Below are 285,763 nucleotides of genomic sequence, written 5' to 3' on the forward strand. Positions count from 1 at the left end.
AGTGTAGCACTTTAACACTACTATTTTAAGACAGCAAACGGTGTTGTAGTGAGGCTGCTACAGTCAAACTACAAACATTTTTTCGCCCTTAAAAGTATAACGATTTCTCTTAAGACGTACTTTGAATTTGAAAATCATTCGCTCTGAAATTCATGCCACTTAAAAGAAACAAATCGTTTTAAAAACCATAAAGGTTCACGTTTGAAAGCGCACGCAATTCTTTATAAGGACATTGTAAAAGGTTAAAAATCGTTCTAAAGCATTAGACGTGCACAACCAGGTGAAAAACCTTTGATGTTCACTTCAAAAGGTGATATTTCCCTTACATTACTTCCATTTCATTTCGCGTTTGTAAACTTAAGCGGCTTGAAAGTTTCGAGATGTTTGAACTTACTTTGTCTATTCAAGGGATTATTCATAAGATTATTCAAGTCGGGTTCTCTTTACAAGAATCTTGGATTTATATGGCACTGTGGCGTTTTGAATTCAATTTATGTTAGACACAGGTGGTAGAACCCTTTGTGGTTCGACTCCGGCGGCACCACCGCCACACCTATTTCTACCTAATAACAGCAGTGTTAGGCGCTGCGGTGTTCCGGTTTGAAGGGTGTGGTAAGGGAGACAGACTTTTCCGAGGCATTCCAGCTTAGTCCTCAGGGGTAGCGGCGCATCTGTGGCCCACCTCAGGTAGGAATATCTAATCCTATCTGGGATTGATTTCTGATGTCCATGGGCGGCAGTAGCCACTTACCATCAGATGGACTGCATGCTCGTCTGCTACTCCTAATTATAAAGAAAACCCAGAGCTAAGTATTTTTTATTTTTGAAACAGCAAACAAGAATGCAGTTGACCTGATGGTAAGTGGTCGCTTTCGCCCATCGACATCTGTAATCATATAGAGCAAGGCTTATGATGCCAGAATAAGTGACATCACTCCTTAGGATTAAGATGATTACTTAATATATACCGAAGTCAGACCGAATCCACGCGCTTACAATGAAACTCAGTAACTGCTTCAGGTTAGAAAAAGATGCGGCGGCGGAACCTCCTCGATCGTCTCATTATTACATTTATTCCAGAATTGAGTCCTGTTAAGCTCTTTGTGGACCTGAAGAAGGCACAGGGTAAGAATACGCATGTATGTAAACGGATCTTAAAAAACTAATTTTTCAAAAAGTTAAATGGTTTATCGTGCTGCTGCAATTATATCGTAATAATTCTAATTAAAAGATAAATTTACATTGTCATATTTTTTTATGACGTATTGTCCCATAATCTGTTTTCAGTTTTCCTCTGTACATTAATAATATGTTTCGATAATTTATTTGTCATATGACTTGGTTCTCACTTCAGTAGATTACGTTATCTTTATTATATACTATACCGTAAACCGATATTTTGATCCTACTAAATAAAAGGCACAAATATAGTACATATCCCTAAGGTAAAGAAGAAAGTATACGTTCTCTCATTTGATCCCTAAGGACAACTTGGTCTATTTCGTGGGCTTTATTCTTTAGATAATAAACACACTAGCAAAATAACATGAGCCGACCGCGCAATTGTTATTGTTATGGGATTAAATTACTAGATGTTCTCCAGCTGAATAAAATGTTCTTAAATAATTACTAGGTACAAATCCTTTTTATCTCGAGTACGACGAATACATATAAAAATGATGATTGCAAATTCGTCGATACGTATAAATGAAGGCCTGCTTTAATATTATGACCATAGATATTTGGTTGCGAAATCGTGACAAGTCTTTTTTGGAAGTCTACATATTTTAATTTTAATATAATTATTTTAATCCTTATTATTAATTAAAAAGAAATAACGCGGGTGAAACCGTGGGGTACAGCTAGTTCTAAAATATAAGTAGCCTAAGTCTAAGCTAAGCCTACTCCTTATTATATCAGGTACCTGCTAATAAAAGTCCCGTCAAAATCGGTTTAGCCATTTCAGAGATTAGCCAGAACAAACAGACAGATACAAAAATGAAAAAAAAATGATATTTTGTATGTATATTCATATGCATGTAGTAAAAAGCGGTTTTTTCAATATTAAAAAACAGACACTCCAATTTTATTTATATGTATACATATTGATATTGAATTAATTGTGCTCGCTTGATTTTATATTAACCAGTTTATTTTATTTGAGATCATCTGTCGATTTAAATCCTCACTATTATTCGACAAGATTCCTAGTAATGTTGACATCTAATAGAATCCAAGCTTATTTTATTTTCAAAGAAAACATATCGGAAATTCCACCAATTTTCTTGTAAGACGCGGCCCGGCTAATAGGAATAGTAATAGGACTATTTGATTCATAAAAAGTAGATATGTAGGTAGGTAGATATGTAGACTTTTAGTAATATTATAAATTCGTTAAAACTAATATTTGAAAATCTCTTCTTAATATTAAGTTATTTTCCGTTATATATGATTTGAGTATCTCTTAAGATTTAAATTATCTGTGGGGTCTTCTCAGGTTTACGGTTATGATCTGTTTCTGTTCTGTTTTAAGATTTTAAGTTTTCCTTATTACATTAGGTCTTTTATAAAGCTACCTTCAGTTTACTACGCATTTCGCGACATTTCTGTAACTTACTGAAAATATTTTTCTATTTTATTCTGTTCTAATATCCGGACACTATTTATTTCTGACAGCGTTTTTCCGAACTATTCGTGTAGATAAGCTTCTGTCCTGCGCGGCGCGAAGTTTTTTTTTTTATAGTATAGGAGTAGCAGACGAGCATGCAGTCCACCGGATGGTAAATAGCTACTGCCGCCCATGGACATCTGTAATTAACCCCAGATAGGATTAGATATTGATACCTGAGGTCGGCCACAGATGCACCGCTACCCCTGAGGATTAAGCTGGAACGCCTCGGAAGAGTCAGTCTGCCTTACCACACCCTTCAAAACGGAACACAGCAGCGCCTAACATTGCTGTTATTAGGTAGAAATAGATGTGGCGATGGTGCCGCCGGAGTCAAACCACAAAGGGTTCTAAGCATTTACATTTAGGGAAAAGTATTTATAAACAATCCTTAAAAAAATAGCGTAAAAGATACGTTCATGAGTAAATATTAAATGAATTTATTATTTAGCGTGTTTCCCCACCCTACATGTCATATGTCTCATTAATGTTAAATTAGCCCCGACGTGAGATATGAGTGATATGTCGACAAATAACGAGGTGGCGTGAAAATTCTTGAAATTCGGGGAACATAAATGTGGTTTTTGTTTTTGGAATCTGATAACTTAAGCAGTTATTGGTACTCATATTGTTTGTACGACTATGCTGTATGTAATTTATCCTTACTAGTCCTTACTAATATAATATTATAAATCCGAAAGTAACTCTATCTGTCTGTCTGTCTGGTTCTATTCTTCACGCCTAAACCACTGAACCGATCAAGTGATGATCTATAGCAAAGTTGTTGTCCATAAGCCCACGAAGGTTCCAGAGTTGGTACTACCAATTTTCGCCAGATGGTGCCACTGTCGTTTCAATGAAGGTACGATTTTTTAGTTTTATGTATGTTAGTATGTCACATTATTTTCTTTTAAACGGGGGCGAAGCCGCGGGCAATAACTAGTTCTCCATAAGTATTTCTTTATGACAAACTACGATTATATACAATAATTTAATTTGTCATTCATGTACTGCATGCAGTCCATCTCATAGTAAGTGATTAATATCACAAGTTCGTCTATGATAAATCTCAAATATAATGGGAGCGTTAAGGTCTGAAACAGATACGTTGTCACCCTTGAAGGCTACATAGGGATGCGCCGTGTTTACCTTATCTTAAACCCTTATCAAATATTGAAGTGCTTAATACTGTTTGTGGACAGAAGCTGTATAGCGATGGTGCCGTGGTCGATTCACGAACCTAATAAAACACTAATTATGATAACTAAAGAGCGAATAATATGTATATTCTATGTAGAAACTTTTTACTTCACGATTTATGATTTAAATGATTTGTTCGTAAAACAAAAGTAAGGGATGAAGCTCTATGAAAGCAGAACATTATATACGCTTAAAAACATATCATCTGCAGCCGGGAAAAACATGACTATAATATTACTAGCTGACCCAGCAAACGTTGTGTTGCCATATAAATAAAAAAATGTTAAGGGTGAACAACCCTTATCACTTAGGGGTATGAAAAATAGATAGTAGCCGATTCTCAAACCTACTGAATGTGCATATAAAACTTGGTGAAAATCGGTAAAGCCGCTTCGTAGGAGTACGGTAACTAACATTGTGACACGAGAATTTTATATACAAGATTTCGCATATCAATATGATAAAAAGATATACTGACCACATTAAACCTGTGAAAATGACCAGAAATATATGAGGGCACGAAGCTAAATCTCTAACCGAATCGTATCTTTGGGTAGCGACTCAAAAGAGGGTCGTTTAGACCTCCGCGGGTTGCGTTCATCCGTCAACGAGTGCGTGATTGATGAGATATCATGTCATTTCTCGGTCCAAAACATCAGCGGTAGTGCGACCATGTTTGCTTAACCAGAAAGGACCTCAGGATAATAAAATCAAAGAAAACCATATAATAATATATTGTTAGCAAATACGGTAGAAGAAAGAAAATTTAATAGTCAAATAACTAAAAATAGGCGTATAAAAGGACACTGTAGATCGCTTTCTAAGTAGTTGTTTTCCGATTATTGTAAAGAATGTTACTCTGCCACTTGTCTTGTCGAATCTGTAATTTGTATGCTTACTTGTTATTTTGTTAACTTAGTAAAGTAAAATGTTAAAGGTTTATAAACGTTGTTTTTAAATAATTTCCTGACAATATATTTTGTAGTGAATGACTTAATTTAATAATAATTAATTTAAAATAAATAATAATAAATAGTGGTGTCAATTTATTCCAGTAAAATTAATATAACTTTGTTAGTATATCGCAATTAGCATTTAAACAATTTTGGTTTATTTTTACATTTTCACTGAGGTATACATTATTTTTATATTTATCCGACCTCCCAAAGAAGAGATTATATGACATATTATGTGTAAATAAATATCTAAATCTATATTTATCGCTACAAATTAGGAGTCATCTCACGTAAATGCTATAGACACACACAAAATAACTATTAAGCACCCAGAATACATACACAAATATTATGTTTCATTAATTTAAATATTTGATTGCTCGGGGACTAAACCTGAAACCAGATCGATCGAACCACGCGAATCTATAGCTATAAGTTTTTATCTAACATATTCTTAATTTAGAACGTCCTACTTTTCTCAAAAGCATGGTAACCCTACCCGTCGACTTAAACCCGCAACCAACGCCCATTGGTCAAAGGTCGTTAACTTTCCCCTTTCAGAAGAAACTGAAAGAAATTCTCATTTACGCTCAACTCCGCTCGAGTCAACTTGGCACAAGCCTGTTTCACAGACTTTCATAAATAAAGCCTTTCATAGCTTTGAGTGTAGTGCGAATAAATTGTGGAGTACGTGTAATATTTATGTACTTGAAAATACATAAATATAGGAACTGCGCATAATTTACAGGGTTGTTGTAGCAGTAGCAGACGGGCATGTAGTTCACCTAATAAGTGGCTACTGCCGCCCATGGACAACTGTAATCAACCCCAGATAGGTGTAGATTCCTACCTAAGGTCGGCCACAGATGCTGCTACCCTGAGGACTAAGCTGAAACGCGGAAACGCGTCGAAAAAATATGTATCCCTTACCCACACCATTCAAACCAAAACAAACGGCACTTTACACTGTTATTAGGTAGAAATAGGTGTGGCGCCGGTGGTGCCGCCGATGTCCAACCACAAAGGGTTCACCTTCAAAATTTCCCTTCCTATGGACTATATAATTATTTCTGTGCCATACATATTCTGTGTACGCACAGACCTTGAGTATTTCTATTACTCTCGCTAAACGAGGCTAAATTTCATTACCATTTCAATGTAACGCCGCAAGAGAAAATTGAAAACATAATTATGGTAATTCTTACCTGAAAGTACGGCCGAAAGTTTTATGGCCAATTTCTATGCTTCATTTCATCGCAGTATTCTAAGCAATGGTAAGGTAGATGTTACATTTACGGCGAATAAAGATGAGTTTGTAAATAACGTAATTTTGACTTCATTTTGAATGGTTTGAGTCTTAATATTTTTGTATTCATCATTTAGCTTTTTATCTATCAAAGCGAATAAAATAGCAGCTTTACAAGTTTGGTGTTTTCGTTTGTTGTCTATAACGTGCCTTGTTACTGTAAAACAACTTGTTGGCTTAAATTTCAAGCCGTTGTATATTTGTGTTTATCGCGTATCGCTTTCCTATTCTAGTAAAGCAAGTGTTCCTAGAGAATACATTTCCAACTTATTTGTCAAAAGAAACCGACACGTAATAAGCTCGATGAGGGTCCTAATGAACGTGAGTTGTTTGTAGTAGTCTGAATTGGCAAATGACGTCACTGTCCTATATTTTTTTTATTTTAAAAGGTGATAAACCAGTATTAAGCTGCTAGACCGCTTTGAAGTTGTTGCGAGCAGGTGTAGTCGTACAATTTACTATGGCGACGCGACTCATTTCTATGTTCAGAGCGGACTAGCAGTTTTACGCGGACGTTACTACAATTACGCTTACATCCAACAGCAGTTTTTGTGTGGTGGAAGAATGTGGACGCCCATCTTAAGCCCGCTCCACATTCTCGCGAGAACGCGAGAAAAACACGACAAACGAGAATGTGGAGCCTAAACGAAACGGGTTTTTCTCGCGTTCTCGCGAGATTCTCACGAGATTCTCGCAAGAATGTGGAGCCTAAACGAAACGGGTTTTTCTCGCGTTCTCGCGAAATTCTCACGACATTCTCGCGAGAATGTGGAGCGGGCTTTAGATCTCAGGAGTGGTGACGGGTAACGCATCTGTGATCCTTCTGTTAGATCTCCTGTTCTATATAGAGTTGTTTAGCACATGGGTGGCAGTGACCACTAACCATCAAGTGGTTTGCTTATTCTATTTTTAATTTTACAAAAAGCTCTGTATTACTATACGTATCCTATATCTATGAAACTATGAAAACACGAATTAAAACACTACCTCATTTAAACTAAATTAATGGATTTACGTAATAAGAAGTATATAAACTGGCAAGAAGATACAACATTAAAATCCTTTAAAAGAGTGTTTGTATATACTTTTTTATTTTCGAGGAAAAACATACCCTATGTACTTTTAAGGCGAAATTCCTATGAAAATGTGAAAAAAACTTTTGTTTACCTACTTACCTAATTACCTAATACTGAATATCAGACTAAATATGGTAATAGGCCAATATCGTTTGCCGTAAAATAATGCACCTTAAACCAAACCGTACCCTTTAACCCTCAAGTGTGACCGCAAGGCCATTTTTTACTCGAACCCTGTCACATGAATCTTATTAAATGACTAATGTAAGGCTGAGGACCGCACGATGTAATCTTTTACAATTTTTTCCGAGTGACTTATATATAAGCCTTATATTACAATTTTGTCAAGGAGGTGTCTTTTTAAATTTACGAGGTTTATTATTTGTCGACTTTGTGATATTTTTACTGGAATTTATCTAACGTTAAGTCATTACTCACAGTGTTATCATTGGCTATCAGTCGATAGACCTAATGTGTGGATTAAAAATATCCTGGACTGTCCACTAGCCTATCTAGCCCTCTAACAGTCTCCAATGGAACAGCATGGTAGATGCAACAGGAGATGCTCAGAATTTCCTGCAGATGTGGAGATAAATCCGTAGCAGTGGTCCATAAAAAGTACAGACAATTTACATAAAGTAATATATGATCGAAGAAGATCGAAGGTCGGATAATCGTCAGAAGCTTTCAGTCGTAATTATATAATAACCTAATAGCCTAAGATACAGCAGTTGCGTTCCTTAGTTTCGTCCTAGCCTCCTTTTGAAGGTGGTAGAACCCTTTGTGGTTCGACTCCGGCGGCACCACACACCTATTTCTACCTAATAACAGCAGTGTTAGGCGTTGCTGTGTTCCGTTTTGAAGGGTGTGGTAAGGGAGACAGACTTTTCCGAGGCGTTCCAGCTTAGTCCTCAGGGTTAGCGGCGCATCTGTGCCCGACCTCAGGTAGGAATATCTATTCCTATGTGGGGTTGATTACAGATGTCCATGGGCGGCAATAGCCACTTACCATCAAGTGGACTGCATGCTCGTCTCCTACTCTTATATTATAAAAAAAGAGAATAAACAAAAAAGCTAAAGCTAAAAGCTAAAAAACTAAGTATGTATAGCGGGAGCGCTGTAGGAGCCAATTCGTAAACGTTGAACGTTTTCGAGCAAACGTAAAAACTCGTACTAAGGGTACAGGTTCGAAGTCGGTAATTAATCACGAATCGGAACGTGTGGATCGGTGACGAGGGTCGACCTGTTGGCGTTTCAGTTTTTAATGCGAAGCCTTATCACAGCTGTATTTGGTCCAAGTTGTATGAGGAACTAGGAGGGTAGCATATGCGAAGCGTTTTTAAGTTTCAAGTTAGTTTGGCGAAGTTCCTGATAAACTGTTGCTAAGTATGGCAAAGATAACATTCGTATACGTCACGAGTAACCTGACCATTTTATTTTCGGTTCTGAACGAGACATTGACTTTTTCGTGAATTAGCAGGTTTGGTGACGGTGATGGTGATGGTAAAAAACGCCGCACGAAACACTTGCACTGCAAATATTACTATGGTGATAAGGGCAAACTCAAGTTCAACATGATCACAACAAGATCGTCTAATGTGTGACTTATAAGTCTGATTCATAAATAGATGTCTAAAATTATGAATCAGAATTTAACGCGAACTTGTCGCCTTCCCCCTCACCGCCCTGTTGTTAGACAACCGACAGAACGCGGGAGCGTATCGCGACGAAGCTCGGTCCGGACGATCAAATTTTCACGCCATTTCGAAAAAACGGGACATTTTTGAGTCCCGCGGTTAAGGTTGGGTACACCGAGACGGACAACCGGAAAACGGGACGGTCCCGTTCAAAACGGGACGTCTGGTCACTTTAATCATGAGTGACGCCTCTGCTCTTTTGGCTCCTATACGAGCTATTTTCGTACTAGAGGGAGTGATTATTCGGGTCCCAAAGATACTCCCTTTGCCCAGTAAAAATTTCAAGAGGGTTGATTCCTACAGATTTTAATATTATAAAAAAATCTCTCATGTGTGAATTATCTTCCTACTTGTGAAGATTACTTTCGTAGATACTCTCCGAAGGCCCCATCTCCCCTTTTTCTGAAGCACACTGAACCGGAGAGTTCGACTCGTATTTGGCGAATTATTTTTTATCTTTAAAATCTTTAACGCTCATGAATTAGACGGCATCCGAAAGGCGTTCAGCGAAGCAGTAGGGCTTCCGAAGTATGTATTGGCAATTCAATTGACCTGATTGGATTGTCAATGAATCTATCGTTATGGACTCATTTCATTATATCGTGTTATCTAAGTCAATTTGTTCATGTTATAACTAGTTGATACCGCTACTTTGTCTGTGTAATAGTTTTCTCTGTTACTAAATGAAATATGTATATATATAAAACAACTGGAGCAGAGATACCCTGATTATTAAAACATGGCCTCTCAATCGAGAGGTACGAGGTTGCAATTCGAGGCATGTACCACTGAGATCTAATATGCACATGATTTTTCAATTATGTGCATATTAGAAATTACTGGCTGACCCGGCAAACTTTGTTGACATATAAATAAAAAAATGTTAAGGGTGAACAACCCTTATCACTTAGGGGTATGAAAAATAGATAGTAGGCGATTCTCAGACCTCCTGAATATGCAAATTAAATTTGGTAAAAATCGGTAAAGCCGTCTCGGAGGAGTACGGTAACTAATATTGTGACACGAGAATTTTATATATAAAATTGTACAAATAAAATTATACTCCTATGTATCAGGTAGGTGCTCTGTAGGTTAACTTTTCCTCAATTTACCAGTAACATCCCAATCCTACTCAAGTGCTCGGTTATGTGCGTTATAAGAACAGCTAATTTGCGGTCGTTTCGAGGTATAGCTCTCATGAACAGTTTTTACGATAAGGGCCTTTGTAAGGCATGTTTACCACAAACATGAATAATAGGTGAAAAGATATATATATATATATATATATTATAATATAAGAGTAGCAGACGAGCATGCAGTCCACCTGATGGTAAGTGGCTACTGCCGCCCATGGACATCTGTAATCAACCTGTTACCTGAGGTCGGCCACAGATGCGCCGCTACCCCTGAGTACTAAGCTGGAACGCCTCGGAAAAGTCTGTCTCCCTTACCACACCCTTCAAACCGGAACACAGCAGCGCCTAACACTGCTGTAATTAGGTAGAAATAGGTGTGGCGGTGGTGCCGCCGGAGTCGAACCACAAAGGGTTCTACCACCTTCCATAAGAAATATATTATAATTGTATTTACTTGCATATGCATTAATATATCATAAAAGTGGGAAACTATAATATATGTATACATCATAAATCCATGTAATCTTATATAGGTACATAAATATACTATCTATATAAACATAGATTATAAAATATATCACCATTAAAGCTTCAATAAAATATAAAGAAAGCATAATATAAAGCCTCGATTACATAACAAGTATACAAGTGTCATACTGGCATAATACATAAAAATAATAATCATCGAATACAATTAACTTCGTTGGGATAATCCGGTTACGATTTCCCAGAATACTGGCGACTTTATCTCCTCTAATATTTATTCTGAAAATAAAATATGCGGCAGAACATACTTAGAAAAAAACATGCTCGACTTGGCGGGGTATGACATAACTACTATATTTTAATTATATTAAATCTTTATTAATCTTGGATATTGCGACATTGAATAACAAGATAATATATTACTTAATACAATTTATATATTTTTACAATCAAAAATAATGAAGAGTGCGATACTGAAATCCGGAAATTATGTCCTCAAAATAAAATGTGATTACCTAATGTATTTTTTTTTAGTCATTTAAAACAGCCCGAAACATGTTACGATTATAAGTAATAACTAACTATAGTAACTATATTGACGACTATTAACATATTAAACAATGTATTTTTCTTCTAATGCACCTAAAGTTTAAAAATTATACATAGTTACAAATTCCTATGTATTTTGAAATTCTAAAAACAATTGAAGATTATATTAAACCTCTAAATACATGCTCATCGGGTGAGTGGCTCAAGAGCCTTACAGTTTTTATCGTGGCACCGGGAATCTTAAGGCACACGTTGTCTCTTAAGATATGTTTTATATACCTATTAAAATTTGGACGTGGTTTTCCGTGCGTTTCATGTTTTAATATACCATTATATTGAGGTATTACTATACTAGGTTCTATTTGAAGGTGGTAGAACCCTTTGTGGTGCGACTCCGGCGGCACCACCGCCACACCTATTTCTACCTTATAACAGCAGTGTTAGGCACTGCTGTGTTCCGTTTTGAAGGGTGTGGTAAGGGAGACAGACTTTTCCGAGGCGTCTTTTCTGTGGCCGACCTCTGGTAGGAATATCTAATCCTATCAGGGATTCATTACAGATGTCCATGGGCGATAGTAGCCGCCTACCATCAGGTGGACTGCATGCTCGTCTACTCTCAAATGTGTGGTTAAAAGATAACATGGTACGAACGTAATCCTGTGTAGATACTATTATGTACACATCCTCTGTTCCCAAAAAGAAATAATTTTTGAATTGCGTGAAGGTCTGATTCATACATTCACTCTTGCAATTGCAATGAAATCTGCTAGTGACGTCACGCTTCGATATTGCATAGAAAAGTTCAAGGGAATACGAGTACATTGATCTCTGACGTGCGATGACGTCATTCACTTTGAACAGTTGGTTTGTCAAAACGACACACGAGTCCTATAAAATTATAGGCCATACTTCTATCACTAATAAGAACGACGGAAAAATAACTAAAAGGTGATAAGAATTTATTAAAAGAAACATTCCATTCGTTAATTGAAAAATATAGCAAAACTATCAATGGTCTAATATCCCAATAGGGTTCGACCTTCACTGATATAGTTAATGGATGAAAAAAAATCATATTCCAAGTTCTGACACAATCCGCTACAGGCGCTGGAAATTATATGGGCAAATACGTAAACAAATACCAAAACAGTCATATTTGTCAAAACGTAAAACTCCTGGTAAGGATACTGGACTGAAATTTGTCAGTCAACCTATTTGCAACGGTGTTTGTAATTAAATCTTGTAAGCTAAATTTCACCCACTTTCTAATGTTGAGCTGAAATTTGGCATGTATCTTAAGTAGGCGTGACAAGGCAAGGATATAAATTTAGTTTTGTTGTCAATCCAATATGGCCGCCGTAACAAAATGGCGGCGTACATATTTTAAGATAACCCACCCAATATGGGCATCAAATGAAAGGGCTTAACTTGTAGAATACAACACATTATAAAAAAAACTCAAATCCAAGATAGCCGCCGGTACAAAAGTGCGGATTACGTACATATTTTTATTCAACCAACCCAATATAGGTATCAAATGGGAGGGAGACGGATTTTCTTTCAGCTAATACTTTGCTGCTAGAAATCAGGGTCTGTTGATACAGCTCGAAGATGGCCATAGGAACTCGGTAATTAAACGATGCATTGATCGTATTTATCGTCTTCACGAGTACAAAGCGCAATACTAAAATGTTAAAATTAAATTTAAAAAAAACCTTTTGAAAAACATATTTATTACTTATTAATAAAAGGAACTAAAAAGTTAAAAATAATTTAAACTCGATTTATTAAATATTTGCGTTTTTATATCAGACACATTTTTTTATAAATAAAAGCGTGTTACATTGTGTTTGACAAACATAAAAAAATTCAAGTGTTATAATGCTTTTTTAATTCGTTACCTCCATCAAAAAGATTTTTTCTTTTGATTTTACTTAATTTGATATAAAATATAAAATACTTTACTTGTTAATAAAAGTAACTAAAAAGTTAAAAATAATTTAAACCCGATTTATTAAATATTTGCGTTTTTATATCAGACACATTTTTTTTATAAATCAAAAGATTTTTTCTTTTGATTTTACTTAATTTGATATAAAATATAAAATACATTTCATCTTCAATAAGGTTGCGAGGCACAAGGAGCTGACCTTGAAAGGTAAGCGATACATCCATCCAATATAATCACATACGCATGATTAACATCATTTGCAATAAAAAATTGCACAATATTTACTTACTTAAGGTTTGCTCAAAATGCAGTGTATTCAATATGGATACAACATAGTGTTGACTTAATGAGTGAAATAAAAACAGTAGAAACTCGATTATCCGGCCCTCAGTTATACGGATTATCCGGACTACTGACCAATTACATAGGTATATTAAATACCTACTTTATGCAAGCATGGACGTGTCGGAACTTGCATTACCCCGCGTGTTGGTACATACATTTAAAGAAGTGTTGTTACATGCTTGTAGATGCGTGGGATTTGATTTAAAGGAAAACTTTAAACAACGCTCAAAACTGAGTAGTAATCTGGATAATGAAAGGGTTTCAATAACCAATATGTATGATCCTATTTTGGAAATATCTTCCAAGCTAATGTTAAAGATACAAATATGCCAGGATTGTGATGAGGATGATATGTAAGAGTCACTTGTGACAGTAATGATCAAGGTTTTCAGATTATGTCGGATGAGGAAATCGTAGAAAATATATTGTAGAGAAATGAACAGCAGGAAACGCAAGATGAAACAGAAGAAAATTTAGACGTGGAAAATGATGCACTCGTAAGTAAATGAATACGTCAAATGAAAATTAAAAGATTACGTCAAAAAAAACTCCCGAATAATAATAGCAAGAATATAATAAAGAAATCGAATATCGCCACAATACCAATCCAAAAAAATATCGAAAGCAAAAATATATAATTTAATATTATCAAATTATTAAATATCTTAAAGGAGAATGTACATGGTGGGCCAAAATGGAATTGGATATTGTTGAAAGTATGGATTGGGCTAGCTACCAAGATATTTTTCCCTGCATAATTTCTTCATGACAATTATTATGGAAGAAAAATAATAAAAAAATATTTATTTGGACGTCAAGTATCATCTGATAATAATTAAATATTGGAACATAACCTCACTCTTACATTCGGGCCCGGCATTGAAATATACGTTAAAATTTAATGGACTAAATATAAATAACATAAATATTGTATTTTAAACAAATGTCATTTACATATAGAATATGTTATCAATTATTATCTGCACTTACCTGTTATTTACGATTACAGTTGAGTCCGAAATTTGAATTAGAGAATAAAATTGAATTTACACAAAACAGAGATAAGTTAATACGTACTACTTAAAACGTATAACAGAATACTGATATCTATGGTAATATTAGTAGTAAATAAACTTATATTAATGATATAATATATAACTCGTTACAACACGATCAAAGCTCGTAAGGCCGTTACGGCTATTGACTGATTAACACAAATGACAGATTTGCGCACGCGCATGATATTTATATCGCGTTATTCTGCTCGTATTTTTTAAATAATACGATAAGTAATATTACATTATATTAATAATACAAATGTTTGTTTCATTTTTTCTTTTATTTTCATCATCTGTTATCGTTTTATTTTATTTTTATTCGAAAATAAATATTTTTAAATATGGCCAATTGCTCGGAGTCCGGCGCTCGGAGAATATATTAATCATTTCTTACTCTGTGGTTTATATATTGTAAGGTTATATTTTTATTACGACACCTTTTTTATTTTATGTTAATAAGAGTCTATTTAGTTGCTGGTGAGTTGCAATTTAGCGGGAAAATAAATAAGGGAGTTTTAAAATCTTGTATTACATATAATAGTCTTTCAGGAATAATGAGTTTACATTTCAGAAATGGTACGTACCTACTCCATTTATAGCAACACCACCACGACCTTGTTTTTGAGTTGTATACTTGGTACTTTTGATTCATGTATACAGTTTTACATAATTATTTAATTGTTGGAATTTGGCATTTGAGGTTGTCGCTCTTGTTTACTTGAAATATCATTTACTTAGTACACAATCCACCATATCTTTGCTCGCGCCTATACCAAAATAGATATTTTCGAATCCCTCGATTGTTTGCGCTTTAAAATCATGTAGGCGTTAACTAATGTCGGTATTTCTATATTTTTCTTGTAATTATATCTGGCCCTCATCTTTAGTAAAAAAATAGATTGCAACGAACGTCTATGATACGGACACATTCTCTCTCTTAACCTTCTCGTGGGCCACGTCTAAACTTCAATCAGATGATACTTGTGTTAGGAAAATGCAAAAATATAGATTTGGCGTAAACACAAGCATCTTTTATTGAGCACCCAATGCTCCAGTGTTGTCTTGAGCAACAATATTTATTTTATCTTTTTCCGGAGTCTGCTGATAATGGAAGATCCATGCATTCTAGTCTGGATCCTAGATGCCAAACGCTGTCCACATCTCGAAGTCGAAGCACAAGATATAGTCGACAACGAAGATGCAGTTGTTTGCAAACGGACATGCTCTTAAGCAAACTGATGCCGCCAATATTCTGAATTTGGCCACTAACGAGTGTATTTAACTGCTGAGCTCTATTTATAGATACTAATATGGGATTTATTGTTACAGTGAGTACTGAACCGGAGCAAAGGCACAGTAGGCATTCTTTCGCATCACGTCGAATCAGCTAACAACGAGTATCCAGAAATTAGCACTATAAGAATATATCTGTGTATTCCCAGCCGGCGACACATTAGCGACTGTGTGCGAAAGGAAGACCAAAGGTTGAAAATTGAAAGTCATGTAGCTCCTTGCTAAGTAATATTTGATATTCTTGATTATATATTTTTTTAAACGCATAACCAAGACACACGATAGCCATAGTGAGAACATATTAATACTCAGATCTACCTGAGGTCGGCCACAAATGCGCCGCTGCCCCTGAGGACTAAGCTGGAACGCCTCGGAAAAGTATGTCTTCCTTACCACACCCTTCAAAACGGAACACAGCAGCGCCTAACACTGCTGTTGCTAGGCAGAAATAGGTATGGGGGTGTTGTCGCCCGAGTCGAACTACAAAGGGTTCTACCACCTTCAAAACCTTCCACCTTTATGTGTTATGCACTCTTATAAATAGAACTGATTTTTATTCATTCGTAACACATGAAAAATGTATGATTGAAAGAAGGACATTTCAAGAATAGCATCTAGGTGGTTTATCTTTTAGGAGTTCGATAGAATACGGAACTAGTATAAATGACCCGCGTCAATGCGTTTTTTTAACGAAATGTTTATTACAATGTTTCAGATCAATTTTCTACCATAATGTCAATCAGCAACAAGGGTTGGTATCTCACTATTTAAATTGCAAATAGTGGATTATGTAGAATTTATGGAATTTCAGATCTATGATGTGCATAGAAAGACAGCATAAGTGTAAGTGTATTGGTAATTATGTTTCAGGAACAACGTTAAAAGTAGAAATATTTAATCGTCGTTTATACTTCTATACAGGGTGACTATCGTGTAGTGAAAAGATACATACAGATAAGCACCAGCACGAGGTCTAAGAAGCATTCTTAATAAACAGCAATACAACTATATCCGCAGATCGCACGTCTCGTCGTATTCATATTACTTAAAGATTATAGTCGGCGACAGCGGTGATACTTAATAAGTATGTAATTAGAAAAATAGAAAATATATAGCTTACTATGCAAAAACGTTATTTTGTTTTTTTTAGAAATCAAATGATTGCCTGCTGATGATGATATGCATTATTGTTTCATGGCTGCTATAAGTTGACGGATAATCATTTTTAGGATATGGTATTCTGAAGACCGTTCAGGTTTTTAGAAACTTTATTTCCCATTAAGTTCAGAGATTACGATTACAGTCAGTGAGCGGGGTTGAAAATGATTGTCTGGAGATCATTGTTGTCGTATTTAGTAACAAAGACCTCTATTCCAGAATTACAGTGGCAGGCAGAGATTTGGAACGTGTTCAGCAAATTAATTAACTCGGTGATTGGGTAAACCAAGAATGAGATACTGATCAAGAAAAATCACAATGTGTTTTTTTTACGTTGTTGTTTTGTTTAACATGACACGAGTAACGCCTGTTATTAATATTCAATCTATGCAAATTTGCCTTCAAAGATTGAAAATTGTCATTTTTTAGTATATCTTGACTTTTAGATGTCGATCTTTGATAGACGAAACATCGGATAGTTTATTAACAACGGGCATAAAACAACTATTTCCAACTAAAAATAACAGTAACAGTTGAACTATTAATTGAATGTTAATGTATGTTCAATTCTCTTTAATTACGTATCGGTTGAATCCCGTTATAAGTAAATGTCGCTGTCAGGCTAATAATGTTAGTTTTGATTACGCGGGAACCTTGTTTGTGCGGCGAGGTAATTAGTGTTCTATGTTCTATGTATTGAATGTATCCTGGGATCATGTTATTGGTAATGACGACGTTGTTCGGTTTAGTACAAGGACATATCACTATAAGTGTTGTAGCTGTAGTATTATTATTAAAAATGGTAGTGAGCCGTTTGTCTAAAATAAATTCATTAATTCCCAATGTTAGTGCTTAGACAAACAGAAAGACTTTCTGTTCAAGAATCGAATCGTAAAATACATATGCTTTGAATTTTTTTAGTTTTTCTCTTGATTTCAAAAAATCTAAAATTTTGTCCTGATGTACAAAATATATCCCACCGACTGAGCTCTCTTAAAATTTACAATTTTTATGTCGATTTCTGTAGAGTCGAAAAGTTGCACACCAGATAAAGTTTTGAAGGTTTTTGCAGTTCCAAAGATTCTAGATCTAAGTAGAAGTTTCCTCGTTATTTCTTCTAAAACATACCGCCTCCTAGAAACTTGTGAATGTTTGCTCCAAAAAAATAGAGTAGAATATATTATAAGAGAAATTCTATATCTGTGTTTGGATTTAGTTTTGTATTTTGAAGATGTATGTTTTTGACTAGATAAAATGAGTTATTCGTGACCCTTGACGTGACAAAAGCAGTGATAGCCTAGTGGTTAAGAAACGCGGCCTCTCGATCGAGGGTTCTGAGGTTCAAATCCCACCTCTGATTTTCGAATTTATATGCGTATTAGAAATTAATTATCACTTGCTTAAACGGTGAAGGAAAACATCGTGAGGAAACCTGCATACCTAAGAGATTTTAAAAAAAAATCTTAAAGGTATGTGAAGTCTACCAATACGCTATTGGCTAGCGCGGTGGACTATGGCCTCATCCTTCTCGTTATGGAAGGAGACCCGTGCCGAACAGTGGGACAGTAATGGATTGATGATGATGATTCGTGACCCTAACGTATTTTTATTACTACGTAGGAATATATATGTTTTTTAATAAAAAAAATGTTTATGTTACCCTTTTTATTTGACTGCTGATGGTAATGAAGTATATGGCGAGTAGGTTGACAAGAAAGTCTTGGTCATTAATTAAAAATCGAAAGTGGTTATAGTCTGACTGCTCAGAATGCATTCCTGACAGGTCATGTCCGAATCCACTGCAACTTTTAAGTGACGTCGAGTATACTATCTTTATCTATTGATAATTATTTGTCATACAAATAAAAAAATGGACAGTTTTTTAATGAACAATCATAAAATTAGCTTTTTACCTTTTGTTCTTTATTGAATTATTTTTTGTTCTTTTGTTTTGTTGTTTAATTTTAGAAAACTTTTATCTGTTCCTGGCCAGCGAGTCATGATTCCCGTACAAAGTTGAACGTTTTCGACAAAGGCCGATATTTCCCCTCGATCGTGCCAACAAACGTGCCAAATGTGCCAAACAACAGAATCGAATTTTTAAAATTGCAAAAATGTAACATTATATATAAGTTGCAAACTAGTACGAGTATGAACCAACCTGATGGTAAATAGTTTGCGTCTCTCATGGATGTGACTAACGCCATATATAACAGGAACCTGAAAAACAAGAACTTCACTCTCGAAATTGGTGTGGCAGCGTTACTTCCCCAATAGAACTATACTGGCTCTACCGTATTTTAAAAATACACCCAATAAGGGAACGATAATGAAATTTTAAAGCATTTTGCTCTCTATTTCCTGTATGCTTCGTTAGCACACGTTGCCCATTTTACCTCACTACAAAGCAAATACAATTAGGCACCACAACCAGTACAGAAGCGAGGCCAAATCGTGTGAAATCACCTTTGTGGGACAGACCATTGTATCGTGCCCTTCAATAAAGTTTACAAAGTACGGGTCCCAGCTTTTACTGTGCGACAAGCGCTTTACGTAACGCTAGCGATAACTTTTGTCGATAAAAATCGTCGAGTACACAATGTTATAGGCAAATCTGATATATTTTATGTGTTTGCAAAATTTGTATTACGACCTTACTTATTATATCTCCTTAAGGTACAATTTTTATGATAGTGAAGTAACATAAAAGGATATACTTCATGTAACACTTCTGTTATCAACCCTAAATAGAATTAGAGTCTTATCTGAAGCCATTGATGTGTTGCTAGACATTTTTTTATAATATAGGAGTAGCAGACGAGCATGCAGTAAGTTGATACTGCCGCCCATGGACATCTGTAATCAACCCCAGATAGGATTAGATATTCCTACCTGAGGTCGGCCACAGATGCGCCGCTACCCCTGAGGAATAAGTTAGAAAGCCTCAGAAAAGTATGTCTCCCTTACCACACCGTTCAAAACGGAACACACCAGCGCTTAACACTGCTGTTATTAGACAGAAATAGGTGCCGCCGGAGTCGAACCACAAAGGGGTCTACCACCTTCAAACCCATACATACATAACCCCTTTCATACCACAATAAAGCAACGCTTAAGGTTTAGAACACACAGCGTTTCTTTTGCCACCGGGGAAAAACGTAAATACGTAGAGTATGAAAAAGTAGGCAAAAGATAGTTGTCAATTTCAAAACAAAAGCTATTCTGAATATGCAAGCGGAAAAGAACGCACTGCGAGTTTTCACCTGAGTGGTTCTTACTCTAAGGTCGTTTGGCCACCGAGCCGATACCGAGAACGAGATAATTTCGGGCCAATTTTTCGGACTGCTGCTGGTATCCTCAGCGTGTTTTCCTTCCAACGCAAGTAACATATCGAACACAGAGCTCTTCCAAATATCTATGTAAGATGGACCTCTACAACATAACTCCCACTGCTTATAAATGAACGAATCAGATCATGTAAATTGCGATAATGCGATACGGTTTATTATTCATGCTTGCCCCATTATTCCACGGAGCTTTCACACTGATCTAATTGTGGAGCTTTGGTTTCTGACTCGGCAATTACCAAACTGGCTTGCTCATCGGCTTATTCAACTGGAAACTGTGTCTAACCCGAACTATTTCAGAGTTTAAGTGCTTTGGTGTTTTTTAGTTCGTAATCTGTATTTAAAAGGTATAGATTTTGTTACAGAACATTTTGTAATTCGTTGGAGAGATTTTTCAAAATAATATACATATGTATCATAGCAGTGATATTTGCGTTGCGATTTGGATTAAAGATAGTGAAGTAATTATTTATATTATATCTTCATGAATTAGATATTACCTTAATAATAATATAATAATAATAAGAAAATTTACGAATAAATAACTAACACTGCGTAATTTACGTAATAAATAAATAATTATTTCAAATATCTTAGGGACATTTTAGCACGGAGACGTGGCAAAACTTTTTTACGCAACTATTTCAATTCTCAAAACTGGGTACATTTTTTTGTTAGGAGTGAGTAATCTTTACTAATCTATGCCTTTATATAAGAATATTTTTTTGACATGAAGACGTAAAAAGGCATATATATTATATATATTTAAACGAGGCGATTATATTTAAGCAACAGGAATACATATAAAATTAACGCGATTATTTGTAACAAAGTAGAGTAGTTGTTTGTTACCTTTTAATCAAAAACTGCTTAATAGGAGTACATTTAAATTAAATTTTGTACACAGATAGATATTTTTGACAACATAGCACATGCACAGACAAGTATGCCAGACTATATTACTGTATAATTCTTGTCTCGTCTTGATGTATTCCAGCAAATCTATGCAATCTATGCAAATCTATGGAGATAGTGAACGAGGAGCACGAGATTGTGCAGGTGAGCTCCAGGTCCAGCATGTACCGCAGCATCGGCAAGAAGGAGAGGCGCAGGTTGTACTGCGGTTGTTTCTGGTGTGAATCTGTAGTACCTTGGTCAAGCTGAGTAAACAACGTCCAGGGAGCAAGATGAGTGTAATTTATGTAAGACACAATTGTGCTGGTTCATTGATTAAGATATTTTATCGCGGTAAACAAGACACACGCAGGTGGAGCCGCGGGAAATGCTAGTCGAAAATAATACTCAATGTTTGTCCAAAAAGCTCTTTCCGCCCAGTTTGTTACGATTCATACACTTCGTATTCAACTTGTCATTTGAATATCAAAACCGTTTTCGAACGTTGTGAATACCCAGCTCAGCCCGCATGAATAAAATTCAAATTCAAAACTTTGCAACACTGAAAAATATTCCGTAGCTAACTTTTCCGATGATAGAAAACATCCGAACGAGATTATCATTTCGTTGTTGGAGGACTTGTTCTACTAAAGGCTGTCGAGCGATAATAGTATCCCGGTTAAGTCGAGAGGCATTCGCTTACAAGCGTCAACGCTAATATTCTCGTGTTCCAAAAGTCTCACTTTATTTACAAAGCGCTTCGAATGACATGGTCCTTTTTACGTTTTTTTTTATAATATAGAAGTATCAGACGAGCATGCAGTTCACCTGATGGTAAGTGGCTACTGCGGCCCATGGTCATCTGTAATCAACCCCAGATAGATTTAGATATGCCTACCTGACGCGCCGCTATCTCTGAGGACTAAGCTGGAACGCCTCGGAAAAGTATGTCTCCCTTACCACACTCTTCTAACCGGAACACAGCTGTGCCCAACACTGCTGTTGTGAGGCAGAAATAGGTGTGGGGGTGGTGCTGCTGGAGTCGAACCACAATGGGTTCTACCACCGTCAATACGTGTCAAATATAATATTATAATTTTAGTTTATGAGCATTGGTCACCACTACAATTTTCGTTACGGTTATCCACTGATAATTGCGTTGGATTGTTGGCTATCAATCTATTGTTATATTGATATTCTTCTTTACGAGATATGAAATATTTTGTCCTTTCTTTCTTATATAATATCAAACTCTATTAACTCTGTAACTCGATTATAACTTCTTACATTTTATATAATAGCGGCGTTTCATCACCTCAGTTAATTATTTATAACGGTCGCATCGTTTTCGTGCAATTTACAGAACTAGATGATTTTTTTTCTTTGCAGCTCTCTCATCGTTACTCGCTTAATATATCACAAGTTCCGGATCAATCTGAACTTGTTTCACTCTATTCGCCGCTCGTGAATATTTCTTTTCCAATAATGAAATTTTTCTATTGGACATTCGAGTTTGTAATTTCCGAGTTCGCCTTTTTTCCGAGCCTCTTTAAAATTTATTTAACTGTCATTGAAAGTTCAATAAGCGCACTCAAGATAGACCCTAAATAATGCAATATTGCTCTTCTTTTATTAAATAACTAATCTGTCGTTTCGGTCGATTTTTGAAAAAGAATTTTAGGTATTTTCGAGATATGATTTTTTACACTTGTGTGTCAATGACAGTCAACCCATTATAGTCATCATCCATTACTGGTCCAGTACTGTACCCTTACCATGAGTTCTACGTTTTACGATTTGACAAATATGACTGTTTTGGTATTTGTTTACGTATTTGCCCATACAATTTCCAATCAGCGCCCCTAGCGGATTGTGATAGAATTTGGAAATTGTACGTGGTACTGAGCACGGATTGCCCTTCAAAGTAAAAGGGTACTAAACTATACTTCACCTGGTCGTTAATGACGGTACCTTCAATAGTTCAAGTTCAATATCACATTAGACGATATTTAATGTGATAATGAATACCGTGTGAATTAGATATAAGTTAGGTATAGTTCTTTTTCGTATCTTATGTGTTAATAAATTAAGCATTAGTATTACATATTATTATTATATTATACATGAGTTCTACAGTATCAATTACAAATTCAAGGGTACATCGTTCGAAAGATAATGAACATTTCGGTGTCACCAAAATTGCTTCAATAGCATATCACTGACCAAAGTTACCTCGAATCTCGATACTATTAAGACCCTTGCGGCATTAACGACGAGATAATGGTGGAAGCGTGTACCGGACAAAGGGCTATTAATCAAAAAGTTATCGACCCGCGACACCCCCTGCGGCAGGTAAAGCTAATGACAAACTGAACGGTTTCCACGCATGCTGGTTGAAAACCACGTGATGGGAAAGGGTCCTTTTATAGATGCGTGACAAAGATTGACCAGATTTAAAGGTGTAAATCTTAACAGTCGGTCATTAGGAGCCATATAGAATATCAACAAAAAAAAATACAACCGACTTCTATGTCACTAGAAAGTAAAAAATAATTGAATTAAATGTTAGTCTAGTACATATTTCTGAAGTCGGCGCTCATATTGGACGCGCTGTTTACGCCGTTATCTGAGGAAATACGAATATATTGAGCGCCGACGTCAGAAATATGTACTAAACCAACATTTTTTTCAAGGATTTTTTTACTTTGTGTGTGTACTGTTTACTTATTTATTCTTAAACGTATTTATTCATTTAGAAGCTGGTAGAACCCTCTGTGGTTCAACTTCGGAGATACTAGCACCACACATATTTCAGCCTAATAACAATAAGGTTAAGCGCTGCTGTATTTTGCCACAGATTAATAAATAGTTACTACGTAAATTTTGCAGGGTGTGGTAAGGGAGACATATGTACTTATCCGAGGTGTTTCAATCTAGTCTGGGGTAGTAACAGATCTGTGGCCAATTTCAAATAGGAGCCTAATCTTATTTCTGATTTATCACAGATGCGCATGGGCGGCCGTAGCCACTTATCATCAGATGGATTGTTTTTTTTTTGTTTTTAAAACTAACTTTATTTAATAAAACGGCGATCAAATATAATTATAATTACGAGTACGATAAAATATAACTATAATTGATTTCACATCGATATTCTAGTTGCTAAGCACTTTACTTTTAATAACATATGTATGCGCTCTGTTATCGAAGGAGTTTGCATAAGAATCTTTCGTAAGCGGATTAAGGAAATCCCAATGTTATTCTATACTCCCAACGTTTTAGCTTGGTAAAGTCGTCTACGCAGGCTACGGTACTACGTATAATGTGTACTAGTATAATCTTTACTTTTACCATGAGTTTTTAAAACACCCCACAATTTTACGTTACGTTTTCTCAATCCGTTCCGTTTGCTTCAGTAGACTGAGTAAACGTAACAATAAGTAAGTGCTCAAGTGACGATGAACTTTTTGTCTGCCTCATATGTTCGCAAAAAGAGAGACAAAACATAAAGCGTCATTTCGAAAATTTAAACATTTAATGTCTCGTTATTGACACTATAGTTCTGATACAATCCGCTAGTGGCGCTGATTGGAAATTGTATGGGCAAATAATTAAACAAAACAAAACAAACCAAAACAGTCATAGTCAAATAAATATCAAAACGTAAAAACTCATGGTAAAGGTACTTATTACATGTTAAGTCGGTATAGTTGTGTGCTACGGTATTTGCTACGTAACATACGAGTTTATACTCATCATTTGCTACGTGTTAAATCAATTTATAGTCGGGTTCTACGGTATCTGCTACGCACAACGTATTTTTACATTATTGTAATGACGTGTTACGTGTGTTAAGTTGTTACAGTCGTGAGCACAGTACTCTTACCATGAGTTTTTACGTTTTGGAAAATATGACTGTTTTGGTATTTGTTTACGTATTGGCCCATACAAATTCCAAGTTCTGACACCATCCGCTAGGGGCGCTGATTGAAAATTGTATCGGCAAAAACGTAAACAAATACCAAAACAGTCATATTTGTCAAAACGTAAAAACTCATGGTAAGGGTACAGAGTAGAATATTTGCTACGCTCAACTATTACGCTACGAAAAAAACTATTGTAATATCATTTTCGGAATATGATTATACATGGAAGGCTTCCTAATTTAGTCCTGAGGACTGTATGTGTAACATCAGAAAAGTCCACACATGTTACACGTGTATATGAGAAGTAAAGACAACAGGAATCCCCGCCTGATTGAGAAAAAAATCCTGCAAATATATACTATAATCCTTTATCTTATTGATTCATTGTTCCATTTCGTTCGAAAAATGAATTTCTCGTGTGAACCATTACATAAATGTTGTAAATTCTTTGATTATTTTTTAAGGGAATATTAAAAAAAAAAATAAAAGAACGTGATGAACAATAGCATCGTTCTCTCTCTTCCATGAATGAATATAACTACGACTAAGGTGGCCACCAATCCATACTCTTTCAGCAGTAAATCATTGGAGCAGTGTGGACTATACTTCAGACCGTCCCTGATGTGGGAAAAGACATCTGGAACATAAAAGGGTAACAGCCATTAAATACTAAAAATCATAACAGACATTTCCGTCTAAACAGGGTTGTCACGAAATATCCACACGCCCTGAATGTTTTATTTCAATCATCAAACCAATTGAGCTTGATCCATCGAACAATAAAAAAGTTATGGCACGAGAGTCTAATGTTACCTGGTCGCTGTCTACCAGGTTTAAAGATCCTTGTGTGTTAAGTTTTGAGTGGATTGAAGAGGTCGGTTTAAGGTGGTCGGTTAATTTGGCAAAACAAAGTTGTTTCAACAGTGGTCGCGATGACCCTTGTCTGCGGCATTGTCGGCGGCCAGATGACGAAATTTTCATTTCTCAAACACGGATGAAATATTGTTTCGTGGAAATTAGATTGTTTAATTGGCGCGGCGGTTTGTGGCACTGGTGTATCGAAAACGATAAGTTAAAGAATTGTTTTTTTTAATTGTACTTTTTTAACACGGTACGATAAAGTGTATCTTTATTAAATGATGGAAATGTCGCATATTGAACTTTGGTTTTAAAGAAGATACTTATAGTTATTAAGATACAAGCGACCGATATCGGTTTGAAGTGTTTTAGCTTCTTAAGAATAACTTAAAGGTATGGTTTTTAATTAATTACGTTTGCGCCAGATACTAACAATAAGTATACTAGTAATAATCTGTAACGTTCTCCATAATAATATACAACTTGTGACATACATCCCTACACTTTTATAGCCATAAACGAAAATCATGCATACAAGATTTTAAGTCGAATTAAAGCTCACATATCTATAATATATTCAAGTCTAAATTAACTTTACTTCTTAAAATAAACTTTATTATTCCTATTTTCCTAATGTTACCAAAAATATATTTTAGGAATTGATGAAACTTATGATCACTTATTATTATTCCGCCCCGACGTTTGAAAATATGAAGGCCAAGTTCTAATATTAACACACTACTTAATTAAGTTCCCACGTATACCCCAAGGCTTCGAAAGCACGCCTACGAAACAGATTAACCCGTCGCCTGCTGTTGGGGTATGAATAACCCGAACACGCAATTTCAAAACAATTTAAGCTCGATACGGATGAGTTACTTAATAATAATGTGATTAATAAAAATGCGTAACCGACTTTCGAACCCTTTTGAGATAGAGAAGTTATACTTTCGAACCCTCTTGAGGTAGAGAAGTTATACTTCAAAGCACTAAGCCTTTACTGCGTATTACATTCATACACCCACATTACAGTCATGACATAAGGTACACTGCTTTTCCTTATTTCATGACTGCGAAGGTCATACAAAGGCAAATAGATAAATATCTATTTGAATAATCCCAGAAAGGAACAATTCATATTTCCGGAAAGCCGGAAATTGAACCTTGATGTAAGTTAGGTATAGTGACTGCTTAGCCAGTCAGCAATTTATCGCTAATGATCAATATTTAGCTTATGCAAGCTGTATGTAAGACTAGCCGATGATCGAACCTGGATTTTGGATATAATTGACCAAGCAACGAGTATATAAAGTTACTTATATAAAATTCTCGGGTCACAATGTTAGTTACCGTACTCCTCCGAAACGGCTTTACCGATTTTCATCAAATTTTTTCATGCATATTCCGTAGGTTTGAGAATCGGCTACTATCTATTTTTCATACCCCTAAGTGATAAGAGTTGTTCACCCTTAACATTTTTTTTATTTATATGGCAACACAATGGTTGCCGGGTCAGCTTGTAAAGTTATAAAATAGCAAGTGAATACGAGTACGGATAGACTTAAGCGTTATACTGACAAACCTCAAAGACGATTCAAGGTGTATTGATTTACCATAACGCCGCATTTAGAACTGTTTGGTCGATACTCTCGTGAGTAGCGCGGTACTTACAAGTTACGATTATATGGAGTTCTACTGAGAACGATTTTGAAAGGAAAGCAAGATTGAAAATATAAATTTGTTTGAATTTTGTAGTGTTTCAATTTGAACGAGGCCTGTACTTACTTCACCATTTTGCGATTAGATTTACATTATTTATAATATAGAAGAAGCAAGCGAGTATACAGACCATCTGATAGTAAGTGACTACTGCATCCATAGACATCTGTAATAAACCCCAGATAACATTAAGATTTCTATTTGAGTTTGGCCAAATGCGTTGATACGCCTGAAAAAATAACTATTAAAATGCAGGCAAATTCGTCATAGGTAATTCCTCAAAAGAGGTGCGTATGAGAGGTTATTTAATAAAGTTATTGAATGTTGGAACCGTTCAAATCATACTCACAATTAGTTTTGAGTCACAAAGCAAACTAGTGAATGTAAAGTCGGTTAAACTAAACTAGTAAGTATATCGAACACTCTCGGAAGAAAGTGATTTATCGAGACCGCAATCCCGAGTTGAAGCTATCGGAACGATTTGACATAACCATGAATAAGTAACTTTGTTTCGAATAAACTTTGCTAGCAAATAACAATTGAATATAATAGCTAACTAGATAATAGATTCATAGCAGAAATAGTCTGATGGTTAAGAGACTCGGCCTGTTGATCGAGGGGTCCGAAGTTCAAATACCAGGCCTGAAATACCTCTGATTTTTCGAAGTTATGTGCGCATTAAAAATTAATGATCACTTGCTTAAACGGTGAAGGAAAACATTGTAAGAAAACCCTGCATACCTGAGAATTTCTAAAAAAACATTCAAAGGTATGTGAAGTCTACCTATTCGCAATTGCACAGCGCGGTAGACTATGGCCTAATCCTTCTTATTCTGAAAAGAGACCCGTGCCTAGCAGTGAGACAGTAATGGGTTGATGGTAATGATGATAATGAATTAGATTCAATTAAGATTGCATTTCAAAATGGCTTATGTATGTGCTATGCTATCCTATGTAATGCTCTTATGTAATTGGATAAACGTATGCATTCCACAGTGTTTCAACGTCGTGACTTGATAATTGAATGAATTGAAGAACCCGATTCATCTTCATCAAGATGATTGCGGTTCTTCCAGTTGATAGAGAACTACTTAGTTCTCAAGGTTGACAGTTCAATGTTGCAGGATAGGTTTAAAGGTCGGACATTTAATCCAATATTTGAACAAATTTATTCGTTATTGAAGCAGTGATAGCCTAGTGGTTAAGAAACTCAGCCTCTCGGTCGAGGGATCCGAGGTTCAAATCCCAGGCACGCATCTCTGATTTTTCGAAGTTATGTGCGTATTAGAAATTAATTATCACTTGCTAAACGGTGAAGGAAAACATCGTGAGGAAACCTGAATACCTGAGAGATTTATAAAAAAAATCTCAAATGTATGTGAAGTCTAATACGCACGTCCAATACGCACTTGGCCAGCGCGGTAGTCTATGGCCTATTCCTTCTCATTATGAGAGGAGATCCGTGCCCAGCAGTGGGACAGTAATGGGTTATTGATGATGATTCGTTATTGAAGACTCGTATCGAACTCGGAACACTAGATTATGAATGGTAGACTATTATTATGATCTATATGATTTTTATTTGAAGGTGGTAGAACCCTTTGTGGTTTGACTTCAGTGGCGCTACCGCCATACCTATTTCTGCTTTATAACAGCAGTGTTAAGTGCTGCTGTGTTCTGGTATGAAGGGTGTGGTAATGGAGACATAGTTTTCGGAGACATTCCAGCTTCGTCCTCAGGAGTAGCGGCGCATCTGTGGCCGACCTATCTGACCTATCTGAGATAGAAATATCTAATTCTATCTGGGTTTGATTACAGATGTCCATGGGCGGCAGTACCCACTTCACCATCCATCATCAGGTGGACTGCATGTTCGACTGCTACTCCTATATAATAAAAAAAAATGATGTCCATACTCTCATACATGTAATACAGAACGCACGTGATATAGGCTTTGTTCCTAAAACACTATAAATAAAAATAAAAAAAAATCTAACTAAACTCGATGTTGTAAAAAGTAAAATATTTTGTGTAATTGACGAATTACACAACTTATTTTGGTAAATTGAATCCACAAGAAAATCTAATCTGTACATATAAATAAAACTTTTAAGACAACTACCATTTTATAAACTACCTGAGATAGAATGGAAACGAATGTCTTTTTATTTTTTTTTCGTCCTATTTTCACAAGCTATTTGAAACTTTCGCATATACGTAGACCTCATTATATAAAATGACTGATTTTACTTTATTTCTCAAAATATTTAGAGTACCTACGTGAAATCTTATTTGATCACTCTTAAAAATAAAATGTAACCAGTTTTGAGAATTGAAATTCTTGCGTAAATATTTTTTTGTCGCGTGTCTTTTCTAAAATGTCCGTAAAATGTTTAAAATACATTTCAGGGACTCTAAAAATGTTTTATGTGTCATAAATTCAAAAAATATATATATAAAATTATCCTTTTGTGGGTTCATTCAATTTTAAGGCGGTGAAATATCTTTCTATTTCACTTTTGAAAGGTTATTACATAAAGTAATCGACAGAGATTTGAGTTTACAGGGAGAAAGCCAGGGAGAAACAGAGTATTATCTTAGAAAATCTTAGGATATTGAGTAAAAATCTTGTGCGTAAAGGAAGCTGAAGACGTCTACATAAAAAAATATTGCAAGATAGAACTACCCTGATAAGAGTATTGTTTCGTACTTCATCAAACTGAGTGCTTTCAATAGAACAGAAGGTCCTGATAATGTCGTTATACTGTGATAGATAGCGTCGTTGTAATATATTATTAGTAACCGACACCTTTTTTGTAGATACTTCTTTGAGAGTTAGAAGAAAAGATAAGAACGATATTATTAACGGTTAAAATATATTTCGTGAGACATACCAAAATGAACCAATTTTGTTTTGTGGTATTAAAGAAACGAAAAAAAATGACCGACTTTTTGAAAATAATGTACGATTTTTTTGACCTTTGAAAATAAACTAATATCTACTTAAAAGAAATACTTGCTTAAATATAGAATGTTACGAGAAATATTTGGAAAGTGATATAAAAAGATCGAAAAGTATTTAAATAATAGATTATTTTTGTGTAATTTATTGCATTCTGGGTCTATAATTAAAATGGCATATCAAATACTTGAACATGAAATTTTATCAAATATTTAATATTTCATCTCGTTTCAAAAATATCAGGTCAGATGAATAAAATTTGCATCAGAATGAATGATCAAATATTTCAATCTTATAGTTATTTTATATACCTTATCAAATTATTTGTACTACCTAAAAGACAAGCTTTTCAACAGACAGACAAAAAATATCTGTTTGTTTTTATCAATCTTGGAAACTAAATCAATATTCGTTGGACTTACATGTAACATTAGAAACGAGTAGATTCGTAAAGATTACTCACTCCTAACAAGAAAATATAACCAGTTTTGACAATTTAAATTGTTACTGTCATTTATATTCGTATTTAAAAAATATTAAAAAAATGTAGTTTTAGATCATTTACGAATGAAACGATATTTCTCCGCACTTTTTCTTTTGCGTTATTGTACCACTTAACTGCGCATGTCGGCATTGTTCCGCGTAAATTACATCATAACATTAAATGGCTGACAGAATTGACAGACGTTTGGGGTCCTAAGTTAAATTTAAAAACCGTGTAACATTGAGTACGGGCAATATCGCAGGCCACTCGTACTTGTTCAGAAAAATACAGCTTATAAATGTAACGTTGACAGAAATGAAATTAATTTCGTGCGTAAAGTCTCGTTTCGTTTTTATTAAATAATCGAGGAAGTTGGAGTAAAAATTAATTATCTTAATAAAAGAAACATCCGATTCACGCTATTTCGTTAATTTGCTAATGCAATTTTAGCTATTAACGTAATGTAATAACTTCATTTTCCTATATTAAAGTATGAGCTGAAAGTTTTACTTATTACGAAAATTATTTTATGTTTTTGGTATTTTGCTTCCTTTTCTACGATTTGAAAAAGGCAGTTATGGTTTATGTTGCTCTCAAATTAGATTTGTTACAAATAGTTATTTCTTAAGATTCCGAACCCAAAAGTTAAAAATGGAACCCTATTATTATTAAGCCTATTATTATTAACCCTATTATCACAGGGCGATTTATGGAACCGTAATAGATAAACTCTTGAATTTTTTATATGAATAAAGGTGGCTATAACAACAAATACTAAAAATAGTAAAACTTGAAAATTTGGTGGTAAGGAACGCTTGGTTTACATTGGTCAATTATATTAAGCGTAGATATCAGTATATAAAAACTTTTTTCGAAAATGTCTCAAAATCTCGCATTCATTGGAATTTCTAACATTCATTAATATTTCTATCTTTATTTATTATTTTCAACGCACATATTTTCAACCGCGCACAAGAATCTAAACTGTCGTTCAGTTGAAACCAGTGACCTGAAATTCATACAATTGTATAATATAATAGTGTCCAGAGGTCCTAATGAAATTTCCAGGCAAGTAATTGCAGAACTCACAAAGTTGCTCACTCAAAGTTCTTTGAAACTTATAGCAGACGCATTTCAAACAACTCCGCTAATTAATTTGTGACAAGTTTTAATGGAAATTATTTTTAGAATCGTAGAAACAGCGGGATTTTTTTTAATTATTTCTATTCGACTCGGTTTTATAAAATTTTAATTGTGTACGGAATATTGTGATGTTAAAATTGATCGTTATTTCAATCATTTTTCAAGTATGAGATTTAATTAAAACTTTTATGTGATATTCTTCCTGTATCTACATTATTTTGAAAGTTTCCTACTTTCTTATATTTTCATACGAAATAAACACATATCTTATAATATTTTTTTGTAATGCAATAGTTTTTACCTTAGCGCGGAGGGTAAATATTTCTTTTTATGTACGTACTTTTTTATGTTTCATTATTTGGCACATCCAAACGGCTTGATAGATTTTAATACATGATCTATTGTTGGATGTTGGGTTCATCTTAGTTACAGATATAAGATGGGTTAAATTTTTAATTTTGATTTTTTACTGTTATAATAATTCTACGATTTTAACTTTGCTTTTAAATTTCAATTCAACCAGGCTTAAAATGTTCTTTTACCATATGTACCATAATATTGTGTACATTGCTCCCTTTATACGATATTTTAGGTTGTTAACAGATGCGAAACAGTGCCTGTACAGATGCTAAAGGCACTTATACTACTTCAATTTCATAAAAAAATATGACATGACAAATGCAAAAACCAAACTAGATGTGTCCACTGTTCCATTTCTGTACTTTACATGCAGTCATAAGTCGTGTTCCACTTGCATGCAGTACAAAGCCAGGATAATTGGCGTCGCAAACTTTAGGCTCTATTCAACGCTTTAGGGTCCGTTCACACAGACCGGCTCGGAGAGGAGAGCAGTTTTTTATTACGTCGGAAACAGAGTTTTGAGCACCAATATGTATTAAGGTTTATTTTTGCATGTGCACTTCTTTTGTCACTAAGAATGGTAGAACGCGCTTCGTGCAAATAAGAGAAGCCGACCGGCTCTGCCTGCTCCGGCGGCTCCGCTCCGGTCAATTCCAAGCGTATACCATCCGGTATGTGTGAAAAAAAATGCGGGCCGATGCTCTCCGAGCCGGTCTGTGTGAACTGAGCCTTATTTCCCTAAATGACATGTTGGTACATACCAACATATGTGTATGGTATTTTTAACCGACTTCCCAAAGCAAGAGAGGTTATCTATTCGTCGCGTATATTTTCGCTCATATTGAATACGCTGTTTACATAGTTATCCAACGAAATATATTGAGCGCCGACTTCAGAAATATGTACTAAACCAACATTTATTTCAATTATTTTTTACTTTGTAGTGACATCAAAGTCGGTTTTATTTTTTTGTTATTTTTTTTTTACCTCAAAAACCAAAGTATTGATAGTCTTTTGTAGGTACAGGTATTAGTTGCTATTTTAAGAGACTTTCGCCTGTCGCTTTGCTCTGTCTCTCTCATAATGAGGATTTTTATCCGCTCATTCACATTCCTTAGTTCGTAACTCTTCTGAATTTTAAAATTGCGTGGTTGAACTTTGCGCAGTTCTACAGCTTTTAATGGAATAGCAAATTAGCTTGAAGTCCATCTGATGGTAAGTTGTCACTACCATGAACAAATATGACCAACACTCTATAGAACAGGTTTTAACTGAAGCCGATCACAGATACCACTCCTGGGGACTAAAATGAGCCCTTCATAAGTAAGTCAACCGGAATCTACATCCTTTCTCAGAAACGCGGAACAGCTTTATGCTACAAATGGGAGTGATAATGGTCATATTTTAAGCAGTCGAACCATACTACCATCTACTACGCTACCATCTTCATGCGTTGTTAGGCTCTAATCTGTTATCTACTAGTTAGTTAATAAATTAAGTAAGAAACTCACGTATAACTTATTTCACTACAGATTAGATTTCGGGATACCTACTTTTTGGTCATGAACACTCTCGTTTTGGATAACAATCGTTACTGAAACAGGTTATACCAAAGCACACAAGGAAACAGGTCGGTACATAAGTCAGACCTTTCAAAGACGGGATAGCTCGTTTTGTGAGAAAGAAAGGACGTTTTTTAATTACACAGGATGTGCTGAGAAATGAGACGACGTGTTTTGATGTCAGTCACATGTAATATCTTGGGAGTTCCGTGAACTCCGCTCTTTGTTAAGGATTGCTAATTTCCGTTCCATTTTTGCGGAGAAGGTACTCCTGTTGGAGAGTAATGACTTACTTGGATCAAAGACTGGTAATAAAAGAAGGAAGTATGAAAGAGAAATCTAATGTTGGACAGACGGTAAGGAATAAGCTGGAAAGTCGCATTTCCTAATGCATTTTGTATTCGATCAGAAACTTTTATGTAGATAATAAAAATATGACGTATAAAATAGTGGCATCTAACGTTCCTGATAACAACTAGGCTGGAATGCTTCATGCTCTAGTGTAATTTGTAATTTAAAAACTTAGTCTGCAAAATAGAAGTAGGTACAAGGATGATGTTATTAGACAAACTCTGTGAAGTGAATTTTATTTAAATTACAACAATACTGGAAAAAAATATTATTAGTCAAGCGGAAAGGTTACTAAAAGATTTTTAGTTCAATATTTTCTCTATTAATCCACAACGGTTATAGTACACCCTGAAACGAATAAATAAGACGTGATAAACAAAAAAATGCTTACATATCCAAACCAAATACCAACCACTTAGACAGCAAAACAAAAGCTTAGTCCGGTCCACATTCGATACGCTTAGAGTTTCGCTGAAATCGCGCACAAATAAATAAATAAATCTGTTGAATCCATTAGGATTACAGGAGATCAAGAGGTAGGCATTTTTCTACCAGAGCCGCACTCTATCGTACAAATATTTATATCACTGGAAGCGGAAACAGGCGTACACGCTATTCGTTATTCAGTTGCGGCTAGCTTCATCCGGTCACACCGATGTGTAAGCAGCTTTATTTCTGTTTTGTTTTCTTGTTATATAAATACTGGTAGGGACTGATAAATGACGGCTTAACTTAATATTAAAATTCCCTAATACCTACATCGTGCCATGGAAATGCACAAAAATTGAAACTACCACAAATAGTTCTATTGTGAAACATATAGTAGCAGGCTTTTCTATTTGATAGTACCTTTTACATATTGTAGCACTATTAGCGCGGACTTTTTTACCAACCGCGAAGTATAATGTTTTTCTTTTTTTTTATAATATTGGAATAGCAGACGAGCATGCAGTCCACCTGATGGTAAGTGGCTACTGCCGCCCATAGACATCTGTAATCAACCCCAGATAGGTTTAGATATATTAGGTCGGCCACAGATGCGCCGCTACCCCTCAGGACTAAGCTGGAACGCCTCGGAAAAGTCTGTCTCCCTTACCACACCCTTCAAACCGGAACACAGCAGCGCCTAACACTGCTGTTGCTAGGCAGAAATAGGTGTAGGAGTGGTGCCGCCGGAGTCGAACCACAAAGGATTCTGCCACCTTCAATTCTATGTATGCCTCATTCGCCTCAATTGTAGGAGTGGCATAGGCTATTTATATTTAAACTGTCGCGATTTTTGTTTCAATAATAATTGTCTAGTTTTAGCAATTTTTACACTTTTAACATCTTAGCTAGGTTACTTTTCAGTGCAAAGTTTTGAATGAATAATATAGTAGTACCGAATGCTCTTTTCGGTGTAAGAAAGTTCAAGGTGTACGCTCATTACTTATTCCACGTACATTAGTACAAACGTCGGGCCGAGGATTAGTAAGTGCAAACGGCTCTACCAACACCGAGAAATGTATGTGCCAAGTATACTTAAGTTCCTGAATTACATATATGTTATTTTTTTAACCGACTTCAGATCTATATTATATTCACCGTCATTTTATTTTAATTATTTTTACGTTAGAATTATATAAAAGTCCGTTATGTTTGTGTTAACGAGGTTTTTTATTCGAATAATAATTGCTGTAACAAAGTTGGTTCATATATGTATATCAGCCTTTCATTTTATTTTTTGAATATGTGAGAAAGTACGCCGCAAAAGTGGAGTTTCAAAGAGATCAAACACCTCTACACATATCTCTAGCAAGTTTTCTCGCTCTACTTTATGTATATAAGCAATTAAGGAACCATGTACAACCCGACATGAAAAAATGTTTGCTTAATAATATAAATTAAAACATTTTTCAATCCTAAAATCACTTTTTTATGTATTTTATTGACAATTTTTGTAAAAGCAAAAACATACAGGTGTGACTTTGTTCCAGATCCAGCGTAAAGTACTGTGACGTCAAACATATTTCCAGATCCAGTATAAAGTACTGTGACGTCAAACATATTTCCAGGTTCTGAATAAAGTACTGTGACATATTTCCAGGTCCTGAGTAAAGTCGGCGCCGCCCGTCATCCTGTCACGGTAACTTACGAGCGAGTATTTTGTTAGCGCTATCGAACATTTTGTATGTTTACTTACACTTCGAGTTATTTATTGTACTTTTTGTACGAAAGAGAAATTTATTGACATTTCAAGGTGCTTCTATATTAATTTAATATTGATGGTACTTTATATAATACTTTAGGTTATTTTATAAAATTGAAGCAACAATCGAGTGTTCGATCTTCCTAATAGTAAATGATCACAACTGCGCGTTTACATTGTCTTTAATCAACCTCAAATAGAATGAACCCCATGTTCATCATCATAATCATCAACAACCCATTATTGTTCCACTGCTGGTCACGGGTCTCCTCTCATAACAAGAAGGATTAGGCTATAGTCCACCGCGCTGGCCAAGTGCGAAGTGTTGATAGACTTCACATACCTTTGAGGTTTTTTTTTATAAATCTCTCAGGTATGCAGGTTTTCTCACGATGTTTTCCTTCACTGTGTTAGCAAGTGATAATTAATTTCTAATACGTACATAAAATCATAGGTGCGTGCCTGGGATTTGAACCTCGGACCCCTCGATCGAGAGGCCGAGTTTCTTAACCACTAGCCTATCACTGCTTATATACTTGTTACTTCTTTATATGTAAGTCAATCAAATCGTACCATTTAGTACAATAGGATATTCAAAACTGACCTTCCCTTTAAAATAATTTTGTTATGTCCTTGGCTTTTCTTATAGTCACGTAAAAATAAATGTACCAATAAAAATCTTTTGCATCGTACAAGCATACTAAAAGTAACTCTATCTTAGCTTTAACTTTACATTTCTATTAATTTGTCTTTACCTTAAAGTTATTTATATCAAAGATCCACATTTCACAATTTCTTTATAGAAATTCGAAAATTGTCAATGTCTGATCTCTGGCAGGTACAAGTTAGATAACTAAATTATTAATAATATAAAGCTAAATATGAAAGAACTAAAGAAATACTACTAAGATGGTGACATTATATCATTAAGATTAGTAGATTACGCACAGTGGACGTTCTTGTTCCATCTTGGACTCATTCGGACGAATCCTAAGCTTAGGTCAGATGTATATCTTAATTAATTACCCTGCCATGACACTCAGAAACCGTCGTAGAGACCCTAGTATGTATAGACTACATTGTCCTTAAATGTGAACAGTAATATAATAATAATAAGAATATACAGAGAATTTAACATTGCAATACTTGTCGTAAAGATACCTTTACCCTTACCGTTCCTTTACCTTTACCCTTCGTAATTCCATTCCGGGTGCACCATGGTCATATCTATTTCTGCCTAATAACAACAGTGTAAAGCGCTGCTGTGTTCTGGTTTAAAGAGTGTGGTGTAGGAGACACACTTAAGACTTCTACTGACGAATAAGTTGATATACCTCATTTCAGTGCCTACCTTCAAATAAGGACACAGAGGCAGAGTGATGATATACCTATTACCATAATCTTATATATATAATTCTCGTGTCACAATGTTAGTTACCGTACTCCTCCGAAACGGCTTTACCGATTTTCACCAAATTTTATATACATATTCAGTAAGTCTGAGAATCGACTACTATCTATTTTTCATACACCTAAGTAATAAGGGTTGTTCACCCTTAACATTTTTTTATTTATATGGCAACATAACGTTTGCCGGGTCAGCTAGTAATTATATATGATGGTAAATATTCTACATGATATATGATATATTACGACTGCTTTTTCTACAAAAAATGTGTTACTTATATTAAAATAAAAAGGTGTTATTATAAAAAGGTAAAAATATAATCTTGCTGGAGCTGAAATTTTAATTAAAATACTGAAATTCTGGCTACGTTGAAACTTTTAAGCTTTTGTTATATCACTTCTACGAAAATAAACTCTACATGAAGCCGGTTCAATCTCGCTTCTTTTAAAATATTTTTAATAAGCTTAACCGGCAACATGAGGTAGTTTCTAACGTATTATTATTAAAGGCTTTAGTTATTATAAAAAAAAAATACTTGTAGAGTTCACTATGGTCTGACTCCGGAAGCATCAGTGCCTCACCTAATTCTACATTATAATAGGCTCACGCGTTGCTATGTTCTGGATTCTAGCGAGACTTAATAAACACGATTTCTAGTTTAGTCCTCATGAGTAACAACGCATTTGTGGCATATATGTGTCAAGGTGGAACTTTGTATATGTTTGCAGTTACTTGGTATGTTTAAAGGTGGTAGAATTATTTGTGATTCGACTCCGGCGGCGGCACCACTATACCTATTCCGCCTAATAACAACAGTATCAATCGCTGCTGTGTCCTGGTTTGAAGGGTTTGATAGAATATAATAGAATAGAATACACTTTATTGTACACTTACAGTAGAATTTAACAGTAGTACCTATTTGTGATAAGGGGGACATACTTTTCCGAGGCTTTCCAGCTTAGATAGGAATATCTATCTGGAGTTAGTTACACATGTCCATCGGCGGCAGTAGTCACTTACCATGGTGAACTGCATGCTCGTCTGCTACTCCTATTTTGTAAATAATGTTACCTACAGCTGTGTACGACAGGCGCTGTAGGTACTATTACCACTTACTACGCGGCATGCTCGTTCGCTATTTCATTCATAAAGTTACAGTTAAACTTGATCTAATATCTTTAATATAGTATCTTTTGGGAGCCTTATTTCCAAATATTACCATCAATTATATTAAGGCACATAACCTTTATGTTAACCACATCCTTTAATGGAACCCATTATCGCAAGAAACATGTAATATACTGATAGTAATTAAGGGTTTTACCCTATGAAAGCAAAAACCCTTTGTAATAAGGGTCAGAGGTCTATGACCGCTAATGTAATGTAAAATCAACTTACCTGATGACACTTCATTTTGAGGTAAAATATATTTTATTTCTGTGTATTGTTGTGTACATTTAGTTGAATACGAGAAGATGTATAAGACGTAGATCAGAAATACATAAATTAATTTTCACTTTGTTTAATAATATACTCGTACAAGTAGTGAGGGAATACCAGGCCACTTTATGGAAGTTATTCCATAAAATGAGAGCAAAGCATCTATTTCCTACACGATTTTGGCGACAGATGCATTCCTATCAGAGAAATAAGTTGGTATGTGTACGATTATATCCCTTACCACACGTTTCAAAACAACAGCCCTCAACACTGCAATTATGAGGCGGAAAAAGGTATCGTGTTGGTGCCATTGGAGTCGAAACCAAAAAAAGGGTTCTAGAGTCGCCTAACTTCCTGGTGCAAACACATTTTTATATCCCAGTGCTGGGCACGGGTGTTTCCCCACAGTTAATGGAGGGCTAGACGAACTCCACACAGGTCCAATGTCTAACAGCTATCGTAACCTTTAAATAGCATATCTTAATTTTTAACTTTGATTTCCGCAAAGTACTTACTGTTCTTCAAAGTAACTACTGTTCTGCAAAGTACCTACTGTTCTGCAAAGTACCTATAAAGTACATTTTACCTATCTAAGGTACCAAGAGCTATACAAGACAGTTATGAAACAATGCTCGGTGTATCCATCTCAATTTGTGACAAGCCGTAGCCGAAATAACTCGTCACTTCGTCACCCACAATATTACATTTAACAAGGCTTTGTGAAGACATCTCTGTTGGCTAAGTATGACACGCGTATCGATAGCGATTTCGAAATTAATTTTGTTTCAACTCAATTCCTTCACAAAAACCTTAATTAAAACATATGTTCAAAGTTTCAATGTTCAAAGCATTAAAAAATTATATGAATAACATAACATATATGAATGACATGTACATTTAATATATGTTTTAAAAATTATATCTCTGTATCCCTGCAGGCTAATTTAAAAGTTTTACAGAAAGTGATATATGATATATTTAATGCAAAAACACGAATTTTTTTAAATTAATAAAAAAATATATCGAAATATCCAAATTCATCTTCTTAAAAGAGAGAGAAAAAGCATTTTAGTATACGATAAAGTGATTTTGAATATTTTAATGTCGAAAGTCGAATCGTTTTCGAAAGTCAACATACTTGTCCTACAGACGTTACTTTACGAACCTCATAACGCCGTGACACGGTCAATTATTTTGAAAGTGACATATTTTGTTACCTTTAGGACATAATAAACCAACTCTGTAGAGAACATTGCCGCAATGTTATTCTATTATCTAATAGTCTGAACCTAGTTTAAGTCTAATCATGTACAAAAACATACCAGTCTAATACGTAAGTGGTCAGCTTCAGTCCTCGGTCAGGCAGATATTTAAATCCAACCGTGAACATAAATATGTTCACAAATGAGTTATTGCACTCTGCAATTTTTGACGGAGTGAGAATAAAGAAAAAATATTATTTATTTTAGAAATTTTATTGTAAGTTAAAACTAATTTGTATGACATGCAAATATCAAAAGTGTGTTGCATACTAATCCCATACTGTAAGGGAATACTGACCTGGGATTTCTTCTCCTATGGCCGTCTACAGAACTACGTAGAAGACTTTGGGATGTCCATCGGAATGAAACCGGAGTTCTCTCAGCGTGATGCCCCCTTAGGGCGCTTTCTGGTAGAGCTTTACTCATCCCACACCTACCGCGGTCCTTCCCAGGATCACTGGCTGGACGCCTCTTACGGAGGTAGCTTTATTCTTGTCCCGAGACTAGATAGGGACAATCACTTGGTTATCGTAGGCTATCAATACTAAGATTTCAAAACAATGACGGTTTATGTAAAAGCCCTCTAGGCTCGACCGAGCGAAAATTGAAAGGCCGTAACTTTGAAAGACACAATTTAAAATTCAACGAGTTTCCTGGTCAATCTATAAAAAGTTTTTGGAAAAAATTCTGTTACTCTTGATTTGATTTTTGCTCATGAATATCATAAAATTATTCTGGAGATGCATATATACAGTTGCTTACTTAATAATTAGAACAGTCATAATGGGAAACATACTTTTCCAATGTTTCAGCTTAGCCCTGAGGGGTAGCGGCGCGTCTATAACCGACCTCAGGTAGGAATCTAGTCTTTTCTGAGGTTGACTACAGATGTTTGTGGGCAGTAGACATTTACCATCAGATGGACTGCATGGTCGTTCGGAACTTTAATATTATAAAAAATATATCTACAGGTGTATATACAAAAACTTCCCCGACCCCAATTCCCAACTTCATCGTCAGCATTGTTGCAGTCATTAGTCCTACAGGAACAATTGCGCGGAACAATGTGTGAGGATTGTGTGACGTCATATGATAAATTGTGTCCGCTTTGCAAAATGAGAACCTGCAGCTGATCTTAGGCGATGGTGAGTTATAGCTATATTTTGTATTCGTAATTTACTAGAAATGAATTGTGTAAAGAGAAGAAAGACCTAAAATGATAGCTACAGATTTTTTTTAAATATATTTTATAGATTATGATTTTAGTGATACGAGTAGGTAGGAGTATGATGATGGAAGTTTCGCGTCTCAAATAAATGTTGATCAAAAGATTTTTAACATTAACTAAGGTCTTATAGGATATTTGCCCATGTATGGGTACGTTACAAATATGTTTGGCCTATACAAGTGAAAATTTTTCATAAGGACTTAGCATAGAAGATTATAATGCAAAAAAGAACCTCAGAATATTTATAAAAACAAAAACTTCCATAGAAGGTACATTTTAAAGGGATAAAGAAAGCACTCGTGCAGAAAAAGGCAAAATTGGAGTAAAACTCAATTTGATGAACAGAATAACTTTTGGCAGGTCACCCCTGCGGCGTTTCGCTTTATTTATATCCATCTCACGATTTTTGTATTATCAAAATAGCGATTGGACATGCAGTCCATCTGATGTCAGTGACATCTTTTATATATTCATCTGTAGATGTTTTTTTAATATAGCAGTAGCAGACGAGCACACAGCCCACCTAAAGGTAAGTGGCTACTGCTGCCCGTAGACATCTGTAATCAATTACAGATAAGATCTATAATCAATTACCCGTGTGGACTAAGCTGGAATGCTTCGGAAATGTATGTCTATATTATCACTCCATTTAACATAGCACCACTTAACGGAAATAGGTGTGACAGCGGTGCCGTCGGAGTCGAACCACAAAGGGTTCTACCTTCCTGGGATTAATAACAGATGACGTAACCGAGTTGATGAACACTTCTACAATGGCAAGTCCATTAGTACAGAGCTAAAGTTAAACTAACGAAAAAAAGTTTACCGTGCTACAGTTAATCTAACGTAGTTTTTAAACTGAAAAAAGGGACTTTTGAAGCGAAACTCAATTTGCTGCTCAAAATAACTTTAAACTCGATTTTGTCTCAGAGTCAAGATTTTTATTTTAATCTCCAAAATCGATCAAACTCACCGTTACTTTTGGTGATTCGTTTTTGTATTAAAATGTCGACATTTATACCTACAAATGATTATCTGATATTAAAATTAAATGCAATGACATGGTTAGCCTACTTATTTCAGTTGCAATATAAATAAAGTTTTAGTAATTCGAACACAATAAAATAACATGTTAAAAAAATTAAACCAATTTTCGACTTATAGTATTCGAATAAAATGTTGTTAGTTTTACAAATTAAACTAAATTCTCAACTTATACAGCAGTTACTAGAAACAATAAGGAAAAGCGTGAAATTATCAAAACAGACGAACTCGTTTTTTTATTGTCAATAAACTGGGAAATCGATAACAAACCCTTCCGGAAGAGGGAGGCGAAATAGTTGAAAGTCGAGGAAAAACTCGAGCAATTTGTCCTGCAAAACAATGATCGACACTTGACGAATTTGAGATTACAAGAAGAAACAAATAGTGGAACCCTAACAAATTAAGTAGTATAGCCTTCGCAATAATTGTGCCGTAAGATGTTTAAGACTTTTAGACAAAAAGACGACAAATTAAAATGAAGGACTATAGTAATGATCTTACGAAAAACATAAGAACAAAGGAAAATAAAAGCAAATCATCATTATGAACGTGGAGTTTAAATCAGGTAAACATGTATGTGATAAAAAGTAGAAAATTATTATAAAAATAAAGCATTTCAACATAATTTGAACGAATCTATTGACACCTCATATTTTAATATCCACCACATTGTTTAGGCTGCAACGCATATCAAAGAATGAGACAAACATACACACGCCGGAAAAACCTTATCCTCAGCAGTCCGGTAAAAAGGAAAATAATAAATCTAGTTAAGTAAAAATAAAAAAACAAAGCTCAATTGCATCAAAACAATCTTTTAGTCCAACAATCAGTTCAAGCAATACAACTTTCTTCGGATTACTAAGCCTGAAGAAGGTCTCGACTGGCATCCTTAAGATCTATTGCAAAATATTAGTTTCACAAAGAAACTGGTGCAATAAATAGACCTTAGATCGCAACTCTATTTGCCGCAAAAAATATTTGACCCACAATTCGTATGTGATCTTGATCTTGTTCGGGCTTACCCGCCAAAGCTTCCGATTAATAGATTTATTGGCAGCATCCCTGAGCTTCGTTGTAAAAAAAACTGAAAATAAGAGACTACGTGTGTCTTAGAAAAGTGTATCTTATTAAATAATAAAACAACTTAGCAGTCAAAACATGCTGTAAGGAATCAAAAATGAAAATCAATTCTGTGAACATAATTTAATATTCATAACTAATGTTAGAAAATGTATCAACTGAAGTTGGTATTAATATTGGAATTATCCCTTATATCGGAATTTACCAATTTTCCGCTTCAAATCTACATATCTACTAGCTGACCCGGCAAACGTTGTCTTGCCATATAAATAAAAAAAGTTAAGGGTGAACAACCCTTATCACTTAGGGGTTTAAAAAATAGATAGTAGCCGATTCTCAGACTTACTGAATATGCATATAAAATTTGGTGAAAATCGGTAAAGCCGTTTCGGAGGAGTACGGTAACTAACATTGTGACACGAGAATTTAAATATAAGATTAACTTTTATACATATTTGATTCCTTTCACATCAAATGCCCGCATTTTTACTCCAGAAACTTAGATGTTCACATCTAGTGGATCGTAGTGAAATTATGTATAAAAAGAAGCGTTTCCACTTCAACTTTAAACTTAAAAGTTTAAAAACTTCATCTGAGATACTCCGAGAGACTCACTTTTTTAATGTGACTCCAATTCTAGTTTTAACTTTTTAAAAAGACATCGACGCTTTGAAGTTGTTTCACTGAGAAGAAATTTTATAAATTTTTCTATGCTTAATTCTGCAATGTATTAATGTATAAGTACTTTGTTATAAATGAAATAGAGATCATTGAATGATTCAATATTATCGCAATAAACCGTATTAAATAAAGAACTTCGCATATTCTGGATTCAATAAATTACTTAGTCACTCCTTACAAGATCTACAGGAAGAAAGGGAATGGTACTATTCTAAATCAGCACAACGAAACATAATTCTTGCCGATTCCTGCCTTTCTTATGCACTTTTATCCTCGAGCAAGACTACAAGACTGTAAAAACGCTAATGGCTGTAAACTACTTCTTTAATACTAAAGAAGTGGAAAGACTGTAACTAATAGTCACAATCAATTATCATAATTATTTGTCATTAGTTAAGATACCATTGTTCTTAAGTACTACTAGGTCACAAGTAGTCAAAACATTTAATTCCAACAAAATATAAATCCAACAAATACTTACAAACAAAATCCGTAACACGTACATCTTGGAATTCTGCACAAGAATCGTGAGCCGGTTGACGTAATTTATGTGTCACAATAAACGCGGGCTCATCAAGAGCTCTTACCGCCCGGCTCATTGTAGCAGAACCGTAACATTGGGATAATGCGTACGAGAGCAATTCCGGATCCCATATGTCGAGGTGAGGGCAGTAAATAAGCAAGGGATGGTTATCTAAATGACTCTGTTTGCATTGAATTTGATGCGATCTCACTTGGTTTAATGGGCAACATTAATATCTTAGATCCTGCGAAATATTGCTCCAGCTTCCTCGAGTATACTGCGTACGCTTCCGTGGAGATACCCACTGATAGTGGGAGGAAGTGATTCTAAAGGGCAAGTGTTTATTTTGGAGCTTCCAGGAATAGTTGACTTTGAGAATTTAGGCCTCTTGGGCCATGGAGGATGTTGATTTACGTATAGTGTATGTTGATTTATGATATAGATTCTACTACCAGGCGCAAGTCTACGTTGAAACGAATTCTAAATACAACGAAAAATTGGTACGAAAAAATCAACTAGGCTTGTATGCTTTAAGCTTTTCTTTATACAAGTATTAGGAAAAAATGTAAATAGTAAAAATAGTAGTAATAACGCCAACAAGCAATAACACAGCAGAGATAGCCTAGTGGTTAGAACGGAGGTTCACATCTTAGGCATTCAGATTTTTCAGATTTATGTACAGATAACTTAATTGTAACGTGTGATAAAGAAAAATATCGTGAAGAAATCTGTACACCTGAAAGTGCTTAAAAAGTCGATGTGTGAAGTCTACCAATTTGCACTTGGCCGGCATGGTGAACTACGAACCTAAGCAACCCTCACTCTAAGAGGCGACCCGTGCCCCTCAGTGAACAGTAATGTGTAGGCGACGATAGCCATATACCTCATAAGTCTCCATTATTCTGTAAGAAATATAATATATAAATATATATGAAAAAAAATCTAATTCTAGACTGAAACTTTAAAAAAACCATTTGCAATATAATTATTGACATATTTAATTCGACTTAAAATACTTTTCATTCATTAACCAGCTCGGTGAAGGTCGTCTTATATCGAGATCTAAGACCAAATAGCAATAAAAAAAGTTGAATCCAAAATGTAGTAAGGCATAGTACGGCATGGTGGCCATAATCCCGTCGTTATTGTTTGGCTTTAGCTTCCCCTTTATCAAAGACAATTTGCCACCCAGGCAAGATAAGAGCAAATTAATTCTTGTTCTTGACGAGGCTTATAATATTATAATTTGTAATAGGCGGAATATCTTAGCGAAGACTGTAATATTAACCTCCCCTAAGTTCTTGAAATGGAGTGTCAAGTGTCACTTGATTTGTAATGGACGCAATTTAGATGTCAGCTGGCATTTCCATTAAACTGGGTTTCAAGGACAATTTGGTTTCTTAACTACTTTGACATTGGATCCTAAAGTTAATAACTAAGACTTGTTTGTTAGCATCTATTTATTTAGCGACAGAGCCTATCTCTTTTCTCTGTAAAGATCTACAAAAAACTTTCTACACTAGAATAACCTATGTAAGGGTTTTGATTTTAATAATATTGAAGCAGCGAAAGTGTACTAGCAATTCTGCCGCCCGTGGTCATCTGCACCCAACCCACGATAAGATTAGATTAGATTTCTGAATTTGGCACCAGATGCGTTACCCCTGAAGACTAAATTCGATAGCCTAACTTTGTCTTGCTAACCATACCCATAGCACCAGAATACGGCAGTGTTTACTGCCGTATTCTGTTGCTGCTGTTATTAGGCAGAAGTAGGTGTGTCAGTGATGCTGCCGAAACATGCCGGCTCGAAACATGGGGTTCTACCACCTGTAGAAACTAATACACACATCCATCACCCTCAGAACAGGAATCTAAATGATCGTGTCTACCAAGCTGAGGTTCGAATCCGGAACTGTATATCAAAAAAATTATGTGTCCGATTGGTATTGTGGTCGCTAACCTAGGGCTATCCACAGAAATCAGTTAGAGAACCAAGTTAAAGTAGAACAAAATTATTGAGTCTATGACAGATGTGGTACGAAAACAAGTTAAGCTTAGGGAAAGGTTATCCAATTGTAGGTGGCACCGCTACAGAACTTGAGTATGATATATTTCTAAAAATAATCATTCATCCATCAGCCCTCTAACGCCCACAGGACATATGGTCCTTCCAAGAACGACTCATGGTAATAATTTACCCAATAACTTTGCAATCACCAAAGGGTTTAACCCTTTGGTGATTGCAAAATAATATGTTTGAAGACGCTTCTGCCTATCTCAAAAAATGAATAAGAAGGTAAGAAGAAAAAAATACAGTTTAACAACCTAAAAAAAAGTTACTGCTATAACAGTTACTGAAAGTAATAATTGTTGCAATCTAGTAACTTTGCGATGAACTTACTCTAAGGCGCTCGAACAATCTCGCCTTGTACAAAAATCTTGTCTGGTACAAAATTATTAAAATCGTATATTGGTCATCGGTTTTTGATAATTCTTCAAAATTTTGAACGTTTGAACTTAACGTTCTAAGTGGATAGAAATCGTGTTCAAAGATTCCGTTACATAGTTACATACATACATGCATACAACCCAAGCTAATAAAAGCGTGTTAAAAAAATGTTATCACTGCTTGTAATAATCATTCACATGTCGGGTAATTATTGTGTCGAAACCAAATATTGGTAACAAGAAAATGGAATACGGGAATGATGACATGTACAAAATAACGTACATATCCTTATAACAATTTCATCGACTTCACGCAACATTTTGTCCTTATGGAAAATAAAGACTTATTATATCCTGCCTTTCTTAGGCGCACTTCAAACTTGGTTTCGATTCGTTCGAAGTATCTATTCCGCCTTATTTAGATCAAGAACAGAAAACATAATATATATATGACCAATTAAATAGAATTTCCGTTTTTATTGTAGTGTAAAAAAATATTTTTATCTATTTCAGATTGTGAACATTATTCATGAAGTGAGAGGACTGCATGGTAATGATAATGTACTTGTATAGTCAGCTGCAAAAGTAAATGAACAAATGAAAGTTTTAAAGATACCTATTCAGCTACTAATGAGTAATTGTGTGTATAGATATGTTTGAAGTCTTGATTTGCTCATCTACTTTTATAGCTGACTGTACCTAATCAGTTACTCCGTGTGTTATAGGCCTAATTTAAACAAATATTTAATAATTGTACGGGTTAATTGAATTATGAATAACAATATTATCTCTGTGCCTCCCATTTGTTGAAGACTGATCCTAAAAATACAATAGAACCTTGACGTGTTTCGAATTAAGATTAAAATTACATAATCCAGTTAGTTGTCATCCACTACAATACAAAAAATACAATACGTTTAGTAAAATGCATTGCATTACAATAAAACACACTACGTTACACTACAATGCAATGCAATGCAACGCAACGCGATGCAATATAATACAATACAATATAATGCATACAAGTTTATTTTTTATAAAGTTGTTACTCTTTTCACAAGACGGAAATGTTTTCCCCAGATAGAAGCTGAAGTGTTCCCACTTGAGACAAGTGGAAATGAAATTCCAACTGTCATTAAAAAGAAAGCTAAAATGTCCTGCAGTGTCACTCATCATCACATGAAAAGGTTTTTAATGGCTTACGTTATGAATTTTATTTTTTTGTTCTTTTCGCCGCGTGTATATAATCATATGATATTAGCTTGTTAATTTTACGGCAGGCAGTATAAGCATATTTTTTTTATTTTTTATAATATAAGAGTAGCAGACGAGCATGCAGTCCACCTGATGGTAAGTGGCTACTGCCGCCCATGGACATCTGTAACCAACCCCAGATAGGATTAGATATTCCTAGCTGAGGTCGGCCTCAGATGCGACGCTACCCCTGAGGACTAAGCTGGAACACCTCGGAAAAGTCTGTCTCCCTTCAAACCGGAACACAGCAGCGCCTAACACTGCTGTTATTGGATAGAAGTAGGTGTGGCGGTGGTGCCGCCGGAGTCGAACCACAAAGGATTCTACCATCTTCAAAATAATCTGCTTGAAGACGCTTCTGCCTGTCTAATAAAATCAGTAGGAAGGTAAGAAGAAAAAAGAAGGTTATCACTGCTTGTAATAATCATAAATTATATGCTAAGTGGTACACTTTCGACAGTAAAGTGGGCGATGCATTGAAAATTTCTCTGGTTTAACAAATACCCATACCCACCCTTGTGAACAACGGACAGACAGAGAAGTGTACTTATAGTCCCGTTATTACCCTTTGGGACGCTTAAATGAGTTTCGTTGCTGCTTAGGAACGGAACCCAAAAAATAACATTGGCAATTTGACATTACGACGACCCAAAATACTATTACAACACATACACTGCTACCACAATACACAACCAAATGATATGATTTCATGGCACCTGTATAGTTACTGGTCACAGACTCATGACCAAGTACCGTCCTATTGTTATACTTACTATTCCTGTCCTTTTATTCCTAACATTTTATTAATTTCTTAACTATTATTTTTTCACTTCTAAAGACATAGTCACATAATAATTTATAGACCACTCACAAACAACTTTGCCTTGTGTAATTAAACTTATATTTATCATCACAAGTGTGTTCAGCAGTTTTATTCGGATATTGATTTACGCACGTCGAAGTTATGTCGTTAATCTGCCGGTCGATAAGCAGCGAAACTACCGACTGGAACATGTGTGTGATAAACGTTTGTGTGATTAGGCTGTTTACCAAGTGAAAATATATTGACGTGCCGGTGGAGCGGGGATAATATTATAATATTACAAGGACCTCTTTCCTGTCACTTGTGTGTGTGTTAATCTGCCGCTCGATAAGCAGCGAAACTACCGACTGGAACATGTGTGTGATAAACGTTTGTGTGTTAGGCTGTTTACCAACTACAAATATATTGACGCGCCGGTGGAGCAGGGATAATATTACAAGGACCTCTTTCCTGTCACTTGTGTGTGTGTTAATTTGCCGGTCGATAAGCAGCAAAACTATCGACTGGAACATGTGTGTGGTAAACGCTTGTGTGTTAGGCTGTTTACCAAGTGAAAATATATAGACGTGCCGGTGGATTCGATAATATTACAAGGACCTCTTTCCTGTCACTTGTGTGTGTGTTAATCTGCCGGTCGATAAGCACCGAAACTACCGACTGAAATATGAGTGTGATAAACGTTTGTATGATTAGGCTGTTTACCAAGTGAAAATATATTAAAGTGCCGATGGAGCGGGGATAATATTTCTAAGGGCGTTTTTCCTGTCACGCATTTTTGCGCGTGCTTTACCTATACGCGTGAAGTAATCCACTACAATATCTAGTTACATGCGTGTGGCATGCTTGACAGGAAAAGTATGTATGAATCGATGGTATGAAAGTGACACGTTTGGGCAGGAACATCGTGGCGTAATAGAAAAAGGCCCCAACGCGAAGAGGGTTTCAGGTTCAAGACTAGGCCAAACAAACAATTTTAAAAGATGAACTTAATATTTATAACAGCTTGATTGGGCTTTTTTTTTATTGCTAAATATGGTTGCTGTTTTTTATTGCTAAAAATATGCTGGAAAAATCACGAGTACCAAACCCATTTTATACTTTGATCCAAAACGCATGTCTTTAAATGTACCTAACACTAAACCCTTTAAAGATTTATTTCGTTCAATAGATCAAAGAATTAAAACACGACGTATACATAATCTACTTGTACCTTTGTGCTTTATTAAAGCAATTGACATAGTATTGCCTATTACAACGTTACACAGTGCGCGCCCCGCCTTATGAGATTGTTAAGATTTATTTCTCACGAGGAAAGACTGCGTAATATGAAGGGTAATGAGAACTTCCAAAGAAGCTTAAGAGTTGTCGGCACATTTTCCTCTCCATACAAGCTAACAATAACATATAGTAAACTTTTGTGTTATTTACTTACGTGCACATTTAACTTGGTAGAAATTAACACAATATATATAATATATTGTTTTTCTAATACGTAGAAGGTGGTAGAACCCTTTGTGGCTCGACTCCGGCGGCACCACCGCCACATCTATTTCTGCCTTATAACAGCAGTGTTAAGCGCTGCTGTGTTCTGGTTTGAAGGGTAAGGGAGACATACTTTTCCGAGGCGTTCCAGCTTACTCCTAAGGGGTAGCGGCGCCTCTGTGTCGAGCTCAGGTAGCAATATTTAATCCCATCTGGGAGCGGCAGTAGCGACTTACCATCAGGTGGACTGCATGCTCGTCTGCTACTCCATATTATTAAAAAAAGACTCGTTGTATGAGTTGTATACTTGATGGCTACTACTATTAGTTTAAATTTAAATAAACATATTCAGATAATGCATGATTATTGCTACTTAAGTTTAGGTATACAGTACACTTTCAAACCGGAACAGCAGAAATACACTACTGTTGAAAGGCGGAAATAGGTTTTTTATAATATAGAAGTTGCAGACGAGCTCGCAGTCCACCTGATGGTAAATGGCTACTGCCGCAATGACATCTGTAATCAAGAACACAGCAGCACTTAACCCTAGTGCTATTAAGCAGAAATAGGTGTGACGGTGGTGCCGATAGTCAAACCACTTACGTTCCACCTACGAAATGATATAAAATAATTAGTATAGTGCCACCGGAACCCGTCCATGCCAGGTACCACCACCCTCTAAACTATCGAAGCTTTTCTTCCAAGCCGTATCCACATCAATAAGGGCTGTTCACACCAGCGTTTCCTCAGCGCAGCGCAGCCTAGTGTGAAAAGACCCTTACTTCCTTGAGTGGTGTTGAGCCGTTTAAGCTGCAATTGTGTGCATTTGCATCACAAGGCCTCACCGGAAGGAGTGGTTCGCACGACACGACTTGCCACTTTCCAGACCAAGTACTCTGGAGTTCATTTGCATATTGGAGCTCAACAAGAACCTATTTTAACTGGGATAGACCTTCTGTGAAGTACACAAGAGAGGCTTAGAATTATTTATGACAAAATAAATGTTAGCGTTGTATGATTCGTTGGTTTCAATTCTCATCTCCTACCTCATCTAGACCTCATACCATGAAATGCGTCTTAGAAATTACTTAAGACGTGTGATGCAGGAAAACATCGAGATGAAGCTTACATTCTTTGGAGTTGTGTAAAAAGTTCTCAAAGGTGTGTAAAGTCAAAGTATCTGCACTTTGAAGTTGGTAGAACGCTTTGTGACTCGACTCCGTTGGCGCCATCGCCACACTTATTGCTGCCTAATAACAACAATATCAAACGCTGTTGTTTCAATTGGAGAGTATGGATACTTATCTGAAGCGTTTTAACTTAGTTCTCAGGAGTAGCAATCCTGGAGGGGAATAGAAAACCTTAGAATAGATGTGGGCGCGCCGGTCGATAGATCTACAATGGTACTTCGATTTAACTAATTTGATAAATATTTGTAAAAATGTAGCTTAAAGAATTAAATGAATAAGCGTTAATGCCACCATAGTAACAATAACACCTTAGCAGAATACCAAGCAGTTCAGAGCACCACCGTGCCGTGCCCACTATTGAACAACTTCTGATCTGTTGACAGTTGCGCGCCCCTTTTTTATACTATGATTCAGGTAAGCCAATTATTAATTACGGGGCGGTAGTTCGAAATTAATATCATGTGATTTTAAAAACGGAATATTTATATATAAAATGAAGCATTCTCCCACATAGGCTCTTATCTTAAGTAATCAGAGATGCCGGTTTGTTATTTCTGTATTTAAAAAAATGGCTAGTGTGGCAGTTTTCTAATAAATTCCTGCCGAAATGAAATTCATAATATTAGTAGTTATGGCTGCACAGAAACTGTACTGAAATAATTGACTAATATAACGAAACGTATCTCCGTTATATTAAAATTTAAAACCATTCTATTTTATTTCACTTTCCCTTGAGTGCAACATAATCTCGATTATATTTATTCCTACGTCTTTGCGTATCCGTATAAGCATGCAAATATAATATACAGATAAGATCCCTTTAACCTGTGCATCACTACAAAGTTCTGAATAAATTTACCTTTCATTCCTTATAGCTAAAGGCGTTAGGGTTGTCACTATGCTGTTACGCAGTAGGTACTATTGTAAAATTTTGATATGTTACATCTTTTACAAAAATACATAAATATTCCTTTGTAAACTAATAAAGCAATAAGGTAATTATTATGATATTCTCATTGGGATAACTATTATAAAATCAAAATTAATAAAACAGAATGTTTTTAGAGTACGGATTACGATCAGTACTTCTTAACTGATGTGAATCGAGCCTTACACAGTTGTGCGAACCGATGTAAAGGCTTTTATTAAGTTTAGAATATTTAAAAGTACCTACATGCATATATTGTATCCGTAGGTAATAAAAAACAGTTTTTTTAAATTATTCTGAAAATAAGGGGAAAACCCATTTTAGTCAATAAGGGTAAGGAAGCGCGGCGGAAAATTACATCCCAAAATGTTTATAATACTTAATCTATATTTATTACATTATTGTAATATTTGTATATTGAGTTTGAAAAAAATTTTGAGAGCTGTTGAATTTTTGTTTCAATACTAATTTATTTTATTACATTTACAAGTTGGTGACAACCCTACCACCATGAATGGGGGTAGGATGCGCGGTGTATTTGCATCACAAGGAGCGGCGCTCATTTCCCGGCTCTGTTGACCCGACTGGTTCCGCTCTCAAAGTCAACACTGCGTCTGAGCACAAAACTTCATCTATGAACGCTAGAGCTATTTATAAGTTTTGATCACGAGATTTATCTTCTTCTCGAATCTTTTCGTAATAACGAACGTTCTAACTTCGTTCTGAAATCCCCTGTGAGATACAGGTTCACAAAGGATCGAGCTGGATTATATGTCAGGTGAAATACAAGATCACAAGCAAAATTACATAGACTTATCGAGAACAATTTAAGCCAAGGTCTTAAATTCTTCAGGGTTGGCAAAGCACCCTTAACTGATGTTAGGTAGGACTAAAATGTAGGGTGTTTATAAACATGCATGGGTGGCAGTTGCCACTTGCCATCATTGCATAGCATGCTTGTTTGCTCCCTGGATACGACAACGACGAACGCCAGCACTAACCGTGACCAACTCTATACAAAATTAGTTCAAAAGATGCGTTGTCACCCCTAAGGCTTAAGATAAACTTTTCAAATGGAAGAAAGTCAGCATCCACACCCTCCCACTGAAACGCACAGACCTGCTTCACGCTAGACCCATGTCTACTGTATACTGTACTGTACAGCAGTGGTACCTCTTCAGTCGATTCATACTGGCTCTACCATCCATCAAATACACCGTACCATTAAACTCTAACTGCTTTTTGGGAAGAGTCAAGTTATATTCGGTTTGTCCCTGTAGTTTCGGGACTAGATTAGGGCTACGGTATCCCTTGCCTGTCGTAAGAGGCGACTAAAAGGGGGCGTTCGGGGTTGCCGGCGGCAAGATTGGGAGCTCGAACCGTCCTGGCAAGCAACCCCGGGAAGGACAGCGGCATGTGTAGTCGCAGATGAGCGGGAGGAGCGTAAATTGCTCCCCCCAAGGCAGAGCCCGTCCGGGGCATCACTTTCGGAGGACTCCTGTTGTATTCCATCGAAGATCCCGGAGTTCTCCACCAAGCACTGATGATGGCCACTGAGGGGTTTTTAGTGTGTGACCGCAAACAAACCCGCAAACAAAAAGATAACGTTATTTTCGATTGTATGCTTACGTAACGCTGTGACATTTACAGCTCATAATTTAGTGATAAAGCGGCGCCGTTCGTGTGATACGGTTAATGTGATAATGCATTATTGTGGTCAAAATATGAAGCATAAAACATTTTACTGCAATGTTATAAAATATCTTTTAAGCAACAATGTTTAGGATTCTTGGTGAATTCTATTCGTGGAGAGCTTTAAGTTAAGACCTAAATACTTGAGCTTTAGAGGCAAGCTTTTATCGCCTTTCACGCCCTTAGGGAATGAAATGCAAAATCCTTTTTTAGCTCAAGGTATTAGAAGGTAGTTTTGTGCAAAATTTGAAGTATATAGAACTGCCGCTGTAACCTGTGAGTTGTTCCTCACCTTGTTCGTCAGCACTCATCAACAGTTATTTGCGTAGATGACATCGACCTACCTGCCTGAGATTGGCCACAAATGCGCTAATCCTGTGGACTAAGTTGAAACGTCTCGGATAAATATGTCTCCCTCTTCAAACCAGAACACAGTAACGCCTAACACTGCTATCAGTAGGCAGAAATAGGTGTGACGCTTTCGGAGTCAATATTTATATCCATTAGCCTTTTGGAGGTCCCCTCTCATTATTGGCAACTGGTCTTCTACCCTCTTAATCTAATGATCACCTTGTATTCACGAAAAAATTGTTCAATATTACGTATACAAAAATATAATACGAATATAATTTATGTTTTCGTCAATATATTATTCGGGTACTTAACGCAAAATGGAATAAAAATCCAGTTAGCAGCGAAAAAGTGTGTTTTCCCAATCACAAGGAAAATAGGCTCCAATTCTATTTACTAGCAATTTAATTTTTCGTAAAATGAAAATCGTCAGTCGCGCGATCGGGTTTTAATTGAAATCGATACTGGATGGCAATTTACGATCTACGTGCGAAGTGGGAGGCCAATTCAATTTTGCTCACTCGCTGTACCACGGACGAGTAACGAGGACGGGCCTCATGAAGGTTCCGGGTTCGATAGATCTGTGTTGGACAGTACCCTTAGTATGATTTTTTACGTTCTGACAATAATGACTGTTTTTGTTTTCCCATATATTTCCAATAAGTTCTGGTACAATTCGCTAGGGGCGCTGATTGGAAGTGTACGGGCAAACACGTAAACAAATGTCAAAACAGTCAATATTATAAAAACGTAAAAGCGCATACTAAGGGTACAGATATCTAAATAAATAATCTGTGCTGTAAGGTCAGCGTGTTAGTGTTGCAGTCTTTGTGTCCAGCTTTCCACCCCGTGTCTGGGTGTAGTGTATTCGTTTTTGTCTGTCATGGCAGCTACGATGCAGAAATAATCCTAGTAATAATAATCTTTGAGGCTACATATCGTAATTATTATAATTAGAATCGAATAAATGCTTGCCGTGTTTAAGAGTTCTATAAGAAAGGAAAATAACTCGAAGGTGTGTAAAGTCTAATATAGAGATCGAAGGTATCGATGTAAAGTCTAACATCCTATGGCCTTCATGTCCTAAGAGGAAACCTTTGCCTAACATTGGGTCAGAAATAGATTCATGAAAATAGTCGAGACGACTCTGATAATTCAAATAATACATCAAGCTAAAGATCCCAATTGTTATAATAGGAAACAATAATTATACCTTGTTTGACGCCTTCTTACAAATTGACGCCTTATTAAGAATATCTGACTCAGGTACATCAGTAATCCTTTCTGCGTATTGAAAGTGTTGAGTAGGCCCTCCTTTCTCTAGTTGTAAATAGGAATCCAGCGTAGTAAACCAATTGTAAATCAGGTATTATGTACACAAGCAATACACGCACAACCATCCTAATCCTTCGCAATGTAGAGGAGACACGTGCCCTACAATAAAACAATGGAATAGATCATGTTCACGGATTACACGTGTTTGTACATACGAATATTGTTCATGTCAGAAAGTAGAGAAAAATATTATGTTGTCTGCCACCGCCTTACTAATCGTATAAATGTATCTACGTTGGACCTGATACCAATCGTGGTATAACCTTTAACAGACATAAAACAGACGCGGGCCGTAGCAGACAAGAAAGTGTTTTGAAAGTAATAGGGCACTCTGTGGTTCGACTCCGGCGGCACCACCGCAACAACTATTTCTGCCTAATAACAGCAGTGTTAAGCGCTCCTGTGTTTGGATTGGAAGGGTGCGGTAAGGTAGTCATACTTTTCCGACGCATTCCAGCTTAGTTCTCAGAGGTAGCGGCGCATCTGTGGCCTCAGATAGATCAGACTGCATGCTTGTCTGCTACTCTTATTTAAAACATTTTCTATAATTTGAACAGCCCGTAAAGGATCACTGCCCGTGTCTGAGACGCGGAATGTCTGTATATATAAACGGGACCTTATAGTTTACGTATCGTAATAATCAAAGAATATCAGATGACACTACCATATTCCTAAGCGAGGGAACATCTTTCATCGCCTGTCGTATCGTAAGCGGCAATAGAATTTTAGACAAGCGTGAAACTCGTGAAAATATTTATACCATTGTCTTTGTTTGAATTCAATTTCGCGTACATAAAAGATGTTTATTTCGGAATTTATTCATCACGCAACTTTGACGGGAATTCTGTTGAGTTTCGTCGAAAAAGATGAATTTCTTAGCAATATGATATTGGTAGCGCGAGCGGTGATAGCCTCATGGTTTGAAATTCGGCACCTCAGCCTGGCGGCCTGATGTTCGAATCCCAGGCCTGTGAATTTTCAGAATTGTTTTTAATGGTTTGTGTACTCTACCAATCCACATTTAGTTAACGTAAACTACGGCCTAAACACATCTAACTCTGAAAACAGACTCGTGCCCGGAAGTCAGACAAGACTGGGTTTATGATCAAATAATAATAAATAATAATACGAGTAACTAGTACACTCTAATATATATTATCAAACATACGCACACAAAGCATAATTATATTTACAATTAAAGTAGCGTTAAAATATTAAGCCCGCTCCACATTCTCGCGAGAATATAGCGAGAACGGGAAAAAAGCACGAGAAACGAGAATGTGGAGCCTATACGAATCGGGACCTTAAACTTTAAACCTTATAAACCGCGGGGCGAAGCAGTCACGATCATGGATTAGCGGTCATAACGGTCTGACCCGCACAAGGTTCCAGACTTAATCCCCTAACAGGTAGTCCTATTTTCTTCTGGGTTCTTATCGGGTATTTTATGTTCTCTCCTCCTCATCCTAAGGTTGTCTGGAAGAGATCGCTGTTTTAGCGATAAGACCGCCTTTTATATCGTCCAAAATTGTATGTTTTGTTTTGTTTTCTTCTTTTGGTACAATAAAGAATATTATTATTATTTATTTTATGGGTATTTTATCAGTGTGGGTGTCAATGTCACGCATGACATGGTAAATCAGTATAAATCTCAGCTTCGTAACTTCAGCTTTCTCCATAATAAATTAAATTTGAAATAAATAAATTAGCTAAAGATACTTCAAAATTAATATAATAAAGTGTTTAAGCAAACAAAAGAGCTTTCAATTTTCATAAAACATTACTCCATCATTGTTCAACTTTCAAAAGTTTCATTAACATGCAAAAAGCTTTACATTGCAAGCTTTTCTTTCTTTTATGTTAAATTTCGCTTAAACATTTCATTAAAACATTAGACCCGTCTTTGTTTTTTGCAAATATAAAGACTCGTATTTCTTTTCATAACGGGAATATAAAATGTTTAGATGTTTTAGATTGCTTCAGTCATCAAGGCAAAAACTGGAATAAGTAAAACATGAAACGGCGCTGCCTAAGTTAAGGTTTGTTTATACTGGTGACCCTTTAACAACGATTTCTTGGCCAACTTCGCACTTGGTTTCCTTGTTTCATAAAGCGTGTAAAAGACATATAATAGCGCATCATAGGTTAGTGGCCACTACAGCCCATAAGCAATAAGCAATCCCGTATAGGATTATAGTATAATATCTGGTACCTGAAGTCGGCAACAGATACGTTTGTAGTTACTATTCCTGAGAACTAAGTTGGCCTAAAACCCCTCGGTGGCCGTCCTCGGCGCTGCGTAGAGGGCTCCGGGATCTCCAAAGGAACGCAACCGGAGTCCTCTTAGCCCGTTGCCCAGCGGGCTCCGGCCAGGTGAGCTTGACGCTCGCCACACCGTCTGGTGCGTACGACAATATACGACCACACATACTGTCATCCTTCCCGGGGTCGCTGGCCGGGCGGTTCGAGCTCCCATTCTTGCCGGCCGCAACCCCAGAAGCCCCCTTTTAGTCGCCTCTTACGACAGGCAGGGAACACCGCGCCGGATGTCCTTACCTACAGCGGCGACGACTCCTCCGAGCGGGTTCAGCGCGCTCCAAGTTGGAACCCTAATGTTAAGTTCATGTTTTCTCTTACCATACTCTTTAAACCAGAAGAGGGCAACGCTTGGCAATAATTTAAAAACGTGATACTAATGAAATCGTATAATTTACTACTTTTTAAACGATCTTTGTCTTAATCAAGCCCGACGTGTCAATACCTTAATTTTTATTTATTTTAACCACTCACTCAATAAATTCGTACTTACTTCAATGATGAACTGTACCTATTTCCTTCTAACAGCAATACTAAACGCCACTGTGTTCTATAATGTGAAAAGAAAAGAAATTTTCACAAGGCTTTTTAGCTTCTCGTGGGTAGTAATACATCTTTAGTCCTCCTAATCTAGGATTCCCATCCGATTTGGGATTAATTACAGATGTCTATGGATTACTACTTACCATCTGGTGAACTGCATGCGTGGTCTACTTTTAATTTATAAGAAAAGTATAGAGAAATAATGGATTTCTCACGTTATTTCACAAGCAAGTAATTATCTTTTAATGAGCGCAAGACAGGGCGATTTAAATCGAACGCCTGATTCCATTAACATTTTGGTTTGCTCCACTTAAAATTACCACACAAAATTGTGAACTCAGTCGTAAGAACTCAGACACATCATCCAAATAGACACCTCTTCTCAAAAAACCAGTACTTTATAAAAAAAGTGCTTTTATTTCTGTTTCATTGTTTTTTTTCTTTAATATTTTTTATTTAACTGATTTATATTCCAGCAGCATATAACATAAACGGTTTAGATTTTTTTATTTTATAGTATTTATTTGGATAATATTTATGGATGTTTCCCTAAGCCTCCCCCAAAACGTTTCGAATTTATTTAACGTGTAGTTAACCCTGTGTAAAAACCTTGATTATATTAATTTTAAAATTTATTGTACTTTCTACTAATATTAATTACAAAAAATAATATTCAAATTTTATTACCTTCTTTAAAATGACAATCTCACCCATAAATAATAATTTAAAAAATAAACTGGTGTTTTAACGATCCGCCAGATTCCATTAAATTCCAGCTACGTTCCACTTAAATCACTTTCATACAAAATTGAGAACTCAGTCGTAAGTACTCAGACACACGAGGGTCCAATTAGACTCCGCCACGCTGTAATTGAGCGCAAATGTGTACCGGTGTCGGAAAAACTGAAAATCTACTAGCCTTATGAAGAACGCTTAGTGTTATTTTTTTAATACAGATTTTTTTTAATTCAATGAGTGTTAAATGGTGCCTTAGATTGGCCTTATATATAATATGGAGAGTAGTAGTAATAGGTAGAGTGGAAGACGCGTATGCAGTCCATATTCGTGGTAAGTGGATACTACCGCCCATACATATCACTAAGATAACCCCAGATTAGATTAGATTCCTACCTGAGGTCGGTCACAGTAACCTCAGAGAACCTAGCTAGAACTCCTCAAAAAAAACATTAACATAACTAATAACTATAGATATTGTCTACAATTCCATAATATTAAAACCTAAATTTACCAACATCATAAATACATCAATTCGAACCCGCAGAACACCATTTACACCACGAAGCCAACATTGAAACAATCATTTTCACATTAAATTAAAATTCAGATCTTCAACACGACACGAGAGCAATTAGTGACTGCAGTCGCGCTGAAATTAAGCTGAAATGGGTGCCTGAAGGTGGAACCTGAAAAATTACTAACTTATAAACAAAGCTTGCAAAAATTTTAAAACTAACTTATTATTCTTGTTATTTAATGTTTATTAATTTTACTAAATTTATTTACCTAAACTTATATTATAAAGAGAAAAGGTTTGTTTGTTTGTTTGTATTGAATAGGCTCCTAAGCTACTGGACCGATTTGAAAAAATCTTTTACCATTAGAATCCTTGAATATCCGCGATGAGTATAGGCTATAGAATATTTCGAAAAGTGTTAGGGATCCGTATGAAAACTTCGACATTGTATTCAAATGTCGCGACGGGTCTCTAGTTGATGATATATCTACATTACATTTTTTATTTACAAATCAATATTAATTTTTTTATTTCAAATAAGATTTTATGAAACAAACAATATTTTTTGATTAAATAAACCCTTGTCATTTTAATAGTCATTTAGTCCTAATGGAGTACAAAACGAGACAAAAAGTAGGACAAAAACCTCAGTCACCTAATTTTAATTTTAAACTAAACTTTGAATGAAAAACTTTGGGAAAACTAAATTAAAAAGTTACAGACGTAAAGACATTGGAGCCCTAAATATTAGTTTCATTTTTTTCTCTTTAAGTACCCTACCCCTAAGTCGATACCCTAAACATAATTGTAAGAGACTATTTATAAGAACTTCGCAACACAATTCTCTCACCAATGGTTTTACCGAATGAAAAAATATAAAATCTAGGTAGTTTTTTTCACCGTTTCACTGAAACAAGTTAGCATTGTGAAAAGCTGGCTTACTCGCATATTCGCTATAGCGCTTCGGAAGAGGGATTTGGAAATATTTTGGGCGAACAGTTCGTTATAGAAACACTTGACATTTTTAGATGAAAGTAATAATAATTGGCCAAGTACGATTCGAAATCATACAGGGAAGGTTCTGTACCAGTGTAATATTATTTAAATTTTTATTTTTAGTATTTATCACTATAGCAGCCACAGAAATAAAAACATTGTAAAAATTTTAACTGTCTACCTATTACGGTAGAAAAGATAACGCTAAAAGCACCGATGAATAGTGGTTTCTTATATGCCGAGTGGCAGCCCCTTTTTATTTTCAAGCTTCTTTATTATTAATATTTGTTGTTATAGCGGCCACTTTTTTACGATTTTTCTAAAAACATTCAAGCATCTATCTATAACTTAGCGGTTCAAGAGTTGTGATAGACGGACAGACAGCAGAGGTTTAGTAATAGATTTTGGATTTTACCTTTTGGATACGGAACACAAAAAAATAAATGATATTTCTAGCGAACAACCAGTAAACACCGTTGTAAAATATATTTACAAAGTTTGAATATTTGGATTAATTTCCGCACTTCATCATCAACCCATTACTGTCCCACTGCTGAGCACGGATCTCCTCTCATAATGAGAGGGATTAGGCCATAGTCCACCGCGCTGGTCAAGTGCGTATTGGTAGACTTCACATACATTTGAGATTTTTTTTTTACAAATCTCTCAGGTATGCAGGTTTCCTCAAGATGTTTCCTTCACCGTTTAGCAAGTAATAATTAATTTCTAATACGCACATAGCTTTGAAAAATCAAAGGTGCGTGCCTGGGATTTGAACTTCGGCCCCCTCGATCGACAGGTCGAGTTTCTTAAACACTAGGCTACCACTGCTTCAATTTCCGCTCTTGCGAAATCAAATATTTTTGTAACCAAGTTCCTTATCACAATCGTATATTTTCAATATATATTAACAATTATTAGCACATTTTTATGAATATTCCTTAATTAATATTATTGTTTTAGGCCGTCAATTAAAAAAGCGTAAGAAACTCTGTTACCGTTGCTCACAACACCTCACACTTTTTTGTATATCTCAATTCGCTTTTATAGAATAATTTTCTAAATATGTGTACACTATGTACACATAAGAAATACATAGGCATACAAATGGGAAGCATAACTTTGTCAGCTTTGTAAAAAATAACGCATACTTCAGCTAGTGCTGAAAAACACCCAAAAAAGTGACAGCTTATGAAATATGTAGGTTTATGAGTGAAATTTTCTTAAACCGTACGACCATTTACATCACAAAATACGGTAACTTTCATTCCACGTCACAATTTGCTTAATGTAAACATAAATTATTCATTCAGTCCTAAATAAATTCAGCTTAAAGAATTTTTTCTTCAAGTTTATCCATAGTTCTTAAATAAAATCTAGGCTCAAGTTATAGAGGGTTCTTACCCTAGAAACGCGTCGATCCTCAAAGCCAAACATAATCTGTAATTTATATGTTATTTTTTTTCGTGTTTTCACGATTACAGATTATCTAAGTATAAAGAGAATATCTAAAAAGTGTCTGAGTATGAAAAATCGTGTAACAAATGTTAGGGCGTTTTTTTATAATATCGTAGTAAAAAACGACTAAATAATCTTCCTATAAGATTAGATTACTAACTGAAGTTGGCAACAGAGGTGTTGCTACCCCTGGGGGCCTAAGTTGGAAAGCCTCAGATAAGTATATCTCCCCTATAATCACCCTTCAAACAGTGGCGGTGGTGCCGCCGGAGTCGAACCACAGAGGATTCTACGACCTAAACATTCATGCTTTTAATATTACTAGTTCAATAATGATAATTTCGCGTAAAAAGAACTTATATTTATAGCCGTGGGATATTTTTTAACACTGTTACACGCTTTTAATTTTAAATATTTGATGTTTATAAATTTGAATAATACGCCCACTACACACTATGTTATAAATTCACAAGCAAAATTTTAGTGTTTTTCACAGAGCACAGGTCTCTCCTCACTTCTGGAGCATATATGGAGCATGTTCCATCACACAGCCCCAATGTCAATCTGTCGTGGAGCTACATGTATTTCGTAAAAATAAATATTTTTTAAACTTGTCATTTCCATCATCAGTTTCCATAACACATTTAGATCCAAATAAATCATCTAAACGCTGAAGCTGAAAATACTCTCTTTAATATTCGAATGTCTCCCCGAGGAATTACAGTTACAGATTGCCTAGTTATCCCTAAATCCGTTAGATATCCCGAATCGTCGCTTTCAGACTAACAAACAACTGAATTTATTTTTATTGGATGTATCTGTTCGGTGTTCGCTTACAAAAACTAATATGTATTTTTTTATAATATAGGAGTAGCAGACGAACATGTAGTCCACCTGATGGTAAGTGGCTACTGCCGCCCATGGTCATCTGTAATCCTATCTGGATTAGATATTCCTACCTGAGGTTGGCCCTGAGGACTAAGCAGGAACGCCTCGGAAAAGTCTGTCTCCCTTACCACACCCTTCAAACCGGAACACAGCAGCGCCTAACACTGCTGTTATTAGGTAGAAATAGGTGTGGCGGTGGTGCCGCCGGAGTCGAACCACAAAGGGTTCTACTAAATATTTTTTTTATTGTAGAAATAGCACACGAGCATGTGGTGCATCTGATTGTAAATGGCTACTGCCGCCCATGGACATCTATAACCAACCAGAAATAAGATAAAGATCCTACCTGATATCGGTCGCAGATGCCTCTCCTGTACCCTTACCATGAGTTTTCAAAACATCCCACAATATTACGTTACGTTTACTCAATCCATTATTCTGTTCCGTTTGCTTCAGTAGACTGAGTAAACGTAACAATAAATTAGTGCTCAAGTCTTTTTGTCTACCTCACATGTTCGCAAAAAAGAGAGACAAAAAATAAGGCGCCATTTTGTCAATTTAGACATTTAATGTTACGTTACTAACACTATAGTTCTGATACAATCCGCTAGGGGCGCCGATTGGAAATTGTATGGGCAATACGTAAACGAATACCAAAACAGTCATATTTTTCAAAACGTAAAAACACATGGTAAGGGTCCTGATGACTGGAAAACCTTGGATAAATATGTCTCCGTTACTACATGCAAAAAGTAGCGATGGTGCCCCCGGAGTCATACCAAAAAGGGTTCTACCACGATATCAAATAGTACGTAAATCAAGAAAAATATATTTTACGATAATTTATATTTAAAATAAACACAATTATTTGCCTAACTTAAATAACACTTTTCTATGAAAAATCCACATCTCGAAGCTGCAATATTAGAGTGTTTCCTTCAGGAACCCTTACAAATTGCCTAGTTATCCCTGAATCTGTTAGATTCCCGAGTTTCGCGCCCCTTGAGACTACTAAACGATCCAATTGAATAAACGGTTTATTATAAAATTGGAATAAAGTCCCTTTTTTATTCAAAAGAAATATCTTGTTCGAGTGGCTTATGCGAATTCCAAAATTAGATAGGGGATACGTATGCTCGGTTATGTTTAAAAAATGCTGTGTAATTTCCGATTAATGACATTTTTAACCGACTTCAAAAATGGGAGGTTACTCCATTCGACCGTATATATGCTTTTTTTTGCTCATATTGGACACGCTGTATACCCCATCATCCAACGAAATATATTGAGCGCCGACTTCTGAAGTATGTACTAAACCAACATTTATTTGAATTATTTTTTACTTTGTAGTGACACCTCAGAAAAGTCTGTCTGCTTTACCACACCCTTCAAACCAGAACAGAGAAGCGCCTAATACTTCTGTTATTAGGTAGAAATAGGTGTGGCGGGAGTGCCGCCGGAGTCGAATCACAAAGGATTCTACCACCTTAAATTATTTGAAATTTCTGTTAACAACATAAATAATAAGGTTTCTACGTCGAGTTTGTTTGAAGATTTGAGTACCTACACAAAAGGGATGGTCCCTTAATTTTATTGCACTCTAAATATAATTTTCATATCACGTCTAGACCTACTCTGAATTCAACGGCAGGATCTTTTATAGTGTTTATAAATTGCCTATTTTAATAATTTCTGCTTCCTTTGATATCTTAAGGCGTCCTGAGACTTTTTAACGATCTTATTGAATTAATGCGACCGTTTCCTACAAAATTATACAATATTGTTCCCAGAAGGTAATTCTTTCGTATTTTTGGGAATCTTAACATCACGAAATATTTTCTTTTTAACAATATATAATTAGTTAAATAATAAATGGGATAAGAAACGTTACTTAGCCTTATTAGTAGTTCCTTTTTTAATATTATACAGCTCTCGACTAAATACGTAAGAGAATTATATTTGGTACTGGGCCTCTCAATCGTCCAAGGTTCGAATGCCAGCCACTCATCTATATTAGATTTTAGAAGGTATGTGCGTATTAGAAGTGAATCATCACTTTCTTTAACAGAGAAGGAAAATATACTCGTAAGGAAACTTACACTACTGTGAGTGTTACAAAAATCTGAAAGATGTCAATCTGCACTTGGTCAGCGCAACAGTATATGGCCTAAAGATCTAGCACACTGAGTGAAGACCCGTGCCCAATAGTCGGATAGCAATGGATTGATGAAGACAGAAGAATTGCTCGTTAAAATGTAAGAAGAATGTACAAGGTGGTAGAACCCTTTGTGGTTCGACTCCGGCGGCACCACCGCCACACCTATTTCTACCTAATAACTGCAGTGTTAGGTGCTGCTGTGTTCCGGTTTGAAGGGTGTGGTAAGGGAGTAAGACTTTTCCGAGGAATTCCAGCTTAGTCCTCAGGGGTAGCGGCGTATCTGTGGCCGAGCTCAGGTAGGAATATCTAATCCTATCTGGGGTTTATTACAGATATCCATGGGCGGCAGTAGCCACTTACCATCAGGTGGACTGCATGCTCGTCTGCTACTCTTATATTATATATAAAAAAAAAGTTTCCTACAATCCTTCATCGCAATAACACCATAGTTTAGTGTCACCCTTTTCCACACTAAAAATAAACTTATATTTTTCGTTCCAACCGAATAAAGCCTATGGTTCATTATAAAGTTGAGATGGGATCCCTTATCCTCTATAAAACAAAGTTTGTTCGAAAGGTTATTTTATCTTGGGATGTCCCACAGGAGTCTACACAAATTGCCTGGTTATTCCAATCTGCTACTTCCTCGGATCGCGTCTTTAGATTGAGCGATCGAATTGGAAAGTAATCGTTTAATATCACATTTACCCGATATCACAAGTTATCCAATATTTTCCTTAATAATTATTGTTCTTAAGTCTTAAAAATGAAAATGAAATGTATTTATATTTACATAGTCCAAACATTGAATTATTGAAATAGTTATTACATCGGCTTTTTAACTGTGAAATAGAAAGGTGTCTGATTAAATTTAAGTAACATATTTTGAAGTGCGTGCCTTTACAATATTTGTGAAGAAGTCGTGTCGTAGAGTTGAACGTACGTTAATAATAATAGACAATTACACTAATCTCAGAAAAAATATTAATATCAATATGAATAAAAGTTTTTTTTTTCGAAAGGTTATTTTTATTTTATCTTGGCATGTCCCACAGGAGTCTACAAATTGCCTGGTTATTCCAATCTGTTACTTCCTCGGATCGCGTCTTTAGAGACAGCGACCGGATTGGAACAACGGAAGCGTTTAATATCATATTATAGTGATCTGATATAATCTATACATCTGATATAATCAACGTCTTCTTGAAGGTAGTCATGTATTAGTATAGTCACATATACGGTACGGAGTAACGATGTTACAATTATACGTAAGTAAGTACACACTAGTGATTAGAGGTATTATAACTATATTCCCGTTATTAAACTGTTCTTGCTGAAGACGATAACACTGATATTTTTCATTATTATTTTATTATTTATGCACCACTATGATATCAATATCAAATGAGATCCTTTCATGAGAGAAACGTACAAAATTCTGTTTTCGATACCGTACTCAAAAGGTTGTTAATAAAAACGTATCTTAATATGAAACTATTTACTTTAAATCAACTAAAAACGTGTCGGTTTTAGTGTGTTTAAATCTGTAATAAAATATTTGTTATAATTTAAATATTTTGTTGTTCGCTTGCCTTCATAGGATTTAAACACTAATTTCAATAAATATTTTTCTTTTATAATCATTAATTTACGTTCTTTTAAATACTTCAGTCGTCCGTAATTTTTTTTTTTATAATATAGAGTAGCAGACGAGCATGCAGTCCATCTGATGGTAAGTGGCTACTGCCGCCCATGGACATGCCCTGTAATCAACCCCAGATAGGATTAGATATTCCTACCTGCTAAGCTGGAACGCCTCGGAAAAGCCTGACTCCCTTACCACACCCTTCAAACCGGAACACAGCAGCGCCTAACACTGCTGTTATTAGGTAGAAATAGGTGTGGCGGTGGTGCCGCTGGAGTCGAACCACAAAGGGTTCTACCACTTTCAAAACATTAATTAACATAAAGGTAAAGGTATAAAATAAAACACACACATAAAGATAGTGCCTTTATTCATACAGATTCTATACAGACTCCGCCAATACATACAAAACATCAACAATTTCGGAACGAAACCATAATGACACATACCTAGGAGTTACAACTATCAAGCCATAACAATAAGTGACGAGTCTTTGAATAACTGCTTCGAGAAATCCTAAATTGTATACAATTACTGATCAAATTGAAGGATCATTGGAATTAATGTGTTTTTAAGATGGTAGAACTTATTGTAGCGACGGTTCATATGACAATTTGTCTTCAAACGTATGTGTGATCGATTTTAAATAGGACTCTATTTGCAATGGATATTATGGAATGTATCTAAAAGCCCCAGCAGACATGTTACTTTTAATAACGACGATTGCCTATTTAGCTACTTCTTCAAAACTAGATGCATCAATCTCGTTGCATCTGAACTCAAAAATCTCAATGTAGCATTAAGGCAATCGTTAAAATAGGCGTTTTGGATAGCGCGACGGAACGCACGAAAGTCCCCAACACGTTATGCAGCACCGTTGCAATTGCCAAATACCGATAACGATGATAATAAAAGTAGTATGTTTGCTAAGGTCATAGGAGGTCCACAAAACACTACGCCTGATATCTAAGCTAGAACGCATCAATTGCATCTGCGTTATAACACTTTTCAAGCCAGAACACAGCTGCTTAACACTGCTGTTATTAAGCAGAAAAGTGCCACAAAAGGTTCTACCACCAAATAAAAACACCGCGTTTTCGACATATCAAAAGATCTCGCTTTGGCTTTCAAAGAAATCTCATTTCCCGTGCAACCACCATAAAACGAAGCAGTTATTCAAAGTATTATTCACAATAGGTACATAATTGACGTACAATCGTGATAAAGAAAGGCAGTGACAGATGTGCGGAAGAAATTAATAAATAGCCACCATTTTGTGGTAGATACACACTGGGCTTACGTACCTCGTTTTCTGTTGTTAAATATATCAGGACTGCCGAAAATAAATCAAAAATTTGTTTGCTGCAGAATAACAGTTATTTATTAAAGAAATTTTAAATACTAACAAACAAAATAATTTCGATCATTTTCTCACAGAGAAAGACGAAACACATTTTTTTGATTAGCATTTAAGATTAAGCTTTAATAAATTACTGTTTTTCGCCAGCAAAAAGTATTTTGATTACTTTTCAATCCTCCTTTATACACCCGTTATTAATCATAATTAATAACGGGATTCATTAATCTATCCATTTTTTCTACCAAAGTTCGATATATGAAGAAAATGTCAGTAGTTGATATTTAGAGGTCAAAATAATAGATAGATAGATTATTAATAACAGGCTATAGCTACAATTATCAAATCGATGCGCGTTAGCAAAACTGGTTGTAAAATTCAATTTTTTTTATGTGCTACATCGAAGTCATCATTTAAAAACATGGCGAAATTTTAATTGATAAACAAAGGCTTTTGTTTAACAGTACACGTTTTAAGCAATAGTATAAAATTATAATAATAAACATCAAGCTAACAGTTTCTCTACACACAAACATGAATACAAAATCTTCCAAAACTAGAAAGAAAATTACAAGTTTGGCATTGGCATTATTATACGCGCATTAATATTATTTTAAAACTTTCAATAAAGAATAGCGGCATTTCTATTTACCTCTCGCTCATACTTTATAGTGTGTGAGCGAGAAAGGTATATAAGATTATATAGAAGATAAGATAGCGTAGCGCAACATAGCATAGCATACGTAAGCCCAGTCTGCCTCCAGCGTTACCGAGTATTGAATATCAGTCCTTACTTAACACCTAATAGGGTCGCCTACTTTAAACGATTAGAGGTCACTCAACTATGATACGATGAATCTAGATGAGGTATCTAATTAACAAATAAATAGGGTAACATAAGGCCTAAGGCCGCTGAGACACTAAACACATGTTAGGTACTAAGCAGTACGGTGCTTAGTGTATCGTCAGCCGAATTCGAACTCGATTCGAGATTACACACTGAATTTATTTATAGCTCTTATAATATATTAAAGTTGACATTACGTTCCTAGTACATAAATAAATTATAAATTAATCTTCATAAATAAAATATACATCTTTATAAATAAAAAATACAAAAGAGAAGCATTTAATTTTATAATTTTAAAACGAGTTTCTCGAACGATGCGAGCGAGAAAATCGTGCAATTACAAAAGCGCATTTAATGCATTGTTTGTGACTTGCGAATAAAAATGGCTCGTGTTCGAGAAACTCGTTAATTACCACCGAAATTGGCATGCGAATGTTTCTAATGTTATCCATGTTAACTAAACAATAATTAAAACCGACATCTAATCAGACAGACAAAATTGTCTTAAATAATTTATTATGCAGTCGTTAATAATATTCAATTTATTGTTTTTACTCATGAAAGATTGATATTGCAAAATTTCTTCGTAGTCGACGTTATTAAATTTCGATCTTCGAATGTTGGAAAATGGATAGATTGGTTATTAATAACGGACATTAGCGGACCTTTTAACACATTTATCCACACTGTTTCAATACTTAACAAAAAGTATTCTATTTCTAGGCCTTTCAACTATAATCACCTTTAAGTTATCTGTTTTTGCTAAAGAGGAATCTATAGAGTAGCCATAAATCCATTTATCCAATATTTGCTTCACAATACTTTCAAAAATATGATATCAAAATACATCAAAAATACCTGAAACAAAGCTAAGCCGATAAGCGGTCAAAATGTCCGGTGAAATTTTTAACCCTTTCGCGTTCCACATGATTTGTCGGGACAAAAGGACCGAACGGTACAGAACGGGCCGATACACCTCTTTTATTCGAATTGCCGTCTGCTATGTATGAGATTACATACATATATTATAACGCATGCTTCCGTATTGTGTAATAGGGCAGGTTCTTTGAATGTATTTAAGCTTATTACGCATATCAAGTGATACAAATGATAAGAAAATCTATAATAGGTGCGAATCGATTCCCAGACCTTTGACTTTACGAAGCCCGTCAGAACTTGTTACTTATTTTGACAAAAGACAGACATGATTATCCATGAAAGTCTCAAGTCTGTGAACTCTACAAATTCGGATTCGAAAGAGATCGAAGGACCGAAATCTAGCAGTGGGATAGTATAGATGAAGAAATGGTTATTAAGGTTTCTTAATATCTCTAATACATGATCGCAGTCATTTTACTCGTATTACTTAAGCAAAAGAATCACCGTACCATTAATAGGAAAATGCGTGCATTTAAAAAAAAACATGTTTCGAAAATTGTAGAGTATATTCTAACAAATATCACATGCATCAATACCGAACATGGAGAATGTACCATAGTTTTATTTTCCTTCCCTCGTATGATTTAAAAATGCACTGGATTAGTCACTGGTTGTCGTACGTCATTACAAACTGACGCTTCGCTTTCCTTTTTGACTATTGGAAAACCAACTTGAATCCCGCATCAAAGCTGGCCAAACAAGTGGAACGTTCCCTCTGGATGTGTAATCGGATGGACGGAGACTATTTCGCTATTTCTCTCCAAATTCTGTTTTAGATGTTACAAAACCATTGGCATCCCGTAGACGTTCCAATTTACTAGTTCTCATCTGTAAATCCCGTTGTATTTGGTCTAGGAAATGAAAAGGATCATTTGGAGGATATTTATCAGAAAACAAATGTTTATGTGTAGTTGACCGAAATCAAAATTGGGACGTTTTTGCAGGTCAGACTGACACGATAATTTGAGAGTCGTCATCAATAAAATGACGTTGAAAATACCAAAAGTTATATTGTATGAATTTACGAAAAATCTATACAGAAAATCTACTGAAGAATTTGCCGCTGTTAATCAATTACAACCGAACATTAATCAAACAGAAAAACCGCTCACAAATGACGCGCTTCCAAATCATCAAAGGCTTTGCCATTCAAACATTGTTTACAATTTAACCCCGTTTTCATATACATGCATACAAATTAGATTACCATACGAGGTATCGACCAAACTTTCTGCGGTTTCATTCCAAAATTTAAGCGAAAAGATAAAAAATGTTCGCCACAGCTCAGGGTCTAACGGGCTTCCTGTTTATTTATTAATTGCACTCTTTGTTGACTTAGAATAAACACGACTCATTGGCTTCCGAATTGTTAATTCCATTTTATTTTTATAAAGCCCCCTTTAGATTTCAAATCTAAATCTAGCAAAGAGACAGGAGTAGATAGCAAATCGTCACCGTTTCTTGCATAAAGACAGAACAGGATCAGAATTAAAGAAGATCCGTTGCTACCAAGTTGATGATACAGCATACGCCTCGATAAATTGAATTTGTCTAAATATATCAACTTTTATCTATCATATGTATTCTACAATATATACATTAGGGTGGAGCGAAATTCCTTTTTTTTATTTTTGGAAATGTAATAGTGACGAAAAGATGTCTTGATGGTTAAAACCAAAGTGTGTAAAATATTATTCCGATCACATAAGGGTAAGAGCCTCCGCCAGGTCAATGAACTTTTAAAAATATACATTTTTGGTGTATACTTTGCAGATTACAGCTGAAGGTGTCTATAACTTTTTTAAACATTTATTATATTTTATTCACTTTATTTTATAGAGCATTAACAAATAAAACAATAATAATTTTGAATAGTGTCATTATAAAAATGCAGAGGGAGAGCATTTCTCAATCAAAACTTGCAAAGTAAGTCATATTAATCGTTTACTTACGCCGGTGACTCATGTTTTCATGTCTTCTTTTTTCATTAAAATATGTTTACATTATTATTATAATATCTTCTTCTCTTATTATAAATACGTAACTGATGTATTTATATATTCATTTTTTGTTGAAATAGTTAAAATAAAGATGGAATATTATGCCTGTGTATAAAGATGTTATGAAATTTTATCAATGGAAGAGACGCCGATTAAAGTTGCGACAAGAAATTCTTGCGAATCATCATTTAAGGATATTGGAGGCGTAGTTGTTTCCAGCATATAATAAAGCTGACACGTAGACTCAATTTCTACTGAAAGTCAAACAAAAGTGAAGCAAAAGTTAAAAGCTTGCATGCAAAATACCTGAAACGAAATATCTTGTTAAAATATATTACAATACTTTCCAAAGAACTATTATAGAATTTTCGGACTGCAAGAGAAGTTCCCTTTAATATACCTCCTTACATATGCTAATATTTCGATCCATCTGGTTGTCCAAAAGAGAGAGAGGTACCCGGAAAGGAATAAAAGCTTTTTGTTGGATCAAAGAACGTCGCTGCCAATGATCATTGGAAAAGTAGATATCTCTACAACAAAAGTTTACAAAACACCTTAGAAACCAACTTGCCAACTTGGCACAGATATACTGTGTTCTTTAAAATATTGTTTTGTATAATATAATAGCAGATATTTCTGTTATAGACCGTCATATGTTGCGTGGTGACAGGATAAATACACGAAAGAGTATTGAGAAGAAAGCTTTTGCTTCAAATATCGGCATAGCATTTTGACAGAAGGAAAGATTACTTTTTAAAATATTGGATAAAATATGGAAAAAATATAGGCAAACAGTCCTTAAAGAACGGATCTTGCTAGTAAGAGAACCCAGATCTGTTTACACCACTTACGCAGCTCTGATTCTGGTTTAACCAAAGGAATAGAGTGCGCCATCGTCGGCTATTTTGCCCATGCAATAATTCCTCAAGAGAATATTGTAACTATTGACTTTGGGGTAACTATCTATAATACCGATAAATATGGTGGGAGTTACCCAACTATTTCAAGAGCGACTATACATCATTTGCTTTTCCACCATAACGGTTGCACTTCTGGACCGGGGTCCTACGCTGCCATATCACATCCATACAACATGTGAAGTTGTCGAGAGAGCTGTAAATGATAACAACAGATTCATCTACATTATTGTGCCCGAAATTAATCCATTGACTTAATAAAAATAAAACTAGAGTCTCGATCAAAAATGACCAAATTTGAGGCAAAAACAGATTTTAGGGTATAATTATCAATTTTTTTGTACCTACTTCAAAGCTCTTTGTTTATATGTTAATGATCAGTAAAGTAGAATCATATTCTCTTACTTTTGCACCTTTTTTGCAATTATTAAAAAAATATTTCGAATATTTTTGCAGCCTTTGTAAGTAAATAGCATTTTTTTACTTTTTATCAATTATTGACAGCGAGGCGGAGGCATAAGATGACATCCAAAAAATTAAAAAAAAATCACAGTTTAATCTCTTAGTATGATACATATTTCCCGCACTATTAGAACTCCAACGTAAAAAGAAAAAAAAATCCCATACAACGTCGCTCCACCCTAATATACATACAGACAGAATACAAGAGCGTTAAATGGCTGTTAAAAGACATGTGAATGAGTTCTACGACCTTTAATCTCTTACCTGAGGGCTTGACAATATTGCGGGTGGGAGTTATTTATGCTTCATATTATTGGAACGTGGCTTCAGAAAGGATATGACAAATAATTTAAATAAGACACGTTACTAAAATTACCATTTGGTATTCACGTAAAAGGAAAATAACCAGGCCATAATCTTATCAATTAAACCCCAATCTAAATATACTTAACGTAACGATTGATGATATGATGCATTTTGATATCATATTTCGACATTTATTATTTAATCGTTACCCATTTCAACATACAATTCTTGAATACTTTTAAACAAAATATTTTTCATAGAAATGCTTAAAATAAGACCAAGTAAAGTCTTTGCACCGCTTGAAAGAGCTCTTCGGGGTCCTTAACACTTTTCTATGAACGAAGAATTCTGAATATGTTCTCTTCAAAGCATTCAAAATTCGTCAAACTACTTCTTCAACTTAGAAAATTACAAAAATGAGCGTAAACTTACTCGTAGACTTTGAGCATTAAGGTCCATATTTGAAAGATTTAAAAAATGTATAAGTTAAGTAGATTTTGGAAGTTGTAGGAGAAGTAGAAGATTTGGAAGTTGACTAGCATCTTGTATGCGACGATGTAAGTCCAGATGCTTTAAAATCCAATAGATGATGAAAGTCCAGGGCTTGAAATTTCTGAGCATCCAAGAATTTTTTCATACAAAAAGCTTGTAAACGTTGAAGTTGAGGCCAGTAGTCTAGTTGAGCATGATGTTTCCAAATATATCCAGTGTGCAATCTCCCCCAGGCGACTAGACAGCGTTGCCAGCGCTGTGGACGCCGTTCACACTCAGCGGGATGGTGTTGAATTCATCCTCCAGGTCCTCGGTTTTCCTGTGGAAAAAAGATGCGGTTTAAATCCAAATTATTAAGACATCGCTAAATATAATAGACGAAACATAACTATGTTCCTCAATAAATTCTGGGATAGTTCATTCATAATACAATTATGTTAACTACTATGTATAGACACGATAAACAAGTAAATCCCAATTATCATTATTTTATTTATCAATCTAAATATGAAAAACATAAACTACAATCAAAGTACTTAAATCAGTTTAGTATAAGGGTATTATTTATTACTTTTATGAATACTCTTCATTTGAATAGGTAAAATTACACAGAAATAAAAATTAACAAACAAAACAATTTGCAAAAAATTCGTCCATTAACTTCCATTCGTCCATCATTCGGAGAAATAAAAATAAAGTCCCAAATAGAAAAATCTGATAAGTTATAACGACATCAAAGGCAAATCACATTAATGGGATCCGGAATAATCTTGCCAAAACAGGCCGTGACGTCACAGCGCGGGCGTCTTTCATCAACAAATTTATGAAATAACGAGATCCCTCAAATTATAATTTGCGGTAATGAAATGAAGACGCTTTGAATTTAATCTGCTTAGAGAATCCTTTCGAACCCGAGACGTAATTAACTAAACCAGGGCTGGCGACGCCACCTGTGGTTTTCATAATGGTACGGCGCAAGTGGGGAGATTGATTAAAAACTTAAATAGTTGGTCTTAACGTACTCGCTTCATTAAGCGGTTAGAGCTTAATTAAGGACAGTGTTCAAGCTGTTGCAGGTGAACAATACTGTTCAAATAGATGACTACGATATGCAGCAGATGCACAAGATTAATAAATAGCATATAATTTGTGATTCTTGATATTATAGAACCTTGAATGCGTCAGGTGGACCTACCGAGTAGTGGTCGCTGCCGCACAATTGCCATAATCGATTTCAGATTTAATAAAAAATTAGAGTTAAGCCCTGCATGCGACACTTGCAGTCGTTAGAACACAGCAGCAGAGTTCGGTGGTGGGGTTTCACAGTGAAATAATAAAGTTGTTAACTTTTGAAAGGACTCAAACGTTACAGGACAATGTCCCGAGGACTCGAGGACACTCTTTCATCATGTGATTCTCACTTAAAATCAGATGAACTGCGTTTTCTACTTTTGTTAAGGATATATACAATTCCAGATCTTTGAATTGGCTCATCGGCAAACAAGTTCAAACAGCGCAGTCATCGTGCATCCACTTAATGTCTGAACGCTCGCTACGTCTATATAAAAAGCGATAGAAATCTCGGATATTTGAAAGCCCCGCAGAATATTCCAAAACAGCGATATAAGTAGGTCAAAGGTGTGCCAATATTAGCTGCAAACAAGACGTGAACGCTCAATCTAACGCGATATGCACAGAACACACAAGTTTGATTGCCGATGGAACGAGTGTTTCATATTGTTCTATATTTAGTAGTGATTCTTATAAGCATGAAGAAGCAAAGGAGCATGCAGTCCGTAAGGTAGGGTAAGGTAAGGTCATTGATCCACTGCTTTTGAAACTGGGGATCTAACTGAAGCTAATCAGTCAAGCATTGCCATTCCTGAGGACTAAGAAGGCCGCCTGTTGTATGATTCAGCCGGCATTAACATTTTTTTACGTTGCAGTGTAGTAAAGCAGCCGCTTCACTCAAAAAAGAAGGTTTAGGAGTGGTACTTCTTCCATCAAACATATTGGCCCTACCACCCAAAGAACTAAAGCCAAGTATCTAAATACAACTAAGTTCTCCTGCCTGATCAGGAATCGAATCTGGAACTCGAACATACTATAATGGTGCTTATAATTTAAAATTCACGTCATAATTATTTAAGTCACTATTTTACAAATAATAATTTCACGTAAACTGAAATTACATTCGGACCACTATTCACCAAATAATTCGTTTAATGTTCACAATTATATTAAATTATTACTTTAATTTCACTGCAATTATTCGGTCGCTTTTTCAATTCCATTGTTTTAAATTCGGTCATTATATTCAGTTCCACAATGTTGAATGAAACTTTTCTCCGAGTTATGGAAAGGCCCATGTACAGTAGTTGGACATGATTCCCAACGATGGGCTCTTAAAAGGGTTACAGCAAGGGACTATTTCTATATAAGGACGAATTGGTCAGCCCTACGAGTTTCAAAACTAAGACTAATCTTAAATCTTTGCAAGACGGACCGGACTAAGCAACAACTTGGATATTCTGAATTAAGTTAAAGGCCACCGTTGCTTATCAACATCCGACTTACAGAAACTTTAACTTTACAACTACAAAGATATCCTTCAACCTTATCTCTTCTGTACCTTATTCAATAATCTTTATAAAAAAAATTAATACGGATTTAGATTTCAAGATAACTGTAATTTTAAAGTTTAAATTATTATAATATTTGATTGCTTTTTCAATTACCTATTTCTTTTTTGAATTTATTTTAATAACTAGTGTCCGAGGGAAAGCTTCGGTTATAACCATTGGAAAAAAATAACTTCGGCTAAACCTAGAAGATTTCTAGAAAACCCCAAAATTTAAATAACTGTTACTAACAATGAAACGAACTTAGCGGAAATCGACCTTCGATCGGTCAATACCTTTCGGACGGTTTCCTCACGATGTTTCCTTCAACGTTTAAGCAAGTGTGTGGGAGAATGCTTCATTTCATATATATAAATATTCCGTTTTTAAAATCACATGATATTAATTTCGAACTACCGCTCCGTATTAACAATTGGCTACCTGTATCATGGTATAAAAAAGGGGCGCGCAACTGTCAACAGATCAGAAGTTGTCCAATAGTGGGCACGGCACGGTGGTGCTCTGAACTGTTTGGTGTTTTGCTTGGGTGTTATTGTTACTATGGTGGCATTAACGCTTATTCATTTAATTATTTTAACTATATTTTTATAAATATTGGTTAAATTAGTTGAATCGAAATACCATTGTAGATCTACCTACCGGCGCGCCCACATCAGAATCGGGATAGGATACGCCCTTTTATTACGTAATAGTTTTAAAGTAACGGTAACAGAAGATAATCAACCGCGTGTATAGGAAGTGTTCAACGGAAGAATTTATGGTGGCTGTACTCCTGACGACAGTTTGGGACGCGCAATGGAGGCGATATTGACAAGGCCTTCGACATTGGAGGAGCTGTGTGTGAAACACATGATGAAACCGGTTGCGTGAGTAACGTGTACGGTTTGTCTAAATATTGTAATAATTTTATGTGCATTATTTTAGCAAGCGTGTGAAAACAACCGCAAGCTTGGGTACCGCAAGCTTGGGTATGAAAATTGAGGAGGTGGAAGGTGGTTAGCATCGTCCATGTTAACCGTTTACGTAATTAAGACTCATTGGCGCCGAGACTCATTGGCGAACAATTGGCGCTCCGGTATGATCAAACCAATGGTTTTTATATTTTTGATTTTGCTGTTTGAAAGTTGTTAAAGATTATAAGAATCATTAATATGAAAATATTTGGTTATGCGCGAAAAATTTAACAATCACACTCGTAGGTACCGACATTTGTTTAGAAATGTTTTGGGTTTTTAAAATCTTCGAGTAATTTCAACTATGCTTTTCACAGTTTCGTTGCTTATATCAACTCTTTAAGAGTCGATGCTTGCTTATGCTAAATAAGTAAATGAATAACGATCATATTGTTTTAAATTATTGCGCTGCAAAAAAATATTTTACGATTGTGAATACAAGTTCTGATATCTACCCTTTTGTATGTACTTATTCGTTGTAATGCATTTAACATTCTTAATAAACTCCCAGTCTTAAAATAAAACTAGTCACAATGAAGATTATTATTGAAGTAAAAGGTTTGATAAATCAGGTAGCATACTTTTTGCCATCGCAATTCCATGGCCCGTGAATTTCGTAAGTTTTATTTCTAGTTTCACCTGGAACACCGTGATAGTGAGATATGTATTGTGCTCATTGAAAGGTGTACTCTCAACCAGCGCTTGTCATTTTTAGTAGGATGCTATCTAATAATATTTACCTAGCGCTTGTTCCCAGAATCTGTAACTAAAATGAAAGCTGCTTATTGGGGGTTTTGTAACAACACTTGACTTGTGATGGCCGTAGACGTGGACCAAAATTGAATGAAAATGTAACATTTAGATTCTGGTGGTTACAAGTTGCGAAGGATACATTAAGGTAAAGCTGAAGAAAAGGAGTTTGGTAACGTTCGCATCACCCCAAATGGTGTATTGGACTAGGCAAAAAAAAAGGTGAATTAAGTTATAACTTATTAATAAACATTTAGTCTTCTGTGTTTTTAACATTGTTTTGTGACATAATGTGTAACTATTACTTGCTATTCACTTTAAAAATTGCAGAAGTAAAGAGAATCGAAGCTTAGCTGACTGTAGAAAAAAAAAAACAGTTACTATAATGGTGCAAATCTGTAAGCATTTTGATCGGTCAAATGTGTTTAAAGGTTTAATTTAATAAAGACAATTCATTAGCCTCGCTCGGAGGCGATCAAGTATTTTTAATAATAACTTAAAGTTTGAACTTGTTTTACAGTAGTTTAAATTGTTATTGGATCTTATTTCTTATTTTGTGTCATAGTAAATAATACCTTTCGAGATGACGTACATCACGATCCTAGACTTTACGTGTGAAATTGTATTATGTTGGTACCTTTAGTGAATACTTTAACAGTGGTAAGTCAACTATACCATCATGTAATCTAGCTAACAATCTAAATGTTTTAATTATTCATTGACATAAGGAGTTTATTGTTATTTTATTTAGTTTTGTAACTGTGTAGATGACGACATTACGTCTAGATATACGGCTGTGGATATAACAAATTCAGAATATTCACGCACGCAATATTTATATTATACGAAACAATTCGGCGTGTTTTTCTCCTATTCATAATTTTGTCGTCGTTACACTCAAGCAGATAAAGGTTATAAAGGTGGTAGAAACTTTTATGGTCCGGCAATACCAATACCATACAGCAGTGTTAGGCTCTGCTGTGTTGAAGATATTGATGGGCCTCAGTAGCCACTTACCATCAGGTGGACTGCATGCTTGTCTGCTACTTCTAAAATTTGGTTTAAAGTTTTTGTGTGTGAGCGAATATTATGTATAAATCAATACGGGACGAAATAACGGTATTTGTAGGTATACTTATTATTCAAATGGTTAATTACAATAACTTTTGGAAGTTATTCACAATTTCTGGTGATAACAGATACTTAACGTATGTGTTATATTAAATTGAAGTAGGTAATTCTATTATTATCAGATATTGTATTGGAACTCGCGGTTCATACCAGAAAATATTCGTTATTATTTTGTGTTCATACTGTTTCGACCGCTGTTTGTTATTCTACTAATTAAAATGTATATCTTTGCAGATTTATAAGTCAAAGTCAGGTTCGGACGAGCAATTATATACCTACTGCAAGTTCTGATAAAATTCGAAAAATCGAATACTGCAAAAAGAAACAGAGACAAGAGTACATACACTACTGTCAAATTGGACTCTGCAATGTGTGATCATTATTGTGTGGTAAAGACTTTGTTTGCAGCAATGCCTATCGCACAAACGAAGGTAATTGTAAAATTCAAGGTAAAGGTAAAATGATATAAGGTAAATAATATAATGAAGGTAGGATGACTCCAATAACTTTTTACGTTTAATGACCTGGTTTTCGTTGTAATGTAACTGTGGACTTCAGAGTGTTATTTCGTTGGCATTTAACGTCATCACATGAACGGTGCGAACTATAGCTCATGTTATGGTAAGGCAATAGTATTTTAAATATTTTATTAAGAATAACGACCACGGAGTACTTGCTGCTCTGATATTTTCTTTACTGTATGTAAAGTTGACATTAAAACTGTTTTGAACGTGACAATTCACTTTATTATTATTTTCACACATTTGTGTTGTAGACATCAGGTTTTTCGGTTTGAAATTAACTTTTACTTTTTTATTTTTATGCTTGTTACAGCTTATTTGTTTACAGTTCGAAATAAGAAAAGCACTCGTGCATGGTTTTGAGCAGGTCTCGAATAGTTTCTTATAAAATTCTGTCATAGTCAAATGAGCTGACTTAAAAGGCATTAATGATTTTCAAGAAATCCTGTCTGAGATAGTCAGACACATTATAACAAATTCGGTAAAGGAAGACATCGTGAAGAACTACACATCGGGAAATATATTCTCAAGGGTATCTGGAGTCTACCCAGTGTACGTTTGGCGATGCAGAAGACTATGCCATAGATTTAAGCGAGCCAAACGAAAAGATCTGTAGATTTTACTCTCAAACCATGAACGAAACGCGGAGCTCTCTCGTTATATCGTATATAATTATTGACTATACATATAATGTAATGTGTTTTCAGACTACGAGAACATGTGCTATGGAAAGTAAACTATTTGAACATGTCAGATGACTGTGAACCCTGTGAAGCAATGACAGTATCGACAGTCAAAAATCTGGTAAAAACTTTGTGTTTCTCTTGAGTACCTGCGAACTTTGGAACGGTATGTGGATTGTAAGTTCAGTGTTATCGGGATTGTCTTGCATATCGATGATTGTCTGGCCAACAGTCATGTTCATGTTTGATAATAACCCGAGTGCCATGTGACTTGGCAATTCTTTTCAGGGAATAATCAATTATGTACGTACGTTATGTGACTTAACGAATGTTTTTGATGTCATGTGACTTGACATTAGCCATGTGATTTGGCAATTCTTTTCAGGAAATAATCAATTATGTACGTACGCTATGTGACTTAGCGAATTTATGATGTCATGTGACTTGACATCAGCCATGTGATTTGGCAATTCTTTTCAGATAATAATCAATTACGTACGTAAGCTATGTGACTTAGCGAATTTATGATGTCATGTGACTTGACATTAGCCATGTGATTTGGCAATTCTTGTCAGGAAATAATCAATTATTTACGTACGCTATGTGACTTAGCGAATTTATGATGTCATGTGACTTGACATCAGCCATGTGATTTGGCAATTCTTTTCAGATAATAATCAATTACGTACGTAAGCTATGTGACTTAGCGAATTTATGATGTCATGTGACTTGACATTAGCCAAGTGATTTGGCAATTCTTTTCAGATAATAATCAATTATGTACGTAAGCTATGTGACTTAGCGAATTTATGATGTCATGTGACTTGACATCAGCCATGTGATTTGGCAATTCTTTTCAGATAATAATCAATTATGTACGTAAGCTATGTGACTTAGCGAATTTATGATGTCATGTGACTTGACATCAGCCATGTGATTTGGCAGTTCTTTTCATGTGACACGACCATTTATTTACACTATTAGACACCGGTTATGGGGTTAACCAATTAAAGTTACGTGTTTTGTGTACCATGAGATTTGGCTTCTGTGGTTAAAATTGAGACTATATTATCCGCGAATCTAAAGTAGTTTATCCACTTCTTTAATATTATTGAATTTGATTTTTTTAAACTTTTGTTCGCGAGCCGTAACGGCTGCTCGTCAGAATGGCCGTGTGGGAGAATGCTTCATTTCATATATATAAATATTCCGTTTTTAAAATCACATGATATTAATTTCGAACTACCGCTCCGTATTAACAATTGGCTACCTGTATCATGGTATAAAAAAGGGGCGCGCAACTGTCAACAGATCAGAAGTTGTCCAATAGTGGGCACGGCACGGTGGTGCTCTGAACTGTTTGGTGTTTTGCTTGGGTGTTATTGTTACTATGGTGGCATTAACGCTTATTCATTTAATTATTTTAACTATATTTTTATAAATATTGGTTAAATTAGTTGAATCGAAATACCATTGTAGATCTACCTACCGGCGCGCCCACAAGTGATAATTAATTTCTAATACGCACATAATTTTGAAAAATCAGCCTGGGATTTGAACCTAGGACCCTTCGACCGAGGGGCAGTGTTTCTTAACCACTAGGCTATCACTGGTACTAATACCTACTAATGTATTATTTATAAAACTTTTTTATTTAAACAGTTAAATAGGTTCAGAAGTCGTCTAGTCTCAGAAGAGTAGTAGTATACATTTTACTTCAATATGTACCAACAGTACAATACAATACTACATAGTAACAAAATAAATACAACACAAAAAGTAAGCATAGGTATGCAACATATTGTTCCCGTGTACTAGAAAAAATATTTAGATAACTAGAAAATTACGTACTACAATTAGGAAAAAAACATAGTAATGTCTAGTACAAGACATGTACACAAACACCCAGACCCAGATGATCGAAATCCTCTGCACAATGAACCAATGTATTTTTTTTTTATTATATAGGAGTAGCAGACGAGCGTGCAGTCCACCTGGTGGTAAGTGGCTACTGCCGCCCATGGACATCTGTGATCAACCCCAGATAGAATTAGATATTTCTACCTGAGGTTGGCCACAGATGCGCCGCTACCCCTGAGGACTAAGCTGGAACGCCTCGGAAAAGTATGTCTCCCTTACCACACCCTTCAAAACGAAACACAGCAGCGCCTAACACTGCTGTTATAAGACAGAAATAGGTGTGGCGGTGGTGCCGCCGGAGTCAAACCACAAAGGGTTCTACCACCTTCATTACGTTAGAAAGGTTTGTCTATTAAGAAATAATGGCATTTTGGATTGCAACCTTTTTGAACCAATTAAATATAAAACTTTACTTACGACAAACAATTACTTTACTTTTAACGACCAACTAAAAGTTGTTTGTTGCTAAAAACATTATTTCGTCTAACTAGATATTATTATATGTCTCTGTACCTGATACTTCCAGATTCTTTTTGCTAACGAAAGTTTTGGTTTTCGGGATCATCTTTCCTGTCTCCCAATCACTAATGGATCCCCGATCTACAAGGCAATTAGTTGATACAAAGAAAAGTTGCGCAAAATGTATAAAGTTTTAAAGGTTAAAAAGTTTATTAAGGGACCAGAAAGTGATTGATGGATTAAAAGAATTGGCGAGTGTTTTGCAAAAAGCTAACGAGCGTGCAGTCCATCTTTTTTATGATATTCGGCCTGTAAGTACTGAATATATATGATACTAGCTGAACCGCAAACGTTGTGTTGCCATATAAATAAAAAAAATGTTAACGGTGAACAACCCTTATCACTTAGAGGTATGAAAAATAGATAGTAGACGATTCTCAGACCTACCGAATATACATATAAAATTTGGTGAAAATCGGTAAAGCCGCGTCGGAGGAGTACGGTAACTAACATTGTGACACGAGAATTTTATATATAAGATGAATACGTACTTGTTATGAACGGATGGGTGTGAATATTTATATGTTAGCACATATCATAATGTGACTAAGATGGTAAACGTTTACCAACTTAGTCCTCAGAAGTGAGAACACATATGATCGACTTCAATTAGAACCGTTGTTCTATATGGAGCTGTTTATTTAGAATAATTTAGATTGATCAACGTAGACTACATGGCCATTTGCTACTTCAATTTTATAAAAATACTCGCTAACCCGGCAAACGTTGTGTTGCCATATAAATAAAAAACTGTTAAGTGTGAACAACTTAGGGTTATGAAAAACAGATAATAGCCGATTCTCAGACCTACTGAATATGCATATAAAATTTGGTCAAAATCGGTAACCCGTTTCGGAGGAGTACGATAACTAACATTGTGACACGAGAATTTTATATATAAAAATATATATGCAGTTCGCCTAATACGTATGTATTAATCCGCTCTACAGGATTACAGTGCTACAGTAAAGTCGGTTACAGACAGAGCTATCTTCGAGGACGAAGCTATAACGCCGTACTTACATCGTTTCTGTATCATACATTTTTAGAACAGGACAGCATTAGATAGAAGTATATTTACAAAGAGTTCATCAAAGTATTCAAGTAAGTAATTCAAGAGCCATAAAATTGTTGAACGAGAAAATATATTTCATTTCATCTTCCATTTATTTTATGAAAAAATGTCGTTTGTAAAATCGGATGGCTTCGACAGTAGTCGCGGATTCACAAAAGCTTTATAGGATTTATATATTTGAAATATGTGAATCAAGTTTGACTTTATTTCGTTGCTATAAAATGCGATATCATTTTACTAACAGGTTTTATTTTTGACTTAAAGTCATACTGTATTTATTTTTAAAAAGGATTGTTATTATACAAGACTCATCTAAAGAAATTGACAAAGTAATTATGAGAAGGCTATTCTACCGACACTTAAATATCTACCTGAACGAAAATCGTATCTGGAACCCTTACAGCATTTGAATACCCCAGTGAAAAAGCCACAGATGCCAGAAAACAAAAATACTTCACCTCACTTTTAATCCTTCTTCTTTAAATCCAAAATTATACCTATCCTATAACAGCTATAATTATATCCTCAATGAATAATAATGTCAAAGATTATTCAGGCTTAGGAGATTATGTTAATTTAGCGTTGATAATTTACAGTATATTATAAAAATATGTAAATATACTTTATGAAATTTAATTGTAGCTTAAACTGTGACTAAACACACTTAAAGATATCCCGAAGTTGATTATTTTTTAGGTCATTTCTTTCAACGACTGAATTTTCTGCTTTAACATGCCTTTCAAGTTTATTTAACCTACTTCTTGCATAGATAAGTATAGATATTTCACCGCCTTGAAATTGAACGAAGCCATTCTGTCAGCCATTTATGGCCGTCATGATGTAATTTACGCGGAAAAATGCCGACATGCGCAGTTAAGTGGTGTAAAAACACCAAATCGTAGAAAAAGTGCGGAGAAATAACATTTCATTCGTAAATGATCTAAAACTACATTTTTTAATATTTTTCAAACCTGAAAATAAATGACAGTGACAATTCAAATTGTCAAAACTGGTTACATTTTCTTGTTAAGAGTGAGTAATCTTTACTAATCATTGACTTCTTGCAAAACATCACTCCTGAATATGCTTTGGAAATCAGTTAAGGTGTGTTCAAATTTCAGACGACGAAAGATAATAATAAGTATAACAAACCGGTATTGATAATGTGTAAAAGATGGCAATATCATTCACGCTTTTGTAATCTTCCCTACCGAAGGTAGGAATGAAAAATAGAAGTGTAAGGGTCGCAAACATTATTTAAAATACAAGTATGCCAATGTAAGTTGTAAACTAACATAAATCATCATTTCATTACAATATTGTATTTGCTGGAATGTTAATATAGTTGGCGTAAAACCAGCAACAAAAGTGAATTTGAATGCAACTTGTATTTGAATACAATTCAAAATGACCTACATTAAACAAAATCCCACAGATTCTCTAGAGAATCTAAAGATAAAGGCGAGACTAATCAAGTGTTAGAACATGTTCCGGCAGTCAATTGTAGAATGTTGGCACTTGTTCAACAGAACACAATAGCTACGGAACAGGTTTTCAATACCCGTAGTCTACGTTCTACTGTACTACTACTACGATACCTACTATGTCACTTCATGTATATGAAAATTAGCTGGCTTTGTATTTTCTATCTTCTGACTTATTCTAAATAGTTTTAATGTAGTTTAACTGCCACTTATTTATCAAATAACGTAATGTTATGTCTATTCAGTGCTAAAACACTGTATATATTTGCAGATATACTTAACTACGCTAGTGATTTGCTTGATCTTTACTATATAAACTAAGTTTATTTGCGTTAAACAAGTACCGGAGTGTATCCACGAATTAAACTAATCAAGTATCACAACATGTTCGTATCGTGAGTCGTAGAATGTTACTACTTGTTCAACAGAATTACAATTCTATCTTTTACATAAAACTGGCAATTTTTATACAAAAGAAAAAAATATTTTTTTACTTATACGTTTTAAGCCACGGCTAGAAATAATTAACTAAAATAAGAAGTGACGAAGCAATATTACTTCCGGTTTCAACCGCTCCCATAATTTAGACACATTTAGGACATCTCTTATGTTAGATTTCGTCAAGTCGTATACGAGTATCCGTAGGGTTTGCCAAACGATGATACATAAATATAAAAACATACTTGCATACGGTCGAAAAACATTACCCTCCGCAATTGGTCAAAAAGCTGTTTTTGTTAATACAAAAATGATGATGATGATGATGATGAAATATGATGATGATGAAAAATGAAATGATAATTCATTTCATTCGTAGAAATGACTTTATAACTCACTTTACAATTAAATTAATTACGTTTGTAATTTCTGATAAACAATTTATTCGGCACGTTTCATTACACACATTGTAATCGCGTAGATTCCCTCTCTTATCAATATGACTCCCATGTCAATTTCAAGTTCAGATACGATTGTCAAAGGTTATATCCGGCATGCGCTAACAAGGGAACTCATTATTCGAAGCGATCTGTTTACATCAGACTTTAGGTACACAAATGAAAATAAATATCATCGTAGCTCGAGAACAAATTGCTATATTTTTAATGGATTGGAAAAGCTGGAGGACGTCTGCAAACCAATGGATAATTTTATTGTATTTTATTTGAAGAAAACTTGTTTGAAAGGTATTATAATTGTACTTAGAAATATTTATTTTATGTTATTGAGGGACCGATAACGAGTCTTGTCGTTGCTCTAAGACACAAAAAATATCCATACAAGACATCTATATATATAAAAGCGAAAAGATACTCACGTTCAAAACGTATTAATCAAGGTTTTGCCAAAACTACTGAAGCTACAATCATGAAATTTGGAATATAGCTCTATTTTATAATGTAGATGCGCACTAAGAACGGATTTTTTGATTTTCCACCATTAAGGGGGTTAAATGGGGGTTGAAAGTTAATATGAAAGTCCGTCAGTTTTAAAGCAAACTGGATGAAAATTGGTATTTAGCTTTCTGATATAAATTAATAAAAATCTAATCTAAGGGTTTTTTTCAAAATCAACCCTAAAGGTGGTTAAATAGGGGTTGACAGCTTATTTTAAATTTTGCCATTTTGAAAGCCAGCACTATGAAAGTTAGCCATTGCTTTACTGGTTAGATATAAAAGAACTTTAGTTCTACCGTTTTTGGAAAATCAACCCCTATGTGGGTTAAATAAGGGTTGTAAGTTTGTATGGAATTCCCCCAGTTTTGATGTAAACTCTATGAAAATAGGTATTTGGGGTTTCGATTAAAAATAATTAAATACCTATTTCACCATTTTTGGAAAATCAACCCTTAAGTTGGTAAAATAAGGGTTGACAGCTTATTATAAAATTTGCCAATTTGAAAGCCATAACTATGAAAGTTAGCCATTGCTCTACTGGTAAGATATAGTGGAACTTTAATTCTACGGTTTATGGAAAATTAACCCTTATGTGGGTTAAATAAGGGTTGTAAGTTTGTATGAAAATCCCCCAGTTTTGATCTAATCTCTATGAAAATCTGTATTTAACTTTTTGGAAGAAAATAATTAAACACCTATTTCATCGTTTTTGGAAAATCAACCCTTAAGTTGGTAAAATAAGGGTTGACAGCTTATTTTAGAATTTGCCAATTTGAAAGCCAGCACTACGAAAGTTAGTCATTGCCTTACTGATTAGATATAGTGGAACTTTAATTCTAGCGTTTTTGAGAAAACCAACCCTTATATGGGTTGAATAAGGGTTGTTAGTTTGTATGAAAGTCCCCCAGTTTTGATGTAAACTGTATGAAAATCGGTATTTGGGTTTTCGATAGAAAATAATTAAACACCTATTTCAATATTTTTAGAAAATCAACCCTTAAGTTGGTAAAATAAGGTTTGACAGCTTATTTTAAAAATTTCCGATTTGAAAGCCAGCACTATGAAAGTTAGCCATTGCCTCACTGGTAAGATATAGTGGAACTTTAATTCTATCGTTTTTGGAAAATCAACCCTTATTTGGGTTAAATACGGGTTGTAGGTTTGTATGAGAGTCCCCCAGTTTTGATGTAAACTGTTTAAAAATCGGTATTTGGATTTTCGATAGAGAATAATTAATCACCTATTTCATTGTTTTGGAAAATCATCCCTTAAGGTCGTTAAATGGGGGTTGGAATTTTATTTCAAACTCCGTTAATTCGGAAGCAAGGTCTATAAAAATTTGCATTTGGCTTTCCTGTTGGAAATAAAAGAACTTTTTAACACCACTTATGGAAAATCTACCCTTAAGAGGGTAAAATAGGGGTTGAAAGTTTGTTGGGAAGTCCGCAGATTTTGAAACAAAGTCTATGAAAATTGGTATTCAGCTTCCTGATTGTAAATAATAGAGCACCTATTTTACCGTTTTTGGAAAATCAACCCTTAAGTTCGATTAATCGGGAATAGAACTTTATTTTAAAATCCGTTCATTTGGAAACAAGGACTGTAAAAACAGCATTTAGCGTTCTGGTTCGAAATAATAGAGCTTATTTAACACCCTTTATGGAAAATCTACCCTTAAGAAGGTAAAATAGGGGTGGAAACTTCGTTTAGAAGTCCGCAGATTTTTAAACAAAGTCTATGAAAATTGTTATTTGGCTTTCTGATTGAAAATAATAGGACATCTATAAAACAGTTTTTGGAATATCAACCCTTAAGGTTATTTAATAGGGGATGGAATTTTATTTTAAAAACCGTTTATTTGGAAGCAAGGACTGTAAAAAATGTAGGTAATTGGTTGGGAATGATAGAACTTTTTTAACACCATTTATGGCAAATCTACCCTTATGAGGGTATAATAGGGGTAGAAACTTCGTTTAGAAGTCCGCAGATTTTGAAGCAAAGTCTATGAAAATTGGTATTTTGCTTTCTGGTTGTAAATAATATATCACTATTTTTCAGCATTTTTAGCAACTCAACAATCAACCCCCTTAGGGTGCTATAAGTAAAGAAATTTTCTTAAAAAACCGTTATTGAAGTTACTTCCTTTGGCGTGTCTGGAAAAAGAACGAGAGTGCAGAGAAGTTTAGTGTAGGGCGAAATTCCACCGGCCGTAGTAACATATATTTTTAACATGGCAATGTATTGCGCGTGCTGAAGTGCAGAACAGCGGTTTTTTAGGGTTCCGTACCTAATAAAATATCCGTAATGGATAAAAACGGAACCCTATTACTAAGACTTCGCTGTCTGTCCGTGTGTCACAGGGCTCTGTCTCTGGAACCGTAATAGATAGACATGTGAAATTTTTACAGAGGTTGCATAACGGTGGCTGCTATAACAACAAATACTAAAAATAAAAAAAAAGTTGAAAACAAAAAGGGGACCCCATACAACAAACTGCTATTCGTTATTTTTCCAACTAACTTTTGAACCGTTAGAGGTAGACAGTTCAAATTTTCACAATGTGTGTACTTTAATGGCTGCTGCAATATAAAATACTAAAAATTAAAAAAATTAAAATTTTGGTTGTACTGAACCCTCCAGGTGCGGGTTTGACTTGCACTTGGCCAATTATTAGTAACGCACAGACAGACCCGCGGGCCACAAGGGAAAGTCGCGGGCCACACACCACCCGTGGGTGTCGGGTTGCCAACCACTGGCGTTGAATATTAGCTTCCAGAAATTTGCTGATAAAGTATTTATTGATGCATATGTACGAGTACATAGGATGTTTTTGAAATTCTACTAAGGAGGTAAAGGAAGTGTTATAATGTATGTATACGGTAATCTTTTAGGTTCGAACTTAGAAACGTGAAATTTCAGATAACGTCTATTCATACAAATGCACGACCACGTGGACGGGTGCAAATTTTATATATGATAATGCGTAAGTTTATTCAAATTGGCCTACATTTTGGTATACTGATTAGATACGTCGCAACTACTTTGGACACACTATGTGCCAACATTTTGTCCTGCCGTGGGGTATGGTTGTGGTAATGCGTGGATTAGTGATGGTGATGTGATAGATACATAGATCTTGGATTAAAATTTTGAGCTAGAACAGGGCTACAGTATCCCCTGCCTGTCGTACGAGACTAAAGGGGGACTTCTGGAGTTGCGGGTGGTAAGAATGAGAGCTCTAATCGCCCAGTCAGAGATCCTGGAAAGAACCACTGTATGTAAGGCCCCATAGATGGACGGTTACTATGGAATAGTGTAAATAATAAATATTGTATCCTACATGAAACTTATATTTTAAATAAAGTTTCATTACAGTCCACTAATTAGAGTTTTAGTGTATGTTTCTAAAGAAACCTTGACCAATTTAGGTACACAGTGACGAAAAAAAAGCTTTTATTAATTAAATATTAATGCTACTTTTTCGTTAAAATTGTTAAAGGTACAAGTTTACGATTACAGTTGTTTGTATATCATATCAAATTTTTTTACGCGGGCGAAGCCGCGGGTTCTGCTAGTCAAAGTATACAAACTATTTTTTTTACTTCGGAGTATGTGTACAATGTACATATTTTTCTTCAAACGTCTTCGTTCATTTTCAAGTTGAAGTAATTTCACTTTGACCCCAAAAAATCGCTGATTTTAAAGGAACGATAGACATTTCATTCAAAAGTATTTTCTTTGGTACCTACATTTTTTAACAGTTTTATGCAACATAAAACGACAATGAAACGTATTCTTCTAAATCGTTTAAGGTCGAGGCGGTGCAATATCAGCTAGTATGTCCAACAATAGTGAATCAAATGTGTGGAGTTTACATACAATTGTCAAAGGCCATTCCTGTTCTCTGTGCTAACAAGATCATGAACATCGAGGTCTTAACGAACTAGCACAAAGTTTACTAACAACAGTAATCGAATAGTTCTGGATCCCTCTGAATTTTTATTTATTAAAAGCGTCTAACTCTAATTTCTCTAGTATCCGTGTGTTCGGAGGACATAATTACCGTAAAACATCGTGTCAAATAAAAACTACGCATTTATATGGCTGTTTTCGTATCACAGCCATACAAATGCAAATTTATATATATTATCTCTCATATGAATTATGAAAGTATTTTTATACAACACAAAAAATCACCGTCATGATGACTTTTCTGCTTTCAAACAATAATCTCATCTACCTTCAATGGATTGATTTTTTTCAAACTTAACATAATGTCCTTTACAACTTAAGTATATGATGCATCTTCATATATTTTTCTTTATATCATGTCAGCGAAGCCAAACGAAGCAGACAGTAAGTAGATAACAACAGTTACACAAACGTGAACGAGTTCACATTGACAAAGGCCATTTCCCGTCCTCTGTGCTAACAAGAACACGAACATCGAATGAGGACTTAACGAACTAGGACCAACTTTGCTACCTAACTACAATGAAACATAGTTTTGAAGCAGATTTAAAGAGTATTTTCGATTGAAGATATTTTAATAGCAATATCTATTAATTGATGTTAATATCATAATGGTAATTACTGGATATAGTAATTATAAACGATGTTTAAATTGAGCTGCATCTACAATAAAAGTGCTGGCATTAATTTTAAAAGTAATCATTAATTAAACTACTAATAATTCTAGAAGTATAAATCAATGGAAAACTGAGTCTATAATATTCTTGTGTTTTTTTAAATTATTTATTCACTCTCAAAATTTTCAATTGAATGAAGAATTTGAACTCTATGTATCCATGGCATTCATAACCGATTCGAATCAACATGAATCCGAGTGTGACAATCTTTTTTTTATTTCTATACTATATAAAACAACAAGGAGGAATGAGTAAACAGTTAAGGCAGGAGATGATAATTGGAAATGCACGTTTGCTTGCTTAGCTAGTTGACATAATTGAATTAACTAACAGACTTCGTTAACCTTGGTTAACAGAATACGATTAACTGACGGACGTCACAAAACATATAGATATATGACTTTATTACTGTAATCTTTTGTCAGAATATTTTTAAATACTGAATTTACATATTAGGTGGTAGAAAGTTTTGTGGTTCGACTCCGGCGGCACCACCGCCACACCTATTTCTGCCTATTAACAGTAGTGTTAAGCACTGCTGTGATCTGGTTTGAAGAGTGTGGTAAGGGAGACATACTTCTCTGAGGCCTTCCAGCTTAGTCGACCGACCTCAAGTAGGAATATTTAATCCTATCTTGGGTTGATTACAGATGTCAAATCCCGTCCAATTGGGCGGCAATAGCCACTTACCATCAGGTGGACTGCATGCTCGTCTATTACTTCTATGTTATAAAAACAACTAAAATACTCAAAAACAGTCAGTAACTTTGTTTAACATCAAATAATCTGATAATGTTAAAGGTTATTGTTATTCTAAAGATATCGCACCAAGGGTTCGACCTTTATGATGCTTTCCTGATAATAAATTATCGATAAAATGTAAACGTAAAATACTTTGTTTCAGCAAATCAACATAGGTACGTTTTCTAATACATCGTTTGGAAAATGTATGAAGTATCTGACGAAGGTAGGTATGTGACGTAAGAGATTGAGAGGTGGTAAAACCCTTAGTACTATACATAAATCTGCTTATAACAGTAATGTTAATGTTTGGTACTATTAATTTGTAGTAAGGAGGAGTGACTTTTGACAGAAAGCAACCTGCGCCATAAAGCGGTTATCATACCAGTTTGACACACAAAGAGTTTTGGGTTCGATTCTCGGCCAAGCATACCCTAAATTCAAAGCTTCTTTTTTCTCAAGGAGTACATCTAAAGTCTTTTACAGTTAAATTGGTTACATTGTAACATTCGGCAACAGTAATTCACCCGAACAAAGAACGAGATCAAACGGTAGGTCCAATAGGGCAATTGGAAGGGCACGACATATTGCCCTAGTACATTGACCCCGTGTCACATATGAACCGATAACACACAGCTGGCTTCCATAATTTGATTTTAGAATACCACAAAGTAGGATACAATTTACGATCTTGTCGATAAAGATTTTTTATTGGTTTATAGTACATATTGTTTCGATATAACGATAGTAATTTTACAGACTAGGTACACCTAACGAACCTAGCAAAATGGCCACAATCGATTAATACCAGTCCCAGCTTCGATTCTTGCTTGTATATAAAATATGCTGATAGATAGTGACAGCCTGAGTGATGTAACTTTATATTGAGTAAGTTAATATTTATATATTTTACACAAACTCGACCACAACTAACTAAAACTTTTTATTGATGAAAATCACGTTAGAAAACCTATATCACATATATGGCCGAAAGTTTTGAGTTTTCAAAAGTATGTGACTAGAAACATTCATAGAAATACAATTAGCCAACGTAGCTAACTTTAGTCTAAACTCATTCTGAGTCTTCCCAGCAGTGGGCGAGTAATGGGTCAATCATCATCAACCCATTACTGTCCCACTGCTGGGCACAGGTCTCCTCTCAGAGTGAGAAGGATCAGGCCATAGTCCACCGCGCTGACCAAGTGCGTATTGGTAGACTTCACATACCTTCACGATTTCTTTTTTTTTATAAATCTCTCAGGTATGCAGGTTTCCTCACGATGTTTTCCTTCACCGTTTAGCAAGTGATAATTAATTTCTAATACGCACATAACTTTGAAAAATCAGAGGTGCGTGCCTGGGATTTGAACCTCGGACCCCTCGATCGAGAGGCCGAGTTTCTTAACCACTAGGCTATCACTGCCTTAATAGGTTAATAACCTACTCTAAAGCAAAAGACAAAAAAAGCCACTCCGATACCATTAAGGAGTTAGTAAGACACAACAAATAAAATTAGTACCAACATCTTAAGGCTTAGGATGCTCTTAGCTGCTTACTGAACCCATAATGCGAGTTAGCTGTTTAATTAATTGGCTAATCGAAAAGCAAGTTTTAAACCTTTGAGGTTTTTGAAACTTTGTAATACTCTACCGAAGTACATTTTATTTGTAAGAACTTTTGAGGTTTCGTAATTGGGAGAGAATGATCGTTTAACCTTAAATAACCGACCGTGTTAATAAAATGGCCGATTAACATTATTATTAATAATTTAGTTTAAGACTTTCGATTTTTCTCTATCGAAATGTATTACATTTATTTTGATGCCAATAATTGATATTGCAACATTAATCTATCATCGATCGTCGGTAACTTAACGCCCATTATTAATAATCAATCTATCCAACATCATGTCTACAAACGATCGACATTTGACAATGTCTGCATCATCATCATCAACCCATTACTGTCCCACTGCTGGGCACGGGTCTCCTCTCAGAATGAGAAGGATTAGGCCATAGTCCACCGCGCTGGCCAAGTGCGTATTGGTAGACTTCACATACCTTTAAGATTTTTATCTCTCAGGTTTCCTCACGATGTTTTCCTTCACCGTTTAAGCAAGTGATAATTAATTTCTAATACGCACATAAATTTGAAAATCAGAGGTGCGTGCCTGGGATTTGAACCTCGGACCCCTCGATCGAGAGGCCGCGTTTCTTAACCACTAGGCTATCACTGCAATGTCTGCATACTTACTAAAAATTGATACGTTCGACCTTTGGTTGGCAACATTTGGAGAGATTGAATATAAATAACGGGCGTGTATAATGTATAGTCTGGGTCTGGGTGTTGGCCTATGTTTGTAATAATAAAGTAACGAAGCATCTTACCGTTTCCGATACTTGTATATGATGAGCACGATGAACGCATTGCCGATGAAGAGCGCCGCTATAAGCAGCGACGGGATGACGATGTCTGGAAAGAAATATGATTGTTAATAACGAGACAAAGATAGATTGATAGTCCCATGACCCATTGATGAGCACGGATTGACTATAATTGACGAATAAATTACAGCACACTCCAATGCTGCGTCAATGCGGATTTTTTCTTATAATATAGGAGTGCAGTCCACCTGATGGTAAGTGGCTACTGCCGTCCCATGGACATCTGTAATCAACCCCAGATAGGATTAGATATTCCTACCTGAGGTCGTCCACAGATGCGCCGCTACCCCTGAGGACTAAGCTGGAACGCCTCGGAAAAGTATATCTCCTTTACCACACCCTTCAAAACGGAAGACAGTAGGGCCTAACACTGCTGTTATTAGGCAGAAATAGGTGTGGCGGTGGTGCCGCCGGAGTCGAACCACAAAGTGTTCTACCACCTTCAATTATTATTGGGAGTATGCTGTGGATTAGTAGCCATATTTTTATAATATTCAATATAAGATATTTTTATAATATTCAATATTGGTAATGGTAAGTGACTACTGCCACCCACGGACATATGTAATCAACCTCTGGTAAGATTACATTCCTACCTGAGGCTAGTCACAGATGCGTTGCTACCCCTGCAAACTAAGTTGGTACCCCTCAGATAAGTATATCTCGCTTACTACATCCTTCAAAGCGGAACACAGAAATGCTTAACACTGCTGTTATTGGGCAGAAATAATATATCAATCAAAATATTTGCACAAAATCTATAAAGTCTACGACATCATTTAACGTTGGCTAACAAACAGACAGGAACGCTTAGCGAAGCACGCATCAAGTTTAACCACTAGCGGTCACCCATCCAAACTCCGATCACACCCTAAGTTTGGTAACATAGTAGTACAGAGTAGAAGTAGAAAAGCTCGTAATGCGCTTTGTAAATCTATTAATTATTATAAAATATGAGATACCATGTAAATCATCTGCCATTATGATTATTTATGTCATCCATATCTGACATATAGATGGTAGAAAAAGACATAGAAAACGAAAGTTTTCTCAACGATGGTAAACTTTTCAGAATAATTGTCACTAAGTTTGCGATTAATTGCAGTTCGTTACAATCGGTTTGCGAAATTACTGCAACTCGAATTTTACCTTTCGCGAATGATTTGCATGAAAAGCGCCTTCCTCGAATCTTTGTGGAAGTTTGAAATGCAGACGTTTAATTAATATCCGAGGTGTAAAATAGTTTCCGAGAGCAGAATGGAAGTTCAGGTTGAGTAAACATAGGATAAAATAAAGCACCTAGAAGGTTAAGTAATATAATTCAATTTTATAAATGTAATATCTATTTGTGTTGAATATTTGTAATTATATAGATATTCATGAATTTATTTGAATTAGATATCTACACTAATATTATAAAGAGGAAAACTTTGTATGTTTGTTTGGTTGTAATGAATAGGCTCAAAAACTACTGGACCGATTTTAAAAATTCTTTCACCTTTCGAAAGCTACATTTATCTATGAGTAACATATACTATATGAAATATATTTGATAAATAGTTAATGATAAATTTGGCAACATGCATATTATATTGTAAAAATATGTATATAAAGTATTTTTCAAATAAACTAGATTTGATTTCAATTTATTTTTGGGATGATAGTTCGAAAATTATTGACCTTTAGTATTTATTCAAATTCGATTTTAATGTAGACATTTTGAATAGAAGTCGTAAATACAGTTAACTGAGGCTTTTCAATTGACTCCCCAGGAATAACAATGTATCAGTGGTCGACTTGAGGACTTCAATCTTATTCGTGGTTGTTTACAATTGCTCACTTAATTCCAACTTCAATTTCGAATAAAAAAAAATGAAAAATACACACAATCTACCTACTATTGTGATTCGTATGATAAATATTAATGACGATATGGGGTTGCAAAATAGAAAAGAGCGACTAAATCAATCACAATAAACGCATAGGGGTCAACGCCCTGACGACCAACTTCTAAAAGTCAAAATACGTTATATATACATAGTTATAACATATATTCAAAGTAAAACGGGCATTATTACTGAAAAAAAGTTCCTAAAAGACAGATAAGTTTGATACTAATGTCGCATTTGAATGCTCTGTCATTCAGTTCATAAACGTGTTAGTAATATGAAAAAAGCAATATTAAATTATTTCAAAGTTCGGATACTAGTTCGAATGGAATAGCATCAACTATCAAAAAGTATTCAAATTAGTAACTATTAACAGTTTCCGTAAGTTAAAATAGAAAAGTTAAAATTTGTTGCAAATTATAGCTGCCTTATATTTTTCATGATATAGGAGTAGCAGACGAGCATGCAGACCACCTGATCGTATCGCTATTACCACCCTTGAACATTTGTAATTAACTCCAGAGACGATTAAATTCCTTCCAAACATCGGTCACAGGTATACCGCTACCACTGAGGACTAAACTGAAATACCTCGAAAAAGTATGTTTCCTTACTCCTTACTAATTTACTTGCTTAACGCTGCTGTTATTAGGCAGAAATAGGTATGACCGTGGTGTCACTAAAGTCGAACCATAAACGCCTTACCACATCGAATAGTGACAAACGCACTATTTTGTTATTTCAAAACACACTATAATAATTAACCATCGCAAAATTTCAAATACGAATTCGGTAGTCGCAAGTTAAAATCGAAACGCTAAAATTAGTGAAATGCAAATGATCGCTTCCTTTGCGAACAATTTGCATTAAAAGCGCCTTTCTAGTGTTTGCGGGAACTCTTCGAAATGCAGGTGTTTAATTAATGGCTGCGGTGCTCTTGAACTGTTGCCAACGGTGGAGGCAACATTTTGAAAAGTGTACATTTTATTTTTTAATTATCAGTAATTACGATCAGGTAATGTAATATAAGTAATTATACGTCTCGGTACAATAAAACCGGTCTTGTTTTTTTTAATTTTCGGGTGTGTTTAAAATTTTCTTGTGAGGCATAGCGACCCGGTTCTGGGTTCGATTCCTTTTTTTTTTTTTTTTTTGGTTACGAGGGGGAAACCTTCAAAAGGTACCCTATGCCGTGGGAGCGGCACGGGGTTATGTGGGATTCTTACCGCACTAAAACCCTCCCGGTGGCCGTCCTCGGCGCTGCGTAGAGAACTCCGGGATCTCCAAAGGAACGCAACCGGAGTCCTCTTAGCGCGTTGCCCCATCGGGCTCTGCTCAGGTGAGCTTGACGCTCGCCACACCGTCTGGTGGGCACGACGGTATGCGACCACACATACCGCCGTCCTTCCCGGGGTCACTAGCCGGGCAGTTCGAGCTCCCACTCTTGCCGCCCGCAACCCCGGAAGCCCCTTTTAGTCGCCTCTTACGACAGGCAGGGGATACCGTAGCCCTATTCTGGTCCCGGAACTACAGGGACACCGCGCCGGTGGACGTTATCTACGCCCGCGGCGACTCCTCCTCCGAGCGGGTTCAGCGCGCTCCCTAGCTCGCTCGGCGTCTTCCTTCGCGGACATGACTATGTCGCAGAAGGTGATCATGCCTTCCCAGGCTTCGCTGCGCTGAACCATCGCTCCAACAATGGCGGCTGGAGACAGGTCCGGTCCCACTTTTGACACGAGGATCCGCCGCTGAGACTCCCACGCTGGGCAGTACTGCAGCGTGTGCTGTGCGGAATCCTCGTGGTGCCCGCAATGATGGCACTGGGCAGTCTCCTCCCTCTGTATCCTGTTCAGATACTCACCGAAACAGCCATGTCCGGTGAGTATCTGGGTCAACCTGAAGGTGACACGACCTTTGGCAATGAGCCAAGCCCGAAAGTTCGGTACGATAGCATCGACCACCCGTTGGCGTATGTTACGCGGTTCCAATAGCCGATCTCGCCAGCACCTCAGAGCGCGCCACCTGGCTCTCCTCCGAAGCACTTCGACCGTTTCTTCCGTGAAAGGTTCAGTCCTCTGACGGAGGAAGCGGATCTTATTAAAGACCCGAGCATCCATATCCGCCAGAATGTCTAGGGGCGGAAACCGCCCCAGGACTGTCGCCGCCTCGTACGATATGGTACGATATCCCCGGGCGACTCTGATCGCGATCGTACGTTGAGCGGAGTTAAGTTTCCGCGCAAGACGCCGGCAGCCAGACAACCTGTCCGACCATACCGGCGCCCCGTAGAGGGCGATCGAGCGTATCACACCCGCGTAGAGGCGGCGGACTTCTTCCCTTGGTCCCCCGAGATTTGGCAGCAGTCTGTGCATAGCACCCGCTACCTTATGAATCCGGGGGACGAGACGGTCAAAGTGCTCGTTGAAACGCCAGCGGCCGTCCAGTGTTAGGCCAAGGTACTTCATGTACCTGCCTATCCGGACGTCCGTATCACCGACACGCACTGACGTCTCAGCTGGTACGATACTCGGCCTGCGGCCGTGGAACCACATCGCCTCGGTTTTATGGGACGCTATCTGGAGGCCCAACCTGTGGATGTTCTCTACGACGCGTGCCACCCCGAGCTCTGCTAGCCGAGCCGTCCTGCTGAAACACTCCCCTTCGGTGAGGACGAGGGTGTCGTCGGCATAGCAGACGATGCTCACTCCATCCGGGAGCACCGTTCTCAGCACCGCGTCGTAAGCGATATTCCACAGCAATGGCCCCAGTACCGAACCCTGCGGTACCCCGCGCACGACGCTCCTCCCGCGAACGCTCCCATAGCGGCCTGGGAAGCTGACGCGTCTGTCCGACAGATACGCCTTCAGGACATTCCGCAAATAGGAAGGCACCTGATGGACAGACAGCCCGTCCATAATCGCACTCCAGGGTAGAGAGTTAAAAGCGTTGACTATATCAAGGCTAACCGCCAAGACTACTCTACCCTGGGAGATGGCCTGCTCTGAGAGCGTGCGGACTCGGAGGATCGCGTCGACAGTCGAGCGCTGCTGCCGGAAGCCGAACTGGTTTTCGGACAGGTCCGGGCCGTGGCATACAAGATGCTGGCTAATCCGGGCGGAGATGATCCGCTCGAATAGCTTGCCCGCCTCGTCCAACAGGCAAATGGGTCTGTACGCTGATGGAGAGTCTCGAGGCTTGTCCCGTTTGTGCAATAGTACTAACCTCGCCCGCCTCCACTCTGACGGAAAACTTCCGTACTGGAAGCAGGCGGTGAACAGTCTTCGCAGCCTCCCCTCCAGCACTGTCAGCGCTAAGACCCAAGCCTGCCATGGGATTCCGTCCGGCCCCGGCGCAGTATTTCGCTTCGACATGCGCTTAACGGCACCGTCGAGCTCGCTCTCCGTCACCGCCAGCTCCTCAGACCAGGCAGGGAGATCCGGCAGCGCCGCGGAGAAACCCGACTCGTCAGTGGTTCCTGGGAACAGGCTGTCCACCACTGTGTCGACGAAAATCGGGTCGAGGGTTTCCGTCAGTGGAGGCACCCATGGACGTAGCCTACCGAGCACCATCTTATAAGGGCGCCCCCATGGGTCTCGGTCCAGCCCCTCCACGAGTGCGCTCCAGTTCCGGGCCTTGCTGTCGGCGATAGCGCCCTGAAGCAGTGTTGTTGCGGCCCGGTACTCTACGTACTTCTCCTGCCGTTCCGCGGCGCTAGCCGTTCGGCGTCGTCGAGCCCGAGTGTACTGGCGTCGAGCTTGCAGGCAGGCTGCGCGCAACCGTGCGATGCGCTCCGTCCACCAGTACACAGGGCGTCTCCAGCCAGGTCTGACCCGCGGCATCGCGGAATCGCAGATGGCCGTCATGTCATCCCTGAGCCGGATCGCCTCCTCTTCGGGATCGACCTGGGTATCCCCCTCAGCGGTGTTGGACCAGTCCACGACATGGGCAGCAGCGACGAGCGAGTCCCGGTTGAGACGCTTTCGTGCCCACCGACGTGGATGGTCGTTAGCCTGGCGGCGTGTGTCAGCAGCCGGGAGCTGCAAAACTACGTCTAGCAATATGTGGCGATGGTCAGACAACGTGACGAGATCTTCGGCCACTCTCCAATCCGTGACCAAGCGCTCGGCAGAAAGAGTCGCCCACGAAAGATCAACAATCGACTCTCCCTGCCAGCGCACACACGTGCTGACCGAGCCACGATTAAGCAGACGCAGGTCCAACCCGGCCGCCCACTCGAGCGTTGCCCGTCCTCTGACGCTATCGCGCCTGTTTCCCCAGGCCCTCGAATGAGCGTTAAAATCGCCAAGCACGATCACAGGGCGGGGAAGACAGGAGCGTACACAGCTTGTCAAACGGTCGAGAAACGTCTCGTATGCCGCCAGACTACAATTGGGGGAAACATAACACCCCAACACCGCGAGGGGACCCCACTCCACCGCGACTATGCCCCGCTCGGAGTGAAGTTTGGAGCATGGAGGATCACCCACGCCACCTGCCCAGTACACGGCGACGGACTGCACATCGTCTCCGACCCATCGCGGATGCTCTGGAACTCTATAGGGCTCCGCCACCACTGCCAAGGCAACCAAACGGTCCACGAGGCATTGCTGGAGCAAGTCCTGCGCCCCGCGGCAGTGGTTCAGGTTCCCCTGGAGGATCTTAAGTGACGGAGACCTATCCATCAAGAGTCCATCGCTTCCACTGTTGGACAATGGGACGAAGCGCTTGAACGCGCAGGCCCATCTGTCCGTGTTGAGCCGGCAGCCATGACCGCTGTCTCGCTCACTCCGATGCCCCGGCGCCTTCGCTTTGGCGGCGTACACCTTCTCCCACCGAGCCGATGGTCAGCTGGGCGACCAAGGTCAGCACACAGGGCGCATTTTGGCGACTGTGCTACGCATTGGCTCCCCTTGTGCCCAGGCTCACCACATACATAACACAATGCACTCCTGTCTTTCGTGCTGGTGCATTGGTGCCGTGCGTGACCCATCTCAAAGCACCGGAAACATTGGAGCGACCTAGCAGGCAGCACCTCCACTCTCGCGGACACCCAGCCGACGAGGAGTCGCTTGGCTGCAGCCAGCTTGTGGATAGCCGTAAGGGGACAGCGTATCCAGGCCGTCCCCAACGCCGAAGGTCTTCTCCGGATCTCTCCGACCCTAACGTCGCTAGCAATGCAACCGCAGGCCTCGGCGACTGCGTTGGCGACGTCTTGTTGGGTGACGGAATCGTCCAGATCCATCACCCTGGCCTCCCCTTGCTTCGTGGGCCTGACCACCCTGACGCCTAACTCCGCGACAGCCTCCTGCAACTTTCGTGCCAGGGCGTCGGCTTTCCCAGCGCAATCCTCGCCAGAAACCTCCAGGAGAAGACCGCCGTTTATGGCCTTCTTCTGCCGCAACGCAGGAATGCCTAGGTCGGCAAGTTGGATCTGGCCTTTCGCGGTCTTCATCACCTCCGCATAGGTGATGTCCGACCCCTCAGGTACCGTGACTGCCACGGCCGCCGACTTCGGAACTCGCGGAAGCCTCTTAACCGCCTTCTTTTTGCTGGCCCGCGCTGGCTCGGTTGCTCGGGCTGCTGACGGCTGTGCTGGTTTGGTCACAGACCGACGCCGTCGGGTGACGTTCCTACCTCGTCCGAGGCTCGGGAATTGCCTCCGATTTGGTTGCAAATGGGCCGAGGGTCGCTCCTTTGCTCGGGATTTGCGCCCCACGACTGTGGCCCAGGTACCCTCCTGCGCGGCCGAAGTCGAAACAACTGGAGGCCGCACCAGCGTTGAGGTCACTGGTAGGTGCGAAGGCACAACGGGTGTGGCTTTCTGCATCAAGGGGGGCCGGACCGCTCTGCCCGGGAACAATTCGTCCCTAAAGGAGGCCAGCTTCTGGTCCATTATGTGCCCAATCTTTTCCATTAGAGCATCCTCTCTGGTTACGGCTCTCCTCGTCTCTGAGGGGCGAGGCAGCTCTGGCCTATTTGGGGCGTTCTTACGGCGCAACTCGTTCAGCTCCGCCGTAAGGGCGTCAAACTTCCCGTGCAGACCAGCAAGCTGGGAACGCAGCATCGCATTCTCCTGTTCCAGGTGTGCAGTGGTTGCCCGCTGCACTACCTCTGTCGTTGCTGCCTGCACGTGGCGTACGGCCAAACGGATGGTTCGCACCAAGTCCCCTTTTAGATTGCGGGAACTGTTTGCCGCCTTTTCTATTACCTCTAGGTTTTCGATTATTCGAGAACCTAGGTCTCCAGTAGGCTGCTGGGTCATATCTTTACCTAGTTCCTCCGCACTAGGCAGGGAAGCCTTCAAATTGTTCTTGGCCATTGGGATCCTAAAATCGCCATCTCCTGCCGACTGGGTTTTCATCGGCTTCTTAGTTGGCCGTTCGCTTCCGCTACTTGTCGCCGTAAGCGCCCTTTTACGGGCACCTGCCGACATGGCTGTGGACTGTTCAGATACTCCTGACAAAAGAGAACAGTCCGACAACTCATCTGCTTCTGACGAGATGGCTGGTGTAGGTGGAGCTACTGCCCTACCGCGCCGCGTTTTCCTCCTCGCCGCTTGTGTAGCAGGCAATGTGTTCTTCTCGCAAGCTAATTCGGAGTCCAGTGTGGGAATGCATGGGTTGTGTTGACGGAGGTCGGCGGATTGCCGACATACGAGGCAGTTGCTGCCCCCCCCAGAGTACGAGGGGCTGCCCTCCGCCGTAGCAGAGGGGCGGGATTCTCCCTTTCGGGTACCCACCTGGGGACTACTTTTACAACTAGCCTTATCCATTTTCGCATCTTTTTTAAGGGGTGAGCTCCCCTGGGCCGCTCTTAGTCTGGTCCTTCACCCTTTGCCTTCCGGTATGAGTAACTCTGCCGTATAGCCTCCGGGATCATTAGGACACACAAGCCCCCCCACCACGACAAGGTGGCAGCCCGTTCGGGGGGGCTGGGTTCGATTCCTGGCCAGGCAGATTAATAGGGTAAAATTAGGAATTTAGATTTATGTTTTGGGTGTGTATCCCTGGTAGCAATGACGTAGGAAATCCTAGTGTGAGGCTTTGACTTTCATTTGAAGTTTGCTAACGTGTACTTTTCGGCGAGGTGGACTTTAGCCTAAACCCTTCTCAATCTATGAAGAGATACGTGCCCAGAATTGAATCAGAAGTGCGTTGATCATGATTCATATGAAATATTATCTTCACTTTTGCTTTAGCAACTAGTGGAACTAGTGCACTGGTAGAAAATTCAATACTCAAGTTAAGATTTTTCGAAGTTTTTAAATTAAACCTGATTAAATTAATGATCACCTACTTTTCCGGTGAAGTAAAAAAGATCTTTAGTGAAGTAACATTCGGCACTTGGCCAGCGTGGTAAACTATGACCTAAATCCTCACTCTGACAGGAGACCCGTACCCAACAGTGGGACAGGCACAAATTGGCGATGAAGGGTAAAGTCGTATAAACCCATTATTACACGGACAAATCCACAATCCAATTTGTCTTATATAAAAATAAAGTTAGTTTAATGCCTTAATCCAATAGAAAGCGGATTGTCGCTTTTCATTACGTAACTCCAATGTTACATGCTTCCCAACTTAGGCGCCGATTTAAACTTTTCTCTTTGTACCACTGCAGTGAAATGACCTCTATTGTTCACATTATTAATTAAGCTGCCTTTTCAGTAAGTTTTTGAGTCTAGACTATCAGAGTCTAACAAGGCGTCTTTGAATGAATGCAAATGGTTTTCGAAGATTATACGCATATACGCATATAAAAGTTTAAATATTTGTTAATGATTTCAATTTTAAAAGTGCTTTTTTAGATTCGATTCCATATCTGGGACATCTTGATTGAATACAATGTTCATTTAATGGACCACAATCCAGATTTCTACCTCTAACACCTAATTGCAGAATTATTATAAAGACAAAAAAAAACTCGTCAGCGACCCCATAATTTTGAAGAATCCAACGACACATCATATGTTATAGTTAAGCCGTTTTGATTGCAGAGCGTAGCAAAGAATAAGTCGTATCTACAAACATGCACTTATTAACATTACCCTCTGTAGTCTGATACAAAGACCTTCACGTAGTTGAGAAAACAATGCCGAAAATACGAGTAAACACTTAAATATATATATTTTTTTATTTTATTTTTTATAATATAAGAGTAGCAGACGAGCATGCAGTCCACCTGATGGTAAGTGGCTACTGCCGCCCATGGACATCTGTAATCAACCCCAGATAGGATTAGATATTCCTACCTGAGGTCGGCCACAGATGCGCCGCTACCCCTGAGGACTAAGCTGGAACGCCTCGGAAAAGTCTGTCTCCCTTACCACACCCTTCAAACCGGAACACAGCAGCGCTTAACACTGCTGTTATTAGGTAGAAATAGGTGTGGCGGTGGTGCCGCCGGAGTCGAACCACAAAGGGTTCTACCACCTTTATAATATATATATATATATATATATATATATATATATATATATATATATATATATAGGCTGTATATATATATATATATATATATATATATATATATATATATATATATATATATATATATATATATATTAAACCATAGGAGAATCGACGAGATTTGAAAATCGCGTAACTCTGAATTCGCGTAAGTCGGGGTAGCAAAAGTCGGGGTATTACTGTACCTAATTTGCTACGAAAGCAAAGTGACAATCTCATTTACACGCACATTTATCGCGATATACATTGCGTACCATTTCCCGATAAAAAATCGACGTTTAATATCAAAGGTCGTACAGTATTCAGAGCATGATTTGTACTCAGATAGCTCACAAAGAAAACGTTTTGTATCTTTATGGGCGCGTTCCGGAGGCAAATCGGTACGATCTTACGAGCATCTCGCAATCATGTTTTGGCGTTTTGGTATCTTTATCGGTATTATTTGACGCTAAATCTTCAAAAGTGCGTTTTGAAAAGGTGTTTATATAAGTAGTCGTTGTTGTCAACCCATTATTGTTCCACTGAGCACCGGTCTCTGAGTGAAAGGGGTTAAAATCATCGTCCACCGAGCTGGTTAATTGCGATTTGGTAAACTTCACAGTCCGTTAAGGATTTCTTTTTCTACAGGACACTCAGGGGTTTGGTTTTCTCGCGATCTTTCAACGATCGATCATTATTGCAAGTGATAATTAATTTTTAATACGCAAAAACTTTGTAAAGTCAGAGGTGTATGCCTGGAATTCAACGCTCGACTGAGAGGTCAAGTTTAAAAAAATGTCAAAGGGGTATTTGCAGTGAACCAGTGTGGCTCACTCTTAGAGGAGATCCAAGCCCAGCCAACAGTGGAACAGTAAGAGGACGACGATGCTCACTTGCACCCTAATAATATCTGAACTACTTATCACTACGTGACGTATCACTTATAATTTTAATTATAAACAAAGTACCGTAACCAAAGAAAAAATTGTAAGACTCACCGACTATCATGTTAGCCTCGTTGTGCGGCAGCTTTGTATCTTTATCGGCACCTTCCGGAGACGAATCGTTCCCGACGACCCCTGGAGTCGTCTCCTCTGCGAACAATCAATTTCACATTAGAGCTACGTCGGCTTTCTTACTACAATTCTGGAAACAAATACTATCTAAAAGTAAATACCATGAAGGCATTACGACAAAATTGTCTCTTAAGAACTTAAGAGAAAGATTTATTTATAATATTGAATATTTATATACGCATATCGACATGTTAAAGTCTTTGGACCATTTTAATCCTATGTGGAATACCAAGTATTTTACCAGAAATTAATTATCACTTGCTTTAAGGGTGCAGGGAAACATCGTAACCTATAGCTAAGCCAGAGAGTTGGGCTAAAAAACGTGCGAAAGGTACCAACCGCTCGAATTTATTTCTTACTGTTACTTATGTAACTCATTCAAAATAAACCAATTCAAAAGTCATTGTTAAAATGCTACTTCGAAGTAAATAATCTTTGAATAAGATTTTTAAATTAATTACAGCACAGCAAAATTATTTTTCGTTACTTAAGCATTACTTCACAAAGGTTGCCTTATTAAATAAATGTTCAAATTTTCATCAGAGAATCAATTCAATCAAGTATTTCGTAATATTCTATTATCAGCCTCTTACTAATTAAAATGAAACCTTTCAATGTTTGCTTTGGTTTTATTTGAAAAATGACGTTAACAATATTTCATTCGCTTGCCATACATAATTTAATTTATATTTAATAACATCTGACATGCAGGTCTCAGGTTCAATCCTCGATCAAATTGGTTTTATATTGCGTGGATAAATTAGAAGTTTGGAACGAAGCTTACTTATATAGTATTCTAAGAACACTATCACATGAGGTTCTTCGAGAAAGGTGCAAAAAGAACTCTTCCTCCAAACCAATATTGTATATCCGTTATGAGGTATTAACGGCGACTTCTGTAGTGCTACAAATGCGTATGTGTGGGGGCGAGAAAATTAGTACTAAATTAGGGTTAAAGGGTAGACACGGCCTTCCTTTAAGCTTTATTATACAAAACAATTATAGTTTAAAAACTAAAAACCACGCTGAAATCGCACAAGAAAAATCGTTAATGCTAATTTCTGACGATTCTGATGGGGAGATGGGATAAAATTATTAAAATCGTGTATTGTCATCGGTTCTTGATAATTGTTTAAAATTTTAAATTAATCGGTCCGTTTAAAGTGGGTAAAAATTGAGTTCAAAGATTCTGTTACATACATAGGTACATAGATACAACCCAAGCTAATAAAAGCATGGTAAAAATACACAGAATGCCCTATTGCTCATAAATATATGATATTATAGACGATGTTTTAATATATTATAGATTATTTATCTATATATTATATATATTATAGATGATGGTTTAATATCAACACTAACTCTACAAGTCTCACTATGCATAAGTAGTATGCACCAATTTAAGTTACACAATATAATATTCTATTTTCACCCCCAGGCAAGCGACACCCCGTTGTTCTCAAAATACGTAATATCCCCGTGGGGAAAGTTGAAAATCATCTCGACATGTATTTTAAATTAAGGTGGTAGAACCCGTTAACTTATTTTTGTTATTAAGCGCTGTTATGTTCTGAATAAATGTGTGGTAGGAAATACATGAGGCATTCCAATTTAGTACTCAATGGTACCATTTTTTTTTTGTTGACGAGGGAGAAACCTTCAAAAGGTACCCTATGCCGTGGGAGCGGCACCGGGTTATGTGGGATTCTTACCGCACTAAAACCCTCCCGGTGGCCGTCCTTGGCGCTGCGTAGAGGACTCCGGGATCTCCAACGGAACGCAACCGGAGTCCACTTGCCGCGTTGCCCCGTCGGGCTCCGCCCAGGTGAGCTTGAAACTCACCACACCATCTGGTGTTCACGACGGTATGGGACCACACATACCGCGGTCCATCCCGGGGTTGCTGGCCGGGTGGTTCGAGCTCCCACTCTTGCCGTCCCCAACCCCGGAAGCCTCCTTTTAGTCACCTATTACGACAGGCAGGGGATACCGTAGCCCTATTCTGGTCCCGGAACTACAGGGACAACTCAATGGTACCAACTTACTCAAGGCTCCAATTATAACTAAAATTAAATTGTTATAAGGGAAACACTAATACAGAGCTTTAGATAAGAGCTTTCAGTTTGAGCTTTGAGCTTTGAAATACTAAACTAACACTTTATAAATGAAAATTAAATGGACGGAATACTACTTATGCAATTTCTGTTATGTCAACATAAACTAAAATATTTGTATGCTTATATTACGTCATAATCTATTATGATTACAGCCCCCAAAATTTGAGTGTCTCAATCCCGCGCCTTTGACAAACATCCGAAAAAAGCTTTGAGATTTGACGTTACTGCCATCGTTAGCGTATTGAGCTTTCAGTTTGAGCTTTGAGCTTTGAAATGCTATACACTTTATAAATGAAAATGAAACAAACGTTATGTGACTCGTGTGAAAACAATTTCGTTAGAGCTGTAACTTGAGATTGTTTACTTAATGTTCAATAAAGAACATGTTTATTCGTTTTGTTAAAGCTTCAGGCAGCTTTAAGTAAATTTGAGATTTATTTTCTTTACGAGTGTTTGTTCTCGTGTGAAGGGTATGGTAACAATTGTGTTATTCAGTCGTTTATACTTGAATTAAGGCCGCTAACACACATGAGTTTCGAGTTAGATAGAACTCCTACTAAATTTTGGTAAGGATACCTAAATTTCGCATTGATAAGAAATGGTTCGACTCCGGAGGTACTACGGCTATACCTTTCTGCTTTCTGCTTAATAACAGCAGTACCCTTACCATGAGTTTTTACGTTTTGACAAATATGACTGTTTTGGTATTTGTTTACGTATTTCCCCATACAAATTCCAATCAGCGCCCCTAGTGGATTGTATCAGAACTATAGTGTCAGTAACGTAACATTAAATGTCTAAATTGACAAAATGTCGCTTTATGTTTTGTCTCTCTTTCTTGCGAGGCAGACAAAAAGACTTGAGAACTTACTTATTGTTACGTTTTCTCAGTCTACTGAAGCAAACGGAACAGAATAATGGATTGAATAAACGTAACGTAAAATTATGGGATGTTTTGAAAACTCATGGTAAGGGTACAGTATTGAACGTCGTTACGTAAAGATTTGAAAAGTGTGGTAAGAGAGAAATATCCGAGGCACTCCAAGTTAGTCCTATGAGGTAGTAGCGCATTTGTGGCAAACTCAGATAGGACTCTTATCTGAAGTTGATTGCAGATTTCTGTGGACGGCAGTACCTAGCCATTTACCATCAAGTACACTGCACCCTCTTTTCTTTACCTTTTAAAAAGTTTATCTTTTAAGAATACGAAAATTGTTTTCTACTTTTTGTTGTATTTACCATTTAAGTAAGCACAAACTATTTTCTTTTACGAAATCAATCACATAGAACAAAGCGTAATGACGATATTCGATTAGGGGAGGGACGGGGGTTAATTTCCAAAGTATTGGGGCAACTTGGCAAATTCCATAGGGGCTCAGTTAATTCATCCCCGATCCGAAAGACCGCTATTATGAAACATTGACATACTTGCAAGGGTTTACAAATATTGTAGGGTCGCATATTACTTGGGGTGAGGGCACATAGCTTCTACCATATTTATATTTCGTTTCTATTATATTCATATTAAAGTACGTTGTCAACCAATTATTGTCCGACGAGTAGGTAAGGGTTTCCTCTCAGAGTGATGGGTTTTAGGCAATAGTCCACCGTGCTGGCTAACCTTTTGTTCATGTCTTCCCTTAACCACACCCTTCGCACCAGATTTCTGCTACTATAAATAGACAGAATTAGCCCCAAATAAGAGCAACCAAATTGTGAAGGAGGTATATAGAGAAATAGTAATTCAATTCAAATTCTTAAATTTTGAAAAACAAATATTTTTATTTCGTAACCCTATTACAACTAATGCATCAATTTGGTCTAAAAGCCATAAAATAATCCCGAAGGAACATACATTCTGTCCCGAAAAATAATGTCCCAAGGATAACGTCCCGACACCACAAGTAATGTGACTTATGGCCAATTATAGCCCCCGAGGGACGATAGGGTTGACTCTTTGTATCTTCGAGCTAGACAAATGGGTACCGTGCCTATGAGACCTATTAACACCGATACTAAATGACAGTGGAGTATTGCACCCCTGGATATAATTACAGACTTCAAAGCTTTGTGGTCAAGAAAGGCTTAGACTATATATGAGTCTGCAGGGAGAGGGTTAAAACTGTATATCTCTGAACTAAACAGTAATGGAAACAAATGGCCGTAAACAGTCATATTAAGGATAACGAATTTCAAATTAAATAACACTAATTATGCAACAAAAAACGAGATTTTAATAAAATTATGTTTTTATTAACGGATATGAGTCTATTTTTTCAATTTTCGATTTCACGCTGAAAATCTAGGTATTTTAGTGTTAAACTTCTTTCCCGTTACGTTATTCGCGTATACGACGCTGTCAAATTCAGTCCAACCATTTTTATATGAAACCGTACAAACAAATAAACAAAAATGTCTAACATATATTTTCAAAATGACCAAAGAAGCACAGATTCCAGTGTTATATTATTACTAGCTGACCCGGCAAACGTTGTGTTGCCATATAAATAAAAAAATGGTAAGGGTGAACAACCCTTATCACTTAGGGGTACGAAAAATAGATAGTAGCCGATTCTCAGACCTAATGAATATGCATATAAAATTTGGTGAATATCAGTAAACCCGTTTCGGAGGAGTACGGTAACTAACATTGTGACACGAGAATTTTATATATAAGATGATATTTAACTAGAATATTTTTATGTCCGCTCTTATGGATATTGTTCAGGACTTATTCGCGATGCATTCATGTTATTCGTGTATGGCCGCCACCAAGACGTGCTTTTAAGCGTCTATCTCCAGCAAGATTTGTGTTTCAGCAAAGGGAGATCGTCTGGCTTGGTTTTCATACCTGGGATGCAGCCATACTATGCTTAGCACTTTGAAGCTTATATATATACAAAATGTTGACAAAACTTCGATAGCGTGATTCAGAAAAACCAATAGTCCCATCTCTTGACCTGTGAAAAATAACCACAGTTTCATGATTTATACCCTGTATTCTTTAGGATAATATAAAACACATACAAACGATTCGATTGTATATATTTACGTGAATAGCGAAGTAAACTGGTCACAAAAGACGCATATAACTAGTTATGGCACACAATGGGTGCTAGAGTTTAATCTTCAGCAGTTTAATTTAACTAAAACAAAGAGAACGCCAAATAAAGCTGGTAAACGTAGATTGCTTTACCCTAACTTTAATAAAACATTACGTTCCGAGGAATATTCCCAAAGCTGTATCTTATTTTGAAGGTTCTTCGCATTCTTAGTGTTTGCATAAAGTTATTAAAACCCAATAGTACTTGTCAAATCTTTTCTAGTTGATCCCCAGTGTTTTTTGATAAATATTTTAATTTTTAGGATTATATGCTGAACTGTATTTCAATGCCTCGTTTTGTATTGCATTGTTGTTTTTTTCAGAAAATAAAATTGGGTTTATGATAATCACTAGTTTTTGCCCGCGGGTTCGCCCGCGTTTAAAAGAAAATAATATAACATACATACATAAAACTGAAAATTCGTACCTTAACTTTGCTAAAGATCATCCCATGATCAAATGCATAGTTTACGATTCAATCCTTACTAATATCGATTAAAATAATCGATGTTTTGGGTCCAAAAGATCGATTCTCCGATTAATCGATCTTAGATCGCCATCCCTAGTTCACGTGGGATTTCCGGGATCAAAACTATCATATGTCCTTCCTCGGGTCTCAGACTATCTTTGTACAAAATTTCATTAAAATCGGTTCAGTGATTTGGGCGTGAAGAAGAGACAACCAGACAGACAGACAGAGTTATTTTCGGATTTATAATATTAGTAAGGATAAGGATTTATATTGATTATCATTACGAATGTATACAAACATAAGTATTTGCACAATTCGATGAAACAGAATTCAATATTGACAAAACCATCTTGATTTTGATTTAAAGAAAGATAACACGATGCGCTCTGATTCAAAACTATTATTTCACCTCTGAGATAATTAAGAGGCCACGAGCATTTCGGCCACGGTCAGGAGGCTTTTGTGCTTAATTAAAATCCACAATTAAAACGAAAACGTTTATCGTCATCTCAAACCAGAGCAAAATGTTATGTCATTAAATTTTCGGTAATGTAATCACAGTTTTTCTATTTCTTTATCTATATTACCTAAGAATACTAAACTTTAAAAAACAAATGTACCAAATAGGTACATAATACAATTTTAGTCATGTATGTGCCTTTGCCATTGAGCAGTGATAGCCTAGTGGTTAAGAAACTCGACCTCTCGATCGAGGGGTTCAAATCCCAGGCACGCACCTCTGATTTTTCAAAGTTATGTGTGTATTAGAAATCAACTAGGTATCACTTGCTAAACGGTGAAGGAAAACATAGTGAGGAAACCTGCGTACCTGAGAGAATTATAAAAAAAACTCAAAGGTATGTGAAGTCTACCAATACGCACTTGGCCAGCGCGGTCGACTATGGCCCAATCCTTCTCATTATGAGAGGAGACCCGTGCCCAGCAGTGGGACAGTAACGGGTTGTTGATGTTGATGTGATGAAAACTTTGGGAAATATTGGTCCATATATTTCTAAAATTCAGAAACATAAATCATTTGGGTTTTACGAACAAATATCTTATTATGATATTAAATAACTTATATTATTTTCATTTAAAGAAAGTACCTTACCAAGTTACCACATCCTTGAAAAGGCTGCTATAGGCACCACTGTTACAACACTAAAGAACGCTACATTTATCATTTAATAAAGACTTATTATTCATAATCATCATCATCATCAACCCATTATCGTCCCACTGCTGTGCAAGGGTCTCCTCTCAGAATGAGAAGGATTAGGCCCTAGTCCACCGCGCTGGCCAGGTGCTTATTGGTAGACTTCACTTACCTTTGACATTATTTTTTTTATAAAATCTCTCAGGTATGCAGGTTTCCTCACGGTGTTTTCCTTCACTGTTTAGCAAGTGATAATTAATTTCTAATACGCACATAACTTTGAAAAATCAGAGGTGCGTGCCTCGGATTTGAACCTCGGACACCTCGATCGAGAGGCCGAGTCACTTAACCACTAGGCTATCACTGTATAGACTTATTATTACTTAAGACTTATCATTTAATTTTCATATTAATACAAAAATAGTTCAATTGAAACAGATGTTTCATCAAGTACTGACAGAAATTAATTAAGAAATTGTTTTAATTAAGAAGTATGAAATTAATTAATATAAGTGGAATAACTCTCGGCATTAACAAACGAACTTTGGATTCTTTGGATGATACGAAATTAAAATTATATCTGATTTAAGTACTAGTTTTTTTATCCAAAGTATCCATTTTTGATACAACCTATCCTTGTTAATATTTAGTAGAATCTTTTGTGGTTCGACTCCGAAGGTACCACGGCCACATTAAGTAGTCTAATCTTATTTTAGGTTGATTACAGGTGTCCATGGACGGCAGTAGCCACTTACCTTAGGTTGACAGCATGCTCGTTGACTATTCCAATATTATGAAAAATGAACTTACGTTTCCATTTATTCCCGATTATTATTTAAAATAAATAGGGACATAGACGTATTTCTAATCGGTTCTAAAGATGCATTTAAGAAATTCTAATTCAAAATTTAACGTTTCTATACCTAACGATTTAAACTATGCGTTGTTTGTCAGTATTCGCCTTACTGAGTAAAATAAACAAATAAGATTGTATTGAAACCTTTCAAGTAATTAACGTTTAGTAATTTTCGTCAAAGGGTTGAAAAGGGGGTAGTAATGCCGTCGGCTAGATCGTGTAATTTAAACTTAGAGAAGTTTAGCTGGAAATTTAGACAAGACGACATAAACGAAGGAAGTAATATAATATCTTGTCGCTTTCCATATTACTACAAATTATTACTATAAAATTATTTGTTTTAAAAAGAGTATCTCGCAAAAACGACTGCATAATTTTGATGAAATTTTACAATTAAACTTAAAACTGATAAATATTTTACCTCGCGATTTTAAAACTATATAGCAAAAAATATAGCCTTTAAGAAAGAAAATCTAAGATTTCAATAGCTATGCGCTAAATTTACATATTTATGAATTAGAATGCAAAGAAAAGAATTTGAATGTTAATTAAATTAAACTTAGTACTCAAATATCAAAAACCATGAAAGGTTGATCAGTTTTACCCAATATATCAGACATGGGCTCCTACATAGGTAAATCAAATTGAATTATTAACCTAACCTAACCTAGTAATTAGTTTAGCAAATTCGACCAAGGGTAACTTCGCCCTTTTGAAGTCAATAAGACACACGGGCAACTGACTTAGGTATATGGTCCAGAAATATACCATATGACCCGCTGGGGAAAGGAATTCTAAACTTTGAAACTATATCTTGACTCGTGCAGAATAATTTAATTGGAACGAAATAGTCGAATATGGGCCTCTTGAGGCCGTCTGAAACATTGGAGCATATTTTCCAGAGACTGAACGTAATTGATGCTGTTTAAATGCAAATACTCTTTGGGGAAAATTCGGAATGATAGTGGTTTTGAATTTCTATCTTTTTTTTTGTGAACTTAGTTCATAAACATAAAAAAATGTGAATAATTCATGAATATAAATAAATATGATTAAAATTATGGAATATTGCTGCGACGCTGATAATTAAAAATAATATTTTTGTGCTGAAGTTCAAAAAGTTTGGAAAATCCAAAAGTGCACGACTCATAATGCTCATTTAATTATGAAATATAAAAAAAAAAAAAAAAACTTAAGTCGTTCAAAATTAATTGCCGAAAAAACAGCTGTAGTAGGAAGAAGGTACTGCACAAGCGCCCCTGGTGGAATAAATGTACATAATATCTATAGATAGTCTTGTAGTTTTCGTTTTTTATTAATTGCAATTAAACGACACTGAATTAATTATTCATTCGCATTCAGTGACCTACAATCGTCGATTAGAATTTTTTAAAAAAAAATTTAACTCAAATGATGGATTTTTTCACAAGTTACAGTGTTTTCAGGTTTCACACATGACGGACAGGAAAATTTTTTGACCTATTTTGGTGTTTTTTTCCAATTCTATTGCAGTAAATCAATTTTTAAAAAGTATGGAATTAATCTCCATTAAATTATCTCGACAATAGTATGCAAAATATCTTGATTCCGTGAACTATCAAGGCTATAATAATAAAAATAGCCGCCAAAATGAAGCGAAAAAAATTTTTCGATCGTAAAGCACTCTCTGATGCATCGCATCATGAGTCGTGCAAAATCGAAAAAAATCATAATAACAATGTTTTCCATCACTTTTAAAGCAAGTGATAATTTCTTATACACACATAACTTTGATATATCAGAATGCATGCCTAAACTGCTTTTTTTTTGTTTACGAGGGGGAAACCTTCAAAAGGTACCCGACGACGTGGGAGCGACGCCGGGTTATGTAGGATTTTTACCGCACTAAAACCCCCCCGGTGGTCGTCCTCAACGCTTGTTGGAGAACTCCGGGATCTCCGAGGGAACACAACCGGAGTCCTCCAAGCGCAATGCCCCGATCGGGCTCTACCCTGGGGGAGCACTTTTGGCTCCTCCCACACCATCTGGTGTTTACGACGGTATGCGACCACACATACCGTCGTCCTTCCCGGGGTTGCTTGCTGGACGGTTCGAGCTCCCACTCTTGCCACCCGCAACCCCGGAAGCCCCCTTTTAGTCGCCTCTTACGACATGCCTAAACTGCCTAGGATTTGAACTCGGATATGCCCATGAAAGGCGGACTTTTAACTAATTTACTAATTTATTTATTTCAGACAAAGTCCATTAAATGTTAGTATATTCTTACGAACTATGTTAGTACTACACATTAAAAACACAAGGCCACACCACAAGGCTATCACTGCTTTTGCAATTCGCAATCTCAAAATCAAATCTTAGATTACAATATAACTATTGCAAGTGAATTTTCCGATGAGAGAGCGTTCTAACGTAGTCATATATACCCAGCCTAGCGAACGTAATCCGGGAATTTCCAGGAACACAATATAGAGCATCCTATTGTTTCCGGAAAGGTAATTATCCTGAGGGAATCTTTTCTATAGTCAGCGTAACAAAGACTTAGTGAATTTGGTCAAATGCGAATAGAGGTTTTGGACTAATAGGAAATTAGCTTTTGGTCATGACAAGACGATTTCCACCTGATGTTAAGTATTGACGACTTATCATAAGAAATATTACACAAACATTTCAGGTGCAAAAATCCCAAAGTGTAATATTTAGGAATTAGACTATCGGTAAATAAAAATCTTATCAAAATTGAATAAGTCAAGACACAAAGCCGACATTTTTATCAGTATTTTTGGAATCGCGTTGTAACCATATGCCGGAATCGCACTTCTTACTTTTCGATGATAACATAAAACAGTTAGCCTTCGTTCACACCAACGTATTGTCCACCGCGGACTGTGAGTATGTACGACTACGTAATACTATGTATGTATGACTACGGGATAGCGTATCGTCGGTTCGGTGTGAACGAGAAGTTTAATATGAATGGAAAAACAATAAATTGCGTAACGCGCGCTCACAGTCAGCGACCGACAATACGTTTGGTACGAACAATGCCTTATTTTATTACAAACTTTTCTTTAAGTTGTCCTGTTTATGAAACAAAAGGTTGCAGTAAAATAGCTCTTAAATTATTCGTTATCAAATCCTTACATATCACATCGTGTGTTTTAAATATCCTTTATTCTCCCAAGAGCACGTCACCATTAACGTTTCGTTATCGAAAGAACAATTGTACCTATGACTAACCTTAAATTCATGACTAATCACAATTATTCCACCGACTAATCTCGTTATTTCTCACCGTGACAAATTAACAAGCGTGCTATTTATCAGTGTGCGTGACAATGTACCGTGCCTTATTTACTAGGACTGATAAGGATTTATATTTTACAACGTACATATTTTGTTATTATTGTTTTGACCTAATTAGTATTAAGTTAACGCAAACTGGACTAACGATAGGTATCTTATATTGCTTTGTACAATGATGTTTTGTATAGCAAAACAGAACTACTGTGGCCCTAAGCGCGCGGTTATTCAATGGTTTTGTACAGCACTGCCGAATTGTACAGTAATGCCACCAAACCTTTACAGTCATGAATTTATTAAAAAGGAATACCTTGTAATCTTTCAAAATTAAACGAATAAGGAGGTACATTTGCAATATGATATGTACACAATATTTTTTGAGTTATCTAACAATAGACAATAGAAATAAAGAATGAACGCAAATAAGCCTTAGGAACCAATATAAAAATCTTATATCAGGAAAGACTTTTACAAAATTAATCATTTCAGCATTCTGTAGAACAATGACACAGTAGTAAAACTCATAAAAACTTTACTTTTCCTGTCAATTAAATGCTGTTCTCAACTACAGAACCCTGTTATTTTAATTGTATTTTTAATTAGGTAATATCCAAAATAGCTCTTAACTATTGTGTTGTCTATTGACCCAGTTATTAAAGCTACCCGAAAACTATTCATGCAAATCCCATATGAAATATTAAACTCTATTGTGGTAACGCTAAAATAGCGCAATAAACCGATTTAACGTTTATACCCACTCTATCAATTATGAATTGACTACGCAGCTCATTTTGCATTAAATTCATTACAGTTAATTTCAAAATTTCATTTTGTAGGACTTTAGAGTTGTTTTTTACGATATTATGTATTTAACACATTTTTTTATAATATAGGAGAAGCAGACGAGCATGCAGTCCACCTGATGGTAAGTGGCTACTGCCGCCCCCATACATCTGTAATCAACCCCAGATAGGATTAGATATTCCTACCTGAGGTCGGCCTTCAGCTGGAACGCCTCGGAAAAGCCTCTCTCCCTTACCACACCCTTCAAACCGGAACACAGCAGCGCCTAACACTGCTGTTATTAGGTAGAAATAGGTGTGGCGGTGGTGCCGCCGGCGTCGAACCACAAAGGGTTATACCACGTACAAACATGTTTTTTTCTATTTAATAATACGAAAAGTTTAATAAAACGAAATTTTACAATATGTTTTTTATTTGTTATAATTTACCTCTACAATAGGTATATGTTGATTTTAATAACACAAAACTAATCCTACTTAAGGTGCATTACATCGGGTTGCTGCCCTGAAGTCTGACATTATTAATAATCGGTTAATCCCATGTTTATCTCATCAAAGATCGAAATCAAATAATTTCTGCCTACTGAAAAATGTAAAATTTATCTTATTCATCTTAAAATTTATTATATTCATATTTATTGGAACACAGTAGTTTATATGTTTGTTATACGCAAGAGGTGCGGCGCTGCATTTAAGTCGTAACATAATATTATTATATCATGCCCGATACCCGTATAAAAACATAAGTATATCGTCTTAACTAGGAATTACTGAACTGAATATAACCGAATTTCCACCTAAAAAAATTTAACAGTTCCTTTATAATAGCTAACCCTGAAAACTTTCAGGTACTTGAAACATTTAGTTATTCCGTATTATTACGAAATCTGTTAGAGTTCAAACTATTTTATAAAAAAAAAATTTAACAAAAAAATAAAACCGACTTCTATGTCACTACAAAGTAAAAAATAATTGAAATAAATGTTGGTTTAGTACATATTTCTGAAGTCGGCGCTCAATATATTTCGTTTGATAACAGCGTGTCCAATATGAGCGCCGACTTCAGAAATATGTACTAAACCAACATTTATTTCAATTATTTTTTACTTTGTAGTGACATAGAAGTCGGTTTTATTTTTTTGTTAAAATTTTTTTTTCACCCTTTTTAGTGATGATATGCTAACGTTTGTATTAATATTATGTAAAATTGTATAAATGTGATCATGAATAAAGGTAAGGTCTGAATAGATACGGATTGGACCCACCCGCTCGCAGGGCGCTGCCGCGCCCTTCTCGCTTAGTTTTATATTGTCTTATATGTTCCAACCTAACCTAACCAATTCTTTAAGCTTTATGAGATACTAATTATTGGCTAGGTTAGGTAGGAACAGATAAGTAAATAAATCAAACTAGGTGGTAAAACTCTGCGAGTGAACCGGTCCAATTTACCTTAATTCAATAGTTAAGAAAAGAAAAAGGAGTTGATGGTCAAATTTTTCATCATATATCTCTGTCTAGCTACTTCATTACAACAAATGTCTAATCTATATACTTTACATGGGAGGCACCTCTGCATCATCAGGATTGAAGAATTGAAGGTCATATTTTCCATCATATGTCTCTACTCAAAGACCTTATCATATATTCGTAAGCTCCAAATGCCTAAGTTGTATGGTTGAGGCAGGAGGCACTTCTGCATTATCAGAGTTGAAGAGTAGAAGGTCAAATTTTCCATCATATATCTCTACCTATCAACCTTATTGAATATTCATAAGCATTAAATGCCTGACTTGTATGGCTGAGGCAGGAGGCAACTCTGCATTATCAGAGTTGAAGAGTGGAAGGTCAAATTTTCCATCATATATCTCAACTTATCGACTTTATTAAATATCCATAAGTTCCAAATGCCTAACTTGTATGGTTGAGGCAGGAGGCACTTCTGCATTACCAGGGTTGAAGAGTTGAAGGTCAAATTTTCCATCATATCATGATAACCTAGACACTCAATGTTCATTTTAAGTTTCATGAGAATTGAGTGGGTAGAAGGTAAGTTGTCATAAAATATGTAAAAAGCAGGGGTAGTGATGATGAGTTCCACCCCATAACTTAAATTCTAATCATCAGAGCGTACTAATGTTAAGGTAGGAAAGTACCGCAACGAAACACCCTTTCATATGAAAAAAAGAAAATTAAAATTGGTTAAGAAATACTCGACTTATTCAAGTTTATATGAAATCGGGTTTTTCCAATTTTCCGGGAAAACTGGCGGAAATTTTCAAATTTCCTCGAAATGGGACCCCCTGTGAAACTAGCCGCATACAATGGTGTATGAATCATGTCGATCGGTCGCGGCATCGCGAAAAAATCGCCGAACAAACATAAAAAAAAAAAAAAAAAATATATATATACGGTCGAATTGAGTAACCTCCTCCTTTTTCGAAGTCGGTTAAAAATATACAAACAGCATAAAACCGTTTCTAAGTTTATTAGAATACGAATAAGAGTGCGGTAGCTACGGCAGCATGGTACAAAAAATCTTGACATTAATGTTTATATCAAATCGTACAAAACGGAAGCAAAGTCACGCTCTAAGTATTAACTTCCAAAACCAATTATAGCGTTCGCATGATGGCTTGTAAAGTCGACTGTAAAGTGAAAATGGGTCTGTCGGCGTAAATCAGGGGTCACGCAACACCCCGTGTAAAAATATAATCGAGGTCTATACCTACACATCTTTTTTTATAACATAAGAGTGGCCAACGAATATGCAGCCCATCTGACAGCGGCTTCTATCGGATATCTGTAATCAATCTTAGATGAGATTACAGTGCTAGGCTTGGTCTATTAAAAATGCATGCCATTGAGGACATGCAGAGGCATAATATTGGGCTGATGATTAAGTTTGTTGTAGTGGACCGGTTATTGTACCACTGCTTGGCACGGAAGAGGCATTTAGGCTTTAGTCCACTGCGTTCACATACCTTTGAAAAACTAAAAAGCCCTCTCAGGCGTGTAGGTTTCGTAATGATGTTTTTTTTTTAGTATTATAGCAAGTGATAATTATCTTCTCATACGAAAATAACTTTCTAAAATCAGAAATATATACCTGGGATTTGAACCTTGGACACTCAGATTGTAAAACCGAGTGTAAATTACGTACAAAAGAATACAAACTTTAACACGACGCTTAAACACCACACGACTCACACACACCACATAATTTCTCGGATTAAAATAAAAAGCCAAAGCTTAAAGAGAAATACATTTCACGTAAAAGAAATATCACCGAGTTGAAAATGTGGAAAACCGCAGCGTCACACGCGAGCGACTCTAGATAATAGAATTACTGCAGCTCTACATTCGTAGATAGAGTTCGCGAATAGTGCGGTGTAGTTAAATCTCTTTAGCGAGTAAGTCAATGAAAGTATAGGAATGTGAATTAACAATCTCTATTAAGCAAAAAATATCGAATGTCGGTTTTTAATAGACAAAACATTGGATAGATTGGTAATTAATAAGGAGCATTAGTTTAACACCAACATATTATACACTTTAACACAAAAACCACACGACACACACATACCACATAACTTCTCGGATTAAAATAGAAAGCCAAAGCTTAAAATGAAATAAATTTCACGTAAAAGAAATATCACCGAGTTGAAAATGTGGAAAACCGCAGCGTCACACGCGAGCGACTCTAGATAATAGAATTACTGCAGCTCTACATTCGTAGATAGAGTGCGCGAATAGTGCGGTGTAGTTAAATCTATTTAGCGAGTAAGTCAATGAAAGTATAGGAATGTGAACTTACAATTTCCATTAAGCAGAAATTGTCAAATTTCGATCCCAACATTGCCTACTAAAATAGGTAAAACAATGGATAGATTGGTTATTAATAAAGGACATAAAACTGTACTCGAGTTAAAAATGTGAAACGCGAGCAACTCTCCCTTGTTGCGTGTGCGCAGCCGAGTGTTTGTTTGTGTAGTTGCGTGTGCATGTGTGTCAGAAAAATATATGGCAAAGGTCCCTTTGCAGTATATGATTCGTATAGGGTTTCTTATGTCGCGAACCCTGCAAACTTGCAAATAAATGTTTAATCGGTTCGCGACGGGTTATAAAACAAGGTTACTCTCGTGTCACAATCGTTAAGTCGCTGCGGAAGCTGTAATATCCGCTTGAGAGCACGACAATTAAACTTTAAGAAAGTCACTCGTCTTCTTCGTATTTAGGGCGGTGTTTTGAACTGGGGACTGTAAATGTCTTTTTGATTTATCGAATTAGTAAGTTTGGTAAACAAGTCTTTGGTAAATATTGTGCTTGCTAATTTTAAAATGTTAGCGGTGGATTCGTTGTGGGAATTGTAAGTTACATTAAGGTTTTTACTTATATAATATAGGAGTAGCAGACGAGCATGCAGTCCACCTGATGTTAAATTGCTACTGTCGCCCATGGACATCTGTAATCAACCCCAGAGAGGATTAGATAAATCCGTCCTGAGGGCGGCCACAGATGCGCCGCTACGCCTTAGGACTAAGCTGGAACGCCTCTGAAAAGTATGTCTTCCTTACCACACCCTTCACACGATAACACAGCAGCGTTTAACACTGCTGTTATTTGGCAGAAATAGGTGTGACGGTGGTGCCGCCGGAGTTGAACCACAAAGGGTTCTACCACCTTCTTAATATAATTTCTTAATATCTGTTATTACCAATAAATATACTACACAACTGTAGACGTCAAATTCGCTCGCTTCGGCCGGGTCGGTGGCGGTACTTTATGTTAATTTAGACTATTAGTCTGTCCACTAATTACATTACGCTCCAGGTTCATTACCCGCTGATTACTTATGCCACAAGCACAGTGAGTTAACACATCCCGTTTGTATTAGGTAATCTGTGTATTGTATAGAACGTGTTGATTATATTCGTTGTGTGGAAATGGAATTGGTTGTAGAATAGTACATTTTCTTAAGGATTTTCGAGGGATTTAATAAGATCCGGGGAGTAGGTAGCAGCATATGAATCCGTCTATTTTTACCACCAATGCAGCCGAATGTGAGATTTTGTCGCTACCGCTTAAAGAAACGTTTATCTATCTATGGAGATAGATATGGATCGATCTGGAGTCCTGTAAAGCTCTCCTCCAAAGGACTATGATTATTAGAAAGTGAAACATCCCTAACACAGTTTTCTTAGCCGCCGTACGCCAACATCAATGAGTTTTCCATTTTAGGAAGAATAAGTTAGATCGTATATTATATAAACACGTCTCTTTGTAAAATTATTTATTATAGTGTTAGGAGTGATGGTAAGAGTAAGAAACTTTATATAATAATAATAATAATAATAAAATTTATTTATTTTTTTAATTGTCAAATGCGGGTATTAACTAAAAGTGGGCGTATAAACTGGGTAGTTATTATACGATTATTGTAAAGAACGTTACTCTGCCAGTTTTGTTGCTCATTTGCGTTTAATTTCTTTTCTGTTAATTTATTTTGGAAAGTTAAGCTACTTGGCTTATAAAAAGTTGGTTTTAAATAATTTCATGACGATATTCCTAACAATAGATACAATTTTAGACAACCATTTACCTTTTTTTTTTTTTGTCGACGAGGGGGAAACCTTTAAAAGGTACCCGATGCCTTGGGAGCGACACAGGGTTATGTGGGACTCTTACCGCACTAAAACCCCCCCGGTGGCCGTCCTCAGCGCTGCGTAGAGGACTCCGGGATCTCCAAAGGAACGCAACCGGAGTCCTCTTAGCGCATTGCCCCGTCGGGCTCCGCCCAGGTGAGCTTATCGCTCAACACACCGTCTGGTGCGTACGACGGTATGCGACCACACATACCGCCGTCCTTCCCGGGGCCGTTGGCTGGGAGGTTCGAGCTCCCACTCTTGCCACCCACGACCCCAGAAGCCCCCTTTTAGTCGCCTCTTACGACAGGCAGGGGATACCGTAGCCCTATTCTTGTCCCGGAACTACAGGGAAAAGACAACCATTTACCTAGGTCTACAAAACTATTTGAATTCGTACCACAAAACTATTTTAACAATACATGCTTTACAAACTGTTCACTATTGTATTATATTCGTAATTCTATTATGTGGGGTCATTCGTATGTCGTATCTTTTAACTAGATTTCCGCAATTAATACCAGAATTGTTTTTGACATTAAAATGTTATAGTGTTGCCGGCGGGCGTTTGTTACCATTTTCCAATAAAGTCAGAATTTGAATTGCGCTTGGTCATATAGTCTGATTCATAATTAGGTGTCCAAAATGTAAACAAAGAAATGTCACTGTCAAAATTAATAAGAAACAAAAACTTTAACAAACTCAACGAAAAACGAAAACTTTAACAATTATACACAATTTAACAAATGCGCTATGTAAATGAGAAAACATTCGAGTTCGATCACAATCACGAAAATAAATAACATCAGCTACAAAACTTAAAAATGACAGCACAAGAAATGTTTTTTAATCCGATTGTGTTACCATTATCACATTTTAATTTTCTACCATAAATCTTGTTTTTTATTAGTATTACTCTATGGAATTAAATTGAGGTAATATAAATAATAAAAAATGTAAATTAATTTTAATTTATTTAAATTATTATTTTATTACGGTTGTATTACTTTAATATCTTCAAAAATAAGAAACTACCATTTGAAACATATTTTCTTGATAGGTCAACACCTTTGTTTACATTTTGGACACCTAATTATGAATCAGACTATAGATGTGTTCCTATTTCCAAGAGATATAACCTATTACTTTCCTTTTTTACCTAAGACGGAGACGATATATACGTTTGGGGTGAGAGGATGTCTGTACAAACCTATGTTAGCATTTATCTCCAAAATCACTGGTACGATTTTAATGCGGTTTTCAATATATTACAAGGACCGACTTTACAGTTGCAAGTGTTTTTTATGTGTCTTTAACATCCATAATATTTGATATCCTAAACTACGAGTACGGAAACAATATTTTATTCTGTTCTTAATGTACATTCACGTATATTTATTTATGAAATAAAACTATTTATTGCAGTTCAAATACATGATTGTTTACGAAAAGATATAAATACAATGGCCCTATACAAATACAAGTGGTGTATAATCTGTATCACATTTTCATTGTATTCACGTAGTACCTACGTGACAAAATAAATCTTTCTTTGTTTCAATATACATGCACTACATATAAAGGAAAGAAAGGCAAAACGTACCTTAAGGAATAAAATCATAAAAAAATAATGGCTAGCAATTTATTTGAAACTCTTTTATCAAAATTTCAAAGATTAAAATATTCTACAACATCTACAAGATTTTTATTCAATATTGTTTCAAAAGAATTGACTAAAAGTGGAACAGGGTAGATAGATAGGTACTAACAACTCAAAAGAACCAATTGATTGATATTATCTGACTGCGGAGGGTAATGTGACTGATGTGGTTTGACGAATTTTAACATAAATGGGAAGTCGTTGGATTCACTTAAATTATGGAAGTGTCATTAGCTACATTAGTTTCCTATTTAGTAAATTATTTATAAGCATTTGGGGTTTAGATAAAAATTTCATATCCTTATCATGTATTGAGATGAAGACTACAATATGTGTCTTGTAGTCTTCATCTCAATACTCATAGGTTTGCTCATATACTATAGACTGTATCCAACACATTGTGAACTCAACCAAAAATCGTTACTTTTTAATGTGCAATTCCCACGAATTGCTTTAAACAAACCTTTACACAATCGCAGATCTAACTCGGGGCCAATGAAAACAAACAATTAACTTTTGATGTGTATCTGTTTAAAACATCCGACTTCGTTATTTAACGGCGACAGGAGGGTTATGTTTTTCGAGTACATTTGTACCTATATTATTATGTATGTCTATTCTTTTAGGCACGGGTCCTCCATTAAACGAATCAGGCCAGAAATTAAACGGCTTGATGAATATAAACGCATGAAGTACCTATCGTTAGATTCGTCTTTATAGCACGAATGGCGCTGATAAATTAAAATGGAAAAATAAAATAAAAAATTGATACTTTTTCCACGTGACGGAGACGGTTTCCTTGTTTTTAGGGCTCCGTATTTTTAATGATTTAACTCTGTAAATAAGTTTCTAACGTCACGTTACTTAGCACATTGTTTATTATTATTGATTTTAAATGAAAACCAAACTAGGCTGCTACTGACTATAAGTGGTCACTTTCCATGGACATCAGTCTATAATCAATCCCATATAGCATTGGGGGCCTACTTGACATCGACTATTACCCATACCTAAACCCTACTTCTACTCCTGAGTACTAAATTGAAATTCCTCGTATCTCAGCTGGAGCACACGCTTCAAACCAGAACACAATTATAAAACAGAAGTGTGGCGGTAGTACGTAAAGTCCTACCATTTTTGAAAATTTGTTACTTCGGCCCCTAACGGAAATTACCTATGTTTAAAAATAGAATAATAATGTTTATAAACGTTGATAATAATTTTATTTTAATGAACTAAACAGGTCATACGTTGTTTCCTCATTAATGATAACTAAACTTATTTCCTGTTATGGTGCAATTTATAACAAAGTTATTTAGTTTCATTGAAACAGTAACATTATATAAGGAAGGTCCGAGCACAGCAGTGGGACATGAAAATAGCTGACACTTTCGTCATAATACGAGTATGTCGATTTGATTACTTGGTTAGGTTCCGGTAGCCAAAATAATTGCTAAGTTTCTGAATTATATATTCAACTTCCTCATAATTTTCCTTTGTTTCGATGGCTGACAGCTTAGTGATTTAAATTCAGCATGTAACAAAGTTATTTTCACGCATTTCCAGATTTCCGAACTACCTAAGCATTTAAAATTTCATATGTAAGGGGTACTAACGATACACGGTATTTTTTATTACCGATATATTATTATTATCGTATCGTGAGTACCCGTTACGTATTAAAATGTCTCAGTTTCACGATATTCTTATATATAAAATTCTCGTCTCACAGTGTTAGTTACCGTACTCCTCCGAAACGGCTTTACCGATTTTTACCAAATTTTATATGCATAGTTAGTAGGTCTGAGAATCGGTTACTATCTATTTTTCATACCCCTAAATGATAAGGGTTGTTCACCCTTAACATTTTTTTATTTATATGGCAACACAACGTTTGCCGGCTCAGCTAATTTTATTCTAGAATCATATATTTTCAATCCTATTTCATACCCTATTTTATCTGGCAGTATGCATGTCTTTCATTGCTTGGCACTGCAGCCCAAACGGCTTGGCGGATTTTAACATATGTGCTGTGGAAGTGACATATATCCTATATTTTAAGCAGTCACTTGTATTTTCAACCGACTTCAAAAAAGGAGGAGGTTATCAATTCGACCGTATATATGCTTTTTTTTTCTTTATTTTGTTTTTATCTCTCGTTTGTTCATCAATTCTTCAAAAATCTTTAATACGATTCTACACTCCCACCTTTTTGAAATTTACAGTAGAATTATTATGTTAGCGGTATTATATTTTCTTTTATTACATAAAAGCCTTCTTAACAACATAATTCCGGCACAATCCAAACAAAGCCTTCCCATTATATTATTAACGTAACAATACTCTGCAATTATTTGATGTTTGCTCCGAAAATTGATAAACAACTTGGCAACTGAGATAACGAGCTCATTACTGATAATAGTTATTTTGTCGTAAAAGTTATCGGGATTGATACGCCAATTTATAAAGTTAAGATAAAAGTCATCATCAGTGTCGTCGGTTATTAATCATCAATCTATCTAATTTTTAAGATTTGACAATTTCAGGATAAAAACTACGACGCAATACTCTGGTATCAATATATGATTTTAGACTAAAATATCGGCAATAAAGAAAAAAAAAAAAGTGTGTGTGTGTCAGCTACGACGCACGATTGGAGTTTACTCCTTACGAATGATAATTATGATATATATCGAATAGAAAAAAGGGTAGGTAAATGAACGCATCTGCTAAAATGATAAGAGAAACAAACATATATCTGTAATTATTCGGATTATTTATATTACTTCAATAATGCGTATTACATAAAGTATGTTACAAAATAATATAAAATAGCGCCATCTAGTGGCAAGTTTTATAAATTGTAAGTTTGCAAGTTTATCAATCTATGTATTTTGGTTCCAAATATTATAATGGTAACTTAATATAATTGTTTATATTAAAGTAAATTTTAATATAATATAATTATTTATATTTAAAACAATGTTAAACGTTTTATAACTTAAAACTTAATAATTATAATTTCTTTGCCATCTATAAAATATCCTTGTTGCAATTTACGGATGAAATTTATATGAGACTCAATAAACATGTTATTATATGTAATTTGGATTGTTTCTGAATGTTTTATAATTCTAGAATTCATTTAAAACGTATTGCTAATTTTATATAACTTATTTTGAACATAATTCATTAGCAATAATTCTGTAATAAATATTAAATAATACTGTTTTGATTTTGCCCGTTTATCGTTGATAGATGGTGCTGATCAATAATGCATCCATTTTTATAAGTTAAATTAATATATCAGTAACTTACAAAAGCCTCTTTATGTTAAAAACTTATTTTGCTAATATTATATCTTATTCAATTGCTTACTGATTTTATATGTTACTCTTCTTTAAAAACGATCATAAAATATTGTTAATCATATTATGGCGCCAATGTTCATATTTTTCACAGTGTTTATAAATGATCAAACCTATAACTTAATTTATGCAAAAATATAAACAAATTAGTTAATGACGTTTTAATGTTTTATATATTGCTAATTATTTTTATTGTAATAATTACTTTCATATGGGATTTGAACTTACTGTATTTTAAATTAATAAAAGCACTCTTGATTCATATTTTGGTTACCGTTACGCCTCAACTTTTCGTGTTACACTTGATTTTACTCCTCATAAAATTTCCGTACCGGGCCTTATAACTCAAATCGTTTCTTAAGGAGTAAACTCCAATAAAAAACGCATATCGTGAGTACCCGTTACATAATAAAACGGTATCAATATGTATAATGATAATTTCATCATCATCGATATCTCCGATTAATCTATAATCAATAATCAATCTATCTAATGTTTTTCCCACCAACGATTGATATTTTACAATTTCTTTATCCCAGACATTGTCATTCATCATCATCAATATCTCCGATTATTAATCAATAATCAATCTATCTAATGTTTTCCCACCAACGATTGATATTTTACAATTTCTTTATCCCAGACATTGTTACCTTTCGATCTTTTGAAAACAAACATTGGATGGTTTATGATTAATAACGAACATGTATAAATAGGCTAGGACAAAAAGGCTTACAACATTTTTCTTTATTAAATACATTAACAACGACAAGAATTATTAAATACATGAAATTTAAAGTAATAAAAAGGTAATAAACTAACAAAATAGAAAATATTTATTTCTTTTGATTAAATGATTGCTATTGACGGGCTTTTGTGATATAAATTAAAATTGTTTGTTTCATTGGAAAATCTACGAAATGAATACTTTGTTGAATTTCCACGAGGTATTGAGAGAACTCCACTCTCGTAGATATAAATATCCAATGACGATGCATTTTTCCTTTATTGTTTTGTCAACCGAAACTTCTCTTTGTTTGGTAAGAGCTAAGGATGAGTGCTATTAATAAGAAGATCCTGAAATTTTCTTTAATAATTGAAATCAAATATTACGCTAACACTAGATTAAAGAAGGAAGATATCATAGGTCGTAAAGTCGACTACTTGGCCCTAAGAATTACTATCGTAACGCTTTGTTCAGAGCAAAACACGTGTAGTTGTGTATATATTTTTTTCATGCACACATATTCTATATGAGAGTGTAAGTGGTGCATACTGTACATTAAAAAATACCTACCTAACATACATACATATATCATACATCAATACATACATGCGGACTATTCGAAGTAACTTTACAAAATGAATTTCCGTTAAATTACGGCTGATATTATACTATTAACTATAATCTATATCTAAATGTTAATGTTATTTCCAAGTAGACGTTTTAAAAATGAAGTTGTATTTTTTATTTATTCGCGTAGTAAACCTGGCTACGCTTCACTATAATAATCCGTCTGATATTTATCAGGACAATAAATAAACATTTCGTTCCCATTTCCGAGAAAACTTCGATATAAAAAGTGCATAAAATACCTGAAACTAGAACTCGTAACCTTTCGTAGCAATAATGTTCGTATACTCACTAAAAAGATTAGTTTTTCAAAATCTATCGTTTTTTTTTTCTAAACGCTTCTGTGCTTAATACTGGTTCACAATTATAGTTGTATTCAAATAAAAAATGGATAAGTGTACAAAAAATATGTAATTATTATTTAAGATAATTTAAGAAATGCAAGAAAAATATCTTATTCCTAAATAAAAATAATATTGCTAATATCACAAGTAATAAAATAAAATCCCATTAATTTATTGTTTTCGTGACTATAAATATTTTAACACAAGTTGTAGAAAATAGTGTTAGGTTTACCAAGTTCTACATTAAATAAAAAGTGAGGTAGATACGGCTAACTAACTTGCCTGTTGTTTTTAATATAAGGTAAGTTTTCAGAAAAACGTAACAATCATTGCAGATAATTCCAAAAAAAAAATACTGCTACAACAAAATAATATTATCACCAAACACTTTTGTGTGTGATGATACGAAAATGAAAATTTATAAAAAATATACGCAAGATTTATTGAGTTAACTCCATAAATCTAAATGTCAAACAAAATAAAAAGGGTAACCATAAAATAACATTCATAGATTACGAATTTCTAAAAAAAACAACCAAAATAAACACAAGAAAAGCTCACCACACCTCGCAGACACTAACTATGAAAAATAAAAATCACGGAAACACTGAGCTAAGGGTAACTAAATTGCATAAAATCACGAAAATAAACACTTTAAAGGGTGAATAAATATTTCAAAAACTCACTTTATTTTACTCGACACGTGTTTTCTCACACGCGACACAAGGGCTAAGGGCTCGACCGTACGACCCACACCGCGCTCGAGAAACGAATAACTGAGTATTTACGAAAACGTGCCTGAAGGGAAGCGCTTAAACGATGAAAATAATAATTCTCCCAACTCAAAATACTCCGTAACTCAACCCAGTAAAGCACAGAATAACGAACAATGAATTAACACCGGACTAATCACAGCGAAGTTGCACACATATCGTTATTACCTTCTTTCGTATGATTAAGGGGGTGATCGAAAGAGATGGAACGAGGCATCGTGCGCATGTGCTTTTCCTGAATTGTGATGTGAATAACATGGCAGGCGAAAAAGTCCCACGTCCCAACAAAGTTCTATGAATACCTATGCTTTATTGTTTGGACAGCCATAAAGAATACAACACGTTTAACAGGTTTATTAAAGATGTTTTATGGCTATTTTATAAGGCGTATAAAATAACTCTTTTTGAACTTTCACGTCATTATGAATCAAACTGCTTTCAGTTTCAAACTTTTCCTTACAACTATTATTACCTACATAGAATCAATTAATAATATTTTGTACCTACAATTTGACTGATTTAGATTTTTCCCTGTATGTTAAAATTATTTCGTATGACTTACCTCATTAATAGCAATTTGCAACTCATTCCTAATTTCCTAAATTATGTAAAACGAAAGAAGTATTATGTGAACTTCTTCTTACGAAGAACGAAAGTTCTTATTAGAAATAAAATAATTTCACAACGTAGTTTTTTGAAAATTTAAGTTTATCAACTACTAAATAGAAACTCTAAAAATAATAATCTACAAATAAAAATTATAAAAATATTGTATGCATTTTTATAACTCACCGACACACAAAGGCACAGTATCATTCCACCTGTTGTCATCATAGCACCATAAGACGCGCGCCCTCTGTCGCGTGTCGACGAAAACAAAATTAACATTGCACATGTAGTGCGCGACGTCCTCATTGCGGTACACCAAGTAGCCGGTAGATGGCGGTGGCAGCGTCACGCAGCCCATACCTGTCGAAAGATGACGCTAGTGAGACAACGTAATATGTACACGTTCGTAATATAGATGGCGCTGTTACACGTAAGTTCTACGCGAAATATTCTTATTACAAACGATAGATGGCGTTCCGGCTAGGTAATATTTCGAGGATAGATATTAAATATTACCAATCTAGAACCTAAGATATGTAGACATCATTATTATTATATACCGCAACATGAGAATTTTTATAAATAAAAATGCAAATAAGTAAAAAATCAATGGAAATAGTAATATTTTTATACGATCAATTTTTCTGCTTTAAAAAATAAGAATCTTTTACAAATAAATTTCTATTTATTTTAAAATATTTCGACATTTGCGACAGATTCTACGGTACGTCAAATCATTAAAATAAATACCTATTTCTTTAAATCCCACTTACTTTTATAATGCAAGAGAACGCCTCTTTTTGGGAAGGCGCCCTGTGATTTCGCCTCGACCACTACTTCAAGGGCATTCGTGACTGATGTCAAGCGCAGTGGTAGGTCCACCTGCTCGCAAGTGGTCAACAGTGTTTCACCATTGGAGTCTCGTACTAACACGTAGTCTGTACAATCTTCTTCGAAGGGGCCTATAGCTGTAATAAATTGAAAGATCAGCTGTAAAACTTGTCAAAGAAAACAATCAAAGGGGATCCTTAGGCTTTTTAGTTTATTTTCTTTATATACTAAGGCCGATAAGAAACAAAACAGTATGCAGGCCACATATTTTATATAGAAGGCTATCCATAGACATCAGTAACATTAGTATTAATTTTTGCGTTTTGACAAAAATGACTGTTATTGTATTTGTTTACGCATTTATCATACATTTCCAATCAGTTCTGACACAGGCCGCTAGGGGCGCTGATTTTATGTATGGCAAATAAGTAAACAAATACAAAAACAGTAATTTTTGTAAAACCGTAAAAACTCATACTAAGGGTACTGTGTGGACTCAAATTAGGGTCGTGGGTACCTTACGTGCTACGTGAGGTCAATTCTAGATGGGCTGCTGTCCCTAAGGACTAGGTTACGTTAAAAATACTCATATTGGTATATCTAGCGTAGTTATTAAGCTACTATTATAACGCAAAAGAGTTACGATATGGCCCTGAAAATCTGACGAGACTCAATTTAATAAATTTAATTTAATAAAATGTATTTATAATTTAATACCTAAACCAGATTCATATCATATGAAATTTCAAGATTTTCACTTGCTCTACGAATATATTTTCGCTCCAACCTTCAAGTGAACTTTAATGTAAATATGCGTAAATGAAATCAAATACAAAACCAATCATTTAAAATTCAGTTCAATTTAAACATGAGGGAAAGTGGACATTAATTATTAAGACTATAAGTCCAGATTTAAGGACTCAAAATAGGTAAACGAAATGTCTTTGTACATACATATATTTTTAAAATTGTGTCAACATACAGATGGTTGTGAAGGTGGTAGAATTAATCGTAGTTCGACCCCAGCGGCACTACCGCCACATCTATTTCTGCCTAATAACAACAGTTTTAAACACTGCTGTGTTCTAGTTTGAAGGAAGACATACTTTTCCGAGGCATTCCAGCTTACTCCCAAAGGGTAGCGGTGCATTTGTGGCCGACCTTAGGTAGGAATCCTATCTGGGGTTGATTACAAATGACCATAGTCAGCAGTAGCCACATACTATCACGTGTAATGCATATACATATAAAAATACAGAACCAGAACAGAACAGAAGAAATATAATGCAGAATTCACAAGATTACTTTGGTGAAAGTACCTAGAGGGTTACAAATTCAATATTTGTTACGCAATTATAACGAAACAGAATGTCTGAGGCTATATTATCTTTTCCTCAGTATTAAGATAACATTGTTTCAACCGGCTCCATTACTTTCTGTTCCCTCTTCCTAACATAATAACGTGGGAACAAAGTTCTGTTGATACACGCAAACCTTAACTTTTGTTTAATTTTAGCTGTGTATCTTTATATATATTTCTTATGTGCGTGTGTATGTCACTAAACTCCTCCTAAACGACTGGACTGATTTTGATGAAATTTGTTGTGTGTGTTCAAGGGGACTTGAGAATGGTTTAGATTCACAATTGAGTCCGTGTGAAAAGGTTTTTTTAATTAATTTTTAATTCGTAAGTAGTTATAGAATCGGAAAGTATGCATTTGATCAAGTGATGATCTTTAGCAAAGTTGTTGTCCAAGAGCCCATGAGGGTTTGGGAGTTGGTAAGACCAGTTTTCAACAGATGGCACCACCGTCATTCCAATTCAGGTACAAATTTTCCGTTTTATGTATGTCATATTATTTCTTTAAAATGCGGGCAAAGCCGCGGGCACCACTAGTATTTATATAAATATTTATTATTATAATAATAAGAACAATGTTTCGTGAATCCGCTGTGGCGAATCCTCCGCCATATGCGTTTTATTTATTTGTGTGTTCTGTGTGTGTTTATTTTTCTGGTATATCAGCAGTGTAGCAGCTGTTTTCTGGTTTGAAGAGAGATATAAGACATGTTATATCTACATTTTCACGTACATTCGTACTCTCTATCTAATTACGGTTCAGTAGATAAATCATAAAACGTCGAAAAATAGCGGTTTCTTGTATGGTGATGTTGAATAATTTACAAAAAGAGAGATAACATATATAACTCTCTCAATTTAAAAAATCCATATTCAACCTCATATATTAAAATCGGTCAAGCCGTTTGGTATGCAGGGCGTACAAAGAATAAGACATACATACATATATTCATACATACATATATACATACATACATAAATATGCACGAAAAACATTACCCTCCGCTTGGAGTAACAATATTTTAAAGAACTTACTACGTAAGCTGATGTCAAGCAAGGAGACCCGTATCCTCTGTTCAGGATCAGCGCTCAGCTTCCATCTGCACTCATCCCCGATGTAGAAGTGGGGGTACCCGGGGGTTCGGATGTACCCCTCGCTGTCCGGACCCCACGCCGCCACTTGCACCTCCCGGTTGCAGTAGTGAACGGAGAGGGAATCTGGAATAGAGAACAGGCTTATGTAAAAAATGTGTATCGATGTAATTACCTTATATCTATATTAAAGATTAGAATATCTATATTGAAAAATCTATACTATAAAATATGTTAGAGATTAAACGTAATTAAGCTTTCTGAAGGTCTAGTTAGTAAAGTTGTCACTAGATGTCGTGATCTGCTAATATGGCGCGTTCATTACTTTATTGAAATACTTTTTTTTACGTTGCTCCTATTCAGTTCTTCAATCAGCCTCACGATTTCAGTGGTATAATCTTTCAATAATAATGTAAGATTTTGAATTTTGTTCATATATTTACGTCAGGTCATCTTAAAAAGCTAACTTCAACAATATCCAGTACAGAACTTCCGTAATCGTGGCATGAAATTTCCGTTTCGTGTTGATAATATACTTCGAACAGTAGTTAAAGTAACTGTTAATATAACGAAAGATGTATTCCTATCTTCAAAATTCAAAATAAAGATTTAACACTTTTTATATCAAACAGTAATATACGTGCACATGAAGTTATTAAAAATAGGTACAGAGAAGCTCACACAATTACGAATACATTGACAACTACATTAACCTTAATATTACCTTAATGTTATATTAAAATAGAACTCAGCACGAAACGGCTATTTAAGCAGAAATGCGTCAACCTTTTATATATAACACAACAAACCTAAACAGAAACATGTTAATTTAGTCATTTAAGCTAAATCAAGCGAGCCTCAAACTTTATAGCTTCATAAAAGTATTCTCACAATAATTTGGACTGCATTCACGCGCGTAAACTTTGAAGCGTCTTCTTGTCACACCAAATGACAAGTTCATCAAAACTTTTATTTTATAGTCTGTTTAACGATACTGTGTAATCTGTCTACGTTTTATGTTGTCTGTGACCACGGCTGTGCATAATAATAAAGCTCTAGTAAGGGTAAATATGTATAAGTAACTTGTAATTGAGGAGGATCAAAATAACTTAACAGCATACATTGGAGTAGAAATAGAAACTAAAGTAGACATGATTATTGTACGTCTATTTCTGTTATATACTCGTACCATTCCTATTTTTACATTATAACAGCGGAAAAAGCGATACGGTCTGGTTTGACGTCTATATTAAGGAAGATACACACAAGAGGTTCCTCACAGGTAGCAACCTATGGTAGAACTAAACCGACCTTAGATTTTAACAGTAATCGATTGGTGGCAGTCACCAGTAACCAACAGGTCGTCTGATTTACACATGAAGCGACAATCTAAGGCGCTAGTAGTACGTAGAGGTCGTTGTAAAAGGGTGTTTACTTATCTACGCACCTAAGAAGTTATACTTCTTTGCTGTACTTAAAAAGTAAGAAGTCGGTTAAATTGAGTGCGTACATATAAAATTTTCTTCAAAACTTACAACATTTACTAGTCAACTTCATGGTATCGATACTTATCGATCTGTAAAAATTCACTCATATTTTTTCCCAAACGCGACAAAAGAAAACTTCGAAAGGGTGAACGTTCGAAGGGCTCATTTATTGCTTCAATTTCATAGAAAATTCGCAGGGCAAGGCAACGTTTGGCTATATTTCAAGTGAATGAGGCAAAGATAAAAGGTGGCGTTTCAATAAAAGGTACCCCGCTATCGGCCGACCTTGACCCGTGCCCCTCACCCTTTACCTTGTCTTATCCACCCCTTGAGATAGGGATGAAACTTTGAAGTTTTGCAATGTTTCTACGATTTTTAGTTGGCACCTTTTTTTATAATATAAGAGTAGCAGACGAGCATGCAGTCCACCTGATGGTAAGTGGCTATTGCCGCCCATGGACATCTGTAATCAACCCCAGATAGGATTAGATATTCCTACCTGAGGTCGGCCACAAATGCGCCGCTACCACTGAGGACTAAGCTGGAACGCCTCGGAAAGCCTGTCTCCCTTACCACACCCTTCAAACCGGAACACAGCAGCGCCTAACACTGCTGTTATTAGGTAGAAATAGGTGTGGCGATGGTGCCGCCGAAGTCGAACCACAAAGGGTTCTACCACCTTGAAAATCAATCAAAATATGATACATTGTAATAGATACTTGTCATAGATATAAGTTCATAAACGGTCAAAATATATTACTGATTTTGATACCCTCTATTTTCGCAGCAAAACAGATTGAGACTTGTAAAGAAATTTAAAAGAAAAGAATTTTTTTTAAACAAAGGACTTTAGGAAAAAATAATAACATGTTTTAAAATTATAGACATACACTTAAATTTTAATTATTATTATAGCTTACTAATGTCTGTACTAGTTTTTTTATTAGTCAGATTTTTTATGTTTCCAACATTCAGGTTCAAAGTATAAAATAATAAAAATTAAGTTAAAATTATGTCAAAACTAGTTTTTGCCCGCGGCTTCGCCCGCGTTTAAAAGAAAATATTACAACATACTAACATACATAAAACTGAAAACTCGTACCTTCAACTTTACTAAAGATCATCACTTGATCAAATGCATAGTTTACGATTCAATCCTTACTAATATCTATTAAAATAATCGATGTTTTGGGTCCAAAAGATCGATTCTCCGATTAATCGATCTTACGAGTAGATCGCCATCCCTAGTTCCCGTCGGATTTCCGGGATAAAAACTATCCTATGTCCTTTCTCGGGTTTCTATCTCGACTATCTTTGTACAAAATTTCATTAAAATCGGTTCAGTGGTTTAGGCGTGAATAAGAGACAACCAGACAGACAAACAGGCAGTCAGACAGAGTTACTTTCGGATTTATAATATTAGTAAGGATTAAATTAAAATACTAAAGCTAACACCAAATGTTCCGCAGCCCTGACCGTAGAGGCGCTACGAAAGAGGCCGCTACGACAATGTCACGCCGTCTGGAGTCTAGACTCGGATGATTGTTTCAGCCAAATTACAATGTAAGGACTCGTTCACACGTAATATTGTTTAATTTTATATGAAATAGTGATACGATTTTCGTAACATTATAAGTTTTAAACTGAAGAATATTTTAGCATTATTCATTACGAGCTTTTGCCCGCGGCTTCGCTTGCGTTACGAAGTAATATTTTTATCCCCTATTTTATCCCTTTGGGGGTAGAATTGATCAAAATCCTTTCTTAGTGGATGCCTACGTCATAACATCTACCTGCATGCCAAATTTCAGCCCCATCCGTCCAGTGGTCTGGGCTGTACTTTGATAGATCACTATGTCAGTCAGTCACCTTTAAGTTATATATATTTAGAAAGATATTAAAATGCAAGCATCAGAATTTTTAAAATAACACTTTTAGTGTTTGCACAGTGAAATGCAAATACAAATGAAATGTAAAAGCAGTAATAGCGTAGTACCTGAAACTCAGTGGGTCCTAAGTTCTAATACTAACCTCAGAATTATCAAACGTAATGTTTATTATCGTATCTGATTAAATTTATTAAATAAATATTACTTAAAAACAATTACAATCATAGCAAAATAGTAGTTAAATCAAAAGTTATATTATGCATATTAGTTATCACTTTCTACAACGGTGAAGGAAAACATCGTGAGGAAACCTATATACGTCTGAGTTCTTTAAAAAAAATACGTGTGGTCTCTCGGTGAGTCATAATGTAAACGTTACTACACTGAGTAGAGAACTATGCCCAGCTGTGGGTCACTAATGGCTTGACAATAAAAGGATAAAACATATTCGAGGTTCTGTGCTATAAATATGCACAATGAAAATTATTTCATAAATGTATTTTACAAACAAACACACATATTTTATATATGTATGTTTTGTATATTATAATATATTTATAAAATAACTACGACGTATAAATAACAGTTGGTAAACAAACAAGTTTGTTTATAATAATTAGCGTTGTACAAAGTTAAGACATAAGATTAAAGCTCGCTTCTCGTTCTAAGTTACCTCGTAAGATAGCGCTATTGTCGTGTTACGTGATCACGTGATGACGTAGCCGTAACTACATACATTGAACTGGAATATCGCCAATGTGTGCTAAGGACTGACGTTCACTGACTGCGTTTAAACTTAAAGTATAGCAGAAAACTTCTAGCATACATCTAGACATAGATCTTTACTTTCATTTAATAATTAGTGATATGTAGACGACCTGTAGTTAAAATATTACTGCAAATAACACAATTCACAGACATTTTCAATTCGAGATTAGTTTGATTCTAATTCGTTCCCCAAATTTCACACTTGGGCTTTATTTTCAATTCAATTAATCAATTATCTTAAAATACTCAATCCTATATTTTATTTACATCCCTAGCCAGATTTTTTACAGGCATTCGAAATTTACGTAAGTGTCTATCAAACCTGTGTGCGAAAATAAAAAAATGTCCATTCTATTGAAATCAGTCAGTTTAACTTTAAATCCCACTACAGCTTAGTTGGTAGTTGCACACCAACTGTGCGCCGTTCCTTACAAAGCGGTAACATATGACGCTATCACGACGACACACGACGCGTCGGCAACCGCACACGACGTTATACGTCATGCACCGTTTGCGAGAATATCTTGAATTTACGAGTAATTGTATCTAAGAAATATAGTATACAGCTGTTTAATTTTTGTTTCCAATAAAATCAAAACGTTTTCAGGATAACACTTTTTCTAACACTTTCCGCAATTCTTCTATTTTATGTAAATAGCCATCAAAGCCAGAAATGAAAAAAATCAATTATATTAAAATATCACGGGCACCTTTACGTTAAATCACACTACAGCTTAGTTAGTAAGTGCACACCAACTGTGCGCCGTTCCTAACAAAGCGGTAACATATGACGCTATCACGACGACACACGACGCGTCGGCAACCGCACACGACGTCATACGTCATGCACAGTTTGCGAGAATATCTTGAATTTACGAGTGATTGTGTCTACAATATTTTATGTAACAGGCGTGTAGACTTAAGAACTCAGTAATAACATAGTAACCTATTTCTGCCGTATAACAACAGTATTAAGCGCTGTTCTATTGTGGTTTGAAGGGAGATATACTTGTACGACCCTTACCATGAGTTTTTACGTTTTGACAAATATGACTGATTTGGTATTTGTTTATGTATTACCCATACAATTTCCAATCAGCGCCCCTAGCGGATTGTATCAGAACTATAGTGACATTAAATGTCTATACTAACAAAATGGCGCTTTATGTTTTGTCTCTCTTTTTTGCGAACATGTGAGGCAGACAAAAAGACTTGAGCACTTATTTATTGTTACGTTTGCTCAGTCTACTGAAAAAAACGGAACAGAATAATGGATTGATAAACGTAACGTAAAATTGTGGGATGTTTTGAAAACTCATGGTACCTATTTTATCATTGGTGGTTGCAACTCATGTATGACGGACTGCCATCCTATCTGGATTACAATTACAGTTTAGAAATAGTTTCCTACCTTTGTCCACGGCCAGAGAATACTACGTTCTATTATTTGTGTCTATATGACCACACTCTTCAAAGCAGAATACAACAGCTCTTTCCACTCATATACATATAAAAAAAATGTAGCGAATTAAACTACCCCTACTGGTGAATAAACTACTAGATCCCACAATAAGTCCTATTCTACTGGAATAGTATACTCGTAGTATAGTTACACGAGATTCTAAAAAATGCGCAGTAATGTGTCGACAAACTTATCGATTATTTTGTACTTAAATATTCTTGTGGCACCCCTCATAATATATATCAAAATAATCGGATTAACAAAATTAATCTGATATCGAAAGTACGCAAAATCCTCGCCGAAGCTAAACGCATCGATTCTCTGTAGGGCTGTGCACTAGCTAATGTATAAAAAAAATATTATAAAAACAAAAACTCGACTGCTTAGAAATATAGTCACCCTTGTCTCTTTACTTATTTAAATAAATTGATCGATATATTTTGTTAAAATCCGTCACGCCGATTGAGCTCCAAGGTGTGCCAAAGGTACATACGGTCGAAAAACATTACCATTTTTACCAATTATCATTTTAATTATTATATTAGAACTTGTATAAATAAACATTATTTACGTGGCCTATATGTACGTATATTTACGTATTTAAATTGTCTGTTTGTTTCAGTACTTACTATAATTAAGTCTATTTTATTGTGTCTAAACCCGTAGTATATAGCTAAAATATTGTAATAATATAAATTTAAATGATATTCTTAACCTAATTTAAAATAGTTTATTGTAATGTTACACTTTAAGAATAAATGTACGAAAAACGTTTGATAAATTCGTTAAGTAACCAACCAATTAAAAGTAGTCATGTGTATCGAACATGAATTTTTACTTACACTCATATCAACATAAGTAGATAACTACAAATAATAGTGTGTATTTTTGTTTGTGTAACTAAATGTGTTTTTATTGCGTGGGTTATGTTACACCTTATCTTGTGGGTACCTAGCTACCTAAAATAAGTATACAAATGCACATATATATATATATATATATAATATAAGAGTAGCAGACGAGCATGCAGTCCACCTGATGGTAAGTGGCTACTGCCGCCCATGGACATCTGTAATCAACCCCAGATAGGATTAGATATTCCTACCTGAGGTCGGCCACAGTTGCGCCGCTACCCCTGAGGACTAAGCTGGAACGCCTCGGAAAAGTCTGTCTCCCTTACCACACCCTTCAAACCGGAACACAGCAGCGCTTAACACTGCTGTTATTAGGTAGAAATAGGTGTGGCGGTGGTGCCGCCGGAGTCGAACCACAAAGGGTTCTACCACCTTTGTGGTTCCACCTTTTTATACCACATATTACCCAAAACCCATATTGGAAATAAATAGTAGTACCTAATATCCAGTACCTAGTACCCAATACCTACTAAGTACTAACTAATAATGTTTTGCTACATGAAGGCGTATTACCTAAGATCCATGTCCACACGCTTAGATTTTATTAAAATGAAACAACTAGTAGTTATTAGGTATAAAAACAAAAACTCAGCCGTTTAAAATTATAGCCTATATTAGCCTCACAACGAATTAGACTAATCCAACGACACCTCTTATATTAAGCAGCCTTCAAGCCGTATAGACGCGTATGCCGAACAAGGCGACATACATACAAATATATATATGCGCTCGAAAAAAATTACCCGCTGCAGTCGAGTAAAAATCTAAAACATTTTGACGTTGGACATTTGGCAACCCTAGTTGACAATACCAATATTTTATCCATCGTATCTCTTAAACATCTCATTTTGGTTAGAACATAATTTCCGAGCAGGATTATTTGACCAAATATATGGTTCAATTTTCTATCCAATACCAGTTAATCTTTATACTTCGATCGTATCATGCCATAATGTTATCTAAAGATATTAAAAATAGCCAAAATATTTTAAGGTACAGAAAAAATGTATTGAGTTTTGTAAGCAAATGAATTGAAATATATACAAAATTATTTTAAATAATTTATTCGTGTGTAATAATTTTTTACACTTTAGGGCTTCGATCACTAATAAGAACTTTAGGGTCATCATTGCCTGATATTGTAGTCAGTCAGTATAGCATTTGTTGAACGTTTAAATTTTTTTATAAATATTCTAACAAATTTTTATTATAGATTTTCCAAAGAAATGTGTGTCTTTTTACAAGCTTGTATTTTAAAGTTAGACCCAACGACCAGGCAGGCAGCAGCAGACCAGGCCTGACCCAGGCAGACAGGGTACCAGATGGAAAGTAGTCGCCTTTGGACATTAGTAGCACCAGAAGAGTTACGAATCCATCACCGGCTTTCAAGTAAAGTTATTTTTTCACCTCTCTTGAAGAGCCAAATTTTATACCGTATCGGAAATACCTCAGGAGGAAGTTCATTCCATCTTGCACTAACGTGGCTTATAATTTAACATTTGATACCCAAATTAAATTATTTCCAATTTGTTGCGCTTTTTGCAATAATTGGGATTTCATGGTCGATTCACAAAAAGCTGTGTTTTTTCATAAAATAAAGTACCATTATGCCCCTGCGAAAGCGAATTTATATAAAAAATAAATGGGCGATTCGATTACATGCCAAACATTTTTTTAACCATTGTTACCGATTTTTTTGGCCACGTGCAACTGTTGCATAGTTCGATTATTCTTTGTTCTCTATATTTATTTTCTGCCTGAGCAAAAACTTGTTACAATTATTCGGAACTTGATTATAGTGCCACCATCTTTGTTTTTACACGCTTTATATTAGCTTCACTTGTTGTTTGTGTGTTTGTTTGTCAGTGAATTACTCCGTTTTTCAGTAGAAAGAGATCAACATACATCTTTATTTTACCCTGCATGTATGAAAGAATAAAATAGAATACTTTTCTACTTTTTAGTTGATTTTATCATAAAAGCGTATTTTTTAGTTTTTTGAACTATATTTATATATACACATGGTCGGGAAAAGTAGCCTTAGGTATACTAGTATGCAGTATCGAAGTTAGGATCATCAGTACTCCTGGCAAAATTTCAAGTTTGTTCAGAAAGGTTTCTAGAAAAATTTTAACGACCCTTTTTCACTTAAGTAAGTTACGTGTTCTGAATTAGACCTCAAGGATTACAAGGGATTTGCTTTGGACTTTCAGTAATACTTTTCTACTTATTTAGAATTCGTATCATACGTCCAATGACGGTAGTTCTTGCAAATTAATTTTACAACATACCTAATGACTTTTTCAGTAACAAAAATGTAATGATATTTTTATGCTATTTCTTTATCTATTTGTTTAGACTTATAAAAGAACTCCGATAAACAATCTATGTATTTGATTTTAATTATGACATAACAATGAATAATGTCTATTAATGTATGATTCCCATGTATGATCTCATAGAAATTTATTTACGTAATAATACCAAAAAATATTTATCAAATTGATCTTTCCATATTTTTAACCGACTTCGAAAAAGGAGGAGGTTACTCAATTCGACCGTATATATTTTTTTTTTTTTTTTTTTTTTTTTTTATGTTTGTTCGGCGATTTTTTCGCAATGCCGCGACCGATCGATATGATTCATACACCATTGTATGCGGCTAGTTTCACAAGGGGTCCCATTTCGAGGAAATTTGAAAATTTCCGCCAGTTTTCCCGGAAAATTGGAAAAACCAGATTTCATATAAACTTCAATAAGTCGAGTATTTCTTAACCAATTTCAATTTTCTTTTTTTCATATGAAAGGGTGTTTCGTTGCGGTACTTTCCTACCTTAACGTTAGTATACTCTGATGATTAGAATTTAAGTTATGGGGTGGAACTCATCATCACTACCCCTGCTTTTTACATATTTTATGACAACTTACCTTCTGCCCACTCAATTCTCATGAAACTTAAAATGAACATTGAGTATCTAGGTTAACATGATATGATGGAAAATTTGACCTTCAACTCTTTAACCCTGGTAATGCAGATGTGCCTCCTGCCTCAACCACATAAGTTAGGCATTTGGAACTTATGGATATTTAATAAAGTCGATAAGCTGAGATATATGATGGAAAATTTGACCTTCTACTCTTCAACCCTGATAATGCAGAAGTGCCTCCTGCCTCAACCATACAAGTTAGGCATTTGGAGCTTACGAATATATGATAAGGTCTTTAAGTAGAGACATATGATGGAAGATATGACCTTCAATTCTTCAATCCTGATGATGCAGATGTGCCTCCTATCTAAAGTATATAGAATAGACATTTGTTGTAATGAAGTTGCTAGACAGAGATATATGATGAAAAATTTGACCTTCAACTCCTTAGATCTGATGATGCAGAGGTACCTCCAGCCTAAACCACATGAATAAGCTATTTAGTGCTTTCACACATATTTTACAGGTCCTAACCAGGTACATGTAATGAAATAAATGACCTCAACTCTTCAACTTGACAATTCCTTCTTACAAATATAAAATATGATTAATGAATACGTTGTAGTTTTTCTTAACTATTAATTTAAGGTAAATTTGACCGACTCACTCGCAGAGTTTTACCACCTAGTTTGATTTATTTACTTTTCTGTTCCAACCTAATCTAGCCAATAATATAGTAGTATATAGTATCTCATATAGCCTGGCCTATAGTGTTTCGTATTGAATTGGTTAGGTTAGGTTGGAACATATAAGACAATGTAAAACTAAGCGAGAAGGGCGCGGTAGCGCCCTGCGAGCGGGTGGGTCCAATCCGTATGAATTCAGACCTTACCTTTATTCATGATCACCTTTATACAATTTTACATAATATTAATACAAACGTTAGCATATCATCACTAAAAAGGGTGAAAAAAAAATTTTAACAAAAAAATAAAACCGACTTCTATGTCATTACAAAGTAAAAAATAATTGAAATAAATGTTGGTTTAGTACATATTTCTGAAGTCGGCGCTCATATTGGACACGCTGTTTACGCCGTTATCAAACGAAATATATTGAGCGCCAACTTCAGAAATATGTACTAAACCAACATTTATTTCAATTATTTTTTACTTTGTAGTGACATAGAAGTCGGTTTTATTTTTTTGTTAAAATTTTTACTATTCATTCTCACCATTATATTCTACAAGCCACCCGAGACCCATTCAATGGTTTCATAAATATTTCTATTGCCCAAATGACTCGTGATATTCAATCGTTTGCAAAAATAATACTTTGCCAGGAATATAATAGTCAAATGGGCTTAACACCAATTTTATGGAAATCAACCATAGTTTATGGTTTTATAATACCCTCACAATACCACACAATGGCTATCGAATGATTAATATGAAGAAGTGTATGGATTACTCATTATTATTGGCGTGAGTGAGTGCTGTTAAGGTTTATGAGGTCAATAAGCAATAATAGGAACTTTAACTTTATGTCTCATACCAGAAGTAACCACCATCATCATACTGTATCATAGATACGGCTGATATGGTGGTAACAGTGCAAACAAAAATTTGTAAAATGGTTTTAACAATTTCATATAAACTGTTAGGGCATACTTCCCGGGAAAAAATCATATTATAAAAAATTGCCTAACCTCTCTAAAAAGTTTTCGCTTTGAAAACTAAGAAATTCGAATAAAAGGAATCATTTGTTGGGTATCCTACACTGTTTGCTTCTTCTACTATTTATACTTACGTAAAAGTACATAAGTATTATTTATTACTTTTAAGAAAAGAGATTTAATGCATCTAATTAATGCTTTTCTTTACTTAAAATACACGAAACATATAGCTGATTACATAAATAAACTTAAAAATAAAAAAAAATATATGTACTTAATTAACAACTTCGGTTAACTTTACCAATCAGGAATCGAAACTGTATGAAAATTACAATTTTATGTAACATCCCACAACATCTATTGTCGCGGTCGTAAATTCCATGTTTCTTTGAAATCACTCGCACGTGGAGCCCCCTATCTTCCGTTAACTGCACCATTAACTGCACCCTCAGTAGTTTTGGGGTAAAATGTGTCAATTTATCGGTTGTTTCCGATCACCAGTATAACTTAAGCTATTATTAGACGCATGCTGATTGTAACGTTCTAATAATGAATAACTGTAAATGCTGGCTGACTTACGTACGAGGCGAATATATGAAGGAGACCACTAATTTCTACTCCAATCTTATAAAACACCGTTTCGCTCAAAGTTGTGTAAAGATATAAATTAACAATCATTTAGTTGTTTTTTAATTAAAAATTAATTTTACTTTACTATATGAGATTTTGCGATAGAGCAAAAGTTTATATACCTTTATTACTCTTTTTCTATTTTCCATAAGTTTAACCGGATTTTTTTAACATAGGTAACGTTAAACATTCTTAACTTAATCCGGTTTATTAAATAGAGCCTTCCAAATAAAACGATGTAGTCTTAATGATAAGTTAATTTCTGTATACATTAGAAAAAGTGTTCAGATACTGTGGATCGAGATGTCATGTACTTAACATTACATCTCGATCCACAGTATCTGTATTTTTTAAAAGAAAACTAGAGAGCTCTTCTTACACTGGACGTTAGACAATTGGAAGTAGCACGTGGGAATCCCAGGGGAAACTAACACCACATTTACAATACTTTATATATAGCGATAACAATACTATCGACCGCTTAACACAATGAAATATACATTGCACCTTCGGAATAAAGCTTCAAATAAATTCTCGGTAGCACACTAGTGATATCTACAATTAAATTAAACAATGACGTTGTTAACGCAAACCTTAACTCAGTGAACTACGATTGCAACTCGATTGTTCAAAGTTTTATTCTTGTTTTGTGTGACAGTTGTCAGAATTGTTCATCTGGGTGTCATTTCCAATTAATTGAGATCACCCGCTAACGGCGAACGTAAACAAGACGGAGTGAAGAGATATTGTATTGACAGTTTAATTGTTAAGCGCTGTTTAAACAGGGGTTCCGATTTCTGTACAAGTTCACTTAAATTGAGCAGAATCACTTGAACAATTTGCTACTTTTGTATAAATATGACACATTGATGGCCTAATGGTTTGAAATTCGGCTTCTCAAGCTAGTAGTCTGAGCTTCAGATCTCGAGATTTTTTTTAAGTTGCGTAATTATAAGTAAACTGCATATTACAAATAAGTTATCACGGTGACGTTCGACAATGTGAGAATGAGTGTCCCTTTAGTGTTAAGAGAAATTAAAAAAAGAAAGTCAATATATTCTATCTATGTAATGGATGCCATGGATGTAAAAGACAAGTATAAAAAATACCCAAACCTACACCATAACGCGAAATTTATTATTTACATGCCGACTTGGCCAGGAATCGTACCCGCAGGGGCATGTCAGACCAGTAAACAAATATGTATAAAAAATCTTTGCAATTTTGACACAGCATATTTTTCCGTATCGTAGAGACCCTGTTCCCACACAAATTGTTAATTTAGCTCCCGTCTAATCCTTAGGGATTTCCCGTAGCCGTACTTAGACACGTGGCACTAACTAACTCGGGATCATTTCGTCCACGCGTCTGCGGACGGACGAGGGTTAACAAGCTGGAATTTATGACGCCATTTAATGTAAAGTTTAAATAAATACGTCAAGAGTACGGAGAGAGCGCAAAGATTGGTACTGGTTGAAAATAATTAATTGATTTAAAAGAAAGAAAGAAAGTAGTTAGCTCCTGTTATTACGAGTACATAGCCCTTATGGAAATCTGCAATCTACCACAAATAGCATTAGATACTTTCAATTTATCACAGATTTGTTTAACCCTTTTAATGCGAATACAGCACAGTGCTTTATTTTAGGTATTTTTATTTTTAAGGCAGAATGTCTTTATTTAATTATTAGTTTACATACAATTGTATCTAATACTAATTAAATTAAAATAAATCAAACTATATACTAGTAAAAAAATATTTACAGAATGTATATATATACAAAAAGAAAAACAAAAACACTACCATAAAAAATTATCGCCATCGCTGTCTTTGCGTAGGGTTCCCAAGACGGTGGCAGCATTATGTCTGGGTGGTGACACTAGCCCTGAACTGAGCTGAGCTACGAAAGCTTCTATTATCTTTAACTACATTTTTAGTTCAACAAAATTACTTCTTGTAACAAATTTATATCTAGGAAACAATATTACAACGACAAAATACGATTACATATATAGTATTATGACATTATTTCATAAAGTGTTATAATAAACTCGGCCATTACATTTCACGCATTACCCTGAATGGAAGCTATAAATTTTACGTAGAAATAACAATTACCTACATTAAAATATTTTGCGGCCCACAGCCCATCATATACTTAAACAGGGATTGTTAGGGTTGCCACTATGAGATTCAAGGGCTATGCTTATTAGTCGTGAAACAATACATATTTACGTGTATTATGTCAATAATGACGCAACTATATTCATTATGTATTTGAATGTTAAATAAAATATAGAAGACAGTTAAATACCACTATGAAAAAATAAACAAGATTAATGATATTTTTTTTAATTATTTCAACATGTGTTGGGATAAAACCGGAATTTATCATATTTTCTAGTCAATATTAAAGTTTACGAACAGTGTGTAACTTCGCTATTTTAATGTTTTATTTTTCTACTATTATATTTTCAAAAATAAATATAATAAAACGTAATCGATAACCCTACGTGTGCATTAGGCGTGACGTCATAAACATCACACATCTGTCATATTGACGCGCGAAACAATTTCACGCTTCATATTGACATTTGTGTAGCGAATACAGAGCATAGACTTATAAGGCATGTTGTATTATTATCTATGATACAGTCATATCAAGAATTATTAAAACTCATATAATCTACTATCTATGATTACTTATCATATTAAATACTCATTGTCTTTTAAGTACATTTGTAAAAAAATCGTTTAATTTATATTTCACCATACCGGTCCGAGGCACAAAGGTCCCGGGTTCAATCCCTGTCAGGTATCTAAATAATGAATTAAGATATATGTTCTGTGTCTGGTTGTTTATTTATTAGTGTGTGTGTGTGTCTATGAAGAAAGTGTCTTTTATTTATCTGCATATTACATAAAGTATGTACATACCTATCACGTACCACATATTACTTACCTATTGGTTATGCCGAATCTATTATTAGTAATTTTAGCAATATAGCATAACTGCTTGGGCTTACCATCAAAACAAGCGTATTTTATATACACCACCCCTGGATCCCAGGTCGCTGATGGCGGGTAGTCTTCAGACAGCACGAAGCTGCAGTGGTTCACCCCCGCACATCTGAAACAAATATCACATTTTTAATTACTTTTCATAAGTGGTTCAAGCTGGAATAACAGAATTGTGCTATACTCTTATATGTCCTGCGATATGTAAGATCGCAAAAGAAATAAAATTACACAATGTGAGAAAGATTTGCCTCATTCACTGCTCGAGAACACTTATTGTCTATCCCTCATAATATCGCACTTACCATTGATACTAAAATACAAAGAAGCTAACTGATCATGATTAAAAGAAGCACAGAAAGGCTATTGGGCACGATTCACCTTTCAAATTAAGAAAGAATTGAACTGTAGTTTACAACTTTAGGAAGGTTTTTTACACAGACCTCTTTTATTGAAAACAAATAAAAATAACATATAAGAATAATAATAAAAATATATTACCCTTACTTATGTCTACAACTTTAGAAGTCTTGAATTAACCTCGATAATTTACAATAATTTCAAACGCGTGTCTCTCCCTTACCCTTCAAACCAAGACATTGGTAACTGGGCTATTTATTTTTAGTATTTACAAAAGTCATAAAGTCACATTAGTCTTTTAACAGACACGGCTTATAATAAGAAAAATTATAATTATAACTATGCTAAATTAACCCGTTTTTTACCTCCCCACTAGAACGGCTGTAGGTAATATTTAACGGAGTCACTAACAAGCTTTCCATAACTCTGTTAGCGCCACTTAACTAATTACTTTCAAGGTTCAAATTTCAAATGAACGCGAAATAACTTAATTGAACCCATAATTTTGTCTCCAAAAAAGTGGTAAGACACTTCAATTTATCTATTTAATTTCTATAATAATATTTAAAATGGAAATAGAATTTTAAGGACTTGGACTATTCCTTTATATACCTAAACTCACCGCGAAACTACTTTTATTTATAATTTGGCTAAAAAAAACTTTAAACGTTGACCAAATGTAGTAATGCTTCGAAACAAAAATTGTCATATATTTTTTCTAATGTTGCTGTGGTCTAGATAATTAAGCTTATCTATCTATTAAGTATTACAAATCCTAATATACCCATATTATGTACAAATACTCATTTTATTTTAAAAAGTATATGAAATAGTTATGTAAGATAACCGTTTAGTATTAACGATTAACCGTCGTAGAGTCAACTTACACTAATGATGCTCCGTTTTGGAGCGAAACACGTGATGGTGGTGGTATGTATGGTGGTGTATAATTTTTATGTTTGCATCTGCACGCATCCTTTGTGGAAGGGAGGGTGGTACATACTGCAAGGCTTAAAATATATACCATCATACATATTTGTACCGGATTGTTGAGAAGCAATTTTAATCCGAACTTAATAGTATACGAGATACTAGCTTTCCTGTTGGCAAACTTTGTGTTGCCATATACATAAAAAAAAATATTAAGGGTGAACAACCCTTATCACTTAGGAGTATGAAAAATAGATAGATTCTCAAACCTACTGAATATGCATATAAAATTTGGTGAAAATCGGTAAAGCCGTTTCGGAGGAGTACGGTAACTAACATTGTGACACGAGAATTTTATATATACAAGATATAACAATAAGTTAGTTTTGACTAGCACAGTGTAACATGTTATTCTTCTGAAACATAGTGAATGTTCTTTACAATAACAATAAAGAACTTCCAGATAAAACGAAAGTGTCCCTCAATAAAGGAAATAATAAAACTTTTTGTATATCTCTTCGAAATAGTTTGGCTGTTACTTGCGAATACTAAGAATTTATTGTCCAATAATAGGTATCGTATAAGGTAGAGAAAATAAGTTATAGAGACACTTAAGCACGACCCAGGTTACTAGTCACGATATTTTTTTTAATATGCGAAGTGAAGCGATAATAAACGATTTTTTTTTACTCTGAGTCGGCATACTCGTACATAATATGGGTTTTTATGTTTCTCTTATAATATGGAGTAGCAAGCGAGCATGCATTCCGCCTGACAGTACGTAGCTACCGCCTCCCGTCTGAACGTCTGAAATCAACCCTAGATAAATATTCCTTCCCGCACAGTTCATCCCATTTTTTTGTGTTCGGCAGCCAAAAGTTTACTTATTTCAAAGTGTTTCATGAAAAGTCTATGATATACCAGACGCCTCCTAACATCAGTACAGAAGCTCATTATTGACGCACATTTATATGTTAAATATTATTACTTTCGACGTATCAATGTTTAAGGTTCACACGTTTAGGTGTCATCACGAACAGTATTAATCGAATTCTGTTCCCGTACAGCGATAACATCGCTAGCCACGCTGGGTTCGAATAACTATCGTTAAAGCGCCGAAAATGCTAATTTGTGTGTAAATGCAATACAAATAAGGGTACTAACGTAATGCTTCAACAAAGTAGCAAGCTTCGCTCGCGGCTCCGCTCGGTGTACACTTGCCTTAGATTCGAATTGTGTGCAATATTGGCATCTGCAAGATCTATAGATAAGTATATTACTTAACTATAGAAAATATTCTTCATTATTCTCCCTAAATCTGTTTAATTTTTCTAGGTCATAGTAACCTTTGTTTAACATAACACTACCTGCTTCATTTCATTAATAATTTATAATAAAAGATACTTAGGTCTTCAAATTAAAGACAGTACAATTCTTCTTGGTTCGACTCTCGACACAACCGTCACATCTATTTCTGCAAATAGTGTCAAAGCTCTCCTTCTGTTTGACAAGCAGGTAAACTAAAGTAAATACATTTTCAAAAGGCGTTCCAACTACTGCTAAGTAACGACATGCCCGTAGTAAAAATCAGATAGTAAGCCCGTCATACTGCAGTTGATTATTATATTTCAATTCCTTAAATAAAACGAAAATAAAAACTGTCATATATACATAGATAGCATTAGTATTTAGCTATGTTTTGTTACAGTTAAAACGTGCTAAGGGCTCAGTAATTCGATTTAAATTCTATTACGTGCTCACGTCGATTATGCAGGTGGCATGTCTTGGTGGTCGGTTGCCATGAATGAATAGATTGTTTGGATGGCATGACGAAAATGAAAGCATACAATGCAATTTGCATACAAAATGTTATCTGCTTAATTCTAAAACTTTTTATGAAATTGAAACAGCAAACAAACATGCAATCCAAGTGAATCCAAAATAAATGAAGATTCTAATACATTTAATTTGTTTTCATCTACTTCTTGGGGAGGGTAGGTAATGTTTTTTGATCGTATCTATGAATATGTCATTCGTTGACACGCCCTGCATTCGGAACGGTATGACGGATTATAACATACTATTTTTTTCCCTCGGCTTCGCCCGTGTTTAAAAGAAAATAATATGACATACTAACATACATAAAACTGAAAATTCGTACCTTCATTGGAATGGCAGTGGCGCCATTTGACGAAAAATGGTCGTACCAACTCTGAAACCTTCGTGGGCTCTTGGATGACTTTGCTAAATATCAAATGCATAGTTTACGATGAAATTCTTACTAATATCGATTAAAATAATCGATTTTTTGGTCCAAAAGATCGATTCTCCGATTAATCGATCTTAGATCGCCATCCCTACTTCCCGTGGGATGTCCGGGATAAAAACTATCCTATGTCCTTTCTCGGGTCTCAGACTATCTTTGTACAAAATTTCATTAAAATCGGTTCAGTGGTTTAGGTTAGGCGTGAAGAAGAGACAACCAGTCAGACAGACAGACAGAGTTACTTTCGGATTTATAATATTAGTAAGGATAAGGTTCTGTTAAATTATGGGAGAAACGTAGTTTATTATTATTATTTTTTTTGTTTTTATAATAATTCTTTAGTTTATGAAAGTAAAATAACGAAAAATAGACAGTCCAGATGTTAAGTGGCCACTGTCTAAACATTCGGAATAAATGAGTCTCTAATGCATTCCATTTTATCTAGATTTATGCTTTTGTAAAGAACACAAGTCATAATAAATTTGGGATGACTTTTTGCGGCTATGGAGTTTCGTGAACGCAAATACATCAGTTCGTTTGTTCTTCGACCTCTAACTACTATTTTACCCACAATATGTGATTAATCTAATTCAGCAATCATCTGCCTGTTTATATGTAGAGTTACGTAGAATAAGACAATTTACAGTAAATATTATATGTATTAATATAATATAGAAAAGAACCTATTGTGATTCAACTTCGAAAGCAACACCGCTATATCGACTTCTGCCAATAGTAACAATTTTCAACACTGCTATGATCTGATTCGAAATATATGGTACGTTAATATGTGATATTTTAAGTCCTCAGGGGCAACGCATGTGTAATCGCCCTTAGATAGGACTCCTATCCTACATAATATGCTTGATTACAGATATTTATGAGCAGCAAGGATCACTTAACATTAAGTGGCGTGCATACTCGTTTACTTCTATAAATTATTAAAAATTAATCCTATCAACATACAAAATCACACGCACACAGAAATCAAGGGTCGTAAAATGCAAATCACTCTCACCTACACATATGGATTCAAGTTAGGACGGCGAATGTTACATTCGTATTCAGAATTACATACAGATAGGATCGCTTAATTCCTCGTTTCCCTACGGACAGGGGAAGCGAAATTATATTAGTCTACACACTGGCGATTGCAACTTGCGATTTTACGACACGATGAAGAAATTTCAATGAAAGTAAATATTGAATTTTTTGAAGTGAAACACTAATATGGTCGCAGGATACTAAAATTGGGAAGAAATTGTTTCGAAAACTAGAGTTATATAGAAAAAAGTAGAATTTCGTACCACTGAAAGCTTTCTTACTTAGACGTCAGCGAAGGTAACTTATCTGTGACCAATATCGCACAAAAATATTCCATTAAATATAATATCTTAATACATATTTTGTTCTATGCTATATTATATCGCCTTTTGTCAAAAACTTAGACAAAAAATACTAGTAAGACAATAATGTAACGTCCTGTTATTGCGATTTCAGTGCGATTATTTGGTCGCAAGTATGTAATGTGCCGTTAACCTCACGACGATCAAGCGACATGACTCGGCTCGGAATTTTAATATTCTGATTAATGAATTTGATGAGTATGTAAAATCGGTAATACATTTCCGATTAAGGATATGCGAACTCATTCTTGTGAGGACAACATTTTTGGAAGTATTTCAAAAAACAAATATTAGGGCAGGGTGAGGATATTAAATTATAAGTGTTAGGGTGAAGTGCTTGTCATTTCTGTAATCATTGCATCGGAAATCCATTTGAGTAAGTACTGACTTGTTATTTTTAACTATGAGGATTATAGTGTTTGATTTTATATCCTTCGACTTAATACAATATAGAGGATAATATGGATATTTGTATATTTCAATTAATTTTCTTTGACACGTCTATTTTAAACCTACCTTCACAGGTTTTTTAGATGTACGCCAAAGCCTTACTTAATCTCTATCTTAGCCTCGACCCACATAAAAGCAGATACATCAGCGCTTAAGACTATTGGCCCAAAAAATCCGAAATGAAAAACAAATAATCAAACATAAATAAGCCAGATATCCATATTATCTCTTAGTAAATATTTACCTCTCTTTAGAGGTAAATATGTAAATTGTACAAGCTTAGATAAATATAAATTCAATAAAACACAAACTGCTATCTGCCTAACAACAAACAATACCTTAAACACCTGGCGTAACCGAATCAATTACACGCTCTACTGAATGCGGTTCAAACTAAATTATCTCTATTCTCTCCTAAAATAGGTATATGTATACATAGTTGAAGAGTTTATCTCTCAAAACAACAATAAAGTCGTAATTTTTAACGGTTTTGCTACAAGAACAAATCAATTATCAATTATAGAGCAAAGGATATGTTTGAATGCATAATTGCATTTACATATAAATGCTAAATCATTTACTGATATAAGTATGATAAAAATCATACTGAGTTATAAATATCATTAAAACAATACCACTACGAATTTTCATATAACATATTTTACCTACATTTGACTTCTATAGTTTATGTTTAAAAAACTTTAAAGAAAAAGATTCGTCACGTCAACGTCAATCGACAATCATCGACATACGCCCATTATCAATAATCGATCTGAGCATTTTTTCGAAATTTGACAATGTCTACTATGATTTAATTGTCAAATGTCGATCTTTGGTAGGCAAATCATTGGATAGTTTGAATATTAATAACGAACGATAAACTGTTGATAGTGTATTAGCTCACTGTTGCTCATGTGTTACCCGCCTTATTGATCTAGCTAGTGACGTACCTTACTCTATTATAACATAATCTTGCAGTAAAGTCGGAGTCGTAGTAGTAAAGTCTTCATCTTAATACTAAAGTAAAGACTCTCAGTAGTTTGTAGAATTGGAGAGGCATGTCCTTAACTAACGGTTGCTTAAACGGTGTGATTACTGAATTTAATCGGTCAATAACAATATGCTAATCTGTGTACTGACATAAAACTGTCACGCTTGTAAAGGTGCATACATATTGTTACCGATATTTATATATTACTGATATTTGTTTAAATATTAATTATTTTCATTAAGTAATATTGTATTAGAAAAATTGTAGAACATTTTAGCCAACTTATGTAGAATTATTGATAACGCATTAAAAATAATTTATTATAAAATTTTATAATATGTTTTTGTAAAAATAAAAATTGCAAATAACAGGTCATTTATTATATTTATGGTCATTATACAAGTTTCTAAGGTACAGACGGTTACCAACATAGCTAACTAATAGATTTGAATTCTATGGAAAACTACCATGTAACAGTAATTTATAACAACTTGTTATTTATAAAAAGCTAAAAATACTTCTAATACCGAATCTAATCTAAATTTGAAGTAAGTGTAGCCACGCCATAACAATTTGATATGCGCGTGCGCCCGGTCACAGGAACCCGGCTTTTAACAAACATGGCGCTGGCCCGGAAATGACGTCACGTGGCCCGACATTTCCGCCGCCAGCCCTCCAGCGCCTCCACCTGTGTGGAGTTCGCTATCTTGATCTATTTGCAGAAATGCAAATGTTTCGTAATAAATAACATGAATATTAAGCTTACACTTTCTCTTTTATGCATTGTTTGGTAACATGTTTTGAAGCGCGTGGAAAAAAGTTGTTTACACGAAATATTTAATATATTTAGAGACGTAGAATAAACATATATGTCAGGTAAGTGGGCACCTAGATGAAATAATAACAAGTAGGCATTATTATATGTAACATACATTTTAAAACGAATATATTATTTTGCCTCTGTATTTGAAGTTTAAAAATTACAAGAAATACCCTCAAAAAAAAGCTTCTACTTTTTTCATTACACTTTATACTTGTGTATGGCGGCCAACACTGTTTCCCTTTATAGTGATATATTCAATGGTGAATTTCATATATTATATTATACATTAGTTAAGCACACAAGTATTTTTATCTTAGACGACCTTATATAGGTGCCAATCTGAACGCGCCCTGAGTCTTAGACAAAATTAACATTTCATTATGTAAAGGCAAGAAGTTTGAGCTGTGCATTTCGCTGACAAGCTCGCCCTCAACTGAAAATTTATGGAAAGTCACGAGCGTGAAACGCGGAAACTATAAATAAATTTTGAAAATACTCAACTTTTTATCCTCTCCACAAATACTCGTACTGAAAAGCTCAGCTTTCGCTAATTAAAAAAGCGAATAGCACTTTTTAGTTTGGCCTAATTTGAGCTTGAAAATATGTTTTGTGCACTCAGTTTAGTTTATATAACAGGCTGGATACAGGCCGTTAAGCATGTCTCTCCCCACAACTGTAGGAGAAGTGAAGAATTATTTCTCCACGCTGTTTCCATGTTATCAAAATCAATTACCAATCAAAAACTTCGGGTCCCCAACGGAACACAACCGGAGTCCTCCAAGCGGGATGCATTAATCGGGCTCTGCCTTAGAGGAGCAAATTACGTTTCTCCCACACAATTTGGTGTTTACAACAGTATTCAACCACACATAACTCCATCCTTGCCTGGGTCACTGGTTCGAGCTTCCACTCTTGCCGCCCGCAATCTCCAAAATCCTCTTTTAGTCCCCGCTTACGACAGGCAGGGAATACCGAAGCTCTATTCTGGTCCTGAGACTACAGGGATATGCGTCAAAATACCTAAAAATCTCATTAAAATAAGTCTATAATTTATAAAAGTAATTAATTAATCTTAAGTATCAAAATTACAAAAAATAACTTGTAGTTACGATTAAAAAGTAATAAATTAATGAAGAAGTAAATTATAATCAAGAGCTGGAAGCAGATTTTATTTGAAGTCATTACTTTAATGATAATATGAATTAATGATAATGACTCAATATTCATTTTATGTAGATAAATCAGATTAACTCTTTAAGTACCAAAAGTTAAAGGCTAAGGTTAAAGTTAAAGTCATAATTAAAGGCTTATTGAAAGTGGAACTTCATTAATATTAATTTAATATGTAAATCTGTTGGTTACGGCACGTGCTCTCTTTTAAGCTTTTATAGATATTAATCTTTAATTCGACAATGACAATTTCGTCATGATTCTGTAAACACTACTTGTATATTAGGTAATATTGATAGTGGTCCCTTTGTCCGAAGGTGGTAGAACCTTTCAGCTTCAATTCCGGCGGCACCACCGCCACACCTATTTCTGCCCTATAACAGCAGTGTTAAGCGCTGCTGTGTTCTGGTTTGAAAAGTGTTGTAAGGGAAACATACTTTTCCGAGGCGTTCCAGCTTAGTCCTCAGGAGTACCGGCGCACCTGTGGCCGACCTCAGGTCGTCTAATCTAATCCTATCTGGGGTTGATTACAGATGTCCATGGGCGGCAGTAGTCACTTACCAGCAGGTGACTGCATGCTCGTCTGCTACTACTATATTATAAAAAATCTTATCAGTAAATGATACGATTCTATTATAACTACTATTTATTTCCTTCATTTTTACTACACGAGACTCAACTTATAATAAGTGTAAGGTATATTTTGGATATTTAAACTTTTGGATTAGAACAAAATAGGTTTGTAAAAATAAATTTCTTTGCAAGGTACTACGTATATGTATACATAGATAGCATTGTAGGTGCCAAAGAACATACAAACAAAACACCCGGACTAAAAGCAGATATGCTGATTTATCATTCAGATCTCTAACCGAGAAGAGGTCACCTAATCTAGCCTCATAAGCTTTTCATGGATAAATTAAGCGCACCGCGCGGCGCTCCCGGGCTTATGTACATCGTAAAATTTGATGGTCTATGACAAAGAAGATGTACAATATTAAGTAACGAGTGGTTTAGAGTTAAATGTCTGACTTTTCCGAGGCATTCCAGCTTAGTCCTCAGGGGTAGCGGCGCATCTGTGGCCGACCATAGGTGGGAATATCTAATCCTATCTGGGGTTGATTAAAGATGTCCATGGGCGGCAGTAGCCACTTACCATCAGGTGGACTGTATGCTCGTCTCCTACTCCTATATTATAAAAAAAAGGGTGAGCGCTCGTGGCTAAGCAAGGATGCATGCGTGCTGCAAAGGCTACGGTAAACAAGCCGTCGATCCGCATTGTTATGTTATAGTTGTCGACAATCCTTCCTTCAGGGTTTATGATTTCAAGTTCAAACGGATTATTCAATAACTTTTTCATAATATTATGAAGAAGTAGCAAACGAACATGCAGTGATGGTAAGTGGCTACTGCCACTCATGGACATCTGTAATTATCAGATAAGATTCCTAATCTTAACATATCAGATATGTTGCTACCCTTAAATACTAAGTTAAAACACCTCGGTTAAGTATATTATCCTCACCACACCCTTCAAACCGGAGACAGCAGCGCTTAACACGGCTGTTATCAGGCAGAAATGGGTGATGCGAATGTGCCACTGGCGTCAAAAGACAAAGAATTTCTACTGCACTTAAACTCCATGAACTCTACCTTCGTCCGCTAAAAAAAATGGGAGCAATCTATACTCCACACCTCTCCTGTGGTAAGATGTGCCCAGTAGTGACATAAAAAGGGTAGCATCCAAATACGAGCGTTTTAAAATTCATTAGATATACACGATACAGAGCGCTGGGAACATCGGGGCACGAAACTGCATTAAACTGCTTTGTGAATACGTAAATAGTCGTCTGCATACGTGACATATCGTCATGTGTAGTAGCCACAAAAGGAATTACATTAACGCCCATTATTAATATTAAATCTATCCAATGTTTTACCCAAAGATCGATATTTTACTATTTTTAGTATAGAGTAATTGTCAAATGTTGATTGTTGGGTAAAACATTGGATAGATTGATTATTTATAATTAATAATACACGTCAGTAGTTTCGTTCCCATAGCTATAAGATGCAGCCATGACGTGGATGACATAATGGTCACTCATTAAACTTGCTATAGTGAGAATTAACACAGTCGTCGCCATAAAACCTGTCCTGCTGAGTTCTGGATTTCAGTCATTTTCAGACAATGATCAAGGTTTAAATTAGAATCCTACCTAGCAACGCCTAACAATGATGTTATAAAGCAATAACTGTCGAAATTCATCCAGCTGTTTGTTAGATTCGACCAAATAAGGAAAGACAAACATACAAGATACGCGCGAAAAACATAACCCTTCCTTGGCAGTTGGGTAAAAAGTGTGCCTCTGGAATTGACCACTAATTGTTGGTGTTCACTTGTTAATGTTCTTATTCATATAATTCAATAGATCCGATGAAACAGGAATATTAAAAAGTTAAACAAAATATCTTATTGTATAAATAAACTTAAAACTGGAAGTAAGTAACTTAAGACTTACAGTTGAAAGGTACATAGTGACAAAAGTATTTATTTTTGGCTTTTAACCATTTTTAAACTTTTCGCTGTCAGTCTGCACTGTGTGAAAAACACTGTACACGAAACTGCACTAGGCTTTCCTGACACTTCTATACAATTTGAATGTATTCATACGTCGCGCTGAAATGTTGCTTGCATTCGAATTATATTGCTTTATATTTATCAACAAATACCTATAACTTTATTCATACTCAAAATATTTTATTTTTGTCAATATTCTTATTCATTAATGACAGTAAAAAAGTAAAATATTAAATTTAATTAACATTATAGCTGACAACCCTATTTTGTAAACAGTACCTACCCTTAGTATGAGTTTTTACGTTTCTACAAAAATAACTGTTTTGTATTTGTTTACCCATACATTTCCTCTCAGTTCTGATACAGTCCGCTAGGGGCTGATTGGAAATGTATGGGCAAATACGGAGACAACTACACAAACAGTCATTTTTGTAAAAACTCATACTAAGGGTACAGCTATCTACCAACAAAATAAATGTCAAGGAAAAACTGAATATCGCCATTTAAACATAAAATGTTAAATATTTAAACATACGGCAACAACATTAAAGTTCGATCGCAACCTGCAATCATTGCAATCTTTATTAACAGTTATTACGACTGAGCTGTTCGTTGCAAATGTTGCAGGACTCGTAATTGCATTGCTCGGCAAGCGATGTTTTTTGTAGAGCTTTCCACGAATGCCTTAGGTTGAGGACTTGTTAGTAAGCTTATAGCGGAAAATATTTAAAACTTTGTAGATGATAGCTATTTTATGTCTCACCACTTCCACCCTGACTGGTGATAAAATCCTTAGTAGTTCAAATCTGCTGGTAGTCCTCATGAATAGCCACGCATCTGTGATCGACGCGAAGGGCTCACGTAGAACTCTAATCTGAGATTGATTTCAGATGTTAATGGACGGCAGTTGCCACTATGTAATGTATACTACCTCTCTCTCCCCTCTACCTCGTTTGCTACGTCAATTGTATGAAAAGAACAACTCCACGCAAATACTGAAAGAAGGTTATTTGACTAACCCGTGACGGATTTTATTATTACCACCCAAAAGGACTCCGATAAGATTTTAGTGCTGTCCAGCTGAAACAACTGAGTTTAACTTAATTCTTTGATCTAAATCGCACATGCACGCACTATTACCGGTTACCCATCCACTGCTTGACTACTTACGATCTGCTCAAGCCGCAATAATATGCGCTCTTCGCCTTCGCTAGCGCTTATAAACCCATCAAATGCTTGACCGATTACGACTTGCTCCAGCCGCGAGACCTTCCGCTTCACCGCTCCCGCTAGCGCTTATTGAAATAACCCTTTACACCCGAGATGATATGAGCGTGAGTTTCACTTTAAAAAAATTCCCACGTGATAGCTTCTTATTTTTCGAAACGCAACCGATGCCGATCGATCGTGAGGAGAGTATCGCACGTGCTACCGGCTAAGTGAGCGGGGTGCAGGCGGTCAGTTGTGCTAGGGACTCGTCCAAAGATGGCAGATTTTTTCGACCCGCGCACTGTCACAGGTATATAATTATTTTTGGTATTAAATGTTTAGTATCTATTATTAATTATAGCTAATTTGAAAGCTAAAAGAACACTAAATACGTGGAATTTAGTAGTTTATTCGATTAACTTGCAATTTAGATACAATTAGGTTGCAAATTTCAACTGTTACGATCGTGTGCCTACGGTTGTTGGTGCAGAATAACGTTTGATGAAAATGCTTTTATTGCTATTACCAGTTATGTGTATGTTTCGTCAATATCAATTTTGTTTGTTTCAATTTTAGGGGTACATTTAAATGACGATCAGATTTTGCCAGTGCGGGGTGAGGAGAAATGTATCGGACATTGAAGATCTTCATGAAAGTGAAGAGCTTCAACCAAATAGATTAGAAGAGTTTCAATTTGAAGAATTGTGCCCTGAAACAGATCCAGAAGCACATGCAGACCCTCAAATAGAAACTGACCTAGAATTGGATCTGGAACTTGAGCCTGAACCTCAACCATATACTTTAAAATCATCCCTAGAGATTTCTCGACGCCGAGCATCTTCACGTCCAACACATCGAAAAATAGCTTGGAAAATAATACGTTTTCTGTCTTGAAAAGGTCTACACATCCCTACCAACATCTCCAGTAAAGCTTCCAAAGAAATATTTATCTTAATATTTTAATTATGAGGCTCTTGATATGTAACCAGATGCACAAATTTATATTATCTAAGAAGAACCGGTCGAAAACTTAATTTAATTGCAATAGATATGGCTAAAGTTTTCTCCATCTGCATTATCATTGGATGTATTCCCTAGCCAAGAATACCTACGCCTTGGAGACCTGGATTTAAGACGGAGGCAATAACGGAAGAAAGAAGAATGTTGATTTTCATAGAATTACGTAGTTTAGGTTTCATTGCCAAGACAGATTTTTTATAAAGACTAATGAAAATAAAGACAGTGATGTTAAATATCTCCAAATTGTTTTAATTTTCTAATATTTTTTGATAAAAAACTAATTTTTTTTGCAATTTTCACGATCGTGAGTGTGACAGTTCCCACCGGAGACTCACGATCGTGCGGGTCGATTTCTGGATTACGTATAAACTCTGGATTTTTTTTCGTATTTTTTGTGGATCCCTTAAGCTATATAAAAAGCCGTAATAAACGTTTTGAATCGGAAATTGCGAAAAAAAATCTTCGGGTGTAAAGGGATAAGTCGTACCCTAAAACCGACACTGTATGAAATTGCCGATCGAGAACTGTATCGAATTTCAAGACCGAATAATCCGTTCCGTAACTGGATCGTTAACTTAATATTAACCTGGAACCGACACTGAGTTGGAATCGGGAGCTTTGAGTTGGGAAATTGGCGGTCGAAACACTGCTCTTTGAAACTTAGCAACAAACTTGATTGATTGTCGATTGAATTCCAGATTAGTTTGGTATTTGTGTATGTAATCAACTATAGGAGAAGTTCTATATAAATCACAAATAACTTGCTACTTCAGAGACTTGGTTTAATTGTCGCTTGTAAATAAGATTAGCCCACTAAAACTTGATTATTTGTATATGTTTTCGCGGTTTACTTGTCTGTTCCACTTTATAACAAATGAACAACTTGTCTGCAACTGATTAGCAGTTTACAGTAATGAAGATGTAATTTGCATTATAACATAGTACAGTCAAGGAGTGCGTATTTGTTTCGATAAGTACTAGGTAGATCATATTTTACAGCGACGACGCTTTACCGTTCGCTAAAATCTTGGACTAGAGGAAACAATAGAATGGAAGAGCACACTGCCAGATTCACCATGGAATGGGTATATTCAAATGACGTTGACCAATGGACTGATATCGCCAGTACGACGATGTCAGTCCAAAGACAAAGTTGTTCAAGTGACCTGCTTCTCAGGCAGCTCGTTAGCTCCTTTAAGTCTGTTTACAAAACTAAACATGCGACACGTGTATAAAGCGACCCAATACTCTTTATCCTGGCGCCGGTCCAAACGGATTACCGGGTGAGCCAATTCACAATCACGGATAAGTGGGATGCCAATTTCCAATTTGCTACCCAAATTCGGGAGTTTATGGTAAATTTACGCAGCGGGAAAAAATAAATTTAATGTTACAAAAGACATGTTACATTTGAAATTAAATTAAATATATAAAATGTTATTACTTAAGTTAAAATTTAACACATTACGTGAAGGTATTTTATGCCTATTTTAAAATGTATTATTGGGTGTAATGTTTAGAAAAAATAAATAAATTTAAATCAAAAACTGCGGAAAAAAATATGAAAAAATATGAAATTCCATTTTCAGTCCGTTTTTAATTAAATTGAAGTATCAACCAAACATAGAGTTCAAGTGATATTAAATGTTATTGGCCGGTTATCAAGCCCACATAGAATTGAATTACTACATGAGATGTTATCGGTATATATAGTATATAGTAGAACAAACACGTCATGTTGAACATGAACATGTTCAATCATTACCTCATAATATCTCTAAGTATTGCATTGATTGCATTGTGTTGGATATTATTTTAACCGTTGAAATAAGCAATAACATGTCATATGTGTAAATCGTACACGCCTTTAATTGGCTTACATACATAGTATATGTATAATATAATAGTTTATAAGTTTCGTTTGCTAAGATGGTGGCGTGGTAAAATAAAAAAATACATATAATTAAAGTGTCTACATCAAAATAATTTATCTGTAACTAAAATAACGGCGTTTTATATAATTAAATTATATTTCATCATACCTTTATTTCCCAAACGTTCGTAACTATCCTTTATATGCAAATACACGCGTGCCCTTGCCCAATTTCATGTATTTATTAAAAAAAAAACCCACAATCAAGATCTAAATTTGCGCCAAAACGTCTAACGGCCTTACGTAACAATGAATTCGAATAAAACTTATTCCGTTTCCGTGAATAATTTTGTGGCCGCGAGCTTTCTAGGATTTATTGCGAGCTTTACCTATTAAGCTCTGTTCCACCTTGGCCCAATAAGGCTTAGCCGGAGGCCACTAGGTCTCATTAGTGCTTCAAGCACGCGAAACGGTCATTAGGAAAGTTTACAGCCGCAATAAATGTTCAATCTGGGATTGATTTTCGCTTTTATCATCATAAGTGGTTTTATTTTGATTTCAATTGATTTTATCATAAAAATCACGTAAATATATTATTACATTGTTAAAAAGATTATTTTGAAAAAACACATCCTATCCTAAGAAATAATGATACAAATGACACAAATTTTCAATTAAAATTGATAACCCATTTACTCTACATATGTACAGTCACGAGCATAAATATATGACTATGGGCAGATCAGCAAAAATATGTGACCCAATAACGAGTTCAATAATATATGGCTGCACGAACGCAGCAAAAATATCTGACATTTATAGGAAGCAAAAATATGTGATGATAACGTTGATCATATAATTGTGACATGTGTTATGACATGTGACGTCAAAGGGGCAATAATATCTGACATAATTTACAAATATCTTTGATGTAAATATCAATCAACCTACCGGTCAAAGGGGCCAATGTATTTTTCCGGAGAAAGAATATGAGCAAAAAACACGTTATAAATATTTTTTCATATTTTTTTTATTTAAGTAAGAAAAAAACAGGGTTAAAGACAAAGACAGGATAAATATATTTTACCAGAGTGAATTTTCCAAATCCGAATCTATAAGGATTAGCGAAAAATGCTAAAAGGAGTTACGAGGCCGATATTGATAAAAACTAATACTGCATCTTTAGTTTTTAAGGACCCCTATCCAAAGGGTTAAAAGACAACCGGAAAATAAGTATTATACTTATTTTTATAAAATAGTAAACATCTGGTGGTACGGAAGTCTCCATGTGCGAGTTTGACCCGTACTTGGCGAATTATTTAAAATATCCCTATATACGGGGATCGAACCAGTTCATTTTGAAAAAAAAAAATACACACCTTATATAATTCTACTATCGGATAGTGTCCCTTATACGAATTAAATTCTGGGATTAAATGACAAATTATTGGAAAATCTTCTATTTTACCCTGTATACAACAGAAAGTATATGTCCTAGCGACTTTTACAATATTATATAGATTATACTTTATTAAACTAAAATGGTTACGAAAATTCTACTAAGACAAAAATATAAAAATAAGTTACCGCAACAGTTAATTGATACATGTAACTTTATTTATTTATATTAGCAATACCAAGTTCTACAATTAGCAATATTATCGGAGAAATAAGTTCCATGTTTATGATGTCGCTTTGATATATTTTTATCGTTTAAACGTGGGTAGTAGATCTTTTTATCCAACGCTGCCGAGTAACGTTTAGGAATTGATTGATAGTGTATTATTAGAAACCTATTCAATTTATTTTTATTATAGTATTATTTTAATTAATTATTTTGTATTTTTTTCATGATGTGTTATTTTTATAATAATAAGTTCTTATTTATAAAGTCACTGGCTGATATGATTCTATGATTTAGCATAAAAAAGAAAAAGAACGCGGCTTGACGTTCGAGTTGTATTTTGAGCCGGAATAACAAAAGTGAATAGATTAATATTGTCACATATTTTTGCTTCGTAAGGTGGTCACAATTATTTGATCAACGTTATCATCACATATTTTTGCTGCCTATTAATGTCAGATATTTTTGTTGCCTTCTTGCAGGCAGATATTACTGAACTCGTTCTTGGGTCAGATATTTTTGCTAATCTGCCCATAGTCATATATTTATGCTCGTGACTGTACCTCGTATTTACTATTTATAATTGAAAATTGTATTCACATATTTTTTTTCTTATTTGTATATTTATCATCATTACTACACTGTTACTAAGCACAGGTTTCTAAATAACAAAGCCTGAATTAGGTAAGCACTATTACGACAGTAGTTTGTTTCTCTACCCCATAAATTAGACCTAAGCCACAAACAGTAGGTAGGAAAGGTCCATTCAATCCCATTCGGACACTCAGTACCCTGTTTCGGACACTAAATGGACAAAAACAAAGACTTGTTGGAACAAATTGAGCTCGATTCTGCCAACTACTAAATGTACTTGGCAAAAGGTCCGCCAACTGACAAGGTTAATGGCTTGCTGAAACAAGGCTGTTTGGCAAAAAGTTAACTTTAAAGTTACCATGCAATGCTACGATTTAACTGCTTAACTGGCCTTCGTGTTGCAGTTCTAGGCTGTACGGCGTCTGCTGGATGCATTTTCCAAGGTTTAAGTACAAAATTTATGACAGCCAAATAATTTTATCGTAGCCATTTTATTATAATAACTTTTACCCGCGGCTTTGCTCGCGATCAGTGGTCGAGTTTCTATCTATTCTTCTAAAAGCCTGTGTCCTTTTCGTGAACCCCGGAAAACGTGTGTACAAAAATTCAGGACAATCGGTTGTCAAAGCGTAACAATCAAACAAACTCATTTCACTTCATTATTTCGCATTTATATATCGATTCTAGTTTGCATGGCGTTTCCTAAAAGTGGATGTTCCGAGGTTTTACAAAAACATTATGAAAATGCTAGCCAACTGATTACAATTTTGTCCTTCTACTGTAAACGTGTTAATTAACTGGCCTTCATTGCGCGATTCCAGTCTACATGGCGTTTGCTAAAAGTGCATGTTTCAAGGATTTAGCAAAAAATTATTAACTTACTTGCAAAATGGTTTTAATTCTGACCTTTGACAGTAAATGTGTTAGTTAACTGGCCTTCATCGGCTTAGTATAGTCTACATGGGGTCTACCGTATATAATGCATTTGTCAAAGTTTTATAATTTATGGCGTACAGCATTTTTCACATCATGGCTACTGATTTTAATTATGACCTTCTATTTTAAGTTCTAAGTAATAAGTTCCTCAGGCAATCCAGGATATTTCCTGTGAAGATGATACCTGTTATTTTCGTAGAAATTATTCCTTTCCTTCAATAGTAAAAGTAATAGGATTTTGTACGTTTTATAGATGTACAAACTAGAGCTTGTAAAATGTAAATTATTCAAGAATTTCGACAACAAAATCTTTAACGACTCACACTACTTAATGACTAACATACCCACTGATAGTTCCTATCTCGATCTCTGGTCAAGCAATCATTAAAAATGCGAAAATCTAACATTTCTTGTTTTCTTTATGTAAAGCGTCAGTTTGATAATATGAAAAATCCTTCGCAAATTTTACTACGAAACGAGATCAAAGAACTTATTCGACCAAATTAAAGCATTCTGTCCCTAATTTGAACACAGTGTCATGTAATGTACTACTAACCTTTTCCGCGTTACTTGATACTTTATTGTGCTATTCTACCCCTACGCTATCCTCTTGAGGATTTACTAAAAGCCATTTTAATACTTTCTTCTCTCTTTCTCACTGTGAGAATAAGTGAGATGCAAAATAATGCGTGAAAGCGTGGATAATTTTGGAAAGGGAGCAGTGGAGTCTCGCCCTTTATTAGTACGAGTAGTTAGCTTTAATTTGATCTTAAAAAATAACTGCTATTTTTAATTCGTAAGAAAGCAATGTGTATGAAACAATTGGTAAAAATAAAATGTTTTCTGTTTACAACTACAGACAGGCCTTTAATAACATGTGCGACATCAAGTCGTAAAAAACCGTTCGTACAAAAACACTTTTGTCTTCTTTCTTGAAAGGTATCGAACATATTTGGACAAAATATCCGAGTGAAGATCAAGCGAAAGCAGGAATGTAGTGCGGATAACCAAGAATAACCCAAAATTATTTAGGGTGACTATACAAAGATAAAAACCTATTTGGGTAACGATCATAAATATTTTATGAACAAGAAAAGTCATATTTTGGGCTCGTTGGCAGAATAGTCAGAATGGCAACAAGAAGAAGGTCTCAGGTTCAGTTTCCAGGTGAAAAACTAATGAATATGAAGCGGCTGTTTATTTATTGTTAGCGAAGAGCATTTAATTGAATAATCGATTAAATCGATTAATTGGATGATAATCAAAAATGCCTACTCGAGTGATTAATCGATATTTTATCTGATGAAAATTACTTCCGCTAATCACAGATACGTTGGTAATTTATAATGGAAATGACTCGTAGATTTAATAAAAGTTTTTCTTTTAAGTGAAGACCCAATTTCTATAGAAACCTTTATTTTAAAAAAATGTTTAGTCTTTGTTCCTAATCATAAAATACAGAATCTACCAATATTTTCTATTTCAGCTTATAATAGCAGTATTAAATTCTGCTGTAAGTATTCTGCTTAAAAGGGCTTGCTAATCACCTATACACTACTCCTAATTTAGTGTCCAGCCATTAATCTGTGGTTGACCTTAGATAGACCTAATTAAAGTTGATTACAGATGTCCATGGGCAGTAGTGACTATTTACTATGAGATCAATTGAAGGCTCGTTTGCTCAGTTCCTTTAAATCAATCTTAGTTTTAATAACATTCTCATATAACACTACATCTTTATTAAAAGCCACCAGTAATGAATTATGTATTCCTCGTATTAATTAATGCGAATCAATAAAGAGAGGAGACGCAAGTGTTATAATTAAAATATCAAGTTACCGTCACTTGTCGAGCGGATAAACAGCGACAGTAACAGCGTTCTCTGGTGAGTGTGGTCCAAGTGTAGAGAGACAGCGATTTTAATGTTAAAACAATATCATGTCTAAGAGAAAAAGAGCAAGGATCACCCCGACTATACGGATTGACGATCTAAAAAAGATATCCAGAAAACGGTTAATTTAATAGGCACCCGACTTCTAAGAAAGGGCTAATGAGGGGAATCTTATGTCCAGAAATTGACCCACAAGGTAGAAGAATAAGAGAATAACCGTTATATTTAGCTTATTAAAACTACCAAGGATAACGTGTGGGTTTAGATCAGTTTAACAACACCACATTTGTTTATACCCTATATATCAATATTAAATGTTACTATGTTCTAGTACGAAGAATGTCTGTAGTTTTCACGGGTTCCAAAAAGTGTCTGTTATACAACGCAATAATCATAGACAGTTCTCCAATCAGTACTCAATTTACAGTAGGTAATCTGCGCGCTATTTCATACAAACAGGTCAAATGCTTCATAGCTTAGCATTCAGTTCGCGCTTAGCATAGCCTACCCGCTTTCACTGATGACATCGACTATACACAAGCTTAAGTTATCTGAGGCGGGCGGGCGGTAGCTACGCGAAGTAATTTATGCCACGCGACGCGAATTTATTGCTGTATGTATCCGATAACTGAATATTTCTGAACGCACCTTATGTGTTACTTATAAAGAATGCAAATTACTGAACCGAGAATGTAAATAAGGTTTGAATATGTAGGTGTATTAGCGTAAATGTATTAGGGTGTATGCATGTGCGTATGGACATATTATAATTACCTACTAATAATACAAAAATGCATACAAAATTCTAATAAGTATTATATTTTAATTAGTTAGTAAATATAATTTTTACTCGTTGCAGAAAATTTCGTGCGTATGTATGTATGTCTAATTCTATGACACACCCTACAGTCCAAACGAATTTTAATATATGTATAAGGTGATGTTAGATTCATTATTAGAGGGAGTGACACAGGCTACATTACTTACTTTTTAGTACACTATTTTTAAACATTGTGGTTTTAGTTTTTACAATAATTTGGTACTAGTTTAAATCGTAACTTTATACGGACATATTGCTAAAATTATTATTTTTTTGTTTTTGCCAGTCTTGAATATTTTCTTTTCAGTCTGCTTTCTGCTCGCATGGGGATGAAATTGGAAACAATGATAAGAAATAACTAAATTTACAATAAAATATGCTTAGCAAAGGTACTACAATCTACATACGTAAATTTCTACACGCTTTCTAACACACATAGGCCCAAATGCCACACACCCGTAAAGTCCCTTAAATCAGACGAGTTCACAGCTAATCCGTTTATGAACTGCTGCAGTCATTTCTAATTACGAACATAAATTGGAGCGCGACCCTCATAATTAGTGAACGGATTATGAGATTACACTCCTAATTTTTCTTATTTAGTTGATGTTTTTACCTCTTGTTGCTTTATCTTTGATAGCTAACAAATTAATGTTATAGATTGGGATTTCAGTCCAATTAGGCTCCACAGTTGATATGAGTCTATTATCAAGAGTGTTTTCAATTAAATGTTTTTTTATATAAAAGTTTCAAGTGACCATACCGTCCACCTGCCAGTAAGTGGTCCAGGCCAGTGTATTGCAGCTTTTAACTAAACTATATACTTAAGTAAAGCGTACCAAAATTGAACAATACATCAGTAATGTTTAATATAATAATCCTCTTATTTAGCAAATACGTAGAATCCGATTACAAAAGCGTTGCTAGACAATTAACAATTCAAAAGTAATTTACTCTCCAACTCCATGAGCTATGACTATTTAATACCAAAATTGCAAACCATCCAGTTATTTGTGTAACAACAAAGGATTGTAACCAGCCAGTAATACCACAGAAAGGTTTATGTGAAAGATTAAACAAATCCTGCATTCTGACGTTCTTTGCAAGATAAAAATAAATCGAGGTACATAATGATCTAGCCGGCGAGTCGGTGGCTAGACTTGAACCTCTCAAATAAAAGAAAACCTTGCGCCGACCGAAATAAACGTCATTAGTTTAATGCGGTGTCACGAATTGCTAAAGATGGCGGTATTTTGAATCTGTACTCTTTTTAATTATAAATAAAATATATAACAATTTATTTCCGGCTACTTAAAACACTTTTTCAAACATAGTGCGCACGTAAAGCACTGGCGGCACCCATCCGATTCGACAACCGGGTTTGACGTTGCTTCTTAGGTAGTAGTTACGTTCTATTTAAACTTCGGAGCCATAAAAAGATGTCCACATTGTTAAATCATATTAAAAAACGGTAGAAACATTATGGTTTGTCAAGGCAATAGCATCCTCACATCCTTGAAGCAGGTCTTGCATTTTAGTATGGTTTTATAGGGTATGATTATAATAATTGACTTATATATGAGTACATCATCTTGGTCTTAAGGAGTACCTAACAACTTATCTGTGATCGACTTCAAGTAAAATCCCCATTCAATAAGAAGTTACAGATGTTCATGAGTAGCACTGACTACTTACCGTCAGATAGACTGCATGCTAGTTAGTGATTTTCAATTTTATACAAAAAAAATACGATTGTATTAAATGGTTCATACCATACTACAAACATATTCCAAACCTATAAGTTACTCAACAATATGACTATACTAAAAGACTGTTTATGAAAACCCTTGATTGAAACAAAAGCGTAGGTTTATGAGCGTGAGCTGAAGAGTACATTTTACAGCGATCGCTTTGTAAATCTGCCGCAGTGGTACAAAGTCACGTTCCATACCTAGTTTCTGACGACTTTTGTACATATACACCGTTAAAATGAAAATTGATTCTATAGTGGTGATACAATTTTGTACATCGATCGCGCCTGAAGTCTGGCTTTGAAACAACAACGTTTTGGGTTCGGATCCAATATCACATTCGTTTTAAAAATTATTTATTTCATACTTTGACTTACTAGTGAAAAAATTGTTTAAAAAACTGTTTAAAAACTTCCGTTCCCACATTTTAGACGGATCTAACGACACGATATGATAAAACCATTATCTTCCGCAGTCGTATAAAAATTAAAACAAATATTTTGGAAACTTTCATGTATATAATATATTGTTACACTTAAATAATGAAGTATTTATTACTCCACTATTGGGCAACAAATCTTGCCGAAATTCACACCATATCCCAAAATTATTACTACTTTGCATAATTAATGGTTGACTAAACTTTGGACAACAGTATCCATCATTCAAAGTTTGGTACTGTTGTTTAAAGTTTAAATAGTTTAACAAGTGATTTATACTCAAATTGACGTATAGAATATATATCAATGTGATTATACCAGACTATATTTTAAGTTATGGTATAAATTTATATCAATATAGAGCTATTGAATGGACATTGCAATGATAGCCTAGTGGTTAAGAAACTCGGCCTCTCGATCGAGGGGTGCGAAGTTCAAATCCCAGCCACGCGTCTGATTTTTCAAAGTAATGTGCGTATTAGAAATTAATTATCACTTCCTAAACGGTGAAGGAAAACATCGTGAGGAAACCTACTTACCTGAGGGATTTAAAAAAAAAATCTCAAAGGTCAGCGCGGTGAGCTGTGACCTAATGTTTCTCATTATGAGAGGAGATACGTGCCCAGCAGTGGGACAATAATGGGTTGATGATGAATGCACATTGTCAAAATTTTCAAAAAAAAAACATTTCACTTTACATTTGGATTGACAATTGACGTATATAACAGTTTCACCTTTTTTTTTTTTTTTTTGTTACGAGGGGGAAACCTTCAAAAGGTACCCTATGCCGTGGGAGCGGCACGGGGTTATGTGGGATTCTTACCGCACTAAAACCCCCCCGGTGGCCGTCCTCTGCGCTGCGTAGAGGACTCCGGGATCTCCAGAGGAACGCAACCGGAGTCCTCTCAGCGCGTTGCCCATCGGGCTCCTCCCAGGTGAGCGTGACGCTCGCCACACCGTCTGGTGTGCACAACGGTATGCGACCACACATACCGCCGTCCTTCCCGGGGTCGCTGTCCGGGCGGTATAACAGTTTCACCTACTACCAATTGGTAATAACCCGTTGATCACACTCTTCCACTCCATGTCTAGTCTACTGCTATTGATAAGTTGAAGGTTTTTTTTATATAACAAAATTACTTGTATATAATGCTGTTGATGTAACAATTAATAAATATCCCTTAATACTCACAGATTTTTCCTTCAATAATAATTTAATTCATAAAGATATATTTTTTCTTAGAATTTTTCAAAAAGCAATGACTATGTTTCTCAGAAATCATTTTATATTCTTTATCAGAATCTTCAAAGTTGATTTTATTGGATAAGTCAATCATCACCTGTAGATACATAAAAAGTTTTTGTTTAGAAAAAGGTAAAGTTTATAGTTATTCGGTAAACTTAAACCTTACATCAAAGAAACGGAAGAGTATATTCGCGAGTAAAAATCCAGCCGAGCGAAGCAAATAAATAACAAACTTACCTGAAATAGTCTACCGACTTGTGACTTTTATATGTTATTCGTGGAATTTGTTGAAAGAAAGAAAGAAAGAAAGAAACATTTATTTCAAAGCGGCACTACAAAAATATATACATGCATAATATAAAATAATCTTAGACTACTAGATTGTAACCGGCCAATATAATTGTAGTGCCCCATAGATGAAATAGGGCGCACTCAGCAAATGTCACGGCGAGCCGCAACCACTGGTTTTCAGTGCGACCTTAGGGTTCGCGGTGTTCGGACGGCGTGAACTTGTTGTCGTTCAGCAAATTATTGTTGCATATTGATTCGTAGATACATATTATATTATATTATACATAACATCCTCGACGTTATAATATATTTTTATATTAGGTTAAATATTAGGTGTATTATGTATGGCCAGGGCCGGATTTAGAGGTCTAGGGGCCTTGGGGCAACAAAGGAGTGGAGGCCCCCTGGCCCCAAATTATTTTCCAAATAAAATGAACAAATTTTCAATTGAGTTTTTCAATAAATATTTTATTGTGAAACGCAGGTAGATTCTTCTAGTATTCATGTTTGTACAACGTACTGTAGATAAAGGTAAAACAGCGAAAGAAAATATCAATGGAAAAGATATATATATTTTTTGAGTAATGTTTACTAGTCGGAATTAAAAAAAAATTCCGACGTCTCTATTGTGGGGGCCCCTTTTTTGTGGAGGCCCTGGGCTGCCGCCCCGGTTGCCCTCCCTTAAATCCGGCCCTGTATGTGTGGTGTATGTATTAAATATTAGCAGTTGATTAGTATCTCGACGTTACAACATATTTTTATATTAGGTTTATCTCCTATGCGGTTTATCTCCACCACCACCATATATCTATCAATGAACATCAGTGTTAAAGAGACATATTTTCCGAGGCGTACCAGCTTAGTCCTCAGGGGTAGCAGTGCATTTGTGGCCGACATCAGGTTGGCCTCCAATATTACCTGAGATTGAAGATGTCCATGAGCGGCAGCTTCCACTTACCATCAGGTACACTACATATTCGTTCGCAATCTCTATTTAAAAAATATATTGTAGGATTGTTTTCAAGTGTACACCATAAAATGTCTATATTTAAGGGCCGTACAACGTAAATAATATAAATGAAATAAAACTGAATGCTCCATGAAACTGAAGTACATACATTTCTGACAACTCTGTTACATCTCACCACGTTTTTAGGCAATTTTCACCCTTTTGTACCTAGTAATAAGGACAATAACCGTACAACTTAATTGAAGCAATAACAGTGTTTCCTCTCGTTCCGTTATTTTAGTACTTTCCGATACTAATTGCTGTATTTGTGAAGTTCGATTTCCAGTAATTATAATGAAAGTAGATAAGCCCCAGCCGAATCGGTTCTGTTCACTCTTGCTACAATTATTTTGATCCCCAAAGATTTAAAATTCCTTTATTTTAATTTAATGTTAATCAAATTAATTTACTTATCCTCTACTATTTTCTCTTTTCATAAATACCTATTCATAGTCATTATGTAAATTATTTTCAACATCAATAGGTATAATTTTTAATAACGAACAGATAAAAAGAGGCAATAACAAAATTTTAAGATACATTTTTCGCCATTTAATATAGAAACCCTAAGGTACAATCAACAATACTAAAGCCCCAGTAATATCGGAAATTGAACTTAGTGATAATATTCTTATGTCAGAAGGAATAGATCCATAATATACGTAGAGCATAGTAGGTTAATCCGAAGATTACTAAAGCGATCGACTCCTATATACCGTTAAGCTACGTGACATTCTTGAAACTTGTAAGCTAATCGGTCATTGCAAGGCATCTATCTATTCTAATGGTATCGCCCATTGGAGTAAATAAGAATAAATAGAGCTCTTTGTAGTTTGACTGCGTCGGCACTGTCGCCACACTTATTACTTACTATAATGGCAGAATAATAATAATACCTTAATAATAACACTTTATTTGACAAAAAATACGTTACATAGTTAATATGATACATAAATAAATTAGGCTGGTGTTTAACAAATATTTCAGTAGGCATTAGTCCTCAACGCAGCGCCGAGGACGCCCACCGGTTTTAGTGCGGTAAGAATCCCACATAACCCCGTGTCGCTCCCACGACACAGGGTACCTTTTGAAGGTTTCCCCCTCGTAAACAAAAAAAGACATTGTCTGCCGTGCTAGGTGTTAGGGTAACAGGTATTACAGCCTACATCGCCAACCTCCAAGTTACTTTGAGTATAATAAATATAGTTAAAAAACTAAAACGCGCTTTTATGATAAAATCAACACGGGTTCCGTACCACCAAATTTTTAGTATTTGTTGTCATAGCAGCCATATTTATTTATTTATTTATTGTAAAAATAACACAAAGTTAAATTACAACGGGGCAGACTTAATGCCTAATGGCATTCTCTACCAGTCAACCCTTGGTGATTGGAGAAAATTTGCGGCAGGTCTTAAATATAATACATTAAGGATAAATAAATAATATACATATTTTATACATACATACATAAATATGTTTTAAATATAATAAATAAATATACATATAAGTGATAAGAGAGAGAAAAAAAAAAAAAGAAGCTTTATTTGTCAGATGAGGTGCTCAGATGCTCTCGGACAAGTTTTTTGAAAATAGCTTTGCTGGGTGCTTTTCTGATGTGCACGGGCAGGGCGTTCCAGAGCAGAACTGCCTGAACAGTGAATGAAAAATGGAAAAAGCCACTATTATGTGTTGGAATGTCTGCTTTTAAATTATGGGACGACCGAAGCGTTTTATCATGTGTTAAGTACCGGTACCGGAAGGAATACTTCAAATAAGAAGGGGTATTGGAATCATGTAAGATAGAATAAAGAAGGAAAAGAACCCTAGAGTTACGCCTCTGTCGAATAGTAAGCCATTTAAGTTGGCGGCGAAAGAGAGAGACATGATCAAATTTTCGAAGACCAGATATGAATCGGATAGAGTTATTGAGAAGGCGCTCTAGTTTATTAAGAAGTGCTTCGGTCAGATCCGGGTAACACACATCTGCATAATCAATAATAGGAAGAATAAGAGTATTGACAAGCATTAGCTTAGTCTTAACTGGAAGAAAGTGTTTGAGACGATACAGTGATCGTAGAGTGGCGTTGACCTTCCGGCATACTTCCACAACTTGCGGATGGCAACTCAAGGAGTTGTCAATGCAAAGGCCGAGATTCTTTACTGTTTGAGAAATCTGAATTATAGTAGTAGCCATAGTAGTGAAGCATTGTAAAAAATTTAACTGTGTACCTATTACGGTTTCTTATATGCCGACCCCCATTTGTATTAGTTGTTATATGTATAATGGTGGCCCCATTATATATATTATGTGAAAAATTTAAGTGTCTATCTATTATGGTTCCAGAGATAGAACCCTGTAACAGATGGGCATACATACAACGGAGGCTTAATAATAGGTTTCCGATTTTGCCTTTTGGGTACGGAACCCTAAAACCTGCAACCAATACAAGAATTCTCTCTTAAAAAGGCAACACGTATTTCGTATTCAAAGCAACCTATTTTGCGATAAGTATTTCCAATATGACTCTTTTCAGCTCACATACGATATTATTGGGAATGTTTTGCTCCGTGGGCACTATTCCAAAGCTTACTTTAACGATTATAGGGAATTTTCAATACTCCCAAATGCCAAGTCACGACCTTTACGAGAGCGAAATGTTAATGATTATAGCTTCTTTGGGAAATGTTCATGTAATCTTTTCTCAATTGAAGTTAGAAACGTCTATTTTGCCGATACTTATCTATAAAAATATAACGCAGTGTATATATATATATATATATATATATATATATATAATAGCACTTCCAATTAGCGCCTCCAGCGGACTGTATCAGAACTGATTGAAAATGTATGGGATATATGAAAACAAATACAAAAACAGGGCTTATCGTAAAAACGTAAAAACTCATACTAAGGGTACCGCATTGTCAAGCGCTACTTTGTTCCTACTTTATTATAAAAAAGTGATTATTGCTTAAAATACCATAAGAGAATTCAGTTTAATAAAGAGTCACGACGAGCCAGCCATTACGCATTTGAAATAAACCTCAAAGAGAATTATAATATAACTTGCAGTATTTCCTATTCTTGAATAGTGAGATAAATGTCTCTACCATATAACACCCTTCAATCTTAAACACAACAGCACTTGATTGTTACTAAGTGGAAATAGGTGAAGTGATAGTGCCTCGGCAGTTCAAGCACAAAGGGTTCTACCATCCTTACGAGTCATGTATTTTTTTATAATATTAGAGATAACTTCAGAGCTGACGAGCAGTTTGGCGCGGACCTACCTGATGGTAAGTGACTACTGCCGTGAACATCTGTAATCGACCTTAGATAACATCAGAGTCCTAACCGAGGTCGACCAGAGATGTGCCGCTACCCCTGAGGACTAAGCTAGAATGCCACGCAAAAGTACTTATGTCTCCCTTTATTAACAAAAATTCAGATCACTAAAGTATGAAATCTGTGACAAGCGCGTCATATTATTTATTCTTAAACAAACCAAAATCGAATGTGTACGGTACTTCAAGCATTGATTGATCCATATAAATACTGTGCAAAGGATGTTGGCCCTACTTAAGGGCCTCTCGGCAGTTCCGGCCCTTCCCCAATTTCTTTCATAGGACGTTGACCTTTCTAATTTAAATCATTTATATCATAACAGTTCATTATCATACAGTAAAGACACGTGCATTAGAATATACCTGTTTATTTAGGCTTTTATACAATGAGATTCTCATATCATTACACCAGGTTTCCCCGTGTGGTGAAAGTCAAACAAAGAATCTATAAATGCCTATTTCTGCCTAATAACAGCAGTGTTAAGCGCTGCTGTGTCCTGGTTTGAGGTAAGGGATGTGATAAGGGAGACGTACCTACTAATCCGAAGCGTTCTGACTTAGTCTTCACACATCAGTTAAAACTCAAATCTTATCTGGGGTTGATTACAGTTAGCTATAGGCGGCAGTTCACTTAAAATGTCAATTGTTCGTTCCATTTCTGTTAAATAAGGTAACTGCATACTAGACATCTATAATACATAAATATAAAAAAATGTATATAAATGTGAGTAGCCAAACAGTAGTAAAAAAACAAAATAGAAATACTCCTTTTTATTATTTTTTATGAAATATTTATTGTATTGTTTATTAATTCAAAAATTAATAGTATAAAAAATATAATATTAACAAGACATTAAATTTAAAATAATAAAATAATTAATTGCGTATATTTTTTTAAATATACAAATGTTGTAATATAGGGACGTCAGCTAGGTAGGGCAAACGTCATTTTCGAATTTACTTCTTTATCTGACAAAGCGCAAAATACTCCGAAAAAAACAAACACCGAAAAAAAGAAAAAAGAACTCAGCCATTCCATTCCCGCATACCGCATTAATTCGATAACATAATAGCCGACGACTGGCGTGCAATAAATCGTGATGCCCATCAGCGCTTGAGAGTACAGGATTGTATGGGAATCGCTATATAGGTCAGGGGACCGTCACAATAATCCACGTGGCTTAACTGCGCAGTATGTCCAATGAATCGACGTTTGAGACCATTTATTTTTCGGTAATAACAGCTCTGTATAAATCAATAGCTTAAGAGTTTTTGTTTTTATATAATGGAAGCGAATGTGATATGCCGTTAAGTGGTCACTGCTGTGATTTATTTTTCGAAACAAAACAAAAGTGATTAAAGCATTTTAAAAGTTTATTTCTGTTATTGAAGGAACAGAAAGTATGTAAGCTACCTATTTAGTAGTTACTGAATTTTACTGCGGGACTATAATTAAATGCATCACTGTCCTTATTACAGTGTTCAATCAAATAAGAATACAGCCGTTTTGTATCCTTTTTTAACCGACTTCAAAAAGGAGGTGGTTCTCAATTCGACCGGTATATTTTTTTATAAAATATGTTTGTATAGTATTGACGCTGTAGTAGAACTACGAAGAGTACCAATACAAGACTACTAATTTAATGGAATTCATGTTTACTTACAATTATTCGTTTATCTTCTATGATTATTCCATGCCTATTTCTGACTTATAGGAGCAGCATAGAACATTCTAACTTAGTTCCCAGCGGTGTATGACTAAATTTTAAACCTCGTAATATTAATTACAGATGAAACGCGCACACAAGCTTTATATTATCTTTTGTTCGACTTTCAGTATTTACTTCCAATATACCATTATATGCTTTCTTTATTCGTCTACCTTCTTATACAGTTCTTTCTACTTATATAGAGTCCTTTAAAAGCTACTGTTTCAACTCTGGCAGCTTTTAGCAATCTATTGTGAGTGTCGACGCGCTAACAAATGCACCGAGATCACTCATCTGTTCTTAAAAAGAAACAAAGAAATGAAAATCAAACGACACACCCCTCCTAATGTTCGCAAATTTGGGGAATAAAGAAAGGAAGACATATCAAGTCTACTGAAATACGAAAGTATTAAATATAGAATGTGTGTGTAAGTAATTTGTGTGTGCAGTCAAAAAGCAGCCAAAATGAGCCCTGGTAATATGGATATTAATTGTAATTGACCCTAAAAAGATCCGAGCAGAATCCTAAGAAGGTGGGGACTTAGACCAAGACCTAAGGCCTAAGTTAGATACTCTGCCTTATTTAATTCTGCTTTATTACAGCAGTGTGTGTTTTTGTGTACTGGCTTATAAGAAGACACTCCTGAATAATTCCTGCTGAGTCTTCAAGAGTAGCAAGACTATAACCGACCCCCGGTTTAATCCTATGTACGATTGACTCTTGACGCATTGACTACATCAGGTGGACTACATGCACATTTAATACTTAATTTCAATAAAACGTTTTCCAGTTTTGAAAACACCGTTATTTCCATATAAATCTACTTAGTTTACGTGTCCCACATATCCGTCGCGGCACGTCTATTCTTCAATCAAACAACAATACACTTGTGCAATAAACAATGTAAGTAATTTGCGTGAAGTTTTTACCCACGTTGAATAATAACACAATCTATGTTTTTATTTTCATAGAGACTGGATTTAGCTCTCATTTTCGCTTGGATACAAAGAGCCGTGTATATACTATTTTGCTCGTGTTTAAGAAATAAATACCTATGTAATATTCAATTTTCATTACTAAAACCTTCACAATTTTCAAGCTTTAGTCTAGTTCCGTGAGTCCATTCGAATTACGTTACTTCCCGTCACGTACCATTACGTTACGTCACATCACGTTACGTCCCGTCACATCACTTCACATTACTTGCAGACTGAGTTGAGAATAGTACTTGCGTAACGTCGGAGACGGGTTCTATCTTTAAATAGTCAGTTACAACCCCTTGTATATTTGTCTAAGCATCAAAACAAACTAAAAACGCGGTACTACTAAGAGGTCACTTAATTACAATTTCCAATTAATTAATATAATACGTAGCGTTTCCTCGAATTAATTATACCTAGCCTAGGTAATTAATCTGTCGTCACGCGACACGCGTCTCAAGACGAATGAAATTACAGATAACAAAGGAAATAAATCGAATGCCACCGGATGTTCCGGCCGTGATTATTCAATAATCCAATTAGTTAATTGACATTTACTTACATAAATCACTTACTTATCTTATTGTTGTATTTTATATAATACATTTTTTTATAATATAAGAGTAGCAGACGAGCATGCAGTCCACCTGATGGTAAGTGGCTACTGCTGCCCATGGACATCTATAATCAACCCCAGATAGGATTAGATATTTCTACCTGAGGTCGGCCACAGATGCGCCGCTACCCCTGAGGACTAAGCTGAAACGCCTCGGAAAAGTCTGTCTCCCTTACCACACCCTTCATAACGGAACACAGCAGCACCTAACACTGCTGTTATTAGGTAGAAATAGGTGTAGCGGTGGTGCCGCCGGAGTCGAACCACAAAGGGTACCACCTTCATACATATTACATATGACGGTATTCCGTATCCGTAGAATAGGGGTAGAATTTAAAAAAATCATATTAGTATTTGTTGTTTAACGTTTACATTTTATAATGTAATGTTGGCATACTAACATCAGGTCATATTTATTTTATCCTATACTTATTATAAATTTGGTTCGCGGATTGCATTGTGGTACCACTGCAATATCATGGAAATAGAATCGAATGAAAATTTCATCATTTAGAGTAAGTGTCGTACATAAGGCCAGTCACAGTACGCTACTTCATACAGAAGTGTAAGATAGAACCCCTTGAACGCATATATCTGATTTACCACAATCTTAAAACCAACACACAACAATTCCGTTGACCATAAATGGATGTAGCCGTAGTTCCGTCTAAGTCGAATGCCAAAAGATTCACCACCACCATTGTTAATCATCATTAATTTATATTATCCATATAACCAACTAAATAGCTATTAACGAAGTGAAGAAAGGACCTATTCATCATCTCATTTCATCCGTGCCTACCGCTACCTGTCCCAAGGCAATTGAAATTAAATACAAAACGTAGGAAACGAAGTGAACTCAACCGTAATTATTCTGATCCAATCAGCTAATAGCAATTCATTAGCGGAAATAATCAGGAAGGAGCGGGAAATTAGCTTGATTTTGCTGTTGATGACAACGAATTATCTACAGTGGCTAAAGAATAACTTCAACAACAGACTAAATAGAGGATTGAAGATAAAATATGGCGTTTTCAAAAGTTTTTTGTTTATTTATTTGTTTATATTTTACCTCGAACTTCTAACTAAATTTATAGTATCGTATATAATGGGTAAAAACTCATCTGTGACTGACTTCAGACTGCAGCAATCCTATTTGAAGTTGTTTAGCTACAGATGTCCATGGGCAGTAATAACCACCCACTAATATCGTTTATTAACATTCCATCTATCTAATGTTTTGCCTGCCAAAGATTGACATTTGGAAATTGCTGATTTTGATTGACAATCGACATCTGAAAATTGATTTGAATACTTCGGATGTAAAAATAACTGGATACTCGTATGCTTCTTCATACTAAAATCCATACAACTTGACAGGGCTGCCAATCTTGATAATATTTCCTTTCAGGAAAACTATTAAGAACTAAACAAGATCCAATGTCAAAAACGAGCAGCACAAACAACCCTACTACATTACTGACAGCGTTCAATTAGCCCGCCCCATCAAATAAGCCGGTGTATTCAAATTAATGGCACCGCATCCAAAATTACCCATTCGGATCCCCAGATGGCGTCAGATCCGAAAGCTCTTAATCCGAAGACAGCGTGAGAGAAAAGGGTCGTGGAATTGACCAAAATTTTATACACATTACTGTGTGGACATTGTCTTTAAATGTTTAGGGCAAAAAAAAAAGAACCATAGAATTGATCAAAATTGTATAATTTATTACTCTGGTTGTGGAATAGTCTGATATAGATTATGTCTGGCTTAGTTATAAGCACAGACCTGTATTTTGTTGATTTAGATATAGGTCTGTGATTATAGGTCTAGAATGTCTTGAAATAATTAGGACAAATTGTAACAACATGTGAATAAGTCGTTTTTTTCACGATATTAGTCTGGTTGTAGAACGAATAGTATGATAATTGTAGACCTAAAGTGTCTGTATTTTTTTAGGAGAAATTATATCAACATATCAATGTATCAGTTTTTGTTATTGATTTCTTTGTTTGTTCCGCTTACACGGCCCTTCTAATTAACCTGAAATTTGTTAATCATCGTCTGTGTTATGGGGGTGAATATATGACACTCTTGGTCCTGGAAAATTGTACATATCCCGAGGGAACAACAAAGCCCCGAATAGTACCTACTTACGTATTCACATATGATATTGTTGGTCAAATAGGAAAAAAATAATAAGACCATTCAGGTGAACATTTTAAGAAAATGTTTTATAAATATATTTCATGTTACGGTAACCAAAATACATTACGGTCTGTAATTTGTAATCTATTTTAAGACGGTGTCTATATCAGTATATTATATAATGACTTATGCTTTATTTACACAATGTGTTATATGTCCTACCTACCATAAAAATAATAAAAAGAGTATCAAGAAGCTTTAAGTATAATTACGCAAGAATGAATAAATCAGGTCATATAAGTTTGCATATTACCTTCATAGTCGTAGCGAGCTTATAATTTTCTACACTACCTTCATCTACCTTCATTAAAGTCGACAGCTTTGTAATATCGGTAAGATAACTCATATTAGAAGATTTCAAAGAAACATTAAAGTGTAATGACATAAAGTTTGCACGTGGTAGGATATCTGAACTGAGGGGCTATTCTGAAAGCAAAGGATTCTTAGTATCGGCAAATTTGCAGCCTTTTCTTATTTCAATGTTGATGTCCGTTTTGAATAGGTTTGGTTCGAATGGGTTATAATTTACGTCTGATAAATAATATGTATCACATCAATGTCAAACGAAGCCCTGCGCAGAATTTAATCGCATCCGACAATTTATTTTGGCACAATATATGAGACACTTATTAAGATATGGTATTTACAGCATAGCACATATTACATTATTTTCTATGTTATTCTAACTACAACTTAATTAATCACTTTTTACTTATTTACAAATAATTTCGCGGTTCATAATGACAAAATAGCAGAAATCTTTCGGACGGATCCGAAACTTCGTTGTCGGATGCATAGAATAGTCCCCCTACTTGCAAAGCGAAGCACGGCTGAGTTTCGAAGTTAAAAGTTGCGAAGTCGCGCTACGTTATGGATAAATCATGATCTTCGAAAGTTTCCCTTTGACGTTTTCAATTTTGTAAAACAAGACTAAATCTCGGAGGCTGTTGCGAGGTTTCCTGATATCACAGTAAATAAAAATAAAGTAATTTCAAAGTAAAGACGTGTCTTGTCATAAATGGGATTAAATAATGAAAGGTTTTTTATTATTACGTAGTTCAACCGTTCTTCATTTTATTATTATTTATATTTATTTTTAGTGATTCTATTGAAAATATATAATCAGGATTGAACAATGTGCCAAATACCATAGCTTCCACATGTATCTGACGATGAAAAGACATGGAATACCCAAAGTCTAAATAAGAAATAGACTATTTTAGAGCTAAGTACTCGTAACACAATACATATAATAATTATACGTAGTACTCTCAGGAAACCGATCAATTCGGGAAACTGTCCGATCTTGGTCCGTCTCAGCTGCGCACTATCTAAGTTCACAACTAAGGCCCGTTAGTAATAATCAATCTTGCCCACCACCAGTTCTTGTTACGCATACTTTGAAATTTGAGATTTTTAGGCAAAAGCTAGTTAGCAATAACAAGGTTTGGCAAGCAAAATTAGTTAAGAAGGAAACTATAAAAGCTACTAACGAGGTCAAATTTACACATTTCGAAAAAACAATTTGTATTGCACTCATTGAGTACTTCAATATTAAAAAGTTGATAATATCGTTAGTTAAAATAATCAAAATTTTCTCTTATCATCAGAAAAACATAGTAAGATAAGAATACTTGTTCAAATACGATAGAAAAGTACCAAAGCTATTTTAATTTATAATTTCATTATATTTGTCGTGTCGACCTTACCTTGACCAGCTACAAAAAGTCAAAATGAAACCAAAGCCAAAAGTAGGCAATCATATAAAACGACTCACATGATAAATGTAAATATCATGTAGATGTTAATTTGGAATTTGCATATATAAATAAAATTTAAGTGTCTGTTTGTAATTTAATGATTATTTTCGTTGTATAACCTTATTTGTTTGTTTACATGACACCCAATACGTGGAAACCTGTTTTATCTTTATCTATATGTGAATATGTAAAATTACTGAATAGATTTGCATAGATTTTACGTAAAATAGATGTTATGAGAGGTTAGAGGATTTAGAGGACTGGCATAGACTGCTTTGAATCTCAAAAATGTGTAAGTTTTTGAGTACCTCAGAAATTATTGCCCATTTTTTTATATAGGAGTAGCAGACGAGCATTCAGTCCCCCTGATGGTAAGTGGCTACAGCCGCCAATGGACTCCCGTAGTAAACCCCAGATGGATTAGATATTCTTATCTGAGGTCGATCACAGATGCGCCCCTGAGGACTAAGCTGCAATGCCTCGGAAAAGTATACACTTTATTTTACCCTTACCAAACCCTTCAAACCAGAACACAGCAGAGCTTACCATTGCTGTTATGAGGCAGAAATAGGTGTAGCAGAAATATAAATTAAGAAATATAAAAACATCGTGAGAAAACCTGCATACCTGAGACACCTTTAAAAAAAGTTTTCAAAGGTATGTGAAGTCTACCACTTCGCACTTGGCCAGCGCGGTGGACTATGACATAATCCTTCTCATTAAAATGAGAGGAGACCTGTGCCCAGTAGTGAGACAGTTATGGGCTGATGAAACTTAATTTCCTGTCTTTCTTTCTATAAATCCCTTAAATTATTTCCAAAGAAAACAGTTATCTAACCTACGAAGCCACAACACCGGCTTCTGCCACTATCTGAAAATTATTAATACCACTGATTACGAAACTATAGTTCTTCATCTATATGGAGTTATAACTTTAAACGATCACGAAGTTGACCGCACGGGAGCTCGTCGTGCGTCTTATCTCTTGGTATACATCTTAATCAATATCTCAGACCAAAAAGGGAAGACACCGCCATACGGAGTAGCGTTGAAGACTTTCTTTTGTGTGACTGAGCGAGAGGTGCAAATATGTATACTTTATTTGCACTTAGTGACATTTTTAATGATTAAACCCATGATTTATAATCAATCTATCTACTTCTACTTTTACCAACCAAAGATCAAAATTTGACAATATCTAGTATGAAAAGCTTGCCAAGTGGCGAATGATAACTGATTGATAATTGACATTAATTAATTTAATAATTGATTGAGTGGCGATTGATAATAAAGAATTGTATAGACTAATTTTATTCATAACAGTCGACCACAATGCAAGGCGATGACGCTTTCGAGGTTCTTGTGTTGAATGCCCATCGGCATGGGTACATTGTGTATGTGTGCGTGATTACTGCATATTCAACATACAAATTAACAGAATTTCTATGCTTTATCATTTTTTATGCATCAACAAAATATTGAGTGGCTAGTCTTACCTATTTCGTTCGAGACACTTACTTTATCTACTTTCTTTTTTTAGTCGGAGCTTAACATCTTTAATTGAGTAATTAATGGCTTAAGTGATGACTTGCAGATTCTCTAACAAGTTTTTTTTATGATGTAGAAGAGTGATACAAATTCAACAATGTACATTACAAATGCATTGTTACGTTAGGATGTTTTTATAAGATTCAAGAAGCAAGCAATTTGAAGGTGGTACAACCCTTTGTGGTTCAACTCCGACGGCACGACCGCCACAGCTATTTCTACCTCATAACAGCAGTGTTAAGCGCTGCTGTATTTTGGTTTGAAGGGTGAGGTAAGGGAGACATACTTTTCCGTTTCATTCCGTTTTCCATTCGAGGACCTTCCTACCCCATCCCCACCTCCATTCCTCCATACTTACAGTGCGATATATATAAAGCGTAATTTTAACTTGCATTTTATATTATTTAATACGCAGCATCGTTCGCAATTCTCTATTAAGTAAAATTTACGAGACTAATCTCGTTAGTCGCGTACAAAACCCAAGCGCCGCGTTGGCACATTATCGTTAGCTTGCGAGAACGTGGAGAGCCGCTTTCAATAAGCGTAACTGTTATAATATGTTACATGCAAATATTTCCCCGGTCGCACTGTCTACATATGATAAAAAATGTGTGTTTTTTTGACAAAAATCCATTTATCCAGACGGATACATACGGATTTGGACAATAGTTAGATGACCCTTGTCTATTCGAAGTTCATTTATCTCGTTAAAAAAATCGGATTTTGTTTATTTTTTTTTTCCATATTCACTGAAATCCGCAAGAATTGGCCTATTAGGTACAGTCTATGCCTATTATAAATACAGACAAAATATCATATTATCCGCCATTAGACATATTTTACGAGACAGATCTAGTTAGTCGCGTACAAATCCCAAGCGCCGCGTTGGCGCATTATCGTTAGCTTGCGAGAACGTGGAGAGCCACTTGCAATAAGCGTAACTGTTATGATAATAATATGCTATATGCAAATATTTCCCCGGTCACACTACATAAGATTAAAAATATGTATTTTTGTCTGGATATATACGGGTTTAGATAATAGTTACAAGACTCTTATCTAGTCAAAGTTACTTGTCTCGTTAAAAATTATTTGGGATTTCGTATGTTTTATAAATACACACAAAATGGCATGACGTCCACAATTACACATATCTAAATATAATTTATAAGACTTATATCGTTGGTCGCGTACAAAACTCGAGCGCCGCGTTGGCGCAAAGTCGTTAGTTTGTAGGAACGTCGAGAGGCGCATGCAATAAGCGTAACAGTTATGACAAGCCATTTCTAGATTCAAATGTTACAGGCCCCCTTCAATCGCGTAGAGTAAACATGTCTCTACAAAAAAGTATCTGTGAGTTCGATTAAATGAAATCCCATAAGGAGATTTATTAGAAGTCCAAAAAAAAGTGGTATACAATGAAAATCCATTAGACCCTTCGATCCAAACATATTTTAGGAACCTAATGCCGTTAGTCGCGGTCGTGCCGAAGCCAAGCGCCGCGATGGCGCATTATCGTTAGCGTGTGGGAACGTCGAGAGCATGCAATAAGCGTAACTGTTATGACATGCCATTTCTACATGCAAATATTACACACCCCTTTTCCATCGCGTAAATTGAACATATTTATACAGAGAAATAAAATTTAAGCTTCTGTCTGTGAGACCAAATTACTGCCAGTTTCTAAGCTCACGATATTATTATGTTTATTAGGCAAACAATGGATCAAGCTTTTTATTTATTTCTCTTCAACATTATTTTCACGGGTTTTTGACATTTGAAAACAATTTTACAGGGTATTAGGGCCTTTTAGTAGTAGAGTTGGTGTTAAGCCTCCCTCTATGAGAGTTTCTTGCCATCGCCACACAATAAGGATTTCAGTGAATGTAGGCTTTATAATATAAAAAAATGTAATCTAACCTTATCTAAAATCCCGTGTAAAAAACAAAAAAGCCAAAAAACTAAATCATCAAAGGAGCTTATAGTCTATGTAGTAAATATGTAGTTTCCGTCCGCGACTTCGTTTGCGCGTAAGCATTTCAGGATATGAGTTAAATATGTGGTCGAAATATAGTCAAATTCAGTATAAAATAAAAAGACTCCTAAATACACTAAGCTTGGTGGTTAAATGTTGGAATTTTAAGATCTTTACATCTACAAACATACTTTTATACATATATAGATAAATGTTTACGTTTGTACACTCTAATTTATATAATTTGTCCATCGAAGCAGAGCAGTATCACGCCGTATTGTGAAAGCATTTGCTATAGCGCCAAAGTCACTTTATGGTGATTATGTGACTTCAATACCATTATTCCAGTCACGACATAAACATTATATGCCATTAGGTCACCAGTATTTTAAGTAATTTGCTTTTTTATATAATATAGGAGCAGCAGACGAGCATGCAGTCCACCTGATGGTAAGTGGCTACTGCCGCCCATGGACATCTGTAATGAACCCCAGATAGGTTTAGATATTCCTACCTGAGAACCCTATTTCTGCCTTATAACAGCAGTGTTAAGCGCTGCTGAAATAGGGTTCTACCACCTTCAAATCTTATCTTACCTTACCTTAATCTTACCTTGCTTATATGTATGTTTGTTTTTAACATACCCTTCAAACCAGATCACAGTCTTAACACTGCTGTTTGTATACAGAAAAATGTACGACAGTGGTGGCTCCATTGTTGAACTAAATAAGGTTCTACCACCATCAAGTAAGTGTTTAGATATACGGTAAATAAGTAAATTACAAGTGCTTTCTAACTTAACCCACCCACTGCGTGTCAGATTCAGTCATACAAGTCATAAACAAGACTTTTGTTACCCGAAATTTCTTGCTTTGTTACACCTTAATCGATAGAAAATCGATTTAAACATCAATCACACTTATAACCTACTTTATACGTTTCTTTTGTTATAAAAAGATTACTTTTATCGAGAAATCGGATAAATCAGCGAACCGGCAAAAGGTTCCATGTCATTCGATTACAGGCCTGTTACTGTAGTAAGTTAACTTACCGTTAAGTTAAGTTAAGTTACGGTTTAGTTACAATTAATCATAATGTGAAATGCTCCAATTTTTCCGATGCTAATAAAAACATGTTTATGTGGTAGCCCTTCATAGTTCGACTCTGGTGGCAACACGGTCACACTACTCCATAAGTCCATATAGGTAACAGCAATACCAGTCGGTACTGTGTTCAGGTTTAGATTGTATGGTATGAGATATTTGAAGGTGGTAGTACTCCTTGTGGTTCGACTCCGACATTACCGCCTTACCTAATTCTGCCTAAAAACATAATGTGCATTTTATTTTCCTTTACTAAATTGCATAGCAAAGGTTGAAGGACAATGGACATAGTAGGAGCATCCAGGCCTCCCCTAGTTGCTAGGAGGAGACCGTGTTCAGCAGTAGACCAAAAGAAGGATTGTAGCCAATGTACGATATCTGCAAACATTCAATTAACTGTAATACTGCTAATAAATAATGCATTAAGTATAATAATAAATGCTAATATTGAAAGTGTAGTCTTGGTTGCTTTCTTCATAGCTTCAAGCTCTTTCAAGCTTTCTTCATATTTCAATTTAACCACAATAGGAGCTTTAGCTGAAATGTCTGAATAAACAAATACATTACAGTCACGAAGTTGATGCATTGCAACAAATTTTAACAAGAAAACTCTCCGACCTTAATACTGAGCTAAGACGAAAAATTGCCTAATATTTCGGCCCCGTCTTTATTAAGACATTCACAAATATTTAGGTCTCATAATGGAGAAAGGTTACTTTGTGCCTTTACTTACTAAAACCTTTTTACTTTATCATCAAGTGAAAGTGAAAATGAAAATTATAATAATGACGCTTTCTACGCGTATGGGCATATAATAGGAGCTCTCTTATGGTGGCAGCTAAAACAGAATTCTAATTATTTAGATTTGTGTACCTCCGGAACTCGTTATATGTTACGAGTATAAGAGTACGGAGCACAAAGCCAACCCATCAATCCTTTTATCTAAGTATTAATTTCCTGCTCCTCCCAGACTTTTTCAAAAAGAGAAAAAAACGATGAAACGGGTTTCCAGTCGGTCTGGTCTCATTTTATTCAGAAAATTGCCTAGTCAGCTGTTGGGTATCAAATCCGTAATCGATTAAAACGACCGTCAACAGCAAATATCTATTTGCAAAAAGAATTTCTGCACACATTTTTTAAGGTTAAGAAACTTTAGTTTCTATAGGTTTTCTTAAGATGATCTCTTTTGCCTGCCGTAAAGGCAAATGGTCTAAATCTAATGGTCAAAACACTTAATATCTTCGAAAAATCATAGATGCTTTGGATTCCAACCTCAGGCCGAGGATATCTCATTGGGATATCATCATCAAGCCCTTACTATCCTATTGCTGGGAAATGGTCTCCTTAGAAAACGAGATGAAGAAGCGGTTGCTCATATTACTGCTCATAATAATTATAGATATGTTTTTGATATCACAGACAGAAATTTCAGTTTTATATAGATGTATATCACCCACAATAACCCATATACAATACTACCGACTGTACCTACAATTAACAAACCCTTAAAAGCTACCCTCCCTTAGCTAAAGTAATGAGTCGGCCAATAAAACATATCGTACAAGAAACAATTTGTCTGGCTGTACAATAGATAAAGTTCTTTCATACCAGCCGTCTGGTAGATCAAAAGGCTGTTATTAAAGGATCCATCCCGGGGAGATTCTCTGCAATTTTCCGGATAAGCTTGGTAGCTTACATTTGCAATTTGTACCAACAAATAAATGTTTCCTTACGTAATGACTCAGTGTACAAAGTCAACGTTGTGACACGTTTTAATGTTTTAAACTGCGCCTTTTTGTTTTGTTTTACGTGTTATGTTACATTTTTTTAGGTTTCCATACGTCAAAAAGGAAAACGGAACCCTTATTAGATTGCTCATGTGTCTGACTGTCCGTCTGTCATAACCAATTAACTTCGTTATATACTGGACCGATTATGTTATTTAGTAAATATTATATGGATTCCTATGACACAAATACTAATTTATAACGAAGTATATTCGTTTTTTAATACAAAAGACCCTTTCAAAGGCAATTAAAAGTCTGACTGTAGGTACCTACTATATTCAAATTTTATTATTTTACTTTATAATAAAGATATGCAACAAACTTTTTCATATATAGTTTAGTATAGTATTGTATAACGTTCTTTCAGTATTGCTTCGTTCTACTGATACTGCGAGAAATGTATTTGCGTGCCGGAGCTGGCTGTCGTAGCGAGTTTGTCTACAACCTCTAGGGTTGTCGCATTGGGATTTTAAATAAACTCTAGAAAGTAGAAGGGTGTGGTAAAAGAGAGATTTCCAAGTTAGTTTCCTCAGAATCCCGACGCATCTGCAATCGTCAATGTGAACTCTAATCTTATCTGGGTTTGATTATTATAGATGTCGACGAACGGCATTTGTCACAAAAAATCAGACTGCATAGGTCTAAGCTTTTCGCACTAGAGGACAGATTTAGATAAATAGGAGTTACGTATTAAAAACTTAATTTTGCCAGCATCATCCGAAAATATCTTGAAGAAATCTGCACGTCCGAATATACTCCGTTTTAACAATTATTAATTAATTGTCTTTGGGTTATTAGTTTTTAAAAGCAAGAAATTTTATAACGCTAACAATAACATACAACTATAACTTGTACTTATGTGAAAAATGTTGGGGAAATGAAAATTCAAAGTGATAACCCTATTGAAATAGCCGAGAGTAACGCAATCTGTTTCCATCCCAAACTTGCGTGCAATTGTCTACGAAGTTTAATCTTGCACACATTCAACAATGTAAAATGTTTGCAGTTTAAGCTTGTGGTAAACTAGTGTGTAACCAAAATCTAATACCAAAATATTTACGCCCAGTTACGATTTAAGGTTTAATAGTATGAAACTAAATTCTGTGTGATAGTCTAGTAGTTAAGAAACTCCTCTCGATCGAAAGATCTGAGGTTCAAATCCCAGGCACGCACCGCAGATTTTTCAAACAGTTATATGTACGTATTAAAAATTAATTATCACTTGCCTAAAACGGTGTAGGAAAACATCGTGAGGAAACCTGCACACCTGAGAGATTTATGAAAAAAATCTTAATGGTATTTGAAGTCTATCAATACGCAATTGGCCAGCGAGGTCCGACTATGGCTTAAGCCTTCTCATTCTGAGAGGAGACGCGTGCCCAGCAGTGGGACAATAATGGGTTGATATGATGAAGACGATGAACCAAATCCACCTATAAAAACATTTAGTAAACCGGCGTCTTCTACCAACTCTACAATTGTCAGTGTTTCGAAGAACTGTTTGATCTAGTAGCTACGTCATTTCCCCCATCGCACCACCCACCAAAGTGTGAAATCCTGTCCAGCTTAGAACTCACGAACGTTTTTCTAACACCTTCTCGCGCGGACGTGAGATAATTGTATTTTTGCGCGGTTAAAAATACATAGAATACGATCATTTTTGTTATATACTCGTAGTTATAATTGTCATAATAAAAGACAGCTATGCCGCGTCCTACACAGAAGCGGAAAAAAGCTCCGTGAGCTTCATTCTTAAGAGAATATGTAACAGTCTTTCATGAAAGGGTTTACATATTATTTCTTACCAACGTGCAAATATTGATGAGGAAGTTCGTGTCATCTACGGGCTCTTGAAAACGATGCCAAAAACCGGCGATACTTTGACTACTGTCTGGTGCAAATCTCAACCAGTGGTTGTAACTTTCTGTCAGGTAACCCGTCTGACGTATCGCTAGGTTTCATTACAAATTCTTGTTGTGTCATATTTATCATAACTTGCACTAAGTTGGAAGGTACAAAGAAACTTGAATTTTGTATGCTATCAGTAAAATCATAAATATAGACCTGAAATACATAAAACAGTCTAACTTAAACAAAATATAATATAGTATACTTAAACAAAAATATGTTTAAAACTATTTAATTTAATATACCTTATATATAAAATTCTCGTGTCACAATTTTCGTTACCTAAATGTTAAGGGTTGTTCACCCTTAACATTTTTTTTATTTATATGGCCACACAAAGTTTGTTATGTCAGTTAGTATAATATAATATACTTAAACAAAAATATGTTTAAAACTATTTAATTTAATATATAATAGTATATAATTGAAACTGTCCTATATACGGTCTCATATCTCTCATATGACCACATAATATTGGAATTAGACTCTCCTATGTCAATATCCAGAATAAATAAATCTATATCATCAAATATTTGTTACGATTCTAATAACCGTTCTCGCTAAGCAAACATAGAAATGACGGCTCCGTTTCTTACTAATATAGAAGCAATATCGCCGGCTTAGGAAACCTTTTGACTGTTGATATTAGAAATGGAAATGTATTTTACTATATTGACGAACTCTTAGCGCAGTGGTTGTATGTCGTAGTTTTGAGTTCGATTTCAGGCCAAACATTGAAACGATCAAGACACAGGTTAGTGTTACTGTTTCGAATGATTTTTACTTATTTATGCGACGTCTAACAAGGTTTAATTATTCCTATCTATTAAAAACCACCGGCACCGAGGGCTAAACACACCTTCCGAAACATGACCACTAGCGGTCACCCATCTTACCTCTGACCAACGTTGTTTAACTTTATAGATAAGTTACGACATAATTATATCATTATAATATTAGATTTTTTTATCGTATAACCTAACGATTAGGCAGACGTGCTACCTGATGGAAAGTAGTCAACGCCGCCTATGGACATTTGCAACACCAGAGGAGTCGCCAATGCATCGCCGGCTTTGTATGAGATCTCTAGATTAAACGAGTTAACGAACCTGCAGTCCATCTGATGGTAAGAAGTTACTGCCGCGCTTGGATAGGTTATAGGTTAACTTCATCAATAACATGGGTGAACCTGAAGCCGATCACACATGGTCGCCTCATATGTAAATCAGCCGGCATCCACGAAATCCACTTATTATATAAACAAGGTTTATATACAAATTAATATCACACATCCAAACTTCAAATTGTTTCGTACATAAGCCTAAAAGGGGCACAAGTTTCAGTAATTCAGGTGTCAGTTGGCAATAACAACTCTGTACCATTACCACAAAGTTCAAATTGCTTTGGATGGTTTGGACGTAGCGCACGCCTCGGTAATTCAGGGGTAACGAATTTGTCAAACTGGATTAATAGCAGGCGGCTTCGTTAGAGCTTTTTTGCTGAAAGAATAAAGGTTCTGTTGCCTTTGTTTTATGGAACAGATATTTCAGTACTTTTGCTTTTAAATGTTTGGTATATAAGTACACTTAATGAAGCGGGATATTCGTGGACAGAAACTACTCTTTTTCAAGGAAAATCTTGAAGACCAGTATGTACCAACTGTATTTTTATTAATGAAGGATAAAAAAATAGATGATAAATATAATTATTATAAAAAACAAAAGAAAACCATACCTTATATGTTAATTGACTTAACGATTAACCGTCGTAGAGTCAACTTACACTGATGATACTCCGTTTTGGAGCGAAACACGTGTTAGTGGTGGTATGTATGGTTGTGTTTATTTTTTTATTTTTTGCATTTGCACACATCCTTTGTGGGAAGGTGTTACATACTTCATGGTTTAAAATATATACCATCATACATATTAGTAGCGGATTGTTGCGAAGTAATTTTAATCCTAACTTTATAAATCCTTATAAACACATCAGGAGATAAAATTAGTAACGTCGAAAACAGATAACTTTCAAGTCAGTTGCATGCATATTTGCTATTTTCTTATGATAAAGAAATGTATGAACTACTTAAATTAGTTTACAAGGCCCCGTGCTAATATAAACGGTTGGCGAGTGGCCAGACAATACTTCCTGAACTCGATACTTTTGTTTTTAAGCAAACAAATTTACGCATTCACGATTATAGGTAACACACTTTCTTGATTACATTTTGAAGACTGAAAACAAATAAAAAAAAAAAAAGTGTGTGTGTGTCAGCTACGACGCACGATTGGAGTTTACTCCTTACGAATGATAATTATGATATATATCGAATAGAAAAAAGGGTAGGTAAACGAACGCATCTGCTAAAATGATAAGAGAAACAAACATATATCTGTAATTATTCGGATTATTTATATTACTTCAATAATGCGTATTACATAAAGTATGTTACAAAATAATATAAAATAGTGCCATCTAGTGGCAAGTTTTATAAATTGTAAGTTTGCAAGTTTATCAATCTATGTATTTTGGTTCCAAATATTATAATGGTAACTTAATATAATTGTTTATATTAAAGTAAATTTTAATATAATATAATTATTTATATTTAAAACAATGTTAAACGTTTCATAACTTAAAACTTAATAATTATAATTTCTTTGCCATCTATAAAATATCCTTGTTGCAATTTACGGATGAAATTTATATGAGACTCAATAAACATGTTATTATATGTAATTTGGATTGTTTCTGAATGTTTTATAATTCTAGAATTCATTTAAAACGTATTGCTAATTTTATATAACTTATTTTTAACATAATTCATTAGCAATAATTCTGTAATAAATATTAAATAATACTGTTTTGATTTTGCCCGTTTATCGTTGATAGATTGCTGTTGATAGATAGGAGCTGATCAATAATGCATCCATTTTTATAAGTTAAATTAATATATCAGTAACTTACAAAAGCCTCTTTATGTTAAAAACTTATTTTGCTAATATTATATCTTATTCAATTGCTTACTGATTTTATATGTTACTCTTCTTTAAAAACGTTCATAAAAGATTGTTAATCATATTATGGCGCCAATGTTCATATTTTTCACAGTGTTTATAAATGATCAAACCTATAACTTAATTTATGCAAAAATGTAAACAAATTAGTTAATGATGTTTTAATGTTTTATATATTGCTAATTATTTTTATTGTAATAATTACTTTCATATGGGATTTGAACTTACTGTATTTTAAATTAATAAAAGCACTCTTGATTCATATTTTGGTTTCCGTTACGCCTCAACTTTTCGTGTTACACTTGATTTTACTCCTCATAAAATTTCCGTACCGGGCCTTATAACTCAAATCGTTTCTTAAGGAGTAAACTCCAAATATAAGAGAAGAATAATAATAATAAGATAGTTGTGTGTATTTTTAGATAAATCCATTAAAAATACACACAAGAACTCCATCATTTGAAGTTGAAAACCATTATAAGAAGCCAAGCGGTAATAGTTTCGATCTATCAAAGATCACTGATAGGCGTCCATTTTATATCCATCAATGTGATCGAGCGTTTTATCTGCAGTTCTTGTCCGGTTCTCATATCGGAAGAACCAGACAATAAAAATATAGAAATATTTTAATAGAGCTGAAATTGTTGTCTTGAAAAACTAAGTATTGTTAAAAATAACAAAGTGAATAAAAATAAGTAAAAAATAATGTACGTTTAATGGTACGGAAGCCTACATGTGCGAGTTTCACTCGTAATTGGCGAATTATTATTAATCAATCAGATTTTAGTTTTATTATAATTATCTGGTTAAAATACATTCTCTTTATCTTGTTATTAAAGTCAGTTGTTTCAGCGCAATCCACAGTAATGTATCGAGGTTCAAATTCGAATCAGTATTCAGTAAAGAAGCTCTTATACTAATCCCAAAGCAGATTTTTCCAACTAAATCTCCGTAAAACTTTTCCGTACATTAACTTCTGATCTTACTACAGTTTTATGTGCAATTCATTTTAATTACAGCACACTTAAAGTCCACAAACTTGGAAACTAACTGCTTATCACAGAAAATAAGTTCAGCGAAGTTATACAGGTTGCGCTGCAAATAAGTTCGCAACTTCACCAACTGTGGTTTAGCGTTCAAATTTAAACTGAGAGGAAATGAGAAAATACTGTACAGTAAAACAGGCTCTTGAAGTAATTTGGACGAATTAAACGATAACATTACGTAATACACATTTATTAGATAACTTTATATTTAAGGTTGATCTAGATGTTCTAATCATTGTTTATAAGCATTCATGTGTGGCGACCTCCCGCTACTCGACAAGAGATGGCGCCACTACTATTCTGAATCACGCTATCGAAGTTTTCTAAATATCCTGCATATATACAAGTTCCGAACTGAGACTGTCGCAGCACGGCCGCTCCCTAGCATAATCACCTATTCGGGCCAGAGATCTCCCTTTGCCAAACATGAATTACTTTTTATAAGTACCTTATGAGATTTTGATAGCTAACTGTTTATTCTTACTACGCTTTTATTAGCTTGAGTTGTATCTATGTATGTATGAATGTATGTAGGTATGTATGTAACGGAATCATTGAACTCGATTTTTACCCACTTTGAACGGTCCGATTAATTTAAAATTTTGAACAATTATCAAGAACCGATGACAATACACTAATTTAATAATTTTATCCCATTCTCATCATCAGGATCGTCAGGAATCAGGATTAACGATTTCCTTCTGCGATTTTAGCGTGTTTTTTAGATTTTAAACTATAATTTTACTTCTGAGGCATTCTTAAAGACTCCTTAAATAAGAGAAGATATCTCGCACTCTTATAACAATAACACAGCAGCTCTTCTAGATCTTTGTAGTATTACTAACTTTTTCCTACGGTTTTGTTCACATAGACTTCGTTCACCACTGTAAGGAATATTCCTTGTGTTAATCCAGGCCATTAATTGTTTGTGCATTAAATTTCATTCAATCAATTTAGCCATTTTTGCACTGAAGAGGAACAAACATCCATCTTCACAGTTATAAAAATAAAAAAGAAGTAATTTTTTCCGAAAATAAAAATTGTTACACTTACTCGTATCACAGAAAACAAATACGTCACTTAACACGTATAAACGCTAAATAGAAAATAATAACAGAAAGAGCATTGTGCTATTAACACGTCGTATTTTTAGAGGAAACAGAAACTCACTTCCGAGACGACAGCGACGCCTGTCCGTCAGTGTCGTGCGTTATAAATGGCTTCGTCTTAAACGTTACTAGAATTACATAATATGTCCAAATAGTGTGAAATAAGAAAGTAATCGAGAAAAAGCTTTTGTTGAAATGTTGTCTTTCTTGAATGTTTGAACATAGTCTGTCTTATGTAAAATGTGGACATCTGTTACTAATTATAAATGGGGCAGTAGTTTTATAAGTGGATCACAGATGATCTAGTGCTGAGGTCTGTGTCATGTGGACTTCCTTCATCGACGTCAAGTGGAACCTATGTTTTATATAGAGTTAAACCCATTATGGTTTGACTGCAGAAGTACCATCGCTACACTTATTTCTGCAACAGCACTATTAATGTTTAGAAGGTGGTAGAACCCTTTGTGGTTCGACTCCGGTGGCACCACCGCCACACCTATATCTGCCTAATAACAGCAGTGTTATGCGCTGCTGTGTTCCGTTTTGCAGGGTGTGGTAAGGGAGACATACTTTTCCGAGGCGTTCCAGCTTAGTCGTCAGGGGTAGCGGCGCATCTGTGGCCGACCTCAGGTAGAACTATCTATCCTATTTGGGGTTGATTACAGATGTCCATTGGCGGCAGGAGCCACTTACCATCAGGTGGACTGCATGCTCGTCTGGTACTCCTATATTATAAAAAAAAAATTAAGCACTGCCATGTTCAGTTTTTAAGGGTAAGGTAGACATACTTATCCGAGGCGTTCTACCTTAGTTCTTCAGGGCAGTGGCCATCTTCAATCATGGTCAAACTCAGGTAGAAATCCCATCAGTGGACTGCATGGTTAATTACTTCCATATTATAAAAAATAGTGTAAGAAGTCCATGGACAGCAGTAGTTATCACGTGCAAGCCTGTTTCCTACATCATTGTTTAAAAAAAAACATGCGTAGTGGGTACATGTCACCATATGTTATCTAGATCACATAGCAGTTCCAATGATTAATGGACAGTTGGACTAATATACTTGTCACAGACCGGATTTCTGAGCAGACGTCAAACCCGCGACCGCAAAACGAGGTTCATTTCACTTGCACTTTAAGAATTTTATTGACATTAGTTATTAAAACTCATTTGAAGCCGTTTCTTAGTTGAAATATTATCATTTCGGTATTAAATATAATATAATTATATATTACTAGCTGACCCGGCAAACGTTGTGTTTCTATATAAATAAAAAAATGTTAAGGTAAACAACCCTTACCACTTAGGCTTATGAAAAATAAATAGTAGCCGATTCTCATACCTACTGAATATGCATATAAAATCGGTAAAGCCGTTTCGGTGGAGTACGGTAACTAACATTGTGACACCAGAATTTTATATATAAGATGTATGGTTGATCACATGAACTATGGATCGATATGTTTATACAAGCCGACAATATTTCAATAACCAACCACAAATTCACATGTCAATCACAATCACAGCCCTGCGCAGACATCGAACCCGAAACCGCAAGCGGTCGGTTGCTCGAGTTTCGACACCTTGCCGCCGCACCTTCCACTCATACTGTCAACTACTTCGTTACACATTTTGGTAAAAAGATATATCAATACACTTTAACGGAATTGAAGTGGCAATCAAGCATTCAGTCCGTCGGGATAGTATGTGGTCACTACACCTATCAACCTCAATGATAATTAAATCTGAGGTACATAGTTCACCGCTGCATTGCTACCCAAACTGCTAGTCCGCTCTGAAGTTGTTGCGAGCAGATGGAGTCATACAATTTACTATGGCGACGCGATTCATTTCTATATTCAGAGCGGACTAGCAGTTTCACGCGGACTAAACACATAGTTACTAAAATTCTGCGTCTGTATCTTACCAAAAAGAAAAAAACAACTAAACACTGTGTTTAAAGGAATTAATAAGAAGGCATAATGGATTGGAGTCAATCCGGAGGGTTCTACTTACATCGAAAAAAAGTGTGTGTGTGTCAGCAACGACGCACGATTGGAGTTTACTCCGTACGAACGATAATTATGATATATATCGAATAGAAAAAAAGGGTAAATGAACGCATCTGCTAAAATGATAAGAGCAACAAACATATACGCAGGCGCGCAACACACACGTACAAACATACGCACACATTCAACTCTCAGACTGGAGGTAGTGAACTATACAGTGAGACTACGAAGTATCGCGCAAAGAGGAGACCCCGAGAATGAGATACGCTGTGTAATGTATTCCATCTCATTCTTTTACACGTTCAATCCTACAGATATATATGTTTGTCTCTTACACGTAACGCCTCAACTTTTCGTGTTACACTTGATTTTACTGCTCATAAAATTTCCGTACCGGGCCTTATAACTCAAATCGTTTCTTAAGGAGTAAACTCCAAAAATTTTCAGTAAAGTATTAAATTAATAAGTTTACACGACATAGTGCATAAGTAAGTGTTACTATTACAGTAATAATACAAATGGTCCAAAATATCAACATTCACAAGTTCAAAAACAAGTATAAATATGTCAGATTCACAGCCATTTCTGGCAAACGTCGTGACTATCATAATATCATAAATTTTCTTCTAACCACGTGTCATACCAAGCCGCGAGAAACAATAAACGATTTCCTCTCTTCGCAATAAACAAATGCTACCTAATCCCCAATACTATTCAAGTTCATGAGAATAATATATTTACTTACTTAGAAACGCAGGTGGTGCACAGTGCGCACTTGTATATTTCATTAAACGTTTGTATGGGGCACAAACAACAAACATTACATTATCATCATGTCAAGCCCTCTTTGCGTAGATACTTCCATAAACATGTTTGTACCCTGTGTTTGAGAAAACAAATGAACACTATATGGCGTGGTTAAGGTCCAAACCGGTAGGCGATTTTTATGAGAGAAAAAAACACCTTTCTTAATTGTCACTCACCCACAACCCATTACTGTCTCTCTCATAATGAGAAGGATTAGGCCATAGTCCACCGCGCTGGCCAAGTGCGTATTGGTAGACGCTTAATAGTCACTCGCTTCCCTATAACTATGATACAGGTACCCAAACCCTTCATATTGTCCGTTATAGGTTAACAAGATCGTGATGGCAACTGATCACAATTTTGATATCCGTATAATGGTCAGTTATTGACATTTGATTGATTTGAGCTTTGGGTGTCAGTCGTGATGTTTGTTTGTTTATAAAAACTTGTTTATTCTTACGGTACTGTGTTTTCGGGTTTCGCGTTGTGTCCTATTGTACCTTGATTTTAACGGCGCTTACGATTTGAAAATTGTTGTATTCAAACGAAAACACAGTACATTTGATTGAATTTTTGAAGATGGTACAACTTTTCTACTAATACTTGTAGTACTTGAGTATTAGCACGCTATTCGTGGCGCTTTGTGAGCCAAAAACAGCAACACCATCACCACTTCTGTTTCCTTTTATCGCATTCAACGAACTACTTATTCCGGTTTTCATATTTTAAAAATAAACAAGTATAATAAACAAAAATACCACTACAAAACCAATTTCCTGAAAGTCCAACCGTTGTCTCATTCGATACATTGAATTAAAAATCTACGATATTTATATTATATTTCCGTGAATCAAAATAATAATATCCGTATTTCCGATACTAAATCTATCCGTAATTCAGGCACTAAATAAATATAAATACTGAGAAGTTTTGTTTATTTTTAGATAAATAAATCACAACAAGTTTTATCGATAGAAATATTTGTGCAATTCATTTTGTTACGATTTATAATTTTGAAAACTATTCGTAATAAATTTTAAAGTGTAATATAAAAATGTTTGCATTGCAATGCATTATTTGGCAGACTTAATAAGCGAATAAACATTGTACACTACATAATATGTACTTGCGGCTGTCCTCACTTCAAAATAAGTTTTTTGAATTATACTCATCTTGTTACTCAATAAGTGTTACTATTAATAACGGAACCAGACTACTACTTATTCTTTCTATAACTATTCCAATAACAATTAATCAGAGCTAACAGCATTCATTAGCTGACAGATACCAAAACATACGCGTGCGCATTTATATACGTCAAGTTAATCTGGCACGCATTCTGTTGACGCCCTGATTGATGTTCGATATTTCTGTTTCATAATTAACCCGTAATGGATGTAAAACAGACAGCGTATTAACCCTACAACTGTTTGAAGTTGAGTACTAAGCCGTAAATATATTGCAATCATCGATCTTTAAAGAAAGATGTTCGGTTAATTTCGGCTTTGTAGAGCATCGTCTCTGTCGCTCACTTGCATCATGTTTTGACATTTTTTACGCCAATTCATCAATTTTTGTACAATTTACATAGAAAAACAATGTGCCTATTTAATATTATATAGAGTTGTAACTTCCATCCTATAGTAGTGTTACTTGTAAGTACAAAATTTTGTAAAAATTACCTCATAAAAACACCATAATATATTCTGAACATGTAATGATGAAATAAATTAATTACATTTTATTCATATTCACTTAAATTTACAATATTTTTATGCTTGCAATCGGTATTTTTAATTTTTGAAATATCATGATTTTGCACCTTATAAATTTATCAATCAATTAGTAATTTCTTATCAAATATATATTTTCATACACAGTAATCAAATATCAAAATCCAGATATCAAAACATAATTGTTAGTGATTATTTCATTAATCAACCAGAGTCCATACCAAACTATTGTGGTATATTATGCATTCCTAGGGTACCACATTATCATAGTTAAGCTACATCCAAAATGTATTATGGCCATTAAGTTATACGGTAGAAATTCGGTTCCCCGGCATCTAATTACAGTTAATGCTCAAGTCAAATTACTCGTTACTTAATTATGGAGCAAGTGTTTTTAATTCGAGAGCTTATTGTTGGAGTTTGGGAGAGCGGAAGGCCGTGATTTGAACGGAAAAGATTAATTAAACACAGCCTTTGTTTTAATCGCTTTTAAAACAAAGCTACGGATTTAGACGTTAATCGAAATATTACCTTTGCATTTATTAGTTTAGAATTGTTAACAGCACTCTATATTTACCGTTGTTAAAATTTAAAATTCAATTCAGATATATTAAAATATTAATTAAGTAAAAGTAAAGGTGTAATTACTTTTTAATAACCCTTATTTACTTTATTAATTAAATACACCCCTTTTTTACTTGTTGAGCTTAAAAGCAAATTAATTTCTTATGATCAATACAATCTATTCTTATAATAAAATAACATTTATTTCTGGGAAATGGCCGGATTAGGCTCCAAATTTGAGTTGAGTGTTTTTACATCTTTGAATATTATATTTTTTCTTAATTTAAGTTGAACCTATGCCTACTAATATCTACTTCTCTAATATACTTATCAATTTTCAGCATTCCCCACTAATCGGTCTTGACGAAACATCCTGTATAGAGAAACATTAATTTATACTTTTCGTCACCTTTGAAAAGGTACTCTAGAAGAGGACTATATTTTATTGTATCCGAAGATAAAATAAATAAAATACCCCGCAGTGATGAGCCACGTTTTTTATTAAAATAAATTAATCCACAAATATTATTTATGAACACTAAGGATTATAAAATGAAGACAAAGAACTTGACAGAATTGTTTTCTCAAGAAACCATTTTATCATGAAACATTCATATTAATAAAATCTGAATTAAGCTTCGTAGAAAGCTCCGCATTCTTGGAAGCCGCGCCAAATAAAACAAGCTTTTTATTCTGAATTGCTATAAAATAATTTGAAATTAAATTTGTATTGTACCTACATCTGTCCGTAAAAGGTAAGTCCCTGGGATTTAAACCCGAGACCAGTAAACGGGACGCCTTTTAAAATAAAAAGGCTTGTATTTCATTCAATATGAATATAAATAATGTATCTTTGGCTTATATACCACACAAAGTTTTCTTATGACATCCTATATATGTATATTTCACAATGTATTTTATTTATTTCTAACGTGAAATAGTTTTTGTATTTCCATGGAAGGTCGATGCCCAATGACTTACACATGATTCGACCATCTTTTAAATCGAAACAGGTAAAATTTCCATTTTTATAGTTTTCGCATAAAAATACATAAAGACATTGACAATACAATGTAAAGGCCCATAAAATGGAACATAATTCATATGTAGTCACTTATTGTTCGCTGAAACTCCACATAACTGGTTATTTAATTTTACAACGTTAATTTTTACGAATAAACTGTTGTGAAAATATATTTTGTACAAAAGTATTGATTTCAAATAATACAGAGAAGTAGGTGGTAAAACTTTCTGCGTTTCGACTCCGGAGGCACTACCGCCGAACCCAATTCTACCTTATAACATCAAAGTTAAGCCCTGCTGTATTCTTTAACTTTTTGGTAAGAGAGATATGTTTATCTGAAGATTCCCAGCTTAGGACTATACACTCATTAATAATTTGAATATCATGAACAAAACTTTCAAACCGAAATGCAGCTATTTCTAACTGTCTAACTGTCCTAAATATAGAAGTACCTGTTAGATGGTTGTAATAAAAATTAAAACTTTAACATATCCATATTAGTTACATCAATAGTATTCATGTTCCCCTAAATGACTAATAAACGTTGTAGCAGAAGAATCTGAAGTATGCAATCTATTACATTCGTTTGAAAACATACGAACATAAGTTCGAGGCGTTCACGCTGCGTACAAAATTTATATAAAGTAACTTATCATGTTTTTAGTAACGGTTTTTATATATTTTAATCATGTTTTAATACTTTTTATACATACTTTAAAATATTTCTCATTTCATAAAACGTGAGAGGCAGATTTTGTTTAAGGCAAATATTTAGGTACGTGATAATTTAACACGAATTATGGAAGGACCTGATAGACTGAAGACTTCTAAAAAATGAACATTTTAAATTATAATTGTCAATAACATTGTTACATTTGAATAAGATTACATCGATCGCGACAGGAAAGCCACAATAACAGATCTGTATGTTTTCATCTCCCAAGAAAGCGCAATTAAAGAATCTTTATAGTGTTGTAGTTATTTATGTCCATTAGTTATGTCTCTGGAACAGAATGGTTTCTGAACCACGTTTTAGTTGATGCTTCAAATAAAAATAAATTGTCTTTCATCTTGTTTGGTTGTTGTAGACATATTACTATTCATATTACATTTAGTCAAATAGTGCATGTTACATTTCATGTTTCTCTCGTTGTAGTAAGAATGTTTTGGAAGTAATCTTCCAGTAGAGTATTCCAGTAGTAGTATGTTTGATATTCAGTAGTATATAGACATACAAACTGAGGAAATAAAGACGGACAAACCGACGGACAAGTGGACACGTGATATTATGAGTTCTGTTTATCTCATTTAATCACGGATCCATAAAAAACGGAAAATGATATGCCCTTGATGGTAAAACCAGTTTAATAAGTAAAACATTTTTTTCAATTTTTTATATTTAAATATTTCTATATTAACTCAAGAAATTTTAATATATAAATTACAGGCAGATACAACAATTATATTTTAAATAACAACGTTGAATATAACATGTAAAAATATGCTAGCAAGGTTTAATTTAAACAGAAATGAATATCTCGGCAACGTTGATTTAAAATCTTAATAACTATGTAACATAAAACAGAAACCCATATCAACGTCAGCCCTAGCAGGCAAGGTTCATGTTAAATCCCTAGAGATTTAGACCTTTTCGACCTAAGGCCTTGTCCCTATTATCTAGTTGAACCTACCATTAAATTTAGTTTCTTAAATATGTATTATATATGTACTCTAAAATTCAATTATTTACGTAGTATGTAGCTCTAGGTAGGTATAGGTTGAACGTAATTCTCAAAGGATTAAGCCCTTTTATGAGAAAGGGATTATCTGTTACCATATTTACACAGTATATCAGTATTGTATATAAACAGTATTACTATATTACTATTCAATTTGTTTGTATAAAATTCTTTAAATTTTCGTAAACTATATGTTTCAATGAGAATTCTTTTAATTTTCGCATATAATTTAATTTTCGATTTTTAATTTATCGCACCTAGAAAGGGCCGGAAACCTACTCCACCACACTACTCCACTGTGTATTGGTAGAGGAAGTTATATAATACTTAACTGAACATTGGAAAGTTACCCAAATTCGACTTACATTCATAACCGTACATTTGGACTCCCTGTATCGTAGGCACATATAAAAATTTTCACAACAAAAATCTAAAATCATTAAGATTTACCTACCTTGCTGACATCTAGCCCAGAACTTTTCAGCACTTTTAGTCAATATACATAACACTTTTGTAAATCAAACGTAAGTGTAGCTATCATGAACTTAATTAATTTACGGTGATATTTACTACCATTGTAATAAAGATAATTTTATGTCAGGCATAAATTAAGTTTAAGCCATCAAAAGATTACCTTATATTTATACCTTTGCTTACAAATTAGTCCTAATTTATATTCAGTTTCACGTACAAGTAATATATTTTATCAAAGGGATCTTTTAAATGATTTCTAATTTTAGAGAGATTCTGAGCTATATATAAATAAATGTTACCTGTAATTTTGTGGATTTGAAAATAATTTATATGTATCCAAGAAATTTTATTGAACATAATATGAAAGAAGCAAATGAGCATACCGTCCACTGATAATAAGTGGCTATTGCCATCCATTTGACGTGTATAACCCCAGATAAGATCAGAGTGCTGCTAGAAATCGGCCACAGACGCGTTACTACCTGAGGCCTAATTTAGAACGACTACCCTCACCACACTCTTCCAACCAGAACAGCGGTAAACACTGCTGTTATCAGGCAGAAATAGGTGTGGCGGTGGTGCCCTCGATATCGAACCAAAAAGGATTTTTACCCCCGTGGTAATTTTCCCTAGACCGCTTTTATACTTGAACCTTCAAAATCTTAAACGCCTTCAATTAACTTCCATCAAATAAAGCAAAAAGCCATAAACAATTAAATTCAATCTATGACATAGGTATTTAAGTTTACAACTATTAGTTAATGTAGAAGTAAACGGTAAATCATAAAACAATAATAACAATTTATATTAATTAACTTCATCAATCATGTAATTTTCAAATCAATCTCAATTTAGGGACTAACGAAATTTTATAATTGGTATTCATTAAAGTACGTTAATTAAAATCACTTCCCAAATAAAAGCATCATCTTGATTCAATTAAGCCAGCACGAATCGGTAAGGCATTTGTAGTACATCTGGAGAGGTACGACCAATCGGTAGAATAGGTAATATTTTCAAAGCAACTTAGAATATTTTTAAATTCATTGCTCTATATCAAAAATACCGTTAAGTGTTTTTAAATTTATTGTTAAGTTATTATGATTAAGAATGTGGCGACCTCCCGCTACTCGTCAAGAGATGGCGCCACGAGTATTCTGAATCACGCTATCGAAGTTTTCTGAATATCTGGCATATATACAAGTTCCGAACTGAGACTGTTGGAGCGCGGCCGCTCCCCGGGCATGATCACCTAGCCCGGCGGGAGATCTCCCTTTGCCAAAGTGGTGACCCCAGACAAGGATACGTCCCTTCTGACCCTCATCGATGGTGGCAACCTCACAGCATCCGTTCAGCGGCTCATCAGGTGCATCGCAGTGAATCATGAAAAACACTTCCTGTGCCTGGTCCAGCTGCTCTCCGTGAATGCCCGGACGGCTCGAGTAGCCCAGCTCGCCGTCTCTCTTCGCCCCAACCTCGAGGCCTCGGTTCGTCCTCACATCTCGACTCACCGCAGACTTACGAGGGTGTTCCGAGGCGCTTGCAAACCTGGACGAAGACTTCACGGACCACAATCAGCGGATATCGACCTCCGGTCTGAGCAGGGGGTGATGTGGCGACCTCCCGCTACTCGTCAAGAGATGGCGCCACGAGTATTCTGAATCACGCTATCGAAGTTTTCTGAATATCTGGCATATATACAAATTCCAAACTGAGACTGTCGGAGCACGGCCGCTCCCCGGGCATGATCACCTAGCCCGGCGGGAGATCTCCCTTTGCCAAAAGAAAATCTACTCTAATTAATGAAGTAATATAGATTTAATGATCGTTTGATTTAGTGTAGTGAAATATGTAAGAATTGTTCTGAAAAAATACTCTAAGACGTGAATAAATCTTATATATAAAATTCTCGTGTCACAATGTTAGTTACCGTACTCCTCCGAAACGGCTTTACCGATTTTCACCAAATTTTATATGCATATTCAGTAGGTCTGAGAATCGGCTACTATCTATTTTTCATACTCCTAAGTGATAAGGGTTGTTCACCCTTAACATTATTTTATTTATTTGGCAACACAACGTTTCCCGGGCCAGCTAGTAAACATCTAAATTTTTGTTCCGAACGATGTTGGACTTGACTTCACTATTTGATATTTGAATTCTAGTGGGCACAAATTGTCAAACTTCGGTCATAGTCACAAATTCTATCTATCAAATAGGAGAGAGACTTTTAACTTGGTTTGTGCGTTTGCAAGCGCTTGTAGTAGAGCTTTGCCAAAGAGCTTTTCCAAACGTTTTCAGAGGTTCCGAGTTTGCGGCAAACATCAATCGTGCGCAGAATAAGACCATAGATTTAATAAAACATTTTATTAATCGCTTATCACTCGCCGACAATGTGACACTTACCGCACACCGTAGAATCACCGGATTCACGTAACTATGCCGATTTTAATTACCCCTGATCGCAGGTATGGAGAAATGGGGTCAATTGAACGATTACCGTTTTCCTTTACTTGTTATTGACCTATGGCCGGCCTACTTTAGCTATTTTGGCCCTTCCTGCCACATTATAAGGAATTGAGATCGCTCTATTGCGCTATTGTATGGGTGACATAATTATATAAATAAAATATATCTTTTCATATTTAAGTCGCGAAAAGTTTTCTGTTTGATTTAATTAATATTTATATCATTTTGTTTTGGGGAAATTAAGTACCTACTAACTGATTAATTAAGGCAATGTAAAATATGTTACGAAACCTAGTTAAATAATTTATTTATAAACGGAATTAACTAAAAGTACACGGAATATTTATAGCTACTCAATTGTAATTAATTTAATTATTTTGATTAAATAAGTTAAATCCTGCAAACACGACGAATGTATTTGCTTTTAATAAAAACAACTAATTATTTATTTCGAAAGCTGCAACGGAGTTTTCACCGCATCGCAAAACATGTTGCATGGTTAAGCTCATCGCAGATGCATGCTGATGCAATCATGCTTAGCATCTAGTGATGGATAGCTTTCGCACGTCTTACATGCGTCTGGTTTGTTTATTGTGCTTAGTTTAGTAAATTTCCGCTTTTTGCCGTAAACACGTTAAGTCTCTCTTCACGTAACCAGATAGGTAATCGTGTCAGTGAGTTTATATTATTTAAGTTGTATACAACTTATTGACGTATTATATGGATAACATCTGAAAAAATAATATAACGACCAAATAAATCGTTACTGCCGCTTCAAATGAAACTCAATTGAATTATGTTAACAAGAACGGCAAAAAATCTGTACACCTGCAATTGCAAAGCCTAGTTAGATAGGAATTTGCAAATGTTATTTTTATTCCATTTGTAACTTTTATACCTGCCATAAATAAATATAACACGCTATAACATTAAAGTATAACATGAAAATATATTGTCAATAAATATAAAAGTCGTAAATATGACCTCTAAGATCTGACAACCAGACATGTAGGTACATCTCGTTTTTCTAAGATCCTTGCATTAAAAATTTATTGCGCTAACAGTAAAGGAAGACAACATAAGGAAACCGATAACCTGATAGTTCTTTAAAAAAGTTTTCAAAGGTATAAAGTCTACCAATTCGTACATACGTCTTAAACGTATCTCTTCCAGACAACCTTAAAATACAAGAATTCGTATTCGTAATATTTTTACTATAAACGTCTTATTAATAATGTCAAAACACGAACAAATATAAGTATTTTTGTTTACATCCATGTCACGTAAACGATATTATTCTTTTTCTATTCATCTGGTAGAGCCGCTAGTATTTCATTACACACTAGTAAATATTTGCGTCAGGCGAGACCCGGAGTCAGACATGTTTGTCATCAGACCTTTATTTCCACTCAATATTATTATAACCGCTGTAATGAAATAAGTATGATATGAAGCTAATAGTAATGTCAAGTAATATAATGTGAGGCGAAGTGTGGCGAAGCAATATAATGGGATGTGAAGTAAAGTAACGTGAATCGAAGCTTGTCGAAGTGAAGTGATACTTACTACGTAAATTAAGAATATCTGCTGATATTATAACAGGTCCTAGCGATTATTATTTGTCTATTTATTAGAATTCGTCGGATAGACTTATCGATGTCTGTAAAATTGGAAAACAGGTACTCTGTTTTTAGATTATTTTTTTTCCTGGAAAATGGTCCAGCTCCCGAAAGATGTAATATGAAGATCTTTATTATAAAGATAAAATACTGAGATTAAAACGGCAACCATAGATAAAAGCTAAAGAAATGTACAAAAATATTCCTAACAAAAAAGATCGTTACATTAACACGGGAGAGATATTATTTGTCTGTTAAATTCACTGAATATTTCACTGAATAAGAATGATTTGGTAAATATTTGGATCGTTTGTTATTTTATGGTGATATTTGTTTCACTGGAGATTAGGTACATTACATAAATAGAAAACTATAACGCTGTTAGCATTTACTATGTTATGGATACATAAAAAAACAAGAACACAAATTATCTCAACTTATAAATTACATTTCCATCAAAGGTTTGAATCCTGATCAATTATACCTTAATACATGGACTATACTAAAATATCTCAACAATCAATGCGCTTAGTCTATTTTTACCCAACTGCATAGGGTATATTTATCAGCCCATGTCTGTGTGGAAGTTATGTAATTATGAATATGTTCTATTCTTTGGTACGCCCTGCAGTCCAAACTGCTTGATGGATTTTAACACTCAATGTGTCGTTGGATCGTCTGTGGAGTACAATCTAAAAATCTGGAAATATGTTAAATAAGTTTTGAAATAAGAAATGAATAATTATCTATCAATTGATCTAGTATCATAGTGAATGAGCACACAATCAACTTACGTTCCTAAAATGCTTCATAAATTGGAAACAAACTTCACAAACAAAGGAATAGAGTTTTTTTTTTTTTGCAAAATACCTTTTCAATTCTCGGACTAAATAGATTCTAAATGTAGATCAATAAAACGTGTTCGCTACGAAGATAAAGAGAGCGCGCTAAATTAGGAATTTGATTACTGCAAATATTTGCGCGTCGGCAACTCTACGTAGAGTTCTACGATTGTTGAGAGAGCTTTTTCGAGTTAGGAGTTAATGAAAATCCTATCGGATTTACTCTCACATGTATTTTACCTTATTTCTTTAGCTCTGAGATTTTTTATTACGGATGTCGGATACAATAGCCTTATAGCCAAATACTTAACAGGAGATATCACAATCTGTGTTATTTAATAAATATAAAAAAAGAATAACGGATATATATTAACGGATATGAAAAATGAGTTTGAAGTGATATGTAATGCAATAGGCTTTAATTTTTTCTGCAATATATATAAAAAATGTGTAATGTCGAGAATCGAATCCCGAACCGTTTTCGTTTGTACCACTGGATGCCTTTACATATGTACATATGTATGCTCATTGTCTACAATTCTAATAATCTTGGAATTGCTATTGCTAAAACAGAAATAATTAATCATTCTAATTAATGGAATCACCGTCATTTCTATCCGTAAACAAAGAAATTTCCGAAAATATTTACATTATACTTAATCTATCCGTAAAATTCCGGGAAACGAGCATACTTTTTTAAACATCAAACAAATTCTTTGCAGTCGAACGTTGAAAGAATCCTAATCCAATAGAAGTTATAGCCGGCAGCCATTTTAAATTAAATTTATTTCCAAAATGGCCACCACGGTGGTCTGACAGCAAATAACGTATCACCCTGTGTCAAAAGTCACTGTATATCTTTGTTACCAGCTGTAACTTAAAAAAACTTTTGTAACACTATTTCCACTCGCGACCACACCGATTTGCATTTTTACGCGAGAACCCTAAATAATTTAATTAATTTGCCTTATAGAAGTGACTTCAACTACAATAATAAATAATGTTGCCTTATAGAATTGATTTCAACTACAAATCTCGTTTTAAGGAAAAAAATATGAAGCGTCAACCTTAGACCTTGTTTAAACTTGTATTTTCTTCGTCTTCTGTTCATTATTAAAAAATAACAACGTGAAATAATGAAATAACAATGGTTTAATTGTTGTTATTGTAATATTTCTTAATAAAATTGTACAATATAAATGCTGTCACTGAAATTATTTACCTGGCTGGCAATTAAAAAAAGAAAGAGGGAATTCTGGCGGGAAAGCGGATGACAGCACGGTAAGAAAGTCTTCCACGTATAAAATAACTAGCTGAATTGATGTCATTGGAGATCCACATATCAAGGTTTCATTAAACAGCCATCATCTTACAGTGTATATAGTTCAAAATTTATTGTTCTCGGATCGTATGGTTGGTATCGAGTATTAAGTGATATATTGCAAATGAATGTTGTCTCTAGAGACGTGACACGATTCCAGTTACGATATATCGACGAGGGAATGTCGATGTAATGTACCAATCGAGTCTTTTCTTCTTTAACATGAATTAGATGCAATTTTAGTAACTTTTGTGTACTTATGACATTTCCACTTTATTTTACGACCCGCGTGGCGGAGCGGTTACCATACCAGTCTGACGCGTAAAGGGGTCTGGATTCGATCCCCGGCCAGACAGACATTTGAATGAGGAATTTGTATAACTATTCTGGGTCTGGGTGTTTGTGTATTTGTCTATGTGTGTGTCTATAACACCCACTACACAGGAAATCCATGCGAGAGTAGAAAGGGAAACCAAGGAAAAACACCGGATGAAAAGTGTCACCGCCGCCTATGGACATTTGCCAGAGGAATCGCTAATGCATCGCCGGCTTTGAGAGCTTTTTTCACGACACGACATTACATTCACTGAGCTTGATTTCAGTTTTATTTTTTATACAACCATAAATATTCTAGTATAAAAATTCTAACAACATTTCACACGAAAATATTTTTAAAAATTACTAGAAATGGATACAAGCATACAACCCACATAATGTTACTACTATTAAATAATATAGAGATAAACTTGGCTTAGTATTAAACTCGGTCGGTTCGAGGTTCAAATCCCAGGCACGCACCTTTATTTTGTTTATGTTATGTGTGAATTGAATAACAATATTAACTTGCTTTATCAGTATTTCATTGGAAAATAATTGTTATTGCGAAAACATCATGAGTAAACTATACATCTATAAGATTTAAAAAAGATTTCAAACGTGTGTAAGGTCAACGAAAACTAAACCACAAAAAACCCTATCCTTATATATGTATATTTGGTATTAGAAACAAAGTAATTAATTAATTATATGTAAGTAATTAAGTAATTTACATTTCTGTTTCTGGGCCTGGGTGTTTGTTCTATGTGTGTGTCCATAGCACCCACGACACAGGGAATCCTAGTGTGGGGCTGTGAGTGTAGAAAGCGTTTATTTATTTATTTAATCATCCAAATTTCCTCTGAAATTAATTGCCAACCCTTGCTTTACGCTAAGCAAAAACACTCTCTGGTTTCGTATAACGACTTCGCTGGTGAAAACCACAATAGGTATTCATGTTTTCATGTTTCCTATTCAAGTGATGAAAGCGACAGCCTTGATGAAGCGTAAATAGAGCGGCCTTAATCCACCTGCCCTTGGGCTGGCCTATCAGGTCAAGGATATACCGATTTTACCAGCTTTTGCTAGTTTGCATACATTTGCGTCTATTTAAATACAATACAGACACTTTCTCTACATTTGCTTTAATAGTTTTTTTTTAAGTTCAGACGTGTTTTTACTGTTTATAAGAACTCTATTTTTTACGAAGTACAACTAGATTGGAAGTGAAGGTAAGATAATGTAAGATATTTTTAGTGTTGTGCCTCGATAACACAATTAAAATTATTTGTAAAACCTAATTCTACTCTGTCAAATAGTATCAAACTTATGGCATTATTTAAAGCCTATACCTATAGGAAATTATAAAATACTTACTATTCATTGATTGATGTTAAATCAATGAAATCCAGTCCAATAATTTTTTCTCATATCTCAAAATATTCGGTTTTATTTAAGTGTCTTCAAATACATTCAATACAACTCTAAATGACCAAATTAAAAGTATAAACGCATGCATTCCAAGTTAATCATATGGTCATACGTTATCAAAAACAGTGACCGGAGTCATTCAGTGAATTAAATAGCGTTGAATGGCTGCGGTTAAAGGTTATCGTATTTAGGACGCTGATAAGCTGAGGTGAGCCATGTCCGATATAACGCTTACATAAGTAATGTGTAACGTAAACCATTCAGAAGAAAGTATTACATTTACATACTAATCCCTAAAATGAATCATTTAAAAGAGGTCGTCTCTATAAGTTACAGTGATTCAAGTTTTGAAACAGTTTTATATTTTTTCCGTGCAAAATAATCATATTAATAAAATATAAGTTTTCTGCTCTCGAACCCCGTATCTACAATTTTGGCGTCAGGGACGACGTGGACACATAAAGATGGGGAAACACCCATGCCAAAGACATAAATTTAAATTTATCATTGAGATCTCCTACCAGGGATCGAACCCGAAACCATTCGGCATTTCAGGCTAGTATAATGATCATTCCGGCACAAGGTTAGTTGACTTATAGAAAATATCAGTTGTTTTGGAATCACGCTACAGAACAATCATATATTTATCACAGTTTGTTAAAGATGGTTTACGTATATACTAAACGAGCTTTTGCATGCGGCTTCGCTCGCGTTACGAAGTAATATTTTCATCCCCTATTTTATCCCCTTGGGGGTAGAATTGTTCAAAATCCTTTCTTAGCGGATGCCTACGTCATAACATCTACCTGAATGCCAAATTTCAGCCCGATCCGTCCAGTGGTTTGGGCTGTGCGTTGATAGATCACTATGTCAGTCAGTCACCTTTGAGTTATATATATTTAGATTAGATTTAGTACAAATTTACACATAGAAGTAAACAAAACATCTCAACACTTGGTACGTACGTTAAGTGATCCAGATTGACCTCATTCGAATATATTTGTGTAAGTAATTGCGTTCAAGCAAACACGTACACAGTTTGTGGAGAGATCTTTTCGAACGTAAATATCAGCGCTCACACGTTTGATGCAATAAGTACAATTTAGCGAAAAAGTTTTAGCTACCGGCTTTATTAATATACGAAATAAAATAAAAGAACATTAGATAAAAATGTTACACATAATTAACTGCGTTTGTTAGTAAGAGTTGAAACCTAGCTAGAACCTAGAAAAAAATATTGTTATGTAATGAAAGTAGTAAATAGTAAATACACAGTCAAATGGTGAGTAGCCACTGCCGCTCTTGGGCATTTGATAGCTACTGACAGGGTAAGATTTATTTGTGATCGATCACCTGGTCGTAACGTCAAATGTAAACTGCATGCAACTACACGGTTCCGAACGTTCACAACGTTTGAGATCTGTTTAAAGTGATCTAAGAATACTAATTTCCCTTTGATTATTTTCTTTATCTACACAATTTAATCAGCCAATTTAGAACACGAATATCATATGCCCCGAGTTAATGAAGCCCCTACTAATGTAATTAGAACTCACCGATAACTCAGCGGCGATCGCAGGTTTATCGAAGATGCCCTCGAGATAGGTCGCCGGCGCTTATCGCCTTCATGCCAGCTCGCGTAGCTCCTCGCGTACGTCACCACACCACAACCTTCAGTCTCGTTCAACAAATCGACCGACATGTCCACAGTATCGTTCAAATCAGTCACAAAGCTCTCGTTCAACAGATGAAACTCGTAATCTAACGAGCCATTCACGCTCACACTCAAATCGGTCACATTTTCACTGGAATGGTTTGTTAGCTCGTACACGCCGTTGTGTTTCGGACTAGAATACACATAAACTTGATTCAGCTCAGAATCGTTCTCTGTTTTTATTTTTATGCTCTCGTGCGTTCGAGTTTCGTTCGAGGGCCGGTGGTAGTCGTCTGCGGAGGTATACCAGGCCTCTAATACCGCGATGTGTGTGTCCAACTCTCGACAGGTTAGTCGGAACTCGTAATCGTGGCAGCGCTGCTCTTCCACGATTTCTGTAACAAAAAATAAACGCTCATTACAAGTACATTTATGTTAAGAAACGCCATCAAGAGTTTCTTTGACACATATCTTTCGTAATTATCGATAAAAGCCCCGGACTAAGAGTAAAACACGTACAAAGTACCTAATGTGGTGTATATATTTTCGATTGTGGAACGTACTGCATAATAAATCGCGAACGAAGTTAATTAAAACTTTAGAGAAGTTAATGGAACATGTTTACGCCAATATTTTGTCATCAAGCCTTTATTGTCCTAGTTTGCTAGGTACTAGTATGGGTTTTAGCATGAAAGGTCAGACCATACAATGTCAGGTCCAATATCAGGCATATCACAATGTTCGTCATCACTACGGCGGATGTAAATTAATTATGAATTAACACAAAGACCTAAACCCGAAACATCATGTCTATTCTAGACATCGAAGAAAAAATCTCACACTGCTGAGCAAAATACAAATATAGTAGCAATCGAAATTCTTCATACTGATCACTATGTCTATAAATTACAGTAACGGTTCTACTACTCAATAAATGTTTAACGTACTTCATTACGAATCTACACGAACAGTAAAAGAATGAAATCATGATTTTTTAAAGATATGCTAAATTGAATTAGAAGCTTCTTGCATTAGAATTGTTTCTCGTTTGGCCATTGCACTCAATCAGTTACCAAAGACAGAATATTTACGAGCATTTGATTTAAGGCCTCGGGTCTTTAACTACTACCAGCGATTAGCAAATGAAGCGACGATATCGCCGACGACTGTGACTACTGAGCGAATCAGCTTTTTATATTGAGTTACAAATGCCACGAAGTACACCACTTTCTTAGCTCTCCTGAATGTTATAAGTGTTTTTTTTACAGATGAACATAACGATAAGGCACACGAGTTACCTGGAGAAAATCAGTCACCGTCGCTTATGGATATTTGGAACACCAGAGAAGCCCCAAGTCATGCGAAGTTAAGGATTTTTATCCAGGATACATATAATTGCTGTGCTAAGGGCTAGTGTGTTCTGATTTAAAAGGGCAGCAAGTTAAAGATACACCAGGGATATCAAATGGGACCTTAAAGTACTAAATCATTTGTGAGCAAAATAAAATTAACAAAAAACCTGTTTACAAATGACCTCCGCTTACATTTACTAAATACCAATTATTTACATTTATTATTAATGCAAATATAGTTTATCGCTTACTTTATAGCGGTAGAACTTGAATGTTTCATGCAAACATAAACCGTGACAGTTAATTTAAAATTTATTTGTTGGTTTATGGAAAACTTTGCTCATATGAAGGCAGATGTTTTCTTACATTTTAATGGCACTCTATCATATTAAAGTTTCTGTTGCACGTATAACATATCGACGTACAACAGATCGTTCAACAGGTTTTATGTCACTAAAAATCCTATAAAAATTATTTCGAAATAAAAAAAACCTATACTATATCGGATAAAAATGACAAAATTTTGTAATCTTAATATATGTTCTATATTTAATCGCATTTTTACGATTTTAATTATTTCTTTCACATTTTAACTTTTAATATTTTTGAAAATATTCATCATCTTTTGGAATAAATAAGAATTCTTTCGATTAAAACCTAAGTTGGTTACATATTCTGGTGTAAATCAAATTAGATGTCGAATGTCTATATTGACCATAAATTATCATGGTTTATCGACTACTCCTCAAGTTTAAGTGACCATTAACTAAATTGAGCATTATTTGACACACTGTACACTTGATTTAAAAGGTAATCAATCTTGCTAAGTGTTTAAGTTTGTTTGAATGCTCATATTGTTAACCTCACGGTAAGCCTCACGACACAGTGGTCATTTTTTTATAAATATTGTCTATGGAATGCTTTTAGGTAAAGCATTTTTGGTCATTTATTTATATTTCAATTCTAATTGACGTTTGTATGTTATTTTGGAGATTTTCTATTGATAGATAATATCGAAAACGGTTAAACCGATTTTAACGGAACTTCTTCACAACAATAGACTTGGAGTAAATCCATAAATAGCTGTCATTCAATTTCTGTTTTTTTTTATAATAGAGGAGTAGCAGACATCTGTAATCAAACCCAGATAGGATTAAATTCCCAACTGAGGACGGCCATTGATGCGCTGCTACGCCTGAGGACTAAGCTGGAACATCTATATCTACTCGTATATCTATATGGAACTATCTGGTGCTGCAACACACTGTCTGCTTTGCTATCTGCTTGGTGTCAAATTTCCACCTTTGCTTGACAAAATATTAGCTATATTAATAATGGGCGTAAACCTATCGTAAATAACAGCTCCACACCCTGAAAAATATTTACTGTTTTTTTAAAAAATATTGCTATTCCGACAAGGTTAAATTATATTGTAACTGTGATTAGCATAATTATGTAATAAATCACCCTGTTTCATGCAAGGTCGACAAAAACAAAGTGGCCATGTATGAGCCGAAATCGCGCACCGGGGGTTCCGTACCACCAATTTATCATTTATATTTTATTTTTAATGTTTGTTATCGTGGCAGCCATACAAGTAAATGCATTGAACTGCCCACCTATTATGGTTGAATAGATAAAGCTAAAAACTACTGAAAGTAGCGGTTTATTGTATGACGACTTCCATTTATTTTCAAACTTTTTATTTTTAGTATAATTGTTTGTATAATTTCAAGTGTATATCTATAGTATATTACTGTGTAAAGGATGCCTGTGACAGACATACAGAAGGACAACTGGGTAGACGGGCAGACAGCGGAGGCTTAGTAACAAAGTTTTGTTTTTACACTTTGGAGACAAAACCTCTAAAAATATTTTCTTCTAAAACTTATGACAAATTACTTGTCAACAAATTTTATAAAATCAACATAAACTAAGGACGCGGTCAAAGTGGCGATAAAAAATTCAATAAGTGCTCGGAAGCTCAATATGTGGGTAACGCGAGCTTTAAGCGCGTAAAGCTCACAATGTGGCTGGGACCTTTCTTCTGCCGCTGCATAATTCAGCGATCTGGCATTCCCGCACGGCCGTTGCTTTAGGGTTGCCAGTTTTCTTTTTTATATTTTTTATTTTATATTTTTTTATTATGTTCATATGACAGTGAACATTTTAACATTCATCGACAATTAATATTTAAAATTAATTGACTACTACGATTTTTCTCATAAAATTGAAAAATATATAACACTGATATTCCTTTCAGTGACAAAGCGCTAGAAAATTTCAAATAAGGAGACTTCTTTACAAAAAGCTCTCCTATTTGTAAAATTTTAGGCAATTCAGATTACTTCGAAAGCTCTCTGCGTGCCATTAATATTTGTAGTAAAATAGTTAAAATAAAAATAAATTATTTATTTGGACAAAAATAACATTTGTGACAGTAAATTAGATGTGGATTATTGTGGATATAATAAAATAAGAGTAATATTTTTAATTACTACATTTTTAATGAAGGAATTATTTTTCTTTCTTTCTAATTATAAAGCGTTTGTGGCAGCCCTACCTCTTTGTATTCATGCATACGGTATTGCGCTGCCTTTTGGGCCTCATTTTCAAAGCAAAAGCCATATTAAAGTTGTAAAGCCAAACAATTCGCGTAGATTAGAGGAATAATTAAATACCACCCCGGCTTACAAATCCTTCATTTTTCAGTCGTTTGACAAAATTGTTTTGTTCATTTTAAATACAAAAAATATTAATATATGACTCGAATCCTTTTATTACTCTACTGGGAACAGGTCTGTTTATTCAACTTGGGATTAGCTGGACCGTATACCACCACGATACTCCAATTATTAAGATATCATTTTGTTTTCAATGATTGAAAGGTGATAGGACTGCCATGGTATGATCACCGCCACTACTATTTTCACATCTATTCTTGCGTTTTGGCGGAAGGGTGTGGATACAGTCTGACATATCATCATCAACCCATTACTGTCCCACTGCTGGGCACGGGGCTCCTCTCATAATGAGAAGGATTAGGCCATTGTCCACCGCGCTGGCTAAATGCGTATTGGTAGACTTCACATACCTTTGAGATTTTTTTTATATCTCTCGGGTATGCAGGTTTCCTCACAATGTTATCCTTCACCGTTTAGCAAGTGATAATTAATTTCTAACACGCACGTAACTTAAAAAATCAGAGGTGCGTGCCTGAAATTAGAACCTCGGACTCTTTGATCGAGAGGCCGAGTCCTTATCCACTGGGCTATCACTGCCTGACATATGAGGCATCTTATTCCTCAGAAATGGCAAAGTCTATGTGATCGGCTTCAACTTTCTAGTTTAAGTCCAGAGGTCCAGGCTTTGCCCTGCTCCATATGGATTTGCTGCTCTATTTGTTTTTATTAAACATGATAATATTCTTTGGCAGCGATATCAGAGTACGATGAGCAAGATACATTTACAAAGCTTATTTTCTGGAATAAAACGTCATCTAGGAATCTAGGTCTATTGTCAACCTCCTATTGGAGTTTTACAAGGCAACACAAGTTACTTCTTATTTCTACAATGATTCGAGTATAAATACAAATACAAAGCAACCCAACGGAATCAAGCTTTAAAACTAAGCCATAACTAAGTATAAAATAAGAAACATATATCGTAGAAGTCTTATAGAGCTGTATTTATATCAGTATGAAATTTTGGGTCGCACATAAGTGCGTAGAACTATAAAAAATATTACGACTCTAAAAATAAAGTCCTAAAGCTTAAAAAGTCTAACTGAATGTTCGTCTGACCTACTTTTAAATGATAACTACTGTACGAGTACAGTTGCGGAACTTTAGTGCATTTATTTCATATTTATTTGTCTGACCGAGGACGGATATACGACAGGCGATAAAAATCAAGATTGTTTTGATTTTTTTTATAATATACGAGTAGCAGATGAGCATGCAGTCCACCTGATGGTAAGTGGCTACTGCCGCCCATGGACATCTGTAATCAACCCCAAATAGGTTTAGATATTCCTACCTGAGGTCGGCCACAGATGCGCCGCTAACCTTGAGGACTAAGCTGGAACGCCTTGGAAAAGTATGTCTCCCCTACCACACCACTGTTATTAGGCAGAAATAGGTGTGGCGTTGATGCCGCCGGAGTCTAACCACAAAGGGTTCTACCACCTTCAAACTTGAACTATTACGGCGCGCGGCGCGGGTTGTGATGATGGTAATTCGGAATTGATCTACAAAGTTGAGTCAGGCACGGTCAGAAATTGGATGGGTGTGAGTTCCACTGTTCATCTGATAGTTAGAAGTCGCTCCAGCCAATGACATAAATACATGTCTCCAAATTTTCAAAAGCGGTGTGCGTATTACAAATAAAGTATATAATAGACTTTAACGGTGAAGGAAAACATCGTGAGGAAACTGGCTTATATGAAAGATCCTAAAAAGTTCTGAAAGGTTTGTATTGTTTACCAAGTCGTACTTGGTCTGCGCGGTGGATTATGGCCTAATCCTGCAGTTCCGAGAGGAAACCAGTGCCCAGCAATGGAACAGTATTACTGATGATGATGATGAAATAAAGGGGTTTGAGTAGCTGACGTTGATGAACGACATAACCGAAGCGAAGAAACCGAACCGAAGAAGAAAGGGTTAATGTTCCAACAAAACAATGTACACAAAGATATCGTAAAATAGCAAATTCTACTATTCATTCAAACGCGAGACTAATGCAATTTGACGTGAACGGGACTGAATGCGCGGCGCATCACTCGCCCCAGCACGCTATCTCTTTCGCTCATCAGAAAACCCTATACCTTTCCTTTTCCAATTTCACCCCTTCGTATTTGGATCAGACGTCGCCATGGCAACCACCTAAACAATAGTTAATCCCAGCTCATGTCGACCTCTCATACCCTTGCGATTTGCTTATTCTGTATGCAAAATTTACAAATTGCAAAATTATCAGGGGTCTACTTAATCTGGGTCTGGTCTAGGATTAACAAGCCCTATCTATCGAAGGAAATTAAACGTTAAACGAATGGATTGAAGAGCGATTTGCTTTTATTAAGATTCGGGTACGATAGTTTTCCGGGATTGAGTTTCGGGGGCTGATCATTTAGTATTGAGTGGTTCGTGTTCTTGTCGCTTTACACAAGTGTTTTGGTGATTTTTATACCTGATAAATATGTAAATTTAAAGTAATTAAATATCGTCCCGAAGTATCGGATGGAAATGTTGAAATGGAAACTTATTATAGATAAGTTGGTAACTGTTGATTTAGGTCCACTCAAATGGTAATAATTTACACATCTGTGATTTTAAAATAACTGCTTCTTTAATGGCCTCTGTCGAAATGTAGGTATATACTCGATTTTCTCCGTCCATAGGAATAGACAAATCACTAGGACTAAACCGGCTTTAAAGTTGCATTTTTTTTTTAAGTATATATAAATATAAAAAAAAACGGGTAATATGTTTAAATCTTAATTTACATCCTCCCTTTATATTTACATTCCACTTTTTCAGCAGCCAGATTAACTATTGCACAGAAAAGCTATCGTTTATAAGCCCTTGTTATCTCTACCGTTTGCCACACCGATTCTCTCATAATTTTAAGTGCAATGTAAATACTAACAAAATATGGACTATGTCTGAATTAAATAGAAATAAATAAATAAAAATTATACTAATCAAAGCACAGCGAAGCCTACGTAATTTTAGGTCTCGTTCTATTATGACAGCATGCAATCCTCCAGACATACAGTCCACTTAGCAAATAACGAAAATTTCATGAGCTAACCCGTATGCCCACTGAAGTATTGAAATATGAGATTTTTCAAATTCAATTCAAATTCAAATCTCATTTATTCAAAATTGATTCATATAGATTTTTTTTCGAAAGTCAACAAACTACCACCGCTTAGGAAGGTATTTCGCTATGGAAAAGAAGCAGCGGCGCAAGAAACTCCATTTCTTTACTTCATCTATTATATACTGTTAATCATTTACTATCAAACCTTTATGGCCCTGTTTATATTACAGACATTAAACGTGTCAAACACAGGCCGTGTCAGGCAAAGCCATTTATACAATACTTTTATAGGCACAGTCCGTATCTACGAAGCTGTAAATACACACACAAAGGACAATACTTTTTTCTGCCGCAGCCATAGATTAGTAAAGATACTCGTAGTTCGCAGCCTTGAAATTGAATGAAGCCACAAACGGCTTATTAGTAAGTTCTTCTTTTGAATTCTTGACAAATAAAAACATTTTAGAGACAATTTACGAATGAATAACTAACACTGCGTAATTTACATAATAAATAAGTAATTATTTCAAATATTTAGGGACATTTTAGCTCGGAGACGTGGCAAAACTTTTTTACGCAACTATTTCAATTCTCAAAACTGGGTACATTTTCTTGTTAGGAGTGAATAATCTTTACTAATCTATGGCCGCAGCAAGGACCTAAAACGTCCTGTGTCTGTAAATGTAAATCAACCCTAATTGAACTCACCACACCCATCTTCGCTATGAAGCTATTTCTTTACTTGTTTTAAGTGTTTCGCTAAATAGCCGCGTGTTTTAGTATTCCCTTCGTTTTAATATTCAAATACCGGCAAGTCTCTCATTCTATGAAGGCATTCACAATTTGACGAATCCACTTCACCCACAATAGTCGCAGCACCTTTGTCACATCCAGGGAGGGAATCAATCCCGCGAATTGTAGGGCGCTACCCTAAGCTGAGGGTTTAGGGAAGATGCACTTGTACTGTTTCCATTGTCGGGACCTTGAATATTTGGAATATTTTTTATGTGATGCTACCTGATGTTATAATTGCTGTCTAGGTACATCAGTTACTAACTATAAAATAGAAATTAAAAAGTCATTAATTTCCAAATATTTTTTTTTTTTTTAAATGTCGAGTCCTTGAAACCACTACATAACCTTTATTAAAATAATATTTATTTAATAAATATTAAAATGTTGGCAAAATATAAAAATATCTTGGACAACTAAATAAACACTTTCAACATTCGCAACCCTACACTAGGATTCCCTGTGGTTGCCATGAACACACAGAAAAACAAATACACAAACACTCAGACACAAGAAAGATATAACAATACATCATTCAGATATCAGTCTAGCCGGAATCGAATCCGGAACACTTTACACGTCATACCAACATGGTGATCACTCCACACGAGTAGTAAAATATCTAAGAATGTTTTAATTGAAAAAAATCAGTATCGATGAACTATTAAGAAGTGAAGCAAAATGACGTTGCCGTACCAACAGTGGATACGCTTGAACGTGACCCAGTTGCTTTTGCCTCAACGTGCTACGTAACACAAGCACTTACCGTCGTAACTACGCATTGTCTGAGTACTTTTCGGATTTATTTACAAGAGCACTTTGAAAATATTCCTGAGAAATAAATATAATGGTGAGTGGTGCAAATAGTTGGCAACAATCTGAATCATCAGAAAATAAATATAAATCTATAGGTATTCACATGTTTACTCCGTACTGTTTATTTATTACAATACTTTTATCGTGTAACATAAATAAAGAAAGAATTTATTATGATAATATTTACATACGCTTAAGGCTTGTAGTATTTACGCACTACGTTTCTTTTGAAAGGAAGTCCCATGTTCAAAAAATTCAATAGTTGCCAGTTATATAATTATTTTTATTAATTTAATTCTGTGTTTCCAGTTAACTGGTATTTTCAAATTTGGAAATCGACAGAATCCATTATAACGGGGCTTAATACTCATGGTAAAATGTGATAAATCTTTCCGAGGAATAACAATAAAATTCTTGTCTTAGCACAACTCTACTCGTCATTCATGAATATTTCGTCCTATAATAATAACAAAAAATATTTGGCTGAATATACTATGGGTATATTAGCTTCATAAGTAGCAACAACATTATCTAAATAGCATATTATTACAGAGTCGCTGGCTACGCGCAAAATGCGCGATGCCACAACAAAGCAAAAAGTTCCACAAATGATGACGTAACACAGTATCCCGCGTAACATGTTTCAACAAATGTTCGCACCAGACAGTTTGAGCTCCCTACATGTATATTGCAAAACGTTACTCTGTAAACGTGAAGTAGGTACTTATGCATATTTTTCGAGATTCGACCTTCCGTATTTTTTTCGTAGCGAATTAAATGAGTATAATGTTGAGTGGTATGCCTGTGATCTGTAACTGACCACGAAAAAAATGCAAAACAGATCTTTAGTTTTCAAATAAAATTTATTACAAAGTTAAGTATTATTAAGAGTAATACGAGTACTATTGGAATTATATTACGAGTAGTTACTGGAATTATACGAAAGTACTACGACTATTGGAATTATATTTAGCCTCCTCCAGAGATATTTTTTTAAACATTCTTCCTTTGTGCGAAACTCATTTATATAAGGAAAATCCTGTGCAAAATTAATTCTTTCTCCCACCCGTTTTAAACTGCGCTTTGTCTCTTAGTCAATTTTAAGTTCATGTCATGTTTTAAGTTAATTAAAACACACATGCAATAAGTTTCTCTTAAGATTCTTGTCTAAGAATTGATTATGTAATAAACATGAACTGTAATTAAGTACTCTTAATTAAATTAATATTTAGTATATTTTACTCATACGTTACGATTCGCACACCCTACATCGCACATACCTATGTTTCCTTAATAAGGCACGGAAACAATCGGATAATTATTATGATCCATAGCTCTTTACAAAGACCATCATAGTAGTGTATAAATTACACATTTTTATAATTTCTTGTTCAACCAACCAAAACGACCAGTGGCTCTACAAATTCAAGGATCATGTTCAAGGACCAACGTGGCGCAGTGTTGCATAACTCCGATATACGAAGCGCCACAAAGCTTTGAAAGTTTCTTTTAAACTTTTTAAATCCACAGTAACTTAGTAATAAAATGCCATCACTGCAAACTGGTAAACTATTCTTCATCTGAATATCATCATCATCGTTTACCCGTTACTTTCTATTACATTAGATTTCACCGTAGTATTCAGGACATTAAAGTATTACTCTTTAGTAAGTAAGTATTTATCTACTTTTCCAAAGGTTCCATGCGATGTTTTCCTTCATAGCTTCAACTATAATAATAGTAGTATTAGATACATAGTTGCATACATACATTAGATACATAGAACATATTAGATACTAATAGACATTATCTAATACTCACAAAATTTCGAGAAATCCGCGACTATCTTTTAGGGTTTAAAAACCAGTAATTGAAAGATTAAATTTAATACCAGCACACAATGATTGCTAGTAAGAATGCTACTATTTTCGAATTTTCAGCATCAAAACAAAATAATCAACAAATAAACAATAAATCTCAACCGCGCGAAGGGAACCGGGAAGTGTTTTCCATTATTAAGGCTCTGATATACTGCAGTAGCTGCTTGTTAATATTTGAAGAGACTCACCCCACCTGAGATCCCGAGGGAGCCGTTTTACAGCGTTTCCGAATCATGGGGTTAATAAAATCTTAAGCTACGCTGCTGCATGGAAGATAAAATTTAGTAAATCGTCTATATACAATTTCTATTTAAAATATTTGAAGTCTAATCACGCCCGGAGCTCCTCGTTTGGAATACTTATTGCTAATTTTAATCCCCTTTATACCCTATTAGCCGGTTGACAATTAGGATGCCACTGTATACATTGTCATTAATGTGTAGCATTGCTGCTAGCCATTGATGCGATTTTTCTATCGTCTTTAACTAAAATTGTTATTATTAATACACTTGTTTACTTATCGTCACGAAATTTGTACTAAAATCTCTCAAATACAAAAAAAAATGTAAATCATTCCAGTAATTATGTAAATATTAGCGCGTAAACAAATGGACAAATATGTCGCTATAATACTTGAGGATGGGGCATTTTTTGCGCAATGGTTAGATATGATATCAACAACTCGTTCAGTTTTGGCTTTAAGTAACAATATGCAAGAAATTGGAACAATAGTGATGCCGCACTCGCAGAAAGATTTCTACAACATTGTAAGAGTCTGACAACTGTATTTGTGCACTTGAATCTTTATTCCAGTAGGAGTTATAAAACACATTTTACGTAACTTTTTAATACTTAAAGAGTATCGGCCCACCTGCGCTCCAACGTCGCAAAGGAGTCAGTTAAAATGAGGGTTTATATAATAGGGGAAAATAAATACATATAAACATATAAATGAAAATGAAACAGTAACAGAAAATTAAGCAAAGTAATTTTGTGTCAATAAATATTTTTTTTGTCTGCGTTTTTATTGAAATATACCAAAAAGAAGGAAGGTTATTCTTTATAGGGCTTATTTCTTTAATATTTCCTTTAGCCAAATGACTTGATAGATTATAATATGTGAGGCGTTTTAGGTTTGTCTTATGATAAAAGGCTATATTTTATACGCCCATTATACAGCCCATTTGAAAGAAATTTACTAAAAAACTTTAAAACCGGGTATATAAAAATTATTAATATAATATGTTTCAATGCTTTTTTAACAATTGTATCTTTAGTATTTGTAAATGTATCTTGCTTTATATAGAATAACTGAGAAACAAGCCTGTTAATATTTAACGCTTGATAGTAAATACATACTTGGATGACGACACTCGCCTTCCTGTCTTCCCGAGGGGACAGTTATGTAGTGAAGTGAATCCGAAACCGTGTCGTTACTTGTATTTTATGTAAGCGGTGTTAAAATAAGCTTACCTGTTAAGATTTTGTATTAAAAGTGTATACAAATAAACAAGATTACATTTTATGATTATGATTTTAAAATAACTATCTAAACATTAAAGATTAGTCACGGATTCAAAACTTAAATAAAACATTATTTTTATTTTTGTCCGTCAGCTTGTACGAACCAATAAAAAAAACTGGTGAACTTATCTGAACCTGACTTCCATGTAAAGATTTAAGTATTAAAATAACCTAATATAACTCTCTCTCAATATTTATACAACTCGAAAAGGAATGATATAGAAGTATTTATGCCAAAATATTTAAGATACTTGGTTAAAATGGAATATATATGGAGTAAAACATATGGTAATATGTAAAACGTTCTAAACAATATTCCATAGATAGCAACGCAGCTATGGTTGATGTTAGGATAGGTTAGAACACTTTTTCTTTTCATAGTAGTTTGTAGATGGCCATAGATGGCAGAGACCATTTCATACCAGACATGATGTAAATCTTTGTCCTTCTATTACACAATTAACTAACAGTTATTGTTGTTAATATAATTAATTTTACGCCACTGTATATTAACAATTCTAGCAAGTAGTAAGCAAAACTTCCGTAATTAAATAGATGACGCCATTCGTTAATACCGGCCTGAGGTTTACCCGTAACTGAGACCCTAACTAATGACGGGAGAAAGGTGTTAAGCACAATTTATCTTGGTTATGTAGGGTAAGGTTTATCGGATAGGTCAAAATTAAAGTCGAAATGACTCCTGCCTCAGAAATTGAATACAAGGCGTATTCTATTCGCTATTAAAACTTCCTTGTATTTTAAATTCAGAAAGGTATTAAATAGTTTCAATAAATTATTTACTGACAATAAGCGGCCAATAATTGTAACCCTTGTTATTCTTAGTTTCAATATACGAAAGACATAATAGTTATGGGGAATGAATTTCACTTTATACTCTTATTGATTTTCAAAGTAGCGCCACCGCCACACCTATTTCTACTGTTAATTACACCTACACTACTTTTATATTTTTTATTAAGAAGTTATATTGTTAGGTCATAATATCAGTCCTTCTCAAAGTGGGCGATAGGGTCTTTTTGAGGGCTCTGGTAGCTTATGGACAGGGAAGGAGGGGGAAAGAATAATTAGGGGACATCGGAGTATTGGGCGGCGTAGATTGATCTGTGTTAACTTGGCGATACTTTTTTCATTTTTACACCATGTATCCCTCGACTTATTTCAAAAACATGTAATTGTTAGGTGTAAAAATATATTTTACCTTAACTTGTTCTCATAGAGCAGAAAAGGTAAGTTACAAAAAAAATTGACTATAAAAGAGGGCAGTAGACAAAATAAATTTGAGAACCTCTGGCTTATTTGAATCCTTGCATTGCGTGTAAGTCGACCCCATTACACGTTGTCAAACACCTCTCGTGTTCCACTTAGCGTGATAAATTACTGTATTAAGTCCTTCGCGCCGAAGGTGTGGAAACATCATCTATTTACCATAATCTAAACTGTCAAACTTTGACATGGAAATGAGGCCCATAGAAATAAACGCAACACGGTACAATATTGTGTTATATTTTGTGTTAAGGTGCAACATTTTGTTACGAGTACTGTTTATCTATACTAATATTATAAAGAGGAAAACTTTGTTTGTTTGTTTGATTGTAATGAATAGGCTCAAAAACTACTGGACCGATTTTAAAAATTCATTCACCATTCGAAAGCTACATTATCCACGAGTAACATAGGCAATATTTTTTATGAAATATATTTGATAAATAGATTTTGAGGCGGTACAAAGTTTGCCGGGTCAGCTAAATTTATATAGGTATATGTGTTAAGTGTTGCTGTTTTCTGGTTTGATTGGTATGGCATGAAAGACGAGGCATTCCATCTTTGTCGGCATTTTTGCCGTATCACAAGAAAAACTCCAATCATATTTACGGCTTTATTTTTGATAGATTACGTAAGTATTGTAGTTAGAGGGAAGGAATGAAACGGATTCTATACCAAATGTGTCGGTCGTCGTGACAAGATTTCCGTTTCTTTGTTGTCCACATACCATAGTGATTCAATTTAGAAAATTGGCTAGATCAGCGGCCAGTGCATTAGTGTCTATTGTGTTCCATATCTCCTTCGAAGGAAGTTCGTGTCAGCTACTTATGGTGTTGAGAGCACATGAATTTAAATTAAATTTTATTTTGTATACATAATCAAAACTTATTTGTGGGAAGTAATAGCCGAGTGGTGTGAAACTGTGTTACTATAGCTGGAACTTCAGGATTCATTATACGGGAAAGTAGAATTTTCTGCAATCTGAAATTTATTTATCACATTATCATCATAATCATTAACAACCCATTACTGTCCCACTGCTGGGCACGGGTCTCCCATCACAATGAGAAGGATAAGGTTATAGTCCACCGCGCTGGCCAAGTGTGTATTGGTAGACTTCACATACCTTTGAGTTAAGTTGAGTTGAGTTCTTTTTTTTTATAAATCTCTCAGGTATGCAGGTTTCCTCACGATGTTTTCCTTCACCGTTTAGCAAGTGATAATTAATTTTTAATACGCACATAACTTTGAAAAATCAGAGGTGCGTGCCTGGGATTTGAACCTCGGACACCTCGATCAAGAGGCAGAGCTTCTTAACCACTAGGCTATCACTGCTTATAATATATATTATATTATTTATCACATGCTGAAGCAAAACATCCCCCAAAAATTTACATGTCTGAGAGTTCTGTAACAAGAGTTCTCAAAGGTGTGTGAAGTCTAGCAGTTGGGGGGATTACGGTTCTTACGGCGCCAAGATTTGAATGCGGTTCCGTATAGATTTCGATGAGACAAGACGAAAAGTAAGAATAAATTTTTTTGATATCTCGCTTAGTTTTCGAGATATCGATACTCAAAAATTATTGGAAAGTTTCGATTTTTTGCGTTTTAAAAGTGAAATTGCCGAGGAATGGCGCGGCGGAAACGGGTGCGACTGGTATCTCCGGATAGGGGAGGACGTGCAGAATACGGTAGAAGAAAAATGAAGAGAATTTGTTAATAAATGGCGGAGGAAAATGAGAAAAACCAAAAATGGATTTTTGAAAAACGGAGAAAATTATATTTAAAAATTTAGAAAACGGAGAGAAACGGAAGTAGTATGTGCGAAAAGGTATCGTTGAGACGAGTACGATGGTATAAAATAATTAGAAATCGGGCAAGGGACAACGAAGTTAGAGGTGATTGAAATTTGAGTTGGTATTGGTTAGGTTAGGTTAGGTTAGGTTAGGTTTAGGTTAGGTTAGGTTAGGTTAGGTTAGGTTAGGTTTTTTTTTATTATTATTATTATTATCATAATAATAGTGATAATCATAATAAAGGATAAAATATATCTTCAAAAAATTTTTTCAATAAAATTCCAACATTTTTAATAATGTATTTATTAATATCTTGAAAACTAAGCAAGATATCGAAAAAAATTATTCTTTGTTTTCGTTTTCTTTTCCAAAAATCTATCGAAATACATCATTAAAAGAATTTTTTTTTTTTTATTTTTCGATTTTTAAATATCGATATCTCGAAAACTAAGCGAGATATCAAAAAAAAATATTCTTACTTTTCGTCTTGTCTCGTCGAGATCTATAAGGATCCGCATTCAAATTTTGGCGCCGTAAGAATCGTAATCGTGCCTAGCAGTTTATCAATGCTAGAGTCATCATTGTGGACAAAAGCCTAAGCTCTTCCCACTCTGAGAACCCGCGCGCCGAGGGATGGGACTAAAATAAGATCCTGATGAATGTCCTAAGCCTTTCCCACTCAAGAGATCCGTGACCAGAGTTGAACAAAAATGAGTTCCCGATAATCGATAAGTGTACCTACAAATCCTTCGACGAAACTACTAATTTTCACTCATGTATTAATATACTACAGTATAATAATATTTCTAATAAGCATAGGTGTATCAATACCTAAACAAACTTTATTGAAATTTATTCGAGTATAGTATTTTTAACATAGCTGATGTTTGCATTGTATTCACGTCAGATTACGTGATGCGTGATCGTGTATTGCTATTGAAAATAACAGATTGCGTTCGCACATCTGCACAAATATTTTTTGTTGCATACAATTTGTATTAGCGTATACCGTTGTGCACTTTTATTAAAATTATGAGCAGAATGCAGATGCCATTTTATTGAGCTTAATCTCCCATTCGGCAGCTTAAAGCTCTTCTGTGGAATACAAATGAAAAAAACACGAAAACATCGATTAAATATCATTCAAATAACACAATGATGTATTGATACGAGTATTAAATATAGTCTGAAGTAAATGTAACTCAAATTTAATTAAGTTTTGTTAATTAAAAAGTTTGATATAGAGCTTTTTTCCACAAAGAAAATGCTTTGTGAAGAGGCAGTAACTTATTGAAGCTGAAAAAAAAACGATGAAAAGGCGACTTTCATAAAAATGTGTAGGTAAGAATATTCTTATAGTTAAGGCAGCAATAGCTTAGAGCTGAAACTCGACGTGTCAATCGGAAGGTCTGAGGTTCGATGTTTTGGAGGTCACGGTATGCTGTGGATCCTGAATGTCATCATTACATAATATTCTATAAACATCCGACAAGAGTTAAACACTGACCAGCACCTCACTCCAACTCATTTCGACTTATGGTAGACAAATAATGGTTAAGTTTCATTACCATACCTTCAACCCATTACTGTCCCACTGCTACACACGGGTCTCCTCTCAAGTAATGATAAGAATTAAGCCATACTTCACCGCGCTAACTTAGTGCGTATTGGTAGACTTCACGTACCTTGAAAACTGTTTTCTTAGATTTCTCAGGTATGCATGTTTCCTAACGATGTTTGCCTTCACCGTTTAAGCAAGTGATAATTCATAACTAACACGCACTTAAAAAAATCAGAGGTGCGTGCCTAAGATTTGAACCTAGGACCCCTTACGCATCAACCCTTCCAGTTACAGTGCCCGTGCCCAGCAAAAAGGCATTGCAGCCAAACAAAACGTTTCAATGTCCAATCAATTTTATAAAATTACAGCTGCCAAAAAACAAACTAAAATTATCACGTCATTAGTCCGAAAGTGTAAAGAGGGTTCACACTTAATTGATAGTTCGACACGTATCCACGCATCAGCGAGACTATTCAATCAGAACACAATGGGCAACCCTAATGTTAAGCTCGTTATGCACTATCCGCCCCTGCACAATTCACAATGTATGGCTGATTCGAGGATATTGGATATGTTAAATATCCATGTATCGAATAAAGGAGACGAGATAATTGATATTTTTTACTGAAATCTGTGTGACAGGCGCTAAAAAATCCAGTTCATTTAAATTCACCTAAATATGTTTGCAAAAATTTATAAGCGTCATATGGCGTCATATGACAATAAACTCAACACGATTTCTTAAAATGGTCATTGTATGTGTTAGAGACATTGTATTCTACGAACACACATAAACATCTTCAATAAAGGGATATAAAGGGGATGGTGTATATGCCACATTATGACAAAAGTTCGTCATATGATCGTTATTGTGCATTTAGAAAAAATATTGAGGGATCTCTACGACGGCTTAATGGCCGCATGTCATAAAGTTTTACAAAATAATCATCTGCACAAAAGTTCGAAATTAGAACGGGGGAACGGGAAAACAAATTGGGGGATATTTCAATAAAATATTTTGTCTATGAATTCATTTTTAATTTTTGTCTATGAATTTTTGCATCTTTAATAATTGTTCTATCAGGGATTTATTTATCTGTTGTTGTAGAAAACATTTTATGATATTGCAGTACAAATATTACATTGTCAATATTATCGCAATATTCATATTTTACATTTTAATAATAATAATAAATGTGACGTAGCGTAGTGAAGTATATGCCTACTTGGCTACTTGTAATGAAAAAAAAAATTGCATTCGTAAAACGTATAAAATCATAAAATTCATTCAAGAAATAGTCGTTTATTATTTTGATTAAATTATACATTGAAGACTGACATTTATGGGGGCGTTAATACTACTTTTGCACCATAGACATATTTTTTTAAATAAAGATTTTTCAAAATTGGAATGGTGATAGATTATCATAAAATGGAGGACTGTAGAATTTACTGAATTTCTATTCTTAATAATCTTGTGAAATTGTACACATCAATGGAGTCAAATAAGAGTGCCTGTGAACAATAAAACTAATGTATAATGTGAAAACGAATCCAAAACTACGTGAAAGAAAGTCGGTCATTTTTTAATATTATAGGTGCGTATTGACAAAATTCAAGAACAGTCATAATTACTGTTCAAGCCATAGATTAGTAAAGTTTTAAGAATTGAAATAGTAGCTAAAAAAATTTTGCCACGTCTCCGTGCTAAAATGTCCCTAAAATATTTGAAATAATTATTTATTTATTATGTAATTTACGCAGTATTAGTTATTTATTCGTAAATTTTCTCTAAAAATGTTTTTATTTGACAAGAATTAAAAAAAAGAACTTACTAATAAGCCGTTTGTGGCTTCATTCAATTTCAAGGCGGCGAAGTATCTTTACTAATCTATATTCAAGCCCTATATTTAGAAGCTAAATCACGCGTGGCTACATTGCACCATTTTGCAATAAATCAACGCTATCATTCTATTATCTGCGCCGACTAATCATACCATGTGTCTGCAACTAATCACGCCAAGTTCCATGTATCATTCCCAGCTCCAGTTCATTGAAACTAATGACAGCTTAATCGTGATAAACGGTACGTAATTAACCAGAAATTCCGACTTCAGTAAGTCATCATCACAACTATTTCTAAACGTAGTTGGATTAAGTTTTGGTTATTCTGCTAAAAACAGCACTGCAGCGTAAATAATAACATGTTAAAACTGTTTGTCTTAATACGACCTACGGTTTAAAAAAAACACATTAGGTTGTTTTTTCATCTGCAGAGTTTGAAATTTTGAACTGTATACTATTTAGAAATATCTATTTTTTTATTATAGCGCTTGACGCTACCAATTCTTATAACACCAAACTATCGTTCCATATGAGCGCCATGGACCCAGGCAAGAACAAGTAGGAGGACCCAAATATCAAACAAAAATGTAAATTCACCATTTAGTTGTCTATCTTACCTGAGATTGTTCAATCTGCGCATTTCAGACCAGTATTGTGACTGCTCCACCACGCGAGTTGAAATAATCAATTAACAAGAGGTCGACTAAAAGCGACTAAAAGCGAAAAGCGTTGATTTATAAAGTTTCACCAAATGGCTGTGTGTGTTGATGAAATATTGACACACGCAAATAAGTTACCCTCCTTTCGGGAGTCGAGTTTCCGAAACCACTTCTTAGCGAATGCGGGCGATTATGTCATGGAGTAATGTGATACGACAAAGCTGAGCTTAGCTGGCAATATCACTATCTCACTAGTGCAGTACAAAACATTACCTAATACAAAGATAAATTATTAGTAAAGATTCCCATTATACAAATTATCTTACGTTGGCAAAATATTCCTTACATTTAATGGGTTTATTTTTAAGTAACAAATACAATTTTAAAACCATTAATTAGTATGAAAATGACTACTAAATTATTAATTCGTTTACTATTCTTTATGTTATCCTAAGTATTTACGGCCATTATTAATATTTAATATCTTTTTGCCTACCAATTTGAAATTTTACAAAATATAATACCTATAGATACAGCAAATGTAACATTTCGAAGGCAAAATATTGGATAGATTGGTTATCAATAACGGGCATTAGCGAAGTAAAGTAAAGGATTAGGATATGGGTACATATATGACACAGGAACTTTCAAGTTACGGTTAGTAAACCACATGAGGTGCATCGAAAGCAAGTTAAACCCTTAGGGATCAAATTTCGTACAATCCGCAATACTTATTATCCTTCTAGAATTGCAATATTGATTCATTCTATGTTCGGTTTATTCGATTTTATTGAAAGTAAATATAGAAGGCTATATTTTATAAAGGTTACTTAAGAATACATGACAAACTGCACAAAAATAAATGACGACTTGCATTGCACAGTGGTTAAAATGCTATCGGGAAAATCTCATTTGAACAGTCAGGAAAATTAAAAAGTTGACCTTAACACCCATAGTAGTGATTCAGTCAAAGTAAAATAAAAATACTAGAAGTAACATCAAGGTGAACTTTTTAAAAATTCAAGGAATATCTAAAAATTACGAAATTTCTCAATTACTAGTAAATATTACGATAACGTAGCATATGTACCGTAAATGATTCCGTGTCGCGTAGTCGAACCAAGAAGACCCCTACCAATTTATAAACTCTACATGAGACTTTCTTTCGGAATTTATAACCAAATTTATGCTACTGCTTATCTTCAATACTATACCCTATGTAAGATTGCTACCATACTAATTTTCGTCCCATGACTTGTCCAATTGTATAGCTTTCAAAATATTCCATATAACGCAATCGTTTATAGATATTTCAATTACACACCACAAATTCATGGCAAATTCGAGAATGTACAAAAATACCCACACACCACAAATTCATGGCAAATTCGTGAATGTACAAAAATACCCCTCAATATTTTATGTAAGATTAGTACCATCCTTAAATGATCCAAGAACCTTAGAGCAGTCGGAATATTCTCTATAACAAACTCGTATAGGCGAATTAGAAATTACACGCACTTACTCTTGCGGCACGCAGTACCGCAAAGTGAAACGGACACCTGACATAATCCAATAACATTGCAATGTCTATGACCTCAGGATCTTGGAGCTACCTACGTAATTGATGGTCATAATATAATACTTTGTATACTTAACTTCATCCATAAATTTCTATATTCAGCGCGAATGACAGTTTTTTTGGAAGTTCATAGTATCATTAGGTAGAACTACATGTAAACGAGCACGTTGTTCACCTAATGGTAAAAGCTCTTGGACCTCTATACCTAGAGGACACCGTCCCAGGATCCCGAACGTATTCAGTATATTTCAGGTCTGAAATGGATGAATATCGGGGTAAAAAATAAGATAATATTTTTATAGTTATAAGAAATTCCACCAAAAACACTCTTCAGCCTGATGTATAAAATTAAGGTGAAGTTCTACCCACAATTTTATTTTCTAAATAAATTCCATATCTATATAGACCATATTCATATAGAAGACGGGTTCCATCTGACGAGCTACTACTTCGTAGAACTAAGATTGTCGCCGCATACCTATGTAAGTCAGTCTGACTGCAACCCATCTTATGTTCCATGTGAACTTAGACAGAACTAAGGAAGGTCCAGTGCATTCTCCACCAGGCTTCTTCAATGAAATGTACCTAGCTACTAACGGTCTCGCATCCAACTTCTGACCGCGCTCCACGTTGCATGTGACTTCGTATGAGTTACAAACGCAGTGTTCCAATCTACTGAACTCAAGGGTCATATGCGCTATTAATATTAAAATATGCAAGGTGGTAGAACCCTTTGTGGTTCGACTCCGGCGGCACCACCGCCACACCTATTTCTACCTAATAACAGCAGTGTTAGGCGCTGCTGTGTTCCGGTTTGAAGGGCGTGGTAAGGGAGACAGACTTTTCCGAGGCGTTCCAGCTTAGCCCTCAGGGGTAGCGGCGCATCTGTGGCCGACCTCAGGTAGGAATATCTAATAATTTTGTATACTTACAAAAATGATACCTATGGGCTTTATTTGTTTGGAAGTGTGTTTTATCAGCATACTGTGACGTAACCACATCCTGCGACAGGTTCACCTCACGTCATAATGCGCGAACACTGACGAAAAAATCCGGTAAGGATATCTACTCAACATTGTACATGGTGACAATGTATAAATCTACTACTTATTTATACTAAAATAGTCCTCAGGGATATGATTAAATCCAGGTAGGTTTCCTGTCCTGTTTGTGTTCAGTGGCAAATGTCCGTGGGCTGCAATATCCACCTGATAACAGGTGGCCTATGCGCTCGTTTGATCTACTCATACATTCAAATATAGTCTCGAGTTCTATTTTTAATTGATATCATTATTCATAATAATATGTTTTTAAATAAAATAGAGACTACATAGTCTTATAATGCAAATATACTAACCTACCTGAAGAATTTTTGTAAAGATTTTTAGTGGTTATGTATTTATTTTAAGTTGTTGTTGATTATAAAAATTACACATTTACATTTTTTATATTAAAATACAATAAAAATTGTCCCATATATCAACATTATGTTTCAATATTTAAATATTTTAGACAAATTTGCGAAAGCTTTCATTATTTTGCTATCATTTGAAAGCTCTACACAATGTAGACTGTACAATCATTTTATAATATGGTAAGTAAAATTTCGATTGGCAAAATCTGTTCCAACAAATTGTTAAATGTGTCCCTTACCTATAAGTCCATCTGTCCTGCACAGGCACATAGCCAGACACAGCAATCCTGTGAGCGTGCATCGTATCCGAAACACCCTCACCATTTTTCCAGACTCACATCCTTCGGCGACATTTTCCACCCAAAACCTTAACTCAACACGTAAACTTTAAACCGCATATTAATTACTCACTCGCGGTCGCATTATTAACACAAGTCATTGACGTAGTTTACAATAATAATTGGATTTAGAGTTGAATGACAGCGATCGTAAACACGCTCGCGGGGCGTCGGTGCAACAAGCGACACAACCTCTCCCTTCGAAAGCTAGCGCGGTACTGAACGAAATTTTATTAATATTTCGTTGTAAAAGCTACACGAAAGATCGTAGCAGCTCGTAGCGTTTGGGAAAGTCCGCGACACATTGATCGAGTTTTCATTGGAACTTGTTCGTTTATGGGAATTTTATTTTATTAGTCTTCTACGTGTGTAATAAAATTGTGTTGATGGCTGTTTGTGTTAAGTGGGATGATAAATTAGGAGGATTAATGATGTAACTATCGATTAACAGCTTATAATTATTATCATAGAAGAAGATAACTTGAAATATGTAATAGTCATATCTGTTTTGAGATTAGGAAACCAAGTTCCTATGTAAGAAGTTAATAATGGTTATGAATATTATGAATGCATTTTTATAACAGTCCTTTTGGTATATCGTGCATAATTTGTATTATTCGTAATAAATGTTTCTCTTGCTGCGTTTTTATGCATATGTAAGGTATCAAGCTGGTTTAATCTCAAGTTTGGTTTAAGTTTAAATTTTAAATAAAGTTTTAAATAAATAGTCAAATTATTACAGATAGATAACTTTGGTAATTATTTAAAGTTTGTGACGATTACTGATTTACTTAGGTAAATATGATAATATGTACACAGAAATAAAAAGTGACTTAATGCCTGAAGGATTTTCTGCATGTTCAATCTTATGGCAGTCAGATAGGGAAATCCGGGATGACTCCAGAAAATAGGGATTTTCCAGGATTCTTGCAAAATGGACGGAATTGTGCAAAATTGTACATGTGTTCTAAGTATACCGAATTGCTGTTCCCCCAAATATTCAGCTACAGACCCTAAAATACTGATGGATTGTAAAACAAGTTTTATTACGAGTATTACAACCTATTTTATAGATCGATGCTTCCAAATTGAATATGTGTCGGAAATGTAAACGCTGGCTTAGCCTTGCAGAGTCATCGCCAATAAATATGGGAATGGAGTTCGAAATATTTGACTGTATTGTATGTGAAAGTAATACATCATCTATTCAAATTCTTCTATCAAGGCGACCGCCGTTCCTATTACAGGACATCGATCTACGTGATCGGACTAAGAAGTCTGTGGCCCTAAGGACGGTGTAGGACGAACACTGGTATTATGACCATAATTTTTGATATACCTATCAAATGATAATATTTCTACAAATAGTTACGGCCTACGCATTCACAATTATCATAATGATCCAGGTTATCATTATTCGGACATGTCCAAAGTTTATTGAAAAATACCGGAAAACAAGCAAAAAAGCAGTCACGAGTAGGTGGAATAGACTAACTTCAAACAGCTGACTTTAGGTAGAACTCCTGATCTATCTGTGGTCAGTCATCGGCATATTGCAGATAAAGGAGGTAATAAAATAACTTTAAAATGCAGATATACAGGAGTATATCTGCATTTTACATAGGAATGTACCTTATTAGTCTTTTTTTATGAAATTAATGTACTTATCCAAACAGGACGCAGTCCACCTGAATCTAGTCTTACCGTGGGTAGGTTACAGATGATCATGGGCGGCTGTAGCCACTTACCATTACGTGGTCTGTTTGCACGTTTACTACATTAATATTATAAAAAGGCAGAAATAAGTGTGGGAGATGTACTCACAGTCGAAATATTGAGATTCTAAAGCAAAAGATGAGTAAAGATTGTACCAAAAATAGACTATGGCGCCCCCGGACTTGAACTACTACTTTAGCTGTAAAACGTTTGAAGATTTCCCCTTCATTACAAAAGCTACAAGCACTATGGCAACCCTAGTACCGCGTGTTTATAATATCGGCCCTTTATCCATACTAATGCGGTTAACGCGGCGTGACATTGATTCCGTGCGATACCGAGCTTCATGTCGGCCGACTTTTTATAAAGGATCACCGGACAGTTATAATGGAACACTTTTAAAAATATTGTTACGTAATGAAGTTTTGAACCACGGGCCATTAATTAGAACAGACAGACGATGATAAAAATCATGCACGTTAGGTCCGCAAGCAGTTAATCTGACTTTAAGTGTTCTTTGCTGTTAGACATAGACAATTAGATAACTGTGACATTTGAAAGGTAGAAACGACTCTTGGTTCGACCGGGTAGGAAACTAGGAGCCACCAACACACCTAAGTATTTCTACCGTGAAGCAATTCTTGCGTTTTTGTGGTAGGATGTAGATTCCGTCTTACATATGAGGGGAACATATTCAGTCTTAATAATGATTAGTAGCACATTTATCTTCGACTTCAGATAGAACTTGGTACTTGTATATGGACATGGTCACGGATATCCATGGGCAACAGTGACCATTTACCTACCATGAAGGAGACTGTACGCTCGTATGCTACGTATTTTAACTTGCTGGGTTGAACATGTTTGTAACTTTCATTTATTTTTTATCTCGTTACAAATTTTGCTATGTAACGGAAGCTCATAATAAAATATCTACTTATATACAAAATAATTATATAATTCCCTTAACATCCAAGACAGATTTTTTTATATTAATTTTATGACTCATTAACACAAAGTTAACGTGTCTGTCACTCTAAAATTACATCGTAATTAAAATTTTAACTTATTATTTATATAAGTAATCTAAGGGATTAATGATCATGATGAAATTCAAATTATAGAAGCGCAAACAAAGGGATAGGTTGGATTTTCAATCAAATTATATAAACAAGGCCCCAACCTCCCTCTATATTTGAGCCAATCTATTGCTTTGTACCCATATGAACCCAATTGTACTTCACTGCATAGTCTCTTCAATGATAATGTTGACATGTAGTACACCGCCAGTCGTCAGCCTTGTGTCACGTATATTCAGAGCTAAAAACCTCGAATTCAAATAATTTAAAACAATATCCAACCTACTTATAGCGCCCCCTACCGGTAAATGTCATTATCGTTTTTCGTGCAGCCTGTGTACATTTATGATTTTTCAAAATAAGAAATAAAATAAGTAATTTATAGTAAAAATTGTTAATTTATAACAAATATTTCAATTAATAATTTATAAAAGACGTAGGTGTGATATATTGTGCAGAAAAGTTACAATGGAAAATAAAGAATTTTGACGAAATTATTCTGAAGACTTGTACTAGGCGGCCATTACGAATGCCGTCGCAAATTGAAAATGTATTATTTTCATTTATTAAAGATAAGATGATAATCTTATATATTCATGAGGAATGACAAGGTAAATTTTTACATATATATTTTTCCAAGCAAAGGATTTTTAGATTACCATATTGTTCTGTAGCAAGGAATTTGACGTCTTATGTTCATTAACTAAGCTTGTCACCTATTTAGGTGATCTCGCTTATTTAAATCCTTATATAAATCTCGCTTATATAAAGCTATGAACATAGAAATAGGGTGCTATTTAGCCCATTATTTGCATGGGTACTAACCCGTTTATACTGAGTATTTACTCACATAAAAGAATCTACTATTGAGTAGAATATTCCTAAAGGGTATTCACCCGTTCAAATAAGGTTATGACCCTTACATATTGGATATTTACCTACATTACAAGAAATAGGGTGCTATTTAGCCCCGTTCATGGGTACTAACCTGTTTATATTGAGTATTTACTCACATAAAATAATCTACTATTGAGTAGAATATACCTAATGGATATTCATCCGTTCAAATAAGGGACCCTTACATATTGGATATTTACCTATATAACAACTATAACAAGATACTACTATTAAGTAGACGGATACAACAGATATTCACCCATTCTAATAGGGTATTATGTCCTTCACATTGGGTAAATAACCCATATAACAAAATACTAATAATCAGTAGATAGACACAACTATTACCATCGAGTGGGTGTAATGATTTTAATGAATGAACATTTTATTGAAGAATCATTCAGATTAATAATGTACATGATACAGGATATAGAGATGACAATTTATATCCTTTTGTAATACTCTAGAAGAACCTAAATTTGGTTTAACCATTCATAAGAATTTGGTATCTAGGTAGATCAGCATATTAAAGAGTAATTTACTAAAGGAACTATCCATCTATCTAGATGGTGATAGATAGACTAAAGGAAAAAATAGTTTAAAGGAAGAACACTAGCCTCTAGGAAACTGTGGGACGGATAACACATGATTAGACTTTAAAAGTTGCACAAGTCGCAGTTACTATTGTAGCTGTAAAGAGTCAAAAGCCATGCCACATCAGGCGAATGCTTACTGCTCTCGAGCATTTGACATGATTGTTTCTTAATAATTTTAAATTATTTGCCTTTATAAAGATAATTTGCTATCAATTATCTTATTACTGGTGCTGGTCATTTATTATGTATAATAAATAATAAGAAGAAATTTCATAGTACAAGTACTGGAACAAATAATCAGCAAAATGGTTTAAGAAACAATGATTGTTCAATTCATATATATATAGTACAATATTTTATAATAACAAATATAACGAAGATATTTACACTTCATCCTATGATAAACTTCATCCAAAAGTTTGAGATACTCATACCAAATAGGGTCATTATCTGACTTACAACAAGCCTCATGCACAAATACCTGTGTCACAGAAAGGCTTGATCGAAGTTTCCTTTGGAATAAATCTTCAATCACAACAGATTTTTAGGTGAGTGGTTAATAATGTGGTCGATTATAATTATAATTTTAAAGACCAGTTGTAACAAATAACTATTGACCCAAGCTTTGCAAGTGGTTAGCTTTAAGAGTATTTGTATAAACACTTAAACTCATTATTCTCAAGGAATGAAGATTTTGTCTAAATATACTCGGTATGTATGTAGAAAGACTTCTCACATCAGTGGTAACATATTGTTTACTCTTAACCAATTTTTTACAATATTTTTACTTTACCAACACCTGATGATGGTGATGTTGGTTTATATTGAATATCTTGGTCTTAATCTTGAGCTTTAAATAAAGCCTGGCATTCCACTCACTACTTACTATTGTTTTCAAGAATGCATATTTGGATACTAATTCATGATTACCTTAAACAGTGTTTACATGTCTATGGTTAAATGGAAATTATATGCATTTCAAGTTCTTTCCTTTGGTTTGAGCAGAACACTATATTTATGTTAATACTAACCTTTTAAACATATACAAGACCATACATAAGTGATTAAGATCTAGGGACATTGTGTCAGTTATATATTTATATAACATAGTTCCTATTTGAAATGTCATAATAATGGACAAGGAACAATAACGACACTTAGTAATTTAGGATCATAGGCATAACAAGCTATATCATTCTTTAGGATTTAATGGTTACTTAAAAGATAGTTCGATAATTGGAAATAATACAACTGTTAAGGTTGTTCATTGTATTATACAAGCAATAAATAAATAAAAAATCAAATTGCTTTACCATTAGATAAAAGATTAAAAATCAACACAAGGGTGAAATAAAAAAAAAAAAATAAAAAAATATATATAACAATAATATTAAAAAATAATAAATGCAAAGATATGTATATATATATATATATATATAACAATTTTAATAATGTTTATCAAAATACTATCCCTCTTACAGATAGATATAATTACAGGTGGTAGTTGTCATATTATTTTTATTATCGGGACACAATCAGTTATGTAACATATGGTCATTATTCTCGGTATTTTTGTTATTTGATTTAAATAACAAATCCGATCAACTATTTAAAGTTAAATGCAGCGTTACTTGTGCTTAAAGATATTTTTTCAATAATCATCTTCAACACGGTGAAACCCTAATACGTGTAGGCAACTCCACAGTTATTTCATATAGAAACAGCATGGTGTTTAATACCCACATTTAACCGTAATATCAAGGCACATATTGGATTTATTGAATACCCAAAAAATGTTTTTATTTCCCTAATACATTCAATAATTTCAGAATGAATTTGCTATCACTAAATCAAGATTATACATTGCTAATTAACACTTTGAAGGTTTTTAAATAGATTTATTTACTAGGAAACCTACAAGAAGTATGACTTACATGTCATGACTAAGGTTTATACTATTTAAATGGAAATATTCATTTTATTTCTAATAAAATAATTGTTGTTAAAGATTATCTCTGAACGGTTGGGGAGTTTGTGGTAGTACCAGACTGGTCCAGACAGTCCTAAAAAATAGTGTTAAAAAATAATAATAATAATAATAATAAGGGGTGCATGTCGGGCAACCTCCACGAGTGTCCGTGTATACGGACCGGTGCACCCTGGGCGGCGCGGCCAGCAGCAATTGTTGTTGGCGGCCGGCAAATAGCCCGACCCCAATCCCCACGTGTGCAGGTACCGTGCCGATGGATGCGTATCTGAGGGGGTGCTCAGTTCCAAACGGTCCCTCTCCGATACCTGGCGACCTCGGAGAGTAACTAGCCTTACCCCGGCAAGCGGGGCTCTGCCGGGATGGACATTGTATTTCCCTAGCTAAATCCCTGGCCCCCTTAGTGGGGCCGACTATGAGTATGAATAAAAATAAAATAAAACATAAATATAATTTGCGATCGTTATCTTATACTAATACTCAGCGAAATATAGAGACACATATTGATGAACATGAGCCTGGAAATATGGAAGACATAGGATCATTATCACCGACATTATCTTCCAGAAAATCGTGGTCGATAAATACCTCTCCAGTTTCTTCCTCTCAATCTTCATTACTTTCAAATAGTAGTATGCTGCTAGAAGATGTTGTGCAGGAGACCGGCTTGGTTACTGAACCGGCACCCATCCCTAGTAAAACGGTTAAGCGCAATAAATGGAGTATAGACATGAACGAATACATTTTGCGTACTTACCTTGAGCTTACCAAATTAGAGACTCTTAAAACACCTTACCTCCCTATACTTCATGAGAAATTTTTAGCCAAATTTCCACAGATGCAGGTCAGCCGTCAGAGAATTGGAGATCAAAGACGGGCAATCTTACGAAATAAATTAATTTCACAGCAGGATATAGATAGAATACATAGAGAAGTTGAAGAAACTTTACAATTAGGAAAATCACAAACAAGTACATCAGTTGTTTGTCCATTAGTTGCATCAGGAAAACGTATGAAATGGGATAATGAACTAAATGAAGCTATAATACGTTCTTATTTTAAAGTAACAAAATTAGAAACAAACATGACAATGTACAGAACGACTTTACATCAAGATTTCATCTCCACATTTCCACATTTATCACATATATCAATACAAAGAATAGCTGACCAACGTAGAGTTATTATAAACAATAAATTAATATCTGAAGAACGAATCTCTGAAATAAAACGAGAAATTGCTGCTGAAATCGAATTTACACCCAATGATACTGTAGGACAATACGAAAATATTAGTGCTCAATTTGAAAACGACAACTTTGAAATAGATACCAGAATACACTCACATGACAACGAAGCCACTAACATTTTTATTCAAACAAATGATAATAACGTATCAAATAATATTGAAACAGATATTGAGATAGAAAATACTTTCCAAGAAACTCTGAAGTACTATACTAATACTAATCCAACTGAAAGAAACTATATTCCGAAACAAAAATCTTCAAGGAGACTGAGCAAAATTGTACATTACATTAACACTATTTTGTTACCAAAACATTTAAAAGTAGACATTGATTTTAAAACTCTACAAACTATTATATATTGTGCTGCATGGACAGCAGCAAAAATAAATGGAGCTAGGATATATATACTACCCAGAGAAAATTCATACTTAAACTCATTGAAACATAAACCAAAATGGATGACTAGATTAGAGAGAAGAGTGACAGATCTAAGAATTAAAATCGGTAGATTAACACAATATACATTAGGAAATAGGAGTAATAAATTACAAAAGCAAGTAAGTAAAATCATAGAGCAATACAAAATACACACAATTCATGAAGAGCCTAACTCCCAGATATCTCATTTTCTTGATACTCTGAAACAAAAATTGGTAGTAATTAGTAGTCGATTAAAGCGTTACAAAGCATGCACCTTACGAAAAACACAAAATAAACAATTTATCTCAAATGAAAAGCAATTTTATAGATCTCTTAAAAATACTAGTACTACTCAGGCTAATAAAACTAACATACCGACACATACCTTGTCTACAGCAAACGAACTTCATAAATTTTGGAGTACAATATGGGAAAATCCTTCTACCCATAATGATAAAGCAGAATGGATTAAAAAAGAAGAATATCATAAAGCATCAATGCCAGAAATGATCTTTCAAAAAATATCAGTAGATACACTTAAAACTTCAATAAATAAGTTACAGAATTGGAAAGCGCCAGGATCAGATTTTATTCACAATTTTTGGTACAAAGCATTTACATACATACATCCATATCTTTTGACTCATATAAATAATTTTATTGAAAACCCAAACTTAGTGCCAGAATACATTACAGCAGGAATTACTTACATGTTACCGAAGGACAACGATCACCAAAACCCAGCAAATTATAGGCCAATCACTTGCCTCCAAACAATTTATAAGATAATTACTTCTTGCCTGGCTCAATGCATTTATGAACATATAGATAGAAACCAAATTTTAGCAGAGGAACAGAAAGGATGTAGAAAACGAAGCCAGGGTTGTAAAGAACAGTTAACAATTGACTCAGTAATAATGAAAGAGGTTCAACATAAAAAGAAAGATCTTTATACAATGTACATCGATTACCAAAAGGCGTTCGATTCGGTCCCTCATTCGTGGTTAATTCAAGTCCTTAACTTATACAAAGTACATCCACTAATTACCAACTTTTTAAAATCTATAATGTCTAACTGGCTCACACGATTACGTTTAACATCATCTAATAACATGATCGACACAGACTGCATAAGAATCCGACGAGGAATATTCCAAGGTGACGCTCTTAGCCCCTTGTGGTTCTGTTTAGCGTTGAACCCACTATCCAACATTTTAAACTCCACAGATACAGGATATATTTTACATTATTGCGACAATGAAGATAATGTAGTAAGCGTCCCACAAGAGCAAAAAAAAGTACTCAATCACTTACTTTACATGGACGACATAAAACTCTACGCGAATACACAGGATGAATTAAACAGCTTAGCTCATTTAACTGAAATGTTCTCACAAGACATTTGCATGCAATTCGGTGTCGATAAGTGCAAAGTTAACTCTATTGTGGCAGGAAATTTACATAAACACTCTTATCAAATGCAGACAGGTGAACAAATAGACTCAATAGATGAAGAAAATGCTTATAAATACCTAGGATATTATCAATCTAAATACCTACATAACAAAGAAATAAAGACTACACTAACCAAACAATTTAAATACCGCGTTACTTCGATTCTTAAATCCGAATTAAATGCTATCAATATCACTAAAGCCGTAAATACATTTGCTATACCCATACTCACATACTCTTTTGGAATAATCAGTTGGACCCAAACAGAGCTAAAAAATCTTCAGCGCATAATAAACACATCATTAACTAAGTATAGGAAACACCATCCTAGATCTTGTGTACAGAGAATGACACTACCTCGAATTGAGGGCGGTAGGGGATTCGTAGACATAGTTAATTTGCACAATAAACAAATACAAAATCTTCGAACATTCTTCCACACACACGCCACTACATCAATTTTACATAAAGCTATAACACAAAACGATAAAAAATTAACACCTCTAAATTTATATAATATAGAATCGCAGAAAAATGAAATGCAGGTTGATAGACAAAGCAAGATTTTGGAATGGACCCGTAAATCGTTGCATGGAAGGCACCGCCAAGACCTCTGTCTACCTAACGTCGATAAGGTTGCATCGAACGAATGGCTCAGACGTGGTCAGCTCTTTCCAGAGACAGAAGGGTTTATAATAGCAATCCAAGATCAGGTAATAGAAACGCGTAACTACCAGAAACATATTATGAAAACACCCATCCCCACCGACATGTGCAGACGATGTCACAGTTCATCCGAAACGATCCAACATATCACTGGCGCATGCAAAGCAATAGTGCAAACAGATTATAAATATCGCCATGATCAGGTTGCTAAAATTATACACCAAAAGCTTGCACAGAAATACAACTTATTAACACAACCCATCAAACCCTACTATGATTACAATCCTGAAATAGTTTTAGAAAATAAGAGATACAAAATGTACTTTGATAGAGCTATACTAACTGACAAAACGATACATTACAATAGACCAGACATATGTATTCTAGACAAGCATAATAAAACAGGTTATTTAATTGATATTGCAGTTCCTAATTCACACAATTTACAGAGCACTATAGCAGAAAAACTTTCCAAATATACAGAGCTAAAAGATGAAATAACCAGAATGTGGCAACTGAGAAAAGCTGTAGTTGTTCCAATTGTAATTTCTACAACTGGTGTAGTGCCAGTAAACTTAAAACTATCTCTTCAAACACTAGATTTGCCATTATATATCAGCAGTAATTTACAAAAAGCTATAATTTTGAATACATGTAGAATAGTAAGAAAATTTTTGCAATTAGAATAATAATAGTACTGACATTTAATTAACGACGCTCCCTTTAACATTCACTTGGTTTTGGCCCGTGAACGTTAAAAACCACCGGGTTTATAAACCCGAGCTCTTTGAAGAAAATAAATAATAATAATAATAATAAATAAATAAACCTTTCATTTTGGAAGGGTTGTTTTTTGGGTCTCATATGAATTTAAAAAAAAAAAAAAGATCTAAATCCATTTGTTTTTCGTCAACGCTTTACCCTGTATGTTACTCGCTTCCTCGAGGAGCGTTTCGTTTCTATACACGAATCTCAAGATTTTGTTGCTCTACAAGCAATGTTAGACGCAATAATGAAAACGTGATGCTGGTGCTTATAATATTTTGGCCTAAACAGTGTAAATAACTAGATCTATCTGTAGACTGGTTACAATATTCTTTTCAATTTGATATATATATATCTAGAATTATTTTTGTTCTTAAAATGCATATTTAGGTTTTCTATCCTCCATATCCCAAGTATGCTATTACTTGGGATAGTTACATCTGATGTATAAATATTTTTAGCGAGTTAAGTGTAAAATATTATATATTATTTAATGGAGATGAAGAAAAAATACTATTTACTTTTTTTTTGGTTATTGTAATTACTCATATAGTAAAAAGAAAAAAAAAAGAAAAAAAACAATAATAATATATAAGTAATATATATATAAGTAATATATAAAAACAATAGATATCGTATATATTATGACGTTCACTTGGTGTAAGCCCGTGAATGCCATTATTACTACCGATTCGCCTACATCTGAGTCGAGACTTCTAAAAAGTATACATAAACATAATAATAACATTATTGTATATTAACCAAATTGCTTGGCGGAAGATATTGTATATTAAATTGCCACATGAATTTAAACCTTACTATAACCAGTGTTCAAACAATCTAGTATTACCATTATTTCATAGTAATCATAGTATTTGTCCAGCACATCCTTAATAAAATTACCTAGATAGGCCTAGTAACACTTGAGAGTTACAAGAATAAGTTTATTTCCTTTATGTAATCTTATAATACAGTGACCTCCCAGACGACAGTTTCTAGATTTTATCAACCACGGAGGATGATGGCATTGATATATCATTTTTTACAATACATACCATTAGAGAGCACGCATTACCACGCTGCTACGCTGACGTCTAAACATATGAGTGTCAGTTAAGACCCTCTTAGAAGGATAGCTGAATGGATCAGATCTAAGTTCAATTTTGTAGTAGAGACGTTACATCAAACGTATACTTGATAACTGTAATTAATATTTAAATAGATATATTAAATTAGGAATTTTAAAAATAATAGGATTTAAATGTTTTTGTATTTTGTTTAATAGGCTCGTTATTTTACAAATCTCTAAACATCTACATGTCAACATTATCATTGAAGAGACTATGCAGTGAAGTACAATTAGAAATTAAACGAACTTACCTAAGTGAAGTTCCAATTTCAATTGTACGAACTGCATAGTCTCGAAATGATATTATAACCCACCCACCCATACTTATATACGATAAGTATTACCCATAATATCATCTATGTTGTAAAATAATCGAGCTAATGAACTTACATCTTGACCCCAGGATCTCTAAACTTAATGACATTTACCGGTAGGGGGCGCTATAAGTAGGTTGGATATTGTTTTAAATTATTTGAATTCGAGGTTTTTAGCTCTGAATATACGTGACACAAGGCTGACGACTGGCGGTGTACTACATGTCAACATTATCATTTCGAGACTATGCAGTTCGTACAATTGAAATTGGAACTTCACTTAGGTAAGTTCGTTTAATTTCTAATTATTTATCAATTAAATGGTAACACTATTTTATTTTTATTTCCAAAACTGTATCTAGGTATTACATGAAGTCATAAAATACTTCTTATAGCTATTTTAATGTCATATGTTAAAAGTGTGTGAAAAGTAAATTAACAAACGTGTATTTACGCTTTTCTCTGAAGAATAATTCATAATGTATGGTGAACAAATAATACATATCTATCACAGGCCACGGCCTAGCACTATAAAAAACTGCGCGGAATATTCACGCTGTATAATAAAGTGAATAAAGAATTTTACTTAAATAAAAAATACTACATAGATAAGTTATCCATAATAATTGTGACGTCAAACGGATATCCGTATAACAATTTTATCGGCTGTATTTTTGGCAAAAGCGCACATTCAAAAGAAAGATAAACACGAGCGATGCGCAAACAGTCGTAAACAATAAAACTCATGTCCAACACAAACAACGCCGCGATCGATGTTTATAGCATCCATTGTTGATGTAGCTCTCACAATGATGGAATCATCAAAACTATAAATCAACTCAGTGTCGGAGATTGAATTGGCCGACTTGGGAATCGGATTGGCCAAAAAAATAAAAGATTTTCCTATAAGAGTGTATAGTCCGCGCTAAACTGCTAGTCCACTCTGAATATAGAAATGAATCGCGTCGCCATAGCAAATTGTATGAGTAGTCATGTTCGCAACAACTTCAGAGCGGTCTAGCAGTTTGGCGTGGACTTACTTGCATTTATAAACTTATGCCGCCCCCTAGATAATATCGACAAAGCCTAGGTCGGCAAAATATTTTCCTGTAGAAAATGTAAATTATATAATGCAAAACCTAGATTTTTATTTTCAAGTAGACGAACTAACAACTACAGTAGTACATGGTATGAGTTTGTGGCGAGAATAACGGTATGCACCATGTACCCTAGTAGTATAGTATTTGTACCAATGAAAAAAACTTAGTTAATATAAAATATAAAATTATCACGACCCAATGCTTTTCCACAAAAAAGTGTACATAAAAACGCTTCATTCTTTGTTCCTGATATGTAATAAAAAGTGAAATAAAACTCAAAATAACACTTAATCATACATTTATTTGTGGCGTTTATATCTAAGCACGTTTATTTTAAATCGGAAAATACATGTCTATATTCTTATGATTCTAATAGTTTATTTACTAAAAACAAAAGACTTTTTACTTTTTTCTTCATCAAACATTTGTGTATTAGTCTAAAAAAACAATTATAACAATGAAATGAAAAAATGTTGAACCTTTATTATGTACTAAAATGACAGTAGATTATAAATTCTAAAACTGTCAAATTTGAGGATCTGAATTATTTTAGATTTTTCTTCGTTTTAAATGTTCCTTAGTAATGCAATAAAATTATATTCAAGTATATATTTTATTTATATTGATCTTATATTAGAAATTAGAACTAACATTACACGGTATTTGTTATCTACTCGTGGATAATAATAAGATTAAATATGGTGTGATATTAATTTATTTTAGTAACCTTTTCGGCGATCAGTTTTATTTTTCATTTATACGACAGCATCCTATATAAAGTTTAGGAATGATGGAGTTTATCTCAAAGCCATTAACGTTTATTTTCACATTAAAATTATACCAAAATCAGTTTAGCTATTTCTAAGAGTAAGTTGCACAAAGCAATCGTACATAAATCATTTTGAAAACTAATTTAACTTTATCATGCAAATCATCCATTTATAATTCCTCTAAAACAAACTTTTTTATTTTTGTATGTAAAGATAACATTATCATAGATATACCCAAATTGTTCAAATATGAAAACATCGAAAAAACCAGTACACATCACTTACGCTAGAGTCACACAAATCACAATAACATCAGTTATTTATTACAAAGTAAACAGTAATACTTAAAACTAAATATATCAACTATTTAACCACAATAAACTGCATCACACTCAATACATAATTAAGGATTTATACATAAGAGTTTATCATATTACAAAAGTACTTGTTCTGCTCCCAATTTATTTGGGAACTGTGCAATATGAATATTCATATCCATATTGCATTTGGATGTAGCAGTATTTTTAGTAAAATACAATATAACAATATCAAACATTGAGACTATGAAAAAAATACTATCTTAGGAAAATGCATAATCTTTTACAGACGGTATTTTAAATTATATTTATTATATAACACAGTCATACATAGAACACAATTCAAGCATTTTTTCGTGTTTTAATTATCTGCAAAATTTTATTTGGCGTGCCGTAAGATGATATAAATGTACACCTTTTTATACTGTGTCAACCTTTTACAAAAAGTAAGGGTAAAATTCCAGTATTTTCGTTGCCTTTTACTAAGACATACATACATCGAAATCAGGTGCATATATAAAAAAGAGCCAGTTTCTCCCAAAGTAAAATATTGCAGACAATAAAACAACCCTCGATAAACAAGAACTTATTCAACGATAGGTATATTTATTAGTGTAATCTCAATTAATAAAGACATTATTATGACCTCGAATGATACTGAAAATAATACAAATTATACATACCACAATACTCTATCATGAATGGACAATGAAATATTTGATTTAAACTGTAATCCTACGACATTAGTGGATTTTGGTCCTGTACTCAAAATGTCATTACTAAAAGTGCTACAAAACGAAAAAATACTATAATGGCGCACCAGTTCCTGAATAGCTTTATGTATTCACATCAGTAACATGATAACTTCCCAATTAAGTATTCGGTTATGTATGATCATGATAATCTATGTATGCTACAAGGGTGATAATTAACACAAAAACATAGGAAAAAATGCTTGTGGTGGACATACTTTTCAAAGAATAAGGGATAAGACCATAATCCATGGTGGATGCTAGCCACACGTGGGTTGAAAGAACTTTTTGTTAACAAACTCAGATATGTAGGCCACATTTTCCTTTCTAATATGCCATCCAAGCAATACTTTCTAATATGGACATAGCTTCGATCAATCAAAGATACGCGCTTTGGACCCAGACTCCACTATGGAAATCCAAAATTGTACTCATTTATGAATATGTACAACAAATTACAGGGTATAAGCACCAATTTATTGATTTTTATGACTCTTCACTACAGAATGTATTGTGACATGCAGGAATATTTTATTAATATAACATGCTTTGTAATCTCCTTATTCTATTTGCTTCAACTAAAATGTCTCCACTATAAAGACGGTCAAAAAAGCGAATCATTCAGTCCAAATATAAAACAGTCAAATGCTTATACCTATTTATAGTTAGTACTGATAGTTAGTTCATACTACAGTAGTTTTCCTACTTGATATAAGTGTCTAAAGTAGAGGGTATTTTACTTTTTTGTATTAAATGTGGTAGAACTTTTTGATAGGACTGCCGTGGCATCAATGTGATAGTATTGATAAGATATACTTATATGAGACATTTAAATGTAGTCCTCAGATAAAGGAATGCATTTGAGACCAACCAAAATGAATACATGCATGAATATTTGAGATTGATTACCGATATCCAATGATTACAATGACCACATCATATTAGGTGATATAGGTATACATGTGTTTGGATCACTCACCACAAATATGTAGTAATTACATCAATCATACATTTGCCTGATTCTGACCTCAAAACTAAATCAAAATGGATCATAAATAATTATGTATTACCGCACCATCCAAATCACATTCTACCACATTATTTTATGTTATGTCACTTTACTATGGAATAACTACTATTATAAAGTCATAATAAATATGTGTGGTTAAGCTTTTACAGTCGATCACTACTTATATAGTGTAGGTTTAACTATATAAAACTCTGAAACTTTTCCTTTAATGTGCTAACAGTACACAACTAACGACAGACAATAATGTATGATTATTGAATATATGGAGGAATATTATCAATTTACCAAACATAAAGTAGCGTTCACAGTAAACAGTGGCTGAATATAGAATGGATGAAATTTGTAGTTGAATCGATCACATCTGCGGTAGGAACTCGATGGGTGTCGCGAATTTGAAGTCTTCAGGGAACAGTTTTGCAGCGAACGGATACATGAGCTTGTAGGACTGCCTGATGGTAACGTCAGCCACGCCGGCGATGTCGCCGATGTCCTTTTGACTGCGCTTGTCTTCCGACGCCTAGAATTATATAGGATGTTTAAGAACCTACTTATTGAGTAATATGATTAATGCCCGATACTGATAAAAAAACAATGATTCCAATGCCTAGTAAACAAAAAATGTTAAATCAATCAATCAATCTTGGGCACGAGACGCATAATCCATGAGTACACTAAAACAAGTGGCACATGCACAATTCTATTAATGAAAACTTTACTCACTTGAGAAGCCATATAAATAGCTGCAGCTGCCACCGAGATGGGACTCCTTCCTGATACAATATCCAATTCCCCTGCTTTTCTGGCTATATGAGTCGCAGCTCTCTGTACGCTGTTAGGCAGTCCAAGGTTCGAGCAGAACCGAGACATGAAGTCAGCTGTTGTGATCAGATCCACTGATGTCTCCAATGCCTTAAGGATTAGCTTGAAACACCTTCCAATCTCCTTCTTACTGATCTTGCTGACTGCACAGATCTCCTTGAATGTACGCGGCACGCCTTCCTGGCGACACGCGATGTAAAGACATGCAGAGGCGATGGCATCGTTAGCTCTGCCCTTCAAGTTTTTGCCGTCATGCACCTGTAATTACAATGTTATGAATGTACTTGTATGTCAAGACCCACTTGACTTGACTTGACAGAGATGCCAATGATCAGTGACAAATAAGTAAATTAAACGCAAAAACTTCTTATAAGTAATTAGATCGGCATATTTTGAATTTTGGTGCATATATTGCTCCTTTTTAGTGCATATTTGCATGCTCATGCTCAATGAGATAGTGCATATAATCTGATGTCTAATAATCACGAAGCATTTATTTCAATATTTTACAAACATGAAGACATACCTGTTTGAACAAATTATTAGCTCTGTCAATGATAGTTTTGGGTAGGTTGATGCGGTCAGCCATTGTATTGATTTCTCGGAATGCATTAATAAGAGCTCTGTCAGTACTGCTGATATTCCTCCTGTTTTGGTACTTGGAGACTCCGAAGCTGTCAAAGGAGGCATCTCCTCGCCCTGGTCCAATAATCGTGGATAGATCTCCACCAGAAAGCAATGGGTTCTCGGGACCACCAACACGAGATGGATCCACCCCAGATTTCTCATTGCTGAACGTACGCCACTCTGAACCTACGTCAATAACTCTGAAAAGAATGTATAAATATTATGAACTCTCTTCATGTATGACAAATAGTTATTTAGTTCGTTTTGATCTAAGGTCAATAAATCTATGCTAATGACAGTTTACTATATCTGCAATGTTATTCATTAGTAAGCATTGGATACTCTTAGATACCAACATGTGTCGAATAATTACTGCTGTTCATGAATGTCTGTAATCCAAATTACCTAGCCACTGTCCATCAATTTCCTCAATCGCAATCTCATCAATAGTCTACATAAATGTAATTATTGATGCTATTAATTATATTTCTTATCAATTACTCTTACTTTATATGCAATTCCACTCTTACACAGTAGTATTGGTCACAGAATAGAAATCGACGAAACGTCAAGTTAAAGTTACAACAAGACAATTGCAAGACGTTCAGCCTTCGACCTGCTTCGCGTGATGTTCAATGTTTCGCAAATTGTAACGAAATAGATCAAATACCTGTCGCCGACCACGAGCCCGCATTCAGAACATATCATGTCCCCAGCCCTGTAGTCCTCGATAAGCGGCGCGTCGGGGTGAGCATAGCACACCACTTTATTCGCCTCCGATCTAAAACCACAAAGGAAAGTGAATCAAAACTCCCCAGTAGAAATCAATCGGGCCACCGCGAGACCGCAACACTTATAATCACCATGTCACCAACTTACGTAAAACAATATCACTTAATAACATTATTCGGCTGAACAACAAACAAGTAACTGCGATATAAACGAAACAGCAATAAAAATAAATCAGAAAAACAGACCTCGACGTGCTCGCCATGATTGTCAAGTCGCATAGATTATAGACGAATAATAAACAAACGATGTTACTTTTTAAATATAGCTTGCCATGAGAGCAATAGTAGTATTTATCATTGACACAAATAAATTATTAATAAGTAAAATAAACAAAGTATAATTATTTCAAAGAAATTTAAAGGAAAAGTACTTATTGCTTGTTTTTAGAATTATTGTTGAACCATGTTCGTATGCTTCAATATATTTCAAACAGATGGCGCTACATGTCACAAAAATCTAATCTATTTAGCCTTGCTCTGTACTTTCAGACATAGTTTTCAAGTTTCAAGTACTTACATTTAAGGTACGTTGCGCTCTCTAGTGCCTACCACTTAATATCTATCTCACTTTTATCCACAGTTTTTCGGCGTATCTAGATGTCTTTCTCATTCCGCTATGCCCCAGAACTTTAAGCGTGACTTATTTAATATAAGATTAAAGAATATCAGTACTGAATCGCTACATTACGTACATATTTTGATTATGTTTAAAACGATAAATGATTATCGATTACGTTATTTTCGCTTTCATACATAGGTATCTAATACTAATCATTAATCTACTTAAATTTCTGTAGGGGAGCTGTTCAATAGTAAATATTAAAATATGAATAAGAATTAATTTATAACAAAATTTTCATTGGATATGGCAAAAAATACTTAAATATTTGTTGTAAATTGATCAAAACGGGTAATTTATCCGCTAACACAAACATTCACTAATGACCTAACAAATGCCTAATTATGGCCTAATCCGGCCACTCAGGCAAAGATTGTCGAAGATTTCGTGTTCAGTATCGAGGGCAGTGGGTCATTGGTTACCTACGACGTTAAAGATTTTAACTTACTAACGCTAGCTTTGTTCGATTTTTACATTCCGCAAATAGCCACCTAAAGATTTCATTTGACGACGTAGTATAGTGGTCTACTATAAATAGTCTTTCGCGTTTGATCTCTGCTCAGGCAAACTTCTTAGTGATTAACTGAATAATTTATGAATATTGATGAATTTATGAATGTTGTTTTGAACTTTTATTTATATACCAGATATTTAGAAAACTTCGATAGCGTGATTCAGATTACTCGTGGCGCCATCTTTTGATTAGTAGCGGGGAGATCGCTACATCACCCCCTGCTCAGACCGGAGGTCGATATCTTCAGTGATCCGTATCCGTCTTCACGATGCACTGCAATGCACCTGATGAGCCGCTGAACGGATATTGAAGAGGTTGCCGTCCATCCAGGGAGTGAGGTTGCCACCATCGATGATGGTCAGAAGGGACGTGTTCTTTGTCTGAGTTCACCACTTTGGCAAAGTGAGATCTCCCGCCGGGCTAGGTGATCATGCCCGAGGAGCGGCCGTGCTGCGACAGTCTCAGTTCGGAACTTGTATATATATACCAGATATTTAGAAAACTTCGATAGCGTGTTTCAAAATACTCGTGGCGCCATCTCTTGATGAGTAGCGGGAAGTCGCTACAAAACTATTGTTCTATTTTTGTCTGTATGCTTATAAAACCCACGGTACAAGCAAGCGTGACATGAGTGTATGACTTGTATCAGCACTTATAGACAGCATTATTTGCACCCGACGGCGCAGCCACAAGGGGAAGATAATGTGTTTACCACCCTGTTTTTACCCGAATATGGGAGTGAATACATGTACGAGTATGTACCTATGTCTCGTTTTTGGCTCGCCTTGCTGCCCAAATGGCGTGATGAACAACATTATGTTAAAAACCTATAAGGTGTAGTTGTAGTGATAGTTCTACCATCGGTACTTTTTGTTTTGTTTACAAATTGAAATACATACCTACAGATCCTTTTTTTTTTTTGTCGAGGGGGAAACCTTCAAAAGGTACCCGACAACGTGGGAGCGACGCCGAGTTATGTGGGATTTTTACCGCACTAAAACCCCCCCGGTGGCCGTCCTCTGCGCTGCGTTGAGGGCTCCGGGATCTCCAAAGGAACGCAACCGGAGTCCTCTAAGCGCGTTGCCCCGTCGGGCTCCGCCCAGGTGAGCTTGACGCTCGCCACACCATCTGGTGTATACGACGGTATGCGACCACACATACCGTCGTCCTTCCCGGGGCCGCTGGCCGGGCGGTTCGAGCTCCCACTCTTGCCGCCCGCAACCCCGGAAGCCCCCTTTTAGTCGCCTCTTACGACAGGCAGGAGATACCGTAGCCCTATTCTAGTCCCGGAACTACAGGGACAATACCTACAGATCCTAGGAAAGCGTTTATTCCCTATATCAACAAATATTATCGTTCTTTTTGCCCTGATTTCCCCCGAGTATCTTAATCCATTTGATAGCGTCATATGCTTCACACATAAGAAAGATAAACATTTAAATTTATTATCTTGTATATAATGTACAATCCTTTTTTAAAGTCATATATAATGCGATAAACTTACCGGTTTTTGTTTAATTTTCTTTATAATTTTAATTACCCGACTGCAGAGTACCTGTATAATACTTTTCGAGCATATGAGCTTATGTGGGTATGTCGTGTCTAAATGGCTAAAATGGCTTGACTAATGAATTGTAACATATTATGATAATATAACATGTGTCGGACTCGTCTATACCTATTTCAGATGCAAAAAGGACATCTACCTAACTCATACCAACCTAAATACTCGAGGCTGTATTTAAAATTAAAAGCAGCCTCTTAATTACTATAAATATTATTTTAAAATGCCAACGTTTTGTAGACGCAGAATATTACCTAACCACAGAAAACATTTTAACAAGTCCATGCCATTTAGATATTGCAAATTAATTAAATAAGGGGAAGCCACATCCGCATACTGTGGATAATAATTAACACCTAAGAAATCACGTTCCCAAGCGACTGAAAACTCGATAAAGCAAACAATTAACAAAGACGATCGATCACGTTTCGTATCACGAACTGTTTACATCAGCAGAAACAAAATGAGTAGTAAACAAACACTCGAGCGTTTCCACTTACCGATCCGATATCGGTCGGTAAACTACTGTCATTGGTGTAACTAGAAGATACTTGTTTCTGAGAATGGCATGCCCGAAAATTTCAAAGTACTCGGAATTTTTGGGTCCGATTTCAGTAGGAGACCGTCGCGGGAATGTATGTAGTTTACGAACATGATTCTCCTCTCAGAGTGAAAAGGGTTTAGGCAACAGTCCACCATGCTGGCCAAGTGTGAATTAGTAGACTCACACACCTTTGAGAACATTTTTATACGACCACATAAGTTGGGACAATTTCAATGGTCGTGTAAGTAGACTTGCTTGTTTTTAGTCATTATTTACGTCCGCTAGATTATGCCTAAGGCCCTGATGGATCTCTCTCCCTCTCCGTTCCCAATTTAGGTACCTGCCAAAGGCAAAGGCATAAGTCCACTACTACCTACGCAAGTGTTACAGCATACCCAGTATCAATAGTAATAAACTACATATCAGCCGCTTCAGCATGACAGGCTAGCGATGTTATCTGCACTACGATCCTAATATTTTGATACGAATGTCGGATAAGATACGGAAAACCTCCATGACGGCAATCGGAAGTAGCGGCCCATTATATAAAAGATTAGTATAGGTACGTTTCTGGGGAAATGTTGCTCATTCTGGTAAAAAAATAACTGGAAATCACATTGGTATCTTGACCTATGGATCATAGGTAATAACTTTTCTATGCATCAATCCTCAACATAATTATATACTTACTTCCCCTACTTGATCACTAAAACCATACGCTCATGGACACCTGTAATCAACCGTATCAGTCCTATCAAGAACAGGAGTCCTACCTAAGGTTGCGTAAAATACGTTGCTACCCCTGATTAACTTCGAATGCCTTACGTAATGTAAAAGATATCTATCCTTTGCCAAGCCCTTCAAAACAACAGTGCTCCACATTTTTATTATACTGACGATGGTACAATCTGAATCGAAATAGGAAAGGTTGTACCATTTATTTACCGGATAAGTTATTGTGGAAACACTCTAATGCGGCCGTCAGAACCAGGTAACACGTGAGCAAAATTAGCATACAGTTGCTCACGTACGCCGCAGATAAGTGACTCGTAAATTTGCGATTGTCGCTGACATGATAAATAAGTATTTGATATCAAACTGGTTTTGGGGACAATGATCTTGATAATGATAATGCTTATTTGCTACGTGGTAGAGCTGTTTTGGTGCGTGTGTGGCGCCACCTATTTCCTTTCGTTTGTTACGTACTAATTTTAAAAAACTCGCCGCGTCACTCTAGTCGTTCAAATCGCACACGCATCTTAGATTTTTCTAAGTTATGTGTGTATTATAAATAAATGATCACTTCCTTAACAGTAAAGAAAAAAAATTGTGAGGCAACCAGCATACCTGACAGATCTTAAAAAAAGTTTTCAAATGTATGTGATGTCTACTAGTTGTCTACGGACTATGGCCTAATCCTTCCAATCCCTAAAGGAGACTGTGTCCGGGGACGGTGATAACGTGACGTGATGATGATGATGATAAATTTATATAAAATTGGACTAATTAATTTTCCCATTTTGATAAGGCACATTGGTATTATAATAATTTAATCTCCACAAAAATGACTAACATTTGTTTATCATTAACGTATTTTCCTCATGAAATGAAAAACCCGGATAATTATGGATTTTCCTCAAGAGAAATTCCAGCAATCCTTCCCGAGATTCCGGAAAAATCCGGATAATACCTGTCACATGGTAACCGTAGGCGGATTCAATACAAAGTTTCCATTCAAATACCCAATTAAGCTAATAGCACAGTAGAAATATTTGTACCGTGCTAATAGCGTGAAAAATTCACACAGATATATGACTTATAATAATTTATTCCCTTATCATTTAGCGTCAGACTTGCGCGTATGATTCAGTGTTATCACTAATGAACACGTATGCTAATTTCAAAATATTCCCCATGTTTATTCGAACCTGTGTACTTACCGATAAGTTGACGTGGTCAAATATCACGAAGCCGTATGAATCATTTGTATTCACGTGACTCGGTAAATTTCTGAATTTCTATACTGATTAAGATGTTTTGGCACAAAAGAATAAACGATTCAAGCATGATGACTTTCAAATGAGAATAATATTAATTTTATTGCTGTCCTCTAAAGTTCATGGCACTGCGAACGAAGCATTTACTAAGGGGAGGTTTCTCAATTCTGCAAAATCATCAAATTTATGTCTACCACAGTTCCAGAAATGGTCCCTGTGGCAGACGGACGAACAGCGTAGGATTAGCAATAGGTAGGGTATTAGGGTCCAGCTCTTTCTCTTCGGGTAGGTACAGACATGTATCAATTTAAATCGGTATACTTTCTTATAAATATCCAGCTCTCTTATTAAAGTAAGAAGCATTAATTCAGCCTGCCTAATGGTAAGTGCCATGCCATGGATATATTATTTAATCCTATAGGACGGATGACATACTTGAAGTCGGCGACATATGCGTTACTACGCATAGATACTAGGGACTGCAACTACAAATACCTCGTTACAGGCTGTTTTATCTTACCCTACAAACTAAAACACAGCAGTGCCCAACGGTGCCATTGCCGACTTGCCGGGCGCCTGCAGGCGAACTACAAGAAATCCTGACGCCTTTAAATCGCAAGATATGATGACTATTCCGTTACATCGGCCATCAATTGCTATTACTCATGAAACTTGTGGATTACTCAGATGTTGCTATCATTGTGGTAATCATACAATGCGGAAGTGTCACCATGTATCATGAGTCAAGTGAGAGGCGCCGGCGGCTTGAAGAAGCCATGAGTAACGCTATCGCCAGTCAGCTGATCACCCCTTATCAGCTTATATCAGCTGTTTGTGTGTTTACGTATAAATTTTAACTATATATTTTGTGTTTTTTTTTTTAAATATGGGAGTAGCAGACGAGCATGCAGTCCACCTGATGGTAAGTGGGTACTGCCGCCCATGGACAACTGTAATCAACCTCAGATTGGATTAGATATTCCTACCTGGAGTCGGCCACAGGTGCGCCGCTACCCCTGAGGACTAAGCTGGTACGCCTCGAAACAGTATGTCTCCCTTACCACACCCTTCAAAACGGAACACAGTAGCGCTTAACACTGCTGTTATGAGACAGAAATAAGTGTGGCGGTGGTGCCGCCGGAGTCGAACCACAAAGGGTTCTACAACCTTCAAATACAAGCATGGTTTTGGCTATGGAACCCAAAAAAAAGTAAAAACCGCTTGCCGCTATGATATTACAAAATTATATGTAAAATTATAAATTTATAATAAGGTTAAAGAAAGAAAAAGCTTTTGTTGCTTTGATTAAGCATGCAACAAATATGGGCGAAGAAACCTATAGGTACATTCGTAAGTTCCCAGACTTCGCTGGGTCTACTTATATGTCTGTTTCTTTAATACCCAGAATAAAGGGAAGTTCGTTATCAGTGTAGAAGGCATATATTCTATTTGTACCTAAGTAGATATAATCTTATCAAGTCTTATTGTAATGTACGTCGCTGTAAGTGCTGTTGTACTAAAACTCACATTGCTCAAATATTTAAGGAAAATGAATTGAAGGTGACTTTCAGAGAAATTTCATTGGATAAAATATAATAAGTTGTTCTGAAAACAAAAACCCGACTGCATAAAGATAAGTAAGGGAAAAGGGAAAAAAGTTTGTACCTTCTATAGTAGTACCTACCTACCAACATTGTACTTATATGTATTAGTGTAGATGATTACTTTTTTTTATTTTTTTATAATATAGAAGTAGCAGACGAGCACACAGTCCACCTGATGGTAAGTGGCTACTGCCGCCCATGGACGTCTGTAATCAACCCCAGATAGGATTAGACATTCCTACCTGAGGTCGGCCACAAATGCGCCGCTACCCCTGAGGACTAAGCTGGAACGCCTTGGAAAAGTCTGTCTCCCTTACCACACCCTTCAAACCGGAACATAGCAGCGCCTAATACTGCTGTTATCAGGTAGAAATAGGGGTGGCGGCGGTGCCGCCGGAGTCGAACCACAAAGGGTTCTACCACCTTCACATGACATGAAACTTCATACAATAATGAAATAGGTATATAAAAATAAACATTAAATATTATAAGGTGCTGCACGCGGTGCCAAACGTGATTTTCAGCGTGGTAGCTGGGAGCCTGAAGAGTGGCTGTGAAGGTTGCAACCTACACGGGAAATGTATTTTACTACATACAATTGTAGGTTGTATGTAGTAAAATACATTCCCCGTGTAGGTTGCAACGTGAGCCAAGTGGGTCTTAAAGCGTACGGTACAACTGAGGTGGGTGTACGCTCGTGTGTATGAATGGAAAAACAGTATGAGCAAAGGTTTTAAAGGTGGTAGAACCCTATGTGTTCGACTGCGGCGGCTCCACCGCCAAACCTATTTTTACCTAATAACAGCAGTGGTTAGTGCTACTGTGATCGGGTTTGAAGAATATGGTAAAGGAGACATACTTGTCCGAGGCATTCCAGTTTAGTCCTTAGGGGTATCTAGTGACGCGTCTGTGGCCGGCCTCAAGTAGGAATATCTAATCCAATCCTAATCTTATCTGGCATTGATAACAGATGTCCATGTGCGGCAGTAGCCACTTACCATCAGGTGGACTGCATACTCGTCTCCTAGATTATAAAAAAGAGCAGCGCCTTATATAAGTTTTTTATACGCGCGACGATCGCACAGCTGTTTCTCCAAATTAAGTAAGCACCGCAAACCGCAGGTTATCGGTACCTGCCGGACACCGACAACGGGTCCTAGACCACGTCCGACGCGAGTTTAATGCGGCCTCCACTTACGATTTTCACAAACACCCTCACGTGCGACCGAGTCATTTGGCATCCTTAGAGACTCCTTAAGCCTTGCAAAGCGCGATATATCATATTTTTCTTAGTAAACAAGGAAACAGGAAAGGTAAGCAAAAACGAGAATACCATTTCAATATAAACGGAGTGTTGTTTACATCGCGCTCCAATATACGCGCTGATTCATCTGCGTTGTACGTTTTCCTTGCGACCTCGTGGATAAATGCCAATGAATAAGGAAGTGAATGTGTGTTGAAAGTTATACTTCACCTGCATCTCATAATAACATATATCAATTGACCACACATTAGTATTGACGATGCATCACCCGTGAGTGGGTGGTGAGAATATTCAATGTCGTAAGTTATAGTTCAATGGCTTTCCGGTTTCCTTCGTTAGAGGTCCTGTTTACGGATACAATATAACGTATGTTTCCGAAATTACTAGTGCCACTCAACAGTTATTAATAAAAAATACGAGGAAGGTTACGAGGTTATTAAAAAAGCTTTAAAATAGCGTTGGATAGGCACATTAAAATATCAGGAGGTAACGTAGTCTATTCAGCATAAAGTACCAACATCCTCTAATATTTTTTAATCTTTTTCGTTCCAAGAGAAAGACTGTGACCAGCAGTGGGATCATAATTCTGTACCCATCTTAATAAACATGATGCATTCTTTACGGGAAGAGATAAATTTTACTACTTACGTTATTAACATTAAAGATTTTTATGGTTAAATATTAAGGTTATAGTAATAAAGGTAAAACTTAATATGCAGTATATTTTAATGCTAAATAGTTACTGCCCATGACATTCCAGACAGAATTAATTCTAGGCAAAACGTTCATGTTGACCATCTTTATAAAGTGCCTGTTGCGTGTTGCCACGAGAAATTATACATACCTAAGTTTTATCAAAATGAGTCATTATTTCTACTAATGTTTTAAGATTAGATGTATGATAAATTTTATTAGATAATTTTTCTATATAAGTATATATGCTTAATTTTTACTCTACTTAGTGCTCATATATATAATATAAAAGCTCCTGTGTAAAATTTTAAAATTTAAGACGAGTTTATAAATCTATGGTTTGCACGCTAAATACTCGATGTTCTCCTAATTTCGTAATAATTTATATTAAATATATTTGTAACTTTAACTTGGATTAATATTTATCTGAGTAAAGTATATTTTGAAACATTTATAAAATAGAGCACATTAGATACAAAATTACCATACCATAATTTATTTTAAAATAAAGTCGTGAAAAATCGTGTTATTGAAAAAACAATGCGATATACGAAAGTATGTCAGGGCTTGCGAACCTTACATATTATTATGCAAATACGTTACTATTGAGGTTAAGCAATTATGGGGCCAATTCACAAAATAAAATATTATTATTTTTGTGGCCAATTTACGAATTTACTTATGAAAATATTAACTATAAAGTTTAAATGAAATAATTGGGGCGTATTTTAGAAATAAATGGGGTGACCTATTAACCTTGAAATACGGGTCATATATTTCAGAATAATTTTCATATTGACTTAAAAGTAAAATATGTTGATGACTAATAATGAATTAATGACATTTTATGCACTCAAAGCTTTATTATGATATCTCCATGAAAAAAAAAACTACACATAGAGTAGGACGTAGTATCCTTACTTACTCTAAGCACGAGACGTTCTGCAGCGCTAAAATTATACTGGCGGTAAAAATAGGTGGCGTTAGTATCGCCACTTAAGTCAAAAGTTAAGAATTTGTTGCAAAAATTGTAAAAAGCGTCAAGAAACTGGTTCATAAATGACCCATTATTTTATTTTATTAATTTTGTCAACAAAAGGCCTCTCATGAGTTCACATGTCATTCTAATTACCTTTGAAGTGTTAGGCATTTAAATATCTAGATCGGCATAGATTATGTGGCAATACATCGTTTCAGTAGCGTTTCATAACAGTGAAATTTATAATAAGCGCCCAAATAGCAATGCCAGCTGCAGTCAAGGTTAATTGGTAATCGACGCAGCATTGAGATTGTCTTGCGTGTACAGTGTATTTTCAAAAAAGCCAATTCGTCAACCCATCACTGTCGAACTAGACACGAATTAAGAATTTAAAGATGCTGTATCAAACCCCTGTTATTAATAAATAATCGATCTATCCTATGTTTTATCTACAAACAACTTATGCGTAGGTACTACACATGACCAAATCTTTGGCAGGTCACAGTTAGATGGATTGAGTATCTGAACCTAATGGTCCGATGACAACGTGTAGGCCACAACGCTATTAGAAATGGCTCACGAAGGTTACAAGTGGACCGCGAAGTTTTAAATGAATTACTACTCGTATTTTAAGCTAATATAGACGTCGACGAAATAGAAGGACTTTTTTCGTCGACTTATCCAGAGATTGAACGTTGGCAAATTGGGAGGAGCATTATTATCATCAACTTCTTTTAAAGATATACCTACTATATAAGGTTTGCCGGTTGTGGTCCATGGAAAGAAAATATATAGATATATACCTATATGTTAATAAGAAGTTTGTAGTCCCTACTGTACACTTAGGCACACATGGCATTCCAAGTTCCAACCTTATCGGGGATACCTTTTGAAATAGTAATTAAATATTTAAGCATTTCTCGTAAGGTTCTCAGATTTTCATGGCGTCATATTAGGTTAGATACTCTTTATACCCATAACATTTCGCGTACCCGCGTATTAATGAAACGATTCGTCATTATTAATATAAAAACACATCTACTATCTTTGATCACCATGAAAAAATGTCCGATCACAGTTCACACGCAATACACACGCACATAAAAAAGATATAAAGCAATCGGGATGCACGTCTCACGGTAAAAATGCCGATTTTAATCAAATAACTCCGAAACGAAATCCATTTACACTGCTGTTAATAATATGACATGCCTGATATTTTTATGTCTGTGCACAATTAGCTTATTTAGTGTGTAGTTACTTAAACTTACAAGTATGTATTAAGTAGGAACTAAATAAGGAAATTTTACTATACTATAAAACGTAGTTTATAAGAACATTTTCGAAAGGATTTACAGTAAAGAATGAATTATAAATTAAGCAATTTGCTTCGCTTGAAATAAAGTATGAAGTACATGGGATAAGCATAAAGATATATAGGTGAAGTTAATAAGAGATTCAAGTATTAGATTTTAAAAAATACAGTTGAGTTGAAAGCCTTTTAACAGACGCACGCACGCACATAGATATATAGAGATAGAGCTCTTACAGCAATACGCAATTTTTTTTAGAACACACATCTTGTGAATTGGGCTTTACTTTAACAGAAACTGTCAGAAACTTAAGGATAAGTATATATAAATATATTTGACTAGCTGACCCGGCAAACTTTGTACCGCCTAAATCTATTTATCAAATATATTTCATATAAAATATAGCCTATGTTACTCGTGGATAATGTAGCTTTCGAATGGTGAAAGAATTTTTAAAATCGGTCCAGTTGTTTTTGAGCCTATTCATTACAATCAAACAAACAATCAATGTTTTCCCCTTTATAATATTAGTATAGATAATGACCATGTTACCTCTTCCAACTTCTCAGTAAAAGTTAGTCAGTACTAATTCGTATAATTTGACATTAACCATTTTGACTAAAACATTGTGCAATGTTGGAATTTGTACAACAATAACAATTGCGGAAAATGATTAAGCATTATGATAAAATATTCACGTTGTAAATGTGCGCTGCTGAAATTAAATATATAAGGATATAGAATTAAGTTTTTATGAGAACGTTGTACCTATTTGTTTTTGCCATAATAACACCATTAGTTTGGCCATAAGGATATAAAACAAGGTCCGTGCTAACAGGCACGGTAAGTTGAAAAGCCATAAGATCAATTACAATAAATATTAAGTATAGGTACACTTTCTTTAGCCTTAGTATACCCTCTCTTAAGATCAATTAAGAAGAAATATCCTTATGCAGCAGATACGAATGTATTAATACTACTCCACAGTCGTAAACAGAATCCTAACGAATGACATACGCATCTATGTACGTCATAAAAAGGTATCCTTTGAAAAGCTGAGCGACACACTGTGCTTCTTGCGACCCAATTTATATGTAGTATCTTGTCTTTAACGATGTTCTGAGTTTTTTTATAATTAAGTAGAAAATGAGTATGCAGTCCAACTGATGATAAGTGGTTCTACCGCACATAGACATCTGTAAATTACCACAAAAAACAAGTGAGATACCAACGCATCGTTACTGATGCTCTGATACTCTGATATGATGATGATACTCGGAGGTCTAAAGTGGAACGCCTCGGATAAGTACCTTTGTTTCCCTCATAATACCCTTTAAACCAGCAATCAGCACTAACCACTGCTGCTGCTGACAAAGATGTGGCGATAGTGCCTCCGGAGTGGAATCACTAGTGTTTTGTACCTCCCACGGACGTAAATTCGTTCATCTACATACAGCAGTCATCGAAGAGTTGTATAGGTTGTACATATCTTTCAAAGTATCATGTATCTTACGGTAAATAATCAAAAAGTAAATACACCTAACTAGTGCCAAGTGCTAAGCAAACGCGATAAAACATAAACATTGTAACGTTTACCTACAGGCTCCAACTTCCAAATAAATCTAACGAATTCCTCTCTAATTGAAAGCGCGACCAGTTTTCCTTGAGTATTTAGGCCCAACTTATATTGACTCGACCTCCGATGCAATGCCGATGCACTGATCAAGATTTTTGCACGACCTATACGATGCAAGTGGATTGCGCAAGGTTAGTCCTGGGCTGTAAGTACTCACTGATTAAGTAAAAATAACTGATTTTTATAACCAAATACGTAAAAAGCTTTGGAGGACTAAATTCAAATAAAGATAGAGTCGCAGGTGAAAAGATATGAAAAGGAAGAAAATATGATATAAAATATAGTTAGATACGACGTTTAAAAAAGTGACTTACTCAAATTCAAAAAGGTCTATAATTACTTAGTATCCTCAAAAAGAGAAATGTTAAATGTTTGAATTAAGTGTCGTTTTTCCTCGATTTTCGTTTTCATGTATCGTTTCGTTTCGTTTTCGTGTATGTCTTTGTGTATTTATATGTACCTATGTCTATTCATTTCAGTGTTATATACTTAACTCGCTCAGAGAATTTAGCACATTTTATACAGACTTGTAAAATATATTAAATATAAAGAAATTAACAACACATTTACATTTATGTAATACATTAATGACAATTTGTCACCTAATTTTGTCACACACATTTTGTTTTATTGACCTCGACCTCGAATGCAGTACACAATGTTGAACAAACTATCGATGCAACTCTAAACTATTGCCTAACATTTCAGCAATTGTAGCGCTAACAAAACATATGCTAGGTTTTAAATTATAAATGCGTTGTAAACCTATTTGATTGCTTAATTACTTGAAACATGCTTGAAACGCTTGTGTTAAATATTTAGGTCGTAACCAATTGTCAGACTAGCGCGGTTCAAAAGTGTGTGACATAGGTTCTCGTACACACAATTCAGTAGTACTACACAGACACAACACAATAAACAAAGTCCAGGCCTTTCTAAGAAACTTATACCCTTAGAAACTCCTCCACCTTTAGTCTTTTTAATTTTACATTAATGGCGATACCCTGGATTTGCAATACCTTTTTTTTAGTTTTTTTGTTCACGAGGGGGAAACTTTCAAAAGGTATCCCATGCCGTGGGTGCGACACAGGGTTATCTGGGACTCTTACCGCACTAAAACCCCCCCGTTGGCCGTCCTGGGCGCTACGTAGAGGACTCCGGGATCTCCAAAGGAATTCTTAGTGCGTTGCCCCGTCAGACTCCGCCTGGGTGAGCTTGACGTTCGCCACATCGTCTGGTGCGTACGACGATATGCGACCACACATACCGCCGTCCTTCCCGGGACCGTTGGCCGGACGGTTTGAGCTCCCACTCTTGCCACCCACCCCAAAAGCCCCCGTTTAATCGCCTCTTACGACAGGCAGGGGATAGCCGTAGTCCTATTCTTATTCCGGAACTACAGGGATAAGATTTGCAGTACCTAATGGCGTCCGGGGATTGATAAGTAACATAAGGGCAATACATTTTTGGCAATAAAGCATTATTAAATAAGCAAGGACTCGTAATTAGCATGCTGCAGAGAAGAATGTATCATCGTTCGCTTTGTTTTACCACCTTCCAACATTCATTATGAAAGCCAAAGATAAATTATGAACTTGATGGAATTTACACACCTTTGACAACCTATTATAAAGAACTATTAACTATCAGAATGTTTTCCCTCACCGGTGACGCAAGTATTTGTATTTTTTTTAAACCATTAAAATGACGTTTATATTTCCATAATGTTTTGGGTTGTGAAATTTGAACAATTACGCAAAATTTCACAATTGTGGGCAAATGCGAAATTAATTAGTGAATATGAAACGTCATATTAAATTACACCTTTAGCGGAAATTGCTGTGCTAATGAGATGTCTATTCATAGTTGTGATAAGTATATACATATATGTATAAGGATAATATATGTGAATATCGTAAAATTTCATTATTTCAAAAGTTTTATGAGAGACGAGGCATTCCAATTTAGTCCAAATAAGTCCTCATAACCGACGTTAGGTACGTAAGTCTTCAACTAAAGGATTACAAATGTATTCGTGCGGCATTAATCACATACCTACAAGCAGACGGTCTGCATGCTCCTTAGTTAATTAAATACTTCATAAAAAAAAAGTATACCTATCACGTGAAGGATAGACATATTAATAAAACGGATAGATAATTATATTACTTATTGTTTTCAATATCTCAAATTGTAGATCAAAGGCGAAGTGGTTACACTCGTACGTAAGATAAGTTGAGGTCAGTAACATCGTTCATTTAAATTAAACTGTTATCGAGAACTTATTTTAAATGAAGACTAAAGAATATTAAGTACCCTATTTAATGTTTATTGTTATAAATGCGAAAGAATACTTTACTTAATTATTTACATACGACAGCACGTTTACCTCGTGTTTCCTGACTCGTCAAAAACCATACACCGTCAACACATTACTGTCCCACTGCTAGGCCTCTCACTCTTAGACCATAGTGGACCGTTCTGACCAAGTACCGATTAGTAGACTGCAGATAACCTCGAGAATATTCCCTGTGAGAATATTCCCTCGAGAATATTCGAGAATATTACCTGCAGCCATTACTTATTGCTTAATGCTTAGATAGCAACAACAAACATTCTTATACATAACATAAATATATAATTATTGTTATATGTTTTCTACCGTAGAGAAAGCCACAGATATAAACCCCGTAGAACATCAGGATAAAATTAAATCGAAGTAGGATTTACCTGCATGGTAGGATGACTTAATTAAATTAACGGAACAGGTTCGCACGCTCTGACTAATACAGGTATCGCTAACGTCACTCTTGTGGACCAGTTGATAGCAATTAATACCTCATAATCACTCATAGTAATCACGAATTACGTACGTCATCAGTAACTGAGAAATAGTGATGGAAACTCAACCGTGCGTTGACGTCATTTCCCTATCCGGGTGTTAATACCGGTTAATGAAAAATGTATACCGTGACGAGTTCACGATAATTTATTAATAATTAAACATTAAGTTGAAGCGTAACCCCGTAACTTGTTTAAATCGTATTCGATCTACCAAATTAAACAAAGTCGTACGCGGTCGTAAATTGGATGGGTGACCGCTAGTGCCTAAATTTCATACACCCTTCCGTACTTTGGAATGCACGGTATTTAAAGGACTCTAGTGAATAGGAATTCAACAATATTGTACAACTCTCTGTTAGAAAGACAGGAAGAATTTCTAAATATATAATTTATTTATATAATCCATCTATCAAATACTTTCTACCAAAGGTCGAAATCGAAACTATTGTATGAAGAATATGTCAAATAAAATATCAATCTGATTATTGATAATGACTTGTGTGTTAGAATATAAAGCTACCGGCCGTACAGTAAGATGAGCGCTTCGACCACAGGAAACTTTATTATAAAGGTGTGTCTACACGCCCATACCAGGAACAATTTAAAATTGTAACATGACCACAGTCATATGACTCAAAAATACGAAAACGGTGGTACATAAACATATTTGGCTGACTCAAAGAAAATACAACAAAAGTTTTACTTTGCTGACTCAAGACATAGCTTGGTGCTAAAAGTCCAGGAAGTGTCTAAGTTTAAAGTTAAAATAAACATTATGACTCGAAAGTATAAAGGATAGTAATAAAGTATTTCTTAACTTGACTCAGAAGGGTTAAGGATTATTCACGGTTCTTCGTATCCTCTCTTTGTTCAAGACCTCTGAAATATTGTGACACATTTTCGAACGAATCGGTGTTACTTGTTTAGCAACGTTGTGACATGTTTACAATAATTAAACATCATTATTGCACAATGCTCGGCTTAAACCACTTACTGATGACACAACATGACCCAACGTTTGCAATTGAGCATGATAGAGGTCCATTTATCAAGGAATTGCTTAGGACAGGACGAATTGAGCACGTTCTATTCACGCTATTTGAGGTTTGTAGGGTTGGAAGTAAGTTGCTCAGATATAGGTCTGTGGTTGCTCTATTGCCTTTGGTTTTGGTGTTGGTCTTGAGGCAACGCCTGATAATTTCATGAAGACTGCGTGCCAGTCCATAACGCATCGCGTCTCGACAGTCTTTCGGCCCTTGACGCTCGGTGTCCCGGGCCTCACCTCCGAGCCAAAACAGGTATCATCACTACCAGTTGAAAAAATGTGCCTAAAAATAATTAAAAAAATAATTGAGAGCTTTAACAGTAAAGAAACACAATGTGAGGAAAAGAAAAAAGTTCTCAAAGGTAATCTAATGTTTAAATACTTCTCATTATGAAGGGACACCCGTCCCTAGTAGTGGGACATAAAAGTATTGATGATGATGATTGGTCCAGTTGACGAATGTAATGATTCATCGCAACCAATATCGGAGGTACTTTCTTCATTACTTTGGCCAGCAGACAGAATTTGCTGCTTTTGTCATAACTCGAAATCTTTTTGACGAATGTAATGATTCATCGCAACCAATATTGGAGGTACTTTCTTCATTACTTTGGCCAGCAGAGAGAATTTGCTGCTTTTGTGATAACTCGAAATCTTTTTCAAATTTGAAATTTTACAATTTACAATTGTAATATTTTCATACATTGAGGCGACTAAAATGTTATATGTGCCTATTTAAACCTTCTATAGAAACCACTAATTAGAATATCAACCCAGCTATTTTTTAAACCTTTGACAGATACTTTTCTATAAATTAAAGAACCACATATATATTTAGTCAAATGGTAAGTCACTACTAGTACCGAGAATTAAAACATAACTGAATGTTTAGGAATAGCTAACCTCGTTTGAGGTTAACGCACAAAGAATTGATGCATCACCTGGCTTCGAGTAAATGACTCAGCGTACTCTTGAGCAATCCAACAGTTATGCCATCGCCGCTTCCTCGGTACGCAAACTATTAATTAGTAAGCTAATAACAAATACGCATTTATTGAGATGGGTATTGAAATTCCAATAACTGGTTATAAAACTGGAATTATTTATGGATCGTTTTTGAGTTTGTATGTTTGTGTTATGCGGTTATAGGATATTTGATCACAGATAGGTCATTGATAAGTTTGTTTTTTATTTGATTTCTCTCTCTTTCATAGAAAAAGTTACTGATACAATTTAATAATATGAGAGTAGTTTTTACATACGTATCTCCCAAACAGCGAGCTATTTTAAGAATTCCTTTTGAGATATTCCCAAAAAGGAACTATGAGAATGTTTCAGAAAGACTCATCGGGTGACTTGGTGACTACTAAATAAGACAGGCTGCCTTTTTTTTTTCTTTACGAGGCGGAAACCTTCAAAAGGTACAGGGTACCTTTTGAAGGGTCGTGGGAGCGGCACGGGGTTATGTGGGATTCTTACCGCACTAAAACCCCTCCGGTGGCCGTCCTCGGTGATGCGTAGAGGACTCCGGGATCTCCAGAGGAACGAAACCGGAGTCCTCTTAGCGCGTTGCCCCATCGGGCTCCGCCCAGGTGAGCGTGACGCTCGCCACACCGTCTGGTGTGCACAACGGTATGCGACCACACATACCGCCGTCCTTCCCGGGGTCGCTGTCCGGGCGGGTCGAGCTCCCACTTTCACCACCCGCAACCCCGGAAGCCCCTTTTAGTCGCCTCTTACGACAGGCAGGAGATACCATAGCCCTATTCTGGTCCCGGAACTACAGGGACCAGGCTACCTTAACGCTAACTTTCATTAAAAATCACATAACTATGTAATAAAAAGTATATAAGTCCTTTAATAATATAATTATACCTATCCTATTAGTATGTTCTTAGCGTACAAGTTGAATAATATGTACATTCATACAGTTATTCAAGGTTCATGCGAACTGCAAACCGTAAGCTTCGTACCACAGACAACATAATAAATAGATATGGTCAACATTATCAATACACTTATACCTTATCCACAGACAGAGTACGTAGAGCTACTTCATCTGCCCTAAAGGCTTGCGATTTGTTTAATCGGAGCTGTAGTTTGTAGAAAAATAATACAATTATTTCTATTATTATGCACTTAGGTAAAGAAGAAGATTATTAAATGAATTTAATGCGTTAAACATCCCCCTTATTCTGAGATAATTGTTGATAATGCAGTATTACAGACAATTAATTTTACTAGCCACTTGCAAACTTCATGTCTATTTGTTATTTGCTCTACGCTAAGCGATCCTGTCACTATATAATGACTCAAATCATACGAGACCTGTCGCACGTAGACGGCTGACGAAGTTAAACAAGGTCTTGTTGATGGTCTCATTATAGATATTGTGGATATTACCAATTTTTAACGATTTTCCCAACCTGACGTAATTGAATTTTCCTCCTATCTATATACACATGGCGGACTTCAAAGGTTTATTTTCCAAAAAAACGTACTTTTGATTGCAACCTTTTCTTGACCTACTGAAGACTGATAAGCATCAGTAGGTCATGAAAAGATTGCAATCAAAAGTAAGTAAATCTCGCTACGACTACGTACTTAGGTCTGAATTACGCTGTTCTAATAAGATCTATTCAATTTAGGTATGTAGGTACCTATTATAAGGTTATACATTAAAATTGTAGGTACATAATGTAACTCGGTTTTATGATCACATCCCGGCAGGGCCATGAGTACTTATTCCAGGCCTTCTCATTTTACAAATTATGCGCGTTTAAAAATTGATTACCGCTTACAGAAACAGCTTTTCGTGTAAAATATTAAAGGGTGTGCAAAGTCTACCTATTCGTACTTTCGGTCTGAAAGTTTTACCCTTGAAATATTGTGGACTTAATCAAAACTTATTTTATTTACCTAGTCTTGAATCTCAGGAAAAGTTTTAAACTTCTTTCGTTTTAAGTGAAAAATATTTACAATTATAATTAAAGTTTTAAGTTGGATTTTCCTGATTATTGTTGACGAAAATTAATCAATATACTATTGGTTTTACCAAATTTAAAATTCTTTGTTGGTGAATATGGATGGGCATTACAATGTTTACCTAAGGTCTCAGCAAATTCTAAGTTTTAAATTTTGATACAAATAACTATTCCAATAAGATTTAACTATAGTATGTATCCTGCTAAAGGTCTCAATAAAATATAAGAAAATGTTAGAAACTGGACTTAGTTGAAAAAAAATAGTAATAATGTTCCAAGCATTCTAGTTTATTTCGTTAAAAGCTAAAAATACCCAAGTGCGAACACAAAAAATATGTTATATGTTTCAACTTAGTCATGTCAGTCTGTAATGATTGTTGTTGCTATTTGCGATAAAATAAACAAACCGAGATAAGAAATTTGCTAATCCGATTCAAACTGGTATGTGGTCCAGATAATTAAGTGATAATTGTTGAATTATTTTTAAAAATTGTGGTATTTTGTTTTATATTGATACACACTTGCTAGTAGAAAGCATTTACGTTCACTTGATTTTAAATGATCATTACGAGTTGCACGCTACAGTAAATACCTTAACAGGCTCAAAATAAAAAGTCATAAGTGGGTACCTATCTGAAGAGTTAAGCTTCTCATATAGGTAATTTTTGTGTTTTCAGAAAATTTAAAGATTTATCGATTTTATTCGCCGCGTATTCGCCACCCATAGAACCCACTTCTCTTTTCCTGACAAGATCTAAAAAAAGGCGGCTAAAGGACTATAATATTCCAAGGTAAGTAGCAGGGTCTTCTCGCAATATTATTTATGTATTGACGTCATCAACACAAGAAACCACATGCGGAGACCATTCCCTGTCCTTCTCACAAAATCCGAAAAAAAATATAAACAACTAGATAATACAAATGAAATTTACCTGAACTTTAATCCGTTTATCATTTAGTATCAGGCTTTAATAAACTTTATCCTTATACATACATACTTAAAGTTGAAAAACATTTACTTATTAGATAGTAGGTACGCTACCAAGCAAAACACATAAGAAGTAAAGAAGGTACACAACAATAGGTATTACTTTAGACGTAAAAAATAATTTAAAATTTATTTTCCTAAAATTTACAACTATTTATCATTTTAATACATAGTCAGTTTTAAAACATTAGTAAAATGCTGCTTAACATCTTTAGCTGCCTACGTAATGGGTTAAATCACGTGTGATTTCACATTTTTCTAGATCAAAACCTAAGTTGGTGAACAAATTTCCAACTTACAGTGATTCAGTAATGCTTATTCCTTATATCTTTACTCATCTATACGTCATACTGTCGTCTCATCGTCTGTCTGTCCGCATCAAAAAAAGTGTAAATGCAATTGCACAATAAAAAAAATATTTACGCAATGTCAAATTATTTTGAACCATATGAAACCGGTTTATCGCTCATATTCATTTCACCCTTCAACTAGGAAAGGTACCTGACGTATATTTTGTTTTTTAATAGTGCCACGTTTGTCTCCTCGTGCGTCTGTGAAACTTTTATAGTCATTTTTTGGTAAGTGCATATGTACTAACTGTATTTACTACCTTATGTGACGTATAACGTGACCTTTTTAGATTCTACGTCCCGGTGTCCCTGGGAATCACCTCGAGACGGAACGTCTTCCCAAAATGCAATGGTTATCCTTGATGAATATTAGACAACAGTTAGTATTAATACAATTTTGTTCCTGTAACATATATAAATATAATATAAAAATAACTGAGCATTTTAGTACCTATGTTGCATTTTACTTGTTTGTTTTACTGAGAATCTGGGCCGTTTATCTAACAATAAACTCTATGTAAGCTTATGGACCCCTTCTAATTGACATAAATAAACCAATACGGGACCATTTAATTTAAAAAATTGGGCATCGATCAAAACCGGGCATCGGTCTCATTAGTTATACATATCCCATAATTAATAAATAATAATTTTACAAATCTACTCCATAAAATCCCACATCTCGTATGCTATTTATATTCTTGCAAGTTCCCGTTATTTTGTGAGGAAATTTTATCCCTCGTGAGGAAATTTATAAATTTTTACTCGCTAAAATCTTTAATCTCTGTTTCACACTGGACGTGTAGGGAAACTCCCTAAATTGTAAAGGAACGTTCCGGGGGCTCCCTTGCTACCCATGAATATATACATAGGTATACATACTCTTCTTGGGTGAAGCCACCCAACTTCTTGCTTCATTATGAATAACAATTAATGATCACAACAACAAAAAAATGTAGTCTTCTGGAAAATACACAACATCCATAAGTTGCATAAATTGTTTTTTAAGAATCCTAATACAACAGATCGTATTAAATTCATATTAAAAATGAAGTTATCATATCTAAATGTTTTTTCTTGTTTATATTTAGTAGAACTCATTAAAAAAGGGAATCTCGGCCCGCAAATCATAATTGCCATTATTCATTATTTATCTCTTAAGAACAATTTATTAATCTCAATGACCTATATAGGCAATATGAGCAATATCTATAAATATGCTGCTATATTTAAGCATTAAAGATACATTATTATTTTCATGATATTATCACATAAAAATTCATTTTAATTGTTATCTTTAACAATAACTTTTATTGTTAGTTTGCTTATATACAACGACAATTTATCTGCCTAAACTTAGTGGTATGATATTATGTAGGTGACAGACAATTAGACTTAAACGAGACTAGACCTTGTAGTGCAAGAGCGAAGTCAAAATCAAAGACAATAGTGATATTAAAATAAATAATTGGGTACGTACCCGTATGATTTTCTATGCTTATGAATCTCAAATTAATTAAAGTGTTAGTTAATTGCTGGCACAAACGAATCGCAACAACCACTTTTAGTTACGTACGATATATTTCAGAGAATAACCTATAGTAAAGAACTACATTATTTTTTACCAGAAATTGTTTCTCAATTAAATAATGGAATTTAACTTATAAAATACCCGGAGTTGATACCTACGTACTACGTATCTATAACTATTTTGTTAAATATAATATTATTGCGATGTGCTGGTACATTGGTTAACCGCATTATATCACAACTCTGAGGGGATCAATAGATATAATCTCTTCGTTTGCACAACGGAAACAGCTTCTGTTTGATACCTGTTTAATCCTTTCATAGTTATAACAAGGTGAATGCGGGCACCCTTATAAATATTATAGATACCTACATATAAAAAGCGTGTTAAAAAAATAACGGTGTTGAGATTAAACGTTTACAAATTTAAATTATATACTTAATAATAGTGATGAAGTCGGTTTTCTTCAAAACTTCAGATAATAAAACATAACCGTTATATTTATTTGTAGGTATATCTTATTCAATGATTACTTTATTATATCTATGATCTTAGTCTGTAGTACATTATTTATTCTGAGCTTCAGTTTACGAAAAAACATGAGAGTTGAGTTTTCATTATTGGGATACTTATTAATTTTTTTTTCTGTATTTAAGGAACGGTGCCATTTCAAAAAGAAGTCTCCTTGCGTCTTTAAATTACTTGCCAGGCGAGTATCACAGAAACAGGCATTGTACTGCGAATAATAATGTTGTAGTAATTAATTTACTTGTTCGCTGGTTAACCGCAATATAGGTACACGAACGTAGCGCAGAATCAATAGCAGGTAGATAATAATCTCTTCGTTTACACCGAGTGTTTGATCCTTTCAAGTTGTGACAAGGTTAATGCGGGCACCCTTATGCTTTATGTATGGGCAGGTAAGATATTGGAAGTGCGCTAAAGTAATGTTTATACATATGGGGACATCTCCGTAACATCAAGCCTGTTGCAATTTAATTTTATGAGATGTTACTAATAAGAACATTTCAGCAATCGGGCTCTTTGTAATTTATTTTCTTAATTGCTACTTTATTGTGTAGTATTACTGTAGCAATATTCGCATAATTTCTTTGTATGTACTTCTATCAATATTAATATAAATATGTTTGTAAATCAGCTTAACCCAGCATTAAATTTATTGCTGTTATCATATAATATGAATATTAAATTTAATGGCAAATAACCATTATGATAAAGGTAAATATTCACTTTGCAAGCAAATTCTAAAATTTTCCTCTTAGTAAACGATAACACTTAGGATAATAATTTACCATTGTTATTAGTCAATAAACTATAACTGTTATCGCCGTTCTAAACCCTTTATTTAAGTGTAAAATGAGCGAATAAACAATGACATTACATTCTACTACTTATCTCACGTTTCATTTGTAAAGCTAGCTCTGGTTCTAGTGTGAAGCTGTATCGAATATCGATCAGTAATCAGTTGACATACTTAGCAATCGACGCAAATACATATATCCATCATAACTAAATTTCAATAGGTTATATTAAAGCTTGGTTTAATTATATATAATACATGTTGTCATTATGTAATGTCAAGCATATCATTACCGCCAAGTTGAGGTCTTTATTAATCTGCTGTTAAGTTTTACCATCATGATTGCGAGCTGCGACTTAATAGTACGATGGTACAGGATACTAAATGATTTAAAAACATCATAATGAAATATTTATGTTTATATTTCATTATCCTTTTTTATTAATTGTTTCAATGTATAATTTAATCAAAGCCATTTAATCCAATTGGTTTTCAAACTTTGCAATTAGAACTTAGTAGCCTGAGCCGTCTATAACGTACCTACAAGGAGTTACGGAACAAGCCCAGAGACTTTGAAGGACCTCAAAACAATTTTGAGGTCCTTATATTAGTTCCAACTACACTGATACTCTTATTTACCTTCAGATTTCCACTAGGTCCTAAATTAAAATGAAGCAGCAGTATCTAAGACAAAACTACGGTATTTACTTAAATATTATTAAGTGTATAACAATAATCAACCGAAAATGTATGTACATTACCATACGTAGGTACTTATTCTTCTTCCTGCTAAAAACTTAATTATATTAACTCATTAACATTACATTATATTAATTATTATTGTCCTTGCTTCTCAATTAATCTTAAGAAAAACTTGTGGAAGAAACAGCAAAGTTTAGGTGATAAATAAAATTAATCATTACCTGATTACTAAGAACAATATTGTGCAATTTAAATAAAACTAACGTTAGACAAAGTCACACTACTACTACTAGTACTAAACAGTATTGAGTGTGATAGTAGCACAAAATAAGTGGTAGTAGTGTGACGCGACGTCTGGTACTCAGGAGGTATTGTGTTAACGTCAGAAAATCGTTGTGTAATATTATGTAAGTAGTGTTTATTGTAGTACGACATGCAACAAGTTTTTAAATAGAAATAGGTGTATTCGCTGTTTTCCTCATTTCTGAGATTTTTTACCACACAACTACTCTAATTGCCTTGTGAAAAATTATATACTCAGGTAAATACCCGGTATTACTTACTTTTCATTATATGTGTGCCTTATACTTATATATGTCGGGTATTACTATTATATTATTGGTGTTTTAATATAGGTACTTAATCAATGATCCATTTATAGTTTTAATTTAAGAATACTTAATATACTTTTAAGAAAGTGCTTATTTTACATAACTTGGCCATTGCTTTTCAATAAAAAATAAGCCGTTGCCAGATGCCAAATAAAACAATATACTTGTTTAGCTTCTTAACTACTACAATTATAAATGAAAAATGTATGTATTACTAGTTATCCATTTAATTTTTGAAAGTATACAGATAAGTCTTGATGAGTAATTAATTAAATAAAAGCGTATAGTTTACCGTAATGTTAAGCATAAATCAGTTTAATACAATACCTAAATAATTAGGTTCCTA

At 35.2% G+C, this 285,763-nt stretch overlaps 2 protein-coding genes across 3 annotated transcripts; both read right to left on the reverse strand.

Moving 5' to 3' along the window:
* Positions 1-74,823: 74,823 nt before the first annotated feature.
* Positions 74,824-242,036, reverse strand: LOC140747991 (uncharacterized). The gene is made up of 9 exons (XM_073080669.1): positions 241,736-242,036; positions 219,071-219,563; positions 151,374-151,477; positions 136,538-136,720; positions 134,085-134,279; positions 133,495-133,671; positions 107,674-107,769; positions 96,283-96,367; positions 74,824-75,752 (listed from the first exon to the last, which is right to left on the reverse strand). Exons 1-9 carry the CDS (start codon positions 241,818-241,820, stop codon positions 75,671-75,673), a joined length of 1,500 nt encoding a protein of 499 aa, XP_072936770.1. The 5' UTR covers positions 241,821-242,036; the 3' UTR covers positions 74,824-75,670.
* Positions 242,037-255,489: 13,453 nt separating this feature from the next.
* On the reverse strand, positions 255,490-260,543 carry TfIIB (transcription factor IIB). 2 transcript variants are annotated; one of them, XM_073080220.1, is made up of 5 exons: positions 260,501-260,543; positions 260,194-260,304; positions 259,423-259,723; positions 258,798-259,154; positions 255,490-258,594 (listed from the first exon to the last, which is right to left on the reverse strand). In XM_073080220.1, the coding sequence occupies exons 1-5, from the start codon at positions 260,515-260,517 to the stop codon at positions 258,433-258,435; spliced, it is 948 nt and encodes a 315-aa protein (XP_072936321.1). In that variant the 5' UTR covers positions 260,518-260,543; the 3' UTR covers positions 255,490-258,432. The 2 variants fall into 2 exon arrangements, with proteins under 2 accessions (XP_072936321.1, XP_072936322.1); XM_073080221.1 differs by having other exon boundaries at positions 260,403-260,506.
* Between the last annotated feature and the right edge of the window lie 25,220 nt (positions 260,544-285,763).

The sequence above is a fragment of the Epargyreus clarus genome, unplaced genomic scaffold, assembly GCF_041222505.1.
Source record: "Epargyreus clarus isolate Ecla_fem2 unplaced genomic scaffold, WU_Ecla_fem_2.2 ptg000015l, whole genome shotgun sequence".
NCBI lineage: Eukaryota > Metazoa > Arthropoda > Insecta > Lepidoptera > Hesperiidae > Epargyreus > Epargyreus clarus.

Coding starts and splice junctions, on each gene's coding strand:
- TfIIB (XM_073080220.1), bottom strand. Junction 259,155..259,422: donor CTAATAATTTGTTCAAACAG/GTATGTCTTCAT, acceptor TTGTAATTACAG/GTGCATGACGGCAAAAACTT. Junction 258,595..258,797: donor CTATTTATATGGCTTCTCAA/GTGAGTAAAGTT, acceptor ATATAATTCTAG/GCGTCGGAAGACAAGCGCAG.
- LOC140747991 (XM_073080669.1), bottom strand. CDS start 241,820: ATGGTGAGGGTGTTTCGGATACGATGCACGCTCACAGGATTGCTGTGT. Junction 219,564..241,735: donor CAGGACAGATGGACTTATAG/GTAAGGGACACA, acceptor TTTTTGTTACAG/AAATCGTGGAAGAGCAGCGC. Junction 75,753..96,282: donor ATATACAAGTATCGGAAACG/GTAAGATGCTTC, acceptor TTTTTTCCACAG/GAAAACCGAGGACCTGGAGG.